At 44.7% G+C, this 281,340-nt stretch overlaps 11 protein-coding genes across 25 annotated transcripts in view; 7 read left to right on the forward strand and 4 right to left on the reverse strand.

The window, feature by feature from the left end:
* The first annotated feature begins 2,833 nt into the window (after window positions 1-2,833).
* On the forward strand, window positions 2,834-21,039 carry LOC117670792 (acyl-coenzyme A synthetase ACSM5, mitochondrial-like). The gene is made up of 14 exons (XM_060692902.2): window positions 2,834-2,983; window positions 5,204-5,427; window positions 6,195-6,405; window positions 7,778-7,985; window positions 9,459-9,602; window positions 10,172-10,328; window positions 11,894-11,973; window positions 13,966-14,089; window positions 14,995-15,075; window positions 16,588-16,689; window positions 17,517-17,644; window positions 17,730-17,829; window positions 19,681-19,800; window positions 20,438-21,039. Exons 2-14 carry the CDS (start codon window positions 5,242-5,244, stop codon window positions 20,546-20,548), a joined length of 1,752 nt encoding a protein of 583 aa, XP_060548885.2. The 5' UTR covers window positions 2,834-2,983; window positions 5,204-5,241; the 3' UTR covers window positions 20,549-21,039.
* Window positions 21,040-23,576: 2,537 nt separating this feature from the next.
* On the forward strand, window positions 23,577-37,861 carry LOC117670793 (acyl-coenzyme A synthetase ACSM4, mitochondrial-like). The gene is made up of 14 exons (XM_060692903.2): window positions 23,577-23,765; window positions 25,960-26,147; window positions 26,689-26,899; window positions 27,480-27,690; window positions 27,844-27,987; window positions 28,428-28,584; window positions 29,170-29,249; window positions 29,894-30,017; window positions 31,481-31,561; window positions 32,591-32,692; window positions 33,307-33,434; window positions 34,328-34,427; window positions 35,716-35,835; window positions 37,628-37,861. The coding sequence occupies exons 2-14, from the start codon at window positions 25,962-25,964 to the stop codon at window positions 37,712-37,714; spliced, it is 1,731 nt and encodes a 576-aa protein (XP_060548886.2). The 5' UTR covers window positions 23,577-23,765; window positions 25,960-25,961; the 3' UTR covers window positions 37,715-37,861.
* Window positions 37,862-44,166: 6,305 nt separating this feature from the next.
* On the forward strand, window positions 44,167-63,335 carry LOC117670809 (acyl-coenzyme A synthetase ACSM3, mitochondrial-like). 3 transcript variants are annotated; one of them, XM_034426258.3, is made up of 14 exons: window positions 44,167-44,216; window positions 45,410-45,631; window positions 47,899-48,109; window positions 48,836-49,046; window positions 51,800-51,943; window positions 53,401-53,557; window positions 54,320-54,399; window positions 55,781-55,904; window positions 56,843-56,923; window positions 58,528-58,629; window positions 59,163-59,290; window positions 59,929-60,028; window positions 61,776-61,895; window positions 62,908-63,335. In XM_034426258.3, the coding sequence occupies exons 2-14, from the start codon at window positions 45,428-45,430 to the stop codon at window positions 62,992-62,994; spliced, it is 1,749 nt and encodes a 582-aa protein (XP_034282149.2). In that variant the 5' UTR covers window positions 44,167-44,216; window positions 45,410-45,427; the 3' UTR covers window positions 62,995-63,335. The 3 variants fall into 3 exon arrangements, with proteins under 3 accessions (XP_034282149.2, XP_087734639.1, XP_034282150.2); XM_034426259.3 differs by lacking the exon at window positions 44,167-44,216 and adding an exon at window positions 44,301-44,425; XM_087878513.1 differs by lacking the exons at window positions 53,401-53,557; window positions 54,320-54,399.
* A 6,220-nt stretch (window positions 63,336-69,555) lies between these two features.
* LOC117670810 (acyl-coenzyme A synthetase ACSM4, mitochondrial-like) lies at window positions 69,556-92,950 on the forward strand. 2 transcript variants are annotated; one of them, XM_034426262.3, is made up of 14 exons: window positions 69,556-69,682; window positions 71,643-71,893; window positions 74,994-75,204; window positions 75,651-75,858; window positions 80,213-80,356; window positions 81,142-81,298; window positions 83,974-84,053; window positions 85,623-85,746; window positions 86,355-86,435; window positions 87,777-87,878; window positions 88,556-88,683; window positions 90,645-90,744; window positions 91,783-91,902; window positions 92,681-92,950. In XM_034426262.3, the coding sequence occupies exons 2-14, from the start codon at window positions 71,687-71,689 to the stop codon at window positions 92,765-92,767; spliced, it is 1,749 nt and encodes a 582-aa protein (XP_034282153.2). In that variant the 5' UTR covers window positions 69,556-69,682; window positions 71,643-71,686; the 3' UTR covers window positions 92,768-92,950. The 2 variants fall into 2 exon arrangements, with proteins under 2 accessions (XP_034282153.2, XP_087734640.1); XM_087878514.1 differs by having other exon boundaries at window positions 71,674-71,893.
* Window positions 92,951-94,023: 1,073 nt separating this feature from the next.
* THUMPD1 (THUMP domain 1 NAT10 acetyltransferase adaptor) lies at window positions 94,024-102,895 on the reverse strand. Its single transcript, XM_034426264.3, has 4 exons — window positions 102,435-102,895; window positions 99,292-99,478; window positions 98,493-98,741; window positions 94,024-96,394 (listed from the first exon to the last, which is right to left on the reverse strand). The coding sequence occupies exons 1-4, from the start codon at window positions 102,840-102,842 to the stop codon at window positions 96,096-96,098; spliced, it is 1,143 nt and encodes a 380-aa protein (XP_034282155.3). The 5' UTR covers window positions 102,843-102,895; the 3' UTR covers window positions 94,024-96,095.
* Window positions 102,896-104,155: 1,260 nt separating this feature from the next.
* Window positions 104,156-122,669, forward strand: LOC117670794 (acyl-coenzyme A synthetase ACSM3, mitochondrial-like). 2 transcript variants are annotated; one of them, XM_060692897.2, is made up of 14 exons: window positions 104,156-104,543; window positions 107,314-107,586; window positions 108,793-109,003; window positions 110,168-110,375; window positions 111,393-111,536; window positions 112,306-112,462; window positions 114,271-114,350; window positions 115,977-116,100; window positions 116,642-116,722; window positions 117,780-117,881; window positions 119,692-119,819; window positions 119,931-120,030; window positions 120,982-121,101; window positions 122,489-122,669. In XM_060692897.2, exons 2-14 carry the CDS (start codon window positions 107,365-107,367, stop codon window positions 122,573-122,575), a joined length of 1,764 nt encoding a protein of 587 aa, XP_060548880.2. In that variant the 5' UTR covers window positions 104,156-104,543; window positions 107,314-107,364; the 3' UTR covers window positions 122,576-122,669. The 2 variants fall into 2 exon arrangements, with proteins under 2 accessions (XP_060548880.2, XP_060548881.2); XM_060692898.2 differs by having other exon boundaries at window positions 104,158-104,361.
* A 2,483-nt stretch (window positions 122,670-125,152) lies between these two features.
* ERI2 (ERI1 exoribonuclease family member 2) lies at window positions 125,153-133,017 on the reverse strand. The gene is made up of 9 exons (XM_060693073.2): window positions 132,785-133,017; window positions 130,650-130,720; window positions 130,466-130,543; window positions 129,807-129,934; window positions 128,796-128,943; window positions 127,818-127,918; window positions 127,482-127,563; window positions 126,975-127,063; window positions 125,153-126,828 (listed from the first exon to the last, which is right to left on the reverse strand). The coding sequence occupies exons 1-9, from the start codon at window positions 132,805-132,807 to the stop codon at window positions 125,545-125,547; spliced, it is 2,004 nt and encodes a 667-aa protein (XP_060549056.2). The 5' UTR covers window positions 132,808-133,017; the 3' UTR covers window positions 125,153-125,544.
* Window positions 133,018-133,035: 18 nt separating this feature from the next.
* On the forward strand, window positions 133,036-165,528 carry REXO5 (RNA exonuclease 5). Of its 5 annotated transcripts, none has more exons than XM_087878515.1 (22): window positions 133,036-133,122; window positions 134,213-134,274; window positions 134,365-134,512; window positions 136,150-136,330; window positions 137,144-137,262; window positions 139,232-139,358; window positions 143,279-143,366; window positions 145,062-145,169; window positions 146,246-146,334; window positions 147,674-147,789; window positions 149,273-149,411; window positions 150,007-150,101; window positions 151,973-152,075; window positions 153,277-153,395; window positions 155,211-155,304; window positions 156,061-156,171; window positions 156,322-156,459; window positions 158,323-158,415; window positions 159,812-160,031; window positions 161,114-161,289; window positions 162,644-162,753; window positions 164,294-165,528. In XM_087878515.1, exons 4-22 carry the CDS (start codon window positions 136,175-136,177, stop codon window positions 164,364-164,366), a joined length of 2,274 nt encoding a protein of 757 aa, XP_087734641.1. In that variant the 5' UTR covers window positions 133,036-133,122; window positions 134,213-134,274; window positions 134,365-134,512; window positions 136,150-136,174; the 3' UTR covers window positions 164,367-165,528. The 5 variants fall into 5 exon arrangements, with proteins under 5 accessions (XP_087734641.1, XP_087734645.1, XP_087734646.1 ...); XM_087878519.1 differs by having other exon boundaries at window positions 134,365-134,462; XM_087878520.1 differs by having other exon boundaries at window positions 134,365-134,410.
* Window positions 165,529-177,544: 12,016 nt separating this feature from the next.
* DCUN1D3 (defective in cullin neddylation 1 domain containing 3) lies at window positions 177,545-207,405 on the reverse strand. Of its 4 annotated transcripts, none has more exons than XM_034426270.3 (5): window positions 207,330-207,405; window positions 206,820-206,881; window positions 184,987-185,067; window positions 180,726-181,258; window positions 177,545-178,254 (listed from the first exon to the last, which is right to left on the reverse strand). In XM_034426270.3, the coding sequence occupies exons 4-5, from the start codon at window positions 181,154-181,156 to the stop codon at window positions 177,759-177,761; spliced, it is 927 nt and encodes a 308-aa protein (XP_034282161.1). In that variant the 5' UTR covers window positions 181,157-181,258; window positions 184,987-185,067; window positions 206,820-206,881; window positions 207,330-207,405; the 3' UTR covers window positions 177,545-177,758. The 4 variants fall into 4 exon arrangements, with proteins under 4 accessions (XP_034282161.1, XP_034282163.1, XP_087734651.1 ...); XM_034426272.3 differs by lacking the exon at window positions 207,330-207,405 and adding an exon at window positions 206,986-207,068; XM_087878525.1 differs by lacking the exon at window positions 207,330-207,405 and adding an exon at window positions 187,616-187,725 and having other exon boundaries at window positions 206,820-206,885.
* On the forward strand, window positions 206,862-221,379 carry LYRM1 (LYR motif containing 1). Of its 4 annotated transcripts, XM_060692888.2 has the most exons (5): window positions 207,497-207,605; window positions 213,243-213,305; window positions 215,237-215,395; window positions 218,613-218,705; window positions 221,005-221,379. In XM_060692888.2, exons 2-5 carry the CDS (start codon window positions 213,300-213,302, stop codon window positions 221,119-221,121), a joined length of 375 nt encoding a protein of 124 aa, XP_060548871.2. In that variant the 5' UTR covers window positions 207,497-207,605; window positions 213,243-213,299; the 3' UTR covers window positions 221,122-221,379. The 4 variants fall into 4 exon arrangements, with proteins under 4 accessions (XP_087734655.1, XP_060548872.2, XP_060548871.2 ...); XM_087878529.1 differs by lacking the exons at window positions 207,497-207,605; window positions 213,243-213,305 and adding an exon at window positions 206,862-206,910 and having other exon boundaries at window positions 218,608-218,705; XM_060692889.2 differs by lacking the exon at window positions 213,243-213,305 and having other exon boundaries at window positions 207,467-207,605.
* Window positions 221,380-223,368: 1,989 nt separating this feature from the next.
* The window catches only part of DNAH3 (dynein axonemal heavy chain 3), a 93,013-nt gene continuing 35,041 nt past the window's right edge, over window positions 223,369-281,340 (reverse strand). The window contains exons 26-62 of the mRNA XM_060692883.2: window positions 280,108-280,200; window positions 279,118-279,228; window positions 277,416-277,530; window positions 275,534-275,732; window positions 274,876-274,984; window positions 273,373-273,486; window positions 272,521-272,697; window positions 271,387-271,478; window positions 269,584-269,803; window positions 268,467-268,601; window positions 267,684-267,795; window positions 265,241-265,482; window positions 263,516-263,616; window positions 263,223-263,328; window positions 261,718-261,847; window positions 260,468-260,707; window positions 259,068-259,171; window positions 258,061-258,355; window positions 256,738-256,917; window positions 254,536-254,659; window positions 254,271-254,427; window positions 253,184-253,327; window positions 251,689-252,355; window positions 250,796-250,961; window positions 249,382-249,598; window positions 247,449-247,631; window positions 244,601-244,799; window positions 241,293-243,434; window positions 238,594-238,813; window positions 237,259-237,503; window positions 235,577-235,693; window positions 234,356-234,513; window positions 233,217-233,384; window positions 232,511-232,653; window positions 229,667-229,871; window positions 226,702-226,839; window positions 223,369-223,785 (exon numbers count right to left, since the gene is read on the reverse strand). Of these exons, the coding sequence (XP_060548866.2) occupies window positions 223,432-223,785; window positions 226,702-226,839; window positions 229,667-229,871; window positions 232,511-232,653; window positions 233,217-233,384; window positions 234,356-234,513; window positions 235,577-235,693; window positions 237,259-237,503; window positions 238,594-238,813; window positions 241,293-243,434; window positions 244,601-244,799; window positions 247,449-247,631; window positions 249,382-249,598; window positions 250,796-250,961; window positions 251,689-252,355; window positions 253,184-253,327; window positions 254,271-254,427; window positions 254,536-254,659; window positions 256,738-256,917; window positions 258,061-258,355; window positions 259,068-259,171; window positions 260,468-260,707; window positions 261,718-261,847; window positions 263,223-263,328; window positions 263,516-263,616; window positions 265,241-265,482; window positions 267,684-267,795; window positions 268,467-268,601; window positions 269,584-269,803; window positions 271,387-271,478; window positions 272,521-272,697; window positions 273,373-273,486; window positions 274,876-274,984; window positions 275,534-275,732; window positions 277,416-277,530; window positions 279,118-279,228; window positions 280,108-280,200 (8,622 nt within the window). The 3' untranslated portion in view covers window positions 223,369-223,431. The remainder of the gene's footprint in view (window positions 223,786-226,701; window positions 226,840-229,666; window positions 229,872-232,510; window positions 232,654-233,216; window positions 233,385-234,355; window positions 234,514-235,576; window positions 235,694-237,258; window positions 237,504-238,593; window positions 238,814-241,292; window positions 243,435-244,600; window positions 244,800-247,448; window positions 247,632-249,381; window positions 249,599-250,795; window positions 250,962-251,688; window positions 252,356-253,183; window positions 253,328-254,270; window positions 254,428-254,535; window positions 254,660-256,737; window positions 256,918-258,060; window positions 258,356-259,067; window positions 259,172-260,467; window positions 260,708-261,717; window positions 261,848-263,222; window positions 263,329-263,515; window positions 263,617-265,240; window positions 265,483-267,683; window positions 267,796-268,466; window positions 268,602-269,583; window positions 269,804-271,386; window positions 271,479-272,520; window positions 272,698-273,372; window positions 273,487-274,875; window positions 274,985-275,533; window positions 275,733-277,415; window positions 277,531-279,117; window positions 279,229-280,107; window positions 280,201-281,340) is intronic.

A 281,340-nucleotide genomic window follows, 5' to 3' on the forward strand; every position in this document is an offset into this window, starting at 1 on the left:
CAGAGATTTTGGGCTCCGTTGAGGTCATAAGTCGAGGGCCGCCTGTACAGGTAGTCCTCGACTTACTACAGTTCGTTGAGTGACGGTTCAAAGTTACAGCGGCCCTGAAAAAGGCGACCTATGACCGTGTTTCACAGTTACGACCTGTGTAACTTTCCCAGGATCGCGCGATCGAAGTTCAGATGCTTGGCAACCGGTTCATACTTATGACCGTTGCTGTGCCCAGGGTCACGTGAGATTATTTATTTATTTATTAAATTTATTTATTTATTAAATTTTTATACCGCCCCCTCTCCCGAAGGACTCGGGGCGGTGAACAGCCAAGATTAAAAGAGAGAGATCTCCTTTTGCGACCTTCTGATGAGCAAAGTCAACAGGGAATCCAGATTCGCTTAACAACCGGGTGACTCACTTATCAACCGCAGCGATTCACTTAACAACTGTGGCAAGAAAGGTCATAAAACGGGGCAAAACTCACTTAACAGATGTCTCACTTAACAAAAGACACTTTGGGCTCAATTGTGGTCGTACATCGAGGGCTACCTGTGATTAATTGTTTTTCCCTCTGTCAAACTGAGTAGGGACAATACTGTGGCAATTTCTGAGAAGCCACATTCAAGATTTCCATGGACCTTCAAAGGAGCTCAAATGTTCACCTCTTCACTGTTCAATGGGGACACCGTTGTTTCCCCCCGCCCTGAGATTTTTCTGAGAAAGCCTTGATAAATGGGGCAGGAGATTTTTAATCTTCTCGTGCTGATCAGTGTCATATATCCATGAAACGTTGAATTTCATCCTAATTATTGGGAGCTCGCCATCCATCATCCTTTAGCCAGACTCGGCTGCCAACCGCTTCAAAAGAATAACCCCAAATCTCCTTTTCACATTGAATTATCTCCTCTGAAGAAGTCTTCCCGTAGTGGAAAGAATTCCGTTTTCATTCCTGCAGCAAACGAAGACTTGTGCCCAATTGAATTTTTCACCAACTTTCGGAGTCGGCGAGTGAAATGTTCAGGGATTGAATGAGATGTCGATGGGGGTGTTCTTCTAGGAAACAGTAGATTGGGAAAATAAAATGGAAAGGAAGTTAGTCCACTGGAGAGAATTGAAAAAGAGGACCCAGGGGTGTTAAAAGCGAGTCGTTGAGAATCGCAAGCTTCGGGTTGAGCTCTTTGGGGTTTGACTGCTAAACCTGATACGCCAGTTGCGCCCCTCTCTAGATCGGGACTTGCGCCCCTCTCTAGATTGGGACTCTCTACGCACAGTCACTCAGGCACTCGTCACTTCCCGCCTGGACTACTGCAACGCTCTCTACATGGGGCTCCCCCTGGGGTGCACCCGGAGGCTCCAGCTGGTCCAGAACGCGGCCGCGCGGGGGATTATGGGGGCGACGAGGTGCTCCCATGTGATACCTCTCCTGCGCGAGCTGCACTGGCTCCCGGTGGTCTTCCGGGTGCGCTTCAAGGTGTTGGTGACCACCTTTAAAGCGCTCCATGGCTTAGGGCTGGGGTACTTACGAGACCGCCTACTGCCACCAATAGCCTCCCACCGGCCAGTACGCTCGCACAGAGTGGGCCTCCTCAGGGTGCCATCCACCAGACAATGTCGGCTGGCGACCCCCAGGGGGAGAGCCTTCTCTGTGATGGCGCCCACCCTCTGGAATAACCTTCCCCCAGAGTTACGTATAATAACAGACCTCCGGATTTTTCGTCGGGCCCTGAAAACCTATTTATTTCAACTAGCTGGGCTGGCTTGAGCTAAATTTTAAATTGATTTTAAATTGGGTTGTTTTAATTTACGGCCAGAATATTTAATTATTTTAATACTGTTTTTTAAATTTTGTATGCTTTGTTTTTACTTAGGCTGTGCACCGCCCTGAGTCCTATTTGGAGAAGGGCGGTATAGAAATTTAAACAAATTAAATAAATAAATAAATAAATAAATAAACTGTTTTCCCTGTATGCTATATTATTCAGATAAGGCAGGGGGGAATCAGCTGATTTTTAGCAGTGTAATTATGGAAAGTTCTGGAGAGTGTAAAAAGAAAGCTTGAAAGTGACATGAACTTTTGGGGGTGAAGGTTGCCCGATGTGTCACATTATATGTGACATAACATGACAACTTCTTCTTCTCCTTCTCCTTCTCCTTCTCCTTCTCCTTCTCCTTCTCCTTCTCCTTCTTCTTCTCCTCTTTCTCCTCCTCCTCCTCCTCCTCCACCACCACCTCCTCCTCCTCTATCTCCTCCTCTCCTCCTCCTCCTCCTCCTCCACCACCACCTCCTCCTTCTCTATCTCCTCCTCTCCTCCTCCTCCTCCTCCTCCTCCTCCTCCTCCTCCTCCTCCTCCTCCTTTCTTTTTCTTTCTCTTTCTCCTCCTCCTCCTCCTCCTCCTTCTCCATTCTCCCTTCCTCATCTCTTCTCTCTCTTCCTCCCATTCAACTGTTATTTGTGTCCTCATCAGATGAGATGGATGAGACGGGTCATTTGCCCCTCGGTCATTGCTCTGAAGCCAAACAGGACTTCGACCCATCACTCTATCACCTGACGGACAGTTCAGTCTTTCCTATTTTCCCTTTTAAAAAGCTTCATCTCTGAGACAACAGATCAGGATGAATGTTAGGTATTGAATGCACGTAGTTGTGTTAAGCCCTGCTAAAGGAAACTAACCTTTTAGATGACCCTAACTGTTAACTCCAACTGGTTTGGAGGGAAACTTGATACCTTCATATTTGGGCGGGCTTTTTCAAGCCACTATGATTGGTTAAGGCCCTGTGGTCCTGGGGTATAAATAACAGGCATTTGCCTGCAGTTCCTCAGTTCCAGTTTTGAGTCAATAAATGCTGTGGTAGCTATGCTGGTCTGGTTCTTGCCTACTGAAGCACACTATACAATAATGAACAGAGCTTAACTGGATGTCTTGGGCAACTACCGTGCAAAATCTACTCCGCCACGTCTTCCCTTCCACTTCTAGAAGGCTGGAAGTCGGTAAGTTCAAGAGAGCATTCTAGATTTGCGGTACATCCAGGATGTTCTTCAAAACAAGCCCAGAGGTCATGCCGATTTCTTCTTTGCCCTCAAATCATGGACATTTTGCAGGCATAAATGGAGTAAGATCAGAGGTGAAATTCAGCCGGTTCTATCCGGTTCGGGGCGAAACGGTAACACCGACTGCGGGAGGCTCCGCCCACCTACCAGGACATCATCTTGTCCCATTTTTGACACTCTGCACATGTGCAGAAGGCTCTGCCCATGCTCACAAATGTGCGTGCTCACATTTGCGAACTGGTAGCAAAGGCAAGTGAATACCATCCCTGAGTGGCAGATTAAATAAGCAAAGAAATGCACACTAAAAATGGGTCCTTCCCAGTGAGAAAATGAGTGAGGGTCTTTCCTAGGAAGATAGAAAGCATCTCCACGGTATTTCAGGTAGGACTTTTTTTTAAAAAAACACAACCAATTTGGAGATGAGAACCAAATTGAAACGTTCTCTGATGTGGACTGTTCCTAACTCTGTGTAACAGTTCTTGCACTTCATCCTTCATTCAAAGACTTCTTGTCCCTTTGTTCTCCCGGATCCTCGAAGGGACGGTTGGTTTTTCTAATCTAAAAGGAAAACAAATAGAAGGAAATTCAGATAAAAGGAGAAAAAATGGTTCCCGCCAGAGTTTAGAACGGTCCTGTGTGGCAAAGCGCCATCTAGCGGTGTCTTTAGGAAACGTGCTTGATTTTTGAACCATTACTCTGAATTTGAAGCAGGCTAACTTTGGGTTAGGGACGCGGTGCAAAGGACCTGCAAGGGACGCGGTGGCTCAGTGGCTAAGACGCTGAGCTTGTCGATCGAAAGGTCGGCAGGTCAGTGGTTCAAATCCCTAGTGCTGCATAACGGGGTGAGCTCCCGTTACTTGTCCCAGCTTCTGCCAATTTAGCAGTTCGAAAGCACGTAAGAAATGCAAGTAGAAAAATAGGGACCCCCTTTGGTGGGAAGGGAACAGCGTTCCGTGCGCCTTTGGCATTGAGTCATGCCGGCCACATGACCACGGAGACGTCTTCGGACAGCGCTGGCTCTTCGGCTTTGAAACGGAGATGAGCACCACCCCCTAGAGTCAGGAACGAGTAGCACAGATGTCCGAGGGGAACCTTTACCTTTTACCTTAACTCTGGGTGGCCAAAGGCTGCAGAGAATGTATGTAGAGGGATGAGGAACCCTAAATGTACATCCCTATTTCTGGGGAATTTATTTTTCCCCTTTGTATTTTAGTCCTAAGGATACGTTTGGGGTTTATGCTATAATTTGCATCCGTTTCCCATTTTACGAAAGCAAAAAAGATATTTGCTTTTTTCCCTCCCCTTTAATAATGTTTAGAAGTCTCAGAATCTAAGCTGCTGGAGCTCTCAGGGTGGTTCCCAGCTCAAGTGCCAGTCCTGCAAGGTAGACCAGATCTGATAACCGTTCCCTGTTCCAGTAGGGCAGCTTTTCTCAACCTCAGCAATGATCAGATGTCAACTCCCAGAATTCCAATGCTGGCTGGGGAATTCTGGGAGCCGAAGTCCACACATCTTAAATTTTGCCCAAGTCTGTTGGGCAGAATAGACATCAGCCTCCAGAGAGATGCTGAAAACCAGCCCCAACCTGTAAGTGGTTGAGATGGTGCACTTACAACAAAATGCCGTATTTTTCAGACTATAAGACGCACCTAAATTTACAGGAGGAAAACAAGAAAAAAAATACTTTTTTGCCTCTGCGCATCATGTTTTCGCCCTTCCTGGCCCCCAGAAGCACTCTGCAGTGCTCACATGGGCCGCACAGAGTGCTTCTGGGAGCCAGGGAGGGCGAAAATGTGACGCGCGGAGAGTTCGGGAGCCCCAAAACGCCCGTATTCGATTTATAAGACGCACCTAACTTTTCACCCACTTTTAGGGGGGTGAAAAGGTACGTCTTATACTCCGAAAAATACGATAAGCTATTTTGTGTAAGGTGAAGTGCAGGCTAAGAGATTGGTTTTTCATACACTTTGTCGGGAACATTTTTTTAAAGATAACCAATAAGTCATCCCCTTAGAGAGCCACAAAGCATCTACTAAGATTCCTGTAGCTTTATAAGGAACTCAGGGTTCCCTTCCCCTTTTCCTTCTCCTTCCCTTCCTCGCACATTCTCCCCTTTCCTTTCCCTTGCTTTCCCTCCCTTCCCCTTCCCTATTTTTGCAGGAAATCAAGCCCTTGATTGCTGATCTCAAACTGGGGTCATGAAACTCCTAGTCAGGTGCTTTGGGCACCTGCAGACTCCTTGGGTGTTCCTTCACCAAGCAAAGAGACACGTGGCTTCTTTGATCCCCTCGTATTATGAAGCTGTTAATCGGGGTGAACAGGAAGTGCCCGAGTACTTCAACTTTGCAAGCGACGTGGTGGACAAATGGACCCAAGAGGAAAAGGTAACATTATTTATTTATTTATTTATTTTTATATGCCGCCCTTCTCCGGAGACTCATTGTAAGGGCGGCTTACAATGCGTGAAGCAATAGCCTTCATCCTTTTGTATATTTTATACAAAGTCAGCTTATTGCCCCCAACAAACTGGGGCCTCATTTTACCCACCTTAGAAAGGATGGAAGGCTGAGTTGACCTTGAGCTTGGTGAGAATTGAACTCGCAGTAATTGCAGGCAGCTGGATGTTAAATGCTGCCTTAGTAGGAGGCATTAATGTCCTACGCCACTCAGGCTCCTTGCGCTCCTTTTGCAAGAAAGGACCACGCAACCACGTAGGGCATGAAGTTAAGTTAATGTTGGAAGCACGCAAGCTTTGATGTCCTCGTGGAGTCACCGAGGGGAGGATGTGCTGGTTTCTTTGCTTCCTGGTTAGCTTTTCTTTTCTTTTGCAGTTGATCATAAGATATTGTTTGGATTAGGATAGGTCAGTGATGGTTAACTTTTTTGGTGCCGACTGCCCAAAGCGCACACACGCGTGAATGCACTTGCATGTGCCCCTGCCTCCATGCATGCACGGCAGAGACCCGAAAACCAGCTGGTCGGCGGGAGGCATATGCGCATGCCCCGTGGAGCTGGGTTGGGGCGACAGCTGGCGTGCCCGCAGAGAGGACTCCATGTGCCATCTGTGGCACACATGCCATAAGTTTGCCATCACGGGGATAGGTTTTCAGCTGCCCCTACTTGAATTTTAACTTCTTGAGTTGCCCTCTAGGATGGAAAGAGAGCTCACCACCCAGCCTTCTGGTGGGTCAACGGTCAGAACAAAGAGGTGAAGTGGAGCTTTGAGGAGCTGGCTTTCTTGTCCCGAAAAGCTGCCAATGTCCTTTCTGGTCCGTGTGGCTTGCAAAGAGGGGACAAAGTTTTGATCGTTCTGCCTCGTATTCCAGAGTGGTGGCTACTCGTTCTGGCGTGTATGCGAACAGGTTAGTAAATGTTATAGGGAAGACAACCCTCAGCCTCTGCTTCCGAAAAGTACCAGTGGACATTCCTAAGAGGTGTCCTGATGGACACTCTTCCTAAGTGGGCCAGTGGACATTCCTAAGAAGCAGAGGCTAAGACCAGGGGTGACATGATAGCAGGGTTCCAATATCTCAGGGGCTGCCCCAAAGAAGAGGGAGTCAAGCTATTCTCCAAAGCACTTGAGGGCAGGAGAAGAAGCAATGGGTGGAAACTGATCAAGGAGAGAAGCAACCTAGAACTAAGGAGAAATTTTCTGACAGTGAGAACAATTAATCAGTGGAACAACTTGCCTCCAGAAGTTGTAGATGCTCCAACACTGGAAGTTTTTAAGAAGATGTGGGATAACCATTTGTCTGAAGTGGTGTACGGTTTCCTACCTAAGCAGGGGGTTGGACTAGAAGACCTCCAAGGTCCCTTCCAATTCTGTTATTCTATTCTATTCTATTCTATTCTATTCTATTCTATTCTATTCTATTCTATTCTATTCTATTCCATTCCATTCCATTCCATTCCATTCCATTCTATTTATGACATTGATATGGGTATGAGAACTGGGTATGTCTAGTTTAATGAAAAGAAGGACTAGGGGAGACATGAGAGTAGTCTTCCAGTATCTCAGAGGCTGCCCCAAAGAAGAAGGAGTCAACCTATTCTCCAAAGCACCTGAGGGTAGAACAAGAAGCAATGGGTGGAAACTAATCGAGGAGAGAAGCAACTTAGAACTAAGGAGAAATTTCCTGACAGTTTGAACAATTAATCAGTGGAACAACTTGCCTCCAGAAGTTGTGAATGCTCCAACACTGGAAGTTTTTTAAGAAGATGTTGGATAACCATTTGTCTGAAGTGATGTAGGGTTTCCTGCCTAAGCAGGGGGTTGGACTAGAAGACCTCCAAGGTCCCTTCCAACTGTTATTCTGATATTCTGTTTCCTGGTGGACTCTCTTCCTAACAATGTTAGGGGACATTCCTAAGAGGTGTCCTAATTGACACTCTTCCTAAGAGTGCCAATGAATATTCTATCTATCTCCCAGATATTCTGCAGTGTAGGGTAGGTTGAGTGATGTTGGGTAGCTCAAATTCATCTCATAAACTTAGCAATGAAGGATTTGCAACTGTGTTTTTCTGTATCACCGTTTCCCCAACCCGAGAAAGGCCCAGTCACATAGATAAGTTAGACCAAACTCTCATCATCCTTGGTCAACGTGGCCATGTTGGGAAATCCATCAACCGGAGCTGGCACCAGATAGAGGAAACCTACACAAACTTCACTTTATCTATGAAATGGAGCCTTCATATTGGTTTCTCTTATCGCTTTCTTCCTTTCTTCTTTCCTAGGGATTATTTTCATTCCTGGAACACCTCAGCTAACAGCTAAAGACATTTCCTATAGAATTGAAGCTTCCAAAGCCAAATGCATTGTGGTGGCCGATCAGTCCGTCGTTGCAGTGGATTCGATCGCAGCTGAATGCAAATTTCTGACAACCAAGCTTGTTGTGTCCGACAGAGGCAGAGCTGGCTGGCTGAATTTCAGTGACTTATTGCAGTACGTAGTCCAATAAAAGTTAGAACTAGATCATCATCTTCTGGGTTGGAGTATTGTTTTATGAGCTGCTTCTTATTGGACCATATAAGAAGCCAGTTTCTAGTGGTTAAGGCATCAAGCTAGAAAGCAGGAGCCTGGGAGTTCTAGTCCTGACTTAGCCATGAAAGCCAACTGGGTGACTTTGGGCCAATCACCAGGAGATGCTGAGTTACAGTCCTGCCTTGGGTGTGAAAGTCAACTGGGTGACTGTGTGTCAATCACCAGGAGACTGGGAGTTCTAGTCCAGGGACGGGTTCCACTTACCTTTACTACCGGTTCGCAGCGGGATCGTGCACTTCTGCACATGCACAGATCACCCATGATGACATTGTGGTGGGTGGGCGGAGCCTCCTGCCGGTTTTACTACCGGTTCTATAGAACCGGACCAAACCGGGAGCAACCCATCACTGTTCTAGTCCCACCTTTGGGCCAATCACCAGGAGATGGTGAGTTCCAGTCCTGCCTTAGGCATGAAGGTTAACTAGGGGACTTTGGGTCAATCACCAGGAGACTGGGAGTTCTAGTACCTCTTTAGGAATGAATGCCAAGTAGAGGACTTTGGGCCAATCACCAGGAGATGGTGAGTTCCAGTCCTGCCTTAGGCATGAAAGTCAACAGGGGACTTTGGGCCAATCACCAGGAGATGGTGAGTTCCAGTCCCTCTTTAGGCATGAAAGTCAACAGGGGACTTTGGGCCAATCACCAGGAGATGGTGAGTTCCAGTCCTGCCTTAGACATGAAAGTCAACAGGGGACTTTGGGCCTATCACCAGGAGATGGTGAGTTCCAGTCCTGCCTTAGGCATGAAAGTCAACTAGGGGACTTTGTGTCAATCACTAGGAGACTGGGAGTTCTAGTCCCTCCTTAGGCATGAACGCCAAGTAGAGGACTTTGGGCCAATCACCAGCAGATGGTGAGCTCCAGTCCTGCCTTAGACATGAAAGCCAAGTAGGGGACTTTGGCTCAATCACTAGGAGACTGGGAGTTCTAATCCCGCCATAGGCATGAAAGTCAGCTGGGTGACTTTGGACCTTCTTCTCATCCCAACTCACTTCACTGGGTTGTTGTTGTTGTTGTGGGGAAAATAGGAGAAGGAAGGAGTCATGTGTGTGTCCACCACCTTGAGCTGTTTATAAAAACAATGAAGGTGGGATATAAATTAAATAGAAATAAATAAGAAGCAAGCTTGGTTCTTTGAACCGGCAGCTGTTCCACATTCCTTCAGTTCTAGTCCTAAACATCTGCACTGCATTCTTGACTAAGATGCTCTGAATTTCTTGGAAGAGTTGCTGATGCTGCCTTCCGGATGTGGAGAAACTCCCCGGAATTCCATTCACGGATGTATATAAATCCCAATTGGGAAAGAAAAACCCCTAGCCCCTCCCCCCATTGCAAAATCTAATTGCACATCAAAACCAACCTGCTTCTTTTCCAGAGCAGCCTCTGGTGACCACGACTGTGTCAAGTCACGAAGTGAAGACTTAATGCTGATCTACTTTACGAGCGGAAGCACCGGGTCGCCCAAAATGGTGGAGCATTGCCACTCCAGTTATGGCATTGGATTTACATCCAGTGGCAGGTAATATCATGGCATTGATTTGGAAGGCCGGGATTATTTATTTAGTTAATGATTTGGTTTGGTTTGGTTGGGCTTGGTTGGGCTGGGCTGGGCTGGGCTGGGCTGGGCTGGGCTGGGCTGGGCTGGGCTGGGCTGGGCTGGGCTGGGCTTGGCTTGGCTTGGCTTGGCTTGGCTTGGCTTGACTTGGCTTGATTTGACCTGACTTGACTTGACTTGACTTGACTTGACTTGACTTGACTTGACTTGACTTGACCTGGTGTGACCTGACGTGACCTGACTTGACCTGACTTGACCTGGCTTGGCCTGGCTTGGCTTGGCTTGGCTTGGCTTGGCTTGGCTTGGTTTATATGATCTTCATTTCCAACCGGCTTCCAACAAGCAAAGTCAATGGAGAAAGCTGGATTCGCTTAATGACCCCATGATTCAGATAACAGCCATTGCAAAAAAAAAAAAGGTCAAAAAATTGGGTGGGACTCACTTAACAATCGCCTTGCTGAACCGTGAACGTTCTGGTCTCAACAGGCGGTCGTAATTCGAAGACTACCTGTATATTATTTTCTTTCGATCAGGCACTGGATGAATCTGTCTTCTTCAACTGTGTTCTGGAATACCTCAGATCCAGGATGGGTAAAAACAGTCTGGAGCAACTTATTTGGCCCATGGATCCATGGGTCATGCGTCTTTGTACATCATCTGCCCCGGTTTGAACCAACAGTCATATTAAATGTAAGCATGTCTATTTATAAAAGGCATCAAAGTAAAGGACAAGGACCCAGGAGTGACATCTGAACCAGTTTGCTACCGGTTCACTGGCTGTGCATGCCCGAGTGCGCACCAAACGTACGCTGCGTGCCCATGTGCAGTGTGCACCAAGCGCGCGCTGCACGTTTAAAAAGCTACTGGTTCAGGTGAACTGGTAGTTAGCTGGTAGTGGTTGAACCAGTAGTTTAAAAAAGCTACGATCCGACGATCAGCTGTGCCGTGTGGTTTAGCTTTGCTAGAAAGCAGGATTTTCTGCTTTCTAGTGAAGCTAAACCGTGCGGCACAGCTGATTCCCCCCCTCGCTGTTCTACTTACCTTCCCAAGTCTCCTTTTTGCACGTACTACTTTCTAGCGAAGCTAAACCGCGCGGCACAGCTGATCCCCCCGACTCGCTGTTCTACTTACCTTCCCAAGCCTCCTTTTGGCGTGTACTACTTTCTAGCGAAGCTAAACCGCGCGGCACAGCTGATCGTTGGATCATAACTTTTTTTTTAACTATTGGTTCAACTGAACCGGTAGCTTTTTCTTTACTACAGGTTCGCCTGAACCGGTAGTTTTAATCGCTACCAGTTCGCCCCAAAACCGGACCAAACCGGTAGCATTTCACGCCTGCAAGGACCTCATAATTTTGATCCCAGCTTACTAGAAATGTTCTCTTCATTGTTCCTGCTTTGATTTTGTGTAGTTTGCCCAGTTAAAGTCACCTTGACAAGGTTCACATCACCTATTAAAAAAGAGCTAGATAATTTACGGTTGAGCGGGTTGTAGAAATTCAAGCATTAAGTAGCTTGGCTGAACCAGCCAAAATTAGAAGAGAATGTTTGTAGCTCAGGGTTGAACAGTGGGCTCCATGGGGCTCTCTGAGCTTGGTGGTTTTCTTGCAGACATTTCATTACCCAGCTAGGTAACAACATCAATGTTTAAAGGGAGTGGGGTTTATGGAGTGGGGAAGAAGGAGACGGAGGGCGAAGAAGATGAGGAAAAGGAGAAGGAGGACTATGCGATCCTTGGTGCTCTCTGAGCTTGGTTGTTTTCTTGCAGACGTTTTATTACTAAACTAGGTAACATCTTCAATGCTAGATAGATGATGCACTGATGATGGTACCTAGTTTGGTCATGAAATGTCTGCAAGGAAGCAAACAAGCTCAGCAGTGATGGGATTCAAATAATTTAACAACCGGTTCTCTGCCTTAATGATTTCTTCCAACAACCAGTTCACCAAACTGCTCAGAAAGTTAACAACCGGTTCTCCCGAAGTGGTGCGAACTGGCTGAATCCCACCATTGAAGCTCAGAGAGCACCAAGAACCCCTCAGGCCAACATTGTTGGACGTAGAATTTTAAGCAGATGCAGCAACCGTTTCTAAAATTGGCTCTAAGATTTCGCATGTTGTGTTGAAATTCAACCCTGCCTATCTTAAATTTCAGGCTGGGTCATTTCCATCTTACAGAAATCATCTTGATTATGTATTATCTTGCCTTCATACACATTTTCTTCATGTTGTTTGCCTATTCATTTTCTTCATCTAGACGCTGGCAAAGTATCCAATCACAACTTTCTGTACAGCTCCCACTGCATATACAATGATGGTTCAGCACGATGCCACCAGGTATTTTTTTTGTTGTTCTAGGCTGCATAAACAGAGGGATAGAATCAAGATCACGTGAAGTGCTAATACCACTTTATAAGGCCTTGGTAAGGCCACACTTGGAATCCTGCATCCAGTTTTGGTCGCCATGATGTAAAAAAGATGTGGAGACTCTAGAAAGAGTGCAGAGAAGAGCAACCAAGAGGATTAGGGGACTGGAGGCTAAAACATGAAGAACGGTTGCAGGAACTGGGTATGTCTACTTTAATGAAAAGAAGGACCAGGGGAGACATGATAGCAGTCTTCCAATATCTCAGGGGCTGCCCCAAAGAAGAGGGAGTCAAGCTATTCTCCAAAGCACCTGAAGGCAGGACAAGAAGCAATGGGTGGAAACTGATCAAGGAGAGAAGCAACTTAGAACTAAGGAGAAATTTCCTGACAGTTAGAACAATTAATCAGTGGAACAATTTGCCTCCAGAAGTTATGAATGCTCCAACACTGGAAGTTTTTAAGAAGAGGTTGGACAAACATTTGTCTGAATAGTGTAGGGTATCCTGCCTAAGCAGGGGGTTGGACTAGAAGACCTCCAAGGTCCCTTCCAACTCTGTTGTTCTATTCTAAGTTGCACGGGGCAGTCCTTATTTTCTCATTAATTTCTCAATATGATTTCCTAAGATTGCTTCCTTGCACAACTGAATTGTGTCCCCATGTAGTGAATATCTCTTGCGTCGCAAAGGAGATTTTGAACTGAGGGTTCTATTGCTGAACCCCCTTTAGCTGAGATTTCAAAGCCAGATCAATAGGCAATATAGGTAGTCCTCGACTTACAACGATTCATTTCGTGACCGTTCGAAGTTACAATGGCACTGGAAAAAAAAGGGGGGGACTTATGACCATTGTTTTCACACTTACAACCTTTCCAAGCATCCCAATGATGATGTGATCAAAATTCAGATGCTTGGCAACTGACTCATATTTATGACGGTTGCAGGGTCACGTGATCCCCTTTTGCGACCTTCTGACAAGCGAAGTCTATGGGGAAGCCAGATTCGCTTCACGACGGTGTTACTAACTTATCAACCGCAGTGATTCCCTTAACAACTGTGACAAGAAAGGTTGTGAAATGGGGGCAAAACCCACTTAACAAATGTCTCACTTAACAGCAGATATTTTGGGCTCAATTGTAGTCATAAGTAGAGGACTACCTGTGCTCAGGCTATCCTGAGCTGCTAAGATGACCTCAGGTAAATATAAATCTTCAGGCTGAGCTCTGTTCCTGGTGATGGAGCAACAGGATGGAGATTGATGGTTGTCTTTGTTAGAAAATGACTATTGTCTAACTAGTTGGTCAGGCAATATATAAACTATCAATACATGTTTGTCAAAAGGTATTATATTGCTTTAAGACTGTATTGCATCATCCTCTATCCTGATTGGCTAAGCTCTGTAGCCAATGTACTTAAGGGGAAGCCTGAATCATGGCTTGTGGACACTACACCATTTTATCTGCTTATTTGCTGTTACTCTCTACCTGTTCTCTCTGTATGATCACTGTTTGATCATTGCTACTTGTTGCTTTCTACTATTTATTGAATGTTTTAATACTGAACTTGTTCCTGTTTGAAACTCAAGAAGAACTGTTTTATTGTGTAATGACAACAACTGGTAAGAAGACTTTGTACTTGGAATATCCCTGAATTGATATTTTAACTATCGCCTTATCTGTGTATGACTTGGATTGTTATTGGACTTTGCTTTACTTTTTTCCTAAAAAGTAAAAGACTACTACAACTCAGTGTGCCTGTATATTAACTGTGGTTATTCACTCTCAGCCGCTTTCATGTGCATACTCAAGGGGTACTCTGCTCAATAACCCATAACATCGGTTATGAGCCAAGAATATCCTTAACAGTCTTCTTTGGGCAGCAGAAGTCACATTTCCTTCCAAAGGTATGCAAAACCAACTCACCGAAGAAAAAAGTGAATTAATTAGTGTCTCTGTTTCTTTCCAAGCTATAAATTCAGGAGCTTGAAGCACTGCATGACTGGTGGAGAACCACTCAATCCTGAAGTGTTTGAGCAATGGAAGACTCAGACTGGATTGGATATCCATGAAGCATACGGACAAACCGAAACGGTATATTCATTTCAATAAAAGAGAATATCTCTGTAGCTCAAGGCTCCACTAAACTTGGTTGTTTGCTTGAAGACGTTTCATTACCCAACCAGGTAACAGTATCAGTGCTGGTGTGTGTGGCCTGTTTTATATTCAGTATCTTGCCGCATCTGTATTGATGGGGGAGTAGTTTTTTCCCTTGGTAGCTCCATAATAAGAGCATTGTTTTCTACTAGATAGTTTGTCTGGTGTTAATCCCTGCTTATCCGGGTATTGATTGCTAGAATTGTCTTCTTAGGACCTTCTTTTTTTGATTCTTTGCATTTTTTTATTGTCTCTTTTGAACGGTTTATGATTTATTTCTATGTATCCCCCAGTGGTGAAATCTAATTTTTTTACTGCCAGTTCTGTGGGCGTGGCTTGGTGGGCATGGTGTGGCTTAGTGGGTGTGGCAGGGGAAGGATACTGCAAAATCCCCATTCCCTCCCCACTCCTGGGGGAAGGATACTGCAAAATCCCCATTCCCTCCCCACTCCTGGGGGAAGGATATTGCAAAATCTCCATTCCCTCCCCACTCCTGGGGCCAGCCAGAAGTGGTATTTGCCGGTTCTCCGAACTACTCAAAATTTCTGCTACCGGTTCTTCAGAACCTGTCAGAAGCTGCTGGATTTCACCCCTGGTATCCCCCACACCAACACTTCCTAGGGCAAGCTACTGTATATAAACAGAGAGCACACTCATTAGAACTGATGATGTTAGCTAGGTGGGTAATGAAACATCTACAAGCCAACAACCAGCCTCAAAGATTACCAAGGGTTCCACAGTAGACTCCTTTTCATTTCCCCAAAAGTTGGGTCTGATGATCCCATCTCCTCATTGTTACCATGGTGCTGACAGGTTGTGCCTCATCCTCCTCTCTCTTGCAGGTAACAATCTGTGCGAATGTCCAAGGGATGAAAATTAAGCCTGGCTCAATGGGAAAAGCATCTCCACCCTACGATGTCCAGGTAAGGAGGACCAATTTTGCTATTCAGTACAATACAATTTTTAAACGTAGGGTGTTGTTATGCTGTGATTAATTATGTCACTGTCTTTATGCTCTTTTTCTTTTCTTTTTTTACTTTATGCTGGTCACAACCAAAAGAAAAATAAATACACCGTACAGGTACATTAGTTAGATAGAGAAACAACTTACAACCACAATTGGCAGCCAGAATTTCTTTTGCCAAGCGAAGCATTTGCTAAGTGGATGATGCACAATTTTACAACCTTTTTTTCCCCAAGGCTGTTGTTATTATTTATTTATTTATTTATTTATTTATTTATTTATGTTATTATTCATATTTCTATGCCGCCCACTCTCCGAGGACTCTGGGCGGCTTACACCAAAGACAGTATACTAAATAGCATATTGCCCCCTAACAATCTGGGTCCTCATTTTACCCATCTCGGAAGGATGGAAGGCTGAGTCAACCTTGAGCCGGTGGGATTTGATCCGCTGATCTGCTGAACTAGCAGTCAGCTGAAGTAGCTGCAGTACTGCACTCTAACCACTGCGCCACCTCGGCTCTTAAGTACCCAGCCAATCCCTGCACTTGTTAACTGAATCATGTGGTCCTAAAGTGAATCTGGTTTCCTCCATTGACTTTGCTTTTCGGAAGCCAGCTGGGAAGGTCTCAAATGGCAATTGGACAGACATTAGACCAGGATGGTATAAGGCCGTGATGGCAAACCTATGGCACACGTGCCAGAGGTGGCATACTGCGCCCTCTCTGTGGGCACGCGAGCTGTCGGCCCCAGTTCAGCTCCACCGCACATACACGCACGCCTTCCGCTGGCCAGTTGGTTTTCGGGTCTCTGTTGCACATGCGCAGGGGGCAGGGGGTATGTGGGGGACACGTGCATGCATGGGGGGGCAAAGCTTATGCGGGGGGGACACGCGTGCATGCGTGGGGGTGGGGCGTGTGAGGGGGGCACGCGTGCATGCACAGGGGCTGCATCCACATTGCATTTTGGGGGTTTGGGACAGAGATGAGTTTCAGCAGGTTCTGACCGGTTCTGCAGAACCGGTGGCGGAAATTTTGAGTAGTTTGGAGAACCGGTAGTAAAAATTCTGACCGGTCCCACCCCCATCTATTGTCTGCCTCCCAAGTCCCAGCTGAACGAGAGGAAATGGGGATTTTTACAGTATCCTTCCCCTGGAATGGGGTGGGAATGGAGATTTTACAGTATCCTTCCCCTGCCACGCCCACCAAACCATGCCATGCCCACCAAGCCACGCCCACAGAACTGGTAGTAAAAAAAAATTTGAAATCCACTACTGGTTTGGGAGCACGCGTGCGATTTGGCTACTCGGTCCAGAAAAGATTAGCCATCACTGATATAAGGACTCCTCTCTTGGGCAGGGAGTTGGACTAGAAAACCTCTGACAATAAACACAATCAGAACAATACTTTTTTATTTATGAATCATATTTCTGCTGGACTTGCCTGAGGGATGCTTTGTTTTTATTTCTGAAGGTTGTTGATGATGAAGGAAATATTCAGCCCCCCGGGAAAGAAGGAGACGTGGCCATCAGAATCAAACCCAAACGACCATTTTGCCTTTTCTCGAAGTACACGGTAAGTATGATTTTCTTTTTTAATGTACACTTCAGTAAATGGGATTAGTATGCATTTATTCCAGGTTGTATACTTTATACTGTACACGTAGTCCTTGACTTACAACATTTCCCTTAACTTAGTATTCGAAGTTACAACAGCACTGAAAAAAGTGGCTTAGGACCATTTTTCACACTTAACTACCGTCGCAGCCTCCCCATGGTCATATGATTTACATTCGGATGCTTGACGACTGGTTCATATTTATGACGGTTGCAGTGTCCTGGAGTCATGCGATCCCCTTTTGGGACCTTTGGACAAGCAACGTCCATGGGGAAGCCAGATTCACTTAACAACGGTGTTACTAATTGAACAACTGCTGTGATCCACTTAACAAACGTGGCAAGAAAAGTTGTAAAATGGGGGGAAACTCACTTAACAAATTTCTCACTTAGCAACATAAATAATCATCCTCTTTTAACGACCCCATAATCCCTTGCGGGCTGGAGTCTGGGCAACTGAGTGTTTACTGGCCGGATGCCTTTCCTGTCGCTAATGCAGAGTTTTGTTCAGCGGATATAATCTTTGTGTGCCCAGAGAGAGAAATATCTGCCTCTACCTAGGATCGAACTCACAGCCTCCTGATTGTGAGGCGAGAGCTCCACCTTGAGGCCACCCCACCACTCGACTTAGCAACATAAATGTTGGGCTCAATTGTGGTCGTAAACCGAGGAATTTTAATCGATGGCCAGACTAGTTGAAAAATTCCTAGAACTGTAGTCCGCATAACTGGAAGGCCATTGAACCTAGAAATGTTGGATCATGGACTCACGGTTGGTTCTTTCCAGGATAACCCAGAAAAAACGGCAGCCACTGAACGTGGGGATTTTTATATCACCGGAGACAGAGCGGTCAAAGATGAAGAAGGGTATTTTTGGTTCGTTGGGCGGGCAGACGACATCATCAATTCCTCTGGGTAGGGTTTCCTTTTTCTACGGCGGGGTTGTTTTCTTTCCTTTACCCTTCACAGAAGGGTTAAAAAACGATGACGTCTGTTTTAGATACCGCATTGGCCCTTTTGAAGTGGAGAGCGCTTTGATGGAACACCCAGCAGTGGTCGAATCAGCTGTTGTCAGTAGCCCAGATCCTGTTAGAGGAGAGGTAAGCTAGGCCCTTGTGCCATAAATTATCCAATAGACGAGAATATTTGTAGCTCAAGGTCAAAACGTGGGATCCTTGGGGCTCTCTGAGCTTGGCTGTTTTCTTGCAGACCTTTCGTTCGGGGGTGGGATACAGCCGGTTCAGACCGATTCAGGCGAACCTGATGTTAATTTTAATCTGGTTCGCTGAACCGGTTGTTCCAAGGACTGGCTGACCCCACCCACTCCGCCCCTCCCAGGAATCTCCACATGGATGCCAGGTAAGTGCAGAATCCGTGCGGAGGGCAAAAAAACAGGCCTACCGAAAGTCCGGAAACGGGCCTGTTTCTGGGCTCTGGGCGGGCTCTGGAGGCTGTTTTCGCCCTCCTGGAGGCTCGAGGAAAGCCTCCAGAGCCCAGGTAGGGCATAAACGACCCCTGCTGGGCTGCAGGATGTGCAGTAGGCCACGCCCCCATGGCCACGCCCACCCAGCAACCGGGCAGCAAACCGGTTGCAGAAATCTTTCAATCCCAGCCCTGATTTCATTACTAAACTAGATAGCATCATCAGTGCTAGAGGGAGGAGGAGGAGGAGGAGGAGGAGGAGGAGGAGGAGGACAATGACTGTGGGGTCTTTGGTGCTCTCTAAGCGTGGTTGTTTTCTTGTAGACCAAACTAGGTAGCATCATCAGTGCTAGAAGGACAGGGGGTTTGCAGAGAGGAGGAGGGGGAGAAAGAGAAGGACGACGACTGAAGGTGCCCACTAAGCTTGGTTGTTTTCTTGCAGACATTTCATTACCCAACTAGGTAATATCATCAGCTCAACTAGGAAAGCAGACTAGGTAACATCACTCATTCCCACTGAGCAACTAGTTGGGTAATGAAATGTTTGCCAGTCAACAACCAAGCTCAAAGATCTCAACAAATCACGTTACCCACACAAAGAAACACCCTGTCATCTAATGTAAATAAATGAATGTAAATTGAGGACTACCTCTAGTTAGTCACTTCCCAGGAACCGCTCCTGGGGAGGAAAGCTATGGCAAAGTTAGACAGCATACTAAAAAGCAGAGACATCACCCTGCCAGCAAAAGTGCATCTAGTCAAGGCGATGGTTTTCCCAGTTGCAATGTACAGCTGTGAAAGTTGGACCGTAAGGAAGGCCGAGCGCCAAAGAATGGAGGCCTTTGAACTCTGGTGCTGGAGAAGACTCCTGCGAGTCCCTTGGACTGCAAGGCGATCCAACCGGTCAGTCCTAGAGGAGATCAACCCTGACTGCTCCTTAGAAGGCCAGATCCTGAAGAGGAAACTCAAATACTTTGGCCACCTAAGGAGAAGGAAGGACTCTCTGGAGAAGAGCCTAATGCTGGGAACGATGGAGGGCAAAAGAAGAAGGGGACGGTAGAGAACGAGGTGGTTGGATGGAGTCACTGAAGCAGTCAGCGTGAGTAGGCTGGAAGCTTCCATGATGCTACCTTCTCATGTGTGGGAAAGTAGGAGGGGGCAGCATGGAAGCTTCCAGCCTAATATGGCTTCCAAAGCTGACAATGGACTCCAGAGGATGGTAGAGGACAGGAAGGCCTGGAGGAATGTTGTCCATGAGGTCGCGATCAGTAGTGGGTTTCAAAAGCCGAGCGCGGGCGCGCATGACGCTTCTGCGCATGGAGATGGGCAGGTAGGTGAAGCCTCCTGCCACCGCCGCTACCAGTTCGCTTGATCACTGGTCGCGATGGGTCAGACACGACTTTGCAACTAACAACAACAAGTTACAGCAGGAAGTAAATTTACAAACCAGGATTTAGATCATTCATGGAGTAACTTGATAACCCCGTTTCTCAAGGCGTTCACTCCCAGGTGTGTTTGTGCCCACACAGGTGGTCAAAGCGTTTATCATCTTGTCTCCTGCTTTTCTATCCCACGATCCAGAGGCATTAATCCACGAACTCCAGGACTATATGAAAAAATCTACAGCTCCATATAAATATCCCAGGAAGGCAAGTCGGAGCGGGAAAGTTGTTGAAAAAATGATTGAACTTTGCAATCGAGTTGAGCATGATCAATGGGGAGTGAATCAGTGGTAGTAATTCAAAATTACCGGTTCTGTGGGCGTGGCTTGGTGGGCGTGGCATGGCATGGCATGGCATGGCTTGGTGGGCGTGGCATGGCATGGCTTGGTAGGCGTGGCAGGGGGAGGATGCTGTGAAATCTCCATTCCCACCCCACTCCAGGGGAAGGTTACTACAAAATCCCCATTTCCTCCTGATCAGCTGGAACTCGGGAGGCTGAGAATAGATGGGGGTGGGGCCAGTCAGAGGTGGTATTTACCGGTTCTCCAAACTACTCAAAGTTTCCTCTACCGGTTCTCCAGAACTGGTCAGAACCTGCTGAATCCCAGCTCTGGAATGAATGTAGGCTGATTCTTGGCAATGTTTACCTAAGTAATTTCCCTTTGCCTTCTTTGTTTTATTTTTATATTTTATTTTATTGCATTTTTATTTCCTTGCCTAGCCAACCAAATCACCTTGGGATTCCCACGTGCCCCTTCCCCCCAAAATTCACGTGAGTTCAGCGCTGCCACGAAGGGGCAAAAAAAAAAGATATTTTTTTTTTCTTTTTAATTTCCCCGAACAGATAGAATTTGTCCAAGAGCTTCCCAAAACGGCAGCTGGAAAAATTAAACGGAGTGTCTTGCGGAAACAAGAATGGAGCGAAATCAAGCGACGGCTCGACCTTCCCGAATAAACCGTTTTTCCGTTCTTTGCTGTCCCAGTTTTCATTCATTCTATTATTCCAAGCGAATTGATTCCATGCTAAAAGGTTTTAAGTCAAATTTGGGGTCCTTGGTGAGTGGCATTCCAAAGACTGAGCTCTTCTTATAATTACAGATTGAAATTATATTACGGGCAAACGATCGATACAAACTCAAGGTAAACTGCTCCAAACTCGATTGCAGAAAATTCGACTTCAGCAACAGACCGGTCATTGCCTGGAATGCTCTACCAGGCTCCGTTGTCACAGCCTCAAACCCTCACAGCTTCAACCTCAAACGGTCTACGGTGGACCTCACCCCATTCCTAAGAGGTCCGTAAAGGGGTCGTGCATAAGCGCACCAGCGTGCCTACCGTCCTTGTTTTACTGTCCCCATTTATATTAATTACCTGTGCTCATGTCCATGTTTATACTTATACCTGTTATCTTGTACATGTTTCACAAACAAATAAAGTAAATTATTATTATTATTATTATTATTATTATTATTATTATTATTATTATTATTAATAATAATAATAATAATAATAATAATAATAATAATAATAATAATAATAATAATAATAATAATAATAATAATTTTATTTCTATACCGCCCTTCTCCCGAAGGACTCAGGGCGGTGTACAGCCAGTTTAAAAACACAAGACACAACAATAATTAAAAATTAAAATAATTAAATAGATCTGGCTGATTTAAAACTCTAAAAATTAAAATACCCCAATTTAAAATTATTATATTGACAGCCCTGCCTGGCGGAACAACAAGGTCTTCAATGCGCAGCGGAACACCCGGAGGTCGGAGATCTTGCGTATTTCCGGGGGCAGTTCATTCCACATAATTCCAAATAAATAAATAAATGGAAAGAGATGATATGATTGATTGATTGATTTTTCATGACAGAGAAGACAGCAGTAATGGAGACTGTCTTCATTCAGGCATGGATTTAATGACATGTAGTCATGAAATGAAATGAAATGAAATGAAATGAAATGAAATGAAATGAAATGAAATGAAATCAAATCAAATCAAATCAAATCAAATCAAATCAAATCAAATCAAATCATGGCATCTGGCCCTCTCCATTCCTGGCAAATAGATGGGGAAGAAATGGAGGTAGTGACAGATCCTGGGCTCCAAGATGAGGACTGCAGCCAAGAAATGACAAGACGTTTGCTCCTGGGGAGAAAAGCTATGGCAAATCTAGACAGCGTACTAAAAAGCAGAGACATCACTCTGCCAACAAAAGTGCGTCTAGTCAAGGCGATGGTTTTCCCAGTTGCAATGGATGACTGTGAAAGTTGGACCATAAGGAAGACTGAGCGTCAAAGAATGGAGGCCTTTGAACTCTGGTGCTGGAGAAGACTCCTGCGAGTCCCTTGGACTGCAAGGAGATCCAACCGGTCAGTCCTAGAGGAGATCAACCCTGACTGTTCTTTAGAAGGCCAGATCCTGAAGAGGAAACTCAAATACTTTGGCCACCTAATGAGGAGGAAGAAGAGCCTAATGCTGGGAACGATGGAGAATGAGGTGGCTGGATGGAGTCACTGAAGCAGTCGGCGTGAGCTTAAATGGACTCCAGAGGATGGTGAAGGACAGGAAGGCCTGGAGGAACGTTGTCCATGGGGTCATGATGGATCGGACATGACTTTGCAACTAACAACAACAAAGTCCTCAACTTACAACAGTTGGTTTAATGACTGTTCAAAGTTACAACGGCAGGAAAAAAAAGTGACTGATGACCACTTTTCACACTTATGACCATTGCAGCATCCCCAATGCAAAATCTTCATTCCCACCCCACTCCAGGGGAAGGATACTGCAAAATCCCCATTCCCACCCCACTCCAGGGAAAGGATACTGCAAAATCCCCATTCCCTCTCCACTCCAGGGGAAGGATACTGCAAAATCCCCATTCCCATCCCACTCCAGGGGAAGGATACTGCAAAATCCCCATTCCCTCTCCACTCCTGGAGAAGGATACTGCAAAATCCCCATTCCAGGGGAAGGATACTGCAAAATCCCCCTTCATGAATACCCTCATCCACATTCTGGATGAGGGTATTCACCGCCCTGAGTCCTTCAGGAGTAGAGCGATATACAAATTCAATAAAATAAATAAATAAATAAATAAATATTTCACTATGTAGGATTATAGGCTAATTTTAAATTTATTTTTTCTCTTTTCCCCCTCTGATTTTTAATGGCTTATTTTAGTATATTTCAATGACATTGCAAAAATAAAAACAAAAAACAGCGAGACCTCTGACCACAGCATGTAGAAATTGAATCAATTAATAAGTTTACACGCGGGTCTATAAGCGAAGTAACTATTTAGCACGTTTAAAAATAAGCAACTGCTATTACTTCTACTAAGCGCATTGCTTGCGCAGTTGACTGGATGTTTGTGTCCTGCCAGCCTATCTCTCATTCCCACCCTTCGTTTATTGTCTCGTCTGCAAAGAAAAAATAATTTATTTTTAGCAAGGATTGGCTACATTCATGTGAGAACAAGCTGCAATAAAGATCTAAGGAATCTTGTCAATAAAGATGTAAGGAATCTTCAGGTTATCACTCCACTGGAAGACACAAACCTTGAAGTGTCTGGATTAAGATTATTGTGTAATTCAGCCTTTCTGTCAGTAGCCATTGGAAAAGCATGAAAGGGGCAGGAGGGAAGATAAAGCTTTGTTGAAGGACCGAGATCCAAGGTCCCAAAAGATTGAATTACATCATTGAGTAGGGAGGGAAAATCAAGCTTCAAAGAAAGATGGTTGTCCAGAACTCATGGGACAAACTCAAATCCCCAAGACATTTAACCTTTGAACGCAAGGAATGGACGAAGGAAAAAAAAAAATCAAGATAACCGGAATTTTTTGTGCTGTTTGCCATGTTTATTTTTGGGCCAGAGTTCATAGTTTCCTCCTTTGAAAGGAGGAGTCAATTTTAGGATAATATTTTACAAGCATGTCAGTTATTAATAAAGAAACTCGGTCAGCTGTTTTGGATTGCACTTGTATCCTTCAACCATGGAATTATATCTAAGGGGCACCTTGTCCAGTTAGTTTTCTCCAAGAAAAAACGGAGTTCCATTTTAAAACCACTAGACAACTTGGAAAGGCAACTAACATACAAAGAATTTTCACAAATCTTGAGTTCTTCAACCAGCTTCTTCACTAGCACATCTTACAGGTCAGTCTGCGTGTGGGCCAAACTCATGTTCCATGTTCAGCTTGAACCATTTTTTTTTTAATTTGATTTATATGCCGCCCTTCTCCGGAGACTCAGGGTGGCTTACAGTGCATTAAGCAATAGCCTTCATACTTTTGTATATTTATACAAAGTCAGCTTATTGCCCCCACAAACTGGGTCCTCAATTTACCTACCTTAGAAAGGATGGAAGGCTGAGTCAACCTTGAGCCTGGTGAGATTCGAACTTACTAATTGCAGACAGCTGGAGTTAAATTACAGTGCTCTGTCTGTTGAGCTATCCAGGCTCCTAAAATTTAAAACTAAATTGAAAATTTAGTCTCGTTGTCCAGCCTATTATTTAAGTTACAGTGGGTTAGTAGTAGCATGGCCTTTGGGGAAGGATTAGCTTCCTGAGGTAAATATTCCTTCCCAAAATTGCTCCCAAATCTTCAATAGGGCATTGACAACATTAGCTGAAATTGTGCCATCCAGTTGTTGTTTACTCTTAGCAGCCGCAGAGGTATTCTCCAGAAGGATCTGTTCTTAACTTGATCCTTCAGCTCTTCCTCTTTTTATATAAATGTTTAAAAAGAGATACAGAAAATGTAAAAAAAGGAATTAATATAAAAGGAAGGAAGGAAGGAAGGAAGGAAGGAAGGAAGGAAGGAAGGAAGGAAGGAAGGAAGGAAGGAAATGGATGAGGGAGGGAAGGAAGGGAAAGAGGTAAGCAGATGGATGAGAGGGAAAAAAGGGAGGAAGGAAGGAAGGAAGGAGATGGATGAGAAGAAAAAGGGAGGGAGGGTTCAATTTTCTTTGCAGCAAATATAAGTACAAAACTATCTTAATGAGGTCATTTTTTTCTATTATCCATTTTTTAAAAATAGTGATAAAGAAAACATAAAAAACCCCGAATTAATATCAAAGGAAGGAAGGAAGGAAGGAAGGAAGGAAATGGATGAGGGAGGGAAGGAAGGGAGAGAGGAAAAGGGAGGGAGGGAGGAAGGAAGGAAATGGATGAGGGAAGGAAGGAAGGGAGAGAGGAGAGGAGGAGGGAAGGAGGGAGGGAGGGAGGGAGGGAGGGAGGAAGGAAGGAAGGAAGGAAGGAAGGAAGGAAGGAAGGAAGGAAGGAAATGGATGAGGGAGGGAAGGAAGGGAGAGAGGAAAGGGAGGGAGGAAGGGAGGGAGGAAGGAAGGAAGGAAGGAAGGAGATGGATGAGAAGAAAAAGGGAGGGAGGGTTAAATTTCCTTTGCAGCAAATATAAGTACAATTACAAAATTATTTCTTACTCAATAAGGTCACTTTTTTCTATTATCCTTTCCCCCCCTCAATCCTTAAAACCCACAAGTCATAGGTCCGTGTTTTTCTATTTCATCCCAAAGTCCATAAAGGATTGCTAGACAGCCATACATGTAGACCTTATTCATTTAGCCACCTCTGCAAGTTTCATCATCTTCACCAACCATTTCCTCCACTGTGGATAGCTTGACTCTTCCCATTTTTGAGCACATAATAATCTCGCTGCAGTGGTCACCTACAAAAACAGCTTTTCCCAATTGCCTGTCCATTAGTCCCAAAAGAAAAGATTCTGGATTCACTTGTATTTTAAATCTCCAAAATCTTCTGAATTAATATATGTAGAATAGATAGAATAACAGAGTTGGAAGGGTCCTTGGAGGTCTTCTAGTCTAACCCCCTGCTTAGGCAGGAAACCCTACACTACTTCAGACACATGGTTATCCCACATCTTCTTAAAAACATCCAGTGTTGGAGCATTCACAACTTCTGGTGGCAAGTTGTTCCACTGATGAATTGTTCTAACTGTCAGGAAATTTCTCCTTAGTTCTAGGTTGCTTCTCTCCTTGGTTAGTTTCCACCCATTGCTTCTTGTCCTGCCTTCAGGTGCTTTGGAGAATAGCTTGACTCCCTCTTCTGTATTTGTGTCTGTATTTTCTTTTTTTATATATGCACCAAACATGATAAAATGTCCCTTTTCAACTCTTTCAACAGCGAACGTGGTTTATTTGAAAGGGCGATTATAAAAACTTGCAACAAGAAATACTTCGGAGGAACTTTGATTTCCCCCGCTGATTTTGATATTGTGATCTTGTCCTTTTTAATCTCCTTCAGTCTTGTAAATTAAGTCTCTGGAGGCTGATATTGGCTAACACCACTGCCATTTCTTTTTTTCCACAGCCATGAAAACTTCACTTGCTTTCTACACGATATGGAAAAAGATCCCTAGATTAGTTCCGAGATATTCCAGATATCTCAGCTCTCCTATATCTGCACAGTACGAAGCTGTAAGCCAGGGACAGGAACAACTACCGGAGTATTTCAACTTTGCCAGTGATGTGTTGGATAAATGGACTCAAATAGAAAAGGTAAATGTTTCCCCCTCCGCTTTTTAGCAAGGTCTCTCTTTGTTTCAAAAGTATTGCCATCACTCTGAATGGGCTTAATGACATGAACACTTCACTCTATCTTATTAGAATAGAATAGAATAACAGAGTTGGAAGGGACCTTGGAGGTCTTCTAGTCCAACCCCCTGCTTAGGCGGGAAACCCTACATCACTTCAGACAAATGGTTGTCCAATCTCTTCTTAAAAACTTCCAGTGTTGGAGCATTCGCAACTTCTGGAGGCAAGTCGTCCCACTGATTAATTGTTCCAACTCTCAGGAAATTTCTCCTTAGTTCTAAGTACCCCACCACCACCACCAAGCCATGCCCACAGAACCGGTAGTAACAAATTTTAGATTTCACCACTGGGACAGAGGATACTGAACTAAGCTAGGAGTCCAAAGTCAGTTGCAACACCGGTTTCTGTCCATCAGGCTGTGCTTGCCTCGAAACATTTAAGTTAATGCAGTTTTAAGAGAAGAGTAAATATTTCTCTCTCTGTTTCGCGGGCATCCATTTTGTAGGATGGAAAAAAATCATGCCACCCAGCCCTGTGGTGGATCAATGGAAGAGGAGGCGAGGTCAGATGGAGCTTTGAAGAGATGGGGTTCCACTCCAGGAAAGTGGCCAATATCCTCACCGACCGATGTGGACTACGCAAAGGCGACAGAATCCTGGTCATTCTCTCCCGGATTCCAGAATGGTGGTTGGTGATGATGGCTTGCATTAGGACAGGTCAATTTTTTTTTTAAAAAATGTCATTTTTATTTATTTTATTTGTTAAATTGATTTGCTGCCTGTCTTGCCTATTCTATGTGGCTTGCAAGAATAAGAAGGAAGGCATGAAAAGAGTGCAAACAAAACAGAAGTAAAATAATTGTAGATGACCAGGCTGAGCCCAAGAAAATCCCTTCGTCCCCTCCAACACACCTTGAATTCCTTTGATTGATTGATTGATTGATTGATTCATTCATTCATTCATTCATTCATTCATTCATTCATTCATTCCCAAACAGAAATTATCTGTCGCCAATTTGCTTTGATCGAGAGTGCTGCGGTGGCCTAGACGTGGAGCTCTCGCCTCACAATCAGGAGGCTGTGAGTTCGATCCTAGGTAGAGGCAGATATTTCTCTCTGTGGGCACGATGAGAATATATCTGCTGAATATAACTCCACATTAGCAACAGGAAGGGCATCCGGCCAGTAAACACTCAGTTTACTCAGAGATTATGGGATCATTAAATGGAGATGATGATGATGATGAATTTGCTTTGCCCATGAGTAGTTCAGACTCCCTGTCTTAACCACCTTGCAGGAATTGTGGCCATCCCCGCAACATCGCAACTAACTGCTAAGGACATTGAGTACCGACTCCAAGCTTCAGGAGCCAAATGTCTCATCACTACCGAGGCCTTAGGATCTACAGTGGATTCCATTGCCCCACGGTGTACCTCTTTGAAAACCAAGCTGCTGGTATCTTCTGAAGGCAAGCGAGAAGGATGGCTCAACTTTGATGAACTGCTCAGGTGAGCCTCTTGGAGAGTGTATTTCGCAGGTTTCTCCAAAATGTGCCAGAACCTGCTGGGTTTCAACCCTGATATGGGGGTTGAATGTGACTGCATCAATAATTTGTCTTTCTAATGTTTTTCCCGTTTGCTGGGATGTTATTTATTCCACAGAGAGGCACCTGCTGACCATACTTGTGTGAAAACCAAGATGAATGATCCCATGTTGGTTTATTTCACCAGTGGAACCACAGGGGTTCCCAAGATGGTTGAACACACTCAAGGGAGTCTGGGGTTCAGACCCCTCATTAGCCAAAGGTATGAAAGAAGGTCCCTCAAAATCCCAGTGAAAATTCATAATAGTGAATTCATTGTTAGGTATTGGATATTATAAGTAATACATATATGACTATTCCTCTTTATAATTAAGGAATACTCTTGTGTTCAGAGGCTTTGTGTTACCTCTAGCTCTTCTAGAGAAAAGCATAACACCTGAAAAAAAGTGTGCAAGTAGTTATAAGATGCCAACCGGCCATATCCTTGAATACGACTTGTCAATCATCGAGTCAAACTCATCACATTGAATGTCTGTCAACTATTTAGTTGACTTCAATGCCAAATGATAAGAGGTCAATTCCATCCCATCAATTTCATCAGTCACTTCCATTCCTTCGATTTCCATTCAGGGTAATATTCAGTGGTTGGCTTTGTGGACCATCAAATTGCTCCCCGCAATAAGATTTTCTTTGTTTTATCAGATCCTGGTTGTCCACAACCTCTTCAGACCTTGTATGGGGCACAGCAGATACCAGCTGGGTGGTGGCTGCCATTGGTTCATTTTTTGATCCATGGGTTTTGGGATCCTGCGTCTTCATCCATAACTTACCAATGTTAGAGAAAACAACCATCCTAAGAGTAAGTGTTAGGGTTAGATGGATGCCCTAATTAAATCATGAGACTCGAGCCAAGCTTCAAAAGAAATCCAGTTATTTATTAGGAGCTTCAGAATGTCATCACGTTCCAAGTGAAGCCAACTCTGACCCCATGTAATTTATGGCCCAGACTTGACCCTGTATCCCTCCTCCCCCCAGGGTGTGTTATCAGTCACATTCGCTAATGGAGCAATTTTGCGGGTTGTAGAGATTACTCCCCTCCAGCCACTCTGGGTAACCCTGGGAGAACAGCCTTGAGAGAGATATGTCTGGAATGTGCTTTCGTTGCTGCTTCACCGTTTTCCCAACCCGCTTGCCAACTCGAGAGTAGGCCAGGGATGCTTTGCGAGTTGACAGTAAGATGCCTTCCCTGCTATTGCTACCGGTTCTCTGAACCACCGGCCATCATCGCTACCTACTCGCCCGAGCCGGTCCGAACCGGGAGCATTTCACCCCTGGCTAGAACCCAACTCAATTAACCTAATGTTGAATTGAATTAAACCCTTCAGTGTGTAATTCGTGTGCAACCTTTGCTTGGTTTCTTATTGTACATATATATTCTTTTTAGACTCTCTCCCAATTTCCGATCAACGCTTTCGTGAGTCTTCCTACCTTCTTTCGCATGATCTTGAGGGAAGATTTCACGAGGTACGGTGGGAAGCAACTTTTTAAAAACTGTGTTTTTGTAAGGATATGCCTCCTTTCAGAACCCACTTTGAAGTTTATCATTCTAATCTGCTCCTGAGGGTCAATGGAATAATCTTGGATCATTTGTGAAAATGCAATGTTTCTAAGCTGATAACACACTTATTTATTTATTTATTTATTTATTTATTTATTTATTTATTTATTTATTTATTTTATTTATTTATTTATTTATTTATTTATTTATTATCCACTCTCCGAGGACTCTGGGCGGCTTACACCAAAGACAATAGACTAAATAACATATTGCCCCCAACAATCTGGGTCCTTATTTTAAACACCTCGGAAGGATGGAAGGCTGAGTCAACCTTGAGCCAGTGAGATTTGATCCGCTGATCTGCTGGACTAGCAGTCAGATGAAGTAGCTGCAGTACTGCACTCTAACCACTGCGCCACCTCGGCTCATTCCTTGGTTCCACTTAACCCCACCCCCCTAATTTTGCTTATTCTTCTACAGTTAGCAGTTCCTAAAATGAACCTCATTCTCAATAATACTTCTAGCAGAATACTTTTGATGCTTTGCTTATAACCTGCCCCAAAATATTAATGTCTACCTTCTTAATAATCTTGTGTACGCTCTTATTAAGTTACAAGTTCAAGAATCTTCAATACTGTATAAGTGGAGGAGAACCATTAGAGCTTGACGTGATGGAACAATGGAAGAACAAGACAGGACTGGACATCTATGAACTATATGGACAGACAGAAGCCGTACTTTTTTATATTTCTATCTATACTTAATTTATAGTGACTTTCTCACGATTATTTTAAATCATTGTAAAACTCCCAGATATCTCTAGAGCAGTGTTCCTCAACCTAACTATTTTAAGGTGTGCGGATTTCAACTCCCGGAATTCCCCAGCCAGCATGGATGGCTGGGGAATTTTGGGAATTAAATTCCATCGATTTTAACATTGTTGAGTTTGAGAAACGCTGCTCTAGAGGATGGAATATTGCTTTACTTTTAGAAGAAGAGTAAAGAAAAAAAATTATAATTGACATATCTGTAGTAGTTTGGTAGCTTTTGGTTTCTAATATTTCAAATGTTTCCTACTGAGCAAATATCTTATGTTTTGGGGCACTAAACTTATAGACACTACTGAGGGGAAAAAAAATATGCAAGGTGATTAGGAATCCAGTTCCAATTGATTTAAAATGGTTTACTGTTGTCACAAAATAACTGATAAGAATAAGCATGATAGGGATGAAATAAGGGGTGGGCTTCGGATTCTTTACCAACGGGTTCACTGCCTTGTTGCTGGGTAGGCATGGCCATGGTGGGCATGGCCTAGCCAGCCGCCAGCACCACGATGGGAGGGAGGCATTTTTTTACCCTCCCCAGGCTTCAGAGGCTTTTCTTGAGCCTCCGGGAGGGCAAAAACAGCTTCCACCGGCGTCTGGAGGCCCTCCGGAGGCCAGAAACAGACCCATTTCTGGACTTCTGGAACCTCCGGTAGGCCCAGTTTTTGCCCTCCCAGACCCTCTGTGCAGCCCCTGCACTTATCTGGAATGATGAACGGGCCACGTGGAGACTCCTGGGAGGAGAGGGGAGGGGTGGGAGCAGTGGTGAAATTCAGCAGGTTCTGACAGTTTCTGGAGAACTAGTAGCGGAGATTTTGAGTAGTTCGGAGAACCGATAGCAGAAATTTTGAGTAGTTCGGAGAACCGGCAAATACCACCTCTGCCTGTCCCAGAGTGGGGTGGGAATGGAGATTTTGCAATATCCTTCCCCCAAGAATGGGGAGGGAATGGAGATTTTGCAGTATCCTTCCCCTGCCATGCCCAGTAAGGCACGCTCACCAAGCCACACCATGCCCACCAAGTCACACCCACAGAACCGGTAGTAAAAAAATTTGAATTTCACCACAGGCTGGGAGGGGAGGGGAGGGGTGGGTGTGGCCAGTCAGGGGTGGCATTTGCGGGTTCACCAAACCCCGTCGATCCTTGGCTAGAGGATCGCCCGAACCCTGCCGAACCCCCAGGAGCCCACCCCTGGATGAAATGGCAGTCGTCTACATACTTTTTTGTGAGTCAACCTATTGAAACAGATTTCTCTGTGAATATCTGTGGGCCAAATTGTAGGTGTTTCTAAAACCATGGGAAACAATGAGGAGGCTGCGTGCGTTTGGGTATATGTGCGCGTATTCCTTATAAAATAATTTTCTTTTATATAGGGATCGATCTGTTCAGTTTCCAAAGAAATGAAAATTAAGCCGGGCACCATGGGAAAAGCCGTTTTTCCTTACGATGTCCAGGTTGGTATTTTCAATCTTCTTCGTATTGATTTTCAGATGAAATGCATTCAGGCCTTCAAAATAGATTACAGGTCGTCCTTGACTTATGACCGTAATTGAGCCCCAAATTTTGTTGCTAAGAAAGACACTTGTGAAGTGAGTTTTAACCCATTTCACAACCTTTTTTTTTTTTTGCCATGGTTGTTAAGTGCAGTTAAGTGCAGTTGTTTTCAGTTAGTGACCTGGTTGTTAAGTGAGCCTGGCTTCCTGACTTTGCTTGTCAGAAGGTCACAAAAGGAGATTATGTGCCCCTGAGTATTCTGACCTAGGCTTCCCAAGAGCACGAAGCAGACTCCTTGTCCCGACAAAAACCCCTTTTTCTTAAGTGACTGTGAATTCTTCTCATTCACATCCAGTTAAGTCTTTCAAGGGAGAATTTACAGTCACAGACCTCATCTGGCTTGGAGAGCTGCCAGGCCGATATCTTCAAAACTTGGCAAAGAGTCTCGGAGAGTCACGAATCAATTAGGCGAACTAATTGTCTCCTGCAAACTCCACTCCCCCTTCGCTCCTCTTTTATTCCCTCTGGGAGGGGCCATTCACCGTTCACCTGTGGCTTTACTCCTGAGTCGACCCTTGTTCCTTAGCTGTTCCCTTCATCTGGCAACTCTGTGCATGTGCACACTGGGAACAGGCTCCAGCTGTTCCTCTGCCCCACTGATGTCTGACTCTGAAGGCAGCTGAAAACTATCAGACGGCCCTGGCCCCCTCTCTGCCTCCGATGCAGAGCCCTCATCAGAGCCTTCCCCAGACTCCAGGACTGGCCCATGTTCCTCCCCAACCTCCTCACTGTCCGAGTCTGCTACCAGCTCCGCTGGCCACTGGCGGGCCACAACACACGTGACCATGGGGATTGTGCAACAGCCATAAGTCCCTCTCTTTCAGTGGTGTTGTAATTCCAAACAATCATTTCATTGATGGTTGTAACGTGGAGATTACCTGTATATCCAGATAAAGGCCAGTAGTTGAGTGGCTTATTTCTTTTTCTAGATTGTAGACGAAGAAGCCAATATTTTACCTCCTGGAAAAGAAGGTGAAATAGCGATCAGAATAAAGCCTCAAAGACCCCTTGGTTTGTTCACTCAGTACATTGTAAGTAAACTCTCTTGCAGCCTTGGGAAAATCCCAGTAATTGTCTTAAGGCTCCTTTATTTAATAGAAGAAATTGGAGAACGTGTCACGATCTTCCTTAATTTTACTCAAAGTTTTTAGAGTTCTTAATCTCTCCCTGCAAAAAAAAAAAAAAAAAGACCGAAATGTGTCTAAAGCATGGCCATTCAATTTTGGCAACTTTAAGACCTATGGACTTCAACTCCCAGAATTCCCCAGCCAGCCATGTTGGCTAGGGAATTCTGGGAGTTGAAGTCCACAAGTTGCCACAGGTGGATACCCCTGGTCTAAAGGAACAAGACCTGATGGAGGAATTCTGGGAGTTGAAGTCCACAAGTCACCACAGGTGGATACCCCTGGTCTAAAGGAACAAGAGCTGACTGAGGAATTCTGGGAATTGAAGTCCACAAGGCTTAAAGTTGCCAAGGTTGGACATCCTTGGTCTAGAGAGTAAATTAGATGGTGTCCTTTTCTTTGTATGGGAGATACATCTTTGCTGGCCCATCACATTGGCCAATGAAACTCTCCCTACGGACTTCCATTAAAGTGGTAGTTATATGGCTACTTATTGTATCCTTCTGAAATATTCTCCTCAGAATGCACCTGAAAAAACGGCTGCCACCGTACGCGGAGACTTTTTCGTCACTGGAGACAGAGGAGTGATGGATGAAGATGGCTACTTTAGGTTTATCGGACGAGCTGACGATATCATCAAATCATCTGGGTCAGTTTCCTTTCTGTGGGTTGTTTCCGTAGCTTCATGCTCCTGAGTTAAGAGAGAAGCTTCCAATTTTGCAAACATTGAGCAAAATATCAAAATGCCATTTACAAATCAAAGCTCTGTTTAAAAAATACAGCTGAACCTGGGTTTTCTTCAGTGCCAAGATTAACCAGTGAGGTCCACCCAGATTTTTCTTCCATCTGTACATTCTCATGGTATTTTCTGTCAACTCACAAAGCAACCCTGGCCTGCTCTCAAGTTGCCATAAGCAAGGGGGGATGGGAAACCAACGAAAGGGCACAGCAGCCAAAAACAGATGCACATTCCAGACTTATCTCTCTGAAGGCTATATCCCAGGGTTACCCACAGTGGCCGGAGGGGAGTGGTCTCTACAACCTGCAAAACTGCTCCGTTAGAGAATGTGATTGTTGACACACCCTGTGGGGAGGGGGGAAAACAGGGTCATGACTGGGGCATAAATTACAAACTACTTCTGCTGACTGCCGGCTGCCTGCAATTTGGCAGATTGAATCTTACCAGGCTCAAGGTTGACTCACCCTTCCATCTTTCCGAGGTGGGTAAAATGAGGACCCAGATTGTTGGGGGCAAGAGGCTGACTCTGTAAACCGCTTAGAGTGGGCTATAAAGCATTGTGAAGTGGTATATAAGTCCAAGTGCTATTGCTATTACTATAAATCAAGAACTACCTGTAATTCTACCGGCTTGTAAGTTTACTGGGTTGATCTACATGGCAGTATTGTGTACGGATTGAAGAGTCACTGCATACTTTATGTTCCAAATTTGGCCATCCACAGTAGATTTTAGGGCCATTTACCTCTCGTTTATAAATGTATACATTTCCCCAGTATTGACTGCTTTCGATCCCTTTTTCTTAGGTATCGTATCGGACCATTTGAAGTGGAAAGTGCGCTCTTGAATCATCCCGCGGTAGCAGAAGTTGCAGCTGTTAACAGTCCAGATCCAATCAGAGGAGAGGTAAGGAGAGCCCACCCCAGCAATAATTTCTACCCGCTAACATTATGTCGGATTTGAATCCAAACTTTTTAAAATGCATTTGTTCGTTTGTTTTCATTAGATTTTATATTCTGCTTTTCCACCAGAAGTTGAAGCTGGCAAAACTAACATTCCTTCCTCCAATTCCCCCCTCCCCTCCTTTAAAAAAAAAACTACCTTTTGTGACAGCCGAGGCTGAAAGAGAATGAGAGACCGGAAGTCACTCAATGGGGTTTCATGATTGAAGTTGGATCCGTCTTAGAGCTCTTGGTTCAACCCCTTAACCACTGCACGATTATGCCTCTCAGGGTGGATGGAGGTTGTAATACTGAACAGGACCTGCTATGATTGGAAAGTTTATTCTGTCGTGCTAGGAAAAAATCAGATTTGGATGACTTCCATCTATTTTAATCAGTATGGAATAAACAGAACCGAACTTGGGGGAAGTTCCTAAATCATAGAATAGAATGGAATGGAATGGAATGGAGTGGAGTGGAGTGGAGTGGAGTGGAGTGGAGTGGAGTGGAATGGAATGGAATGGAATAGAATAGAATAGAATAGAATAGAATAGAATAGAATAGAATAGAATAGAATAGAATAGAATAGAATAGAGGAATGAAGAATGGAATGGAATGGAATGGAATGGAATGGAATAGAATAGAATAGAATAGAATAGAATAGAATAGAGAAGAATGCAATAGAATAGAATAGAATAGAATAGAATAGAATAGAATAGAATAGAATAGAATAGAATAGAATAGAATAGAATAGAATAGAATAGAATAGAATTCTTTATTGGCCAAGTGTGATTGGACACACAAGGAATTTGTCTTCGGTGCATATGCTCTCAGTGTACTTAAAAACTATAAATGATCAATCGTGATCATAGTCATCGTAAAAATACATTCATAGTAAATCCTAAAATACAACACTAAGTGATAGTCATAGGCTACTAAATAAGCAATCAACATGAATCATACTAGAAAACTAAACAAAACAATATAAATCATAAAGATCACGTGCTTAGGATCTAAATCATGTGCTTAGGATAGCTCTGTAAGATTCCTCTGAAATGAAAACATGAAACATGAAAGAGAATATGTGATATTATATTCTTTATATCTGTTATTCTGTTCTATTCTTCTGTAAACGCACCCTGGGATTTAGTTTCTGAGAATTTTAGAAATTTTCAGGAGTGATAGGAAACATTTTTTTAAAAAAATCATTATTTTGGGAGTACTTGGGCATTTTCCATCTCGGCTTTTTTTAGGTAGTAAAGGTGTTTGTGGTGTTGTCTACGGACTACGCAACACACAACAAGGAGAAATTAACCGTGGAACTTCAGGAACATGTGAAAAAAATGACTGCTCCGTACAAATACCCAAGAAAGGCAAGTATCTATTCTTTTTTTTTCCCCAATTTTTATTTATAAGTACAAACTAAACAGAACAATGAAACGTACAAAACATAAAAACATATAAACATCCATTTCAATACATGTCCAGTTTGTCGCAACTGTAATATACATTTCTCTTTGTATTTTGACTCTTCCATATTTGGTCATTCCCTTTTGTTTATCTACTATTGATCTTTGTTGACCTATGTCTGTTCTTTGTTTCCATCATATTATATTTGGTCATTTTATTTACTTCCTATTGCTTCATCTCTTTCCTATCTTTCAACCAACTATACCACTTTTCCCAAGTATCTATTCTTATATTGGAAGTGTGCTGGAAAAAAAAACCCTGAAGATATGAATATGAGCATCTTTATTGCTCCCAATGGCACAGAATTGAAAATAGATTAGTAGGGTTAAAGGGGATCTTGGAGATCTTCTAGTCCAATCCCCTGCTTGAACAGGAGACCCTATAAAATTCTGGACAAATGGCCCTCCAATCTCTTCTTGAAAGCCTCCAGTGATGGAGCACTCACAGCTTCCAGAGGTAAGTCATTCCACTGATGAATTGTTCAGGAAAGTTCTCCTTAGTTCTAGATTGAATCTCTCTGTAATGATCTTCCACTCGTGACTTCTTGTCCTGTCCTCTTGCACTTTGGAAAATAATTAAGTCAATCCCCTCGTCTCTTTTAGAGCTCCTCAAATATTGGAAGACTGCTATCCTATCACCCCTGCTGCTTTTCTTTGTTGAAGTAGACATACCTCATTCCCTCAGTAATAATGTTAATAAATATTGACATTATACATATCCAGGGGTGAAATCCAGCAGGTTCTGGAGAACTGGTAGTGGAAATTTTGAGTAGTTTGGAGAACCGGCAAATACCACCTCTGGCTGGCCCCAGAGTGGGGTGGGAATGGAGATTTGGCAGTATCCTTCCCTCAGGAGTGGGGTGGGAATGGAGATTTGGCAGTATCCTCCCCTCAGGAATGGGATGGGAATGGAGATTTGGCAGTATCCTTCCCTCAGGAGTGGGGAGAGAACAGAGATTTTGCAGTATTCTTCCTTCAGGTGTGGGGTGGGAATGGAGATTTTGCAGTATCCTTCCCTCAGGAATGGGATGGGAATGGAGATTTGGCAGTATCCTTCCCTCAGGAATGGGATGGGAATGGAGATTTGGCAGTATCCTTCCCTCAGGAGTGGGGAGGGAATGGAGATTTGGCAGTATCCTTCCCTCAGGAGTGGGGTGGGAATGGAGATTTGACAGTATCCTTCTTTCAGGAGTGGGGTGGGAATGGAGATTTTGGAATATCCTTCCCCTGCCATGCCCACCAAGCCACACCCACAGAACCGGTAGTAAAAAATTTTTGAATTTCACCTCTGTACATATCCATTCGTTAACAATTGACTTAATGAATGACAATGAATAAAATGCCAAGAGTTGCCTCTCCTTCAATGATTGTTCTGTAGTGATCTTTTCAAAATCCAATGACAAGATCTCCCTTCTTGGGAAACCTAGTCGCTTGCTATATTTTCTGCTTTGATGGCTTCTTCCAAAAAGAAATGAGAATGTCCAAAGGTCTTTGCGATAGGAAACGTTGGCCATTGCATCCTCTCTGGAAAACTGGATCGCCTTCTTTTAGCAATCGAAATCTTGGCGTTGACATTCCAACCGATTTAAAGAGTTATCGTCGTGGATTCCAGAGTATTCGTCACTGATTAGTAATCAAGGTTGCAAAGACAATCACAACAAGATCTGCACTACATGGCCCTTTCTGTCTTTAATAGGTGGAATTTGTCCAGCAGCTACCAAAATCCCAAACGGGGAAGATCCAACGGAACAAATTAAGAGATCGAGAATGGGGCCGAGTTTAAATCTACAGAAGGCTTGCTTTATCTCCACAGTTTCCTTTCGTAGATGTGATCCAAAACCCTGTTTCTCTCGAAATGACCTGTTCGTTGGCTTGACTTTGAGTGCTCAAACCTATAGATGCTATACATTAAAAGCAGTCTTCCTTGAAACCATGTAGCAAGAAGATGTTGTTGAGCTGCGGTGGCACAGTGGTTACAATGCAGTACTGCAGGTCAAAGCTGATATTCAGCCGGTTCGGGCAAAATGGTAGCGGCGACTGTGGGCGTCCTCCTGCCCAGACATAATACCGTCTTATTTAACCACGTTTTGGAGGCTGGGCACATGCTTGGAAGGTGTGCGTACTTCTTCTGACTGCTGGCTGCCATCAATCTGGCAGTTCAAATCTCACCAGACTCAAGGTTGACTCAGCCTTCCATCCTTCCGAGGTCGGTAAAACGAGGACCCAGATTGTTGGGGGCAATAGACTGACTCTGTAAACTGCTTAGAGAGGGCTGTAAAGCAGGGGTGGGTACTACTTACCTTTACTACCGGTTTGCAACGAGGCCGCACATGCACAGAAGCATTCTGATGATGTCAGAGTCGGTGGGCGGAGCCTCCCGCCTGTTTTACTACTGGTTCTATAGAACTGGTGCGAACCGGGGGCACTGCTGTAAAGCCCTGTGAAGCAGTATATAAGTCAAAGTGCTATTGCTATTTATTTATTTATTTATTTATTTATTAAGCTCATATGCCGCCTTCTCTCCGGAAAGGACTCAGGGCAGCTCACAGCAATAAAAAGCAGATAAAATCAATATTAAATGTTAAAAACCATTAAAACTCCCCTTCACCACCCTGAGTCCACTAGGAGAAGGGCGGTATACAAATTTAAATAAATAAATAAATAAATAAATAAATAAATAAATAAATAAATAAACGAATAACTCCCCTTAAAAAACCCCTTCAGTCCAATCCGGCCTGGTGAAATAACCATGTCTTAAGGTCACGGCGGAAAGAGCGCAAGTCAGGGGCCACCCGGAGCCTTGTTGGTGTCAAAATGAAAGAGAAATCTAGAGGAGTGGCCCCCAATCTTTTGGACACCACCAGGGACCAATTCCATGGAGACAGATTTTTCTGTGGACTGGAGGAGGCATGGTTTCATATGCTGCCTGCATCCCGCGGACGGGGCTTCGCTTGTTTGCATGGCCTGGTTTCTGGCATGCCGCGGCCCAGTGCTGGTCTAGGGACCGGGAATTGGAGACCCTTGATCTAGAGGACAAGTGGAATGGGGTGAGATGGTGAAGGTGCTGGACTTTCTGACTGGGGAGAACCAGATTCAAATCACTCTCCTAGAAATTTTTCTCCTTTCTCAATCTACAGACTCTGGTTATTGTCGAGATACACAACCGATCTCTGTGTAAGTTACCTTGAGGTCCTAGACCAGGGGCGTCAAACTCGATTTCATCGAGGGCCGCATCAGGGTTGTGTTTGACCTCAGGTGGGGGTGGGGGCTGGAGGGGCGTGGCCAGGCTGGGTGTGGCCAGCTCAATGTCACTCATGTCTGGGCATCTGTGGCAGCGCGAGCATTCTGCCAGCAAAAATGGGCTCCTGAGCTCCGTTTCCAGCTGCAACGGCCTCCTGCAATCCTCTGCCAGTGAAAACAGAGCTTGGGAGAACCGTATGTGGCCCTCACAAGCTCCGTTTCTGGCTGCGACGGCCTCCTGCAATCCTCTGCCAGCGAAAACAGAGCTTGGGAGAACCATGTGCGGCCCTCGCAAGCTCCGTTTCCAGCTGCGACAGCCTCCTGCAATCCTCTGCCAGCGAAAACAGAGCTTGGGAGAACCGTGTGTGGCCCTCGCAAGCTCCGTTTCCGGTTGCGACGGCCTCCTGAAACTATCTGCCAGCAAAAACGGAGCTCCCGTTGTCCTGCTGGCAGAGGCACCGTGGGTCGGTCCTTCACTGTTTCCAGGGTGCCCCGCGGGCCAGATCTAAGCACCCCGCAGGCCAGATCTGGACCATGGGCCTTGAGTTTGACACCCCTTTACTAGACAAAAGGCAGGAGATAAATCTAAACATATCAACATTTCTCTCAGTTCAAGATCTCATTTCCCCCAATGGGTAGGATAGTTCATTTTTTTCCAAGAAGGAATACAGCGCAACCAGACAACTACATGAATAGAAAATTATCTCACTGTAAGAATGTTGACCCTGTAGGCATCTAGGCCAGTGTTTCCCAAAGTGTGGTACGTGTACCCCCAGGGGTACGGGAAGAGTTTGGTGGGGGTACGCGTTGCACCGGAGTTTGGTGGGGATCATGTGGGAATATCCACTGCACTGTGCTTAGCTGCGCCCACAGAACAAGGAAAAAATATGCGCGTATCGCAGTTTTTACACGGGAACTGGGGCCATCGTACATCGTATCGCAACTCATTATGGCGGGAACTTCTGTGCATCCTTCGCGCAGCTCAGGTTCGGCCATTTTTAAACTGCGGGAACATTAACAGTTGACGTTGAGCCACGGAGCTGTTTAAACGCCGGAGAATTGCAGTGTTATCTAAGTGTTTCCCAAAGTGTGGTACGCGTACCCCCAGGGGTACCATATGTTTTTTATGAGGGGTACTCAGCGTTACGAAAACTATAGAAGGGGTACACATATGTCAAAAGTTTGGGAAACACTGATCTAGGCTAACCTTCAATTTGCACTTGTGGTATTCATTCCCATTAACCATCATTCAAAGTTAGTCGGAATTATGTTAACAATGAAACTGTCGGAGAACGACCCTGTTAGTCCATGTTAGCTAAAAAGTAGGAGCCTGGTATTAACACACTAACACACTAAGCTAACAAACCTTGTTCCAAGACCTAAACTGCAGCTCCGGAAAATTCCTTCTGATTTATTAACCCTGAATGTTACATAGTTAGAAGGAAGCCTAAATAACAGAACTTTGCTTTCTTACGGTCTGAAACGACCAAGATATTTATATCCTGATTCACAAACTTCCATTTTTGATACCGTGTTTCCCCGAAAATAAGCCCTCCCCGAAAATATTTAACCCGCCATTTCCTCTGGTTAGGGTTAGGGAGACAGAGCTGGAAATCAGGTAAGATGGCTCCACGCGCCTCAAAATTATAAGACCTCCCCGATAATAAGGCCAAGCACTTATTTCAGGGTTCAAAAAAAATATAAGACAGGATCTTATTTTTGGGGAAACATGGTACCAGAATTGATCTTTTCAATTCTGTGGGTAACTACAAAGGAGATCAACTGACTAGGAATCATACTAGGTCCGTGATGGCGAATCTATGGCATGCGTGCCACAGGTGGCACACGGAGCTATATCTGTGGGCACGCGAGTAACTCAGCTCCAGCGTGCATGTGTACGCCGGCCAGCTGATTTTCGGGTCTTTCAGGCCCACCAGAAATCGGGAAACAGGCCATTTCTGGCGTCTGGGGGGGCGGGGGAGGCCATTTTCGCCTTACTCGGGTTCCTAGAAAGCCTCTGGAGCCTGGGGAGGGCAAAAAACAGGCCTACCGGGCCCACCGGGCCATCACGTGCCAAAAGCGGGAGTCAGGCGGGGGGGTCGCACATGCATGCACGGGGGGGTGGGGCACAGTGAATTGTGGGTGTGGGCACATGCGTGCTCGACCCCCCCCCACGCTCCCCCCACTTTTGGCACGCGATGGCAAAAAGGTTAGCCATCACTGTATTAGGTCATACAGACTAACACATACTCGGTTCACAAATGATTAAGCTGATAGTTTGGACACCGACGGTCCCACACGTGAATGAGGCAGGGTTAATAATCATGATATATAGACAGGTTCATAAAAAGAGAAGATGGGTTCAAGTAAAATGCTGACTCATGTGATTAAGTATTAACGAAGGTTGCAATGCTTAATTTGTAAAAAGGTGAGCTCAGCAAAATCAACCCTCCCTGTGCAAGACCTGCGTTCCCACCTGGCGTTATGCCAGACAGCTGAATGATGTCTGTCACAGCTGAAAGGAAAATAGAACGAAATAAAATAACATCCAGTGCAATCCACGGTGCTCCTTAAAGCCTCTTTCCAGACTGTTCTCAGTCTGACAAAGCCATTAACTCTACAAACAAATCTAGAGATTAATTTGCAGGCAAGACTATTTTCTGCATTCTGGTCTAGCAGTGATAGATAATTACATGCCTTTCTGCAGTGGTGAAATCTAAAATTTGTTGCTACCGGTTCTGTGGGCGTGGCTTGGTGGGGGGGGTGTTAATGTGACTGGGTGGGCATGGCCTTTTTTTTTTAAACTTTTAAAACCATCTTTTCTACAACCTCTTCAGCGAAGAGGTTGTAAAAAAATGCTTTCAAAAGGCTCTGACGCTCCCAGCTGAGTTGCCTGATTGGCAGAGGCTTTTTTTCTTTTAAAGAACCGGTTCAGTGATGTCATATCCTCGCCGCTACCAGCTCGGCAGAAGCGGGCCGAACCGGGAGGAACCCACCACTGAGTAATTGCATACACCATGCAACCAGTAGTTGCATGGTGTAATATAATCAGAAGCTTGCTCCTGTCAGAAGACTATGAGCCCGATTTGCACAACGTTTAAGAAGATTCCATAATTATTGATTTCATTTCTTGTTAAATTCATATGCTGCTCATCTGACTATCCAAAGAGGCATACGGTTGGGTAAAAGGGTAAAATATAGCTCTGCCAAGTATTTTGGGTGATATCTCTAAGACATTCTTTACTCTTTGACGGTGTTCTGACATAGGCCTCCCAAGATCATTAAGCCGACTCCTTGTCCCAATAAAATCTCTTTTATTTAGGTTAAAGGGAAATTCTTCTCCAGCGAAGTCCCGGCCAACAGTCTTTCCTGAGATTTCACAACTACAGACCTTTATCAGGCTTGGAGAGCTGCCAGACTGACATCTTCCGCAGGCCATGCAGTAAACAATACTTGGCAAGAAGTCAGGAATCCCTTCCCTGTTAAACCAAGTCATGGTTCGAAACAAGATCAAGAATCCCCACCAAGATACTCACAGGAAAGAAAAATTTGGGGCTCAATTGAAGCCAGATTTACTTAACAACTGGATTACTAACTTAACAACTGCAGTGTTTCACTTAACAACCTCAGCAAGGAAAGTCATAGAATGGGGCAAAATTCACTTAACCAATATTTCAATTAGCGACAAAATTTTGGGGTTCAATTGGGGTCGTGGGTCCAGGACTACCTGTAGTCTTCAGTTCAAAGGGATCAATACTCTCTCTTCCTGGATTGCCAAAATTGTGATTGCCACATTTTTTTGGAATATCATTTCAATAGATTTATTTTTGTGGGATTGGATGGAAAATGTTCCATCCATCCCATCATTTCAAATGAGTGCAGAGAAGAGCAACAAAGCTGATTAGGGGACTGGAGGCTAAAACATACGATGAACGGTTGCAGGAACTGGGTATGTCTAGTTTAATGAAAAGAAGGACTAGGGGAGACATGATAGCAGTCTTCCAATATCTCAGGGGTTGCCACAAAGAAAAGGAAGTCAAGAGGGAGCCAAGCTATTCTCCAAAGCACCTGAAGGCAGGACAAGAAGCAACAGGTGGAAACTCATCAAGGAGAGAAGCAACTTAGAACTAAGGAGAAATTTCCTGACAGTTAGAACAATTAATCAGTGGAACCATTTGCCTCCAGAAGTTGTGAATGCTCCAACACTGGAAGTTTTTAAGAAGATGTTGCACAAATTCTTTGTGCAATCTTCATTTGCACATAGCTGGAAACAACGATTTGCTCCATCGATTTGCTCCATCAAATACGATGATTATAAAAGAAGGTGCTAGAATGTGCAGAAGCAGATAAATTAACAATGGAACGTAAAGACCGAGAGGAAACAATTTATTATTAAACATGGGATAGATGGTATAGTTGGCTGGAGAAAGTATCTAAAATCAATGTATTAAACGTATAAACGTAAGAGAAGATATTATAGAGGAACGAAATACTTAATGTGTAATAGATATGTATATATTGTAGTGAATATATGAATTAGTAAGTAATATATAAAATGTATATGTATATAGTTGGTCAAAAGACAAAATAGATATTACCAAAGACGCTGTAAAAATGTAACAAAGATGTTAAAGATGTAAATGCTGAATAAAAAAATATTTTCTTTTTTAAAAAAAGACCTCCAAGGTCCCTTCCAACTCTGTTATTCTAAATTCTAAATATTGAAACACACTTGGAGATGGTGGTAGGAAGATTGAGGAGGCAGAGAGCAAAAATCTTGACATGCTTTGATTGACACAGTCTATATAAAGAAAAAGAAACTTGTCACATGAGGGACACAGTGTAAGATTAACATTTGATTACAAAATAATTCAGGAAAATGTAATCACCTTTACCCTGCCTAATACGATGTTCTGTTTCAAAGTAAAGCATTAACTTTAACAATAATTTATCCCTTCACCATTAAAAACATCCAATTTTTGTCATATGCCTTTCCTTTCGGGAACTCGCTTTCTAATGAGGAGGCCTTTAAATCATCTGCAAAGGTACATGTTCTATTTTAAACATTTTTGTAGCCTGGAAACATTTGCAGACTCCAGATTGAGAAGTCTTTTTTTTTTTTAAATGAGAGAATAATCTGGATTTGCTCCAAATGCATGTGAAAATATGAAGTAATCCATCTTGTCTTGTTGAAGAAGGTCACAAAAGGAATGGGACAGAAATTAATTGTGGGTTTTACGGATAAATTCCCCAGGTATTTTGAGATTTAATGTATAGTTTTTTGCTGGATCTCAGCAGATATCAGTTAAACTATACTTTAAAAAATTATATTCTCTAAAGAAGGGCCTCTGACATTAATTTTTCGATTGATTGATGTACCGTCAAATAATTGTTGATTCTTAGCGATGAGAACGCTGCGTTAAAGATGTTTGATGATCCATTCGTACATCTAAAGGAGAATATTTCTGACTCAGACTTGAGATCAAAGGTCCTTTCTGCTCTTGTGGTGAACTTGGTGGTTTTCTTGCAGATGTTTTAGGACTCAAACAAGGTAATATCTGTGCTAGTAAGGTATGGGATTTGCTCTCAAATTATTCTAATTGTTTTTCACCGTCAATGTTGGTGGAAGTGGTCTTAGACGTAGAGGTTCTTTGGTTGGGCTGTTTACTGTTAAGCTTGTTGGCATGTCTTCAAGAGGACAACCAAGCTCAGAGAACACTTGAAACTTTCAAGAAGAGACTGGACTGCCATTTCTCAGAAATGGTGTAGGGTCTCCTGCTTGGGTGGGGGGTTGGGCCAGATGACCTACAAGGTCCCTTCCAACTCTGTTAATCTGTAATAAACACCAAGGACCCCACATTTCAACATCTTCTTGGCTGTCCTTGGCATTCTCCAACACGTAGCTTCAAAAACTATCAATAGTTTTCCTATCCTGTGTCTTCAAAATCTTTTTGCTTCTATAGAATAGCCAAGGAAATACCATGATTTGATAATTCTGATCACTATAGATATAGACACATCTCAACATTTGAATCTCTTTTCCAAGATCTTCATGGCTACCAAGATCTACCAAGGTCTATCAAGGCCATCCCTACTATTACAGTCTAAGACTCGAGGCTATAAAAATAAATTTCTACTTGTCTGTTAGGCAGCATGGAGCCTACACAAGCTCATTGGCTTCCTTGTTCAAACTTTCATCACAATTAGCTCCTTCAATTTTACTCCCTGTTTACTTTAGCTAGACGAGCTATTCCCCATGGTTGGTGCTATGAAGTTTCTCTCCAGACTTCCTCGGCTCCAGGCTGCCGGTCTTCCTACGTTCCCTTGCAGATTCAACAGTCAAACCACTCATGCATTTACATCTCTGGCTAACTTAGATTCTGAGCCTCGAGACAGAGATTTGCCAGAATATTTTAATTTTGCAAGCGACGTCCTTGATAAATGGAGCCAAAGAGAAAAGGTAAGGTTGCATTAAATTTCTTGAGAATTTCTATTCACTTTCCTTTTAATTCTCTGATAGTACAGTAGTGGCCAAAGTTGTGGAAACCTTTTGGGAAAAGTGTATTTTTGAGGTTTGATGGCTAATAACACCACTTTTTTTTTTTTTTGGAGTTTCAAGATAAACCTATTCTATTGCTGGAATGGCCTGGGAATAGCCCAGACCTTAACCCAATTGAAAATCTATGGAGCCGACTAAAGAAACTGGTTAGTCAGAAGCGACCCAGCAATAAAACCCAGTTAATAGAAGCCATCATTCCATCTTGGTTTCACATTATAACAGCTGCAGAACTCAAAGACTTGGTTCCCTCCATGAGAAGATGTTGTAAGGCTGTAATTCATGCTAAAGGTTACCCAACTAAGCATTAACTGACATGGGGATAATTTTCATATATCTCGTTTTTTCTATGGTGGTCATTTGTGTATATCTCATTTTTTCTATGTGTTTCACTTTTCTTCTTTATACAGCAACTGCTATTCTAATAGCAAATCCTTCATCAAAGTTATTGCATTACATCCTTGATTCAATTATCTTTCCACTGATATATAATTTTAAGGTACTACTCCCCCCCAAAAAAGTGGTGTTATTAGCTAGTTTTAGAAAATACACTTTTCCCAAAAGGTTTCCACAATTTTGGCTACTACTGCATATAGAGAAAGAATTCAACTTTAAGGCGACTCTGACAATTAACCGTAGTTAATTCCGGCTGTTGATTTAATCATTATACAAATAGTTCTCAACTTACAGCCATTCATTTAGTGCAGTGTTTCCCAAACTTGGCTATTTTAAGATGCATGGACTTCAACTCCCAGAATTCCCCAGCCAGTATGCCTGGTTGAGGAATTCTGGGAGTTGAAGTCCATACATCTTCAAAGGGTCAAGTTTGGGAAACACTGATTTAGTGTGACCACTTGAAATTACAATGGCGCTGAAAAAGTGATTTACGACTGTTTCTTGCATTTGCAACCGTTGTAGCGTCCCCATGGTCACATGATCAAGATTGGCAGCCGGCATATATTTATAACAGCGATAGCATCCCGGGGTCACATGATCACCACATGCAAATGATTAGAATTTTCCATTGCTAAGCAAGACAGTCGTTAAGTTAGTTGCACCAGATTTTACGACCTTTTTTGCCATGGTTGTTAAGGTCATCCTTGCAGTTGTTAAGTAAATCATGCAGCTGTTAAGCGAATTTGGCTTTCCCCTCCATTGACCTTGCTTGTCAAAAGCCGGCTGGGTGGCTCACGAGTGGTGATCACATGACCATCGTAAATATGTGCTGGTTGCAAAGCGCCTGAATTTTGATCAACCGTCATCACTGCAAAGATCAATTGTAAGTCACTTTGTTCATGGCCGTTGTAACGTCGAACCGCCACTAAACAAATGGCTGTAAGTCAATGGCTACCTCTACCTATCAATACCATTCTACCATTGGTCCCAAGTAATCCAGTAAAATTTATTGAGCGCTGCAGTGGCCTAGAAGTGAAGACACCCGTCTCCCACTCAGAAGGTTGAGAGTTCAATTCTAGGCAGTGACTGATATTTCTCTATCAGATGCAAGGATACAAAACTATCAGATGCAAGGATACAGATGCAAGGATCAAGAGCCTTGATAGTACAGTGGTTTAGTGCACCCTGTTATTAACACAGCTGCCTGCAATTTCTGCTGGTTCGAATCTCTCCAAGGCTCAAGGTCGACTCAGCCTTCCATCCTTTCTAAGGTAGGTGAAATGAGGACCCAGTTTGTGGGGGCAATAAGCTGACTTTGTATAAAATATACAAAAGTATGAAGGCTATTGCTTAACGCATTGTAAGCCGCCCTGAGTCTCCGGAGAAGGGCGGCATATAAATCAAATTAAATATATATATATATATATATATATATATATATATATATATATATATATATATATATATATATATATATATATATATATATATATATATATATATATATATATATATATATATATATATATATATATATATATATATATATATATATATATATATATATATATCTGCTGTGAACTCCGTGTAGGCGTCAGGAAGGGCATCCGGCTAGCAAACGCTCCATTCTCCATTCTCCAAAGGGATTACAGGGTTGTTAAAAGGAAAGGAAAAATGCGGTAAAGATTTTCTGCTCAGTCAGACTTTCAAGACCAGGAGACCGTTCTTATCTCTGAGGACGTCCGTAATATCATTTCTCCTACATTGTCTGCCAGGAAGGGAAGAGACCTTCCAATCCAGCCCTCTGGTGGGTCACAGAGAACGATGAAGAGGTGAAGTGGACCTTTGAGGAGCTGAGCTACTTATCTAGGAAAACTGCCACTGTGCTCTCAGAGGCCTGTAACCTGCACAAGGGAGATCGACTCCTCATGATACTTCCAAGGGTCCCCGAGTGGTGGCTGCTCAGCTTGGCTTGCATCCGAACAGGTCAGTCCAAAGGGTGCTGATCAGGGACAAAATCCAGCCAGTTCTATAGCAGCGGCTGCGGGAAGCTCCGCCCACCCACACGGATGTCATGACGTCGCCTTTTTGTGACATTTTAAGCCTCTACTACTTCTACTCTACTCTACTCTATTCTATCGATTCCCTCTCTTCCTTTTTTTCTCACAGCAGGGGTGAAATCCTCCCGGTTCAGACCGGATCGCCCGATCCGGTAGCGATGGCGGTGGGTGGTTCGGAGAACCGGTAGCAAAAATCCCTGCCCCACCCCCCACCACCACCATGCCCAGCTGAACCGCACGATCATCAGAGACTTTTTTTTTATTTTTTACTTTTAAAAGTATTTTTTCTACAACCTCTTCCAACGAAAAAATTCTTTTAAAAGTAAAAAAAAAAAGCCTCTGATGATCGCGTAGCTCAGCTGGGATCGTCAGAGGCTTTTCAAAGCCTTTTTTTCTGCAACCTCTTGGCTGAAGAGGTGGTAAAAAAAAATGCTTTGAAAAGTCTCTGACGATCCCAGCGGAGTTGCCTGATCAGCAGAGGCTTTTCAAAGCATTAGAAAAAATGCTTTGAAAAGTTAAAAAAAAAAAAAAAGTTGGCCATGCCCACCCAGTCACATTACCACCACCACCACCAAGCCATGCCTACCGAACCGGTAGTAACTAATTTTACATTTCACCCCTGGTCTCACAGTCCTTTGTTCTGCTTTGCCAGGCATTGTCTTCATTCCAGCTACAATCCTTTTGACCGCTCCAGACATATTATACAGACTCCAGCAATCCAAAGTCAGCTGTATTGTTGCCAACGAGGCTACTGCGCCGTTTGTAGATGCCGTGGGGTCAGAATGCAGCTGGCTGAAAACTCGGATCCTGGTTTCCAAGACCAGCAAAAGGGAAGGTTGGCTAAACTTCCATGATTTGCTACAGTGAGTATCCTTACTGTCGCTTCAAGACCTTTGTGACACCAAGAGATATCGTCTGTAAATACCATGTTTCCCAAAAAATAAGACCTTCCCAGAAAATAAGCCCTCCCCGAAAATATTTAAATGCATGCACAGCCGTCCCTGCGACGTGGCGATGTGGCGCTCCCATGTAACACCTCTCCTGCGCGAGCTGCACTGGCTGCCGGTGGTCTTCCAGGTGCGCTTCAAGGTGTTGGTTCTCATCTTTAAAGCGCTCCATGGCTTAGGGCCAGGGTACTTACGAGACCGCCTGCTGCTACCAATAACCTCCCACTGGCCAATACGCTCTCACAGAGAGGGTCTCCTCAGAGTGCCGTCGGTCAAGCAATGTATGCTGGCGGCCCCCAGGGGGAGAGCCTTCTCTGTGGGGGCACCCGCCCTGTGGAATAGGCTACCTCCTGGAATACGACTGATCCTGGACCTCCGGACCTTCCATAAGGCCCTGAAGACTTATTTATTCCAGCAAGCCGGCCTAGCCTAAATGGTTTTTAATGGGATTTTTAAATTTTATAGACTTGGGGTTTTAAATTGGGAGGCCAATTGATTTAATCTCTTAACTTTTTATTGTATGTATTTTAATTTGGCTGTTCACCACCCTGAGTCCCTTTTGGGAGAAGGGTGGTATACAAATTAAATTAAAATAAAAAAAAAATTTCCTCTGGTTAGGAAAACAAAGCTGGAAATCAGGTAAGACAGCAAAAGGATCCCTGTCTTGCTCCACGTGCCCCAAAATAATAAGACCTCCCCGAAAATAAGGCCAAGCAGTTATTTCGGGGTTCAAAAAATATAAGACAGAGTCTTATTTTCGGGAAAACACGTTATTACATATAGATGATGAAAATCCTGGCATTTCTGTCAAATAGTATCTAAATGCACAAGCTTTATTGTGTACAGGTAGTCCTCGTATGTCCATTTCTACTCCAATTTAGAGATTTCTTGGGCTAAACTCCATATGTTGCTTGGCTCTGCTAACCTTCTCTGCCTCTAAATATCTATGGAGCTTCTCAGTCATCCAGGTCATGATTGTCCCAAAGATGCTTTTTTTGCATTCTTTTGGAGAGTCGTTGAGGCCACTTGTACGTTTGTCTGTGTCCTCGGAGTCACCCTAGTAGTGCAAATCAGGGGCAGGCTTCAAAAATTTTAGCAACGGGTTCTCCACCCGGTTGCTGAGTGGGCATGGCCATGGTGGGTGTGGCCTAGTCGGCCTCCTGCACCATGGTGGGGAGATGTTTTTGCCCTCCCCAGGCTCTGGAGGCTTTCCTTGAGCCTCCGGGATGGCGAAAACAGACTCCCCAGGCTCCAGAGGCTCTCTGGAGGCCGGAAACGTTTCCATCCTTCCCGAACTTCCGGTACACCCATTTTTTGCCCTCCCCGAGCCTCCGTGTGCGCCCTGCACTTACCTGCATCCAAAACAGGTTGTGTGGGGACTCCTGGGAGGGGAGGGGTGGGTGGGGCCCAGGAGTGGATTTGGGGATTCTCCGAACTGCACAGAATCTTAGCTAGAGATTCGCCCGAACCCCCAGCACCCCACCCTTGGTGCAAATGGATGTGGAGCCTTCTTGGAACTGCTGCAGATAAACCTCCAAGTGGCCTCAGTGCCTCTCTAAAAAGAATGCAGATGACCAGATTTATTTGCAAGGAGTATAAACCCTTCCATTCCCCACCATCCAGTCAGAGCTGAAGAAGCTTCTTGGATGAGAAGCAAAACGTCTTCAAAGAAACAATATTTATTTTATTATTATTTATTTTTTATTTTTTTGATTTGTATACCGCCCTACTCCCGAAGGACTCAGGGCGGTGAACAGCCAAGCAATAAAATACATAAATACAAAAATTTAAAAAACCAGTTAAAATCAAATTAAATCATTTTGGCCCAGACAAATTAAAACACCCCAATAATTTAAGAACAGATTTAAAATTTATATATTAAAAGAGGAAGGAAATTAGGCCAAGCCTGCTTGATGGAATAAAAGAGTCTTCACAGCGCGGCGGAAGGTGCGCAGATCCGGGATCCTCCGTATCTCCGGGGGGAGCTCATTCCAGACGGTAGGTGCCCCCACAGAGAAGGCTCTCCCCCTAGGGGTCGCCAGCCGACATTGTTTGGCTGACGGCACCCGGAGGAGTCCCTCTCTATGAGAGCGTACTGGCCGGTGGGAGGCTATTGGTGGTAGTAGGCGGTCCCGTAGATAACCAGGTCCTAAGCCATGGAGCGCTTTAAAGGTGGTAACCAAAACCTTGAAGCGCACCCGGAAGACCACCGGGAGCCAGTGCAGCTTGCGCAGGAGAGGTGTCACATGGGAGTGCCATGACGCTCCCATTACCACCCGCGCGGCCGCACTCTGCGCCAGTTGGAGCCTCCGGGTGCTCCTCAAGGGGAGCCCCATGTAGAGAGCATTACAATAGTCCAGGCGGGAGGTGACGAGGGCATGAGTGACCGTGCGTAACGAGTCCCGATCCAGAAAGGGACGCAACTGGCGAATCAGGCGAACCTGATAGAAAATCCTCCCGGTCACGGCCGTCAAGTGCTCTTCTAAAGACAGCCGTGAATCCAGGAGGACGCCCAAGTTGCGAGCCCTCTCCGTGGGGGCCAGTGATTCGCCCCCAATAGTCAGAGATGGCGTCAACTGACTATATCGGGACGTCGGAAACCACAGATAGATAGTTCAGTTGCCTTTTGAATAAAGTACCTTTGGAGTTGCCCTGCTTCTGTTTTGCAGAGCCGCCTCCGACCGGCATCAACCTGTTCAGACGAAGAGCCTTGATCCGATGACCATCTACTTCACCAGTGGGACCATGGGCTACCCCAAAATGGTGCAGCATTCGCAAGGCAGTTTGGGGTTTGGGCTGGCCACTACTGCAAGGTAGTTCTATGGGTCTGCATTTGACCGACCTCTATATATTTCTTCATGGATTGATTGATTGATTGCAGGTGGTCCTTGACTTACAATCCATTCGTTGGTTCCAAGTTGCAAGGTTTCGAAGTTACATTAGCCTCAAAAAAAAGATGCTTTACAAACTGTACTCGCATTTACGACTGTCGCGGTACCACATCTGTAGTCACGTGATTGCCATTTGGGTGCTTTGCAACCAGTTTGCATGTATGACGGCTTGTAGCATCCTGTGCAGTGGTGAAATCCAATTTTTTTTTACTACCGGTTCTGTGGGCATGGCTTGGTGGGCAGGGGAAGGGTACTGCAAAATCCCCATTCCCACCCCACTCCGGGGGAAGGATATTGCAAAATCCTCATTCCCACCCCACTCTGGGGCCAGCCAGAGGTGGTATTTGCCAGTTCTCCGAACTACTCAAAATTTCTACTACTGGTTCTCTGAACTGCTCAAAATTCCTGCTACCGGTTCTCCAGAACCTGTCAGAACCTACTGGATTTCACCCCTGATCCTGTGGTCACATGATCACAACTTCTGCTATCTGTACTATTCTGGGCAATTTTCAATTGCAGCCTTCCAATACTCATTGCAGTATCCTGATTTGTAAGATATTAGAGAATGAACCACTGCAGGATTAGCTGCAGAGAGGACCAGAAATATAGAGGAAGTCCTCAACTTACAACAGTTCGTTTAGTGACCGTTCGAAGTTACAACAGCACCGAAAGAAATGAATTCCGACCGTTTTTCACATTCATGACCATTGCAACATCCCCATGGTCACGTGATCAAGCTTCAGAAGCTTGGCAACTGACTCATATTTATGACGGTTGCAGAGTCCCAGGGTCACGTAATTCCCTTTTGCGACCATCTCAACAAGGAATCCAGATTCACTTAACAACTGTGTGACTAGCTTAACAGCTGCAGTGATTTACTTAACAACTAGGACAAGAAAATGGGGCAAAATTCACTTAACAAACATCTCGCTTAGCAACAGAAATTTTGGGCTCGATTGTGGTCTTAAGTCGAGGACTACCTGTGTAGCATTTTCTGAATAAACTCGCGGCTTCTGTGACGTGATCCCTTTCGAGAATGATGACCCCTACAATGGCTGCTATAGTTTGAGTCTTAATCATCACTATCTTCTTTTAATGACCCCATAAACCCTTGCAGGGTGGAGTCTGGTCCACTGAATGGAGCTGAGTGTTTTACTGGCCAGATGCCCTTCCTGTCACCAGTGCGGAGTTTATTTTTTCAGCAGATATATTCTCATTGTGCCCAGAGAGAGAAATATCTGCCTCTACTTAGGATCGAACTCACAGCCTCCTGATTGTGAGGCGAGAGTTCTACCTCTAGGCCACTGCACCACTCTATAGTTTGAGTTTTAATGTCATTCACAGAATATCTATTGGGTTTTTTTAATTATTATTAACAGAGAATGGATGAGTCTGACTTCTTCGGACATTATGTGGGGTCTTTCTGATCCTGGCTGGATAAAATTTGCCGTAGGATCTTTCTACTCTCCTTGGAGCCAAGGATCGTGTATATTTCAACATGGTTTTCTCCAGTTTGATCCCAAAGTAGTTTTGGAGGTAAGAACTGAGGTGCCTTATTTGAAAAGTCCCATACAGATAGTCAATGATTGTTGTGGTCCGCCAGCAGCCTGCAGAGCTGGCAGAGGAGTTGGACAGTGAGGTGACGGGGGAGAATCATGGGCCACTCCTGGAGGCTGGGGACGGCCTAGAGACTCTGCGTCGGAGGCAGAGATGGGGCCAGGCCCATCTGGGAGTGATGCGCGGACTCCGGAGCCTCCAGAGGCAGATAGCAGAGAGGCAGAGGAACAGGAGGAGCCTGTTCCTAGTGCACGCATGTGAAGAGCTGCCAGAAGGCAAGAGCAGCTGAAGCAAAAAGGACGACTCGGGAGTAAGGCCAGGAGATGATCGGCCCTTCCCAGAAGGCTTAAAAGAGCAGCAATGGCTCTTGGGATCTTTGTAGGAAAGCAACGTTGCTACATTTGTTCGTGTCAGCTCTCTTGCTTCTGAACTTTTGCCAAGAAAAGAACTTTGGCAGGACTGAGCATCGGGGAGGCTGTTTTTGCCCTCCTGGACGCTCGAGAAAAGCCTCCGAAGCCTGGGGAGGGTAAAAACGCCCCCCCCCCACCATGGTGCAGAAGGCTGACTAGGCCACACCCACCATGGCCATGCCCACCCAGCAACCAGGCAGAGAACCCCTTGCTAAAATTTTTGAAGCCCACCCCTGGTTATTTGCATACGTATTACTCAATTATATTTCTCTGTGCCCACTGTCAAATCTCACTCCATGGTATTAAAAATGGCTTCCTCCCTTTTACTCAGACCCTTGCCAAGTATCCGGTGACGACCTTTTGTGGCACACCAACCATATTTCGGATGCTGCTCCAACATGATGTTAGCAGGTACAACTCATTTGCGTAGGAAAAACACCATTTTGTGGTGTTTTAGCTCTTGTGCAATTTTGTCTCACGTTTGGAAGATGTGAAGGACCGGGATGGGGACAAAATACTTATCCCAGAGAAGATCTTATCTGTGTCGGAGGTGGGGAACGATGGCCCCTTTATGGTCTTCAAATCCCAGAGCATGGCGGCTGACTCAGGAATTCTGGGAATTGAAGTCCACAAGTCATGAAGGAGGCATCTTTCCCCATCCCTGATCTATGTCGTTGCTAACAAATGACACCAGCTTAACGGCATATAAGGCAGTGGTGAAATCCACATTTTTTTACTACCTGTTCTGTGGGCGTGGCTTGGTGGGCGTGGCAGGGGAAGGATATTGCAAAATCTCCATTCCCATCCCACTCCTGAGGGAAGGATACTATCAAATCTCCATTCCCACCCCATTCCTGAGGGAAGGATACTGCCAAATCTCCATTCCCATCCCACTCCTGAGGGAAGGATACTATCAAATCTCCATTCCCACCCCACTCCTGAGGGAAGGATACTGCCAAATCTCCATTCCCACCCCACTCCTGAGGGAAGGATACTGCCAAATCTCCATTCCCACCCCACTCCTGAGGGAAGGATACTGCCAAATCTCCATTCCCACCCCACTCCTGAGGGAAGGATACTATCAAATCTCCATTCCCACCCCACTCCTGAGGGAAGGATACTATCAAATCTCCATTCCCACCCCACTCCTGAGGGAAGGATACTGCCAAATCTCCATTCCCACCCCACTCCTGAGGGAAGGATACTGCCAAATCTCCATTCCCACCCATCTCTGGGGCCAGCCAGAGGTGGTATTTGCCGGTTCCCCAAACTACTCAATATTCCGCTACCGGTTTTCTGTCAGATCCTGCTGATCCTACCCCTGATATAAGGGTAGTCCTTGACTTGTGATCACAATTGAGCCCAACATTTCTGTTGCTAAGTGAGACATTTGTTAAGTGAATTTTGCCCCATTCTACAACCTTTCTTGCCACATTTGCTAAGCCAATCACTGCCATTGTTAAATTAGTAACACGGTCGTGAAATGAACTCGGCTTCCCCATTGATTTTGCTGGTCAGGAGGTTTGTAAAAGGGACTCCGGGACATTGCAACTGTCATAGCCAAGCGTCTGAATTTTGATCACATGCTGCAGCAGTCGTAAGTGTGAAAAATGGTCATAAGTCTCTTTTTTTGGGTGCCATTGTAACGTCCAACAATCACTAAATGAACTGTTGTAAGTCAAGGTCAATCTGTAATCAATCCAAGTGATCCATTGTTCATGTTTTGGAGTTCATCGATCTACTTGAAGATCCTTTCTCAGAAGAATATTGCTTTCTCCTTCTCTTCGTTCAGGTATAAATTCAAGAGTCTGCAGACTTGCTTGAGTGGTGGAGAACCAAGTAATCTAGAAGAGCTCAAAGTGTGGAAAGAAGAAACTGGGTTGGATATCCATGAAGGCTACGGGCAGACAGAAAGTGTAAGTTTGCAACCAGTTGTGTCTTTAATATAAATGTTCAGGGTGAAAAGGTGCACAACAGAAACGCGTGGAACTTTCCCAGATTGTTGTGGCCCACCAGCAGCCAGTGGAGCTGGCTGCAGACTTGGAGACAGTGAGGAGGTTGGGGTGGAACATGGGCCAGTCCTGGAGTCGGGGGAAGGCTCTGATGAGTGCTCTGCTTCGGAGGCAGAGATGGAGCCAGGACCATCTGACAGTTATCAACTACCTTCAGAGTCGGAGATAAGTGAGGCTGAAGAACAGCTGGAGCCTGTTCCCGACGTGCGCATGCGCAGAGCTGCCAGGAGAAGGGAACAGCTAAGGAACAAGGGTCGACTCAGGAGTAAAGGCACAAGTGGACAGTGAATGGCCCCTCCCATAGGGAATAAAGAGGAGCGAAAGGGGAGGGGAGTTTGCAGGAGACAATTAGTTCATTTCCGAATGATTATCCCGAAGGACTCTTTACAACTATTTGGGACTCATCTGTGAATGAACAGAATTCACAGCTGTTGCAATAAAAGAGGTTTTTGGGACTACTCGTGTTTTTTGCAGGAAGCCTAGGTCAGAACAATCTTAAAATAATTTGGTTAAAAACAACTAGATACCTTCAGGTATTTATTTTTGACCCAAAGGTATTTGTTTATGAAGCAGAAGAAACTCTGGGCAGCAAGCAAAAAATTCGTTAAAACAATAAACAATGTTGAGGCCCTGAAAAAATTCACATCCATCCAGTATAGAAAGTCCTCGAGTTGCAACCATATGTTTAGCGACCATTTAAAGTTGCAACGGCCCTGGGAAAAAAAAAAGAGATTTACAACCGGTCTTCACCCTTACAATGATTGCAGCATCCCCAGAGTCACATGATCAAAATTTGGATAATAAGTATAACTTAATTGCACTCCTATAATTTATCCTCACAGTCCATTCTATGCAGCACCGGAAAAGGGATGAAAATTAAACCTGGATTTATTGGAAAACCTCTTTCTGGCGTTGATCTCCAGGTAAGTCCATTTTGTCATGGATATCATCAATACAGGTAGTGGAGCAGTGCAGTGGCCTAGAGGTGAAACTCTCACCTCACAATCAGGAGGTTGCGGGTTCTCTCTCTGGGCACACTGAGAATATGTCTGCTAAACAAAACTCCACAATGGCAACAGGAAGGGCATCCGGCCATTAAAACACTCTGCTAGCTCCATTCAGTTGCCCAGACTTCATGCCGCAAGAGATTATGGGGTCGTTAAATGAAGATGATGATGATCATCAATACAGGTAGTCTTCAACTTACAACCGTTCGTTTAGTGACCTTTCTGTCACTTCATTCTTTTATTTACCAGCTGAGCTAATTATTTCTGGACTGTCAGACTTTCCGTAGCTTGCCAACTTCTTATCGTGTATCCGTATCCACCCACATTCCTTCACACTCCTTCCTTTGTTCTCTTGCCACGGAGGTGTCGGCTGCTGAGAAAGCAGCTGGCACGAACTATATTTCAAAATGTAACAATTACTTTTCTTAGTTAGTGAGGTGTTTTATTTTCTTTATAACAAATAAATGAGTTTTATTAGAGAATACTTTCTTCGGGTTTTATTTCAGAATATTGCAATTTGGAGAAGCCATGGTCCAACCTCTAATTAAATCAGGGTGATTGTCTCAGAGCCAAAAATGGGATCGATCAAAGCCCTGACACTTTCGCAGTTACAATGAACCTGAAAAAAGGAGGTTATGTCTATTTTTCACACTTAATAACCACTGCAGAATCCCTGGCGTCATATGATCAAAATTCAGACACTGGGCAACTGATTCACGTTTATGATGGTTGCTGAATCCCGGGGTCATATGATCCCTTTTGTTGCAACCTTCGGACGAGCAATTTAAAATGGGGAAAGGCAGATTCACTTAACAATCATGTTTTTAAGTTAACCGCTGCGAGTGATTCGATTAACTCCAGTGGCAAGAAAGGTTGCAAAACGGGGCAAAACTCACCAACCAAATTGCTCACTTCACAACGGAAATTCGGGGCTCGGTTGTGGTCGTAAGTCGAGGACTACCTGAATTATAAGGTGGGAAAATTCCTTGGCATAGCATAACCTAATACCATGAGAATTGTGCATTACGATGAATCTGCTAGCCAAGGAGGTCCTGTCCAGGGGTGGGCTGCTGGGGGTTCGCAGGGGTTCGGGAGAACCTCTAGCTAAGATTCTGTGCAGTTTGGAGACCCCCCGCAAATCCCACTCCTGGCTGGCCCCGCCCCTCCTGCCCCTCCCCTCCCAGGAGCCCCCACGCAGCCCGTTTTGGATGCAGGTAAGTGCAGGGCACGCAAGGAGGCTCAGGAAGGGTGAAAAATGAGCCTACCGGAAGTTCAGGAAGGGCCTCCGGAGCCTGGGGAGGCCATTTTCACCCTCCCAGAGGCTTGAGGAAAGCCTCTGGAGCCTGGGGAGGGCAAAAACGCCCCCCCCCCGTGGTGCAGGAGGCTGACTAGGCCACGCCCACCATGGCCACGGCCAGAGAACCCCTTACTAAAAATTTTGAAGTCCACCCATGGTCCTCTCCAAAAAAAAAAAAAAAATCAAAATCAAAAAGGAATCTTGAATGACCATTTCTTTCTAGATCATTGATGAAAATAACAACCGTCTTCCTCCTGGAGAAGAAGGAGACATCGCCGTGAAGATCAAGCCGCAAAAACCTGTGGGTCTTTTCAGTGGTTATGTGGTAAGGAAGAACCCCCCTCAAACAACAGAGCAAATTTCAAGAAGTAGAAGAGGTTAGGGGAGACACCCCCAGCCATTGTCCCTAATAATGATTGAGAAGAAGCTACAGAAATGAACCAAAGATGAAGCTTCAAACGAAGCTTCGGTCCATCTCGGTTCCCAACATGGAAGTTGGAAAGCTACAACAAAGGTGACAATTGTTGGTTCCAAGACCACCCCACACCAGTCCACTTTGGGCAAATCAGTGATACCGAGGTGGTGAACATAGGGAGATCTGATTGGATAATTGCTGACCAATGACCAGGGAGGTGGGGAAGAGGTTTGAACAGAGATGGTTGAGAACGTTCTACTTTAATGATCCAGTGGGTTTCAACAAGCTGAATGATGAGGCTACTATGGCCCACGCAGAGCCTATGGGGTTTCCACCCTATGATAATCCAGTGATGGATCACATTTCCAAGTGTGGCCTCACTCGAAGTTGTAGCCACCCAGGCAAGAATGTGAGGTGTGGATTGCCTGCTTCTTTGTCCTTAGAATGATCCGGAAAAAACCGCCGGTACCGAACGTGGGGACTACTACATCACTGGAGATAGAGGACTCATGGATGAAGATGGATACGTCCAGTTCACTGCAAGAGCAGATGATATCATCTTGTCTTCTGGGTAGACTTTGTTTGCTAATGCTTTGCAAGATATCTGAGATGCTTAATGCCAACAATAGCAATGCAAAATCTAGATGCATTCATAGGCCAGATACTCAATCTTGTACCACAATGATAGACTACCACCCCCATCTCCAAACACACACACACACACACACACACACACACACCACAGAGAGAGAGAGAGAGATTCCATCAACGTGAATAAAATCAAAACTCATGGAAATGAGGTCAACAATTCCATCAGCACTATTAAAACATTTCCACCAATGAAGCGAAATTTTGAGGTCTCCAAGGTGTGTACTGAGATTGGCTCTTTCCATTCAGTGACCTTCCAATTTCCATGTTCTACTTTCGGTACATGCTCAGAGGTACTTTGGCTCCTTCAACTGAAGTATAAAAGCAAGTTCTAGATAAACACATCAGGCACAATAACTTGCCAAAATCAAATGCTTCCTGTTAAATTTGGAAAGCAATGAAGTATTTTAATTCTATGTGGTAGCTCCCAGTATCCATTAACCTTTGGCCTATCAACATCTGGGTAACCAATGATGGGCAGCGACTCTTCAGAGATCAGATTGGAGCTTTTGACCTTCAATCCACAGAATCTCCCTTGATTTATGGTATTCTCCTGTTTAGATATCGCATTGGCCCATTTGAAGTGGAGCACGCTTTGATGAAGCACCCTGCAGTAGCTGAAGCCGCTGTTGTTAGCAGCCCAGATCCCATCAGAGGAGAGGTAAAGTGTCCATAATGCTGTGTGTTATGTCCTCTGGGTGAAGAACCCAACAAGGATGTAGGACATAATCACTCCAGGTCACCGAATTGCTGAGAATCCCTCACCACTCCTATGTGCTTTCTCATGGATGGGGATACATGGGGAACTCACCAAATTTGCAGATGACACCAAGTTGGCAGGAATAGCCAACACTCCAGAAGAGAGGCTCAAGATACAGAAGGATCTTGACAGATTTGAACATTGGGTGCTATCTAACAAAATGAAATATAATGATGAAAAAAGTAAGGTTCTACATTTAGGCAAGAAAAACAAAATGCACAGGTACAGTATATGTGGTACCTTAATCAACAGTAGTAACTGTGAGAGGGATCTTGGAGTCTTAGTGGACAATTACTTAAATATGAGTCAGCAGTGTGCTGCAGCTGCCAAAAAAGCCAACACAGCACTAGGCTGCATAAATAGAGAAATAGAATCAAGATCATGTGAAGTGTTAATACTACTTTATAATGCCTTGGTAAGGCCACACTTGGAATAAGGCATTCAGTTTTGGTCACCACAATGTAAAAAAGATGTGGAGACTCTAGAAAGAGTGCAGAGAAGAGCAACAAAGATGATTAGGGGACTGGAGACTAAAACATATGAAGAACAGTTGCAGGAATTGGGTATGTCTAGTTTAATGAAAAGAAGGACTAGGAGATACATGATAACAGTCTTCCAATATCTCAGGGGCTGCCACAAAGAAGAGGGAGTCAAGCTATTCTCCAAAGCCCCTGAGGGTAGGACAAGAAGCAATGGGTGAAAAATAATCAAGGAGAGAAGCAACCCAAAATTAAGGAGAAATTTCCTGACAGTGAGAACAATTAATCAGTGGAACAACTTGCCACCAGAAGTTGTAAATGCTCCAACACTTGAAGTTTTTAAGAAGAGGTTGGATAACCATTTGTCTGAAGTGGTGTAGGGTTTTCTGCCTAAGCAGGGGGTTGGACTAGAAGACCTCCAAGGTCCCTTCCAACTCTGTTATTCTATTCTATTCTATTCTATTCTATTCTATTCTATTCTATTCTATTCTATTCTATTCTATTCTATTCTATTCTATTCATCCGAGGCCATGGTCTCCCACAATTTGAGATTTTAGATTTCGTGACCAGTCTTCCTTGGCTTCTATAGTTTCTCAATCAAGGAAAGTCTTCAGATTGGGTTATTTTATTCCATAGTCCACATTACAAAAGGGTAGAGATCACCTCGCACAAGGCTTATGCTGAGCACAGTATCTATTGAAGCAACAGCTCTCTTTTCCAGTGCTATTTTAGTCTATGAAGTTCTATGGGGAGCTCTCCAGGGTCCTGAAAATGACCAACTCCAGTTTCTCAGCCATACAGTCAACCAGATGTCTTGGATTTGGCATTTTGATCCATCTATTGTGTCCTTCCTTAAAAAAAAAATCTGAGATAAGTAGATGTTGACATTTGATGGTGTTAGAGGCATCGTCGCAGGATGTAAGCTGTTTCGAGTAAAGTTGCTTTTTGCAATTGATTGGTGATGGTTATGTCAATGCCGACGGTGTTCGAGGAATGGCCTGGTTGTTTTGGGATTGCACCCAGGATTCCTATCTCTATTGGTATTATCATTTTTTTAAAATCACTAACATTATTATTAAGCATTAATCCTATCGTTCCAGAAAGCTACCCTTGCACAAACCTTAAAAGTCATTGCTAATTCATCTTCTTTTATCTTGACGTGGCTGTAGGTGGTAAAAGCTTTTATCATCCTAACGCCTGCCTACCAATCACAAGACAGAGAGAAATTAAGTGTGGAGCTGCAAGGACACGTGAAGAAAATCACAGCTCCATATAAGTACCCCAGAAAGGTGAGTCCTTGGCACAACAGGAAGTTTAGGTCTTGTATGGCTTGAACCATTGGTAGGACCTTGAAGGTTGCTGAAGTGACACCATCTCCATCATGTAGGCTACAGCCTGAGTTGTGGGCTAACTCTATCTGTTGATGAAAAAACAGATGGATGCTTTAGATCAGGGGTCAGCAACCTGTGGCTCTGGAGCCACATGTGGCTCTTTCATCCCTCTGCTGTGGCTCCCTGTCGCTCAAAATATGCGTCACAACCGCCAATGTGTGATACCCGCCGGCATGCAATTTATTGAGGTTTTCGACCCATCTTTTTTTTTTTTTCGGAGTTCAAAATATTTTTGTTGCCGGCAGAAATACAAATTTGTTTTCTCTGTAGCAGTTCATTGATTGCATAAATGCAACATGCTATCGTTTTTTTAATACATAGCATAAAGGTAAATATATATATATATATGCAGTGCTATCTTCATTTTAGAGGTCAAAAGGGTTTTGTGGCTCCTGGTGTTTTCTTTTCTGTGGGAGACGGGCTTCCGGAGCCCGGGGGAGGCTGTTTTCACCCTCCCGGAGGCTCAAGAAAAACCTACGAAGCCTGGAGAGGGTGAAAATGCCACCCACCCACCCTGCTGTGGTGCAGAAGGCCGAGTAGGCCACGCCCACCATGGCCACGCCCACCCATCAATCAGGCAGAGAACCTGTTGCTAAAATTTTTGAATCCCATCCCTGGTAATGGTCCTGAAAATCAGGGAAGGGGAGGAGGAGGAGGAGGCAATGATCAGATAAGAGACAGCTGCCCCCCACAGAATAAATGGGGTGTGGCAAGCATCTCAGAAAGGACCATTCCCAGTTTCCTAGACTGTAAAGGCAAAGGAGGATAGATGTACATTCCGACTCGCAAGTTTCCTTAACGCAGCCTTAAGGAGCTAGAATTCCTAGTTTTCTTGTTTAGACAACCTTGAAGGGCTGACAGTTTTCTCTCTCTTTTTTTTTTAAATACGATTTCATTCTGTTTTCGTTAGATCGAGTTTGTTCAAGACCTACCCAAGACCATTTCTGGAAAAATCCAAAAGAGGTTGCTGAGAAAAAAAGAATGGGAGAAGGACTAATGGACTTCGGAACTAATAATGGACTTTGGGGGGAGGTTTTCTTTCTGTTGTTTTTAACTTTTGTAATGTTGCCGGAGTCAGCGGTGAGATAAGCGATCAGCTGGGTGACTTGGGGCCAATCAACAGGAGATGGTGAGTTCTAGTCCCGTTTTAGGCATTTAAAAGCAGCTGGGTGACTTTGGGTCAGTCAGTCCCTCTATCTCTCAGCCCAACCTACCTCACAGGGTTGATGTTGTGGGGACTTTAGGAGGAGGAAGTTGTGTGGGATATGTTCGCCGCCTTGACTTATTTGCAAAAATGATAAAGGCAGGATACAAATAAATAAATATTTAATAAATAAATACACATATGAACCAGGCAATTTACCATTTACCAAAATGGTGGGCAACCCACCCCATCATCATCATCATCATCATTTAATGACCCCATAATCCCTTGCAGGGTGGAGTCTGGGCAACTGAATGGAGCTAGCAGAGTGTTTACTGGCCGGATGCTGTCCCTGTCACCAATGCGGAGCTTTGTTCAGCAGATAGATTCCCACTCCACTCCATTCCCACCCCACTCCAGGGGAAGAATACTGTAAAATCTCCATTCCCACCATGCATAGGAGGGCGGGAGAGCACGGGGTCACATGTGCCAGGAGTAGCAGGCGGACACGCACACATTGCATTGCGGGTGCAGGCACACGCTTTCGGCACACAACGACAAAAAGGTTAGCCATCACTGCCCTATACAATTTCAACGCATGCTTGCCACTTCGAAAAATAAACACATCCGTCTGGATTGGTGGGATATTACATTTCTAAGGCATCTCAACTACCTCATTTACTTTTCTGTATCCCCATAAGCGAGCGGAGATGGCTTTTTCCGTGTAAATTTTTTCCCTCTATCGTTCCCTAAAATGAAAGAGCCATTTTCCCACGGAAGGGAATGTTGCTTCCATTGAAGCTTTGTCTCTCCGCAGGAAACATCCCTGGTGGAGCATATTGCTGTATTTGAGAAATCGATTAAATTACAAAGCGACCTGTTATGTTTCGGGGGGGGAATTAATTGGAGCGCAAACAAACACATCCGTTCCCCAAAGGAGCCACACCAAGCATTGTCCCCTAGGTGGATTTTAAATACCTCAATAATCTCAGGTTTGGGAGGGAAGAATAGCCGGCTTCTCCAATGGCTAAGCAGTTAATTGCTTCTGAGAAAGAACAGATTACCTGCTTGCACCTGGGGGAAAGGATTCTAACTTTCAGGGCAGAAAAAAAAAAACGGGCTTTTATACTTTCTCAAGAATTACGGGTAGTCCTCGATTTATGACCACAATTGAGAGGAGAATTTAGGTTGCTAAGCGATGCGGTCATTGAAAGGAGCCACGTTTACAATGTTTTTTTTACTGTGGTGGTTAAGCAAATCGTGCAATCGTTAAGCGAGCCGGAGATAGTCCTCGATTTAGGACCACAACTGAGGCCAGAATTTAAGGGACGTTAAGCGATGCGGTCATGAAAGGCCTCGTCGCATGACCAGACCCCCCCCCAATTTTACAACCCCTTTTTTTTTTTTACTGCGGTTGCTATGCAAATCGTGCAGTTGTTAAGTGAACCAGGCGGCTGGTAAACGAACAAGTTTTCTCCGTTGACTTTGCTCGTCGGAAGCCAGCTGGAAAGTTGCAAATCAGGGCCACAAGATCACAAAACACTACAACCGTCGTAAATGTGACCTGGTTGCCAAGTGCTCAAATCACAACCACGTGACGCAGGGGTGTGTGTGTCCGTTGTAACTTTGAGAACAGGTCCTAGGTCCCTTTTCCATCTCGGTTGTAACTCCAAACTGTCATTGAACAAAAGGTTGTAAGTCAAGGACCACCTGTAGACATGCACAGGTAGTCCTCGATTTACGACTGCAATTGAGCCCAAAAGGTATGTTGCTAAGTGAGACACTGGTTTGTTTTACACCATCTTACAACCTTTCTTGCCACACAGTTGTTAAGTGAATCCCTGCAGAAGTTAAGTTAGTAAAACGGTTGTTAAGTGAATCTGGCTTCCCCATTGACTTTGCTTGTCAGGAGGTTGCAAAAGGAGACTCACGTGACCCGGGGACTCTGCAACTGTCATAAAGATGAGTCAGTTGCCAAGCGTCTGGATTTTGATCACATGGCCATGGGGAGGCTGCAACCTGTCATAAATGTGTAAACTGGTCATAAGTCACTTTTTTCGGAGCCGTTGTGACTTCAAACGGTCACTGTTGTAAGTCGAGGACTACCTATACAAATGAATTGAGGCTCTCCCTATCTCTGTTTTGAAGCATCTGAAAACATCTCCTAAACCCTACACGCTCTTTTGTTAATCTACATGGTCTTTTGCCAGGGGTGGGCTTCAAAAATTTTTAGCAAGGGGTTCTCTGCCCAGTTGCTGTGTGGGTGTGGCCATGGTGGGCATGACCTAGTCAGCATCCTGCACCACGGCGGGGGGGGGGGGGGGCGTTTTTGCCCTCCCTGGGCTCCGGAGGCTTTCCTTGAGCCTCTGGGATGGCGAAAACGGCCTCCCCGGAGGCCCTCTGGAGGCCCTTCCCGAACTTCCAGTAGGCCCGTTTCTCACCCTCCCCAAACTTACCTGCATCCAAAACAGGTCGCGTGGGGGCTCCTGGGAGGGGAGGGGCGGCTGGGTGGGGCCAGCCAGGAGTGGGATTTAGGAGTTCTCTGAACTGCACCGAATCTTAGCTAGAGGTTCTCCCGAACCCCTGCGAACCTCCAACAGCGAACCCCTGTCTTTTGCACATATTTGACTTTGCAGATTTGCTTCCTCAATCTTGGTGCAGAAATGTGCATAGTTCTTAGGCCCTGGAGAAAAAAGTGAGAGGGCTCCTAAAAGGAAACACTATTCCGAAGACCTCATAATAATAAAGATGCAATTTAATTTGCTTGAAGAACAAGGAGACCCTATTCTGCCAGCGTATGTCTACCCTGCACAAAGTAGGAGCAAAAAGGGTGAGAGAGAAGCAAGCCATCCCTTCGTGAAGGCCAATTTCATTGCAATGAGTCACCTCTAATGAGTCCCCCGGAGTGCCTGCCTGTTTATCACACTTAATTGTGCTCTTTTTCTTCTGAGGCTGCTTTAGAAACACACGAACATAAAGGAGATATCAGCTGCCGCTTTGCAGCCTGTTGAGATCCAATTATTTTTCCATCAGACACTGTCCATGACGGGTAAGAGCTAAATTCAAGTTATGGGTCAATTGGAATGACCCATTTTAGCTTCAGCATTTTTCCCTAGGTCCATCAAGACAAAACATGTGCACCATAAACTCCAATGAACTTCAGTGAGGGTCTGAATTTTAATGGAGGATGTTATGTGCATGTCCTTCTTCCTTCTTAGCTTTCCCACAAAACAAGATAACTCTAATCTTTAAGAACTGATGGGCACATCTGGAGAATAGAATAGAATAGAATAGAATAGAATAGAATAGAATAGAATAGAATAGAATAGAATAGAATAGAATAGCAGAGTTGGAAGGGACCTTAGAGGTCTTCTAGTCCAACCCCCTGCTTAGGCAGGAAACCCTATACCACTTCAGACAAAGAGCCTTGATAGTACAGTGGTCTAAGGCACCCTGTTATTAAGACCAGCTGCCTGCAATTACTGCTGGTTCGAATCTCTCCAAGGCTCAAGGTTGACTCAGCCTTCCATCCTTTCTAAGGTAGGTAAATTGAGGACCCAGTTTGTGGGGGCAATAAGCTGACTTTGTATAAATATACAAAAGGATGAAGGCTATTGCTTAACGCATTGTAAGCCGCCCTGAGTCTCCGGAGAAGGGCGGCATATAAATCAAATTTTTTAAAAAAATGGTTATCCAACATCTTCTTAAAAACTTCCAGTGTTGGAGCATTCACAACTTCTGTCAGCTTGTGATGCGTAGCTTAGCAGAATGGCAGCCATGACAAAACATTTCTCGTTTGTTGAAAAAACAAAAGCTCAAATCTCTGTAAAGACTATCTTTAGAGAACATTTATTAGGTGTTTTCCTCCCATCCTTACTCCCTAGAGTAGAAAAAGGACAGATTACTATCCTTTTTCTTCCTGTGGCTTTTCCACTTAAACACACACACACACCAGAATGCTATTGGGTTCTAAAACAGTGCCAACAGATAGCCAGGATGTTGAATCTTACTACTTACAGTCATTAAGTAAACACCACAATCCCTTATCTAAAAAAAATAAGGAAATTTGACACTCTCATTGCCAAAGCCAACAGAGTAACAGAGTTAGAAGGGACCTGGGAGGTCTTCTAGTCCAGCCCTGTGCTCAAGCAGGAAAAAAAACCTATATCCCTTTTGGCGAACCTGTGGCACGTATGCCAGAGATGGCACCCAGAGCCCTCTCTGTGGGCATGCGTGCCGTCGCCCCAGCCCAGCTCCATAGGGTTTCTCCGGGAAAGAGAGGGGAAGAGAGAGAGAGAAAGAGCGAGACGGAGGGAAAGAGAGAAAGAGAGAGAGAGAGAGGGAAAGAGAAAGAAAGAAAAACAGAGAGAGAAAGAGAGAGGGTGGAGAGAGAGAGAGAGGGAAGCAAAGAGAAATGATATTACAAAAGTTTTTCTTCTTTTATTGTTGCTAAACGTAATATTTCCAAAGCAGGAAAAAAATGAAGGCGCATAAAAGTGCAGTTATCACATTTTACTCTGCCTTGTTTCTCATTTTAGGTAACAAAACCTCATTATTCAGGTTAAATTGCCATATTGGCACTTTGCGATAAATCAGTGAGTTTTGGGTTGCCGTTTGGCCGCATAGTCTCTAAAAGGTTCGCCGTCACTGGCCTAGACATTTAATGAGGACAAAATAAAACCGGAATCAATAAATAAACTCACGAGAAGTTTTGACTTTTACTTCCCGCCGGTCGCAATCTTATTTTTACCTCCCCTTCAGGTTCAGATTAGATATTGCTGTGTTGAAACTCAGTGCTTGCTTTTTCCGATAGTTCATTGTTGATCATGACAATGCTTTCCCAGCTTTCCTCGTCAGGATCCCACAACACACAAAGGGAGAGGCACTCCCTACTAGCTTTTTCTGACCACCTCATTGTTGATCATTACTGCCTTGATAATGACAATGCTCTCTCAAGCTTTCCTAGTCAGGAGAACACAACACACAAGCCAAGGGGTGAAATGCTCCCGGTTTGGACCGGATCGCCCGATCCGGTAGCAATGGCGGCGGGTGGTTCGGAGAACCGGTAACAAAAATCCCTGCGGGCCCCCCCCCATCATGCCCCGCTGAGCCGCACGATCATCAGAGGCTTTTTTTTTTACTTTTAAAAGCAATTTTTCTATAACCTCTTCCGACGAAAAAATGCTTTTAAAAGTTAAAAAAAAAGCCTCTGATTTTTTTTTTTTTTAATTTTGATTTATATGCCGCCCTTCTCCAGAGACTCAGGGCAGCTTACAATGCGTTAAGCAATAGCCTTCATACTTTTGTATATTTATACAAAGTCAGCTTATTGCCCCCACAACTGGGTCCTCAATTTACCTACCTTAGAAAGGATGGAAGGCTGAGTCGACCTTGAGCCTTGGCGAGATTCGAACCTGCAGTAATTGCAGGCAGCTGGTCTTAATAACCAGCTTAATAACAGGGTGCCTTAGACCACTGTACTACCAAGGCTCTGATGATCGCGCGGCTCAGCTGGCATCGTCAGAGGCTTTTCAAAGCATTTTTTTTCTGCAACCTCTTAGCCGAAGAGGTGGTTTAAAAAATGCTTTGAAAAGTCTCTGACGATCCCAGCTGAGTTGCCTGATCAGCAGAGAGGCTTTTCAAAGCATTAGAAAAAATGCTTTGAAAAGTTAAAAAAAAAAAATTAAAAAATTGGCCACGCCCACCCAGTCACATTACCCCCACCACAACCAAGCCACGCCCACAGAACCAGTAGTAACAACTTTTACATTTCACCCCTGACACAAATCAGTGGTGGGATTCAACCGTTCATCCTTATTTTAGGTAGTAAAACCTCAGTATTCAGGTTAAATTGCCGCGTTGGCACTTTGCAATAAATAAATAGGTTTTGGATTGACGTTTGGGCACTCGGTCTCTAAAAGTTTCGCCATCCCTGGCCTACACCATTTCAGACAAATGCTTGCCCAATCTCTTCTTCAAAATCCCCATCCCACCCACAGACGTAGGTCTGTGAAACGTTCCTCCACCGTGCCCACCCTTCTTGGACAGATTACATAACTTGTCACCTGCACAGAATTAATCCTGCAGCAATGATACCCTTCTCTTTTCCTTTTCACGGTTTTGCCTTTTTTTAAAAAAAAAAAAGAAAAAGGCGGAATGTAATTGGAGAAATTTAAAAAAAACTCTGTTCCCATGAATGCATAATTCTTTTCTGTAAGGCTCCAAGCAGAATATTGTGGTTGTGATTGACACATCAGTTAGGAATGCTGTTTTGGACTGTAGGCTCCATCCACCCTTCGGCTCCAAACTGTGTCAAGCTGAATGCATGTCAGAGTGCCCACGGATACAAACAATCCCACGCCCCAATCAAATTCAGGCTTGGCCTTTTCATTGAGAGCCGCCTACTGCACAAAGTTAAATCTTCTGGGCTTTTGAAAGCGTGATTACGGAAGAGAAGCCGAGGAGGTGACACTTCCATCCACCTGTAGAAGCTTCGGAAAGACAAATTAAACAGAGCTTGTCCCCCTCTGGTCACTTTCAGGTAAGGACAACTCTGATATTTTACCCTTCCTTGCCATTTCTTTTTTTTTTAAGTTTTTTTTATTTTTATAAACAAACATACAATACATAATCAATCTATCAGTGTATCCTCTTAGTACATCTTTTGTGTCTTCTCCCTATTCCTCAATAATTTCTCATGACTTGATATTTGTGATTTCCTTTGTTATAACATTTCTCCCACCTTTCTTTACACTATTACTTTATGTATATCTCTTCTCTACCCAATAATAAAATTGCCCCCAAATCTGATAATATTCCGATTCTTCTCTTTCTTTAAGCACCAAAGTCAATCTATTCATTTCTGCACAATCCAATTATTTTTTCCTCCATAGGAATTTTCTCTGCTTTCCATCTTTGCGCAAATACTATCCTCGCTGCAGTTAACACGTGTACAATCAAGTATATATTTTCCTTACTAATTTTCTCTGGTAAGATAGATACCCAGTAGGAACAGTTCAGGTTTTAAATCTATATGTTGTTGTATCATTTCTTCTAACCATGTTTTAATTTTCATCCAATAATTCCTCGCTTCTGGACATGTCCACCACATACGATAATGCGATCCTGGTAACTGATGACATTTCCAACATTTTGTGGATTTATCTTTAAACATTCTTGCCAATTTTTCAGGAGACATGTGCCATCTATAAAATTTCCTTGCCATTTCTACCTGATAATTTCTCCCTGCTTTGCAACGGTTTCCACAATTGCTTCTCTGTCCTCGCAAGAGTGCAATGAAGAACCCTGAAGAACGTTGATTTTCCAAGATTCTCTTTCTGCCCAAGTTAGATGTAAATTTGCAAGTGATTGGTATTTTTTTTTGTTTTGTTTTTTTGGAATAATTCTGTGGGAGAGGGATTTGAAGAGAGGCGAAGGAACGAGTGATGCCCAATGCTACTAACATGATGGTAGAACAAGGCGGGTTTGGGTCACTAGTTTATGAATTGCATTGGCTTTTTCTCTTGAATAAAATTATTTCCTGGACCCTACCTGCTGCTAATAGGGATGCGGTGGCTCAGTGGCTAAGATGCTGAACTTGTCGATCGAAAGGTGGGCAGTTCAGCAGTTTGAATCCCTAGTGCCGCATAACAGGGTGAGCTCCCATTACTTGTCCCAGCTTCTGCCAACCTAGCAGTTCGAAAGCAGGTAAAAAATGCAAGTAGAAAAATGGGAACCACCTTTAATGGGAAGGTAATAGTGTTCCGTGCGCCTTTGGTGTTGAGTCATGCCGGCCACATGACCACGGAGACTTCTTCGGACAGCGCTGGCTCTTCGGCTTTGAAACGGAGATGAGCACACCGCCCCCTAGAGTCAGGAACGACTAGCACATATGTGCGATGGGAACCTTTACCTTTACCTTACCTGCTGCTAACAGACATTTTAGAAGGAGAAGAATCAACACGCATCTCACCAGCCAGCTTAGGTGTTCTTTGACATGCTGAACCTGATAACAAATCTATTTATTTATTTATTTATTTGTTTGTTTATTTATTTATTTGTCAAACATGTACAAGATAGCAGGTATAAGTATGAATATAGACATGAACGAAGGAAATGAATACAAATAAATGGGGACAGTAGGACAGGGACGGTAGGCACGCTGGTGCGCTTATGCACGCCCCCTTTACGGACCTCTTAGAAATGGAGTGAGGTCCACGGTAGACAGTTTAAGGTTGAAGCTGTGGGGGTTTGAGGATATAACCAGAGAGTCAGGTAGTGCATTCCAGGCATTGGCCACTCTGTTGCTGAAGTCGTATTTTCTGCAATTGAGCTTGGAGCGGTTTACCTTGAGTTTGTATCGATTGTTTGTCCATATATTACTGAGGTTGAAGCTGAAGAAGTCATTGACAGGTAGGACGTTGTAGCAGATAATTTTGTGTGCTACTTTTAGGTCAGACCATTTAGATCAAATCTATTTCTAACCTCTTCCTTCCCCGAAGAACCAACTCTAATGCAGTAGCTCCACCGCAGGCTCCATTCAACCATGAAGATCTTATTCATCAACCACAAGTTGCTGACGTCCGTTTGGAGGAGCAGCAGGAAACTTGGTGGATCGGTCCCCCAAGCCGCGAGGCTGTTTACGTCTCTCAATCTTTCCGAGTTTGAAGCCATTAATCGAGGGGACAAAGAGGTGCCGAAGTACTTTAATTTCGCAAATGACGTGTTGGATAAATGGTCTAAAATTGAAAAGGTAAGGTTCCTTCCGAAGAATTTTAGAGGAGGGGGACTCCTGATGGATGTGCAATGTCCCCATATCTCTCTTTTTTTTCCCCCTTCAAATAATTGAAGAGAAATGAGACAACATACCAGATTGGGACCTTGATACTTTGTCAGCCCCAAATTTTAAGCAAATCATGTAGCGTTTGCTTGTTTTTAAGTATTAAAGTATTAATAGTTTTAAGTATTTAAATATTAAGCATCATGGAAGAAAATATTGTTTGGAACTCCATTCCCTTATACAGTTCGCAAAGAGTGCAATGTAAATTTGGAAATTATAACCATAATTCGTGTCTCAGCACTTCCCCTGATAACCTGCATGCTTGCTTTTTATTTATTTCACTTATTTTTAATTATTAAAATTTGTTTTCTGCCCTTCTTGCCACAAGGCAACTCTAGGCAGCTTACAACATTAAAATGACACCATAAATATTGGTATAAATGTGTAAAATCACACCAAAATTGCGATAAATAAATACAACTTTTTCTTCTATCCAGGTGAGATTTCTCTTCTTCGGATATAGTCTATCTTAATTTTTTAAATTAAATGGTTTATTTGTTTTCATTTTTCTCTTTTTTGTATTCTTTTTTTAAAAGAATAGCGTAACGTAAATAAGAGATTTTCAAGAATTATAAATTCAAAAATGTCAGAAGTAACATGAATATAGTTCTATGTGCTACGATTTCCTGCATCAGTTTAGAACTTTAAACCATAACTAAAATAAAATTGGTCTACGATGATTTAACAGCAAAACCCAAGATGATATAAATTATAAATCAAAATGAGAGATAGCAACAATTTCTGCCTCTTTTAAGAATTCTATTCCTAAGGAGAAGAAAAGAAGGAGACTAGAAAAATATTAATATATATAATATATAAGAATAAGAATAAAAAAGGACAAGAAATAAGAAAATAAAAACAGCTGAATCCTGAAAATCCACTCCCTGCTCACTAGAATTTTTTTACGTTTCTAAAATATTCATTTTATTTTAAACATTTTGTTAGATGCAAAAAAACAGCAAATCTCATAAAAAGTGAAACAGAGACCATGAACAAGTAAAAAGCAGATTTATTAAATATATATATGAATGTATGTATGTATGTATGTATGTATGTATGTATGTATGTATGTATGTATGTTTTTCTTCTAGCCAGGTTTCCCCTACGTAACCAAGGTTTTTTGTAGCTCCAGCTCAGTAGAATCACATCACAGAAGTAAGAAAATTGATATTGTACCTTTACAGGGAGGATACATAAGATATGGGTGTGACCTACTGATGAAAGCAAACGAGCTAGAAATGGATCTATTTGGGTCTCCCACCTAGCAGTTAGAGCTTGCTAGCTGTTAGAAAGGAAAAAAGCCCAGAACCGAGTAGATGTGATTCTACTGAGCTGGAGCTACAAAAAACCTTGGTTACGTAGGGAAAACCTGGCTAGAAGAAAAACACACATAAACCCTACGAATAAGTAAGAAAATTTATATATATATATATATATATATTATAAGCTTTTGCAAAAGGGTTCTCCCATGGAAGAGAGAGAATGTCTGACCACTTCGATTACATGGTTTAAATACAGTTTTCGAGGTACAACAATACAATGCAAACGCATTGTCTTTAGGTCTTATATAATATTTTGGCTTTCTTAACATGTTCTGCCTGGAGTTCCCCTTCAAAAGTACCATCCAAAAATACCCTTTACATATGTTTTCATACCTATTAGTTTTGTTCTCCTTAATTGATCATTAGGCTCTTCCTCTTTTTCAATAGAGCTTAGGTCAGCCTGACCCAATTTAGAATATACCAAAGCATCTATTTCCTCAAAACAAGCATCACAGTTCCTTTTTCCTTTCCAGAATATAATGTTTACTCATGTCCTATTCTCAGGGTTATATAAATCAGGTTATATGAAGGTTAAATATGTCGTTACATTGGTTATGCTTTTTTACAGGAATAATTCATTTTTCTCTCACATTTATATAGCAGCTCATCTTCTAACGAACTCTGGGCGGCCGCCAATCATGCATTTAAAAAACACATGAAGTTATATTAAAACTATAAAACCAAACACATTAAAACATTAAACTATCTTTCAATCTTCCCCAATCTTCCAGATGTGTGAACTTACAACATCCAGAACTCTGAAGCCCACAATGATCCATTCTGGAGGTCAAATCCCCACATTTGGAAGACAAAACCGTTCTGAATTTTTTTATTAGGTTCACTATTTTCCTTTCTCATTCTACGAACTAAAGAAATAACTTTTGATTGACTATCTCAACGGAGAAACCTTCTTCTATTGTCTGGTTGAACCTCCCCAGATCAGCTTGCTTATTACGGTGGAGGAAACTATGAGCATTTGTTTAATTTTATATGTTTATTTATTTGTCAAATATGTATAAGATAATAGGTAGAAGTATAAACATGGTTATGAATACATGAAATGGATAGTAGGACAGGGATGGAAGACACGTTGGTGCGCTTATGCACGCCTCTTACAGACCTCTTAGGAATGGGGTGAGGTCCACAGTAGACAGTCTAAGGTTAAAGTTTTGGGGGCTTGGGGAAGAAACCACAGAATCAGGTAGAGCATTCCAGGTGTTGACCACTCTGTTGCTGAAGTCGTATTTTCTGCAAACGAGTTTGGAGCAGTTTACCTTAAGTTTGTATCTATTGTGTGCTCGTGTATTATTGCAATTGAAGCTGAAGTAGTCATTGACAGGTAGGACGTTGTAGCAGATAATTTTGCATACTATGCTTAGGTCAGACGGAAGACGGCGTAGTTCTAAATTGTCTAATCCCAAGATTTCGAGCCTGGTGGCATAAAGGATTCTGTTGTGAGCAGAAGAGTGGAGGACTCTTCTCGTGAAATACCTCTGGACTCGCTCGATTGTACTAATGTCCGATATACAATGCAGGTTCCTGGCAGACGAGCTGTATTCAAGAATTGGTCTAGCAAAGGTTTTTTATGCCCTAGTTTGAAGTACAATATTACTGGAGAAGAAGATTAGCTTAACAATTCTTAATGCCTTTTTGGCAATGTTGTTGCAGTCTCTTTCGATATTGTTTTGCAGGATGGAGGGAGACCCCATCACCCAGCTTTCTGGTGGGTTGATGGAAAAGGAGGAGAAGTGAAATGGGGCTTTGAAAAACTGGGCTTTGTCTCCAGGAAAGCAGCCAACGTACTCAGGGGACCCTGTGGCCTACAGAGAGGAGACCGAGTGATCCTCATTCTGCCTCGGATCCCAGAGTGGTGGCTGCTAACCGTGGCATGTATTAGAACAGGTAAAAAAAAAAAAAACCCTCATCAGATAAGGAAGCAATTCGGAAAATATTAGGCTGTGCAGAGATGGACAGACTGACTTTAAAAATAAAAGACAAAGAAGATGGCCTTACAGGTTTCGTAAAGGGTAGGCTTCTTGACAATGGACAGGTGTATGACAATATCATCAAGTATGTAGCACTGTTCTACAGGGGGAGGCAGGTATCCTAGTAGGATCTTAATTTGAGACGGATGAAGTTCTACCTTACCTTGTCACTGCCTTCAGTTGTCCTACCTCCAGGCTTCCCTAAAGTCATAATGATGGATGCAGGAATGATGACCCAGAACCTCATCTTCCATTCTTGCTTTTTTGGGGGAGGGATGGAACAAGGTGACTTTTCAAAGCTTCTCGCGAAGGAGCAATGTAGTAAGAACATCCTCAAAGTTATGTATTTATTCACCTTGCCAGGGATCATCTTCATCCCAGGGACCCCACAGCTGACAGCCAAAGATATCCAGTACAGGCTCCAGGTTTCCAAACCTAAAGGCATCATCACGAATGATTCGCTGGCCCCCATGGTGGACACCATCTCTTCGTCATGCCCTTCTCTGCAAACCAAGTTGCTGGTCTCCGAGGGCAGGCGAGAAGGATGGCAACATTTCAAGGAGCTGTTTGAGTAAGGCACAAGGAATAACAGATTAACAGAGTTGGAAGAAGGGACCTTGTAGGTCATCTAGTCCAAGCTGGAGATCCTACACCATTTCTGACAGATGGCAGTCCAGTCTTTTCTTGAATGCCTCCAGTGATGAAGCTCCCACAACTTCTGAATACCACACACCTAGGGGTGGGATTCAGCCAGTTTTGACTGGTTCAGGCAACCCGGATGTTAATTTTAATCTGGTTCGCCGAACCAGTAGTTGCAAGGACTGGCTGACCCCGCCCACCTACCCCCCACCCTTCCCAGGAGACTCCACATCAGTGGTGGGTTGCCCCCGGTTCGCATCGGTTCTATAGAACTGGTAGTAAAACCGGTGGGAGACTTCGCCTACTGACCCCAACGTCATCATGCGCAGAAGAGCAGGCATGCGCGCTTACTTTGCTCGCGCGTGCACGCAACCCCATTGCAAACCGGTAGTAAAGGTAAGTAGAACCCACCCACGCTCCGCATGGCCCATTTTAAATGCCAGGTAAGTGCAGGACCTGCGTGGAGGCTCTGGGAGGGCGAAAAACAGGCCTGCTGGAAGTACCGGAAGTCCGGAAATGGGTTCGTTTCCCACCTCTGGAGCCTGGGGGGAGGCCGTTTTTGCCCTCCCAGAGGCTTGAGGAAAGCCTCCGGAGCCTGGGGAGGGCGAAAATGCTCCCTCCCCCCCCCCGTGGTGCAGGAAGCCGACTAGGCCATGCCCCCATGCCCACACCCACCCAGCAACCAGGCAGAGAACCAGTTGCTAAAATTTTTCAATCCCACCCCTGGCACACACCATTGCACAGAATGGATAGGAAATATGTTAGGGACGGCAGGCACTCGGTAACCGTAGCCTTTTAGAAGGGAGAAACTCATTTTGGCTAAATTACCATCCAGAAGGACAAATGCAACAAAGCTGCATGCTGAGACACTTTGAAATTGATAACTATTTTAATTTCTGAGCCATTTTAATATATATATATAAAATCGAGGCTGATCAAGGCTGCCTGGACAAGTCCCTACAATTTTCTTGGCAAGGATTTTTTAGAACCAGTTTGGCATTGCCTGTTTTTTCTCAAGGCTAAGAGAGAGCTGGCTTTGTGCCTCAGGCAAGACTAGAACTCAATGTCTCCTGATTTCTAATCTGTTGCTTTAATCACTACACCAAACTGGGTCCCTAAATTGAAGATAGACCTCTTTAGCTTCTTTAAGAAAGAATGGGAGAGAACCTAACAAAACAAAGGCCAAAAGATTACTCTAGAATACGATGATGGATTGACTAAGGTAAAGGTTCCCCTTGCACATGTGTGCTAGTCATTCCTGACTCTAGGGGACGGTGCTCATCTCCGTTTCAAAGCCGAAGAGCCAGCGCTGCCCGAAGATGTCTCCGTGGTCATGTGGCCGGCATGACTCAATGCCAAAGGCTCACGGAACACTGTTACCTTCCCACCAAAGTGATCCCTATTTTTCTACTTGCATTTTTTACGTGCTTTCGAACTGCTAGGTTGGCAGAAGCTGGGACAAGTAACGGGAGCTCACCCCGTCACACAGCACTAGGGATTCGAACTGCTGAACTGCCGACCTTTTGATCGACAAACTCAGCGTCTTAGCCACTGAGCCACCTGTCCTTTCATTGATTGACTACATTGATTGACTACATGCCATCAATTCATTGTTGACTCTTAGCACCTATATAGATAGATTTTTCTCCAGGATGGCTTGTCCTTCACCTGTTCCTTCGCTTCTTTCAATGGTGCCCATATCGTCACCATAATTGAGTCTTTCTACCTTGGTGGTTGTCCCAGTGGTGGGATTCCACCGTTGTAACAACCGGTTCGCTTCACACGTGCAGTACATTTCAAAATAGCTCTAAAACTTATCTTCTACTGCAGCCCTGGTGAATAAAACAGCTGAGGCGTGGCAATCCACCCTACCGCTCTGATCAGCTGGGCTTCAAACAAAGGAAATATAGGTCGGTATAGTGCAGGGAGGGCTAGTGGGCCCAGCTGATCATCGGAGCAAACCTGTTTGCTCTCAGTGGATCATTGGAGCTACCGGTATGCCCGAACCGGTGCGAACCAGCTGGATCCCACCCCTGGGTTGTCCTCTTCTTCTCTTTCCTTCCATCTTTCCCACCACCAGGATCTTCTCCAGAGAGCTGGGTCTTCGCATAATGTGTCCAGAGTAGGATCATTTGAACCAGTGGTGAAATGTAAAATTTGTTATTAGCGGTTCTGTGGGCGTGGCTCGGTGAAGGGATAATGTGACTGAGTGGGCGTGGCCAACTTTTTTTTTTAACTTTTAAAAGCATTTTTCTACAACCTCAAAGAGGTTGTAGAAAAAATGCTTTTAAAAACCTCTGACGATCCCAGCTGAGCCGCGCAATCATCAGAGGCTTTTTTTTTACTTTTAATAGCATTTTTTCTATAACCTCTTTGGCCAAAGAGGTTGTAAAAAAAATGCTTTTAAAAGCCTCTGACGATCAGGCAACTCAGCTGGGATCGTCATAGCCGGCCGAAGAGCTTGTCGAAAAAATTCTTTTAAAAGCCTCTGACGATCCCAGCTGAGTCGCGCGATCATCAGAGGCTTTTTTTTTTTACTTTTAAAAGCAATTTTTCGGATGAAGAGGTCGTAGAAAAAATGCTTTTAAAAAAAAGACTCTGATGATTGCACAGCTCAGCTGGGCATTGGGGGGGGGCAGGGATTTTTGCTACCGGTTCTCTGAACCACCACCCGCCATCGCTACCGGATCGGGGGATCCGGTCCGAACAGGGAGCATTTCACCCCTGAATTGAACCTGGAAGTATCTGAGAACCTGAGAAATAGCAAAATGGATCTGGCAAGGGTAGATAAGCGCTGAGAAGGGGAAAGTGAGAATGTTACACATGGGAGTCTATATCGTGTTCCAGAAATCTGTGAACGTAACTGTTCAAAACAGTTTTGAAAGATTTGTGGTCTGCAGTTGTTGACGTCCCTTTTGAGTTCAGCTTCTCCGTGCAAAACAGCGATCGATCGAAATGTAAATTGTGAATGCAGTGTTAAAGGTAGCAATTTTGTAAAGCAATCATTCAGAAATCTACTTCCCAGGAGAGAAAAAACAAGCTCTTTAACAGACACTCTCGGTGGCGGTGCTTTTTAAATATTGTGAAAAATAAAACAAGCAGGTGCTTAAAACCAATAACGCAGGTCCTTTGCATGTCTGAGTGCCACTTTCCACCATCGTTGTAGGTCTGAGAGGCATTTAAGTCTGCAAATGAAACACCTACCTGGGAATAATTCTCAGCACACTCAGCGAGCTTTTCTTTCCAGTCAACACACATTAGACTCCGCTCTGAATTTCTGGCAGATAATTACTTCATTCAGGCAGGGAAGGCAACAGGGAGCCCTGAGGCAGTCAACACTCTAGATCAGGGGTGCCAAACTCAAGGCCCGTGGACCAAATCCTTAAATCTTGCTTAAATCTAGCCCACGGGCCAACCTGGAAATATCAAAGGACCGGCTTGCAGTGCTTCTGCTGGCCAAAATGGGCCATGGGCAGCGGTGGGCTTCAAAAGTTTTAGCAAGGGGTTCTCTGCCCGGTTGTTGGGTGGGTGTGGTCATGGCGGGCGTGGCCTAGTCGGCCTCCTGCACCACAGTGGGGAGGTATTTTTGCTCTCCCTAGGAGGCTTTCCTTGAGCCTCCGGGAGGGCAAAAATGGCCTCCCCAGGCTCCAGAGGCCCTCTGGAGGCTGGAAACTGACCCGTTTCGGCCTTCCCGAACTTCCGGTAGGCCTGTTTTTTGCCCTCCCTGAGCCTCTGTGCGCATCCTGCACTTACTTGCATCCAAAACAGGCAGTGTGGGGACTCCTGAGAGGGGAGGGGCAGGATGGGCAGGGCCGGCCAGGAGTGGGATTTGGGGGTTCTCCGAACTGCACAGAATCTTAGTAGAGGTTCTCCCGAACCCCTACGAACTCCTAGCAGCCCATCCCTGGCCATGCCCCCCTCCCCGCCCGCGAGGCACATTTTTGGGTGGAAGAGTATTGCAGGAGGCTGTCCAGGTTGAAAACGCGGTGTGGGGAGGGACTGCATGTGTCTCCCCCCATGCCCCATTTTGGCTGATAGGATGCTGCAGGAGGTGTCTGTCTCATCTCCCCCACTCCCCGCTCCCCCTGCTGGCCCGGGGAAGGCAACTACAATTCTGATCCGGCCCTCGAAGAAATCCAGTTTGACACCCCTGCTCTAGATAAAACATCTCTCTAGGAGTGATGTGATCAGTTTGCCCTTGTTGATCAATGGGTTTTTTTTTTAAAGTGAGAAGGATGAAGTTTCTTTGTGTTCACGGCTGATGTCCTTCCTTGGGTTCCTTTCAGGGATGCTCCTTCCCGCCACGACTGTGTTCAAACCCAGAGCGATGATCCAATGGTTATATACTTCACCAGCGGAACCACAGGTTCTCCAAAGATGGCTGAACACTGTCAAACCAGCTTATCCTTGGGCTTGGCCCTAACGGGAAGGTATCCTTCTTAATTTTCTTGCAGGCCTTGAACTTAACCCCAACCAACCAGAATTCGGTCTATTCAACCTCTTGGAGTTTCATGCAAGGTGTTCTGCCCCAGCTACGGGTCCCCAGAAGTGTAGACCCCTTTCAAAATGCAGGCTTTAACCACCAATGTCCTTATCAACCTCCTATGAACAATCTGCTAAACAAAGTCCGACAAGGGTTGGCAATCAGCCCAGAAACCAAGTTGTAGCAAAAAAAACTCACTCTCAAAATGCTCTGCGTAGGACCAAACGTTGTTTCCAGCAACATTTGCCAGCTGTGTGAGAACTTAAATAGGCTAAGGAAGTGGCCAATTAACCCGAAGCCTTACTCTCAAGGAGACCTCCTCCTGAGTAGCCAACCCTGCCTTTTGGCAGCCCTACGTGCTCGAGCATTGAGAAGAGGCTGCTCCACTTCACTCTCTTCACTTGAAGGAGCCTCTGGAGGTTCTGAAGACCCTGGCTGAGTTTCTGCCTCTGGCACCACATCCTCTTCAGCCTCCTCGCTGTCTGACTCGAGCACCGGCTGCACAGGCTGCTGGCGCGACACCACACCAGCCTTCTCGTCGTCGGGATCAGCCACAATCTGCGCAGGCTGCTGGTGGGCCACAACACAAGACCTCTGGAGAAGTGATGGCCCCAGAGAACAATTGCCAACAAAGAACCTCTTGAACCCTGTAGAAAATTTAAGACCACGTAAAAAGATCTTGTCTGTTTGAAGGTAATCCAGAGTCTCACCTAAAATGTCTGTGCCTCGCAGGTATTGGCTGGACTTCAAGCCTTCAGATGTCATATGGAACATGTCTGATACTGGTTGGGTGAAGGGGTCTTTGGGAGGGGTCTTCGGCCCTTGGCTTCGAGGGACCAGTGTCTTCATACACAGCATGCCACAGTTTGACCCAAAGGAACTTCTAAAAGTAAGAATTATACATCCAGTCATTGGTGGTGGGGGGAATGTATTGTGATCTTTGATACACTAAACAACCAGCGCGTTTCTTGGTCCATCTGTCTGCTGGTTTAGACAGGAACACAACATTTTTATTTTGGCAGCTTGGAACCAACTTCCAGAGGAGGTACCTGCACCACAGTGAGGGGGGATTTTTGCCCTCCCCGGGCTCCAGAGGCTTTTCTCGAGCCTCCGGGAGATTGAAAATGGCCTCCCCAGGCTCCGGAGGACCTCCAGAGGCCAGAAACAGGCCCATCTCCTGCCTTCCCAAACTTCTGTTAGGCCCGTTTTTTGCCCTCCCTGAGCCTCCGCACACACCCTGCCCTTACCTGCATCCAAAACGGGCCGCATGGGGACTCCTGGGAGGGGTGGGGGGGCCAGCCAGGAGTGGGATTTGGGGGTTCTCCGAACTGTACAGAATCTTAGCTAGAGCTTTCCCGAACCCCTGCGAACTCCCAGCAGCCCACCCCTGCTTGGGATTAACACAGGTCCATCATCCAACAGAAATTTAAAAACATAAACTTAAAAAACAACAACTCAAAGGACAGATCCAATGGACCATGAGGTCTTTTCCTGCCATCAGTTTTCTATGATTCTATGTTTTATGAAACTAATGTTCTGTCCCCATCCCACACACGCACCCCCACAGACGGCCCGGAGTTAATAAGCCACACAACAAAATCTTTGAAGATAAAGCTGGCAGCAACCCAGTGGCTAGCTGCCAATTCAGACTTTACTCACACAAAACAAAGATTGGACTGCAAGCATTCCGATAAAGCAGGCAAAGTTTCAGCAATACAAGGATTAGTCCAAATGCAGTCCGACAAGGCAGGCAGAAGTCCAGTAACGCAGAGATCATGGATTATTTCTAGTTTTTGCTCGTCACAAACTGAACCGGCCACCACATCCACATTTATACCCTGTGGGGTGTGGTCCAGTGACTCAGCTAATCTCTGGCACGCCTTCCCCTCTGCTGTGCATGCTTCTCCCTGCACCGCTGCCGAGGATCCAGCCAGCACTTATCTCCCTCGTCGCTGTCCACCTGTGGCTGCGGGGACGTGCTTGGCTCTGGGCCTATCTCTTGGCCTTCGGTGTCCTCCGGAGGCATTGCTAGAGAGGAGGGTCCTGGAGAGGGAGGCCTTGCCAACTCCTCTCCCTCACTCTCAGAGTCTGCATCTGTCAATAGCCCAGGCTCAGGCAACGGAGCCACAACAACTAAATGAGCAGTAGTATCAAAAGATGATTTTTGTTTTTAAGTGGGTCAGACTAGGTAAGACACCTAGAATCCCTTCACCATTATCCCTGATCTATATTTCTCATTTCTTCTTGACTTTCCAACTCCCGTTATGTCTTGCCTTTAATCCTTCTGGCTTCGTACCGCTGGATTAGTATCAAAGGTGCTTTTTGAAAAGAGCCGCTGGACTTTTTTTTGTTTTTGTTTTTCCTTGAAGCCGTTTCACTTCTCATCCAAGAAGCTTCATCGGTTCTGGCAGGATGGTGGGGGGAGATGGAAGGATAAAGCTTCTTGGATGAGAAGCGAAATGTCTTCAAGGGAAAAAAAACCAAGGAAGTCGAGTTGCCTTTTGAAAAAGCACCTTTGAGACAACTGTGCCCTGGATAACTGAGAATCTCCAAAGAGATGCTGGATTTGTAGATTATTATAATTATTACTGTTATTGTTATTATTTTATTCATTAAACATGAAACTCTGTCAACTGAACATTTAAAATTGTATCACAAATACCATTGACTGGTGCTAATCGTTGATACGGGTTGCTGCCAGCATCCTAGGGATCAACCAAGTATCTTCTTAAAATGTATTTATTTTATTTTATTTATTTATTTATTTTTAAATTTATATACCGCCCTTCTCCTTGAGGACTCAGGGCGGTGAACAGCCAAGTAAAAGCATAAACTACAAACATTAAAATACAATTTAAAAGATATATATAAATTTGGCCCCATGATTAAAAACAATAACAAACAATTATAAATATTTTTAAAAGCTTGCTGGAAAAAGAAGGTTTTAAGGGCACGACGGAAGGCACCGAGGTCTTGGATTCTCCTTATCTCTGGGGGCAGCTGATTCCAGAGGGTAGGTGCCCCCATGGAGAAGGCCCTCCCCCTGGGGGTCACCAGCCTACATTGTTTGGCTGATGGCACCCTGAGGAGGCCCTCTCTGTTGGAGCGCACAGGTCGATGGGAGGCTGTCGGTAGCAGCAGGCGGTCTCGAAGATAACTGATGATGTTCCGAGTAGCACATTTTTTTTGCAGTTCCGCTAGTGTTATTGCAGGAAGCTGCAATTTCTTGATGTATTTTGTCAAATTCTTGGACATGGTACCAAGTGCCCCAATGACAATGGGTATCATTGTCACATATTTCATCCATAATCACGTAGTTTCGATGGCCAGGTCATGATATTTCGTGACATTATTATTGTTGTTATTGTTGTTATCATCATCATCATCATCTTTATCATTATTAAATTTATTTGCCTCCTGTCTCATCATGGGCTACTCCAGCAAAATCCAGAAGGTAATAGCTTTGCCAACCTTTAACCCAGAAAGAGCTTTAAAGAATGAGGACGATGCAACTCCATCATTTTCACATCCGTTTCTTCCTCCTTCCTTTTTTCCTCTCTTTAGACGCTTTCCAAGTACCCAGTGACAACCTTGTGTACTGCTCCAACAGTCTACCGCATGCTGGTGCAGGAGGACCTTAGCAGGTAGCTCCCCTTTTTTGCGACCGTCTGACAAGCAAAGTCAACGGGGAAGCCAAGTTTCACTTAACAACCAAGTTACTCACTTAACAATTTCAGTTAGTCGCTTAACAACTGCGGCAAGGAAGGTCATCCAAGGGGGCAAAATTCACTTAACAAATGTCTGACTTAGCAACTTTGAAATGTTGGGCTCCATTGCCGTCGTAAGTCGAGAACTACCTATACAACATTTCTGTCAGCAATCTCTTGAGTCCTTCCTCTGTCTCTCTTCGGGAAAACGTAACTTGCCATTTGTACTAGTAGTTTATCTTCCCACTGGATTTATTTTTTTAAAAAAAAAAATTGAGTTCCTTTTTTAAATGAGAAAGACGAGTATCGCTTCTGAGGATAATCCAGGCTAAAAACAATCCCAAAATATACAGCATTTTTTTTCTTTTTGTACCTCTCTTCCTCTCTCGTTGACTTTCTTAATTTCTGTTTGTATTTTATTTTATAATAAACTTTAATTAAAAAAAAAAGTGAAAAGTGAAATCTAGACAGGCCCCGACACAGGGGTGGGTTCTACTTACCTTTACTACCGGTTTGCAACAGGGCCGCACGTGCTCTCTTCTGCACAAGCGCAGAAGCATTTCGGTGACGTTGGGGTTGGTGGGCGGAGCCTCCCACCAGTTTTACTACCGGTTCTATAAAACCGGTGTGAACCGGAGGCAGCCCACCACTGCCCAGACAGACAGAGGCAAAAGTTCCAATCAGCTAAAATTTGCAGACTCTTAGTACACACAACTTTTTTTTTTTTTTTTTTAATTTGATTTATATGCCGCCCTTCTCCGGAGACTCAGGGCGGCTTACAGTGCGTTAAGCAATAGCCTTCATACTTTTGTATATTTATACAAAGTCAGCTTATTGCCCCCACAAACTGGGTCCTCATTTAACCTACCTTTAGAAAGGATGGAAGGCTGAGTCAACCTTGAGCCTTGGAGAGATTCGAACCAGCAGTAAATTGCAGGCAGCTGTGTTAATAACAGGGTGCTTTAAACCACTGTAGTACCAAGGCTCTGGTACAACTTTGTCTAACAACACCCAAGGCTGTCTCTGATTAGAATTTGCAAGCAGCCTTTACACCCTGCCAATAAAGGAGAATATTTGCAGCTCATCCAGTACTGATGATGTTACCTAGTTGGGTAAATGAAACGTCTGTAAGAAAACCTTGGTAGTACGGTGGTCTAAAGCACCCTGTTATTAAGACCAGCTGCCTGCAATTAAAGTAAGTTCGAATCTTGCCAGGCTCAAGGTTGACTCAGCCTTCCATCCTTTCTAAGGTAGGTAAATTGAGGACCCAGTTGTGGGGGCAATAAGCTGACTTTGTATAAATATACAAAAGGATGAAGGCTATTGCTGAGCACATTGTAAGCCGCCCTGAGTCTCCGGAGAAGGGTGGCATATAAATAAATAAAAAAAAAAAACCCCACCATGCTCAGAGAATACCAAGCCCCCCTCATTACACCCTGCTTAATGATAGAGGCTCTGAATAACTATAGAAAACCGATCTCTTTTCTTCTTTTTCTCTGCATGAAGTTACCCATTCAAGAGCCTGTCTCACTGTTTGGCTGGAGGGGAACCGATGAACCCGGAAGTGGTGTCCCAATGGAAAAAACAAACCGGGTTGCAAATCTACGAAGGCTACGGACAAACGGAAGTCGTACGTGCCTGTTCATAAAAGCTCCTTTCTCTTAACCAGGATAGTTAAGGACCCAGTAGCTAAAGGTGGTCAGATTTAGGACTGGGATTTTATTTTTATTTTATTTTTTGTAAAAAGTTTTTTATTTTTCAATTACAAAGATAAACATCCCATCTTTCCTTATGCAGTGTGTCATCTGGGTACAAATATCTATGTGCAGCATCTTTCGCTATTTGCCACGTCATTCACATTCACATGATTTCTCTAAACTTAATATTATAATACCATGTTTCCCCAAAAATAAGACATCCCCTAATAATAAGCCCAATCGGGCTTTTGAGCGCATGCACTAAAATACACACCTACACCGAAAATAAGCCCTCCCCAAAAATATTTATATGGCAATAAGCCAAGCACTTATTTCAGGGTTCAAAAAAATATAAGACGGTCTTATTTTCGGGAAAACATGGTATATACTGCTTCCCGGTGCTTGACACTCCTCTCTAAGAGATTTACAGAGTCAGCCTATTGCCCTCCAATATTCTGGATCCTCGTTTTACCGACCACAGAAGGATGGAAGTGTCCAAAAGAAGGGCAATTCCAGGAGTATTCAAAATTGTTTGCTACAGGGGATGATAACAGCCAACGAAAAAGGGAAACCAGTTAAACCAGGCTCCATGGGGACTGCAGCTTCACCTTACGACGTTCAGGTAGGACCACTCACCTGGCTCAGGTGAGATCAAGTTTGGAAAGTCTATTTTTAACAGGGGAGGAAACCATGTATTTGTGGGAGGGGTTGTGGTTGTTGTTAGTTGCGAAGTTGTGTCCGACCCATTGCGACCCCATGGACAACGTTCCTCCAGGCCTTCCTGTCCGCTACAATCCCCCAGAATCCATTTAAGATCACGCCAACTGCTTCGGTGACTCCATCCAGCCACCTCGTTCTCTGCCGTCCCCTTCTTCTTTTGCCCTCCATCGTTCCCAGCATTAGGCTCTTCTCCAGTGAGTCCTTCCTCCTCATTAGGTGGCCAAAGGATTTGAGTTTCCTTTTCAGGATCTGCCCTTCTAAAGAGCAGTCAGGGTTGATCTCCTCTAGGACTGACCGGTTGGATCACCTTGCAGTCCAAGGGACTCGCAGGAGTCTTCTCCAGCACCAGAGTTCAAAGGCCTCCATTCTTTGGCTCTCAGCCTTCCTTATGGTCCAACTTTCACAGCCATCCATTGCAACTGGGAAAACCATAGCCTTGACTAGACGCACTTTTGTTGGCAGAGTGATGTCTCTGCTTTTTAGTACGCTGTCTAGATTTGCCATAGCTTTCCTCCCCAGGAGAAACGTCTTTTCATTTCTTGGCTGCAGTTCTCATCTTGGAACCCAGGATCTGTCACTAACTCCATTTCTTCCCCATCTATTTGCCAGGAATTGAGAGGACCGGATGCCATGATCTTAATTTTCTTAATGTTGAGTTTCAAGCTAACTTTTGCACTCTCCTTCTTCAAGACCCTTCATTCTTTTCTTTGCTAAGAGTCCATCAACATTGAAAAGAAGCACTTTTTTGGTCACACTTGCTGAGTTATAATACAATTTAGGAACGAGGTGCTTATAATTATGGATTGTGTCTGGACAATTACGATGAGATATGGTCACTGTTTATTGAGAAGTTTCGTGCAAAACTTCTTTTTTTCCATTTAATTGTGTCCGATTCTCAGAGGCTGCGTGGAAAAGTCCCTACAGTTTTCTTGGCAAGGTTTCTTCAGAAGGTAGCTTTTTTTTTCAGGGGTAGCTTTTCTTTTCAGCCTACCCATCAACTTCAACTGATGGTAGGATCAGACCTGGATAGGACCTGGATTTGTGAGCCCAGGAGATTCCAGGGCCAATCTGAGATAAAATTTTTTAAAAAAAGAAAAAAAGAAAAATAGATTAAGGTGAGAAGCCCACTTTTCTCTTCTTGCCAAGGAAATTATATGGATGGGCCCTCAAAGTCAGTAGGAATTCTGCTCCTCTGCTTTTCCTTAACTCTAACTCTTCCTTCATCTTCCTTGCTGTTTTCTAGATTGTAGATGAAGATGGCAAAGTTTTGCCCCACGGACAAGAAGGAGACATTGCTATCAGGATAAAACCCAAGCGTCCCTTTGGCTTCTTCTCTCACTACGTGGTAAGCAAGGAAGCAGGAAGCTCTCTCTCCATCCATCCGGAAGTTCAGTGAAAGCAGCGGGATTTGTGTCTTTCCTCGTTGCGCAGAAATGTTGGGAACGTTCTGGAGACCATCATATGGGGGAGAGTTGCTGTCAACGCATGGGCAGTAGGCAATGCGGCATGCAAAGACCCTACTTTCCATTCATGATCCTATCCATTCATTCATGACCAACATCTTGCGACGGGGTTCTTCAAATGCAGTGGCATAATTTTTTTAGAGAGAGGGCAAATTCTCCTGGTTTCTTTGTCAACATGAAGGTTGTAAATGAGTGGTGCGGTGGGCCAAGAGGTGGAGTCTCACAGCCCTCACAATCAGGAGGCTGTGAGTTCGATCCTAGGTAGAGGCAGATATTTCTCTCTCTGCGCACATGAGAATATGTCTGCCGAAAAAAGCTCCAAATTGGCAACAGGAAAGGCATCTGGCCAGTAAACATCAGCTCCATTCAGTTGCCCAGGCTCCACTCCGCAAGGAATTATGGGGTCGTTAAAAGAGGAGGAGGAGGAGGATGAAGGTTATAAATGGAAGAAGAAGGTCCCTGGTTAAACTGCATTGCTTGAAGCTCCTGGGAATTGCAGAACATAGTTTAAAATCGTGCCAGTAGAATCCAGCATCCATGTCATTTTGTTAATGTCCAGGACAACCCAGAAAAAAACTCAGCAGTTGTCCGGGGAAACTTCTACATCACTGGTGACCGAGGCTGGATGGATGAAGATGGCTATTTCTGGTTTATTGGAAGGTCTGATGATGTCATCATCTCCTCAGGGTTGGTCCATCTCAACATATGTTAGAAAAAGTGGGAGGGTGGGAAAGCATCCCAAAATCATTGTTAGCATCATCTGGGTCAGGACCAGATTGGTCTTGAAAGACCCTTCTGTTGATCTTTGATTTCATTCAGATGTCAATGTTGGCCAAGCCCAACTCAAATTGGGGTGACTTCTGCTAAACTCCACATAGCTGCTCAAAATCAAAGAACCCAGAATTAGTCAAAGATCCAATAGAATTAAGACTAAATAAAGAATCTTGGAAAGGATATAAGAATTGCCAACCCTGATTTATTATTGATTTCATGAAACATCATTATTAAATTATGATTAATAATAATTAATAATTTATTAATAACAAGGATTTAATAATTTAATAAGGATTATTATTATTAATCCTTATTAAAATATGAAAGGCAGGATATTAAATAAATTAAAGCGGAGTCTTTTTGATGATGTGAAATCTTTCTTTTCAGTTCCTTGACTGAGTTTCTAAGATGAATCAACAAACAGCCTCCAATCTTCTGATTATTTATTTCTAATATTCTTTCATTCCTTGTTCTTTTTTTTTATTCTTCTTTAATTTCCAATCCTGGTTTTGGGATCTCTCTCTTTTTTAAAAAAAAAAAAAAAATTGATTTATATGCCGCCCTTCTCCGGAGACTCAGGGTGGCTTACAATGCGTTAAGCAATAGCCTTCATACTTTCGTATGTTTATACAAAGTCAGCTTATTGCCCCCACAAACTGGGTCCTCAATTTACCTACCTTAGAAAGGATGGAAGGCTGAGTCAACCTTGAGCCTGGGGAGATTCGAACTTACTTTAATTGCAGACAGCTGGTGTTAAATTACAGAGCTCTGTCTGTTGAGCTATCCAGGCTCATTTTTCCATCTAAGTAGATCCAATCTTGCTCAACTTTTTGAACTAAGACAAGATCTGCTAAGGAGCAGCCCCTGCCCCCCCCCCAAACTAGGCAGTTGAATTGTAATTATATTTAAATATGCAAATTTTGGTTTTGTTCTGGGTCCCATTTGCCAAATGCCACACCTACACTACACAGAGCCGCGGTGGCGCAGTGGTTAGAGTGCAGTACTGCAGGCTACTTATGTTGACTGCCGGCTGCCAACAATCTGGCAGTTCAAATCTCACCAGGCTCAAGGTTGACTCAGCCTTCCAACCTTCCGAGGTGGCTAAAATGGGGACCCAACTTGTTGATGGCAATATGCTGACTCTGTAAGCCATTTAGAGAGGGCTGTAAAAGCACTGTGAAGCGGTATATAAGTCTTAAGTGCTACTGCTCCTTCCTTCCTTCCTTCCTTCCTTCCTTCCTTCCTTCCTTCCTTCCTTCCATCCTTCCTTCCTTCCTTCCTTCCTTCCTTCCTTCCTTCCTTCCTTCCTTCCATGGTGTGCAGTGATTAAAATGCAGTATTGCAGGCTAACTCTGCCCACTGCCAAGAGTTCAAACCTGACCGACTCAAGGTCAAGGTGGGTAAAATGAGGACCAGATTGTTGGCGGCAATGTGTTGACTCTGTAAACCGCTTAGAGGGCTGTAAAAGCACTATAAAGTGGTATATAAGTCTAAGGGCTATGGCTATTATCCTTCCTTCCTTCCTTCCTTCCTTCCTTCCTTCCTTCCTTCCTTCCTTCCTTCCTTCCCTCCCTCCCTCCCTCCCTCCCTCCCTCCCTTCCATGGTGCGCAGTGGTTAGAATGCATTATCGCAGGTAAACTCTGCTGACTGCCAGCAGTTCAATCCTGACCGGCTCAAGGTTGACTCAGCCTTCCATCCTTCCGAGGTCGCTAAAATGAGGACCCAGATGGTTGGGGACAATAGGCTGACTCTGTAAACCATTTAGTGAGGGCTGTAAAAGCACTATGAAGCGGTATATAAGTCTAAGGGCTATTGCTACACCCAAAGCCCTACATTCCATTTAGAGGCAATAATTTGGTTCTTTCTTCCCCAGATACCGCATTGGGCCTTTCGAAGTAGAAAGTGCTTTGATTGAACATCCAGCCGTGGTTGAATCAGCTGTTGTCAGCAGTCCGGATAGTGTCCGAAGGGAGGTAATGAAGCTTTTCTATAAATCTGAAAATTAGTTGCAGATTTAAGGAGGTTTTTAAGAAGAGATTGGACAACAATATGTCTGAAATGGTACAGGGTTTCCTGTCTAAGCAGGGGGTTGGACTAGAACAGGGGTCCCCAACTTTTCGGACCTCAGGGACCACTAAATTCATAATATTAAATCCCGCGGACCACTAATATGATCTGCCTAATGACTGGCTGGGTGGGCGTGGATAGTTTATAGGCCCTATTTATACTGAAATCAAACTTTTACGCGTCTTTCTCCTGTCCGCATGGTGTGCGTTGAGTTTGAAGTCTCATTCTTTGGGGTGGGAAGGAGGCCTGACCTAGGCTTCCTTAGCAAGTATAAAGCACAATCGTAGTCCCGCAAAACCTCTTTTATGTATACGACTGTAAATTACTTTCATTTACAATCTGCAAGGCTTGATAAACTGTCCTTCAGAGGAGCATCCATCTCACGTGGAACGCTGCCAGAGAGCTAATTTCCAGACGCAGGGCAAGGCCAAACTTGGCACAGAGTCACAAACCGAACTTTCAGATCTTGAATCGGCCAGATGAACTAATTGCTTCCTGCAAAAGCTCACGTCCCGTTTGCACCTCTTTTATGTCTTATGGGAGGGGCCAATCATCTCCAAGCCTTACTCCCAAGTCGACCCTGTTTTCTTCATTGTTCTTGTTGTCTGGCAGCTCTGCGCATGCACACACTGGGAACAGGCTCCCGCTGTTCTTCTGCCTCGCTGTTGTCAGACTCCGGAGGCTGCACATAACTATCAGATGGCCCTGGCCCCCTTTCTGCCTCCGATGCAGAGTCTTTGTCTGAGCTTTCCTCATCCCCTAGGACTGGCCCAAGTTCCTGCCCAACCTCCTCACTGTCTGACTCTGCTGTCAGTTCTGCTGGCCGCCGGCGGGCCACAACAGAAGGAAAGTTTCCACCTGCCTTTTTGTTTTCATAAAAAAACTTGTTTGCTTTTAGTCTGACCTCTTGATCAGGAGCTGCTATGGATGGCTTTGTTTTCCAGGTGGTAAAAGCATTTGTGGTTTTGTCTCCTGAGTTCACATCACACGACCCAGAGAAATTAACTCGGGAGCTGCAAGATCACGTCAAGAAAGCGACGGCTCCATACAAGTATCCCAGAAAGGTGAGTGTTAGAACAAGGTGGTGTTGAATCATACAGAAGCCTGCTCTGAAGGGCCATAACAGAATAACCTTAGAATAGAATAGAATAGAATAGAATAGAATAGAATAGAATAGAATAGAATAGAATAGAATAGAATAGAATAGAATAGAATAGAATAGAATAGAATAACAGAGTTAGAAGGGACCTTGGAGGTCTTCTAGTCCAACCCCCTGCTTAGACAGGAAACCCTACACCATTTCAGACAAATGGTTATCCAACATCTTCTTAAATACCTCCAGTGTTGGAGCATTCACAACTTCTGGAGGCAAGTGGTTCCAATGATGAATTGTTCTCACTGTCAGGAAATTTCTCCTTAGCGCTAAGTTGCTTCTCTCCTTGGTTAGTTTCCACCCATTGCTTCTTGTCCTGCCTTCTGGTGCTTTGGAGAATAGTTTAACCCCCTCTTCTTTGTGGCAGCCCCTGAGATATTGGAAGACTGCTATCATGTCTCCCCTAGTCCATTGGGTTGGGGGGGGGTTGGACTAGATGACCTACAAGATCCCTTCCAACTCTGTTAATCTGTATTCAAGTCCTTCTTTTCATGAAATAGTTGTTTGCGGCTTAACAACCACGTCAAAAAGAGTGTGACTCATTTAACAATGCTCATTGAACAATGCTGAAATTCTGATCTCCGCTGGGGTCGTAATTCAGGAACTACTTCAATCTCCCCGACCTTAGAAAGGAAGGAGTTACGATTCTTTCTTTTTTTTTTCCCCCTTTCTTTTTATTATTTCGTAAGGTGGAATTCGTACAAGAGCTGCCCAAGACGATCAGTGGCAAAATCCGAAGGAACGAACTGCGAAAACGGGAATGGGGACAAATTTAATTCCACGTCATCCCACCATTATTTGCAGACGGGATCAGCTGGCAGATTTCTGCGTGTTCAGCATTTGCAAAGCTGAAAGCTGAGCAGCTACCCCGAGCCCGGTGAAGTATGTAACTTCTGAAGAGCGTTCCCAAATCAGTAAAAATAAATTGGTTTGAGGGAGCCTCACTTTCTGAACAGGAATACTCTGGTGGAGTGAATCATATTTTTGCCTTTTTTTAGCCAATATTACACTCAGGGGCACTCCTGCGTTTTAATATTTCTTTTCTTAATTTCTGGGGTTCCCGACCAGTATCAATACCTTTAGTTTCTGAATAGGTTAAAAAAACATTTCCACATAGCAGTTGCTTAAAACTTCCTTTTATTCCTTTTGACTTGGAAATTGCAGTTGTTGTTTTTCTGGCCAAGCTGCAAATCACTTTCTTTCCACTTTTCTAACATCTTTCAATTTTATTGAGGGAGCCAGACCAATAAAATGCAATACAATCGTTTAAAATGCCGAACCGCCAAAATTCTGAATTTTGTTATGTCCGGGACAGCTTTTCACAAATGCTTTTAAAGTCGTGCTGGCATCAGGATTATTTTATGTGTAAATGAGGATTTCTTAATCCAAGGTAGGCCACTGGTTCATCGTCCTATGTGTTTTAATTAATCAAGTAATATTAGCTCTCAAATGGTGCATGCACATAGTTTCTACATTCAAAACACCTTTTCACTACAAATTGAATTCTTTCCATTACTTTGGATCACAATGTTGAGGTCACAAACGTCCCCAATCAAAGCTGTCTATTTGGCCATCAAAACAGGTGTCTCAAACTTGAGGTGCTTTGCATACTCTAGAGCAGAATTTTTCAAATGTGGTAACTTTTTAAAGATTTATACTCTTTAAACTCCCACAATTCCTCAACGGGCCATGCTGGCTGGAAAATTCTGGGCGTCGAAGTCCACATCTTAAAGCATGCTGGCTGAAGGATTCTGGGAGTTGAGGTGCATACATCTTAAAAGTTGCCAAGTTTGAAAAACACTGCTCTAGATTCTCCTATCTCGTGTGTGTGTTTGTGTGAGGGGTGTGTGTGTGTGAGAGAGAGGTATAAATAGACAATATAGATGATAGATGATATATAGACAGACACAGGGACAGAGTCATGGGAAATTTTTCTTCTACAAAGAAATTTTTCTTCTGCACAGATAGCAATAGGTGAATAAATGAGCTAACACTGATCTGTTCGTTTGCATGCTGATTTTAAAAGGCAGAATTGCTTTCACTGATCATTTATTTTCACACACCAAATCTCGATTTTTACAGACAAGTGTAGTTTTAAAAAAAGAAGCAAAGAACATGTGTTAGCCAATCTGTTCCAAACAAAAAGGAGGTCAATTTAATAGAAAACGACGTACAAAAAAAAGACCACATACAAACTGGAAAGTATTATACCTCTGCAAAGATGTTACGCTGTGAATGTTTATTTTCAGACAGAGAAAAGCTGGATTTTTCTCTCCTTAATATCCCCACAATTACGAGTTTGGAGCATCAACATGTCTTTCTAACAAGGTAACTGCAAATAGAACATTTTTCAACAAAAGATGTGTATTTTCCCTAAAGCCCCGTTCGGTTAATATTTTACAATTTGTTTAAGAAGGCTTTCTACAAGCAAGCCCATAGAAGTTCCTCCAGGCTCAATAGTCACCTGTTAAAAGAGTTACAAGAGAAACCTGAACATCTTCCCAGATCAGAAAAAGCATCAAAACATTAAAACTATCTATTCTCACAGACATGGAGGGGTCTCTAAACTTGGCAACTTTGAGACAGGTGGGTTTCGACTCCCAGAATTCCTCAGCCAGCCATGCTTGAATTCTGGGAGTTGAAGTCCACAGGTCTTAAAAGTGGCCAAGTTTGGAGAACGAGATCTCAGAGGTGCTGTTTTTCCAGAGGGGATCAGAATACGAGATCCCCAGATCCACGGAGATGCCAGCCTAAGAGGAGAGGATCACTTTTGTTCTCAAGTCATGCTAGACTTCGCATCAGGATGCTGGCTTGGTAACTAGATCGTGATCACATGAAAATTTGGCAGTAAACAGCTGCCATAATTTAGCTGGGAAAAATCTACGATTTGGAAACACAAACTTGTTGAGGATGAAGAGTTAAAAACTGCCTTGCAAAAAAACTACAAACGAATAGGCAGCTGTTGACTTGCCTAATCCTGAATAAGAAAACCTGGGAGTTTTTTGTCATAATAATCAGAATAAGGTAAAGGTAAAGGTAAAGGTTCCCCTCGCACATATGTGCTAGTCGTTCCTGACTCTAGGGGGACGGTGCTCATCTCCGTTACAAAGCCGAAGAGCCAGCGCTGTTCGAAGACGTCTCCGTGGTCATGTGGCCGGCATGACTCAACGCCAAAGGTGCACGGAACGCTGTTCCCTTCCCACCAAAGGGGGTCCCTATTTTTCTACTTGCATTTTTTACGTGCTTTCGAACTGCTAGGTTGGCAGAAGCTGAGACAAGTAATGGGAGCTCACTCCGTTACGCGGCGCTAGGGATTCGAACCACTGAACTGCCAACCTTTCGATCAACTAACTCAGCGTCCTAGCCACTGAGCCACCGCGTCCCTTAATCAGAATAGAAAGGGGTCATTTTAAAACCTTTAATAAGCCAACTTTTCTAGTATCGACTACTTCTACTTCCAACCTCAAGCATAATTTAGGAACGATCCACCACCACCCAACCCTCACCTCCCAATTCTGACTGCATTTTTGCAATTTTAACTTTAAAAAGCCAGAACGTGGGGCCATCTGTATTGGGGGTGGGGGGTGGGGGTGGAAACCAGCAGAAACATGTTTGGCTGGTCAGCATAGCGTCTTTTAGCCCTAAGGATAGGACTCATAAGTGGCTCTGGGTCAGGAAACGGCTAGCCAGTTTGATCCAGCCACAATAATCTGTTTTATATGTAACATTAAACCCTCGGGCAGGGCTGACCATCTTTGACAGCATTAAAACATATGGACTTCAACTCCCAGAATAGCTGACTGGGGAATTCTGGGAGTGGGAAGTCCACAGGTCTTAAGAGCTGCCGAAGCCGGACAGCCCTGAATGACAGGTTGTGAAAACCATGGCTTGAATTGTTCAGTTGGAAACCCTCTCCTCTCCCCCAAACCCCAATCCAGAATAACTACTACAACGAAGCAGGAATGGTGGGGGAGATTGTCTGAGACAAATGGAGCTTTAGCCAAGTCACCTAGAGAACAAACATCAATCCCTGACATCAACAACCAGCTACCCATCCTGCAGATTTTTCCTTTTTTTTTCTTCTCGGCTCTTTCATTCACGGTGCTAGTCCTCATGATTGTCATTGGAGGCGGTCTCCGTCTTGTCTTGGTGCTCGTTTTGGTTTTCCTTCTGCGCTTCAGGTGTTTTCGCTCCGGGGGTGTCGTTCTCGTGGGATGCTTTAGGAGCCTCTGGCTGCCCCTCGGCTTTGCTTTTCACCACCTCCTGAAGGTTGTACTTTCGGAAAAGAACGTAGTCCTTAACCACACTCAAGCAGCAGATGTTCTTGATGATCTCCACCACGATGGTGTATTCGGGGTTACTCAGGTCGACCTTGTTTTCTGGGTTGAGGTGGCCCACTACGCCTGCAAAGCAATGATGGAAAGGAGGCAGGAATGACTGCCTTAATTCAATTTCATAACTAGTGGAATGATACGATGTTTTGTTTTATGTGTCTAGGGAGATTCTCAGTCATCCAGGACATGGTTGTCCCAAAGGTGCATTTTTTCCAAAAGGCAACTGGACTTTGTTTTGCCTTGAAGACGTTTCGCTTCTCATCCAAATAAGTGTTGTGGCCCCGCCCTCCGAGCCTATCTCATCGGAGGGAGAAGGCTCCGAACATGAGGGAGAGGAGTCGGCCAGGCCTCCCTCTCCAGGCCCCTCCCCTCTGGCACTGCCTCAAGTGCCGGCTGAGGAAGAGGAGATTAGCCAGGAGCCAGGTGTCTCCGATGAGAGCGAGGGAGGTGATCTGTCGTTCCTGGATCCACGCCAACGAAGGCGTGATAAACGGTTGCAGCAGTTAAGGAGGCGTGCTAGGGATTAGGCTGAGTCACTGGACCACACCCCAGAGACTATATAAGAGAGTGTGGTGGCCATTTAAGACTCTGTGACGAACAAAAACTAATTCTGGCTAGTCACTTGAACAACGCTTAAAGCTGCCGAAAGGTTTTTTGTTTGGAACTGGACTATTTATAAAATGTGTGTATTGCTGTTTATCTGGTGAAGGGATATTCCGTTTATTGAAGTAAAAGCACTTGGCAGTCGGTGCTCGTATTGCTGCCAAGTTTCTGATAACAACCTGTGTGCGTGCCAAGTGCTTTCTTAACCCTCGGCTGGCTGTGTTTGTGTGTGTGTGGAGACGGGGACAGAACAATAAGCTTCTTCAGTTCTGACTCAGAACTGAAGAAGCTTCTCGGATGAGAAGCGAAACGTCTTCAAGGAAAAACAAAGTTCAGTGGCCTTTTGAAAAAACACTTTGGGTTTCATTCTTTTTTTTGGGGGGGGGGGTAACGTTTTGTACATTCTTATCTTTTGTCTTTTTTCCCCCTGCTAGTTCTATGGTTGAGTGTCTTTAAAAAGAAAACAATGTAAAACCAGTGGTTTTATTGGGGAGGAAGAGATGGCACCGAGCGTGGTCTTAGAAATAACTTTTGGATTGGTGATCTGCTTGAAGTTTTAGGCGTTTGGGTGCTCTTTTCACACACAAAATGCATTCTGAGACAACCTGGTTTTCTCTAGGCATTTTAAGACAGAAATCCCCATCAATCAATACTAGACAACACAGTATCAACAGTAGAGACCTTCAAATTTCTAGGTTCTAGCATATCTCAAAACCTAAAATGGACACCTAACATCAAAAACGTCATCAAAAAAGCACAACAAAGAATGTTCTTTCTGCGCCAACTCAGGAAGCTCAAACTGCCCAAGGAGCTGCTGATCCAGTTCTACAAAGGAATTATTGAGTCTGTCATCTGCACCTCCATAACTGTCTGGTTTGGTTCTGCAACCCAACAAGACAGAGGAAGACTTCAGAGGATCATTAGAACTGCAGAAAAAACAATGGCTACCAACCTGCCTTCCATTGAGGACCTGTATACTGCAGGAGTCAAAAAGAAGGCTGTGAAAATATTTACAGACCCCTCGCATCCTGGACATAAATTGTTTCAACTCCTACCCTCAAAACGACGCTATAGAGCACTGCACACCAGAACAACTAGACACAAGGACAGTTTTTTCCCTAACGCCATCACTCTGCTCAACAAATAATTCCCTCAACACTGTCAAACTATTTACTAAATCTGCATTACTATTAATCTCCTCATCGTTCCTATCACTCATCTCCTCCCACTTATGACTGCATGACTGTAACTTCGTTGCTGGTATCCTTACGATTTATATTGATATTTTTTCCTGATTGCTTATTTATACCCTATGACTATTATTAAGTGTTGTACCTTATGATTCTTGACCAATCTATCTTTTCTTTTTATGTACACAGAGAGCTTATGCACCAAAGACAAATTCCTTGTGTGTCCAATCACACTTGGCCAATCAAGAATTCTATTCTCTACCTACAGGAACATAAAGTCTTAAACCCTCATTCTTAAACCACACTGCAAATCTACCGTGGATTGAGATCTACCCTGGAAGAGAAAAGCCATCATGGTTTGCCCTTGTGTTTACCTGCTAGCTCTTTTATCACTTCTTCCCTGCTGAGGTGGCTGTTATTTCGTGCCTTGTAAACAATCTGGAAACTGCCCTTTTGGGGGCTTTTGAACCAGGGTTCGAAAAAGGTCTCTGCATACCGCTTCATGTCTTCGAGAAAGGCTTTGCAGGTGCCCGACACGGGCAGCATGCGCAAGATGACTCTGGTTTTCTTCTTCTTGGTGGCATGCATGTCCTTTAGGATGTGGTGGACCAACTTCTCAGGTTCTGCAAAGACACACAAGCGTGAGGATTCAAAGGAGAGGCTGTTTCAAGTGAGAACCACCGGCCTTTTTAGAAGCACAGTTCCGTTGACGTGAAAAAGAACTTAAGGTAGTCCTCGATTTATGACCGTAATGGAACCTGCCCATTATGGTCATAAGCCAAGTGGTCGTAAAATCAGGTCCATCATGTGAACAGACCTGATTTTACAACCTTTTCTTGTGGCGGTGGTTAAGCCAGTCATCATGGGCATTAAGTGAATCCGCAGTCATTAAACAAGTGTTGTGGATGTTAAGCCAACTCATTGTTCACGATGTTTGTTTCTTGCCCCCCCCCCCCCAAAAAAAAAACAAAACCCCAGGAGTAAAATTTTCAGCATGCTGGCTAGGAATGAATTCTGGGATCTATCCAGGTTTTTAAATTGCCAAGGATGGTTGGGTTGTTTTTTTGTTCTTTCGTAAGTCGTTTGGGCTCTTTTAGGGAGGGTGATGTATAAATAAAATTAGGAGTAAAACAAATCATCATCATTTTATTGGCAAACTCTGTGCACACATACCAACACCCAGCGTTCGAATGAAAACCACGTTGTTAGCACCACTCTCCACCGACTGGAACCGACGCTGCTTCTGTTCCGTGGAGGTTCGAATCTGATCCACTTCTTTTTTCAAAGCTGCTTCGGCATCATCGTCTTCCTCCTCTTCCTCCTCATTCCCAGAGAGCCTGTCCTCATCTTGGTCTGCAAACTTAGCACAGGCAAAGAAATACATAAATACAAAATACATATTGTCTTACGGACCACAAGGGAGCCCAAAATTTCCACTCCTTAAGGAAGACAGTTGGGTGACATTTTGTAACCTTTCCTACCATAGTTAAGCGAATCCCCGCAATTGTTAAGTGGCTGAATCTGTCATTAAGCAAATCTGGCTTTCCTGCATTGACTTTGCTTGTCGAAAAAGCCGGCTGGGAAGGTTACAAATGGTGATCATGTGACCCAAGGAAATGCAACCGTCATATATACATGCCAATTGAGTGGTGCAGTGGCCTAATCAGGAGGCTGTGAGTTCGATCCTAGGTAGCGGCAGATATCTCTCTCTCTGGGCACAATGAGTAAAACATCTGCTGTGAACTCTGCATTGGTGACAGGAAGGGCATCCGGCCAGTAAACATTCTGCTCCATTCAGTTGCCCCGACTCCACCCCAATGTAAGAGATTATGGAGTCATTAAAAGAAGAAAAAAAAAGGTCATTAAAAGACCAAAAAAAAAATACATGCCAGTTGTCCGGCATCCCAATTTTGATCACGTGACCATGGGGAGGCTGCATTGGTCCTAAGTGTGAAAAGCCATCTTATATAATATAATATAATATAATATAATATAATATAATATAATATAATAACAGCGTTGGAAGGGACCTTGGAGGTCTTCTAGTCCAACCCCCTGCTTAGACAGGAAACCCTACACCACTTCAGACAAATGGTTGTCCAATATCTTCTTAAAAACTTCCAGTGTTGGAGCATTCGCAACTTCTGGAGGCAGGTTGTTCCACTGATTCATTGTTCTGTCAGGAAATTTTTCCTTAGTTCTAGGTTGCTTCTCTCCTTGATTAGTTTCCACCCATTGCTTCTTGTCCTGCCCTCCGGAGCTTGACTCCCTCTTCTTTGGGGCAGCCCCTGAGATATTGGAAGACTGCTATCATGTCTCCCTTAGTCCTTCTTTTCCTCAAACTAGACATACCCAGTTCCTGCAACCGTTCTTTATATATTTTAGCCTCCAGTCCCCTAATCATTTTTGTTGCTCTTCTCTGCACTCTTTCTAGAGTCTCCACATCTTTTTTTACATCGTGGCAACCAAAACCGAATGCCGTATTCCATGTGTGGCGTAACCAAGGCTTTATAAAGCAGTATTAACCCTTCCCGTGATCTCGATTCTATCCCTCTGTTGATGCAGCCTAGAACTGTGTTGGCTTTTTTTTTTTTGGCAGTCGCTCCTTTCAGGGGCCGTCATCACTTCCGTTGTGCAACGAATGGTTGTAAGTCGAGGACTCCCTGCATTACAACCATGTTTATACCTTTTCCCACTCCAGGCCATAGAAAAGAAAAAATAATAAGAGGGTAATTGATTTGTGTAAAATGATATAAGAGCCGAGGTGGCGCAGTGGTTAGAGTGCAGTACTGCAGCTACTTCAACTGACTGCTAGTTCAGCAGATCAGCGGATCAAATCTCACTGGCTCAAGGTTGACTCAGCCTTCCATCCAGGTGGGTAAAATGAGGACCCAGATTGTTAGGGGGCAATATGCTATTTAGTATACTGTCTTTGGTGTAAGCTGCCCAGAGTCCTCGGAGAGTGGGTGGCATAGAAATATGAATAATAAATAAATAATAAATATGTTAGATAATTTCTTTTTGTTGTTGTTGTTGTTTTTTTAAAAAAGAAGGTAATTAGTGGGGATTTGGGAAAAGCTTTTATTAAAGAGGAATTAGTAATTGTACCAATTTATGACCGGATCAATGGCTCGTTCGGAAAAGATTTTTGTAGGTTTATGTGTTTTAAAAAATAAAAAAAAGTTGTTCAAAAAAAAAAAAAAAGCAAAAAAAAAAAACAAAAACCCAATATAAAAGCAAAACAATTGGTATGAATGGCTGAAAGATAAGGAAATAAATAAGGAATGAAGAAGGGAAAGAGAAAAATGTGATAGATCAATTAACATGTTAGAGCCTTGATAGTACAGTGGTCTACGCACCCTGTTATTAACACAGCTGCCTGCAATTTACTCCAGGTTCGAATCTCCCCAGGCTCAAGGTTGACTCAGCCTTCCATCCTTTCTAAGGTAGGTAAATTGAGGACCCAGTTTGTGGGGGCAATAAGCTGACCTATACGGAGGATTCCGGATCTGCGTACCTTCCGTCGCACGCTTAAGACGTTCCTATTCCAGCAAGCCGGCCTGACCTAAACTTTTCCTCTTTTAAATGGGAATTTTAAATTTGGTTTTAAATTATTGGGGTTTTAAAATGGTTCAGCCAAATTTATTTAATTTGTTTTATCTCTATTTTAAATTTTGTATTTATATGTTTTATTTTATGGCTGTTCACCGCCCTGAGTCCTTCGGGAGTAGGGCGGTATACAAATTTAATAAAATGAAAAATGAAATGACTTTGTATAAATATACAAAAAGTATGAAGGCTATTGCTTAGCGCATTGTAAGCCGCCGAGTCTCCAGAGAAGGGCGGCATATAAATCAAATTTTAAAAAAAATGAAATACAATAGGAGAAAAAGGCTGAATAAGTTAACATTGTAATATCTGTAAATATTACTATATAGTAAGAAATGGATCACTGTTAAGTAGCTGAAAAAGAAACTTAAGATTCTTGTATGTGTTGTACGTCTATGTATGTCTTTTTAACTATGTTTAAAATAAAAAAAACTTTTTTTATAAAAAAAAGAAAAGCAAAAAAAATAATAATAATAATAAATCCGGCCCAGTTTGTCACAAACCAGCAGGAAAGCCAAGAGAGAGCTGCCAAAGTCGTATGGGGGGGGGGAGAGAAACTACATTTCCCAGCATTCCCACCGGGCACTTTGCTGGGCGGGAACCCTGGGAGTTGTAGTCCCGAGACTTCCAGGCTGTCCCCCCTGGAAGCCAGACCACCACAGCCAGGTAAGGGAAATCCCCAGTGGCTTCTTTTCTCCCGGACTCACCTGCTCGGGCCCGTAGAGCTGCTCTCCGTACTCGCCCAGCAGGCTGTAGGCTTCGGCCACGCACTTGCGCTCGTTCATGTTGCAAGTGATGAGGATGCCGCACATGCCGGCCTCCAGTTGATGCCGACCGCCCGGCCGGGCTCGCTTAGCCGCCTGCGAGTACTGCCCTTTGGGCGGCCGTCGCTTGCGAGAGGCCGCCGCTGTTGCTGCTACCGTCGTCGCCGCCACCACCGGCGGCGTTTCCACGGCAGCCATGGGGAAGGCGGCGGTTGAAGGGTTGCGCAGGCGCAGCAAGGCGCCAACAGGCCCGGCGGGCCTTAATGGCGTCATCAGACCGCGCGCCCCCCGGAGCGTATTTTGTGATAGACTGTAGAGATAAGAAGAAGAAGAAAAAAAAAAGTAGACCATAGAGTCGAGGCGCGAGAAATTCGAGGCTCGGCTGCTGTGGCTCCAGCTAGTGGCCGTCTCGAGTTCTGCAGCCCAAATCTGAGGGGGACTGAAACGGTCGAAAATGAGCGCGAAAGGACACTAAATTTGTGCAATAAAACTCTTAAACGGAGAGAAAGTGATAAATCACATAGATTAGTTGATAGACAGACATGGAGAAAGGAGGTAGATAAAGGTAGAACGAGATAAGAGAAAGAGAGAGAAGAGCATGCAAATCTACAAGAGATTCCTAAGGATAAAATGTGTTTTATTGTTTATTACTTCTTCCTTACAAAGGCACCTTCAACAGCAAAACCAAAACAAACAAACAAAAAATAAAAAACTTAGGAAAACGTCTATTGGAATTAGATGTCTAAAAACCATAAAAGGCCATGAAGTTATAAGACACACAATTATATTGATTTACATGCAGCAAAATCGAAAGGAAAAGATAGAAATTAAAAGAAAGAAAAAATTTGGATATGGATTAAGCATAAAAGAATTGTAACCGATGGATACACTTTCTGTAACTGTAATGGTCGTTTTATGTTTTGGTTTGCTTAAAAAAATATAAAAAATTTCAAAAAAGAAAAGAGAAAAACATGCAAGAAAAGAACAAAAAAAAAACCCCACTAAAGTTATAAATCCTAGTTAGGTTTCTCTGTGGCTTCTGCTTCAAACCTGGTTAATAAAACACAGCTGTTGTGTTTGCATTTACGTACCACGCAAATAAACCATATACTGTGGGTTTTTTTTAAAAAAAAATTAAAAAATAAAAGTTATGAAATCTAGGGGACTTCCCATCCTTTTTTCAACTGATAATTTACACTCTTACAGTTTTCTAGATGAAGAGGCGAGGATTTAAAAAAAAAAGTTTTCTGCAACCAGTGTAGGGTTTCCTGCTTAAGCAGGGGGTTGGACTAGAAGACCTCCAAGGTCCCTTCCAACCCTGTTATTCTGTTCTGTTCTGTTCTGTTCTGTTCTAGTCTAGTCTAGTCTAGTCTAGTCTAGTCTAGTCTAGTCTAGTCTAGTCTAGTCTAGTCTAGTCTAGTCCAGTCCAGTCCAGTCCAGTCCAGTCCAGTCCAGTCCAGTCCAGTCTAGTCTATTCTAAACCAGACTGTGCAGTAAGCGATACTATTTGTACAGTAAAAATTAAAACGACCCAAAGAATCAACCAAGAAAGCCACAAGACAGTTTTCTGGAATAAAGGATTGTCCTTTATAATAAAGGATGCTTGGGTCTTGGTAGTCGTGCCCTTAACTCTTTTATCCAACTTTTTTTGCAATTTCTCTTCTAGCTGGCGCTGGTGGAAGGTTGCAGATTGCTTCAGAGATGCTCGACCAGTTTTCCCCTGGTAGCAAAAATGCCTGCGTGACGTACTGTGTCCTTCACTCTTAGAAGAAGAAAAAAAAACCCACGTCCTTCTCTGAACAGTTTCCAAGAGGGCAAAAGAGGACATTTGCATCGTGGCCGTGTCCCAGGGAAGTTGGTTTTGGCTCCCGTGAGTTTTTAGCTGACTTTCTCTCTTTACCTGGGTGGGATTATAACTTCCTGCAGCTTCTGTAAAGAGTTGGAGGGGCTTAAAGTCAGCTCGTTTTCCAAAAATTCAGAAGAGGGCATTCTTTGAAAAAAATAACAATAATCAACAACAGAATTTCAAGTACCTGTTGAAGTTTCAAGGAGGTAAGAAAACTATGAATCTAGCTCTTATTTCGTGTTCAGAATGATGATGATTATTTCATTTTTTTTTTGTATGCATTTGTGGCTTCGTTTATGCTCGTAGTTTTGTGGGGCAGATCAAGCTGAAATCTACTGAGCAAGTAAAGGTCCCTCAGTGAACATAGGACTGGAAAGAGATTTGAACTCAGGTCTTCTTCCTTTCCAGATACACTAACTCTACTACATGCTTTAGACGCAGGGATCCGAGAGGTGGAAAGATCTTTTGTTGGCTGCGGATTGCGTGGCTATTAAGAAGAAAATTGGTTTCCAAGATTAACACTCTTTTAACACTCTTTTTTCTTGGCTCCTTTTCAGCAAATCTGACTTTTTAAATTAAAAATAATTTTGTCCATTAAGCATCAGTGGTGAAATCCAATTTTTTAAAAAAATTTTCGCCTGATCCGGTAGCGATGGAGGCGGGTGGTTCAGAGAACCAGTAGCAAAAATCCCTGCGCGCCCCGTCCCCCGCCATGCCCAGTTGAGCCGCACGATCATCAGAGGCTTTTTTTGTTTGTTTTTTTACTTTTAAAAGCATTTTTTTCTACAACCCCTTCCAAAGAAAAATGCTTTTAAAAGTAAAAAAAAAAAGGCTCTGATGATCGCGCGGCTCAGCTGGGATCATCAGAGGCTTTTCAAAGCATTTTTTCCTGCAACCTCTTGGCCAAAGAGTGGGTTAAAAAAAATACTTTGAAAAGTCTCTGACAATCCCAGCTGAGTTGCCTGATTGGCAGAGGCTTTTCAAAGCATTAGAAAAAATGCTTTGAAAAGTTAAAAAAAAAAAAAAGTTGGCCACACCCACCCAGTCACATTAACACCCCCCCCACCAAGCCACGCCCACAGAACCGGTAGTAACAAATTTTAGATTTCACCACTGGACCAAACTCACTCGTGACAAATGTCTCTTTTTTTAGCAACAGAAATTTGGGACTCAAATGTGGTCCCAAGCCGAGGACTGCCTGTATTGTAGCACGCCGGCTGGCTTAGTCTTAGGCAGGTTTTCTAAATCACTTATTGTGGCTTACGAAAGGTCAGAGCTCTCTGCCAAGTAGCACATACCTTACATAGCGTTGTTACTACATTCAGCTGGGCAGCGCATTCGGTTGCTGTTTGGCCTCCTGTGTCGCAAGAGAACTTTGCTTGCATTGATTTTATCCGGATCCAACTGCCAGCGTTTTTATCAGCCGACACCGTTTCTCTCACGTTGGCAGTCGCGGCAGAAAAATAAGGTTCAAGTCTCTTGTGGATCTGGGATTGTGCCCTATATTTCGTAATCCTTAGTACAGGTAATCCTCGATTTACGATCACAACTGAGACCCAGAATTTCCGTTGCAAAGCAAGGCAGTTGTTAGGTAAGTCGCAACTTATTTTACAACCTTTCCTCCCCCACATACAGTTGTTAAGCGAATTGTGCTGTCATTAAGCAAATCCAGCTTCTCTGGCTGACTTTGTTTATCGGAAGGTCGCACGTGTCGATCACGAGACCCCGGGATGCTGCAACCGACATAAATACATTTCCGTTGCCAAGCACCCACCCAAATTTTGATGGGACCGTGGGGATGTCGCGATAGTCATAAATTGTGAGGACCGGTCGTATAAATCCCTTTTTTTCCCCAGTGCCACCGAAATTTAGAACGGTTGCTAAATGGAATGATTGTAAACTGAGGACTACCTATGATAGATAATCCCTCGTGGGGAGACGGGCTGCAAATTTAATAAATAAATAAAACAATCCATCATGCAGTGCATAGCTACAAGAATCCCTGCTCGCCGACATTTAAATTAGAGCCTTAATACTTGTTGTTCTTCCAGGCAAATGAGCCTGGATTGCATAGTACAAAGATCGGGGCTGAGACTGGCAGATTCATTGATTCTTGCACTGGGTGCAAAGAGAAATCTTAGTTCCGTAGACGTTGGACTACAAGTCCTGTTATCTCTGAATCTGCCACCTGAGGCTGATGGGAGTGAGGGCTGTTGGCCACAATAACTTCTCAATTTTATCTGTTATTACGGTGAAGCACGGATAGCTGTAATCGGGGGGTGGGGCTGCTGGGGGTTCGCAGGGGTTCGGGAGAACCTCTAGCTAAGATTCTGTGCAGTTCGGAGAACCCCCAAATCCCACTCCTGGCTGGCCCTGCCCATCCTAGCCCACCCCTTCCAGGAGTCCCCACACAACCCGTTTTGGATGCAGGTAAGTGCAGGGTGCGCGAGGAAGCTCGGGGAGGGCGAAAAACAGGTCTATTGGAAGTTTGGGAAGGCCAGAAACGAGCCTGTTTCCAGCCTCCAGAGGGCCTCCAGAGCCTGAGGAGGCTGTTTTCACCCTTCCAGAGGCTCAAGAAAAACCTCCGGAGCCTGGGGAAGGCAAAAAAATCCCTCTCCTGCTGTGTTGCAGGAGGCCAACTAGGCCACGCCCACCATGGCCACGCCTACCCATCAACTGGGCAGAGAACCCCTTGCTAAAAATTTTGATGCCTTCCCCTGCCTGTAATCCTGTAACCTCCGTGCTATTCAAACAAGCCAACAGCATGCTTGCAATTTCCCTTATTCTTCTTCCTTCTTCTTGCAATCCTTCCTGTCTGGTTCCTTTTAAAATGTTTGACATTCCCAGCGAGTGACAGAGCAGGGTCACGCAATAAGATTAATTAAAAGCAGAGGCGTCAACGACGAGGAAATAAAAGTTTTTGCTCGGCCCTAAGAAGGCTATAAACCATCCGGACATTTTCATTCTGCATTTCAGGTAGGTGGTGATTGACAGAAAACAGCCCAAGAATCTTTAGAAGAGAAGACCATGGCTTGTGTTACCTTGACAATAAGGTGCAAAGTCTCGGCTGCTAGGATTCTGCGCTCCGTCTGCCTCGTTTCTTCCAGAAGCTTCAGCAGAGGCGAAATCTCTTCGGTGGGTCAGAATTTTGCGGACTACAAATCCATTTGCGAACAGTATAAGCCGGAAGTGCCGGAATATTTCAATTTTGCCAAAGATGTGGTGGACAGCTGGGCCCAGTCAGAAAAGGTATTGTTTTTTCTTCATCTTTTGCGCAAGTGATCATCTTTAAGGGATACCGTGTTGGGGCAATACAGGGAGTCCTTGACATACGACCATGATTGAGCCTGAAATTTCTGTTGTTAAGCGTGACCGTTGTTAAGTGAATTTTGTTCTGGTTTGCCACCTTCCTTGCCACGGTTGTTAAGTGACTCACTGCAGTTGTTAAGTAAGTAACAAGTCAACTCTTTCAATGGAAAAGAAGCAGGAGTGGGATTCAGCCGGTTTGGACAAGTTCAGGCGTACCGGTAGCTCCAACGATCAACTGGGAGCGAACCGGTTCACTCCGACGATCAGCTGGGCCCGCCCGCCCCTGCGCACTTTACTTACCTTTATCCTCTCATCTGATTCGCGCGGCAGAGCGGATTGCCGTGCCTCAGCTGTGTTAGTCCCCAGAAGTAACGCGGAAGTTTAGTTTTGTCAAAACTGCACACGCGCTTGCTCACCGAACCAGTTGTTAAACTGGTAGGATCCCACCACTGAACAGAAGTTGCCTTCAGAAGTTGTGAGAGCTTCATCCCTGGAAGTTTTCAAGAAGAGCCTGGACTGTCATCTGTCAGAAGGAGTGTACGGTCTCCTGCTTAGGCAGGGGGTTGGACTAGATGACCTACAAGGTCCCTTCCAACTCTGTTAATCTGTAACCTGTAGTCCTCTCCCCAAAATCCCCATTCATGTCCTTGTTGTTGCACCGTCCAGTGTCAGGTTTCGATGTCATCTCAAATAAATTGCATTCCCAAACAATCTTTGCTGAAATCTTCCATTTATTGAGTACGACAATCTGGCTCCGATTTCATCGAGATTTCAGCAAAGATTAATTGTTTGGGAATGCAATTTATTTGAGATGACATCGGAACCTGACAGATAGCCGATACTAACCCTCTAACCCCAAACCCTTCCCTTTCCGTTCTCCAATTCTCAGCGTCTCATTGGCCATCTTCCAAGTCAGTCTCCCCAGCTCCTGACTTCAACCCACAGGAATGTCCCCCCTCCCATCCCATCTCCTAGGGGATATTATCTACAGAGAAAATAAGTAGGTGAAAAGTCAAGCCTCGTCTTCTCCTCTTTATGGCAGCATTAGAATGCTGACATCCAGTTTGAGACCTGTGCAGACAGAATGAGGCAGTGGCTCTCTGGATCTGAGCAGATTCTCCTCACGGCTGACTTCTTCCCCTGCAGGAAGGAAGGCGGCCCTCCAGCCCTGCCCTTTGGTGGGTCAGTGAGCAAGCAACCCAAGTGAAGTGGACTTTTGCGGAGCTGGCCTTGGAGTCCCGAAAAGCCGCCGCGGTGCTGTCCGAGCAGGGTGGCCTGCGGGAAGGAGACCGAGTGGTGGTGATTCTCCCGCGCATTCCCGAATGGTGGCTCTTGAACCTGGCTTGTATCCGAACAGGTGAGAAGTAACGATGTCCACCCACTAGCCTGGGTTTTGACAGAATGGAGGAGTCGATCCTTTTGGACAGGCAATCAGAACCTGTCTCTTTGCTGTTGGCATCGGCTAATACAGGGGTGGGCAACTGTGGCATTTTACAACCTGAGGACTTCAACTCCCAGAATTCCTGAGACAGCCAAGCGGTCAAGTTCTGACAGGTTCTGGAGAACCGGTAGCAGAAATCCTGAGCAGTTCGGAGAACTGGCAAATACCACCTTTGGCTGGCCCCAGAGTGGGGTGGGAATGGAGATTTTGCAGTATCCTTTCCCCAGGAGTGGGGAGGGAATGGGGATTTTGCAGTATCCTTCCCCCAGGGGTGGGGAGGGAATGGGGATTTTGCAGTATCCTTCCCCCTGGAGTGGGAATGGGGATTTTGCAGTATCCTTCCCCCAGGGGTGGAGAGGGAATGGGGATTTTGCAGTATCCTTCCCCCTGGAGTGGGGAGGGAATGGGGATTTTGCAGTATCCTTCTCCTGCCATGCCCACCAAGCCACACCACGCCCACCAAGCCACGCCCACAGAACCGGTAGTAAAAAAATTTGGATTTCACCACTGGTTGAGGGCCTGATTCTCCGAGTGCCCAATGTATTTATTTACGGGACCTCCTGTTGCCGCAAACGGCCTCCCAGCAGCCGGTACACTCTCACAGAGAGGGACTCCTCCGGGTGCCATCGGCCAAACAATGTCGGCTGACGGCCCCCAGGGGGAGAGCCTTCTCTGTGGGGGCACCTACTATCTGGAACGAGCTCCCCCCGGAGATACGGAGGATCCCAGATCTACGCATCTTCCGCCGCGCTCTCAAGACCTTTTTATTCCATCAGGCGGGCCTGGCCTAACCTCTCCCATTCTCTTTTTAATGTAAATTTTAATGTAAATTTTATTTTGTTCTTAACCTGGGGTTTTAAATTTGTCTTGGGCTAAATTGATTTAATTCGATTTTACTTCTGCTCTTAAATTTTTGTATTCTATGTGTTTTATCCTGTGCCTGTTCACCGCCCCGAGTCCTTCGGGAGTAGGGCGGTATACAAATTAAATAAAATGAAAATGAAATGAAATATCTGAATGCCCAAAGCGATAAGAGGCTGGCATTATTATTACGGTAGGTTCCCTAATTTCTTCTCTTAGGAGCTGTGATGATTCCTGGAACCACACAGCTGACAGCGAAGGACCTCCACCACCGCTTAGAGGCTTCCAAAGCCAAGTGCGTCATCACGGACTCTGCCCTGGCCCCTGTGGTGGACATGGTGGCTTCCCAATGCCCGTCCCTGGAGCTGAAGTTCATGGTATCCAAGGAACCCAGGGAAGGTTGGCTAAGCTTCAGCGAGATGTTGGAGTAAGTAAGTCAGGTTGGTAAAACGGAAGCATTCGTTTCTCAACCTTTCTCAACTTTCAGATGCATGGTGCTACAACTCCCAGAATTTCCTGGCCAGCAGTGCAGAAACAATAATAATAGAGAAATGTAGGATGGACAGGGAGAGTCAGTTTGGTCTCGTGGCTAAGGCACCAGAATAGAAACTGGGAGACTGGGAGTTCAAGTCTGGCCTTCGTCATGAAAGCAGCTGGGTGACATTGAGCCAACCGCCAGGAGACTGAGAGTTCTAGTCCCGCTTTAGGCATGAAAGGTAGCTGGGTGACTTTGAGCCCCATCGCTAGGAGATGGTGAGTTCTAGTCCTGCTTTAGGCATGAAAGCAGCTGGGTGACTTTGAGCCAATCACCAGGGGACAGTGAGTTCTAATCCCGCCTTAGGCATGAAAGCCAGCTGGGTGACTTTGAGCCAATCACCAGGAGACGATGAGTTCCAGTCCCACCTTAGGCATGACAGCAGCTGGGTGACTTTGGGCCAATCACCAGGTGACAGTGAGTTCTAGTCCCCCCTTAGGCACGAAAGCCAGCTAGGTGACTTTGGGCCAATCACCAGGCGACAGTGAGTTCTAGTCCCCCTTTAGGCATGAAAGCCAGCTGGGTGACTTTGAGCCAATCACCAGGAGACGGTGAGTTCCAGTCCCGCCTTAGGCATGAAAGGCAGCTGGATGACTTTGGGCCATTCACCAGGAGACGGTGAGTTCTAGTCCCGCCTTAGGCGTGAAAGCCGACTGAGTGACCTTGGGCCACTCTTCTCTTAGCTCAACCCTCCTCACAGGGTTGTGTTGTTGTGGGGCAAATAGGAGGAAGGCGGTATGTTGGACATGTTCACCACCTTGAGTTATTTGTAAAAACAGTAAAGGTGGGATAGAAATTGAATAGATAAACAATCGGTTGTCTGGATCTGCGTTCCTACGAAAGTTGTTAGCATCAAGAAGAGATTCCCTGTTGAAGTTATAGTGGGCTCATGCACAATGTTCTACACAGGGTTGCGTCTCCAGAGCACACTTGTGCGGCCACCAAAAGCAGTGATCCGATGGCCATATATTTCACCAGCGGTACGACAGGAGCTCCAAAAATGACCGAGCATTCCCATGCGAGCCATGGAATTGGACTCGGCTTCAATGGAAGGTAGGGAAGAGCTTGTGAATTGCTGGTGTTTTTGCCCTCAATGCAGGGGTGAAAATCCAGCAGGTTCTGACAGGTTCTGGAGAACCGGTAGCGGAAATTTTGAGTAGTTCGGCCAATATTATTTAATTTGGTTTTAAATTGTTTTAACTTTTGTATTTCTGTATTTTATCTTGTGCCTGTTCACCGCCCTGAGTCCTTTGGGAGTAGGGCGGTATACAAATTTAATAAAACCTAAAAAACTACTCAACAACAACAACAACAACAACAACAACAACAACAACAATAATAACAACAATAACAATAACAATAACAATAATAATAATACCTTTAGAGCCTTACACATCTCAACAAATAGTAGTAAATGCTCTCCCCTCCATTAATGATACTGTGGGGTCCTTGGTGCTCTTGAAGCTTAGTGGGTTTCTCGAGACCTTTCATTACCAAACTAGGTAACATCATCAGTGCTAAGCATGCACTGAAGATGTTACTTAGCTTAGTAATGAAACTTCTGCAAAAAAAACCCACCAAGCTGAGAGAGCACCAAAAACTCCAGTTCCCCCCTCCTCCTCCTCTACCTTTTTCCTTCTCCTCCAGTCTGCAAACCCCACTCCCTTCCAGCACTGATAATGTTGCCTAGTTGGGTCATGAGACAACTACAAGAAAACCATCAGGTTCAGAGAGCCCCCAAGGATCCCACTATTCAGCCCTGAGCTACAAATCTTCTCTTCTATCGATGGGTGATATTTTAATACACTTTCCTGTCATTTAGGTATTGGCTTGATTTGACACCCTCCGACCTGATCTGGAATACTTCAGACACCGGCTGGGCGAAATCTGCATGGAGTAGTGTTTTCGCCCCTTGGACCCAAGGAGCAGGCATATTTGTCCATCACATGCCACGCTTTGATCCCAAACTCGTCCTTGAAGTAAGTGTCAGGTATATTCATGGTTTAAATCATGGCAACTGGCTCAAAGATTATTATTATTTATTTATTTATTTATTAGTTCGATTTATATGCCGCCCTTCTCCGGAGACTCAGGGCGGCTTACAATGCATTAAGCAATAGCCTTCATTCTTTTGTATACTATTATTATTATTATTATTATTATTATTATTATTATTATTATTATTATTATTATTATTATTATTTATTGGTTAATCTTTAGTGAGATTCACAGCCTTTGAGGCTGGTTAATAGCTCAGCAGCTCGAGTCCTAACCAAGGACCTAGGAACTGTTAAGGTATCGTCGGAGGATGTAAGCTGTTCCGAGTAAGGTGGTTTTTTGTAGAGTCAAAATGTCCAAGTCCGGCAAATTTAGAATTTCTAAAGAGCGGGGTAGCCCTTTGGGTATTGCTCCAAGGGCTCCAATTACAATCGGGACAACACACGATTTCTTTTTCCACAGTCGCTCAACTTCAATTTGTAAGTCCCGGTACTTTGTGATTTTTTCTTGCTGCTTATCTTCAATTCGTGCATCACCAGGTATTGCAATGTCAATGAACCATACTTTTTTCTTTTCAACTATTGTTATGTCAGGTGTGTTGTGGACCAAGTGCCTGTCAGTCTGAATCCTAAAGTCCCACAAGATCTTGAGTTATTATTATTATTATTATTATTATTATTATTATTATTATTATTATTATTATTTTAATTTATATACTGCCCTTCTCCCCGAAGGGACTCAGGGCGGTAAACAGCCGAAAATTAAAATAACATACAATATAAAAGTTAAGATAACTAAAAATAAATTAAATTAATCGGCCTCCCAATTTAAAACCCCAAGCTATACAGTTAAAAACTAACCCATAAAACCTTTTCAGGCCAGGCCGGCTTGCTGAAATAAAAACGTCTTCAGGGCCTTACGGAAAGTGCGGAGATCCGGGATCAGTCGTATTCCGGGAGGTAGCTCGTTCTAGAGGGCGGGTGCTCCCACAGCACCTGCTTAGTAGGGCTTTTGGCCCCCCCTAAGCGGTGTTCTATTTTATATAAAGTCAGCTTATTGCCCCCACAAACCGGGTCCTCATTTTACCTACCCGGAAAGGATGGAAGGCTGAGTCAACCTTGAGCCTGGTGAGAATTGAACTCGTAGTAATTGCAGGCAGCTGGCAGCTAAGTGCTACTTTAACAGCAGTTTAGACTGCTGCGCCACCAAGGCTTTTTCGATTAGTTAACCGCTAAGAGATTCACAGTACCGGATACACGAGCAAAATAGTAGATTGTGAACTCACTTTTAACCATTGTTTATTAGCTTCTTTAATAATGTTTGGGGGGACACAGTGGCTCAGTGGCTAAGACACTGAGCTTGTCGATCGAAAGGTTGGCAGTTCAGCGGTTCGAATCCCAAGTGCCGCGAAACGGGGTGAGCTCTAGTGACTTGTCCCAGCTTCTGCCAACCTAGCAGTTCAAAAGCAGGTAAAAAATGCAAGTAGAAAAATAGGGACCACCTTTGGTGGGAAGGGAACAGCGTTCCGTGCGCCTTTGGCGTCGAGTCATGCCGGCCACATGACCACGGAGACATCTTCGGACAGCGCTGGCTCTTCGGCTTTGAAACGGAGATGAGCACTGCCCCCTAGAGTCGGGAACGACTAGCACATATGTGCGAGGGGAACCTTTACCTTTTACCTTAACCATGTTTGGTGCGACTTGACCTGGGCTGGTTGCATCTTCTTTTAAGGTTGTATTGAGACAACAGCGCATTCCATGATCTGTCTTTATCTTTTCTAATGATTTAGATGTTGTCCAAGTTTCCCATCACTACTTTCTGTTCTGCGCCAACTGTTTATCGGATGCTCGTCCAACACGATTTAAGCAGGTAAAGTGGTAATTACAATTTGTAAAGTTGAGGCATTTCGAGATTGGCTCCTTTAAACCGTGATTAGATGATTGGGAACGGGCCCCAGGAAGCCTCAGCTGGATTCAAACATCACGTTATGCTGTATTATGCTGGGTTGAAGGCAACGCGCGATCCCAGCTCTGCAGTTTATAAACCGTGGCTTATGGTTTAGAATCCTTCAAATCAGGTGACTAAGACATGTTGACCAAGTGCTGACTTAGGACAAGATGTGATTCAACTAAATGGGCTTTTAGCAAGAACTCAAATACACACCCAAGATGCTCAAGCAGATCTTAGTTAGAATCAAGATCACGTGAAGTTTTAATACCACTTTATAAGGCCTTGGTAAGGCCACACTTGGAGTACTGCATTCAGTTTTGGTCGCGGCGATGTAAAAAAGATGTGGAAACTCTAGAAAGAATGCAAAGAAGAGCAACCAAGAGGATTAGGGGACTGGAAGCTAAAACATATGAAGAACGGTTGCAGGAACTGGGTATGTCTAGTTTGATGAAAAGAAGGATCAGGGGAGACATGATAGCAGTCTTCCAATATCTCAGGGGCTGCCCCGAAGAAGAGGGAGTCAAGCTATTCTCCAAAGCACCTGAGGGCAGGACAAGAAGCAATGGGTGGAAACTAATCAAGGAGAGAAGCAACTTAGAACTAAGGAGAAATTTCTTGACAGTGAGAACAATTAACCAGTGGAACAACTTGCCTCCAGAAGTTGTGAATGCTCCAACACTGGAGGTTTTTAAGAGATTGGACAGCCATTTGTCTGAAGTGGTGTAGGGTTTCCTGCCTAGGCAGGGGGTTGGACTAGAAGACCTCCAAGGTCCCTTCCAACTCTGTCTATTCTATTCTATTCTATTCTATTCTATTCTATTCTATTCTATTCTATTCTATTCTATTCTATTCTATTCTATTCTATTCTACACAGAAAAATCTGTTAAAAGTCTTCTCTGGGGTCCTTGGTACTCTCTGAGCTTGGTTGTTTTCTTGCAGATGTTTCATTACCCAACTAGGTAACACCATCAGTGCTAGGAGGGTGCAGTGTTTCCTCTCTGTTTATATACCAGTGGCTTGATTTGTCTATATTGGTGGGGATGTTATAGTAGTTCCTTGATTAGGCTGCTGTTTGCTGTTTGTTTGAGTTGGTAATTCCTTGTTTGGGGTATTGTTTATTACTTGATTGTTGATCTATGTTAATCCTGAGATTAATCTCTGTTTATTTGGTTAAAAGGAATTAGTCTTCTCTGATGAAGGGAAACTAATAGCCAGTATGCTATAAGCAGAAACATTTTAAGCATCGAGAAAGCATCTGCTAGCCAAACACTTCTTTTAAAGAAAAGATTCTGTAGGTGTCTTTTCATTTTGAACCCCAGATTTTGGGGGAGGGGGATAATATTTCCTAAAACTGCAAGTCGGTGGCTCATCCTACACTCAGCATCTTCAAAACAAGGTTTATTTGTTTACCCAAGCAAACCCATTGCCTGCGTTTGCAAAATCTAGACAACCAACTCAACAAGTCAATTGTTTAATCAGCATGATGATAGCTTGCCTTTTAAACACGATGTCTTTCCTTCTCTGCTATTCTTCATTTATTCCAAGTTATAAATTCCAGAACCTCAAACATTGCGTGAGTGCGGGAGAACCTATCAATCCTGAAGTGATGGGCCAGTGGAAAGCAGAAACCGGACTGGACATTTACGAAGGCTACGGGCAGACGGAAACGGTAAGCTATTTCAGCTCGATGGAGGACAGTCTACCCTTAAAAGTTTGAAGAGCTATGAATGAGCTCTTTGGGGAGAAAATAGCAATAGCGCTAGCACTTACTTATAAACCGCTTCATGGTGCTTTTAGAGCCCTCTCTAAGCAGTTTACAGAGTCAGCCTATTGACCCCAAGAATCTGGGTCCTCATTTTACCCACCTCGGAAGGATGGAAGGCTGAGTCAGCCTTGAGCCAGTCAGGATCAAACTCCTGGCAATGGGCAGAGTTAGCCTGCAATGCTGCATTCTAATCACTGGGAAAGAAGGAAGGAAGGAAGGAAGGAAGGAAGGAAGGAAGGACTTGCAATAGCACTTAGACTTATATGCTGCTTTGCAGTGCCTAGACTTATATGCCTTCACAGCCCTCTCTAAGCGGTTTACAGAGAAAGGAATATTAGGACAGGGCCCTGTCCTAGACAGTCAACACTTATTCCCCCACCCTACCTGAAATGTTTCTACACAATTTGCTTCTCAGTCTGCTTTTATTCCCCATCCCTGGAATTAGGTGCTGGTTTGTGGAACTTTCAAGGGTATGAAAATCAAGCCAGGCTCTGTGGGGAAACCAACACCCGTTTATGATACTCAGGTACTGTTATCCATTAATACTCCAGGAAAAGCGGGGTGGGAGGGAGGGAGGCCGAGAGGGAGGAACTGGTAAGGCTGAGTCCATTTTCACCTGTTTCTTTTGTCTGTATACTGGCTTCTTTCTGGGCCAAATGTACAGGTAGTCTTTCACTTAACCACCGCAACTGAGCCCGACATTTCTGTTGCTAAATGCGACATTTGTTCAGTGAGTTTTATAACCTTTCTCGCCACCGTTGTTAAACGAATCGTTGCACTTGTTCAGTGAGTAAACCGGCGGTTAAGTGAACCTGGCTTCCCCCACTGACTTTGCTTGTCGGAAGGTTGCAAAAGGGGATCACGCAGTGGTCGGCTGAAGAGGTTGTAGAAAAAATGCTTTTAAAAGTAAAAAAAAAAAAAAAAAAGTTGGCCACGCCCACCGTCACATTACCCCGCCCCCACCAAGCCACGCCCACAGAACCGGTAGTAACAAATTTTACATTTCACCACTGGATCACGTGACCAGTAGTGGGATGCTACCGGTTTAATAACTGGTTCGCTGCGCGCGCGGGCACAATTTTACAAATACTAACCTTCTGTGTTACCGCTTGGGAGTAACACAGCTGAGGAGCGACAATCCATTCTGCCGCGCCAATCAGCTGAGTAGATAAAGGTAAGTAAAGCTCAGGGGTGGGGGCGGACCGACTTGATTGTTGGAGAAAATCGGTTCGTTCGAACCGGTTGAATCCCACCTCTGCACATGGACCCTTGGATGCTGCAACCGTCTTAAATATGAGTCAGTTACCAAGCATCTGAATTTGGATTGCGTAACCGCGGGGATGCTACAACAGCCATAGGTGTGAAAAACGGTCCTTTAGAACAGAATAGAATAACAAAGTTGGAAGGGACCTTGGAGGTCTTCTAGTCCAACCCCCTGCCTAGGCAGGAAACCCTAAAAATCCTAAATCACGTTTTTTCCCCAGTGCCGTTTGTAACGTCGAAGGGTCACGAAATGAACTGTTGTAAGTCGAGATCTACCTGGACCTGTTTTAATAAAATTCGTTTTGCTATGTGTGCTGAAGGTCATAGATGAAAACGGCAACATTTTACCTCACGGAAAAGAAGGAGACCTCGCTCTCCGAATCAAACCCGCAAGACCGTTCTGCCTCTTCACTCAATATACAGTAAGTATTTATTGTCCGTGGGCAAATCAGAAAAAGTCACTTGAGTGTAACATGTGGGAGTGGAAATATTAGACCGTGGAGGGATGCTCACTGTAGTAGAAGATATGTTCCACCATGGCTAGCATAAATACAAGCAGAATCTTTGGAATAGAAATTTTCACCAGCCGGTATGCATTCAGGGGTGAAATCCAGCAGGTTCTGGAGAACCGGCTGTGGAAATTTTGAGTGGTTTAGAGAACCGGCAAATACCACCTCTGGCCAGCCCCAAAGTGGGGAGGGAATGGAGATTTTGCAGTATCCTTCCCCCTGGAGTGGGGAGGGAATGGGGATTTTGCAATATCCTTCCCTCAGGAGTGGGGAGGGAATGGGGATTTTGCAGTATCCTTCCCCTAGGAGTGGGGAGTGAATGGAGATTTTGCAGTATCCTTCCCCCAGGAGTAGGGTGGGAATGGAGATTTTGCAGCATCCTTCCCCCAGTAATGGGGAGGGAATGAGGATTTTGCAGTATCCTTCCCCTGAAGTGGGGAGGGAATGGGGATTTTGCAGTATCCTTCCCCTGAAGGGGGGAGGAAATGGAGATTTTGCAGTATCCTTCCCCCAGGAGTGGGGAGGGAATGGGGATTTTGCAGTATCCTTCCCCTGCCACGCCCACCAAGCCACATCCACCAAGCACATTACGCCCACCAAGCCACGCCCACAGAACCAGTAGTAAAAAAAGTTTGAATTCCACCACTGGTATGCATTATATATCAATGCCTCCTGTGGCATCTCAATAAAAGTCTTGATGCAAGACAGCTTTTAATTGCATCATTTTGAATTCCGTGGTTGGGGAATGAGCCGAGCCCTGCCTAACTATTCAGAAGCTCCCTTCTTGCAGTTTGGATGTTTGCCAGTTCAACAAAAACAAATCAGTTGGTACCTCAGGGTTTCTTGTGGCAGTCTAATCTCCTTTGGGGGTGTGGTGGCTCAGTTGTTGAGCTTGTCAGCTGGAAAGCCGACAACCCGGGTTCGAGTCCTGAGCACAGCGCGACGGAGTGAGCTCCCGTTCCTTGCTCCAGCTCCTGCCCGCCGAGCAGTTCGAAAGCATGCAAATGCGAGTAGGTTAATAGGTACCACTTCGGTGGGAAGATAAAAGCATTCCGTGCGCCTTTGATGTATAACCATGCTGGCCGCCTGACCACAGAAATTGTCTTCGGACAACGCTGGCTCCCTCGGCCAAGAAACGGAAATGAGCACCGCCTCTTAAGAGTCCGACATAACTGGACAAGGGGAACTTTTTACCTTTTTAATCTTCTTCATAACAAAAAAAGCCCAAACAAAATAAGGAGGAATTTCCTGAGAGCTGGAACAATTAATCAGTGGAACGACTTGCCTCCAGAAGTTGTGAATGCTGCAACACTGGAAGTTTTTAAGATGTTGGACAACCATTTGTCTGAAGTGGTGTTGGGTTTCCTGCCTAAGCAGGGGGTTGGACTAGAAGACCTCCAAGGTCCCTTCCAACTCGGTTATTCTATTCTATTCTATTCTATTCTATTCTATTCTATTCTATTCTATTCTATTCTATTCTATTCTATTTCTACTCTACTCTACTCTACTCTAACCTTAATGCTGGGCAGCGACCTCAGACAATTCATCCAGCCCTGAATTTTGGAACTATCTACTCTTAGATATGAGTAAATGCATCAATTTTAGGTGTTTATTGAAACTCGTAAAGTGATCTCACCTCAAACATTTAGCGATCTCTACCCTGCCCCACACTGTCTGGTGTCGGCAGAGTCGCGTCTTTCTAAATAGTTGATCACATACCCAGGATGATCAAGAAAGAACAGCTTCGACTCTCCGCGGAGACTTCTACGTCACCGGGGACCGAGGATTTCAAGATGAGGACGGTTACGTCTGGCTGGTAGGGAGAAGAGATGACGTCATCAATTCTGCCGGGTAAGATCAATTCACCCTGAGCCCCAATTGCTTTTCTTGTAAATCTTCTTCATCAAAGATCAAGAAGATTCAACTCTTCCTTTTTTTTTCTCCCCCGCCCCCCCCCCAAAGATACCGCATCGGACCATTTGAAGTGGAGAATGCTTTGATAGAACATGATGCGGTGGTCGAAGCAGCCGTCGTCAGCAGCCCAGACCCTATTCGAGGCGAGGTAAAGAAGGTTGAATGTAGGCAACCAAACTATGGGTAGTCCTTGATTTACGACCACGGGTGGGCATCAAAAATTTTAGCAAGGGGTTCTCTTCCCGGTTGCTGGGTGGGTGTGGCTTAGTCGGCCTCCTGCACCATGGCAGGGGGGGGCATTTTTGCCCTCCCCGGGCTCCGGAGGCTTTCTTCGAGCCTCCCCAGGCTCCAAAGGCCCTTCCCGAACTTCTGGTAGGCCTGTTTTTCGCCCTCCCCAGCTTACCTGCATTCAAAACGGGCCATGTGGGGACTCCTGGGAGGGGCGGGGTGGGCGGGGCCAGCCAGGAGTGAGATTTGGGGGTTCTCTGAACTGCACAGAATCTTAGCTAGAGGTTCTCCTGAACTCCTGCGAACCCCCAGCAGCCCACCCCTGCTTACGACCACAATGGAGCCCACAATTCACGTTGCTAAGAGAGGCATTTGTTCATTGAATTTTGTCCCGTTTTACGACCTTTCTTGCCACAGGTGTTCAGTGCAATCGCTCCAATTGTTAGTTTAGCAACAGGGTTGTTAAATGAACCTGACTTTGCTTGTCAGGTCACAAAAGGCGATCGGTCAAAAATTTAACTTGAATGGTCTTATCAAAGCAAAGAAATTTAAGCCTTTTTCAGAATTTTCTTAATCTCTGCGGAAATTCTAGATTGAAAGTAGTAATTGGCATGTTGTAGGCTTCGGCATTTTCTTTTTAAGACTTCCGAAGGTTTTTTTTAAAAAATCTATTAAAAGAGAAACAATCTCCAGATCATTATTATTATTTTAAAAAAGTTCATTTTAATGTTGGAAATTATAAGCAACTGTGCCCAAAACACTTAATTTGGAATCTTTCAGCTACGGCGGTACAAATTCTGCATTTTTTAAATCTGCCCAGTTTTTTTTTCTCCAAAATGTCATCCTCTTGATCAAATTTTTTACGTTCAAGGTGGTGAAAGCCTTCGTAGTTTTGGCCCCGGAGTACATTTCCCATGACCAAGAAGCCTTGATTAAAGAACTACAGGACTACGTCAAGACGGTCACTGCCCCATACAAGTATCCGAGAAAGGTAAGCCGTGATTTAGCCGTGTGACATCCCCTTTATCTAGCTATCTTGGCTTCTTGCCTGGAATTTCTTCAAATTGTTTTTGAACGGTTGTAACTATAAGGATCCGGTCAGTGGTGGGATTCAAATAATTTAACAACCGGTTCTCTGCCCTAATGACCAGCTGGGTAGGCGTGGCTTGGTGGTTATGTGACTGTGTGAGCATGGCCAATTCAATGTCACTCACATCAATGGGCGCTTCACCTTACTGTTACAATGTAATAAGGGTTAACTAGAGAGGCAGTTTCTGTAAGCAGGGCAATAAAGATTAGGCGAGAGACACCACCAGAATGTTTCAGTTCCTTACAGGATTAGCCCTGTAAAGTGGAAAAAAACAAAATAAGATTTCTTCCAACAACCGGTTCTCCAAACTGCTTAGAAAGTTAACAACCGATTCTCCCAAATAGCTGCGAACTGGCTGAATCCTACCACTGGATCCGGGTCATAAGACACTTTGTTCAGTGGCATTGAACCATCATTAAAACAATGGTTGTAAGTCAAGGACTACCTATATACTACTTACTTTCCTCTGGTATCAATTACAAAAGATATTCTAGGATCTTTAGGGAACATTTCCATCTCTCTGAAATCTCTAGAACAGGCATACAGGAAACCTTAGAAAGCCTCAGAGCATTTGGCACAACTCCGAAACCCGCACTATGTTGTTGTTGTTGAAGCTTCTTTGGTAGGTAACAAAGGCTCAGTTTCAAGTCCTGCTAAATGAAAATTAAGGCAGATTGACAGGAGTCTGATTTGATATTTGAACCGAGATCTCCACTCTTTTGTCCTATTTATGAAATGTCAAATGCAATAAATAAATAAAAATGAAAGCTTCTGAATAGCCTGAAAACAGGCTGTTGGGACCTAGAACATGGCCTAATGCAAACCAGGTTTTCAAGCTGTTTCTTAGCTTTGATTCGTATAAATCAGGGGTCTCCAAAGTTGTCAACTTTAAGACTTGTGGACTTCAACTCCCAGAATTCCCCAGCCACCGTTTATACCAGGGGGTCTCCAAAGTTGGCAACTTTAAGACTGGTGGACTTCAACTCCCAGAATTCCTCAGCCAGTATTGTGGGAGCTGAAGTACACAAATCTTAAAAATCGCCAAGTTTGAAGACTCCTGGTATAAATTAAGGTTTTGAATACTGAGTGGTGCGCCAATTAGGCACATGGTGATTATTTTAACAGATGCAAGCTGAACGCCAGTTATTCCCCCGGGAGAAAAGCTGCATCACACGTATTTGTTTTCGTCTCACACTTTTGCAACTTCTGAATTCATTCCAGCTGCGTATGTACCCAACATGTTCCTTCCTCTTTTGCCATGCCCCTCATTTCTGCTCTTGCCCAACAGATGGAGTTCGTTCCACATTTGCCAAAGACAATCAGTGGAAAAATCAGAAGAAATGAATTACGCAAGAAAGAATGGGGACGAGCGTAGAATTCCTCGCCTTTTTTTTTGTTTTGTTTTTTTGTTTACTTTCTGAGCGAGCAACTGTTCCGGGAATAAAAGCCTGTGGCATTAACTCTCCAAATTTAGAAATTTATAGAGTCCTGAAAAATGCACAGATGTGGGCTCTTCTGTGGGCTCTTTTCTCAAAGTAGCTCTCTGCTGCTTACTTATCACTGATTTAACTTTATACGAAACTGGCCAGGTTAAGCAAAGATGCAACTTTGTCGATTTTTCAGTGAGAAAGAACACAGAGTGCCCTGGAGAAAGACCCCCAAAAAAACCCCGTATCTGTCCCAGCCCAGATGTTAATGGCATCATAAACCTACAGGGAGCTGCATGACCAAGCCAGATATGTAAACAATACATAAATCAGAACATTCTTTCCAATGCCCAAAGGACAAAACTTGATACGAGAACACAGGGACATTTTGACTAGCTCAATTAAGCAATGATTGTGTGGGGTTTCCAAAGCTAGAAAAAGTGTAATTTGTTACAGTAGAACAGTGTTTCTCAACCGTGGACTTCCAGCTCCCAGAATTCAGAATCTCTGTTGTGACCTAGGCTCACTTAATCATTACAAGACACAATTTAGTCTTAAACAAACCTATTTTTTTTATAACAGCTGGGAATGACTTCATTCCCAGCTTAGTCCAAGTTAATTCCAAAACAAGTCCTTCAGAAAACGTCCTTCGGGCTTATCAACAGACCTTTATCTTCTTTGGCACTCTGCCAAAGGCCTTTCTTGGCAAAGTGTGCCTTTAAAAAGAACAGGTAAAACCTGACCCTCAAAACTTCTTCAAACTTCTTTCCTGAACGATTCCCAGAATCGTGGAAATAAAGGTTAAAGATTGTTTGTTTTTTAAAAATTGTTTAGGGAAAAGCTAGGCAATATTGTCCCATGTTTGAATGAGGTGAGCGAATGGAACCTAATAGGTTTCAGGGCAGTTGGGCTGTGCCCTTCATCACTTATTTATAGAATAAATCCACTCATGAGCTAGGATCATATCTGAGGATCTCCATGATCAAACAAAGCGCCTTTGAAGTTCAAAGGTTGCACATGGACAGATCCTTTTCACAGTTGTTGTGGTCCGCCAGCAGCCTGCGAAACTGGCAGGGTGGATAAAAATCAATGATTTTTTTTAAAAAAATCAAAAAAGTCAGATTTTTTTGATTTAAATCGGATTTTTTTTTATTTTTATCGAATTTATTTTAATAAAAAACTTTTGGGGTAAGAATCTATCGTAAGATAGTTTTCTATTTAAGATACATAAATAATTTAGTTTATTCAGCATGAAATGGAGCTTAGTTATGTAGCATGAGGCTATATATTCTGCAACACTGGGACTATCGGTGAGTCAAAGGAGTAGCAGAGATGACAGTTGCCCTTTAAAAATTATGATTTAAATCGAGTTGATTTAAATCAAGCCTTTTTACTAGTGATTTAAATCATGATTTAAATTGTGATTTAAATCAACTCGATTTAGATCAAATCCACCCTGGGAGCTGGCAGCAGAGTCGGACAGTGAGGAGGCTGGGGAGGAACATGGGCCAGTCCTGGAGTCTGGGGAAGGCTCGGACGAGGGCTCTGCGTCGGAGGCAGAGATGGGGCCATCTGGGAGGTACGTACGGACTCCGGAGCCTCCAGAGTCGGACCTCAGCAAGGCAGAGGAACAGGGAGAGCCTGTTCCTAGTGCACGCATGCACAGAGCTGCCAGAAGGCAAGAGCAGCTAAAGCAAAAGGGGCGACTCAGGAGTAAGGCCAGAAGATGATTGGCTCCTCCCATAAGGCTTAAAAGAGCAGCAACGAGGGTTTTGTAGAAAAGCATCGTTGATTCCAGTGTGTCTTGTCAGCGTCCCTTGAACTTTGTGGGGTTTTTGCCAAGAAAAGCCTTTGGCAGGTTGCCAAAGACATCAAAGGTTGGTGATAAGGCCGAAGAATTTGTTTTGGAGACTAAACTGAGAATGAATTAATTCTCAGCTGTTTTAATAAAATAAGTTTGTTCAGGACTGAATTGTGTTTGGTAATCACTACTTGGGCCTCGGTCATAAAAACAGTTACCGGGCACGCTGTAAAAGTCAAGTCCTCAATAGAAGAAGAAGCAAGGATTTAATTTTAACTGCATGCATTTCAGCTAATTTGCCTAATTCCAAATTAAAATAATTCCATCAATCCCTCCTTTATCTTTGGGATGCTGAAAGCATAATCGCCGTTGTGAATGTTACAGCCCAGGCAATGTTCCCACACCGTAATCCATGCCAGCGTCTTCTGAATTCCAGAAAGATTTACAGGACGTTCAGTTCACCAAATTTCTACGATCTACTCACTGTGCAATGCTTCCGATACAATTTGGGGAAAGCGCCTCACGATACCCCAGAACGTGAAATGCAAGCAAATCTGTCTGTGACTCATTAAAGCAGCTGCATCGTTTTCTGTGAATTGTATTCCTGCCGTGCTAGGGAAATTTGGGACCAGTTTAAAAAAAAACATACTGAACACAACCCCAAAGAAAGCAGTTTTTCCTTTGTGGGAGGTGCCGTATTAAAACGGACAAACTTCACTTCGTCTTTTGAGGGAGGTGGGGGGGAGGAGTTCATTTTATTTCACTTCTCAGAATCAAGAATATATGAAAGGATGTTTTAAAAGGACATTTAAAAGCACGATGCAAGTTTTACAAGCCAGTTCTTTAAAAAAGCAATTTCTCAGCAGTCGGGCTTACCGATTTAAAGTATAGACAACATGATTCAAAAATTAAAAATAAAAAAATTAGGAACCTAGAAAGTAGAGACGAGAAAGTACACATTTAAAAGACAAGACAGTTTGTGATACTGCATTCAGACGAGACCAGGTGCTAAATTGCAGACGCAGTTTCGGTGATGCTTCTAAACACGATTACACTAACTTTCTGAAGGCTGAAATACTCCATTTTCCCAATAAAAGGCAGGGGGAAAAAAACCTCCTAAGTTCGCATGGAAGGCCGAAGATTCAGGCACTTCGGTTTAATATTTCCCAGGGAGGGGTAGTCCTGAGTTTTCAAAGGCTTTAAGCCCCCAGCCTCTAAAGTTGAAGCCGGGAGGGCCATTTTCTCCTTTATAAGCGAATGTTCCCATCGGAAATAGTTGCAGCCCTTCGTATTCCTTTCACATTTTCTCACTGGGCAGCTATAAAATGCTTTGCCCTGATTAGGGCCACCGTTTGAAACGTTCAACCTTCGAGCTCTTCGGCCACACCGGCATAACGGAGGGGTCACCCTCCCGGTTTCTGGTACCCTGAAAGTCAGGTTGAAATTACCCGAAGAGCTCAAGAGAGCCGGAGAGACGCCGCACAGATTCGCCCTGGGCGATGGGAAGCTGTTCGACGTTGGGCTTCCGTCCTCGTAGATTCTGAAAGGCGTTTTTTTGCTGGGAGGCAAAGATTTGGGGCTGGAAGGCTTCCTTTTGATGGCCTCGGTCGAAGAGGCGAGAAGATTTCTGTCTGGTGGGTTAGGGGAAGATGCCTCTGCATCCGTTACAACTGGGAGCTTAAACCTAGAAGCATCGGAAGGTTTGTTGGGAGCTCGGCCCGCGTTGTAAATAGTCGTATTTGGACTCTTGTAGACCACACATTTTGAGAGCTCTCTACTCAGAGGAACATCTATCCTGTGTTCATCTCCCCGATTCATCGATTTGTTCCTATCTTCCGTCACGAATGCGCTCTTAGTTGGGGAGTTATCTTTTAAGGGTGAGCATTCTGGATCTGAGTCATCTTCCTTTTGTGGTATGATTGCGACGTCCTCCCAGTCGGCCAACAAAGATAGACAATCTGGAGTGGTGCTGATGTCGGTCTCGGAAATGTTGACGGTGGAAAGAGTCGTGGGGACCAAAACAAGACTTCGAATGGGCGTAGAAGGGTTTGAAATGAGTTGGCCCCGACTCTGAAGGCCTGAAGGTCTATAGCAGGGGTGCTGAAGACTACCTAGAGGCCAATGGGGTCTTCCTATGGATGAAGTTAGGTTGTGTTTGGTGCTACAACGTTCGTCAGTCTTTCTGCTCTTTTTAGACGTAAGAGGCGCGTCTTCGAACAAGCCTACGCAAACCGTCTCTTTTGCCGAGTCTTCCTCTTTTCTCTCGATTTCTGGAGGAACTTCCTTTTCGCTTTCGTCCAAAGGTGATGCTTTGACAAGAGGGTTGATTCCCAAAGGGCCACCATGGTTAGGTTTCTCACTCTCCCCAAATCTGGCCAGGGAATTCTTAGTTGGAGGTGCCTAAGGATTCCATAAAGAAAGGAGGTCAACCAATCTCCCGGCCAGCATAGCTTCAAACAAGATCCCCAAGTCAAATGTTCTGTCCATAAAAATCTCGCTGGGTTAACGTTGACCAGTCATGGGTGCTGAGAAGAGAACCCACTAACCTTATCCAACGATTTTGTGATTTTCATTACACACCCATCACGAATCATCTTCCATGCGAGGCGAGCTGTATTCCGAGAATCATGCAGGCCTGGGGGAAAACAGGAGGTGCCAAATCTAGTAAAGGTAAAGGTTCCCCTCGTACATATGTGCTAGTCGTTCCCGACTCTAGGGGGCGGTGCTCATCTCCGTTTCAAAGCCGAAGAGCCAGCGCTGTCCAAAGACGTCTCCGTGGTCATGTGGCTGGCATGACTAAACGCCAAAGGCACACGGAACGCTGTTACCTTCCCACCAAAGGTGGTCCCTATTTTTCTCCTTGCATTTTTTACCTACTTTCGAACTGCTAGGTTGGCCAAAGCTGGGTCAAGTAATGGGAGCTCACCCCTATTATGCAACATTAGGGATTCGAACAGCTGAACTGCCGACCTTTCGATCGACAGGCTCAGCGTCTTAGCCACTGAGCCACCGTGTCCCTTCCTTGTCATACGTACACATAAATACTCACTCACCAGAGTGCTCCCGTCCTTCAAAAGTGATACCCACGTCTTTCAATGCGCCATTTAAACCTTGGGGCTTCCTAGAGTAAAAGCTCTGAGAAACAAAAGGATGAAAATAAAACCCTCGTTATATCTGCTGTTTTGCTCTATTAAATATAAATCGCTGACGGCAATGTGTTTTCTCAGCCTTGGCAGTAGTTAAAATAGCTGGATGTTTCTGGATTAAATTGGACGCCACCCAGAGCCCCTCTTTGAGAGAGATGAATCATTAAGAAGTGTGAAATATAAACAAATAAATAAAACGTATATTTTCTTGTCATGATTACCACCAAAGGCAAATACCCTCACCTTGTAAGTGGCCCGTAGGTCAATCCAAGAATTTAAAATATTAGGCTTCCGTAGCTGTTTTCTTTTACATTCATAGTGCAGGCAAATTCCCAGGTCCCAATCTACATAAAAACAAATGTTCATAAAGGTTTCCTGTTTCCTGATTATCACCTCCATAGTTTTTCAACTATGGAGTGAAATTTTCTTTTTGTGCAACGATAATGATTTCATGCAATAGAAAACCAAAAGCAAAAGAAGCTGTCTATTTAGCCCAGTCTACTGTGTAAAGCATGCGTGACAATTATCTAAATTTCTTAGAGCGATGGAAATCTAAAATAAAACCTGCCAGTTTCTGGGGTACAATTCTGGAATTCATAACTCCTAAACCGACAGTGCTTAGGAATGTAAATTAGTCATTCTCCTTTTGATGGAGCGCACACTTATTGTTCTAAAGTCAGATTGGGCAATGTCTACAAGGACAAAAGATTTCCGATTCCCTCAAGCAAGCTTCTAGTCCTTATGATGGTGGGAAATCCATGAAAATACACAGCAAAGAGGGTAAAAGAGCCAGGGGGAATGCAGCAGGATTTTTACGAGCACTATTTGACAGTGGAACAATTAACCAGTGGAACAACTTGCCACCAGAAGTTCTGAATGCTCCAACACTGGAAGTTTTTAAGAAGAGATTGGACAACCATTTGTCTGAAGTGGTGTAGGGTTTCCTGTCTAGGCAGGGGGTTAGACTAGAAGACCTCCACAAGGTCTCTTCCAACTCTGTGTAGAAAAATAGCCAATGATGGCTAGTCTCAAAAACCTAAGCAGAAGACGAACCTGGTTATTATTTGAATATTCCAAAGTCCCAGGTAGAGTCAAAAGTCAAAAACCATCACAAAATAACCATTTTTCCATTTTGTTATCAGGGAAACCACCGTCTTCAGCAGGCCCAGCAATGAAGAACGAGCAAACTTTATCATAGATAAGATAAACATTATGAATTACCTGACCACGTAACAAAGGCACATAATTTTTCTTCAGGAGCAGCACCCGTCGAACCAAAAACAATGTTTTTCTCCTCCTGGATCTTGTGAATCCACTTAGAAAATTGGGATAGGCTTATATGCAGTGGAACCCCTTCATCGACTTGATCCTTAATTCAACGAAAAAAAGATCTTGCTGGTCACATTTAGAATCTAGATTTAGATTAGGTTTCATCGAGACTGATATTGATATTTCTGACCGGACCAGAAAATAAAGCTCAGGCATTGTTTAAGAAGCAAAACAAAAAACAAACCCTCTAATACACAAAATGGTGAAAACAATCAATACATATCCATTTTTATTTTGATTTCTAAGACCACCCACTGGCATTCAATATTAAAGGTAAAAGTTCCCCTCGCACATGTGCTAGTCGTTCCCGACTCTAGGGGGCAGTGCTCATCTCTGTTTCAAAGCCAAAGAGCCAGCGCTGTCCAAAGACGTCTCCGTGGTCATGTGGCCAGCATGACTCAACGCCAAAGGCGCACGGAACGCTGTTCCCTTCCCACCAAAGGTGGTCCCTATTTTTCTACTTGCATTTTTTACATGCTTTCCAACTGCTAGGTTGGTAGAAGCTGGGACAAGTCACGGGAGCTCACCCTGTTACGCGGCACTAGGGATTCGAACCACTGAACTGCCAACCTTTTGATCGACAAGCTCAGCGTCTTAGCCACTGAGCCACCACGTCCCACTAATATATATTAAGGCCACTTTAATGAATAGAAATGAACAGCTGAAAATAGAAAGGAATTTAAATCAATTTTTGAAATGAATTAATAAAAATGAAAACTTTTTCAGGGGTTGCTATAGGCTTGGAGCATTCAAAGAAAAGTCATATTGTGATGATAAAAGAAATACATTCAAGGCAGCAAGCAAATTCCTTCAAGAACATTCATCAAAAGTTAATTAAGTAAAATGCTTCAAAACAAAATGAAACTAACAAACTCTGACCACAATCTCTTGAAATTATTATACCTGTTTTATTCCAGTTAGCTCAATACAAAATTCAGAGAGAGTCGGATGTTCTTGGGGCTGGACGTACATATGAAATTCAGTCTCAATTTCTCCATTTGAGGTGTTCAAGAGAACTGCTGGAAATTCAACTATGCCGATAAATAAATAAATAAATAAATAAAAAATTACAGGTAGTTTTCGACTTACCACCACAATTGAGCCCAAAATTTCTGTTTGCTAAGTGAGAGATTTGTTAAGTGAGTTTTGCTCTATTCTACAACCTTTCTTGCCACAGTTGTGAAGTGAATCACCGCCGTTCTTAAGTTAGCAATCTGGTTGTTAAGTGAACCAGGCTTCCCCATTGATTTTACTTGTCAGAAGGTCGCAAAAGGGATCATATGATATAACCCTGGGAAAACACAACTGTCATATAAATATAAACAAGTTGCTAAGCATCTGAATTTTGATCACATGAACATGGGGATGCCGTAATGGTCGTAAGTGTGAAATACAGTCATAAGTCCCTTTAAAGTGCCATTGTAACTTTGAACAGTCACTAAATGAATGGTGTGTGTTAAGAACTTCCTGCATCTGCATGAACTCTGTTCAAGCCTTCTCTTTGTTTTTTCCTGCCAATTCATACGGAAGCAATTATTAAAAATGATTAAAGCTTGGCTTACTTATTTCTTGACATCTTCGGACATCCTTCCAGCAGGTAGACTCAAAATCAATAATTATTAAGTAGTCAAACAGCTGCCCTGCAATACCAAAAAAATAAATAAAAATATCGTATGATATTATCTCATTGTCATAACCCGCAAATAATAACAAACACTGAATTTATGAAATAAGGGGAATACTCACGCAGCTTGCATTGGTTGTGGCTCTGGCTACCGGGAGGCGGTTTGGAAACACTTCGAATAATGCCTAGCTGCCTGTCAATCAAGAGATAAAATTCGTTATGCAAATTTTACAGCGTTAAAACAAAGTCCCCATTAGATTGTAATTCAAGGCAGTGGTGAAATCCAAATTTTTTTACTACCGATTCTGTGCGGTGACTTGGTGGGCGTGGCAGGGGAAGGATACTGCAAAATCTCCATTCCCTCCCCACTCCTGGGGGAAGGATATTGCAAAATCTCCATTCCCACCCCATTCTGGGACCAGCCAGAGGTGGCATTTGCCTGTTCTCCAAACTACTCAAAATTTCCACTACCGGTTCTCCAGAACCTGTCAGAACCTGCTGGATTTCACCCCTGATTCAAGGCCATTCCGGTCGATATTTTCCCACAGTAACTTTAAAGACCTGTGGACTTCAACTCCCAGAATTCCCCAGCCAGCAGAGCTACCGGGGAATTCTGGGAGTTTGAAGTCCACAGTTTGAAAAATCCTGCTCTAAAGATACAAGAGTTGGCAGGGGGAATTCTGAGAGTCCCCAGACCTTTAAAGTTGCCAAGATTGGACACCCCTGTTGTAAAGCTATTGCATTTTAATGAATTAGGTTCCATGCTGCCTGGGGGATTCTGGGAATTGTAGTCCACAAGTCTTAAAGCTGCCAAGATTGGACAGCCCTGGTTTAAAGGTACAAAACCTGGCTGGGGAAATTCTGGGAGTTTTGAGGTTCCCAAATCTTAAAGTTGCCAAGGTTGGACACCCCTGTTGTAAAGCTATTGCATTTTAATGAGTTGGGGGGGGGGTTTACGCTGCCCAGGGGATTCTGGGAATTGAAGTCCAGAAGTCTTAAAGCTGCCAAGAATGGACAGCCCTGGTTTAAAGGTACAAAACCTGGCTAGGGAAATTCTGGGAATTTGAGGTCCCCAAATCTTAAAGTTGCCAAAGTTGGACACCTCTGATATAAGGCTACTGCATTTGAATGAATTAGCGTCCATGCTGCCCGGAGGATTCTGGGAATTGTAGTCCACAAGTCTTAAAGCTGCCAAGATTGGACAGCCCTGGTTTAAAGGTACAAAACCTGGCTGGGGAAATTCTGGGAGTTTTGAGGTTCCCAAATCTTAAAGTTGCCAAGGTTGGACACCCCTGATGTAAAGCTATTGCATTTTAATGAATTAGGTTCCATGCTGCCTGGGGGATTCTGGGAATTGAAGTCCAGAAGTCTTAAAGCTGCCAAGAATGGACAGCCCTGGTTTAAAGGTACAAAACCTGGCTGGGGAAATTCCTCAGAATTTGAAGTCCCCAAATCTTAAAGTTGCCAAGTTTGGACACCCCTGATGTAAGGCTATTGCATTTTAATATGTTGGTGGGCGGGGGGGGGGGGGTGTTTCATGCTGCCCGGGGGATTCTGGGAATTGAAGTCCAGAAGTCTTAAAGCTGCCAAGAATGGACAGCCCTGGTTTAAAGGTACAAAACCTGGCTGGGGAAATTCTGGGAGTTTTGAGGTTCCCAAATCTTAAAGTTGCCAAGGTTGGACACCCCTGATGTAAGGCTATTGCATTTTAATGAATTAGGGTCCATGCTGCCCAGAGGATTCTGGGAATTGTAGTCCACAAGTCTTAAAGCTGCCAAGATTGGACAGCCCTGGTTTAAAGGTAGAAAACCTGGCTGGGGAAATTCTGGGAGTTTTGAGGTTCCCAAATCTTAAAGTTGCCAAGGTTGGACACCCCTGTTGTAAAGCTATTGCATTTGAATGAATTAGGTTCCATGCTGCCTGGGGGATTCTGGGAATTGTAGTCCACAAGTCTTAACGCTGCCAAGATTGGACAGCTCTGGTTTAAAGACAGAAAACCTGGCTGGGGAAATTCTGGGAGTTTTGAGGTCCCCAAATCTTAAAGTTGCCAAGGTTGGACACCCCTGTTGTAAAGCTATTGCATTTGAATGAATTAGGTTCCATGCTGCCCAGGGGATTCTGGGAATTGTAGTCCAGAAGGGGCCAAAATTGGACTCTTCTGCCCTACAGCTCGGTCCAAACTGGGGAGTGGGTGGGGTCCGTCTCTCTTGCAGCCCCCAACAGACCGAAGGGTCGACGCTACCTGGGCCCCCTTTACCTGGCCAGCTGCCTCGTCGCCATGGCAACCGCCTCCCCGGGCCCCCACCCGGCTCGCTTTCACTCGTCGGCCACCGTCGTTTCAAAAAGCCCGCCGCCGAGCAGGCCACGCCTCCTCCCCCCCCTCCTCCTCCCCTCGATGCTTTCGGCCGATCGACTAAGTAGGTCTTGCCGCCATTGGAATCCGCTCTCTCGCTCAAGGCTCGGCTGCGATGCGAGATGGGAGGGGGAGGGAGGGAGGGGGGAAGCTCCAGCCCGGGCAGCCGATTGCCGAGCGAAGATTCTCCTCGATTGCAGAAGGACTTCCTTCCCCAGGAGTTTACAGTGCCAGGAATACAGGTTAGACTTATTGCAACTATTTTCATTTTTTTTCCCCCCTTTACCCGCTTTTTAATTTTTTTATTTTTTATTTAATGGGGAGAGGGTGTTTGCAAGGAAAGGCGTTCCCAGGTTTAATTGCTGGGAGGCTGTTGCTTGCAAAGCAGGAGGAGGAAGAGGGCAACTCTTCTTCCCTTAACACGGGTTTGCAGGCTCGCACGTGCTTGCAAAAACCCCTTAAGAGAATTGCATGGACCACCAAAGCATTGGGTTCGGTTTCCAGGCTAGAGCAGCCTGTTCCCCAGCTTTAAAACCTGCTGCTTTTTACACTGCTTGGATCCCTATCTCTAGAACAAATACCCCACCCCAGCCAGATTTAAAAACTTTGCTGATCATGGTTGGGGATTGTGTGAGATTTAAACACACACACACAAAAATAAAAAATAAGAAATCATGCTCGCTAATTCTGATGTGCAAACAAAGTTAGGAGTTTATTGGACTGCGTTTTGCAAAAGGCAAAGCCTCCACGTCTCTTCCCAAGTTGGATTGGAGATCCTGAAGCGCCCTTTTTCAAAGTTTTGCAACAATGCTTTTATACCTTTCCCTCCTCCCCAGTATACATCATACCTCCTTCCCACCCCTCACCCCCAGTTCTTGCCTGTTTACATCCTGCGTACGTGTCCAACATGATTTCCTTTTGGTTGTGGCGTCTTTTATTTTTACTGATTTCCTGTCTTTTGCAATGGTGGCTTTTGCTAATTTACAACAGGATGCCTCTTTATTATTTCTTTCGCCTTTTGTGGGTGAGCTTTCTTGAACGTTTTGGTCAAGCTGACCCATAATAATGCACCTTTTTCCTGTGGCTTTTCCTTTGCCTTGTTACTGAGGCTTTGCAATAGAGCAGTGTTTCTTAACCTTGGTAGCTTGAAGATGGGTGGATTTCAATTCCCAGAATCCCCCAGCCAGCAACGCTGGCTGGGGGATTCTGGGAGTTGAAGTCCACCCATCTTCAAGCTTCCAAGGTTGAGAAACATTGCAATAGAGCCTTTATAATTTCTTGTATGCAATTAATACATTCTATAAAAAAGTAACTTTTTATCTTTTCTTACAGGATTATCAACGCTGGCTGGGGGATTCTGGGAGTTGAAGTCCACCCATCTTCAAGCTTCCAAGGTTGAAAAACATTGCAATAGAGCCTTTATAATTTCTTGTATGCAATTAATACATTCTATAAAAAAAGTAACTTTTTATCTTTTCTTACAGGATTATGGGAGCTGCTGCCCCGCAGGCAAGGCCGGGTGCAAAGAGGGTGCTGAGAGCTGCTCTTTATTTTACATTCTGAGGATGGACTTCATTACATCGTGCGAGTTGTTGTTTCAATCCATTATTTTCCAAAGTTAACCACGTTAAGGTCTGTGTGGACTTCAAGTCCCAGAATTCCCTGCGAGCATGCGGGGGGGGGAGCAGGGGAAATCCTGGGGGTTGGAGTCCACCCACTTTAAAGTTGCCAAGTTTGGAAAAACATAGCTTTAGTCCGTGTTTGTAGAATAGAATAGTTCAGAGCACGTAATGCAGCTGCTGCTACTACTGCTCTCGTTTACTGTTCTCATTAAATTGGATTAGAATAAATTAAGGTAGAATAGTAATACCACAAGGGCTTGCTATTAATATTACAGGAAATGCAGATTCAATTAGACTCATTTTATGAAGGAGACTTGATGTTCTATTAAAATGAATTTAAACATGTTCCAGAGTTTTTTATTGATATTATATTATTCATTCTAAAATTAAGTTATTCTTACATATAACTTGATGAAGAAAGTCATATTACTGTATGGAGGGAAAAATTCTTATTTGCATCTATAATAATAATAATAATAATAACAACAATAATAATAACTTTTTTTTATTTTTTAATTTGATTTATATGCCGCCCTTCTCCGGAGACTCAGGGCGGCTTACAATGCGTTAAGCAATAGCCTTCATACTTTTGTATATTTATACAAAATCAGCTTATTGCTCCCACAAACTGGGTCCTCAATTTACCTACCTTAGAAAGGATGGAAGGCTGACTCAACCTTGAGCCTGGGGAGATTCGAACATGCAGTAATTGCAGGCAGCTGAATGATAATTACAGGCTATTAGTCTGCTGCGCCACCAGGCTCATTGTCATTGTATGTGTATACACAGTATACCCATACAACGAAATTCACTTAACACCGAAAGACCAGGTCCAACACACACAACAATCCCCAAACACCCTCCCACCCACCACAATTCCCCACCCCTAAACCACCCAAACATCCACACAACAGACCAAGTAATGCTGTCCAACTGCTCACTGATGGTGGCCCTTTTGTTCATCGTTGAGTGCAATTATAGCTCTGGGATAAAAACTATTCAGAAGACGTGCAGTCCGAGTTTTAATTGTTCTGCATCTTCTGCCAGAAGGCAACAGTCCAAAAAGATTGTGAGCAGGATGGGAAGAGTCTCTGAGAATGTTATGCAACTTTCTCAAATAGCGAGATTCAAAGATGTCGTCCAGGGCTGGTAGCTGGAGTCCAATAATATTCTTAGCAGTTTTAATGATTCTCTGTAGAGCTTTTTTGTCTGCTACAGAGCTGCTCCCGTACCATGCAAGAATGCCGTATGTCAGGACACTCTCAATGGTGCTGCGTTAGTAGGATAGAAGTAGATGCTGAGATAGATTTATCCATCTCTAGTGAGATGGGCGGCAATAAAATTAGATTGGATTAGACTAGACTAGATATCGATGGATGGGATAGATAGATAGATAGATAGATAGATAGATAGATAGATAGATAGATAGATAGATCTGGATAGATGGAGACAAATAGATAGATATAAATAGATGGTAGATAGATAAATCTTCATTCAAATCCTAAACAGAATTAAGTAGAGTTTCAACTTATTAGTACTGCTAAAAATTATAAGTGGTTCAACATTGATAGTTGCCTTGGTCTACAGATGTTTTTCCATTAATTTATTATTTTTAAATATTCCGTGTTGCTCTTTTTGTTTTAACAGATAAATTCCACTTGAAGAGAGAGTTATGAATAAAATGGTTGCACAAACTCATGGAGTTGTAAAGAAAAGGTATTACGAAGATGAGAAAACTGAAGGAGAGAACCGGAAGGCTAAAAGAAAGAGGAAGGTTGAGAAAAATGACATTCCCTCAAATCATCAGAAAATTAAAGTTTCTAGTGAAGTAAGGTTTGTTTATGGATATATAATTCCAAAGGATTTGCCATTATGGCATGTTTTAGTTTATCATTCCCCATAATAATAATTTAAAAATACCAATTTAAGTATTGGGCGGAGTTTTCCAAATGTTTTTCTGGCACCGTTTTAGTTTGTGTTCTTTTCAAAACATTTTTTGTATTGTAATTCTTTCTGAGAGATTTGCTGGAGGGGTTTTTAGTCTGTGTTATATTTTTAATGCTGCACTTCATTGTTTATATCCATGAATCATTAAGTTATAATTAGAATGATGTGCTATTCCTGTTGGCTATTCTTGCATCTTTCTCAGTTTTGCATTATTCCACCCCCCACCCCCCTCCAGGTTTAATATCCAGAATTAGACAGAACGTTTAATCATTTGAAGGTTGCAACCAAGACGCTGAGATTCTTGATCTCAGAGTAGGAAACACATACACATAAAAAAAAGAATACTTACAAAGCTCCAGAAACTTTTAGAAGCTGCTTGTATTTTGTCCATAGCTGAATTTGTCAACGTGGGAGGATTGTTTATACAAAATCACTTCTGGGACTAAAGTTATTTGGCATTTCATCGTGTTTATATAAATAAATGTCCAAGTTTTCTGAAGTTAATGCATGTCTAACAGTTGTGTCTATTAACTGTGTTTCTCCTTTGCGCCTTGATGTGTGTGTTTTTTGTGGCAACCTTTTGCCAGAAATGAGCTGTCCTTTCTGGGATGTTGTTTGTGGGAACGGTGCCTTGAATCCTGACATTTTCTTTGGGAATGTAAACACTCCTGAGTCAATTCTCTTGGTTTCCAAGGTGAAGACACCCTGTTTGTCTACTCGAATGTTTGGAGAAGGCCAAATCAGCTGTGAGCAACTGTGCGAATTCCTCAAGTATGCCACACAGGGAAAACATCACAATGTCACTCAGCCCAGGTAAATGTAAAGCTCTTAACCTTATGGGAAAAGGGGACGCGGTGGCTCAGCGGCTAAGACGCTGAGCTTGTCGATCGAAAGGTCGGCAGTTCAGCGGTTCGAATCCCTAGTGCCACATAACGGGGTGAGCTCCTGTTACTTGTCCCAGCTTCTGCCAACCTAGCAGTTTGAAAGCACGTAAAAAAAGCAAGTAGAAAAATAGGGACCACTTTGGTGGGAAGGTAACAGCGTTCCGTGTGCCTTTGGCATTGAGTCATGCCGGCCACATGACCACGGAGACGTCTTCAGACAGCGCTGGCTCTTCACCTTTGAAACGGAGATGAGTACTGCCCCCTAGAGTCGGGAACAATTAGCACATATGTGCTAGGGGAACCTTTACCTTTAACCTTACAGAAGGTTCTGTCCACTTTAGATGTTCAAGAGTACAGGTAGTCCTGGACTTACAACCCTTTGTTTAGTGACCGTTTGAAGTTAAATGGCACTGAAACAAGTGACTTATGACCATTTTTCACACTTACAACCATTGCAGCATTCCCATGGTCACAGGATCAAAATTTGACCGATAAGCAACTGACTCGTATTTATGACCGTTACAGTGTCCCAAGGTCATGAAATCCCTTTTTTGGGACCTTCTGACAGGCAAAATCAATGGGGAAGCAAGATTCACTTAACAACCGCGTTACTAATATAACAGTTGCAGTGATTCACTTAACAACTGCAGCAAGAAAGGCCGTAAAATGGGGCAAAACTCGCTTCATAATTGTCTTGTGTAGCAACTGAAATTTTGGACTCAAAATTGTGGTCCTAAGTCGAGAACTGCCTGTACTGAAATATTTGCCGAATTCTCAAGTTCTAACAAATTATTTCATGTGTTGATAGCCCAGTACGATCATTCGAGCAGTGATGAGGGTCGGATTAGCCTCTTACACGAAAACCACCAGTCATTTAACCGTGATTTCTTGAATCAGTTATATGGAAACTGGATTCATACATTAGATTAATTCAGTCCACTACGATGGCTTAGGCTCATTCAGTCCATTCAGCCAGTGAGAAACACTGCTGTGTGACAGAGGTCTCCAAACCTCCAGGCTCCTCATGGCTGGCTGAGGAATTCTGGGAGTTGAAGTCCACAAGTCTTAAAATTGCCAAGTTTGGACACTCCTTGTCTATGAGATCCATATCTGTCATACCAACTGCTAGATCATTCACTGGAGACCCAGGATTTCTGCTTCCTCAATAGCAATAGCGCTTAAGACTTATATACCGCTTCATAGTGCTTTACAGCCCTCTCTTAAGCGGTTTACAGTCTCAGTTTATCGCCCCCAAAACTCTGGGTTTTACCCACCTCGGAAAGATGGAAAACTGAGTCAACCTTGAGCCAGTCATGATCGAATTGCTGAACTGCTGGTAGCCAGCAGTCAGCAGAAGTAGCCTGCAGTACTGCATTCTAACCACTGCGCCACCACAGCTCTAAATGTTTAGAAACCAATATAACCACCGAGAAACCACCCTGAGAAGGCCCTCCCACAGAGAGGGCCTCCTCAGGGTGTCGACGGCCAGACAATGTCGGCTGGCGACCCCCAGGGGGAGAGCCTTCTCTGTGGTGGCACCTACCCTCTGGAACAATCTACCCCCAGAGATATGAGTGATCCCAGACCTCTGGACTTTTTGTCGGGCCCTTAAAACCTACCTCTTTCAGTTAGCCGGGCTGTCCTGATTTTATGATGGGTTTTTAAAATTTGAAATTGGTTTTAAATTGAAATGTTTTAAATTATGGGCCAAATTATTTAATTATTTTAAATCTATTTTAACTTTTGTATATAAAGTGTTTTACTTGGCTGTTCACCGCCCTGAGTCCGAAAGGAGAAGGGCGGTATAGAAATTTGAGAATTTGAGAATATAAATAGATTTGCATGGGCGTGGCTGGTGAAAGGAACATAAGAGATAATCTTGATCCCTTGTGGTACAGTTGGTGTCGTATCCACCACCAAAGGCACGTGGCTGGTGTCATGGTGGTAATTTTACATCACGTGGATCAGCTCCATTTCTACCGGTACTACCTGCAGTTCAAGCACCTCCGAAAGACCTTCAAACACGTAAGTCACTGACGTTTATCCATCGGGTGGGATGGCTGATATAGGAAATTGTGTATTATATGGCAGACCTTGTAGAACAATGAGCCCAGCATTGGGTCTAAATAACTCACAGTAGAACCAAACGGGAGCATAACAAGTCCGATTGTGTTTCTTTTTTAAAAAAATCCCAACTTGATTACTTTATAAGTAACTCAAGGCAGCAGACATACATAAAACGTCTTCCTCTTCCTATTTTCCCCATAACAACAATCCTGTGAGGTGGGTTGGGCTGAGAGAAAGGGTCTGGCCCAAAGTCATCCAGCTGGCTTTCATGCTTAAGGCAGAACTAGAACTCACCATCTGCTAATGATTGCCTTAAAGTCACCCAATTGGCTTTCATGCCTAAGGCAGGACTAGAACTCACTGTCTCCTGGTGATTGGCCCAAAGCCACCCAATTGGCTTTCGTGCTTAAGTCAGGACTAGAACTCACTGTCTCCCGGTGATTGGCCCAAAGTCACCCACCCGACTTTCGTGCCTAAGGCAGGACTAGAACTCACTGTCTCCCGGTGATTGGCCCAAAGTCACCCAATTGGCTTTCATACCTAAGGCAGGACTAGAACTCACTGTCTCCTGGTAATTGGTCCAAAGTCACCCAATTGGCTTTCATACCTAAGGCAGGACTAGAACTCACTGTCTCCCGGTGATTGGCCCAAAGTCACCCAATTGGCTTTCATACCTAAGGCAGGACTAGAACTCACTGTCTCCTGGTAATTGGTCCAAAGTCACCCAATTGACTTTCATGCCTAAGGCAGGACTAGAACTCACTGTCTCCCGGTGATTGGCCCAAAGTCACCCAATTGACTTTCATGCCTAAGGCAGGACTAGAACTCACTGTCTCCTGGTAATTGGTCCAAAGCCACCCAATTGACTTTCGTGCCTAAGGCAGGACTAGAACTCACTGTCTCCCGGTGATTGGCCCAAAGTCACCCAATTGGCTTTCATACCTAAGGCAGGACTAGAACTCACTGTCTCCTGGTAATTGGTCCAAAGTCACCCAATTGGCTTTCATGCCTAAGGCAGGACTAGAACTCACTGTCTCCTGGTAATTGGTCCAAAGTCACCCAATTGACTTTCATGCCTAAGGCAGGACTAGAACTCACTGTCTCCCGGTGATTAGCCAAAAGTCACCCAGCCGACTTTCTTGCCTAAGAACTGAGACTAGAACTCCCCATCTCCTAGCTTGTAGCCGGATGCGTGAATTCAAGTTAAAATCTGATGGTTTATTTACCAGGTGTGCTTTATCGAGGCAAGCAAAAAATTCTCCTGAAATCACTGCTTCTTTCCGCAGAAGTAACTGCCATTTTTCCCAACGTCATTACTGATTTTTTCCCCCCCTCTTGCCTGCCTTTGCAATTCTCTGCTTAACAGGAATACTTCGAACCAGGGAGGCTGGCCGAGTTGGGGTGGCGGGGGGGCACTTCTGGAGCCACAAGGAAACACATGGCTCTAATTTAGAGGGTAATTCAAGACTTTCCAGGAACAAGTCAGCCTCCAATTCTTCTCAAGAATGAGCTTTCTTTCTTTCGTTCTTTCTTTTTCTCGCTTTTTTTTTCTTTTTCTTTTTCCTCTGGCTGCTGCCTGGAAGCCGAGGTCATTAAAACAGACAGCTGGGTTGACACAAAAGAGGCTTCTTTTTTTGGGGAATTTCCCCCAGAAAGGGCTTATCTCTATCTCCCTCACCTATTCCTCCCTCCCCCCTTTTTTTAAACAATCAGCCCACGGTTTGAGAAGGTTGTGGGGGGGGGGGGAGGCAAAAATGGCCACTGTTGTTTTGACCGCTAGCTGAGGCTTTTGCAAATGCATGTCCGGTGCTTGTTGTGTGATTTAAAAATTCCGTTCCCCCTTTCTCTCTCGCACACAAACACACAGGCGTAGCTAGGAGTTCTCCATCGGAGCCGGTTCGTTGTAATCGTTGGTGGGTTTGCAAAGTGCTCGAGAACTTCGCTTTAGAAGGAACGGCAACTATAAAAACAATTCGCGAAAAAACAAACCCATCAATCTCCTGTGTTGTTAAAACGAAAGGGAAAAACAATTCCTCAGAACCGTTTAGCGAGAGAAAATGTTTGGAGCCCTTCTGAGCATTTGATTATCCCCCATGCTTCATAGTCTTAAATTTGTATTGATGAGATTATGGAAGAATCCACTGCTCTTCCCTGGAATTTGTTGTTGTTGTTGTTAGTTGTGAAGTCTTGTCCGACCCATCGCGACCCCATGGACAACGTTCCTCCAGGCCTCCCTGTCCTCTACCATCCCCTGGAGTCCATTTAATCTCACGCCGACGGCTTCAGTGACTCTATCCAGCCACCTCGTTCTCTGCCGTCCCTTTCATCTTTTGCCCTCCATCGTTCCCAGCATTAGGCTCTTCTCCAGGGAGTCCTTCCTTCTCATTAGGTGGCCAAAATATTTGAGTCTCCTCTTCAGGATCTGGCCTTCTAAAGAGCAGTCAGGGTTGATCTCCTCTGGGACCGACCAGTTTGATCGCTTTGCAGTCCAAGGGATTCACAATTACTCTTTAAGTAATTCCATTTTTTACCCTGTTTGTTTGTTTCAAGACCAGATCATTGTTGTTGTAGTTTTTTAATAAGTTTTTTTTTTTTTTTTACAAACATAGCAAATCAACGCATGAACAGTGTAGCATACTGTCCTCCAAATAAAACTAGTAGAATTAATCATAGTTATTACATTCGGTCATCTTATATATTTCTAATAATGGTACACATTTATATTAAGCTGCAGTCTGCCATTGTGTAGTTATTCCATGTTTTCTCCTTGTTATTACTTTTATTTTATTATATAAAAGTATAATACACTAATATTCCCCCTTCTCTTATTTCCATCCCTTATTCTAACTTTCAATCATGTCACCCTTTATTAAAATACTTTTTCTTTCCATCCTACTTAACTTCTAGTCATGTCACCTACCTAAAAAAAGAGAAAAGAAAGAGAGAGAGAGAAAAGGAGAAGCAAATCAGAACAACAACAAAAAAAGAGAAATCATCTATCCATCGTCTCTTGCCCGCTTCAATGCTTTAATTGCTAGGACCAGATCATTGTTGATGGGGTGTATTTGTACAGGTAGTCCTTGATATACGACCGCCGTTGCTAAGCGAGGCAACTTTCATCAGAAGGTTCCAAATGCCCCCTTCCTCTGACAAGAATATTTATTTTTATTTATTTATTTATTAGATTTTTATACCGCCCCCTCTCCCGAAGGACTCGGGGCGGTGAACAGCCAAAATTAAAAAACATACAATATAAACATTAAAATGCGTTTAAAACAGAATTAAATCCAAAATGGCTCCCCAATTTAAAACGCCTTACCCATGACCCTATAAATAAAACGAATTTAAAATTTAAAATTTCCACATTTAAAAAGGGGGAAGATTTAGGCCAGGCCAGCTTGATAAAATAGAAAAGTCTTAAGCGCGCGGCGGAAGGTGCGCAGATCCGGGATCCTCCGTATCTCCGGGGGGAGCTCGTTCCAAATCGTAGGTGCCCCCACAGAGAAGGCTCTCCCCCTAGGGGCCGACAGCCGACATTGTTTGGCCGACGGCACCCGGAGGAGCCCCTCTCTGTGGGAGCGTACTAGCCGGTGGGAGGCTATTGGTGGTAGCAGGCGGTCCCGTAAATAACCAGGTCCTGAGCCCTGGAGCGCTCTAAAGGTGATAACCAGAACCTCGAAGCGCACTCGGAAGACCACCGGGAGCCAGTGCAGCTCGCGCAGGAGAGGTGTCACACGGGAGCGCCATGTCGCTCCCATCACCACCTGCGCGGCCGCACTCTGTGCCAGTTGGAGCCTCCGAGTGGAAAGGAATATGGTGTTATGTCATTTTCTTTGTCTTTTTTTTTTTTCCCCCCTCTGTTCTATGTCTTTTATCAGCGTTTCTCTCTGCCTGCCATTTCTGGTGACTTTATCAAAAAACTTGGTGGATTGGATACAAGCGATCGTCAACAGCTCAGCAGGAAAGGTACTAATATATTCCTTTTCAATTCCCTCATCCATACCTTTGTTATTTTCTGAAAGTCCAGGCGGATAAGGCTGGTGTGTAACGCATACGGCTAATCCTCGACTTACGATCGCAATTGGGGTTGGAATTTCTACCGAAAGCCCTTGCAGTCATAAGTCGAGTCAGATCCCCATGGTCGTAAATTCAATCTGACCTTGTTTCACGACATTTTTACAACAGTTGCTAAACAAACCATCATGGTTGTTAAGGGAACACCACAATCGTACATGTGAGAATTGGTCATCAGTACGAGAAGTGGACTTTGTACGACACCATCGTAGCTTCAGACAACCACTAGACAAATGGCCATAAGTTGAGGACTACCTGTATAGTCTACAGCAGGTACCTTTGTGCTAATAATTTGGCCTTTTATAAACCACAGGTGACTTTAAAAAAAAAAAAATAGCCAAATTGTACCCCTTTGTAAAATTGGGCTGCTTAAAATGGCTTCATTTGAACATTCCCTTATTTCTAAAAGTGCTTCGTTTCCAAGCAGAGGATAAATGGAATAAACTGTCTCAGGCAGAACGTAGTTAAACAACAACGTGGCGTATGTGAAGAATGAAAATGTGTTTTTTTTTTTTTTATTATTATTATTATTATTATTATTATTATTATTATTATTATTATTATTATTATTATTATTATTATTATTATTTATTGGTTAATCTTTAGTGAGATTCACAGCCTTTGAGGCTGGTTAATAGCTCAGCAGCTCGAGTCCTAACCAAGGACCTAGGAACTGTTAAGGTATCGTTGGAGGATGTAAGCTGTTCCGAGTAAGGTGGTTTTTTGTACAGTCAAAATGTTCAAGTCCGGCAAATTTAGAATTTCTAAATAGCGGGGTAGCCCTTTGGGTATTGCTCCAAGGGCTCCAATTACAATCTGGACAACACACGATTTCTTTTTCCACAGTCGCTCAACTTCAATTTGTAAGTCCCGGTACTTTGTGATTTTTTCTTGCTGCTTATCTTCAATTCGTGCATCACCAGGTATTGCAATGTCAATGAACCATACTTTTTTCTTTTCAACTATTGTTATGTCAGGTGTGTTGTGGACCAAGTGCCTGTCAGTCTGAATCCTAAAGTCCCACAAGATCTTGAGTTTCTCATTCTCTAAAACTTTCTCAACCTGATGTTCCCAGTGGTTTTTGCTGTACTCAAATCCAAACTTCTGGCACAATTTCCAGTGAATGATTTTAGCAACACGGTCATGGCGTTGTAGGTAGTCAGTTTGTGAAATTTTGCTGCACCCACTGATCAGGTGGTCGACTGTCTCTTCTTTTTCATTGCAGAGGCGGCATTTGCCTCTGCAATAATTTTATTTTTATTATTATTATTATTATTATTATTATTATTATTATTATTATTATTATTATTGCTGGTGGTCTTGCAGCTTGATTTTATTTTATGGTTATTGGTTTAACGTTTCTGAAAGAGGCGTGGTTTTATGACGCTTTAATTTTGCTTTGATTATTCTGGCAACTGCCATGTAACCATTGAATTGGTAGATAAGCAGCAGTTATAAATCTAAATAAATCGAATGACATGGAAAAGCCTCCTTCTGTCTTCTCACAACACACTGAAGAGACTGCTGACAGAAAAGGGGCAAAAATGCTAATACGGATACTTAGAGCAAGTGTGTCCTTGGTTTCAGATGGAGATGAAGTTCCCATAATTCAGAAACACGCAGAAAAGTCCTGCCGTCTCTCAAGTTATATTTTAACTCGCGAGGAGATGCGCGTCTATGATTACCCTGTAGAAGGTAAGCTGTCTTAGAATCCACATTTATGATCAAATTCTAGATGTCTAGAAGAGGGACAGGTCATAGCTTTAATAGTTAGAACTAAACTACCTGTGTCCTGTTGGGTCATTGTTTCAGAGATATGTCCTTGAATTCCTCCAGTAATATTTTATTTTATTTTATATCAAATTTATATACCGCCCTTCTCCCTGAGGACTCAGAGCGGTGTACAGCCAAAGTAAAAACATAAACTACAAACATTAAAATACAATTAAAAAGATATATATATATATTTGGCCCCATAATTAAAAGCAATGACAAAACAATTAAAAACATTTTAAAAAGTGTTAGGCCAGCCCGGCTTGCTGAAAAAAGAAAGTTTTAAGGGCACAGCGGAAGGCACCGAGGTCTTGGATTCTCCTTATCTCTGGGGGCAGCTGGTTCCAGAGGGTAGGTGCCCCCACAGAGAAGGCCCTCCCCCTGGGGGTCACCAGCCTGCATTGTTTGGCTGATGGCACCCCGAGAAGGCCCTCTCTGTGGGAGCGCACAGGTCGATGGGAGGCCGTCGGTAGCAGCAGGCGGTCTCGAAGATATCTAGGTCCTATGCCATGGAGCGCTTTAAAGGTGATAACCAACACCTTGAAGCGCACCCGGAAGACCACCGGGAGCCAGTGCAGCTCACACAGGAGAGGTGTTGTATGGGAGCGCCATGCAGCTCCCGTAACTACCCGCGCAGCCGCATTCTGGACCAGTTGGAGCCTCCGGGTGCCCTTCAAGGGGAGCCCCATGTAGAGAGCATTGCAGTAGTCCAGGCGAGAGGTGACGAGGGCGTGAGTGACTGTGCACAGGGAATCCCGATCAAAAAAGGGCCGCAACTGGCGGATCAGGCGAACCTGACAAAAAGTCCCCCTGGCTACAGCCGTCAGATGTTCCTCCAAGGACAGCTGTGTATCCAGGAGGACTCCCAGATTCTAGGATTTCTAGAATTTCTAGGAGCCTGGGGAGGGCAAAAACAGCCTTCCCCACCCCACAGAGGCCCTTCGGAGGCCGGACACAGCCCATTTTCAGATGTGACAATTTGTTCATTGCCTCTCCAGGTTATGGCGACCGCAGCCATTTTGTCCCGACTCTCTGCAATGGCCCGGTTACGGATAGCAGCCCCCTCTTTGGACTGGATTGCGAAATGGTATTTATTTAGTGTCGCGTTACTCTCCTTCTCATTGCAAAGGTTGGATCTCAGTAAATAAGAACTGATTTCTTACCTATAAAAGATTTACCTTTGAAGTCTTCAGTTCTTGATTTGGGGTACAGATCTAATCTGTGACTGAGTGCACGCAAAACTCCACGTCATCCCCAGCCAGGAAGGGAAAGTATTACATTTGTGAGGTGTTGTTGTTAGTTGCGATATTGTGTCTGACCCATTGCGACCCCATGGACAACGTTCCTCCAGGCCTTCCTGTCCTCTACAATCCCCCAGAGTCCATTTAAGCTCACGCCGACTGCTTCAGTGACTCCATCCAGCCACCTCGTTCTCTGCCGTCCTCTTCTTCTTTTGCCCTCCGTCATTCCCAGCATTAGGCTCTTCTCCAGGGAGTCCTTCCTTCTCATTAGGTGGCCAAAGTATTTTGAGTTTCCTCTTCAGGATCTGCCCTTCTAAAGAGCAGTCAGGGTTGATCTCCTCTAGGACTGACCGGTTGCATCACCTTGCAGTCCAAGGGACTCGCAGGAGTCTTCTCCAGCACCAGAGTTCAAATGCCTCAATTCTTTGACGCTCAGACTTCTTTATGGTCCAACTTTCACAGCCATCCATTGCAACTGGGAAAACCATCGCCTTGACTATACGCACTTTTGTTGGCAGGGTGATGTCTCTGCTTTTTAGTATGCCATCTAGGTTTGTCATAGCTTTCCTCCCCAGGAGCAAGCCTCTTTTAATTTCTTGGCTGTAGTCCCCATCTGCGGTGATCTTGGAGCCCAGGAAAATAAAATCTGTCACTACCTCCCATTTCTTCCCCATCTATTTGCCAGGAATTGAGAAGGCCAGATGCCATGACCTTAGTTTTCTTAATGTTGAGTTTCAAGCCAACTTTTGCACTCTCCTTCTTCAAGACCTTTCGCTCTTTTCTTTGCTAAGAGTCCTTCAACATTGAAAAGAAGCACTTTTTTTGGTCACTATTGCTGAGTTATAATACAATTTAGGAACGAGGTGCTTATAATTATGGATTGTGTCTGGACAATTAGGATGAGATATGGTCACTGTTTATTGAGACGTTTTGTGCAAAACTTCTTTTTTTTTGCATTTAATTGTGTCCGATTCTCAGAGGCTGCGTGGAAAAGTCCCTGCAGTTTTCTTGGCAAGGATTTTTCAGAAGTGGTTTGGCCATTGCCTCCTTCGTAGGGCTGAGAGAGAGCACCAGAGTTCAGTGAGAGGTGTTACCCTTCCGTAAAGGAATCCCATCCGTTCACCTATCACGGGAGAGATCACAGGGAATCATCAACCTTTCTTCACCTTTTCTCGTTTTGACCAGTGTTTCACCGATAAAGGGTCAGAACTCACCCGAATTGCCGTGGTGGACACTGCCGGTCAGTGCGTTATGAACGAGCTTGTCAAGCCAAGACGGCCAGTCAGGAATTACCTTACCTGGTATGTCGCTTAAACTGATAACCGTTGTAAAACCTGGGACACTACCCAGAATTTTGAATGTTTGGGTTACTGCAGTTGCTTGAAATGTGGGTTCTTCCATTTGATACAGTTATTTTTTTTTAAGGCCAAGCCACGTATTTCAATAAGGTGTGTGTGTGTATTTGTTTGTTTTAAACTTTTACATGTAGCATCCTGGGAGTATATGCAGGAGGTGCGGGCCGGTGATTGGGATGAGTGTAGTGGAATGTAGTCTGGATTCCGAGGAGGGAGGGGCTGCTTCCCAGAGAGCAAAGAGGCAACGAAGCTTAGACAGTTTGATTAACAGGAAGTTAGGGTTAGTTAAGAAGGCACCTTCCTAGGAATTCACAGATCTATAGTTATGCAGATAGTCCTCAACTTACAACCAGGGACGGGCTTCAACAATTTTAGCAAGGAGTTCTCTGCCCAGTTGCTGGGTGGGCGTGGCCACGGTGGGCGTGGCCTAGTTGGCCTCCTGCACCACAGGGGGGGGGGCTTTTGGCCTCCCCGGTCTCCAAAGGCTTTCCTCGAGCCTCCAGGAGGGTGAAAACGGCCTCCCCAGGCTCTGGAGGCCCCTTTCCTGAACTTCCAGTAGGCCCATTTTTCGCCCTCCTCAAGCCTCCGTGCACCACAGTGTGGGAGGGGCATTCTCGCCCCCCAAGCTCTGGAAAGTTTCCTCGAGCCTCCGGGAGGGCGAAAACGGCCTCCCCAGGCTCCGGAGGCCCTCTGGAGGCCGGAAACAGGCCTGTTTCCGACCTTCCAAAACTTCCAGTAGGCCCATTTTTTGCCCTCCCCGAGCCTCCGTGTGCATCCTGCACTTACCTGCATCCAAAATGGGCTGCGTGGGGACCCCCTAAGAGGGGCAGGGTGGGGCGGAGTGGGCGGAGCCAGCCAGGAGTGGGATTTGGGGGTTCTCCGAACTGCACAGAATCTTAGCTAGAGGTTCTCCCGAACCCCTGTGAACCCCCAGCAGCCCCACCCCTGCTTACGACCATTCATTTAGTGACCGCTCAAAGTTGCAGCGGTACTGAAAAAGGCGACTTACGACCGTTTTTCACGCTTATGACCGTTGCAGCATCCCTATTGGTCAAGATTCAGACCCTTGGCAACTGGCATGTAATTCTGAGGGTTGCAGGATCTCGGGCTCGCGTGATCCCTTTTTGCGACCTTCTGGCAAGCAAAATCCACGGGGAAGCCAAATTCACTTGACAAGCGTGTTACGAGCTGAGCAGCTGCAGCGATTCACTTAACAACAGTGGCAAGGAAGGTCGTAAAACGGGACAAAACTCAGCGAACAACTTTCTTGCTTAGCAATGGAAACTTGGGGTTCCATTGTGGTCGTAAGTCGAGGATTACCCGTACCGGTATCATTATCTGGGCTGGGATCTGTTACTTTCTTGAAAGACCCTCGTTGGAAAGTGTCAATTCGACGGCCCTAAAATGTTCTCTTTCTTGTGTTTTGAAGTTACTCCGGCATCACGGAGGACCTGCTACGCCCCGTACAAACCACCCTCACAGAAATCCAGAGCCGATTAAAGGATATTCTGCCTTCGGATGCCATTTTAGTGGGCCATTCCTTAGATGCTGATCTCCGAGCTCTAGAAGTGAGTATATCTATTGCACGGTCTCAACTCGCCTAAGGCAGTGGTCACCAAACGTGGCAAATTTTGAAGGCTTCAAACATGGAAGGACGCTTTGATTCCCACAATGGATGGACGGCTGCCAAAATTGATGGACTCAGCAGAGATGGCTAAATGGACTGCTTTGGTCAAAGCTAGGGGGAGGGACACAATTACTTTTGTTTCCACTTGGAAACCACTTCTGGACTTTGTGCTCGAGGTGGGGGAAAAATGAAACGTTGATTTTGGGTCTTGCCGATCAGTTAGGTTTGTTGCTATAGAAATGGCTAGTTTATGGTATTGTGTAAAAGTACAAAGTTGAGGTTCCGTAGATTCATAGATTAGATTCATGGATTAAAAGAGTTGGAAGAGACCTTGTAGGTCCGTGATGGTGAACCTATGGCACGTGTGCCACAGGTGGCACACGTAGCCATATTGGTGGGCACGTGAACTCAGCAAAAGGAATGGGTCGTAACACCAGGACTCCCTCGAGATGGTCACAATGTCGTATTTTTTGTTTGTTTTAAAACACCGTGTTTTGAAACATTTTTTTCCTTTTTCCCTTTTCTCGTATTTCCAGATGATTCACCCGAACGTTATAGACACTTCGCTTCTCTACGCCCGGAAAGGGGGCAAAAGGTTCAAACTGAAATTTTTAGCAGCTGCTGTTTTAGGGTAAGAAGGTTTGGGTTGAGTTTCTGCCTGCGGGCATGTCTCCTCACCCTTTTCAATTAGGATATTTCTGAATTGCTCCACCGTGAAAGCAACTCCTTTCCGAGGAAGGGTAGGGCTGTTGACGGATAATTAAAGAATTGTCAAGTCCTACGAGTATATATCTGCTTAGGGCAAGGAGGTCCAACCTCGGCAACTTTTAAGATCTGTAGACTTCCAACTCCCAGAAATCCCCAGATTGAAATTGGCTTGTGGGGTCCGTGATGGTCTCTGATCTTGGTTGTTTTCTGGCAGACGTTTCATTATCCAACTAGGCAACTTCATCAGTGCTAGAAGGGAAGTGGGATTTCTGGAGTGGAGTAGAAGTAAAAGTGAGGAGGAGAAGGAGCAGGAGAACTATGGGGTCCTTGGTGACGTTTGAGGTTGGTTGCAGACGTTCATCAGTGCAGTACTTTCCATAGTTTCAGCTGGGAAAGTGTGATCATTCTAAACCAAGCCGTGTCCAAAAACACTCGAGAATTCCTAGAAGCACTCGCAGAAATCAGCCATCAGCAGGCACATAGAGATAAAGAACATATACATACAATTCAAAAAAAAAGGCAAACAACAGTCAAAAAAACAAAGACACCCAAACACCTTCTAAACATCAATCAACACAAAGAGCCTTGGTGGTACAGTGGTCTAAAGCACCCTGTTATTAAGACCAGCTGCCTGCAATTACTGCAGGTTCGAATCTCTCCAAGGCTCAAGGTTGACTCAGCCTTCCATCCTTTCTAAGGTAGGTGAAATGAGGACCCAGTTTGTGGGGGCAATAAGCTGACTTTGTATAAATATACAAAAGGATGAAGGCTCTTGCTTAGCGCATTGTAAGCCGCCCTGAGTCTCCGGAGAAGGGCAGCATATAAATCAAATTTAAAAAAAAACAACAACCAGGCGAGCAGAGATTCAACCCAAGATGGACCCTAGACCAATAGTTAAGAAGTAAACCGTATCCCAATCGAGGCACGACCAACTCAGGTAAGGCCACACTTGGAATCCTACATTCAGTTTTGGTCGCCACGATGTAAAAAAGATGTGGAGACTCTAGAAAGAGTGCAGAGAAGAGCAACCAAGATGATTAGGGGACTGGAGGCTAAAACATACGAAGAACGGTTGCAGGAACTGGGTATGTCTTAAGTTTAAGGAAAAGAAGGACCAAGTGAGACATGATAGCAGTGTTCCAATATCTCAGGGGCTGCCCCAAAGAAGAGGGAGTCAAGCTATTCTCCAAAGCACGAGAGCAGGACAAGAAGCAATGGGTGGACACTAATCAAGGAGAGAAGCAACTTAGAACTAAGGAGGAATTTCCTGACAGTGAGAACAATTAACCAGTGGAACAACTTGCCACCAGAAGTTGTGGATGCTCCAACACTGGAGGTTTTTAAGAAGAGGTTGGATAACCATTTGACTGAAGTGGTGTAGGGTTTCCTGCCTGGGCAGGGGGTTGGACTAGAAGACCTCCAAGGTCCCTTCCAACTCTATTCTATTCTATTCTATTCTATTCTATTCTATTCTATTCTGATTCTGATTCTGATTCTGATTCTGATTCTGATTCTATTCTAACCAAGCTAACAGTCAACAACAGCTGAATCAAGAAACCACCAAGAACAGTTCCACCAACACATTTGTATATAAACAGAGAGCAACCCCCCCCCTCTCTTCTAACACTGATGAAATTACCTAGTTGGGTAACGAAATGTCCGCCAAAAAAAGCATCAAGGACCCCCCTGAGCTACAAATATTCTACGTAAATCCACCTGCTTCTTTGCTACCACAATAAGAGCGTATAAATGCTCATGGATTGTACCGGTTGCATGTTTCCTTCTCCTTGTTAGGAAAGAAATTCAGAACAAGGCCCAGTTGGGTCACGATCCCACCGAAGACGCCCAGTGCGCCCTTGAACTGGCCCAGTATTTCATTGAACAAGGACCCAGGAAAGTAAGTGCCTGAAGCTCTTTTAAGACCGTTGTTTAAGGGCAGGGATAAATGTATCTTTACACTGACAGTGTCCTAACGGTGAGGACAATTCACCAGCGGAACAGCTGGCCTCCAGAATCCGTGGGCGCTCCATCACTGGAAGTTTTTAAGCAGAGACTGGACAGTCACTTGTCTGAAATGGTATAGGTTGTCCTGCTTGAGGAGGGGGCTGGACTAGAAGACCTCCAAGGTCCCTTCCAACTCCTATTCTATTCTATTCTATTCTATTCTATTGCATTCCATTCCATTCCATTATTCTGTTCTGTTCTGTTCTGTTCTGTTCTGTTCTATTCTATTCTATTCTATTCTATTCTATTCTATTCTATTCTATTCTATTCTATTCCATTCCATTCCATTCCATTCCATTCCATTCCATTCCATTCCATTCCATTCCATTATTCTATTCTATTCTATTCCATTCCATTCCATTCCATTCCATCATTTTATTCTATTCTATTCCATTCCATTCCATTCCATTATTCTATTCCATTCCATTATCTATTCTATTCTATTCTATTCCATTCCATCATTCTATTCTATTCTATTCTATTCTATTCTATTCCATTCCATTATTCTATTCTATTCTATTCTATTCCATTCCATCATTCTATTCTATTCTATTCCATTCCATTCCATTCCATTCCATTCCATTCCATTCCATTCCATTATTCTATTCCAGTGATGGCTAACCTTTTCCGGACCGAGTGGCCAAAATGCACGCATGCGCGCGCAAATGCATGTGCCCAAACCCCCAGAATGCAATGCGTGCGCAGCTCCCGTGCATGTGCCTTGCCGCCTCACCCCGCACGACCCTGCCCCCTGCACATGCATGGCAGAGACCCAAAGACCAGCTGTCCGGCAGGATGCGTGGAGGAGCTGAACTGGGGCAACAGCTCGCGTGCCCACAGAGAGGGGGCTGCGTGCCACCTCTGGCACGCGTGCTATAGGTTCGCCATCATGGGTGACTGGACACGCTTTCCCCAGCCCTTCCAACTACGAAGAATGGGTGCAAAAAATGAGGGAGAAACCCCTGGAAGTCCTTCGAGAGGTCCTTCAGTGGGAAACAAGGCCTTTAACCAACAATCTGAAGAACTGACAGGAAGCCAAAAGTGCAGGAGAAGAATTTGTAATATTAGGGAGGGTTTTTTTTTTCTCACCTTAGGTTGCAGAATTGAATCTGGAAGCCAGATTGTCCGAGCAAAGGAAGATGGAAGAGATAGAGACTGTCAGGGTCAAGGCGGAACAAAGAGACGGGATCCAGACAGGGGTACCAAACTCCAGGTGAGGGTAAATACCGCTGTACCTTCGCTACCGGTTCGCAAATTTGAGCACACGTGCCTCCTTTACGAATGCGCAGAGCCTTCTGCACATGTGCAGAGGGTCAAAAAACGGGACGTGATGACATCCGGGTGGGTAGGCAGAGGCTCCCGCCGCCGATGCTACCGGATCGCGCGATCCGGAAAGAACCAGCTGAATTTTCACCACTGGCCTGGCAGAACCTCTGAAAAGAAGATGGAGAAAATACGCATCGCCCCATGGACTCAAAATTGCAAGGCACTGAGTGCCCAAAAGAATGGGCCGTGGTCTTTTCGGTTGCCAGTTCATTTTGCAAAACAGCCAGACTGGGGGAAACGCAACATGGCGGCTGCATTTAGATCAGGGGTCTCCAACCTTGGCAACTTTAAGACGTGTGGACTTCCAACCCCTAGAATTGGCTGGCTGAGGAACTCTGGGAGTTGAAGTCTACAAGTCTTAAAGTTGCCAAGGTTGGAGACCCCTGATTTAGATGGTTGCAAATCTTTTTTTTTTTTTTTGGTCCTGAGATGGGTAGCTTGTTAATCTGGAATTGCTACCCTTCAGAAATTTTCAGATCAAATTAAGTCCCCTATGATCAGTGATGGGATTCAGATTTTTTTTTACTACTGGTTCTGTGGGCGTGGGTATGGTGTGGCGTGGCTTGGTGGGCGTGGCAGGGGAAGGATAGTGTAAAAATCTCCATTCCCACTCCACTCCACGGGAAGGTTACTGCAAAATCCCCATTCCCTTCCCACTCCAGAGAAAGGATACTATAAAATCTCCATTCCCTCCCCACTCCACGGGAAGGTTACTGCAAAATCCCCATTCCCTTCCCACTCCAGAGAAAGGATACTATAAAATTTCCATTCCCTCCCCACTCCAGGGGAAGGTTACTGCAAAATCCCCATTCCCTTCCCACTCCAGAGAAAGGATACTATAAAATCTCCATTCCCTCCCCACTCCACGGGAAGGTTACTGCAAAATCCCCATTCCCTTCCCACTCCAGAGAAAGGATACTATAAAATTTCCATTCCCTCCCCACTCCAAGGGAAGGTTACTGCAAAATCCACATTCCCTCCCTACTCCAGGGGAAGGATACTGTAAAATCTCCATTCCCTCCCCAATCCAGGGGAAGTTTTACTGCAAAATCCCCATTTCCTCTGGATAAACTGGGATTCGGGAGGCAGAGAATAGATGGGGGCGGGGCCAGTCAAAATTTTTACTACCGGTTCTCCAAACTACTCAAAATTTCCGCTACCGGTTCTCCAGAACTGGTCAGAGCCTGCTAAAACCCACCTCTGCCTCTGATGTTTATTCACGCTTGTTTAGTCATAACCTTTTTTTTTTTTTGCAAAAAAATTAAAGCACAAATCTACAGGTAGCCCTTGGCTTATGACCACAATTGAACCCCAAATTTCCGCTGCTAAGCGAGACAGTTTGGTGAGTTTTGCCCTATTTCACCGGCTTTCTTGCCACATCTTTGCATCTGTTAAATTAGTAACACGGTTGTTAAGTGAATCTGGCTACCCCCATCGATTTTCCTCGTCAGAAGGCAGATCACACTGTGGACACTGCAACTGTCATAAGTACCTGCCAGTTGCCAAGCATCTGAATTTTGATCACATGGTCATGGGAGAGGAGGATGCTGCAACGGTCGTTAAGAATGAAAAACGCTCATAATTCTCTTTTTTTCAGCGTCGTTTTAACTTCAAAGGGTCACTGAATGAGCCATCGTAAGTCGAGGAATAACTATACCTGTTCAAGTTTATTTAACGTTGGTTTTTTCTTCTTGTCTTCTAGCCTTTTAGACAACTTACAGCCCGCCAGTGAAAAAACGTTGCTTCCGGGAGAACAAAATAATGCTCAGAATCAGACGGCTTCCTTAAATGAGGAAGTGAGTTATGAAGAGTATTTGGTTGTGTTTCTCTGTCGTCGTTTTAATTGTACAAAACTGATAAAAATACGGACCTGGTTCTTGCCGTTGCAAACCAAGTTATCATAGATCATTTTTTGGCCCTCTCTGTTTTCTACTTTTGCAAGCTGTTTATATACATACCAATAAAGGAATATGTTTGTAACCAGGGTGGATTTGATTTAAATCGAGTTGATTTAAATCACAATTTAAATCACTAGTAAAAAGGCTTGATTTAAATCAACTTGATTTAAATCATAATTTTTAAAGGGCAACTGTCATCTCTGCTACTCCTTTGACTCACCGATAGTCCCAGTGTTGCAGAATATACAGCCTTGTGCTACATAACTAAGCTCCATTTCATGCTGAATAAACTAAATTATTTATGTATCTTAAATAGGAAACTATCTTACGATAGATTTTTACCCCAAAAGTTTTTTATTAAAATAAATTCGATAAAAATCAAAAAAATCCGATTTAAATCAAAAAAATCCGATTTTTTTTATTTTTTTAAAAAAAATCATTGATTTTTATCCACCCTGTTTGTAACCCAGGGTTGAAATGAATGGGTCACATGCTGTATGCTCTCTGAGCTTCGTGATTTTCTTGCAGACGTTTCATGACCCAACTAGGGAATATCATCAGGGCTAACACTGTATATGTTTTCTAAGCATCTCACCTTTCTTCAATGCGCGGATCTCCAAAATGTCTCCCAATTCCATTGTTAACCCTTTTCAGATTCTCCAGAAAGCCCTGGAAGAGATTCCTAAATCTCCTGTTAACATCATTCAATTGGTTTTGGATTCGAAGCATCTCACAGCTGACCTCCATGCGGAAACCATTTCAAAGGTAAGCAGATCTTCCCCAATTCCCCAAAACTCGCCGAACAAATGTCTCGCTTAGCAACAGACGTCTTGGGCTCAAGTTGTGGTCGTAAGTCGAGGACTGCCTGCGGTCTCGTTGGTTCCATTTCTAAGTGGCCGTCCTCCCTTTTCCTAGATGAGGGCCAAGCTTTCGGACCTGCTGACCATCTACGTGGGCCCTTTGACCAAAGACGTTTGTCTGAAGACTGTGAACAAAGCTTTCGGGAAATGCGGCCACATTCAGACGATCCGGGTCATTTCAGAAACGTTTAAGGCAAGTAGTCAAATCATTTTGCTATCCTGGACAGTGGCCAGTGGAAATACCAGAGGGGAAAAGCTAGGCTGATGAATTTCTCTCTCCACCCTCCCATTTTGGAGGGTGGAGGTTGGGGAGGAACATGGGCCAGTCCTGGAGTCTGGGGAAGGCTCTGATGAGGGCTCCCCGTCGCAGGCAGAGAGGGGGACAGGGGCGTCTGACAGTTATCAGCTACCTTCGGAGTCGGACATCAATGGGGCAAAAGAACAAGGTTAGCCATCACTGATTTAGCAGAACCTTCTCCGTGGTGGCTCCTTCCCTGGGGAACATCATCCTTTTGGATAAGAGAAGATTGGCCTCTACTTTGGTGCTCTTTCACAAGACCTAGTTTTGCTAATGGGCCAGAGGACCCCAGAGAGGGAGGGAGCCCATCAAGTGGCTCATTTGGTTGTTATCATGGGGGTGGGGTTATTGCTTTTTTATTGTTCTTCTGTTGGGCTTTGTTTCCATGTAAACTGCATAGAGTCACTGAGAGTGAGTTGAGCGGACATACATTAGGAACACTTTATGGGAGGGAGGGACGGAGGAAGGAAAGATGGAAGCAAGGAAGGAATTTAGCAGGAAGGAAAATGTATTTATTTTATTTTATTTATTGGTCCGATTTATATGCCGCCCTTCTCCGGAGACTCAGGGTGGCTTACAATGCGTTAAGCAATAGCCTTCATACTTTTGTATATACCTGCTTAGTAGGGCTTTCGGGGGGCCCCCCCCAAGCGGTGTTCTTTTTTATACAAAGTCAGCTTATTGTCCCCACAATCCGGGTCCTCATTTTACCTACCTCGAAAGGATGGAAGGCTGAGTCAACCTTGAGCCTGGTGAGATTTGAACTTGCAGTAATTGCAAGCAGCAGATGTTAATAACAGTGCATTAGTCCACTGTGCTATCAAGGCTCTTGTGGGAGGAAGAAAAGGAAGGAATTTAGCAGGAGGGAGGGAGGGAGGAAGGCAAGAATTTAGCAGAAAGGGAGGGAGGGAGGAAATCAGCAGGAAGGAAGGAGGAAGAAAGGAAGGGATTTAGCAGGAAGGAATGAGGGAGGGAGGAAGCAATTTAGCAGGAAGGAGGGAGGGAGGGAGGAAGAAGGGATTTAACAGGAAGGAGGAAGGAAGGGAGGAAAGAATTTAGCAGGAAGGAAGGAAAAGAAGGAAGGAAGGAGTTTAGCAGGAGGGAGGGAAGAAGGAAAGAATTTAGCAGGAAGGAAGGAAAAGGAAGGAAGGAATTTAGCAGGGAGGAAGGAATTTAGCAGGAAGGAAGGAAAAGAAGGAAAGAAGGAGTTTAGCAGGAGGGAGGGAAGAAGGAAAGAATTTAGCAGGAAGGAAGGAAAAGGAAGGAAGGAATTTAGCAGGAAGGAAGGAGGAAGGAATTTAGCAGGAAGGAAGGAAAAGAAGGAAGGAAGGAGTTTAGCAGGAGGGAGGGAAGGAGGAAAGAATTTAGCAGGAAGGAAGGAAAAGGAAGGAAGGAATTTAGCAGGGAGGAAGGAATTTAGCAGGAAGGAAGGAAAAGAAGGAAAGAAGGAGTTTAGCAGGAAGGAAGGAGGGAGGAATTTAGCAGGAAGGAAGGAAAAGAAGGAAGGAAGGAGTTTAGCAGGAGGGAGGGAGGAAAGAATTTAGCAGGAAGGAAGGAAAAGGAAGGAATTTAGCAGGAAGGTGGGAGGGAGGAAGGGATTTAAGAGAAAGGCAGGAAGGAAAAGGAAGGAAGGAGTTTAGCAGGGTGGGAGGGAGGAAAGAATTTGGAAGGAAGGAAGGAAGAAAGGAAGGATCTGAGTATTGGGAAGCACCAAACCCCTTATTTAACTGCCGGGGCCCCTTTTTGTCTCTCCCAAAGCCCCATCTCTGTATCCAATATGAAGTGCTGGAAGGGGCACAACTGGCTTTGGAAGACCTGAACGGAGCAGAAATTGGAGGATCGGCCCTCAAGGTAAGCTTACAGCTCACCTTTCAATTCCAGGGTGGAGAGCGAACGGCATGCATGCAGTCTGCAAAAATCTTAGGCCCTTCGTTTCTCTTTTTAAAGTATTATATCCTTCGCGATGGTTTAGATCAGATTTTCCTCACGAGATGCAAAACGTAGGGGCTGCAATTCACCTGCTGTTATTTGGCATAATCGTAATCTATTATTATTATTATTATTATTATTATTATTATTATTATTATTATTATTATTATTATTATATTTGCTTTCATGAAAGGAAAGCTTATAGATTCTATTGATTTATCATCTATAAACATAATCCATTGTTATTTATTTATTTTTTTTCTACTCGTTCCCTCCAGAAGGGAAAAGAGCATCCATAGAACCTAGAAAAAAAAGAGCTTCCTATGAAATGAGATCCCTGACCATGATGGTTTATTCGAAACCGCAATTAAACCAACCATGGCTTAGTACGTGACCTCAACAAATCGTCACGTGCGAGGTCTTCGGTGCTGCCTGTGCTTGGTTGTTTCCTTGCAGAAGTTTCACGAGTCAATTCGGTAACGTCGTCAGTGATCCTAGCACTGATGATGTTACCTATTTGGGTAATGAAATGTCGGCAACAAAACAGCCAAGCTCAGAGAGCACCAAGGACCTCACAGTCGTTCTCCTCCTCCTCCTCTCTGCAAACCTCTCTCCCTTCTAGGGCTGATGATGTAACCTTGTTGGGTAATGAAACTGTCAGGTTTTCCGGCTGTCTTCAGATAAATTGCCTCGCAAACGAAGTCTTTTATAAAACAAATTTCCATTTTATTAAGCACAGCACTTTTTACACCGACTTGTTGCAGCCGGCACTGACGTGCTGCCCCAAAACCCCTCCTCTTCCTTCCCCCACTCCTCTGCATTCATTGGCCATCTTCCCAATCATTCACCCCTAATCTACTGCTCCAATTCAAAGAATTTCCCCCCTCCCATCCATCTCCTGAGGGACATTATCTCCAGAGGAAATAAGTAGGTGAAAGGCAACCGTCCCGTTGCAGACGCCTGCGTTCTCCTTCTTATGTCAGAACGAGGATAAATGCATCTTGACGTGCTGACAGAAACATCAGCAAGAAAACAAGCTCAGAAAGCACCAAGGACCCCTCGATTCTCCTCCTCCCCCCCTCCTCCTCCCCCCCCTCTACCTAGCACTGATGATGCTACCTAGGTGATATTAAAATGCCTGCAAGAAAACCCCACAGTTCAACCCTGAGCTACAAATATTCTCTTCTCTTGGTAAACTGCTTTATCCAACGGGGTGAAACAAGACCAAGGACTCATCCTGCCCAATGCAGGAGGAAGGTTCTCTGGTCTAGGCCAGCTAATGTTTACCAGCCTTTTGTCCCCCCGTGTTCGTCTTAAGGTTCAAAGGCCCATCACCGAGATGACCCTTGATGGTGAGATGCTATTGCAAGAGCTGGAAAGAGATCCCGAAAACCAAAGCATCCTGTACTTGGCCGGATTGAGGAAATGCCAAGGGGAGACGGAGCTGCAAGAACAGCTGGGCCCTTTGAAAGGTTTACGCTCCATTTTTTGGCCAAGAGATCGCCAGACCGGAAAACAGAGGGATTACTGCTTTCTGAGTAAGTGTGGCCATCAATAAGGACTGTTCTCCAAAAACACCGATATTGCTGCATGAGATAAACCTGTGGATTAAGAGCCTTGAGTTCTCTCTTCTTCTCTCTTTCTCTTTTGGCTCTTAAAAATCTTTCCCCTTTCACAGCTCCGGAGCACACTCACTCTTACAGCTAGTGCTCGACCCACGACGACCATTTTATGACCTTTTTGTCTTGGTCATAGGGAAGGGAAGGTGGGGAATGGATAAGAGAGGGAGGGGAAGGAAAGGAAGCAAGCAAGCGAAGGGAAGGAGGGAGGGAGGGAGGAAAAGAAAGGAAAAGAAAAAGAAAAGTGAATAGATAGGGGAGGGAAGAGAAGTAAGGAAGTAAGCAAGCAGAAGGAAAGAAAAGGTGGTGAATGGATAAGAGGGAGGGGAGGGGAAGGAAAGGAAGCAAGGGAAGGGAAGGAGGAGAGGGAAGAAAAGAAAGGAAAAGTGGTGAATGGATAAAAGGGAGGGGAGGGGAAGGAAAGGAAGCAAGGGAAGGGAAGGAGGAGGGAGGAAAAGAAAGGAAGAGTGGTGAATGGATAAGAGGGAGGGGAAGGAAAGGAAAGAAGGGAAGGGAAGGAGGGAGGGAGGAAAAGAAAGAAAAAGAAAAGGTGAATAGGTAGGAGAGGGAAGAGAAGGAAGGAAGAAAGCAAGCAGAAGAAAAGGAAAGGGGAATGGATAAGAGAGGGGGGAGGGGAAGGAAAGGAAGCAAGCGAAGGGAAGGAGGGAGAGAGGAAAAGAAAGGAAAGGTAGTGAATGGATAAGAGAGGGAGGGGAAGGAAGGGAAGGAGGGAGGGAGGAAAGGAAAGGTGGTGAATGGATAAGAGAGGGAGGGTAGGGGAAGGAAAGGGAAGGGAAGGAGGGAGGAAGGAAGGAAGAAGGCAAGGGAAGGAGGAGAATGGATAAGGAAGGGAGGGGAGGAAGGAAAGGAAAGGAGAAGAAATTACAAGGAATGTCTTAATTTAAACTGTTTTTATCTGGGCTGCCCCAACACGATTCTCAAGGCCACTGATCTGATTTCCCAGTGTATTAATTTGCATTATTTGGGGGTCTCCCTCCCAGGATTCCAGGGCCCGGAGTGCGCCTGCGAGGCCCTCCAAATCCTCCAAGGGAGCCCCTTTCGGAGCCGGAGAGCCCTCACGTCTCCCACGTTCTTCCAGTGGGCCTCTCTGGTGAATGAAAAGGGCCGAGGAGGAGCAGAAGTGCAAGAGAAGAAGCAGCAACAATCCTCGGATGAGGTGAGCCCCTGGGCTTTAGTACGTCAAGGTTGCAAGGGGTGGCAGAAGGAGAGCGAGATTCGGAGGCCTCCCTTTCAGTTCTGGGACGGACGAGAGAAGCTTCAGCCGAGCGCTGGAGGGCGCAGTTGGTTAAAGCGCACGATAGTAGTCCTCGACTTATGACCGCAACTGGCCCCCAAATTTCCATCGCTAAGCGAGAGGATAGTTGAGTTTTACAATGTCATCAGCGCTAGGAATGGGGTTGGTGGAGAGGAAGAGGAGAAGAAGGAGGAGGAGGAGGCCCGAGGGGTCCTGGGTGCTCTCTGAGCTTAGTGGTTTTCTTGCAAGACGTTTCATTACCCAACTAGGTAACATCATCAATGCTAGGAGGAGGGTTGGTGGAGAGGAGGAGGGGAAGAGGAGAGGAAGGAGGAGGACCGATGAGTCCTTGGTTGTTGTGGCTCCGTTACCTGAGCCTGTGTCATCGGCAGGAGAGGACTCCGAGAGTGAAGGAGAGGAGTTGGCAAGGCCTCCCTCTCCAGGACCCTCCTCTCTGGCAATGCCTTCGGTGTCCGCCAAAGGGCAAGAGATAGGGCTGGGGCCAAGCATGTCCACGCAGCCACAGATGGATAGTGATGAGGGTAATGAGTCTTGGCTGGATCCACACCAGCGTCGCAGAGATAAGCGTGCGCAACAGAAGAAAAGGCGTGCCCGAGATTAGGCTGAGTCACTTGATCACACCCCACAAGGTATAAAAGGGAGCGTGGTGGCCAGTCAAACCTTGTGACGAACAAAGCTGAAAGCTTCCACGCCATTCTGCATTGCCAGACTTTTGCTATAGACTTTGCTGGATTATCTCTGGACTTGATTGACTCTGTAATTACTGAGCTGTTTCCTTTGATGTACCAGAAGTGGGGAGAAGTTATCTCTCCTCTTCGTAAGTAATAAACTCTTGGCAGGCAGCCACTAGGTTGTTGCCAAGTTCCATTATCATAAGGAAAAGGATTTTGCCGGCTGGTTTGGTCTTTAACTCTTGAACGTCTGTTGGTGTGTGTGCGTGTGTGACGGGGACAGAACATTGGTGCTCTCTGAGCTTGGTGGTTTTCTTGCAAGACATTTCATTACCCAGCTAGGTAACCTCATCAGTGCTAGGAGTAGGGTTGGTGGAGAAGAGGAGGAGGAGGGGGAAGGAGGAGGACTGAGGAGTCCTTGGTGCTCTCTTAGCTTGGTGGTTTTCTCGCAGGTGTTTCATTACCGGCATTGACATTTGAACCGAAATGTTAAGCACCGAGTTTCTTGAAGCCATGGCTTCTTGCATCTTTGCTTTCTTGTTTTGCTCTCTTTCAATGAAAGCCTTTGCATCATTTCTCCGCAGGAACTTGGTTTAAAGAAAGCCATCAAGAAGCTGGACCGGAAAGTCAAAACACTCTATGAACGGGTTCCAGAGAATACACTTTGCCTTGTTCTGTTACCAGGCACCAACAGGTGGGGGAAAAAAATTTCTTCCTTCTCTTTTCTTTTTCCACAAAAAAATCCTTATTTCACCTTGGATTGTCAGTCTGGGATCTCTTCTTTCTTGGAGTGATGCTTAGAGAACCAATGTGTCAGCACTTCAAGCTGCATTTACTCTAGTGCTGACATAAGAAGGAGAAGCGGAGGCGTCTGGAAAGGGACGTTGGACTTTTCACCTCCTTATTTTCCCTGGAGATAATATCCCCTAGGAGATGGGATGGGAGGGGGGAAATTCCTTTGAGCTGGAGCAGTAGATTAGGGGTAGAGTGACTTGGAAGATGGCCAATGAGTGCAGAGGAGTGGGGAACGGAAAGGGAGGGTTTTGGGTCTGGAAGTCAGTGTTGGCTGCGATGGAGTTGGAATTAGAATGTCGTGCTTAATAAATGGAAGTTTTTCATCAAAGACTTTGTTTGAAATGCAATTTATTTGAGACGACCTCGAAACCTGACACAATGTTTGTTTGTTTTTTAAATTACTGTCCTGATTTACCCTATTTTTCGGAGTATAAGACGCACTTTTTCCCCCCTAAAAGAGGGTGAAAATTTGGATGCGTCTTATACACCAAATGTAGCCCTGCCCACCCACTGGCCCCCATCCTTTGGCCTCTGCCTCCCAGCAATTTGCCTCCTTGCAGCAAGCAGCAAACAGCCCATTTCAGCTTCAGCACAGCCTGATTAGCACAAGCAGCTGATTGTTGGTTGGATCGGCCTCCCAACCCTCAGCTGTTTTAGCCTGCAGGGATTGCCATAGCCTATTGCCGCACGGGCCTCCGTTGTTTGCTGCAAGGAGGCAAATTGCTGGGAGGCAGATTTTTTTTTTTCTTATGCTAATCAGGCTGTGAAGAAAATGAAACTGAAAGTAAAGCAGGCTGTTTGCTGCAAGGAGGCAAATTGCTGGGAGGCAGAGGCAGATTTTTTTTTTCTTGTTTTCCTCCCCCAAAAAAGGTAGGTGCGTCTTATAGTCCGGAGCATCTTATACTCCGAAAAATACAGTAGATAACTTTGCTGCAATCCAGCAGTTAGAAACACAAAATAAACAAACGCAAAATAAATACGTTTACTGGTAGATCAAGTACAAGTCGTCCTCGATTTAGGACCATCATTGAGCCCAAAACAAGACAGAAGTTAAGCGAGCTTTGTCCCTGTTTTATGACCTTTCTTGCTCCCGTCGTTAAGCGAATCATGGCAGTTTTGAAGGTTGTTAAGGGAATTGGGCTTCCCCGTTGACTTTGCTGGCCAGAAGGTCACAAAAAGGAGATCACATGACCCCGGGATGCTGCAGCCGTCACTAAGTGTGAAAAACAGTCCCTTTTTTCCGTGCCTTTCTACCTTCAGACGGTCACTAAATGAATTGTGGCAAATCGAGGATCACCTGTAATTCAAATTTAACCTGCTCAGTTTTGGGGGGGGATTTCTGCTCCTGCAATTCACTTTATTCAAGAGCTTTAATAATAGGCAGCAAAGCACGTTTTCTGAAGAAATCTTAACACAGATTTTTCTCACTTTTCTTGCAGGCTCACCGGCTCTTTTAGTGGCCTCAGCCTTTTGGGAATCAAAGGCGAAAAGAGCATTTCCACGTCCTGCTAAAAGCTTCGAGGGCCCCCGTTGTATTTTTTTCGGGGGGGGGGGCGGGCAGGAAAAATCCCCGTCTCTCGAATATCCTGAAGGTCTCCAAGCTTTGCCAAGCATTTTTTTTTTTTTAAAAAGTATTAAATTATTTTTTTAAGGCATTCAGCCATCTAAAGAATTCGATTCCATTGTTAATGCAGGAAACATTCTTTTTTTTTAAGGCTCCCTGCAGACTGCCAGATGTTGGGGGAGTTTCTGAAGGGGGGGGGCAGAAACAGCAGAAAAGATGGTAGTTGGCACCAAATTTCAGTCGCTAAACCTGACTTTTTAAAAGGTTTCCGTGCCGTTTCTGGACAGCAGCAACGTTTCAAAGGCTTGGCTTTAGATTTTAATTTTTTTAAAAATAAAAAAAGAGGACAGAATGGTTCCACTCCCGTGAAATTTATTCCCTCTACAGGCAAGTCCTCGATTTACAACCGCAATTAAGCCCAAATTTCTGTTTGCCAGGCGTGACGGTTCTTAAGTGAGTTTGGCTCCTTTTTGAGGACCTGGCTAGGTGGCGCAGTGGCTAAGACGCTGAGCTTGTTGATCCGAAAGGTCGGCAATTCGGTGGTTCGAATCCCTAGGTCTCTCTTCCAACTCTGTTACTGTTGTTATTTTTATGACCTTTCTTGCCACTGATTCGGACAGTGAGGAGGTTGGGGAGGAACCTGGGCCAGTCCTGGAGTCTGGGGAAGGCTCTGATGAGGGCTCTGCGTCGGAGGCAGAGAGGGGGCCAGGGCCGTCTGACAGTTACCAGCTGCCTTCGGAGTCAGACATCAGTGAGGCAGAGGAACAGCTGGAGCCTGTTCCCAGCGTGCACATGTGCAAAGTTGCCAGACGAAGAGAACAGCTAAAGAACAAGGGACGACTCAGGAGTAAGGCCACAGGTGGACGATGAATGGTCCCTCCCAGAGGGAATAAAAGAGGAGCGGAAGGGGAGTGGAGTTTGCAGGAGACAATTGAGTTCGCCTAATTGGTTCGTGACTCTCCGAGACTCCTTGCCAAGTTTTGAAGATATCGGCCTGGCAGCTCTCCAAGCCAGATGAGATCTGTGACTGTAAATTCTCCCTTGAAAGACTTGGCTGGAGGTGAATGAGAGGAATTCACTGTTTGTTTAATAAAAGGGGTTTTGTTGGAACCAGGATTCTGCTTCGTGCTTTTTGGAGGAGCCTGAGTCAGAGCAGCCACAACCGTTAAGTGAATCACTGCAGTTGTTAAATTAGTAACACCGTTGTTAAGTGAATCTGGCTTCCCTGTTGACTTTTTTTTTTTTTAATTTGATTTATATGCCGCCCTTCTCTGGAGACTCAGGGCGGCTTACAGCGCGTTAAGCAATAGCCTTCATCTTTTTGTATATTTATACAAAGTCAGCTTATTGCCCCCACAAACTGGGTCCTTAATTTACCTACCTTAGAAAGGATGGAAGGCTGAGTCGACCCTGAGCCTTGGCGAGATTCGATCTTACTTTAATTGCAGACAGCTGGTGTTAAATTACAGTGCTTAGTCTGCAGAGCTATCCAGGCTCTTCTTTTCAGAAGAAAAAGACCTCGACTTTGAGGTCGCAAAAGGGGATCACGTGGCCACGGCAACCGTCGTAAATATTGGGGGGTCGATATCGTCTCAAGACTACCTGACTGATGCACTTTGCATGGCTACAGGTGAAAAGGAAATTGGTACGGTTACCACCAGGTGATTCCCCCCCCCCAAAGGTCGGGAATCCGCTTGGTCCCAAGGAGAGATGAGAAGGAAGAGCTAAATCTGCCTTTTGTGAAAGAAAGAAAGAAAGAAAGAAAGAAAGAAAGAAAGAAAGAAAGAAAGAAAGAAAGAAAGAAAGAAAGAAAGAAAGAAAGAAAGAAAGAAAGAAGCAGCATTGTGGGAAAATTAAAAATAAAATGTGATAGGAAAAAAAATATCAAGATCTGATCAGTCTTACGTTCTACTTGGGCACCTATCCTCACAAGTTATTGATATGCCTACAGTCTCCTCACTTAATGACCGAATTCTTAACTAAAATTCGAAGTTACATCTCACCCCCAAAAAGATACAGGTAGTCCTTGACTTACTATCACAACTGAGCCCAAAACTTACGTTGTTAAGTGAGACATTGGTCACACGGAGTTTGCCCCGTTTTATGACTTTTCTAGCCACAGTTGTTAAGTGAATCTGGCTTCCACGTTGACTTTGCTTGTCAGAAGGTTGCAAAACGGGATCACGTGACCCCCTCCCCCCAGGGCCACGGCAACCGTCATAAATATGAGTCGGTGGCCAAGCGTCCTAATTTTGACAACGCAACGACCACGGGGATGCTGCTAGAGTCGTAAGTGTGAAAAACGGTCGGTCTTTTTTTTTTTTTCCCGGTGCCGTTGTCACTTCGGTCACTGAACGAACCGTTGTAAGTCGAGGACCACCTGTCCAGTGAACCAGAATAGACTAGAATAATGAAAAGAATAAGATGTCTGAAGAAATCTGCAAAGATGGCAGATTTTTTTTTTTATTAACGGGCGGGGCGGGGCGGTGAGAACATTTTGCCAGATATTCTGCTAAAAAAAAAAGGATTCGGCAATTCAGGGGGAGAAAAAAATTCCCAGAAAATGTAGTGTATTAGGGGAGGGGAGGGGAGGGGAGGGAAATTCTTCCAATTCAGTCTTGGCCCTGTCTGTGTGGGTGACTCCAGCTGCAAAAAATAAGCTTTAAAAGTTTTACCACCTCCGCGACAGCTCCCAGCGATTGTCTGGAAAAGCCCACGATGCACAAAAAGCAGTTTGTGTGTTGCTAAAGGCGTCCCTCGCTCTCGGGGGGCAACCAGGTTCCCATAATCGAGCTTTTCATAAACGCCCCCCCCACGCCCCGGTGGTATGCTTTTCTTTTCTTCTCTGCCGCCGCATAACAGGGAAGCCGAGCGCATACCGTTGGGTCTGGAGGAAGTGGCAGGCTTGGCTTGGCTCGACTTGACCCTGGAGAAAATGGAACCTCTGAATCACACATCTTGGTCGCTTTCCATTTTCTTCATAAAAGGCAAAAGATTTCAGCTCCGAGCTGGCAGACGGAAGATGCTGCGTTGGGAGGCAGGAATGCACCAAGATGGGAAACCCTGACAAATGCCGGATGGCCTTCGCTCCTCTCATCCTGCTCCCTGCTTGGCATGGAGTCTCTCTCTCTCTCTCATCTCACTCACTCCCTCTCTTCTCTCTCTCCTCTCTCACTCCCTCTTTTCTCCCTCTTCTCTCACTCCCTCTCCTCTCTCTTCTCACTCCCTCTTTTCTCCCTCTCTTCTCACTCCCTCTCCTCTCTTCTCACTCCCTCTTTTCTCCCTCTTCTCTCACTCCCTCTCTTCTCCCTCCTCCCTCCCTCTCCTCTCACTCCTTCTCCTCTCTCCCTCCTCTCCCTTTTCTTCCTCTCTTCTCTCACTCCCTCTTCTCTCTCCTCTCACTCCCTCTCCTCTCTCACTCCCTCTTCTCTCTCCTCTCACTCCCTCTTTTCTCCCTCTCTTCTCTCACTCCCTCTCCTCTCTTCTCACTCCCTCTTTTCTCCGTCTTCTCACTCCCTCTCTTCTCACTCCTCCCTCCCTCTCTTCTCACTCCTTCTCCTCTCTCCCTCCTCTCCCTCTTTTCTCCCTCTTTTCTCCCTCCCTCTCCTCTTCTCACTCCCTCTCTTCTCTCCCTCCTCTCCCTCCCTTTTCTCCCTCTTCTCTCACTCCCTCTCCTCTCTCCCTCCTCACTCCCTCTTTTCTCCCTCTCTTCTCTCACTCCCTCTCCTCTCTCTTCTCACTCCTCTCCTCTCTTCTCTCACTCCCTCTCTTCTCTCTCTCCTCTCTCGCTCCCTCTTTTCTCCCTCTCTTCTCACTCCCTCTCCTCTCTCTTCTCATTCCCTCTCTCTTCTCTCACTCTCTCTCTCCACACACACACACACATATATACACACACACAATCATATATATACATAACACATATATAAGGTAAAGGTTCCCCTCGCACATGTGCTAGTCCCGTGATGGTGAACCTATGGCACATGTGCCACAGGTGACACGCAGAGCCTTCTGTGGGCATGCCAGCTGTCGCCCCAGCCCAGCAAGCCATTCCACTGACTAACAACAACACAGAATTGGAAGGGACTTTGGAGGTCATCTAATCCAACCCCCTGCCCACTCAGGATACCTATACTAGGGTGTCAACTTGCAAAGCTTTCAAGTTGCCATGAGCAGGAGGGAGGGAGAACTGATAGAGCTGATTGATTTCCCTAACTGAAGTGCATTCCATACATTCTTTCTGACCGCAGTCAGAAGGAGGGTGTTGGATTTCACAGCCAACCGAAGTGGCTAATTGGAGAATGTGATTTATGACATGGCCAGAGAGAGGAGGGGAGAGACAGGGTCATAGGGGAATGTAAATCTACGTGGGATTAGTTCTAACCGCATCCGAATATTGCCGAAATGGTGCTCCTAATACTGTATTTCTTTTGAAGTTCGGCTCATGGCTCATGAATTAATTAGGGCATCTTTCGTAAACTTCACACTAGGGATTCGAACCGCCAACCTTTCTGATCGCAAACGCTGCCTGTGACCCTGGGCCTAACCCACGCACCGGTTCGACTATTGATTCCCATTGCCAAATGCCAAATGAGTTTTGCTGGGGAAAACCGTTTCGTGCCTCAGTCTGAGTTGAAAAACGAACCTCAGGAAAAAAACCCGAGTTTGAATCCTGCACCGGCTGTAAACAAGAGGATCAAATTGTTGGGGAGACCGGTGCGTAAACTTTGCCTCTGCTGCAGGGCTCAAACAAAATGGAAAATCTACACACACACACACACACACACACAAGGGACGGTGTTTTTGGAGCTCATGTTGGGGAGGAGATGGGAGGCGGAAATAAAATTCCGACACTCCATTGTTGGCGGAGCACAAAAGCAGCCGAAAGAAAACTCAACAGATCTTATCTAGAAACCTGGAGGTGTTAAAAACATCCCACGCTCTTCCGCCCATAAAAAGTGTTAATGGCCGCATCCCACCTCTTGCCTCTATGTGTGTGTGTAACGGGGGGCGGAGTGTGTGTCTCTTGCACACCCTTCTTTCCCTTGGAATGTAGGAAATTAGCACCCACTCCTCTCCTAGGAAAATGAAAATATTTTAGGAAATATTAAAAAAGGCAGAATACTCTGTTTCCCTTCCCAAAAATAAGACATTATCCCCTGATAATAAGCCCAATCGGGCTTTTGAGCGCCTGGGCAATAAGTCCAAGCGCTTATTTCAAGGTTTCAAAAAAATATAAGACAGGGTCTTATTTTCGGGGAAACACGGGTATTTTTCCTAAAAGGGAGGCAAGAAACTCAGCCCCCACCCCCACCCCACCTTTGTCAATGGGCCATTAAGGCCTGGGCCAGGCTATTCTACATAACAAAGATCTCCCTCCTTCAGGCAGAGCCATAGTAGGGATTGCCCAAAGCCCCTTTCATTACATCATCACCCAGCAAGAGTCAACCAAGCCTGGGACGTAGACAACCCACAAAGTTACCCCAAAGCCCCTTTCATTACATCATCACCCAGCACGAGTCAACCAAGCCTGGGACATAGACAACCCACAAAGTTACCCCAAAGCCCCTTTCATTACATCATCACCCAGCACGAGTCAACCAAGCCTGGGACATAGACAACCCACAAAGTTACCCCTGCATGGCCCCATGGGAGTCTGACAACCAATCAGAACACAAGCTCGAATTCAAAAGGCCAGAGGAGGTATAAAACCCAGGCACGCTCAGCATCTCTTCCCTTTTTTTTCCTCGTCACCCAAGATCTTCAAGGCATGTGATCCTGTCCACCACCGTTATTAAAACCATCTTTCCAAGCAGCCACCATGTTTCCAGTGTCTTCCCCCCCCCCCCACTTGGAACTGAACCCAGCAGGACATTTTTTCCAATGGAACAAAGGCTGGAGTTTAGTCATCGTCAGCCACTCTTCCCAGAGTGTTTTTAACTGATCAGAATTTATTGCGATTCCCATTAATGTTCTTTTCTCCCTTCTCGGAATGGGCGGTGAAAAATTTATATTAAGGGATCCATTAACTGGTGGCCTCCTGGGAAGGCCATCGTTGCAACCGCAGTGTAATTATAAGGTTATAGAAAGGGAGCATTGATTACATGCACCCGTCTTTTTAATTAATGTAATTTTAATTCAATTAAGCCCTGCCTGGCCCAAAAGACCTGTTGGCGGAAGGAAGGAAGGACTCCTGGCTTCAAACAGTTGTAAACCAGGACTTCGAGGAAAGGAACATACCTGAAAATCTCTCTCTTTTCTCTCTCCCCCTCTCACTCCCTCTTTTCTCTCTTCTCTCTCACTCCTTTTCTCTCTCCTCACTCCCTCTCTTCTCTCCTCTCACTCCCTTCTCTTCTCTCTCCCTTTCTCTCCTCGCTCCCTTTTCTCTCTTCTCTCTCCCTTTCTCTCTTCTCTTTTCTCTCTTCTCTCCTCACTCCCTCTTCTCTCCTCTCACTCCCTCTTCTCTCCTCACTCCCTTTTTCTCTTCTCTCACTCCCTCTTCTCACTCCCTCTCTTCTCTCTCCTCTCACTCCCTTTCTCTCTCCTCTCACTCCCTTTCTCTCTTCTCACTCCCTCTTTTCTCTCTCACTCCCCCTCTTCTCTCACTCCCTCTTCTCTTCTCTCTCTCTCTCTCTCACACACACACAAAGTTGAATCTCACTCCAATCAAGGAGGAAATCACACCACACTGTCAACACTGGTAAAGCAGTATGTAAATTAGCAGGGAGTAAACCCCACACTTTACTAGCACTGATGAAGCTACCTAGTTGGGTAATGCAACGCCTGCAACCAAACCACCCAGCTGAGGGAACGCCAAGGACCTCCCTGGTTTATTTTCAGTTTCCAGAGCCAGAACAGTCCTAAACGGTTACCCTAGTTATCCTAAATTCTTATAACTTTTCTTGTATTTTAATTTAAAACAATTATCCCAAAAGAGAGGTCTAAGGAGACACATCCTTAGGGCTAGTCAGTGCTGACATCATGGGTGCTAGTGAGTGTGCCTTATTTATATTCGGTATACCTGCCAGAGTTAGGTCCCTTGGTAAGTCCTTGATTAAGTTATTATGGGCTGCTTCATTGTTTGTCCGATGTAACTACCGAAAAGAGAAAATCAGGCCCTCACTGGCAGAGCAAGCTCCTATATATAAACAACGGGCAACCCCTACACCTGGTAGCACTGATGATGTTACCTAGTTGGGTAATGAAATGCCTGCACGCAAATAACAAAGCTCAGAGAGCACCAGATTCCACGTCTCGCTCCCAACTGTGTGACAAAGCAACTGTTTTAGCAGCAGACAGGTACACTGAGCAGCCCTTCAGGTGAGAAACCATCTGCAGGGATAGGTTTTTCTCACCGACGTCCAATGGCCCGTTTTGTTTTGTTTTGGCTGGATGCAATTTTCCCACACGGGCTGCAACCCCTTTTCCCGCTTCGGCTGCAACCCCTAAGTTAAAAACGCACATTATCTCAGCATTACTTCCACTACCGCTGCCAAAACTGTAAGACAGAGAGCGTACAAATCAGAAATGTCTTTCTGAAAGACATTTGAAAGGAGGAGGAGGAGGGAAGAAAGGTAAATAGGAAAAGTTGGGAAGGGAAGGGAAAGAAGAAGAGATGGAGGGAAGGGAAGGGAAGGAAGAGATGGAGGGAAGGGAAGGAAGAGCTGAAGGGAAGCGAAGGAAGAAGAGATGGAGGGAAGGAAAGGAAAGGAAAGGAAGAGATGGAGGGAAGGGAAGGAAGAAGAGATGAAGGGAAGGGAAGGAAGAAGAGATGAAGGGAAGGGAAGGAAGAAGAGATGAAGGGAAGGGAAGGAAGAGATGAAGGGAAGAAAGAAGAGAAGAAGAGAAGGGAAGGAAGAAGAGATGGAGGGAAGGAAAGGAAAGGAAGAGATGGGGGGAAGGAAAGGAAGAAGAGATGAAGGGAAGAGAAGGGAAGGGAAGGAAGAAGAGATGAAGGGAAGGGAAGGAAGAGATGGAGGGAAGGGAAGGAAGAGATGAAGGGAAGAAAGAAGAGAAGAGAGAAGAGATGGAGGGAAGGAAAGGAAAGGAAGAGATGGAGGGAAGGGAAGGAAGAAGAGATGAAGGGAAGAGAAGGGAAGGAAGAAGAGATGGAGGGAAGGGGAGGAAGAAATGGAGGGAAGGGAAGGAAAGGAAAGGAAGAAATGGAGGGAAGGGAAGAAAGAAGAGATGAAGGGAAGGGAAGGGAAGGGAAAGAAGAGATGATGGAAAGGAAGAAGAGATGAAGGGAAGGGAGGGGAAGGGAAAGGAAAGGAAAGGAAAGGAAAGGAAAGGAAAGGAAAGGAAAGGAAAGGAAAGAAGGAAAGGAAAGGAAAGGAAAGGAAAGGAAAGAAGGAAAGGAAAGGAAAGGAAAGGAAAGGAAAGGAAAGGAAAGGAAAGGAAAGGAAAGGGAATAAACACCAGAAAGATAAATGGAGGGAAAGATAAAGAGGGAAGGAAAGCAAAATCCTTTGAATCAGAGGGTTAGCCAAGCCATGTCGCTCTTCAGCAGGATGCTTCCTAGCAGAGAAGCCTCCGCAGTCGGCACAGGCAGCGGCAGAGAGCTAAAGGGAGAGGAAAAGAAAGAAGGCATGTGCCCAATTCTGTTTTGAATGTCAAAAACATTCATCTTGTCACGAAAACCAGGCAGGGCCGGAGGAAAAGCAAACCCTGAGAGAAGAATTAAGCAACAGCTTCATTTGGAAACGGGAGGCTGCAAAGAGCCAATGTTTGTTTTTCCATTTTTTCCCCCTTTCCTTAAAAAAAAGAGTGGGGAGGGGGGGGTTTCTTTGGATTGCATCACAAGGGTGGATCGGTATTGTTTTGCAACGGAAATCAGAGGCAGGTTTCCTACACCAGGCTGGGCTGTAACGCGATAAGCATTTTGGCTCAGGGGTAGTTATTTGTTTAGCAAATCGGAGCTGAGCAAAAACCTTATGCGATCAATCCAGCAAGGACAGCCCTGCCTTCGCTCAGTTGCAAATGAACAGCTGGGAAGGATCTGGATGGACTGTCTTTTCAATGTATTTCTTGGAGAGACCCTGAAAACGCTGGAAAGAGCGCTTTGAAAGAAGCAGGAGGGAAGAAAGGGAAGGGGGAAGGAGGAAAGAAAAGAGGAAGGAGGAAAGAGGGAAGGGATGAGGAAGGGAAAGGAGGGAGGAGAGGAAGAAAAGGGAAGGGGGAAGGGATGAGGAAGGAAAGAAAAGAGGAAGGAGGAAAGGGAAGGGAAAGGGGGGAAGAAGGAAGGAATGAGGAAGGGAAGGGAAAGGAGGGAGGGAGGCGAGGAGGGAGGAAAGAGAAAGGGGGGAAGAGGGAAGGAATGAGGAAGGGAAGGGAAAGGAAGGGGAAGGAGGGAGGGAGGAAAAGGGAAGGGGGAAGAGGGAAGGGAAGGAAGGAGGGAGGAGAAGAAGGAAGGAGGGAAGAGAAGGAATGAGGAAGGGAAGGGAAAAGAAGGGGAAGGAGGGAGGGGAGGAAGGAGGAAAGGGAAGGGAAAGGAGGAAAGGGAAGGGGAAGGAGGAAAGAAAAGAGGAAGGAGGAAGGGGAAGGGAAAAGAAGGGGAAGGAGGGAGGAGAGGAAGGAGGAAAAGGGAAGGGGGAAGAGGGAAGGGAAGGAAGGAGGGAAGGGAAGGAGGGAGGAGTGGAGAGGAAGGAGGGAAGAGGAAGGAGGAAAGGGAAGGGAAAGGAGGAAAGGGAAGGGAAGGGGAAGGAGGAAAGAAAAGAGGAAGGAAAAAAGGGAAGGGAAAGGAAGGGGAAGGAGGGAGGAGAGGAAGGAAAAAAGGGAAGGGAAAGGAAAGGGGGGAAGAGGAAAGGGATGAGGAACAGAAGGAGAAGGAAAGGGAACAAGACCTTCAAACTTGTCAAGCGATATCCTCTAAATTAGGGGTGGAAAAGGACTTGAGGAGCCATTTGGAAAAAGCTCAAATCGCATCAGCCGCTTAGCGGGAAGGATTAATGCATCCCCAGGAATCATCAGGGAAAGAGAAGCGAGAAACCAAGGCAGCGGGAATCATCGTTCCGTGGCACATCTCTCATTTAGAGAACCCCCCTGGCCCAGTTTGGACAGCCAAATAAAAACGCACAATTTTGCAGAGGAGGAAGAGGAAGATGAGGTAAGAACAAAATGAGGAAGGACACCGGCTTCGTTTCCACCCCAAACATCACACGCTGCCTGGCCGTCAAATTATTAGGAATCTTTTCACAAAACACGGCGGAATGTCGAACCCCAAACTCTGCAGGGTAGAGGTTTAGCAAAGCACAGAGATGCATCTCTCTCCGGATTTAGCCAAGACCCTAGGTCTTTGGTTATTCGGGTTTTCTCCCGCGTAAAATTGGAGGTTTCTTGGCAACGTTTCGACGAAGTCTCATTCGTCATCTTCAGGCTGGTGTCTTCGGCTTCGTGCTTCTAGGAGCAATGTGTGTGACACCAGCTTGAAGATGACGAATGAGACTTCGTCGAAACATTGCCAAGAAACCTCCAATTTTACGCGGGAGAAAACCCGAATAACCAAAGACCTACATACAAACACCTGCGAAAACCTCAGAAAACAAATATATATATACATATATCTATATCTATATCTATATCTGAATATATATATATATATATATATATTCCCAAAGCCAACAGACAAGTTGGTTAAATTTGGTTAGCAGAGGAGGAGGAGGAACTGAAAGGGCCCCAATTAATGCTTAGCAGCTGTGGAGAGGATCCTTTTTTGCCATAAAACCGAACATGACCTCAAACCTCTCCGGCATGATCTTCTAGTCCAGTGAAAAGAAGGAGCAGAGTGGCACGATAGCAGTGTTCCAATATCTCAAGGGCTGCCCCAAAGAAGAGGGAGTCAAGCTATTCTCCAAAGCACCTGAGGGTAGGACAAGAAGCAACGGGTGGAAACTAATCAAGGAGAGAAGCAACCTGGAATTAAGGAGAAACTTCCCAACAGTGAGAACAATTAGCCAACGGAACTGCTTGCCTCCAGAAGTTGTGGCTGCTCCATCACTGGAAGCTTTTAAGAAGAGGCTGGACAGTCATTTGTCTGAAATGGCGTAGCACCTTCCGCCGGCCAGCTAGTCTTCGGGTCTCTGCTGTACATGCGGGGGTGGGCGAGGTGCATGCAGGGATGTGCGCGCGAATGTACGGGGGCAGGATACATGCGCGGGGGGTGCTCGCATTGCATTTTGGGGGTTCACGCACGCACGCACCCACCCCACACCCCATTCTGGGCCTGGAAAGCCTCCTGTACCAACCTGGAAGCCAAAAAGGGATGTGAGGACACACGCATGAGAGGCTACTCAGCACCAAAAAGGTTAACCATCACTGGTATAGGAGCTCCTGCTCCAGCAGGGGGTTGGACTAGAAGACCTCCAAGGTCTCTTCCAATTCTGTTATTCAAAGCGAGAACTTTGCTCGGACCTCAAACCAAGGAGCTTCGGAACCCCGGCTGCGGAGAAACAGGACTTCTCGTCGCGCAGGTACAATTTTGGAAAAGGAACTTTTAATGCAGTCGTTCAAAGAAACACAAAAAAAGGGGTGCCACCCTCTGCTCTCAGCCGCTGAGAAGAGGATGTGAATTTCAAGTATTTCTTTATTCATTAAAGACCATTCTCTTTCTTTCTTTCTTTCCCTCCCGCCTGCCCGGTTGTTAGTGAATTAAAATCTCAAATCGTTTTTGCCTTCCAATCCTGATGGAATTGACTGATCTGGTGCATTGCTTAAAACTGGTCTTTGGATGGGATCATTAAGGATATTCCCAGGCCTCTTTCCCTTGTCTGAAGACTCTTTTCTCTAGCAAAAGGGGAAGCTAAATTTTTTTTTTTTTTGCTCTATTCCCCCACTGCCTCGAGCCCACCTACCATCCTGGTGGGGCAGGCAATTCTGTGTAAACGAGCCTCCGTTTTGAAGCATTCAAGCTGCCAAGAAATGTACACCATCTTCTTGGGGGGGTGTCTAAACTAGTTTTTTTTTTCAGCCATAGCAACCTTAGGGATGTGTGGACTTCAATTCCCAGAATTCTGGGAGTTGAAATCCACAAGTCTTAAAGTTGCCAAGATTTGAGAGCCGTTCTTCTTCAGATCAAGGCTGAGATCTCGCTGGCCTGACACACCCAATTTGTGCCTCCCCTCCAAAAAAAGTATTCAAAATGGCGATGCCAGAATTTGGCAGTTAAATGTCCCCTTTGAGGCAGCGTGGTTTCCTTTCAGCGGGAGGGGAGAGAGAATCAAGAGAAAAACGCTCACAACCGAAAAGGGCTGCTGTGAAAAGCCTTACAACAGTGTTTCCCAAATAGGGCGACTTTTTCAGATGCCTGGACTTCAACTCCCAGAATTCCATGCTGGCTGGCTGGCTGGCTGGGGGTTGGGGTGGGGGATTCTGGGAGTTGAAGTCCACAAGTCTTAAAAGTTGCCAAGCGTGGGGAAACCCTGCTTTACAAGCTCCTCCTGGAAAGCGAGTGAACGGAGGATAACTGGAAATCAGAAAAGGACGCACTGCAAATTCTCACCACCTTTTTCAGAATCTTGGGTGTTTTAGTATAGTATATATATATATATATATATTATATATATATATAATGGCAACAGTACAGTCTTTCAACGTAACTTTTGTTTGCCTGGGAATTTTAAACGCATTTGCCCTGAACAGTTTTATACTGTTATCAATCGTGGTATAAATCTTAAAATTATCACAACCTTAAAAATAAAAATTCAACAATGTAAACAGCACTACACACAGTATAGGCCTGCTCTGTTTAAAAGAAAAAAAAAAAATACGCAGAACTTCAATCTGGCACTGTAATAATTTAGTGATGTTAATTTAACCTCACCAGGAAAAAGAAGAATATATATATATATATATATATATATATATATATTCTTTGAAAGTTGTATATTCCTTTGAAAGTTGTATATATATATATATACAACTTTCAAAGGAATATATATATTCCTTTGAAAGTTGTGTAACCTGGGGCAAAGAAGCATACCAGCCTGAAAACCATTTGGAAATAAAATCATTTAACTCGCAACCAGAGGGAAGGGAAGGGAAGGGAAGGGAAGGGAAGGGAAGGGAAGGGAAGGGAAGGGAAGGGAAGGGAAGGGAAGGGAAGGGGAGAATTAAACTTTTCGAGGAGAGGAGGAACGGGAATAGCCCATTTTTTTAAAAAGAAAGTGCCTAAAATATGGATACAGCATTTTAAAGCCCTTTCAAAATACAAGGCAGAGAAAGGTGTAAAGTAGAAAAAAATCTGGAGAAGTCTGTAAATTCCAGAGGAGTTCTGAGCTTACGGGCCATGAAGTGGGGGGGGGGAGGGAAAGGGAAGTGGGGGGTAACAATTGCCGCTGTCGAAACTGTCAGGCCGCGTGATGGTCTGTACACGGGGACGCTGTCTGTAAATCCTCCAAGCGGGTGGGACCCTCCTCTTCCTCCCCCTTCCTCCGTCGCTCCGTCTCCCATTCCACGAAAGTGTCAAAGAGGCTGGGCCAAGCCTCGTCCTCGCTGTAATTGCTGAGGTCCGGCCCGATGACCTGAGTAAAATTAAGGAACATGTTCCAGGTGTCACGGGAGATCCCCTTGATACCCGAAGGGTTCTCGGTCAAGAAGTGTAACCACTGGTCCAAAATGGGAGGCTTGTTCTGCGTGAAAACCAGCTTCCAGAGAGCGATGGCTATTTCCCGGTGGAGCGACCTCTGGCCTTCGTCCGAATCCAAGCCGAATTGGAAAGTGAAACGGTAGAGGTCTTTGAATTTATCTTCTTGCTTCGCTTCGGTCAAGAGGCTGGGGAACCGGGCGCAAATCCCGTCGATGGTGTCCGCGTTTATTGCTTTGCAACCCTCAAAAAACTCCATCCTGTGGTGGGTTAGGGAGGAAAGATGCCGGTTAGGTTTGATTTTCACAATTTAAAAAAAAAACAAAACTTTTTTATTAGTTTATCGAAGTATAAAATGCAAAGAAAAAAAAAACCATGGAAAAGTAAGAAGAGAGGAATGGAAAAAGAGGGGGTGTAGTATAAAGCAGGGGTCTCCAACCTTGGCAACTTTAAGCCTGGCGGACTTCAACTCCCAAAATTCGGGAATTCTGGGAGTTGAAGTCCGCCAGGCTTAAAGTTGCCAAGGTTGGAGACCTCTGGTATAAAGGAAGAAAAAAAAAGGAGGAAAAAGGCACCAACTTAGGTTTGATTTTCAATAGTTTAAATCAACATCTCTAGAGATTCTCAGTCATCCAGATCATGGTTTTCCCGAAGGCGCTTTCTTCTTTTTCTTTTCTTTTTCCCCAAAAAACAACTGGACTTTCTGTGTGTGGGGGGGAGGGGGGTGTTCTCTTGAAGACGTTTCGCTTCTCATCCAAGAAGCTTCTTCAGTTCTGACTGAATGGTGAGGAATGTCTAACATTCTGGACAGAGAGGACCAACTGGTTTGGAAAGAGGGGTAAAAGAAGCCATCTGTGTTAAAACTGAGCAGTCCTCCCTCAACAAAGGGGAGGGATAGGACACCACCTCTCTCTCTCCTGTTTACAACACAGTCCTTTCATCTGTGTCCCCTGACGTACCAAGTGGCCTCAACGACTCTCTAAAAAGGATGCAAATGACCAGCTGTCTGCGAGGAGTATCAATCCTTCCGTTCTTCAGTGCTGGAGAAGCTTCTTGGATGAGAAGCGAAATGTCTTCAAAGAAAAACCAAGAAGTCCAGTTGCCTCCTGAAAAAGAAGGCCGTTGGGGCAATCCTTCCAAACAGTTCCAAGGAGGTCCCGCATACCCATTTGCACTCTGATTCAGGTGGCCCTGAGGGCACAGATAAACCTCCAAGTGGCCTCAACGGCCAACCTTCAAAGTGCTAACCCGCCAGAGTGGAAGGAAGGACTACAAATTCTTCTATTCTTCCCCACCGTTCAGTCAGAACTGAAGATGCTTCTTGGATGAGAAGCGAAAGGACTTCCAAGAGAAAGGAATCCCCCCATTCCATTTATTTTGCTGGATTGGTGGCCTCTACTAGTGTTGTGGCCCGCCAGCGGCCTGCGCGGATCATGGCTGATCCTGACGACGAGGAGGCTGGTGTGGTGTTGCGCCAGCAGCCTGCGCAGCCGGCGCTCGAGTCGGACAGCGAGGAGGCTGAAGAGGATGTGGTGCCAGAGGCAGAGAGTCAGCCAGGGCCTTCAGAACCTCCAGAGGCTCCTTCAAGTGGAGAGAGCGAAGTGGAGGAGCCTCTCCTCAATGCTCGGGCACACAGGGCTGCCAAAAGGCAGGAGTGGCTACTCGGGAGGAGGTCTCCTCGAGAGTAAGGCTTGAAGATAATTGGCCACTCCCTTAGCCTATTTAAGTCACACGCCATTAGTAAGTTTCTTGCTAGAAACAACTTATAATTATCATCAGAGCATTTTGGGAAAAGTCTTATCGTGTTATTTATTTATTTTGGTTTATCATATCTTGTTTTCTGGGCTGGTTACCAACCTTTGCCGGTCTTGTTTATTCTTGCTACTTAATAAATTTGATAAGGACCGTTGGTGTGTGTCAATATCCTCGGAAATCCGGAGCTGGGGCAGAACAACTAGCCTCAGAAGAGAGAAGGACAACGTGGCCTCTGAAAACAGGTGAGGAAATTTTAGGTTGCCAGGAGACAGAGTTAAGTTTTTTTTAGGAAGCCAAGGAACATTATGCAAATGGAATAGGGTGTGTCAAGCAAATGGGTGTTATTGTGGCCTATCGGCTGTCGGCCCCTCCAGCAGCCAAATCAGAGGAGGAGGAGGCATGGGAGTTGAGGTCAGCATCAAGGCAACCTGAGAACTCCGAGAGGGAAGGGGGAATGGAGCTGTCAGAGAGAGAGAGAGAGACAGAGGTGGAGCCTAGGCCATCCATCAGCCCTCAGATGGAGAGTCAACAGCCCCCAGGTCTGGAGGTGGCTGATGAGGAAGAGAAGGAACAGCTGGGTCCGGTGCCTGACGCGCAGATGCCCAGAAGGCAGAGGAGAGGAGAGCAGTGGAAATCTATGGGCCGGTCCTTGGGATGGAGGAGCCACTGCTGCTAGTGAAGCCCCACCTCTGGGGATAAAAGGCAGGGGGCGGAGATGAATAGATGTGGCAGACAACTATTCACCTCCCTGCCAGTCAGACTTGTTAGCCTGCGGTGAGAGAGAAACTTTTTGCCGGAGCTGCTGACGCTCCTAATCCAGGAATCTTGGGTGAAGCCAGGTTTTGCACAGAGAACATGTTTGCCACTTACATTTTCCAAGTTTTTCCCCGTCTCCTCGATTTTTTTCAAAACCTGGTTGAGGGGGGCTCCAGAGACCGAGCAGCCCCGCGGGTTTCTGACGGCACGCAGGACTTACCTTGTGAATTTGCACATAGTGGCCGCTTGAAATTTCCAAGCCAGCACGAGCACTTTGAATTCCGTGGGGTCAACGCAGAGGTCGTTGCAAAAACGCTCCATGCCTTCCTCCAATATGGCGTCTTCTCGTTCGTCCTTGTACCTCCTGAACAATTCCTCAGTTCTGTGGAGGAACGATTCCTCGGAGCCCGAGACGGGCTCTTTCCGGGCATCTCCAGAGGAAGTGGGAGCCTGGTTGGGTTCTAAAGCAGCTTCCACCTTCTTTGTCCCGTTGACCAGAATATCTCCAGAGGGTTTCCTGCCAACCAGGTTGAGCTCCTCCTTGTGATTGGTGCTCCGCTTCCCGTGAGCTTTGCCGTGGGCCTCCCGATCGCCATTTTTGCTACCCAGAGTGGAAGAAGGATTCTTGCACTTGGTGACGCACTGGCCCATATTGGAGCGCGCCCAGCGGTTAGAGCAGCCCCCACGCCGTCACACGCCTGCCCCACTGGTGATGCCTGGGCCTCTGCATGCTCTCAACGGTCATCGGCCAGCCTGGGAGAAAGATAGGCGAGGGGAAGAAAAGATCAATCCTTCTTTTTCATCAAATAGAGGTAATCCTTGACTTGCATCCATTCATTTAGTTCAGATTGTCACATGGCACATTCTCATCACATTTTGATTTTTTTATAAAAGAGAGAGATAAAAGAATAGAATAGAATAGAATAGAATAGAATAGAATAGAATAGAATAGAATAGAATAGGGAAAGAGTAGAGTAGAGTAGAGTAGAGTAGAGTAGAGTAGAGTAGAGTAGAGTAGAGTAGAGTAGAGTAGAATAGGGAAAGAGTAGAGTAGAGTAGAGTAGAGTAGAGTAGAGTAGAGTAGAATAGAATAGAATAGAATAGAATAGAATAGAATAGAATAGGAGAATAGGGAAAGAGTAGAGTAGAGTAGAATAGAATTTAAAATAGAGTAGAGTAGAGTAGAGTAGAATAGAATAGAATATAGAATAAAATAATAGAATAGAATAGAATAGAATAGAATAGAATAGAATAGAATAGAATAGAATAGAATAGAATAGAATAGAATAGGAAATATAGTATTATTAGGAATTTGTCTTATAGAGGCGGGGTGGGTGTGGAGGGGGAGGAATCCAGATATTGATGAATTATAAATTCCAGCACATCTTCTCACTGGCTGCAGGGGTGGGGGTGGGGGTGGGAGGTTATTGGGCATTGTAGTTCAGCAACCCCTCTGGAGGACTGCAGGTTTCCCAACACTGATCTCTGCTGAGCTACCATCAGGGCTCTTGGAAAGCTTCAACAGATAGAAGACAACGGTCCATCTTCTGGGAAACCCAGAAAGCATCCTTAAGAGGCCGCATCGTACACCATGGACATCTCTGTCCCAGGGGTAAAAATGCACTTACCTTCGCTACCGGATTGGAAATGTGAGCGCGCATGGACACGCGCGAGCTTCTGTGCATGCGCAAAGGGTCCAAAACGGGACGTGATGACATCCAGGCGGGTGGGCAGAGCCTCCCACCGCTGGCCCTACCAGATCCAGCTGGATTTCACCGCTGCTCTGTCCCTCTCAAGGAGTTCCAGAATACCTCCCCAAACCCACTTTTTCCTCCTCCAGGCCAGCTAAAACTCAATGTCTATGGAGATTCTCAGCCATCTAGGTCAGTGATGGCGAAACTTTTCGGCACGGAGTGCCCAAACCAGAACACACATGCATGTATGTGCATATGCACGCACCGGAGCACTGGAAACCCAAAGACCACTGGCTGGCACACACATGCCTGTTTTGGGGCTGTTTTCTGGGCCATTTTTCCGCCCCAAACCAACAGCTTGGTTTTGGGCCGTTTTCAGGCGCTCCGGAGCCCTCGGAGACCAGCTGGCCAGTGCGCATGTGTGCACCGGAAACCAGAAGAGCAGCTGGCGACAACACGCGTGCCCACAGAGAGGGCTGTGTGTGCCACCTCTGGCACGTGTGCCACAGCTTCGCCACCACGGATCCAGGTCATGGTTGTCCCAAAGATGCTTTTTTTCAAGAGGCAACTGGTTTTTCTTTGAAGACGTTTCGCTTCTCATCCAAGAAGCTTCTTCAGCTCTCACGAGAAGCCAAATCTCAGAGCTGGAGAAGCTCCTTGGATGAGAAGCGAAACGTCTTCAAGGAAAAACCAAGGAAGTCTCAGTTGCCTCTTGGGGAAAAAAAAAAAAAGAAAGAAAGCACCTTTGGGACAAGCTAAAACTCACGTTCTGCCAGAAGGGACGCTTAATTTCTCCCTGCAGGCGTCGAGGGCGTATCAGAAAAGCTTCCGGGAAAAACGATGCGGGCGGACATTCTGGAAACGACAAGTTACCGGGCTAGCAAGGCTGAGTGACAAGCTAAGCCGCCGACAGTCGTGGCTTCAAAAGCTTAGGACCTGGTTACTTACGGGACCGCCTACTACCACCAATAGCCTCCCACCGACCAGTACGCTCCCACAGAGAGGGGCTCCTCCAGGTGCCGTCGGCCAAACAATGTCGGCTGTCGGCCCCTAGGGGGAGAGCCTTCTCTGTGGGGGCACCGACGATCTGGAACGAGCTCCCCCCGGAGATACGGAGGATTCCGGATCTGCGCACCTTCCGCCGCGAGCTGAAGACTCTTTTATTTCATCAAGCTGGCCTCGCCTAACTCTTCTCCCTCTTAAGTGCAAATTTTAAATTTTTACTGTATTTTAAAATATGGGTATTTTAAATTATGGGTATCAATTCAGCCAAATTTATTTAATTCATTTTATTCGATTTTAAATTTTGTATATGTATGTGTTTTATTTTATGGCTGTTCACCGCCCTGAGTCCTTCGGGAGTAGGGCGGTAGAGAAATTCAATAAAATAAATAAATAAAAATAAAAGGGACGCAAGATTTGACACGGACAATATAGCTATCAATAGCTACTAGTCACAATGGCCATGCGCTTTCTTGGTATCGGGAGCAGCATCTCTCTTAATACTAGTTGCTAGGGAACGGGGACGGGGATGGGGGAAAGGAGGCCCCTGGTGCGCTCGTACCCTGTCCATGCGCTTCCCAGAGGCATCTCGCTGGCTGTTGTGGGAAGATAATGAATTAAACAGAGTCTAATCCATCCAGCTGGGTTTCGCTTTCCATGCTTTGTGGTTGGGGAGAGAGAATAGATACAATGAGAGAAGGTGCCGTAATGCGAGTATTAACTGTGCCCTATAGCTTCACAAAGCATGGATTCATGGCCTGGGGCCCGGTTACTCGCGGGGCTGTCTCCGTCTGGTTCTAGTTACCCGTCATGTGAGATCCAACAGAGGAGGCACGCTCCAACCCCCACCCCACCCCTTCCAATCCATTAGGGAATATCATCTGGCAGGTTCCCAGAGGAGAGCCTTTTCGGCGAATATCATTCCCCTCCAGGGACGACTCTCAATAAAGATGATTCGCAGCTCGGGGTTGAAATGAAGGTCCTTCGTACTCTCTGAGCTTGGTTGTTTTCTTGCAGACGTTTCATTGGCCAAATTGGGAACATCATCAGTGCTTGGGAAGAGTGGGGTTTGGGGGGGGGAGGGGGAGGAGGGGGAGGAGGAGAAGAGGAGGAGGGGGGAGGAGGAGGAAGAGGACAAGGAGGAGAAGGAAGAGGAGGAAGAGGAAGGGGAGGGGGAGAGGAGAAGGAAGAGGAGGAGGAGGAGGAAGAAGAGGAGGAGGAAGAGTAGAAGGACGAGGACGAGGAGAAGGAAGAGGAGGAGGAGGAAGAAGAGGAGGAGGAAGAGCAGAAGGACGAGGACGAAGAGAAGGAAGAAGAGGAGGAGGAAGAGTAGAAGGACGAGGACGAGGAGAAGGAAGAGGAGGAGGAGGAGGAGGAGAAGGAAGAGGAGGAAGAGGAGGAGAAGGAGGAGGAGGAGGAAGAGGAGGAGGACATGGGGTCCTTGATGCTCTCTAAGCTTTGTTGTTTTCTTGGAGACATTTCATTACCCAACTAGGTAACATCATCAGAGCACTCTGGAGATGTTACCTAGAGGGATCGGCTATCTTTATGTTATTGGGATGAACATTAAAAACTGACATTAGAGATGCTCACTTTAATTCCCGAGCGTTCCTGATTACTTGTTCCAACAATAGCAAGATATGGACATCCTCTGCAGCACCCCGTCCGATTCCCATCATCCTCAGCTAGCACGGCCCAAAAACTGGACGCAGCCATCACCGTAACGACGGACTACTCCGACTTACTTGAATGCACGAAAAAAAAAACCCCAACAACACAACTTACATGGTATCCTCCAAAGGCCAGGAAGGCATCGCAGCATTTAGGCTGACTCTCCTCCTAAGGGAATCGGTGCCTTTTGGACGGCTGTGGAAACAAAAAGAAAAGGACTCAGAAAGCTGAAGGGGAAAAAAATTCTAGCAATGGCATGCATTTAAAAAAAAAAAAAGAAAATTAACTCTAAAGAGGCTGGCTGCAAAACGGACCAGCTATATTTTACAGGAACATCAACACTTAACACTACTACAATCACAAGTTCTCCAGTTGTTAGCAGAGACTGAGTTGCATTAGAGCAGGCTGGGGAATTCTGGGAGTTGGAGTCCACATGTCTTAAAGGAGCCACGCCATGGTTGAACACCCCTGCATGAGGGTGTTTTCATAGACAATCTGGATCAATTTAGAGGTTTCATTATATTGTTGGAATATCATTTGATCTTTTTAGAACACAATCTGGGCCCTTATATGTAATTATATGTACAGATGGTCCTTGTCACTTCTTGATGGTCGTTAAGTCAACCTGGTTTCTCCATTGACTTTGCTTGCCAGGAGGTCACAAAAAGGGGATCACGGGACACTGCGACCGTCATAAATATGATCCAGTTGCCAAACCTCTGAATTTGGATCACGTGACCCTGGGGATGCTGCAATGGTCGTGTAGGAAGTTAGCACCCACCCGTCTCCTAGGAAAATGGGATATTTTAGGAAATATTAAAATGGCAGAATATTTCCCCTAAAAGGGAGGAAGGAACTCACCTCTCCCCCACCTTTGTCAATGGGCCATTAAGGCCTGGGCCAGTCAATTCTACATAACAAAGATCTCCCTCCTTCAGGCAGAGCCATAGTAGGAATTGCCCAAAGCCCCTTTCATTACATCATCACCCAGCAAGAGTCAACCAAGCCTGGGACATAGACAACCCACAAAGTTACCCCAAAGCCCCTTTCATTACATCATCACCCAGCAAGGCTCAACCAAGCCTGGGACATAGACAACCCACAAAGTTACCCCTGCATGGCCCCATGGGAGTCTGACAACCAATCAGAACACAAGCTCGAATTCAAAAGGCCAGAGAAGGTATAAAACCCAGGCGCTCTCAGCATCTCTTCCCTTTTTTTTTTCTTTTCACCCAAGATCTTCAAGGCATGTGATCCTGTCCACCATTGTTAAAACCATCCTTCCAAGCAGCCATCATGTTTCCAGTGTCTTTTTTTCCCCCCACTTGGAACTGAACCCAGAAGGACATTTTTTCCAACAGTTGTAAGTGTGAAAAACGGTCGTAAGTCACTTTTTTTCAGGGCTGTTGTAAGTTCGAGCGGTCACTAAGAGAAACTGTTGTAAGTTGAGGACTCTCTGCGCCCCAGCACAATAATCATTAAAATATGTTTGGGAGTGGGCATGCAGTCTTTGGTTTGAGAGCTGCCACTCCTGGGGAAAAAAAAAAATTGTTGCCTAGAAAGAGAAAGGGGAAGAGGAAGAGGAACTGCAAGCCAGCTGGGGAAGGTTCAAATCCCGGTGACTCATGACTGACATGAAAAGCTTCAGCAGGCAAGGCAGACAAGTCCAGACTTGCAAAAAATAAAAAAAATAAAATAAAAAACAAGCCAACCCTGTCTAAGGGAATTATTTGAGGTTTCCCCGTGACGATCACCGATTTTCTCATTCATTTTTGACAGTGAAAGCTTCACGGGAATTCTTCCTTCTGCAATCTGCTACAATAGTTGGGTGCGTAAATCAGAAAATATTTAGAATAGAATAGAGCTGGAAGGGACCTTGGAGGTTTTCTAGTCCAGCTCCTTGCTCAAGCAGGAGAACCTATATCATTTCAGACAAGTGACTGTCCCAGGGTGGATTTGATTTAAATCGAGTTGATTTAAATCATGATTTAAATCACTAGTAAAAAGGCTTGATTTAAATCAACTCGATTTAAATCATAATTTTTAAAGAGCGACTGTCATCTCTGCTACTCCTTTGACCCGCTGTTGACTCACCGATAGTCCCAGCGTTGCAGAATATACAGCCTCCTGCTACATAACTGAGCTCCATTTCATGCTGAATAAACTAAATTATTTATGTATCTTAAATAGAAAACTATCTTACGATAGATTTTTACCCCAAAAGTTTTTTATTAAAATAAATTCGATAAAAATAAAAATAAATCCGATTTAAATTTTTAAAAAAATCCAATTTTTTGATTTTTTTTAAAAAAATCATTGATTTTTATCTACCCTGAAACCAAGAATCTTTTACACAAGGCTCCCCTGAAATTCCAAAGGCAGTCTTTTGTAGAACGTTTGTGCAAGATTCACAAAGGAAGGGGGAAAAAAAAAACACAAAGCAAAAGAAGATTAACCACAACAGATTGCTCAATTCAATAGTCAGGAAGGCGAGGGACAGCTCATAAAAATCAACTGTTCCCTGCCTGCCCTTCAATCCCCAATGCAACATCCGGTGAGCAGGGCATAATCCGATGCCATCTGTGCCTACTTGCGAGGCCTAAACTGGGTTAGGCTTAATTTTGGAAGGTTTACAATTACAAACGTCGTATTTGTATGTTTTTTACTTGCATCGGTGTACTGTTATTCAGATACAGATGACAGATAACGAAAAAGCAACTTGTGACTTGTTTTTCACACTTACGACGGTCGCAGCATCCCCGGGGTCACGTGATCAAACTTCAGACGCTCGGCAATTGACTCGTAATTATGACGGTGGCCGTGTCCAGGGGTCACGTTATCCTCTTTTGCGACCTACTGACCAGTAAAGTCAATGGGGAAGCCAGATTCATTTAACAACCAGGTTACTAATTGAATTGAATTGAATTACTAATACTAATTTAACAGCTGCCGTGATTCACTTAACAACTGTGGCAAGAAAGGTCGTAAAATGGGTCAAAGCTCACTTAGCAAATGTCTCGCTGAACAACAGAAATTTCGAGGCTCAATTGTTGCCGTCAGCCCACGTCATCCTCGACTTACAACCTCAGTTTGGTCACTGTCCAAAGTTGCAACAGCTCTGAAAAAAGTAACCGACGACCAATCCTCACACTTATGACCGTTTGAGCATCCCCAGGGTCAGTTCATCAACGTTTGGGTGCTTGGCAACTGGTGTGAGTGTGTTTGTGACAGTTGCGGTATCCCAGGTTCACACAACTTCCCAACAGGCTTCTGACAAGCCAAGTCAATGGGGGATGCTGGGTTCTTTTAATGACTCAGCGATTCACTTAACGACTGCAGGGGCAAAAAGGTCGTAAAATCAGGTGTGACTCATTTAACAACCCAATTGCTCAGCGATGGAAATTCTGGTCCTATTGTGGTTGACTCAGCGATTCACTTAACGACTGCAGGGGCAAAAAGGTCGTAAAATCAGGTGTGACTCATTTAACAACCCAATTGCTCAGCAATGGAAATTCTGGTCCTATTGTGGTTGCATAGTCTATCTGTACGAACCCTGTCCTGGTTAATTTTCCAGTCCAGAGAAGGTTAGCCAAGACGTCACTATTTAAAGAGCATCGTCTGACATACAATTTCATCCCTGCTAGGTGGAAATCTTGTCATTGGAAAAACAACATCTGGAGAGACCGTCTTGAGTCCTCACGAGACAGAGAGAGAAACAGATGTGAGTTTTTCCAACACTGCCATCGGCTTCACAAATAGCTAAGTAGCATTCCTACTGCAGAAGCTGGTAAAGTCCTTAACTTTCTGACAAATTTCCTTGCCACAAATATGTGAAAACCATGAAAAAAAAAAACCCAAAAGCCATGAGTTCACTCCTTCGTATCTTCCTTATCTTTTCCACATCGCTGATTCGCTGAACAGCATGACAGATAGTCCTCGACGTACGGCCACAATGAAGCCCCAACATTTCTGTTGCTAAGTGAGACATTGGTTAAGTGAGTTCCCCCGCCCCCCGGTTTATGACATTTCTCGCCCAGGTTGTTAAGTTAATCAGTGACCTGGTGATTAAGTGAGAATCCATTGACTTTGCTTCTCAGACAGTCGCAAAAGGGGATCGGGACACAGCAACGGTCGTAACTATGAACCAGTTACCAACTATCTGAATTTTGATCACATGACCATGGGGTTGCTGGTATGGTCGTAACTGTGAAAAACGGGTGAGTGGCATTATGTCCTCACACCTTCACTGTACGAACTAACGAAGTGCAAAAACAATTGAGGTTGCAACCATGGGGGACACACACTGTTAAGAATAACAACACTTGTGTCCCTTGGTGAGGGAATAAAAAAGCTACGCACCTGCTCTCAGAGGTGCATGTCTAATTGCTTTTTCATTACCACACCTACTAACGATGAGTAACACTAAAAAGGTAAAGTTAGAGGTTCCCCTCAGACATATGAGAGTAAATAAGGGCATGATTTGTTGTCTGTTTTGGTACATATATTTGTATTTATACATATATATTAAATGTTATATTTAATATATCTCCGCCTTTCAGTCGCTACATCCAAGCCATACAACTACATCATGCAATGTTGTTGCTCTTCGTCCCTGTTTATTATTAATTTTAACGTGAATCATTTCTACAGGCAGCTTGAGAAAATACTCCCTTTTGAAAAGAGACTCGATATTTTTATAATAAATAACACCCATATTAAAAGGGATTTTTGTTTTCACCACCTTGTGGAGTCGGGGTGACTAGATAGAGCTTGAGCATTTACTGGCCGGATGCCCTTCCTGACACCCACATGAAGTACACAGCAGATTTTTTTTTTTCTATCCACCTTAAGAAAGAAACATCCGCACAGCCTAGGATTGAACTCTCAACCATCCTGAGTGGCATCTTCACCACTAGGCCACCAAGCCACTCAACAACTCATGTTAACAGTAATATGCAAAAAAAAAGTAAGCAATCAAATCCCAGTCAAGCCTTCCTTAACACCCCCTCGCTTGCTCCTCCTAGTAAGAAAAGTAAGAAAACCTAAGCAATTGCAGGAGAGACTCAGATGGAGAAACAGATGGACCATCTGCTTGGTGGCACCCACTGCAAAAAGCACAATCTTGACAACAATGCTGAGGCTTTTTTTTTTTTTTTAAAGGAAAAACTCAACTCATGCCACACAAATGGATGCCATACAACTTCTTACCATGAAATAAAAGGGGTTTGCTTGAAAGGATTACAGGAAAATAAAGAGAAGGAAAACTTCCTTGCGTTGAAACTAAGGTGGAAGTTCCTAGTATGGTAGTAAAATTAGTTGACTGTACAGCTACTTCCTTTCTCTTAAAAAAAAGCAATGGGTTTCCATAGCTGAGGATTTTTAAGCTATCATTTGGTTAAAAGTTGACTTTTGCCGCCCCTGCGATCATTTTCAGCATCTCTGCAGGTTTCCTGCTGCATAAATGCAAGGTGTGATAGAACCCACATTAAGGCACAGAAGGAGAGACATTATTTTACGGTTCACAAAATAAGCCTTTCTTTAATTTGAGTAATTTAAATATTTGCACTCCAGTTCTAAGAATTCCACAGCCAGCACAGTCATGGGAGGAAATCCTGGGAGCTAAAGTCTCCAGGTACATTTGATTGTAGGTGATGCTTCCTGTCCCAGGGTTATGTGATTTCCCGCCCCCTGCCCCCACACACACTTTTGCGACCTTCTGACAAGCAAAATCCACAGGGAAGCCAGATTTACTTAACAACCGTGTTACCAATTTAACAACTGCAGTGATTCGCTTAACAAATGTGGCGAGAAAAGTCACGAAAGGGGGCAAAACTCACTTAACAAATTTCTCACTTAACGACATAAATTTGGGGCTCAATTGTGGTCGCAAGTTGAGGTCTACCTGTTGAGCCTGGAAGCTCAGTGGCTGATTTTAAAACCCTCATCCTCTTCTTCTTGTGAGAAATTTGAAAGTCACTCCTGACAAAGACGGGGAAAACATTCTCCGTGGCATAGATAGATTTATTTATTTATTTTATTTTATATTGGATTTCTATACCGCCCTTCTCCCTGAGGACTCAGGGCGGTGTACAGCCAGATTAAAAAACATGCAGAACAAATATTAAAAACAATTAAAAGATATATAAATTTGGCCCAATTAAAACTCATTTACCAATTAAAAACGTTTAAAACATTTAAAAACAGTTAAAAATTTCATCTTAAGCCAGCCCGGCTTGTTTAAATAAATGGGTTTTAAGGGCGCGACGGAAGGCACTGAGGTCTTGGATTCTCCTTATCTCTGGGGGGAGCTGATTCCAGAGGGTAGGTGCCCCCACAGAGAAGGCTCTCCCCCTGGGGGTCACCAGCCTACATTGTCTGGCTGATGGCACCCCGAGGAGGCCCTCTCTGTGGGAGCGCACGGGTCGATGGGAGGCCGTTGGTAGCAGCAGGCGGTCTCGAAGATAGCTAGGCCCTATGCCATGGAGCGCTTTAAAGGTGATAACCAACACCTTGAAGCGCACCCGGAAGACAACTGGGAGCCAGTGCAGCTCGCGCAGGAGCGGTGTTACATGATAGATAGATAGATAGATATAGAGAGAGATGATAGTAGATAGATAGAGATCGATATAGAAAAAGAAAGAAAGAAAGAAAGAAAGAAAGAAAGAGAGAGAGGGAGGGAGGGAGAGAGGGAGGGAGGGAGGGAGGGAAGGAAGGAAGGAAGGAAGGAAGGAAGGAAGGAAGGAAGGAAGGAAGGAAGGAAGGAAGGAAGAAAGAAAGAAAGAAAGAAAGAAAGAAAGAAAGAAAGAAAGAAAGAAAGAAAGAAAGAAAGAAAGAAAGAAAGAAAGAAAGAAAGAAAGAAAGAAAGAAAGTCAGTCGACTGGGAAAATAACCGAGGCCTGAGTTTGAGAAATTGGGGAAGCCGTCTTTTCAATCATCAAAAGCCAAGACTAAGATAACGGGGAAACGTTAATTCTTTGATTCGTATCTGATCCAGACAGCCGATCTCCCCTTGCATCTCCCTTCCCGTCACATCAGCAAATGCACGACAGTTTTTTGAAATAAATAAATAAATAAATAAATAATTTTATTTCTATACCGCCCTTCTCCCGAAGGACTCAGGGCGGTGTACAGCCAATTTAAAAACACAAGACACAACAATAATTAAAAATTAAAATAATTAAATAGATTTGGCCAATTTAAAACCCTAAAAATTAAAATGCAAATCTGGACCTCGGCGAGTCCATCTATATTGTCTTTTCTCTTGATCAGCTACAGTTTTGTTTCCTTCTTTTATGACACAATATTCCAGGCGCTCAAGAATTCCCTTTCATGTGACAGCCTTTCCACAGATTAGAGTTCAGCTCTGCAGATTTCAGCTATTCCTTAATACCTGGGTCTCTTCCTTCCTCCCCGGGCTTCCAATCTGGCTTGTAAAAAGCTCTGCTCCCTGAACATTGAAATCCCAAAATGCTTTTGTCTTGTGGATTTTACACAGCTGTCTCCCCACACCGCAGCAGTTAGAGTCCCTTACACAAAAGGAGGAAAGAGAGAGAACACAAGGAAGAAACTCAGTAGTCCTTGACTTATGACCACAATCAAGAGCCTTGGTAGTACAGTGGTCTAAAGCACCCTGTTATTAAGACCAGCTGCCTGCAATTACTGCTGGTTCGAATCTCGCCAAGGCTCAAGGTCGACTCAGCCTTCCATCCTTTCTAAGGTAGGTGAAATGAGGACCCAGATTGTGGGGGCAATAAGCTGACTTTGTATAAATATACAAAAGGATGAAGGCTATTGCTTAACACATTGTAAGCCACCCTGAGTCTCCGGAGAAGGGCGGCATATAAATCAAATTAAAAAAAAAAAAAAAAATCAGGTCTCTGGTCTAAGACGGTAATAAACTGATTGGTTGATTGACCACAATTCAGCCCCACCTTTCTGACGCTAAGCGAAACAATTGTTCCGTGAGTTTTACGACTCTTCTTGCCGCAGTCATTAAGTGAATTGGTGCAGTTGTTAAGGCAGGAACAGGGTTCTTAAGGGAATCTGGCTTTCTCCATTGACTTTGCCTGTCAGGTGGTCACAAAAGAGAATTGTATGATCCCTGGATGTGGTAACCGTCATTTCAGCCTTTATGGGGTTGGAAGCAGTGGTGAAATGCAGCCGGTTCTATCCGGCTCAGGCGAACCGGTAGCACCAGCGGCGGGAGGCTCCGCCCACCCGCCTGGACATCATCATGTCCCGTTTTTTTACCCTCTGCACATGTGCAGAAAGCTCTGCGCCTGTGTGGAGGAGGCGCGCGCGCGCTCACATTTGCGAACTGGTAGCGAAGGTAAGTGGATTTCACCCCTGGTTGGAAGGGACATTTCGTGGCCATCAAGACGACGGGCGAGAGTGTCCATCACATCTCACAGGTGTTCCAACCTCAGTCCCAGAACGTCCTGCAAATTGATGGGTGCAGCTGCAAGTGGCCAATTGCCGTTGTCTCTCTCTCTCTACCCGCTGAAAACGGAAACCAATACGGGTTACTATGCAATTACCACTGTTTTTAATGACGGGAAGAAATAAGCTACCACGGCCAGCTAATTAAGAGACAGCGGGGCCCCCAATAGCCACAAAGAGACTCGGCTATCGGCGCCTTTCAAAAGAGAGAAAAGATACCATTACAACATCTCCTCTAAGAGGTGGGAATGAAAAAGCAGGATTATTGTCACATAGTTATCCGAAAGGAGTAAAGTTTGAGAGGTTTTTTTTTTTTTTTTGAATCGTTAAAGAGTGAAAGAGCGGCCCTTTCTTGATCGGGATTCCCTGTGCACAGTCACTCATGCCCCCGTCACCTCTCACCTTGACTACTACAACGCTCTCTACATGGGGCTCCCCTTGAGGAGCACCCGGAGGCTCCAGCTGGTCCAGAACGCAACAGCGCGGGTAGTGACGGGAGCAGCATGGCGCTCCCATGTAACACCGCTCCTGCGCGAGCTGCACTGGCTCCCAGTGGTCTTCCGGGTGCGCTTCAAGGTGTTGGTTATCACCTTTAAAGCGCTCCATGGCATAGGGCCTAGCTATCTTCGAGACCGCCTGCTGCTACCGACGACCTCCCATCGACCCGTGCGCTCCCACAGAGAGGGCCTCCTCGGGGTGCCATCAGCCAAACAGTGCAGGCTGGTGACCCCCAGGGGGAGGGCCTGCTCGGTGGGGGCTCCCACCCTCTGGAATCAGTTGCCCCCGGAGATAAGGAGAATCCAAGACCTCAGTGCCTTCCGTCGTGCCCTTAAACCCCATTTTTTCAAGCAAGCCGGGCTGGTTTAAGAAGAAATTTTTAAATGTTTTAATTGGTAGTGAGTTTTAATTGGGCCAAATTTATATATCTTTTAATTGTTTTTTAATATTTGTACCGCATGTTTTTTAATTCTGGCTGTACACCGCCCTGAGTCCTCAGGGAGAAGGGCGGTATAGAAATTCAAAAATAAATAGATAGATAGATAGATAGATAGATTGATAGATAGATAGATGATAGATAGATAGATAGATGATAGATAGATAGATAGATAGATAGATAGATAGATAGATAGATAGATAGATAGATAGATAGATAGATAGATAGATAGATTTGACTAGCCAGATTGCAACTGAAGTGGCTGAAATGCCCTTTTTTAAAAAGCACCAGGCTGAGATTTTTCAGGGCAGAAAGACTGGAATTTCCCGGTTCAAACTCTGCAGAAGTACAATACGGGGTTTTCTACACAAGTTTGGCAGAGATCGCCTTTGAGTAATAGAGGACAAAAAAAATTCAACGATAATTCAGAAACTTCCCTATTTCTTATAACGCCAATCGCAGCGAAGGCCACGGTAATCTGTCCATTCCATCGCCAATCTCTCTTCTTTGTTGTATTGTGGAAATGAAAAACTTAAAAGGACAAACCGTTTTCTTCGGGCTGCGCAGAGGAAGGCGCTCTACAGGTAGTCCTTGACTTGCAACCGTTCGTTTAGTGACCGTTCAAATTTACAAAGGCACCGAAAAAAGTGACTGATGGGCAAATTTTCACATGACGCTTGCAGCTTCCCCATGGTCACGTGATCAAACATTCGGATGTTTGGTACACTGGCATGTATTGATGACGGTTGAACTATCCTGGGATCACGATTTGCGACCTTCCCAGCTGGCTTCGGACAAAATCAATGAGGGAAGCTGGATTAGTTTAATGACCACACGATTCAGTTTAACGACTGCAGCAATTGGCTTAACAGCTGCAGCCAAAAAGGCTGTAAAATGGGGCACAGCTGACTTAAACAAGCGCCTGGTTTAGCCACAGAAATTTGGGGGCTCGATTGCCGTCGTATGTCAAGGACTGCTTGCACATTCAGAAAATTTACTCAGTTCTACCCTCTATCCCAGGGATGGCTAAACTTTTTTTTTTTTTTTAATTTGATTTATATGCCGCCCTTCTCCGGAGACTCAGGGCGGCTTACAATGCGCTAAGCAATAGCCTTCATCCTTTTGTATATTTATACAAAGTCAGCTTATTGCCCCCACAAACTGGGTCCTCAATTTACCTACCTTAGAAAGGATGGAAGGCTGAGTCAACCTTGAGCCTTGGAGAGATTCGAACCTGCAGTGATTGCAGGCAGCTGTTCTTAATAACAGGGTGCCTTAGACCACTGTACTACCAAGGCTCGAGTGCCCAAAGCGTGTGCACGAACCCACAAAATGCAATGCTTTTGCATTGCTTAACGCATTGTAAGCCGCCCTGAGTCTCCGGAGAAGGGCGGCATATAACTCAAATTAAAAAAAAAAAATGCAAGCATAGCCCCCCGTATGTGCCCTGCCCATCCGTGCGTGCCCTCCGCGCATGTGCGGCAGAGATCCAAAGACCAACTGGCTGGCAGGAGGCGCTTGCGCAGAGGAGCTGAGCTGGGGCAACGGCTCGTATGCCCAGAGAGAGAGCTCTGCCTGCCACCTCTGGCACGTGTGCCATTGGTTCGCCACCACTGCTTCCTGTTTCAGATCTGAACAATATATTCCCTGGAAAATCCTCCAGCAAAAAAAGGCAGGGGGGGCAATCTGTTGTCAGCAGGTCTGCAAAAACAAGAAAACCCCAGGGGGAAAAAAAAAATCAGCTTTTATTGTTTGCTTTAGAAGGTTGGCTCCCAAAAGATCATAGAGTCTGGGCCGCTATCATCGACGGACACAAGGTGGGGAAAATTTTCCGCAAAAGGTTTTCCAGGAGGGAACGCTCCAAATATTTCCTGCCAGTAACAACTGTAAAATTGGATGGAGATATAATACAGGTAGTTCCTCGATTTACGCCCACAATGGAGCCCAAAATTTCTGCGGCTAAGTTGAATTTTACTGCGTTTTGATTTTTCCTGCCACATTGGTTAAGTGAATCCTTGCCGTTGTTAAATGAGCGACCCGGTTGTTAAATGAATCCGGCTACCTCATTGTCTTTGCTTCTCGGAAGGTCGCTAAAGGGGATCGCATGACCCTGGGACACGGTTGTAAATATGAGTCGGTGGTCTCAGTTTTGAACATCTGTCCCCATGGGGATGCTGCAATGGTCGTAAGTGTGAAAAAAGGTCATATTTTTCAGTGCTGTTTGTAACTAAACGAACGGCTTTTAAATCAAGAATCATCTGTATTTTAACAATGCCAGAGAACGATACACTCTCTGTCTTAAATTAAGAATCACTATACCAATCACAACCATTCTAAGGTTAAACTTTTAAAAAATTGTGTTTATTCGGCTCCAGTCCTTAACTATGACTGACTGGGTTTTTTTTCTTTCTTCAAGATACACGATGTTTTTAAAAAAAAAAATGCCCAAAACAATCTGGGAAATTTTCCAGTTCACATTCTCCAGAAAATCTACAACACTTGTCCTGGAACACGAGAGGGAAACCAATAACCCAAGTTTAAACACGAATGTTCTCCAAATCCAGAGCCAAGACTAAATGTCATAATAAGATTGTTTACCACTGCATTCTTGAAAGCCTGCTCAGTGTCGTGTTTTTCGTTTTGTTTTTTTTTTAAAAAAAGAAATTATTGCTGGAGCCCATGTCGAAATGGAAAATGCAGAGAAGCCAAGGCCCTTCTCTAAAACAATATTGTAAGTTCCCCCCCCCCCCCGTGCTCTATCACTCTGATAAACAACTAATTCCAACAACACGGTTTATGCCCTGGGATGTCAAACCACCTAGTAAGGCTGTATTATTTATTATCCTTCTCACCTCTCCTACTATCTATGCAGGGGTGGGGCTTAAAAATTTTACCAAGGGGTTCTCTGCCTGGTTGCTGGGTGGGCGGGGCCTAGTCGGCTTCCTGCACCACGGAGCGGGTGTTTTTTGCCCTCCCTGGGCTCCGGAGGCTTTCCTTGAGCCTCCAGGAGGGCGAAAATGGCCTCCCCAGGCTCCAGAGGCCCTCTGGAGGCTGAAAACAGGCCCGTTTCCAGACTTCTGATAGGCCCATTTTTTGCCCTCCCTGAGCCTCCACGTGTGCCCTACACTTACCTGCATCCAAAATGGGCTGCGTGGGGACTCCTGGGAGGGGTGGGGCGGGGTGGGTGGGACCAGCCAGGAATGGGATTTGGGGGTTCTCCGAACTGCACAGAATCTTAGTTAGAGGTTCTCCCGAACCCCTGCAAACTCCCAGCAGCCCACCCCTGTATCTATGTCCTTAGCTTCTTAGGACTATAACTTTGTTGTTGTATCTCATGATTTATGCTTTTAGTATTCTATCATGATATATGTTGATTTAGTATCCTAGGAATATGAGTGTTGTAATCTATGATTTAAAGTTTAGTTTAGTTTAGTTTAATTTATTTGATTTATATACCGCCCTACTCCCGAAGGACTCAGGGCGGTGAACAGCCAAACAATAAAATACAGAGATACAAAAAATTTAAAAAAACCAGATAAAATCGAATTTAACCATTTTGGCCCAGACAAATTAAAAAGTGATTTACGATTATGATGATCATTTGTTGCTTGTATGTACACTGAGAGCTTATGAACCGAGGACAAATCCCGTGTGTGTGTGTGTGTGTGTGTGTGTGTGTCCAATCACACTTGGCCAAATGAAGAATTCTACTTTGTTCCAAAGAAGAGCAGAGTTATGGGTAGCTTTGCACCTTTCAAAGGAGCAGTTTTCCCAACAGCTACATTAATTTGCATGTTGTGGTTTCAGCTGGCTTTGGCCTCTTCCAAAAATGCTCAAGGAAGCATCAGACACACCTCTCAGCACAATGCTGTTAAAAACTCTGCTGTTGGGTTTCTGGGCTGCAACCCCATAATGGGATTCGCTCGGCTTTCGCTTAGCTTGTTGCATAAATCCAGACAAGAGGTTTGTAAACTATAGATTAAGACTTAAAAACAATGGGTGATCCCTGCGTGCTAGGCTTGATTCATAGAAATATAGCCAGCCAAAGCAATGGCATTGTAATCTCAAATATTTGGCCCTTATCTTGTGTTGTATAATGTTGCAAAAGAGCCCACCTACAAGGACTATGTACTTTTTCTTCTTAATTTTATTAACTCAATGAACCGTTTATATACGTCTATCCAGAAGTTGGACCAGTGGTGAAATCCAAATATTTTTACTACCGGTTCTGTGGGCGTGACTTGGTGGGCGTGGCAGGGGAAGGATACTGCAAAATCCCCATTGCCTCCCCACTCCTGGGGGAAGGATATTGCAAAATCTCCGTTCCTATCCCACTCTGGGGCCAGCCAGAAGTGGTATTTGCCGGTTTTCCCAACTACTCAAAATTTCCGCTACCAGTTCTCTAGAACCTGTCAGAACCTGCTGGATTTCACCCCTGAGTTGGACCCATCCAGTTTAATTCTAGTTATATCCAAATTAATCTTAATTAAGCTTTTCGTCCTCAATTCTCCTTGCTCTACATAACATCCCCATTAAAGGTAATCCTCAATTTACAACAGTTCATTCAGTGACCGTTCAAAGTTACAACGGCACTGAAAAAAGCAACTTAGGACCATTCTCCACACTTAACGACGGTTGCAGCATCCCCGTGGTTATGTGATCGAAATTTGGACACTTGGCAACCGACTCGTCTTTATGACGGCTGCAGTATCCCGGAGGTCACGGGATCCCATTTTGCAACCTTCTGACAAGCAAAGTCCATGGGAAAGCCAGATTCACTTAACAACCGGGTCACTAACTTAAGAAATGCAATGAACAGCTGTGGCAAGGGGGCAAACTCACTTAACATATGTTTCAGTTAGCGACATAAATCTTGGGCTCGATTGTGGTTGTACCTGCTACCTGTACGTAGGTCTCTTAAAAGAACTCACGGAAAGCCGTTTCCTAACAGATGGAGCTGCCTGACTTTCTAAAGGATGAAGGCAACTGAGGAAGAACAGAAAGCTTCCATGAATTTTTTTTCAGTGGTTCTCAAGTGTATTTAAAGAATTTAAGGGACAATCATCCACTGGAATCCAGAGCCATACTGGAAAAGAGACAGAGCGTCCATTGTTTCACAAAACTACCCAGAGTGAAAATGTTTTTTTTTTTTTCCCCACAATGCTAGCTGCAGGAGAAAAATATCTTTCCATTAATATTTGCTTAACCACTGCTTGCTGCAATTGTTGCCCGTTTCACATGAAAGGGAAACTTCTCCCCGCCACCAAAAATTAACTTGCACCAAGGCTTTACAATGTTGTTTTTAGAACGTCGCAAAAGTTAGTTTTTTCAACTAACCGTCTCCTAATTTTTTCCCCCCCCTCCCAAGGAGCGGGTGTTCTTGATAACTTCATGGTCTCCCTTTTTTAAAAAAGGAGGAAATTCTTAGGTATGGTTCTAATAGGTTTCGTGGCTTAAAAAGAACAAACGGAAATCGAGTGAACGATATTTCGAAACTTCGAAAACTGATGGCCCAAAAAAAAGAAAAAGACCTGGTGATCCATCGAGCCTGACCTTTTGAGATTTATTGTTTTTTTAATTTCAGGATGATGCGTTTTATCCCAAGCATGTTTTAAACTCAATTGCTGACGACTGACGGATGGAAATTGGGACCTTTAAATGTAGAACGTTCTGGGACAGACCACACTGGGCTCTGCCTGGCTCTAACATTTAAGCTAAGAAGGCCAGGATTTCGCAAACAATTGTGTTGTATAGAGAGAGAGCAGCCACTGCACAAAACAGAACAATCACTGCACAAAAACACCTCTGAACTCATTACTCACATGAACACCAGGGCCTCTTGGGGGCAGGGTGTTGTGTGTGTTGTTGTTGTTGTTTTTTAAAATGCGGCTTCCACACCCTTCAGATAGGAAGAGACTATAAATAATGACTGGAAAAGCAAGCTACATTGGAATGTTGCATTTGATTTGCATGTTTCTACCCAGAAAATTCTGGGAGGGGGAGGGGGGAAAGGAGGGGAGAGGCCACAGATTTTCTCCACTTTTCCTATGAATCGATCCAAAGCCGTCTTTGACTTACAACAGTTCGCTTAGTGACGGTTCAAAGTTACGACGGCACTGAAAAAAAAGGGACCGATGACCGTTTTTCCCACTTCCGTTACAGCAACCCCGTGGTCAGCTGATCAAAAATTCGGGACGCTTGGCAACCGGTTTGTATTTATGACGGTGGCAGCGTTCCCCCCCCCCTTTTGCGACCATGAGCCAAGTCCATGGGGGAAGCCAGATTCACTCAACAACCGGGTGACTAACTTATCAACTGCAGCGATTCACTTTACAACGCTGGCAAGAAAAGGTCGTAAAATGTGGTAACCCTCACTTAAGAACTGACTCGCTTAGCAACAAAAAATTGGGGCGCAATAATAATCATAACATGAGGACTACCTGTAATGATAGATCGTGTTATTCACCCAGAAGTGCACGGAGAGGGAATTCCCCCATTTTTTTTTCCCCCATCGTATCCACAACAATGCTTAAAACATGAGCATAGCAGCTGCCACGGCTGGGGAAACCGAGTTCCTAGATCCTGCTGAACTCCTAACATCCCAAAGCCCCATTTAAAATGGTCCATGGCAAAACAGATGGCCTTGCAACATCTGGAAGGCCACTCTTCTCCTCCCTGAATGGAGCAATCCTCAAGGCCACAAGAGCAACAGCCCTAAATTAAAAGTTCATCTGATCCACAGCATCTGCTCCTCGTAATGAACTGCAGCATGCGAACCATAGTCTATGCCGGTACGCTGCCTTTGGATATGGAAGCTCTTCTGGCAGCCCTTAAACTGGCTTTCGAAAGGCAGGGGAAGGAAACTGGGGTTCAACCAGTAGGAAGAGAAAGGCATAACCCAGAGGGAGAGGGGAAACAGGGGTGGGGGTAGGAGAATCTTAGTGGTCTCTCTTCTAGAACAAAAATTGTGATTTCCTAGTTTTCTCTTTGTTGACTCAGAGTACAATATTCACAAATGCTTGTGTAGGGAATGAGAAGGAAAAAACATCCTTGTCAACCTCATCATTCAATATGTGTGTAAGAGAAGGATAGATCTCAAGTAAAAAAAAATAATTATTTACGTTTTAAAAGAACACCAGCCAGAGCCAAGAACAACTCGAAGAAATAGTGCAAGATCGGAAGATGTGGAGAGACTTGGCCCATAAAATCACCAAGAATCGGACATGACTAAACGGATAACATCATGATTATCATCATCATCATCATCATCATCATCATCATCATCATCATCATCATCATCATCATCACATATTAAATGGCAGCTCTAACTTCCATTTTAATAGGAAGAAGCCCAATATCCCTTCCATTTCCCTATGAATAGCATACAGTTTTTAATTTACTTTGTCATTGCACCTTGCGCAACGAAATTAAATGGCATCTTCAGTGCACGTCATACATAAGAAAACTATAAAAATAAAACAAAAACACACATCCTTCACATTCTATGCAATTGAATTGAAAACCCCTGATACTGCATTAATATTGCACTATGCCGTAGAATTCAATAGAATAGTTACTGCTCTGGGATAGAAGCTGTTTTTCAGCCTATTTGTCCTGTACCGTCTGCTGGTAATGGTAATAGTTTAAAAAAAAAAGGGTGCACAGGATGAGATGGATTTTTACAGCAATGGTTCTCAATGTTTTCTTCAACATGGACTCCCTTTAAATATATTTTGTGGCCATGGACTACCAAGATTTAAATCATAATATTTCTTCAAGCCTTTGCTTGAAGAGATCTGTGGACCACAGATTGAGAACCCCTGGCATACGGTATTCCAAAAATCTTCGAGAAATAGAGTTATATACCTATGAGAACGTTGATTCCTCCTCTGAACACACTGGAGTAACTGAAACAATAGCTTCTATTTGGACAGTTTCAAAGCCCCAGACAATATCCCATATTTACCCATCAATAACCCCCCTTCAAATTTAGCAACCCTTCCTTTTGATGAAACATGGATAGGGTTGGGCTCCAAAGTGGAACATTTATTCTAAAGGATTGGGGCAGGGGAAGAAAAGCTTTTTTTAAAAAAAAAAAAAAATCACAAGATAGCAGAAGAGCTGAATTGGGAAAGAGCTGGGATTTTAAAGATTTTTTTTTTCCCTCCCAGTCAACACGTATCCATAGGATTCTATGCTGATGCTTCAACATCTGGTCCAGACCTTGTTAGAGCCCCCATTATTTCCCAGCCACCATAGCCCATGCTGGCTAAAGATGATGGGCGTTGTAGTCCAACATATACAGAGGCTGGAAGGAGGGAGAGAATGGCATTTGCCTTTCTTCTCCCTTCAAAGCTGTTATGATTAACTCTTCTTCTAGGTCAGGGGTGTCAAACTCACGTCGTCATGGCGGTGTCAGGTGATATATCGGGACTCCCCCCCCCGGTTGCTAAACCGGGCGTGGCCAGCATGTGACGCATCCAGCCCGGGAGTCTGTTCTAGGTCATCCCTCCCATTTTACAAAAGAATCACACAGGCCCTGGTCGTCGTCATCACTGAACTTATCAATGGGACCATAAGCAAGGCGCCTCCCCAACTGATCTTGGTGCCCAGGTTAACTGCCATTGAGAAAGGCCACCTTTTCAGTATTTGGATGCTAAGCCATGAAAGTCCCAAAGGGGCTTTTTTTCCTTGAAGTCAACCATGACCTGGATGACTGAGAATCTCCCCAGACATTAAGCCAGGAAGGATTTTACAGACTAACCTATAACGTACAGAAAAGACTGTCTGATGCTTTAATGCAGGGGTTGCCAACCCCTGGTCCATGGACCACTTCGTGTCCAGGCTGCACAGCTGGAGGTGAGGGGTGGGCATGCAAGAATCTCTCCAGGCTCAAGGTTGACTCAGCCTTCCATCCTTTCTAAGATAGGTTAAATGAGGACCCAGTTTGTGGGGGCAATAAGCTGACTTTGTATAAATATACAAAAGGATGAAGGCTATTGCTTAACACATCGTAAGCCGCCCTGAGTCTCCGGAGAAGGGCGGCATATAAATCAAATTAAAAAAAAAAAAAAGAATGTGTGTGCCCAGGATCTAGGTCCGTGATGGCGAACCTATGGCACGCGTGCCAGAAGTGGCACGCAGAGCTCTCTCTGTGGGCACAGGTGCCATCACCAGCGGCTCTTCTGGTTTCCGATGTGCACAACCTTGAGTGCCCAAACTGGAACTCAAGTGCATGCGCGCTACAAACCTGAAGACCAGCTGGTGGTGAGCGCATGCCTGTTTTTTGGCTGTTTTGGGCCATTTTGGGGGGCTTTTTCAGGTCTTTTTCAGGCCATTCTCAGGGCCGTTTTTAGACCATTTTTCAGGCCATTTTCCAGGTCACTTTCGGGCCATTTTTCAGCCTGAAAAACGCCTGGAAAATGGCACAGAAAAACACCCTGAAAATGCCCCAAAAATGGCCCCCAAAACGGCCCAAAACAGCCAAAAAAGCAGGTATGCACACACCTGCCAGCTGGTCTTCGGGTTTCCGGTACTCCACATGCACGTGGGTTCAGGTTTGGGCACTTGGTGCTGAAAAGGTTCGCCATCACTGATCTAGGCTGTGAGCCCCTCCTCTTCCCTCCCCTCTCACCCGGGGTCCGTGGAAAAATTGTCTTCCACGAAACCGGTCCCTGGTACCAGAAAGGTTGGGGATCGCTGCTTCAACGGCTGGCGTTATGCAGTTTCCAGCACAGACACAGAAGAATAAGACAAAAACAACACCACTGGTGGGGTTTGTTTTTTTTTTACAAAGCGATCATGAAGCCAAGCAGAAATTTTCCACCACAATTCCCTAGTGAATTGAAGCTACTGTAACACAGAACTTTAAAAATAATTAGCTCATTAATCTCCAGCAGTATCCCATGATCAATGGTGGTAAATATCACCAAGGAATCCACCCCCCTTTTCCCCTGGCGAAGCCACCACTCAGAATAACTGGGGCTTTTATACCGTTACATCCAGGTCAGGATATCCAGATAATTAATTTCTTTTCAAGTCGAATTTATTTCTAAGAAATTCCCAGCAGTTCAAAGGCCACCCTCTTATCTAGTATGTATGACCAAAACTTGCAACTTAGTGATAATTACCCGAAATTTCAAGATCCAGGGAAGCCCTCTTGCAAAAAAAAAAATTTCTACATTACCACCTGTTCCAAGATGAACATAAATAGGTACTGTCCCTTCCTGGGATCTATCCAATTAGAGCAACTAAGGACAAAAATCTAAAAAAGCATCAGCAGAGCTGGACAAGTATCGCCGTCTTCTTCCTGAGGCCATAATAATATAATTTAAAGGGATCTCATAAACTCTGACCAGATGGCACCTCCATAATTCAACAAGCTCTTCAAAAAAATCACTACCTAATTTGAAGCACATACAAGGGATTTTGTAGGCAAAGGTCTTCCCAAACCTATTCCCAGTAATTTAGTCAGTTCTGCCTCAAATTGATCTCCAAGTAGAGTCTCCAGCAGTTGAGAAAGCTCTGCTGGGCAGTTCACTTAAGACACAACAATGATGGAGAAATAAATTCTCATCGCTGGCATCAGAGCTACACATAAATGGACCTTGATCTGTGCCCAGTCAGATGTGTTGCAAAATTCATACTTCTGTGCCTTAAGTCATCCGTCAATTCATTTGCCTTCAATCTGGGCTCACAGAAACAGCTCTCCAGAGTGAAAGCCTCAACAACTCTTCTCGGTTCAAAAGTGCCACAACGAAACCAGGATGTTGTCAGGATCACTATCTAGTTCCCCAGAGGATTCAACAATCCTCAAAGTCTCTGAGGATCAACCAGGTTAACCAGTCCCCGCCCTTCCAAGGAAGACAGGCACAGTCGGCTCAAGCCTCACCAGGATGCAATCTGTTTGCGACAATGAGATGATTCTTATCCCGCTGATGCCCTCTTCACTTCCAGTCCCTCCCACTCCCAAACCCTGAAGCCAGGCTGGTATAGAAATACACATACACAACCCACTTACAACTCCCCAATTCCATTTGCACAACGCGCTAGAGTAGATGATAGATAGATAGATAGATAGATAGATAGATAGATAGATAGATAGATAGATAGACAGACAGACAGATCGAAATAGACTGAGATAGATATGTACACACCCAGAGAGAGATAAAATAGATAGACAGACAGACAGACAGGATAGATAGATGACAGACAGATATAGATGGCAGAGATATAGACAGATCGAGATAGATTGATAGATATGTACACAGAGAGAGAGATAAAATAATGACAGATAGATGACAGATAACAGATATAGATGACAGAGATATAGACAGATCAGGATAGACTGAGATAGATATGTACAGAGAGAGACAGAGAAATAAAATAGATATAGATGATAGATGACAGAGATAGATAGATAGATAGATAGATAGATAGATAGATAGATAGATAGATAGACAGACAGACAGAGAATTGAGATAGATATGTACAGAGGAGAGAGAGAGAGAGGCAGAGATAAAATAGGAGAGAAAGAGAGATGATAGATAGCAGATGGTAGATAGATGATAGATTAGATGTAGATGATATAGAGAGAGATAGCAAGGAGAAAGAAATAGATGATAGAAATACAGATATAGGCAGATGATAAGGAGAGACAGACAGACAAGAGACAGAGATATATAGATACTTGATATAGATATAAGATAGACTGACACATAGATAGAAGATAGATAGATAGATACTTGATATAGATATAAGATAGACTGACACATAGATAGTAGAAGATAGATAGATAGATAGATATTTGATATAGATATAAGATAGACTGACACATATAGATAGAAGATAGATAGATAGATAGATAGATAGATAGATACTTGATATAGATATAAGATAGACTGACACATAGATAGAAGATAGAAGATAGATAGATAGATAGATATTTGATATAGATATAAGATAGACTGACACATATAGATAGAAGATAGATAGTAGATAGATAGATAGATAGATAGATAGATAGATAGATAGATAGATAGATACTAGATATAGATATAAGATAGACTGACACATAGATAGAAGATAGAAGATAGATAGATAGATAGATATTTGATATAGATATAAGATAGACTGACACATATAGATAGAAGATAGATAGATAGATAGATAGATAGATAGATAGATAGATAGATAGATAGATAGATAGATGATAGATAGATAGATATTTGATATAGATATAAGATAGACTGACACATTTTAACACCCAGTGTGAATTAGAGCCATCTGGACACTCGATTGGATTAATGCAGAAAAAGGCAGAATCCCATAACCAGGATTTTAAAGCACCCTGAACGAACGAACGCCGGCTCTGCTCGGTATTATTATGGGCTGGAACCGCTCCCAGGATGGCCCTAGTTAGAAAAGTCCAGCGCTGGCCAAAAGCCAACCAAAGGCCTCGGCCTGGGCACTTTACCTCTCCCAGGAAAACAACCCCCAGAGCAAAGGCAACATGTCCTCAAGAGGGTCTCTCCCTTCCCCTCCCCCCCAGCCTCTCCCCGCCAACCGAACTCACCTCAGCGATCCTTTCCAGGCAACGACCAAGCCATCACAAGGCACGAGGAGGATCAGGATGGTCTGCAAAAAAAAAAAAGAGAGAGGCCATTGTAAGGCAGGGGAGGAGACCCTCCCCCTCCTCCCCATTCCTGGGTCGCGTGAGGGGAGGGGGGGAGGATACTCACATGCCTCACCGTTGGGTGAGGGTCCCCTCCATGTAGTCGTCCTTGAGGGAAGGAGGGGGGGGGTCCACAAGGTCTCCCCTCAGAAGGAACCTTCCCCCCCACACACACACACACCTTCCCCAAATAAGCCCCCCCTCCCTTCTCCTCCTCTCTCCTTCCCCAAAGGACCCCCCCCCCTCACTCCTCCCAGAAAGGTGGGGTGGCCGTTGCTGAGGGGAATGAGGGAGGGGTCGGTGTGGGGGGGGGAATGGTGGCGAACGGGGCATTCGGTTGCTGCCCCCCCCTCCACACAACCAACCAACCCCGATTCGGACGGGAAGAGAGAGGGTCCAATTTTCGCTTACCCTCCTCTCCGCCACCAGCTCTCCTCCAAAGCGACCAGAGCGCCCACTCGGGCTCAGCCTCCTGCATCACTTCCGGGGGGTGGGGCCTACTTCGCGCAAAGAGGGAGGGAGGGAAGGAGTGAGAGGGAGTCAGCTGGCGGCGCGGTGACGTAGGACGCGCTCCCGCACGCGCGCTCTGACGCCGCGCGCAGCGTAAGGGCACTTTGAGGGCTGGCTTTTGGGGAGCGCTCTTTTTTTTTTCCCCCCCCTCCCCCTCGTTTTCGTCGTCTTGCGGAGGTGAGTGAGGGCGAATATTTATGTTGAGGGGGGGAACTGTATCCTCCGGGTCCGTATGTGTGTGTTGTGTGTTGGGATCAAAAGTGTCTAGCTCTGCAGGTGAATCCGAAAAGGTGAGAGAGAAGGAGAGAGGAGCGTCTGTCGGTCCCAAAGACATCCCGAAAAGAGGAGGCACGGCAGAGGTGACACCCCCCCCCCCGTCTGCATCTATATTGGTATCGTCCACACGGCTCTAAGCGGGACCGTCAGAGAGCAGCAGCGCATGCGTTGAATTTTTTTTGCCCTCTCCGATAGGGGGCGCTACAGGGTGGCAAGATGACGTCAGTGCTGTCAATGAGACCTGAACTAAATTAGTCTAGGACTCATTTATTTATTTATTATTATATTGTATTATATTATATTATATTATATTATATTATATTATATTATATTTTATTATATTTTATTATATTTATTATATTATATTATATTATATTATATTAGTGTATCCCTGCTGGAAGCATTCATGAGTTTCCTTAGCAATAAGATTTATTTTTTATATTTATATTTTATTTTATTTTATTTTATTTTATTTTATTTTATTTTATTTTATTTTATTTTATTTTATTTTATTTTATTTTATTTGGTTAGGTAGGTAGGGATGGATGGATGGATATGCTTCTCATCCTGGAGGAGGAGCTTTAGAGCTGGGGGTGGGGCCTCATTGCAGGGGTGGGGGCTGAAGACTAAGGGGCGGGGCTTCAGACTGCTGAAGGTCGAATCTAAATCCCTGGTAAAAAGCCTTTAAACAGGTTTTATTTTGTCATAAAATAAGAAAGATACGGGTTTTATGTAAAAGAAAATTTGTATATTCTCCGTCCTACGACCCACCCAAATAATGACAACAGTCATTGTAGGAAGAGAAGAGACCCAAATTCATCATGTATGGTACAGTGACGATATTTCCTTTATTATAAAAGCTAGTTCTTTCGGGGGGGGGGGAACCCCTGCCCTTTAGATAGTATTTTTTTCAAAAACTTACTGTTGTCCTTTATTTAATATTATATTATATTATATTATATTATATTATATTATATTATATTATATTATATTATATTATATTATTATATTTATTATATTATATTATATTATATTATATTATATTATATTATATTATATTATATTATATTATATTATATTATATTATATTATATTATATTATATTATATTATATTATATTAATATTGCTTAGCGCATTGTAAGCCGCCCTGAGTCTCCGGAGAAGGGCGGCATATAAATCAAAATTTAAAAAAAAAATAAAATTGGGAAATTTAATTTCTCCCGTTGGTACCATTTAATGCACAGTCTTTTCGCACTCGTAGGAAAAACACAGACATTGAGTTGCCTTTTTAAAATAAGTATATCACTTTATTCAAATATCCATTTTTGTTTTTCTCGGCTCAGCTCTTCAATTTTTCTTTGCAAAAGAAAGTTATAAACTTTTTTTTTTAAATCCTTACAAATCTCCTTCAGATTTGCCCCTTTTTCAAGTTCTTTTATTTTTTTCCAGGAAAATATGGCCATTGTATCTAGAGGAACCAAAACTGCAGAGTATGAGGTTCCATAAGCATATAATGAAGTTTATTAATCTTCGAAGCTGGTACCAGATGCTGATTGGCAGGAGCCAGTCATTCATAGACAGACACCGTGTTAATCAATGCCGTAATGAAATTATACAGAAGCAGCAATTTAGAGACAGGAGTTTGAAAGGCATTGCATTCAAGAGCCCACCCACGTGTTTGCCTCAAAAGATAGTCTAGACTTTGAAGAAACAACCCACGTTCAAAGAACTGTATTGCTTGCTGTGGTTTTCTGGCTGCAGCCCACAAACCACCATATAATTCTTCAATGGGCTCAGTTGCCTCCAATCAAAGCCATAGGTAGCAGGAAAGCACAAAACATGAACTCCATGAAGAAAAAGGAAAAAAAAAAAAAACCCTGGAGACAAATTGCTCAGTTTTACTCATCGTTTTTTTATTTGGCTACAGTATAAATCCATCAGCGCATCGTGAATTTTATTGCTGGAGGCGGTTGCAAATCCAATGGTTTTTTTTTTTTTTTAGTATCCCATATGGGGCATTGTAAAGGGACATGGTGGCTCAGTGGCTAAGACGCTGAGCTTGTTGATTGAAAGGTCGGCAGTTCAGCGGTTCGAATCCCTAGCGCCGCGTAACGGGGTGAGCTCCCGTGACTTGTCCCGGCTTCTGCCAACCTAGCAGTTCGAAAGCAGGTAAAAAATGCAAGTAGAAAAATAGGGACTGGGGCTGCAGTAGAAGGTAAGGTTTAGAGCTATTTTGAAATGTACTGCGCTCGTGAAACGAACCAGTTTTTACACCGGTTCAATCCCACCACTGGGACAACCACCAAGGTAGAAAGACTCAATTATGGTGATGATATGGGCACCATTGAAAGAAGCGAAGGAACAGGTGAAGGACAAACCATCCTGGAGAAAAATTTATCTCTATAGGTGCTAAGAGTCAACAATGAATTGATGGCATGTAGTCAATCAATGTAGTCAATCAATGAAGGGACACGGTGGCTCAGTACCTAAGACGCTGAGTTTGTCGATCAGAAGGTCGGCAGTTCAGTGGTTTGAATCCCGAGTGCCGCGTAACGGGGTGAGCTCCCATGACTTGTCCCAGCTTCTGCCAACCTAGCAGTTCGAAAGCACGTAAAAAATGCAAGTAGAAAAATAGGGACCATCTTCGGTGGGAAGGGAACAGCGTTCCGTGTGCCTTTGGCATTGAGTCATGGCGGCCACATGACCACGGAGACGTCTTCGGACAGCGCTGGCTCTTCGGCTTTGAAACGGAGATGAGCACCGCCCCCTAGAGTCAGGAACGACTAGCACATATGTGCGAAGGGAACCTTTACCTTTACCTTTTATGGGGCATTGGATATAAACTGTTTTGTTTCTTTAAGAGAAACCCAGTCCAAATATCTCACGTACAGCAACTTGGAACTGCCCTGGGGCTTTTCCCCCCCATTATTTGTAAAGAAAGAAGGAAGTGAAAACCTAGAGATTTCCTCTAAAACTGGCTTGTAAGCCAAAAGATGAATAAGAAATGGGTTTTTTTTATGTTGAGTGATGTATTTTTGGGCATCTCTTTGCCTCGACAGACGAGGGCAATGGGCTTAAAAGAGGAAACTCAGAAGTTTCAAGAGAAGATGTTACAGTCCTGAAACTGGGGAAATCAATTTAGCTGATGGACAAGCATAGCGGCCCCCAACCTTTTGGGCCCCAGGGACCCGTTCCATGGAGAAAGGTTTTTCCGTGGACCGGAGGGTGTGTGGCTGCATCCCACGGATGGGGCTTCACTTGCTTTTGTGGCCCGGTTGCTGGCATGCCGCAGATGCTGGTCTACAGACCGGGAGTTGGGGACCCCTGGACTATAGTAGCATTGTAAGTCAAGGACTACATGTCCTTCTGCTCCCTGTGCTAATATACCAACTTACCCATTCTCCAAAGAAAAAATGTCAAAATTTTCCCTGGGCCAAGTGAGCTGTCCGAGAGTGAAGTAATCTTTTCAAGTCTTCCCACTCACCTTCCCATCAAATTTAGAATAACAGAGTTGGAAGGGACCTTGGAGGTCTTCTAGTCCAACCCCCTGCCCAGGCAGGAAACCCTACACCACTTCAGACAAATGGTTATCCAACATCTTCTTAAAAAACTTCCAGTGTTGGAGCATCCACAACTTCTGGAGACAAGTTGTTCTACTGATGAATTGTTCTCACTGTCAGGAAATTTCTCCTTACTTCTAAGTTGCTTCTCTCCTTGATGAGTTTCCACCCATTGCTTCTTGTCTTTCCTTCAGGTGCTTTGGAGAATAGCTTGACTCCCTCTTCTTTGGGGCAGCCCCTGAGATATTGGAAGACTGCTGTCATGTCCCTCCTAGTCCTTCTTTGCATTAAACTAGACATACCCAGTTCCCATATCCATACCCATATCAATGTCATAGAACAGAACAGAACAGAATTCTTTATTGGCCAAGTGTGAATGGACACACAAGGAATTTGTCTTGGTGCACACACTCTTAGTGTACATAAAAAGACAAGATACATTCGTCAAGAATCATAAGGTACAAAACTTAATGATAATCATAGGGAAACAGTCAATATAAATTTTAAGGATACCAGTAACAAGATTATAGTCATACAGTCATAAGAGGGAGGAGATGGGTGATAGGAACGATAAGAAGGTTAATAGTAATGCAGACTTAGTAACTAGTTTGACAGTGTTGAGGGAATTATGTGTTTAGCAGAGTGATGGCGTTCGGGGAAAAACTGTTCTTGTGTCTAGTTGTTCTGGGGTGCAGTGCTCTATAGTGTCGTTTTGAGGGTAGGAGTTGAAACAGTTTATGTCCAGGATGCGAGGGGTCTGTAAATATTTTCCCAGCCCTCTTTTTGACTCGTGCAGTATACAGGTCCTCAATGGAAGGCAGGTTGGTAGCCATTGTTTTTTCTGCAGTTCTAATTATCCTCTGAAGTCTGTGTCTCTCTTGTAGGGTTGCAGAACCCAACCAGACAGTTATGGAGGTGCAGACGACAGACTCCATAATTCCTCTGTAGAACTGGATTAGCAGCTCCTTGGGCAGTTTGAGCTTCCTGAGTTGGCGCAGAAAGAACATTCTTTGTTGTGCTTTTTTGATGACGTTTTTGATGTTGGGTGTCCATTTTAGGTCATGAGATGGTAGAACCTAGAAATTTGAAGGTCTCTACTGTTGATACTGTGTTGTCTAGTATTGTGAGAGGTGGTAGTATGGGAGGGTTTCTCCTAAAGTCCACCACCATTTCTACGGTTTTGAATGTGTTCAGTTCCAGATTGTTCCGGTCGCACCACGAGGCTAGTTGTTCAACCTCCCGTCTGTATGCGGATTCATCGTTGTCTCGAATGAGACCCATCACTGTTGGGTCATCTGCGAACTTCAGTAGTTTAACAGATGGATCGTTTGAGATGCAGTCATTGGTATCGAGAGAGAAGTGGGGAGAGCACACAGCCTTGGGGGATCCCTGTGCTAATTGTGCAGGTATCTGATGTGATTCTGCTTAGCTTCACCTGCTGCTTCCTGTCTGTTAGGAAGCTTATGATCCATTTGCAAGCGTGTTCGAGTACCGCTAGCTGGTTTAGCTTAGTTAGTTAGGAAGTGGCTCTCAAATCACTTTTGAGGGATGAATCTGACCAAATGAGATTTCTTTTCTGCGGCTAAATGCACCATGCCATTAAAAACACACACACACCCATCTGTCACCTTTCCCAGCTGCACAACAATTGAGGGTCATTACTTCAGCTAAATGTTATAATTTAGTTCCGAAGACAACAAAATGGGGTGCCTTTTCAAACGGAGTCAGTTAAGCAGACGTGAAGATTGGGCACCTGGTTTATTCCTTTGCCTGCCTACCCTGACAATATAATTCTTCTGTGCGGGATTTGGGAGGGATAAAGAGGCAGCTATCAAGATATCCTTGGTGGTAAGGAATGCTTCCTAAAACGAGCTTGCTCTCTTTGTTAAACCCAGCTTAGATGTCTCCTGTGACTTTTAAGATGCTTTTTTTTTTTTTGCAGGAGAAGGTACGATAAATGTTATTTTTCCTTATTAGGATTGCTGGGAGAACTGAATTCGCAATTCATCAATTGTTAAAAAGAACAAAGCTCCAATGCTGGTTGGTTTTTTACAATAAACTATAATGTGCTTTATGTGTATGTCTGATACACAGATATAGGAAGAGAGAAGAGAGAATGAGAATGTGCTTTACTGACTTTAGCTTAATAACTTATTACACATATAAATATGATGATAAATATGATAGAAAGACAGATAAACAGGCAGACTGATCTGATACATAGAAAGAATGATAATGTGCTTTATTGGCCTTAAATAATTTATTACACATATAAATATGATGATAAATATGATAGAAAGACAGATAAACAGGCAGACTGACCTGATACAGAGATATAGAAAGAAAGCCGAATGAGAGAGAGAGAGAAGCCTGGTGGCTCAGCAGACTGATAGCATTGTGATTAACACCAGCTGTTTACAATTACTGTAAGTTCGAATCTCACCAGGCTCAAGGTTGACTCAGCCTTCCATCCTTTCTAAGGTAGGTTAAATGAGGACCCAGATTGTGGGGGCAATAAGCTGACTTTGTATAAAATATACAGAAGTATGAAGGCTATTGCTTAACGCATTGTAAGCCGCCCTGAGTCTCCGGAGAAGGGCGGCATATAAATCAAATTTTTAAAAAAAGAGAGAGAGAAAGAGAGGAGGGGGTAGATGATAGAGAAGTACAGACAGATCGAATCCATCTTCTGTGTCCCGAGCCAAATTGCAATTTATTTAGTAAACCAGTGTTAAAACATGATTTAGCATATGACCCAGTGAAAGCTTTGCCAACCCTTCCCTAACAGGCCATCAATAATTTTCCTTGAGAACACTTAAGAAAAGAGAACATTGTGCTCATCGGGGGCAGAACTGAAATCGTGAACAACGCAACCACAATATTTCGTTTACAAGGATGATTTGCCGTGGCAAGCTCAGCAGTCCTGGACAACAGACGTTGCTTTTGTTCACCGGGAAAAGAAAAACAAAAAAGATGGATTTGTCCAGCATTTTTGAGTGAGGCTTGGTTTCTGCATGCGTCTATGCTAGCTTGGACTCGCCGTGCCTTGGGTGCAAACGGAAAGCATGTTTTAAGCATTGGCGTCCAACAAGATGGTGTCCTCCATAGTTTCCACCATCACTATCACTCTGAGGGAAGACGGAAGCTGATAACGGGTAGTCCTCAATTTACGACCACAATTGAGCCCAAAATTTCCATTGCTAAGCGAGACAGTCGTTAAGTGAATTTTGCAGCATCTCCGTGGTCATTCGGGCGCTTGCCAACTGACTCATATTTATGACAGTTGCGGTATCCCGGGGTCATGCGATCCCATTTTGCGACCTTCCAAGTCCATGGGGAAGCCAAATTCACTTAACAACCGTGTTACTAGCTTCACCACTGCAGTGATTCACTTAACAACGATGGCAAGAAATGGGGCGAAGCTCACTTAACAACCGTCTTGCTTAGCAGTAGAAATGTTGGGCTCAGTTGTGGTCGTTAAGCCGAGGACTACCTCTTTTGAAGTTGGCATTGATACATAGATGAACCCTATCTTAATTCTGCGCAGATCACTCTTTTTCAACTCTGTGGTTATTATAATTGGGGGGGTTTTTTTTCCTCCTTTTTCGTCGTTCCCCTTCTCAACATCCTGCTTTTGATTCTTGTGGTTTATTTATCTTTAAGGAAAAACTGGGCATATTTTCACAAATGCTGATATCAGCCGGGTATTTTCTTGCCTTAAATTTAGCCCATGGAAAAGTAGCTATTATCCACATTTGAGAGATAATTATAGTTTTTTTGTGGGGGGGGGGGGTGTCCCCTCCATTTCTGCCGGATCTTTTCCATGTTCGCGGATGGAGCCAGGAAAAATATTTGAAAACTGATGGAACAAAATGTGAATATATCCATCTGTTTGAGAGCCCTTTGTTTTTTCACAGCCCTTTGATTGTTTTCCAAATGTTCACCCAGGAATCTTCTCTCTTTTTCTCCAGATGACACCAGTCACTCGTCAAGAAGTCCTTGGCCTTTACCGCAAAATATTCCGAATAGCCAAAACATGGCAGTCGGCAACGGGACAGATGAAAGAGACAGAGAAAGAAAAACAGTATATTATCAGCGAAGCCAAAACATTGTTCCAAAAGAATCAAACTGTGAGTTAGCATTTGGTCTGGAGGGGTGTTGTTGTTGTTGTTGTTGTTGTTGTTTTAAATCAATGGGATTTGGGGTGGGCATCCAGGGAGATGAGAAGGAGTGGTGCGATGGCTTAGAGGTAGAGCCGTGGTGGCGCAGTGGTTAGAGTGCAGTACTGCAGGCTACTTCTGCCGACTGCCGGCTGCCTGCAATTTGGCAGTTCGAATCTCACCAGGCTCAAGGTTCAGGGGTGGGTTCTAAATTTTTTTACTACCAGTTCTGTGGGCGTGGCTTATTTTGTGGGTGTGGCTTGGAGGTCATGTGACTAGGTGGGCGTGGCTAGCTGGTCAGAGTCATTTCTGGAAGGTCCTCGCACTTACGACCAGTCCTCGCACTTACGACCCGACTCATTTGTTTGCTTTTAACACTGATCAGCTGTAGGACGGCCCTTTGAAGCCCCACGGCAAGAGTTTAAACAGTTTTTTTTCCCTCTAGTCATCAGCTGGGACTCAGGAGGCAGCAATAGATTGGGGGTGGGACCAAATAAAAGGTAAGAATAACGTGGGGGGTGTGGGAGGGTGGTGGTGGAGAACCGGTTCGGTGATGTCATATCGTCACTGCTACCGGCTCAGCCGAACCGGACCGAACCGGGAGGAACCCACCACTGTCAAGGTTGACTCGGCCTTCCGTCCTTCTGAGGTGGGTAAAATGAGGACTCAAATTGTTTGGGGGCAAAAGGCTAACTCTGTAAACCGCTTAGAGAGGGCTGTAAAGCGGTATATAAGTCTAAGTGCTATTGCTAGAGGCGGGTATTTCTCTCTCTGGGCACAATGAGAATATATCTGCTGAACAAAACTCCGCATTGGCGTCAGGAAAGGCATCCGGCCAGTAAACACTCTTCTAGCTCCATTCAGTTGCCCGGACTCCACCCCGTAAAGGATTATGGAGTCGTTAAACGAAGACAACATTCCAGGGAGGTGAGACAACACCTCTCTCATTTGGTTCTGTTTCCTGAGTGCCAAAATGTTGCTTTGTGGGGACACGTCGACTTTTTCGCTTTTCAGCAGGGCTGAAAGTGCCAAAGGCCCCACAGATCCAGCTTTCTGTTCACCGGAGAAGAAGAGGTGGCTCCAGAAGGGTATCTAAGAAGCTTCAGTTGGTGCAAACAGTGGCAGTGAGAATATATCAATTGCCACATATTTGAAGGATCAGGTCACGTCAGACTCTTGGGGCTGCATTGGTGACTAACCCTAGCACAATGCAAAGGGGTGGTTTTAACCTTTAAAACCCTAAATATCCACAGCCCTGCCTACTTGTGGGGCTCAAACATTCCACTAAGCCACGGTAAGCTTATATCTGGCGCACTGAAGGCCATCATCTCAGACCCATCAAGATTCAAAGAAACAGGGCAATAAACTATCAGCCATCAACTCCTGCGTTATCACTGAAAAGACCTCCCAATTTTTGCAGGGTCCAAAAAAAAAAAGGCAGCAAGAAAGAAATGAGGGAAGGTTCCATCTTTATGCAATTGGAGGTCGAGCGGTTGCAGATAGGAAACAGTTCCGTGGCTGGAATTCTTTAAAGCCCCCTCCCCAATTGTCTTCTTCTCAATAAATTTAGCCAAAGAGACAGTGACGATCACAATTGGAGAAAAGGGTTATATCCGATTCAGGTAGAAGTTATTTGTGGCTAGCTAGTTAGCTTTCTTTCTCTTCCTCCTTCCTTCCTCTTGCTCTTTCATTCGCTATCAATATTCTTCCTCCCTCTCCTTCCTTCCTTCCTTTTCTCTCATTATTTTTTCTCCTTCTTTCCTCCTTCCTTCCTTCCTCCCTCCCTCCCTTCCTTTCTTTCACGATCAATATTCTCCCTCCCTCTTTCCTTCCTTCCTTTCCTCTCACTCATTATTCTTTCTCCTTCCTTCCTCCCTCCCTCTCTTTCACGATCATTTTTTTTTTTTTTAATTTGATTTATATGCCGCCCTTCTCCGGAGACTCAGGGCGGCTTACAATGCGCTAAGCAATAGCCTTCATCCTTTTTGTATATTTATACAAAGTCAGCTTATTGCCCCCACAAACTGGGTCCTCATTTCACCTACCTTAGAGAGGATGGAAGGCTGAGTCAACCTTGAGCCTTGGCGAGATTCGAACCTGCAGTAATTGCAGGCAGCTGGTCTTAATAACAGGGTGCCTTAGACCACTGTACTGCCAAAGCTCTTATATTCTCTTAATATTCTCCCTCCCTGTTTCCTTCCTTCCTTTCCTCTCACTCATTATTCTTTCTCCTTCCTTCCTTCCTCCCTCCTTCCCTCTCTCTCTCTCCCTCCCTTCCTTCCTCTTTCACTCTCATTATTCTTCCTCTCTCTCCTTCCTTCCTTCCCTCTCATTCACTCATTATTCTTTCTTCTTCTCCTTCCTTCCTCTTGCTCTCTCATTCACTATCAATATTTTTCTCCGTCTCCTTCCTCCCTCCCTCTCTTCCTCCCCCTCTCCCTTCCTCTCTTTCACTATCAATATTCTTCCTCCCTCCCTCCCTTCCTTTCCTCTTCCTCTCATTATCCTTCCTTCCTCTCCTTCCTTCCTTTTCTCTCACTCATTATTCTTTCTCCTTCCTCCCTCCTTCCCTCTCTCTCTCCCTCCCTTCCTTTCTTTCGCTCTCATTATTCTTCCTCCCTCTCCTTCCTTCCTTCCTTTCCTCTCATTCACTCATTATTCTTTCTTCTCCTTCCTTCCTTCTTTCCTTCCTTCCTCTTGCTCTCTCATTCACTATCAATATTCTTCCTCCCTCCCTCCCTCCCTTTCCTCTTCCTCTCATTATCCTTTCTTCCTCTCCTTCCTTCCTTCCTTTCCTCTCATTCACTCATTATTCTTTCTCCTTCTCCTTCTTTCCTTCTTTCCTTCCTTCCTCTTGCTTTCTCATTCACTATCAATATTCTTCTCCCTCTCCTTCCTTCCTCCCTCCCTCTCTCCCTCCCTTTCCTCTCATTCACTCTCATTATCCTTCCTCCCTTCCTCTCTCATTCACTATCAATATCCTTCCTCCCTCTCCCTTCCATCCATCCATCCAACCTTCCAGGAAGATCAAGGTCTTTCCTTTGAAGTCTTTTGGGGAGAGGTGTGAAATTCACAAGATAATTTGGGAAAAAAAAAAAAGTTTTAACTTACCTGTCTGTTCTTTACAACCTTTGCGCTTTCTGTTCTAACTTCCTTTTTCTTTTTTCTGTATTGTTTGCAAGACCAGCTAACAGATCCCGAGCTGATTAAACAGTGCGTAGAAGAGTGCAAGGCGAGAATAGATCTCGGACTCCATTATCACAACCCGTATCCGAGGCCTGTAAGTAGGAACCAGCTGTTCGATAGGAATCTGTTAATTCTCGCTCCGGAGGATTCTTTTCTTGACAATAGTTTGCAGAGATGCTGGCAGTCCTCGATTTTTACAAACTCTTCCTTTAGTAACTGTTCGAAGTTACCATGGTAACTTAGAAAAGTGACCGGTCCTCGCATTTATGACCGTTGCAGCATCCCCACAGTCCCGTGATAAAAAAAAATAAAAAATCAGGCATGTGGCAACCAGCATGTATGCAGTTGGTTGCAGTGCCCTGGGATCAGGTGATCGCCGTTTGTTGCTTTCCCACCTGGCTTTTGACAAGGAAGGTCACTCCCTTAACGACGGCACGATTCATTTAACGGAAGCGATTCACTGAACTGTGGCCAAAACAAAAGCGCAGCACACAGGTCATTAAAATGGGTGCAACTTGCTTAAGAATTGTGCGGTGGGTAGAATGCAAGTACTGCATCTAATTCTACTGACTACCAATTGTCAGCAGTTCGGTAGTTCGATCCTGACCGGCTCAAGGTTGACTCAGCCTTCCGTGCTTCTGAAATCGGTAAAATGAGGACCCAGATTGTTGGAGGCAAGAGGCTGACTCTGTAAACCACTTAGAGAGGGCTGTAAAAGCACTATGAAGCGGTATATACCGTATTTTTTGGAGTTTAAGACGCACCGGAATATAAGATGCACCTACCTTTTTGGGTGAGGAAAAGAAGAAAAAGAAATCTGCCTCTGAGCAATTTTGCCTCATTGCAGCAAACAGCCTGCTTTACTTCCATTTTCGTTTTCAGCATAGCTGGATTAGCACAAGGGGAAAAAAAAATCTGCTCCCAGCAATTTACCTCCTTGCAGCAAGCAGCAGAGCCCTGCGCAAAACAGCTGAGAGCAAATCAGCTGAGAGTCGGGAGGCCAAGCCAATCAACTTGTGCTAATTAGGCTGTGCTGAAGCTGAAAGGAGCTGTTTTTTCTTGCTGTTTGCTTGCAAGGAGGCAGAGGCCAAAGGGTGAGGGCCAGTGGGCGGGCGGGGCTACATTCGGTGTATAAGACGCACCTAAATTTTCACCCCCTTTTAGGAGGGAAAAAGGTGCGTCTTATACTCCGAAAAATATGGTAAATCTAAGTCAGTGATGGCAAACCTTTTCAGCACTCAGTGTTAAAAAGGGAGCGCACGCGTGCTGCACCAAGTGCCAAAAAGGGAGCACTTCATGTGCACGCTCGTCAGGGCTGCGACCAGGAAGAAGAGCTCCCCAAAGTTTATCCCGCACGTCAGATAAGGTACTTCCAGTGTCCAGCATGCACATGCGCGCCGGCCGGCAAGTCTTCCGGTTACTGCCGTGAATGTGTACACACCAGTCAGCTGGCTGGCACACATGCTCATGCCGGAAAACAGAAGACCAGCTCTTCCGCTTTCCAGCACTACCGCACGCGCAAAGGCTGGCTGATCATCGCGGAAACCCGGAAGAGGAACGAACGACATGGCTTCGTGTGCCAGTTTGGGCACACGTGCCATAGATTCGCCATCACGGGCCTAAGTGCTATTGCTATTGCTACCTTGCTTTTTCTATTTTCTTTTTCCTTTCTTACTGTCCTGTTACTTTGTTTTAGCTTTTACCTTCTTGTTTAAAATGAAAGTTTCATTGGGGGAGAAAAAAAAAGAGAGACACACATAATTAAGCATGGTATTGTTGTTGCCCGTACACGGCCTGATTCTGATAGCGAGGAGGTGCAGCTGGCACTCGAGTCGGACAATGAGGAGGCTGGAGAAGATGTGGTGCCAGAGGCGGGGATTCAGCCAGGGCCTTCAGAACCTCCAGAAGCTCCCTTAAGTGAAGGGGACAAAAAGGAGGAGCCTCTTCTTGATGCACGGACACGCAGAGCTGCCAAAAGGCAGGAGTGGCTCCTCAGGAGGAGGTCTCCACGAGAGTAAGGCTTGGGGCGAATTGGCCACTCCCTTAGCCTATTTAAGGAGGAACGCCGACTGAAGCAATTTGCAGGGAACAACTTCGTTCACTCTCCTTCGTGCCTTGATCTTAGTTCTCTGCAAATTGCTTCTGGGCTTTCTGCCAACCATAGTAAGATTACGATTATTTATTCTTTGGTTTCTTGCAGGCTGTTCAGAAAGTTAATTAACAGCCTTTGTTTAAAAAACTGATTTTATTTTAGTATACTAAGGTTTGTACAGACTTTGTGTGTTCTGCCTTCTTTGAGGTCCATAGCTGGGGCAGAACAGGTATCTGAATAAGGCCTGGATGTTTTTCAGAGTCTTTACTTAAGCCGGTTTTCTTTTCTTCTTACCGTACAGATTCATTTGCCTCCCATGGGCCTCGCTCTGCCACAAGCGCGGGCATTTCGACACCAGGAGAAGCTAAGGAAAATCTCTAAACCGGTTTATTTGAAATCTCATGATGAAATTTCATAACCCCTGAACAAGCTCGGGGGTCGATATCGTCTCAAGACTACCTGACTGATGCATTTGGCATGGCTACAGGTGAAAAGGAAATTGGTACGGTTACCACCAGGTGATTTTTCCCTCCCCAAGGTTGGGAATCCGCTTGGTCCCAAGGAGAGATGAGAAGGAGGAGCTAAATCTGCCTTGTGTGAAAGAAAGAAAGAAGCATTGTGGGAAAATTAAAAATAAAATGTGATAGAAAAAAAAATAAAGGTCTGATCAGTCTTACGTTCTACTTGGGCACCTATCCTCACAGGTTATTGATATGCCTACAGTCTCCTCACTTAATGACCGAATTCTTAACTAAAATTCGAAGTTACATCTCACCCCCCAAAAGATACAGGTAGTCCTTGACTTACAACTGAGCTCAAAATTTATGTTGTTAAGTGAGACATTGGTTACACCGGTTTTGCCCCGTTTGATGACTTTTCTACCCACAGTTGTTAAGTGAATCATTGCAGTTGTTAACTTGGTAACGTGGTTGTTAAGTGAATCTGGCTTCCCCATGGACTCTGCTTGTCAGAAACTTGTAAAAGGAAAAATGACGTGACCCTGGGACGCTGCAATGGTCATAAGTACGGAACCAGTTGCCAAGTATCCAAACTTCGATCACAAGGGGCACTGAAAAAAGTTACTTATGGCCATTTTTCACACTGCAGCATCCCCGTGATCTCCTGATTTACATTCAGATCCTTGACAACTGATTCACATTTACGACGGTTGCAGTGTCCCGGGGTCATGTGATTCTCCCCTTTTGTGACCTTCCGACGGGCAAAGTTAGCAGGGAAACCAGATTCACTTAACAACCATGTTACCAGCTTCACCAAGATTTCTGTTGGTAAGTGAGACCTTCGTTAAGCGAGGTTTGCCCCATTCTACGACCTTTCTTGCCATGGTTGTTAAGTGTTTCCCTTACCAACAGAAATCTTGGTTTCAGTTTTTGTTTTTTTTTTAATTTTGATTTATATGCCGCCCTTCTCCGGAGACTCAGGGCGGCTTACAGTGTGTTAAGCAATAGCCTTCATCCTTTTGTATATTTATACAAAGTCAGCTTATTGCCCCCACAAACTGGGTCCTCAATTTACCTACCTTAGACAGGATGGAAGGCTGAGTCAACCTTGAGCCTTGGAGAGATTCGAACCTGCAGTAATTGCAGGCAGCTGGTCTTAATAACAGGGTGCCTTAGACCACTGTACTACCAAGGCTCTTGGTAGTACAGTGGTCATAAGTCGAGGTCTACCTGTATAGTCGATTGTAAACACTAAATACATTCAGTGGTAAACAAACTTGACGTTTGGTTTTGGCCTTAACCACACTAGTTAGCTGTAGGGAGTGTCCCTGGGCATTTCTTCCAAATGGCAAGGGCCCCCATCAACCAAGAAAGAATCTAACATTCCTGGCTTAAGTTACCAATTATCCTTCAGTGATGCTGGACCCGTCTTTGACTTCTCTGCCTGACGGTACCAAAACGTTCCAATCCCCTGCTGTGTATAAAAGGTAAAGGTAAAAATTCCCCTCGCACATATGTGCTAGTCGTTCCCGACTCTAGGGGGCGGTGCTCATCTCCGTTTCAAAGCCAAAGAGCCAGCGCTGCCCGAAGACGTCTCCGTGGTCATGTGGCCGGCATGACTCAACCCCAAAGGCACACGGAACGCTCTTACCTTCCCACCAAAGGTGGTCCCTATTTTCCTACTTGCCTTTTTTACCTGCTTTCGAACTGCTAGGTTGGCAGAAGCTGGGACAAGTCACGGGAGCTCACCCCATTCCGCGGCGCTAGGGATTCGAACCGCTGAACTGCCGACCTTTCGATCGACAAGCTCAGCGTCTTAGCCCCTGAGCCGCCGCGTCCTTATCTGCTGTGTATAGAGAAGGTAAACAAACAGGGCAATATTCCAGATTCGCCAACTGGATTCAACACACCCACCGATGCTCCCATTAGGATCTTAAAAACCAATGCCCTCCCGCCAGCCTGCTTGGAATGAACAGAGAAACAACTGTTCAATCCTGGGAAACAATGTGGCTGCCTTCAAGGGGTTTTCCTGGCAGGCATCTGACCCACCTTTCGCTTTTCAAATCTGGATCTCGACCCAGAGCTACGTTATTGCAAAGCTTGACTTCTCCGTTCCCCAACTCTGTAATTACCCAGCCAGAGAGCAAACGCAGAAGGATAAGAGGTCTTTTAAGACGGCCGGTTTTCATTTCCAACGAGGGCCAAGGTCAAAGCTTACATATTTTAATGGGAAGCTGCGGGAATACATGCATTCGTTTTGCGCGTACAGTTCAGTCGTCTAACTGGCAGAGGGCTGCCACGCCCCGGTTGATCCAATGCTTCTGGGGAAGGTCAGAAGGCAGTTCGATGGAGAGGACGTAGTTGGTGGAGTGGCCGGTGGTGGACAAGGTGCCTCTCCTGGCGCTGGTTTTGTAGACGGGGCACAAGTAGATCCGCTCGTGCAAAAACTTGGCGCTCTCTCCGGGTTTCAGCCAAATGATGGGCAGGGCGTCGTAAAGGATTTTGGGGAAGGAGTCGCCGATCTGCATGGTTTCCCTGTCCCATCGGGCGCCTTCCAGAAAGAGGCCTTTGACGTAGGCGCCGTCTTCGGGCATCCGCTTCATGGTGTGCTCCTTCCTCATCACCTACGAGGAGGAGCAGACGGGATGAGAAGGAAGAAAGAACGTGTCGTCAGCCCACGTTCCTGGTTTCGAAAGGAAGTGGGCGATGGGGGTTCATAGGCTGCGGTAAGCGTTGGGCTTACTGCATGTGTAAAGCAGTGGTGGGATGCTGCCGGCTTAACAACCGGTTTGGTGAGCACACGCCTAAAGCGCTTGTGCGCGGCGCTGAAAATGGAGCATTTAGAAGCTCAGCTGCTTATCTTCCAAGTCAGCAACGGTAAGTAGAACAATGGGGGGGGGAATCAGCTGTGCCGCGCAATTAAGATGAGCTAAAAAGCAGGAAATAAAGGACAGGATAGGGCGAGGCCAGCTGATCATCGGAGCTACTGATTCGCCCGAACCGGCTGAATACCACCTCTGGTGTAAAGGCCATCCCTGGCATTGGTAAACCAGGATTAAAGCTCTGGGCCTCAACTTTCAGAAGGCCAAGAAGAGTGGGTGTGGATCTCAGGGTGGAAAAGGGGGCACAGTGTTCCAGAGGGCAGGAACTGTGTCAGGAAAAAAAACTCGTGATGGATGAGAATATTTGTAGTTCGGGGTTGAACTGTGGGGGTCCTCGGTGGTCTCTGAACCCGGTTGCTTTCCTACAGAGGTTTCATTACCCAACTAGATAACATCATCAGTGCTAGGAGGGGATGGGGTTTTCAGAGGAGGAGGAGGACCGGGAGGTCCTTGGTGCTCTCTGAGCTTGGTTGTTTCTTGCAGACGTTTTGTGACCCAACTAGATAACATCATCAGTGCTAGGAGGGAGTGGGGTTTGCTTAAGAGAGGTGATGATGTTACTTAGTTGGGTCATGAAACATCTGCAGGAAAACAACCAAGCTCAGAGAACACCAAGGATCCCACAGTCCTCCTCCTCCTCCACCACACCACAACCCCACTCCCTCAAGCACTGATGATGTCACCTAGTTGGGTCATGGAACGTCTGCAAGAAAACAACCAAGCTCAGAGAGCACCAAGGGCCCCTCAGAAAGGCTCTTCTCCCAGACCTTGACAGCTGAAATTCCTGGTCCAACAGAATCCGGAAATGCCCCTTTTGGCAGCCTGTGGGGCAAGCCAATCCCATCGTGAAAATTTTCTCCAATGAAACTAACCTACCCTTTTTGCCCCTTCCACCCAATAAACTCCGATATCTCCATCTGCTCGTTATATTTTCAGCTGCAATACTCTCTGGACCTATTTATTTTGAACTCTTTTTGGTGCATTTCCCCCCGAGGCTTCTTCTGAGAGCAGAGTTCTCGTAAGTCTTTTCTCTCCCTTTTTCTCTCCGGCGTTAATAAACGCCATCCATTATTTAATATTTGGCGCGTTATTATCTCCCAACACTGAGGGATCAATTATGTCGGAACGGGCCCCACGCTGTTTCTAACCTTCAACAACTCTGAACTCTAGAGAAACCTGGCTTCAGAAATCAATATTTCAGAAAAGAAAAGAAAATATTTCTTTCCCAACGTCCACATTTTATAGCAGCGGTGCTTTGTTGCTGCCTGGTACCCAGTTAGGTATGATGAGTTTATGTTCGAGGTCTAGAAATCAAAAGGAGGAGGGAGGGAGGGAGGGAGGGAAGGAATTCAGCTAGAGGGAGGAAGGAAAAGGAAAGGAAAGGAAAGGAAAGGAAAGGAAAGGAAAGGAAAGGAAAGGAAAGGAAAGGAAAGGAAAGGAAAGGAAGGAAGGAATTCAGCTAGAGGAAGGGAGGGAGAGAGGGAGGGAGGGAGGAAGGAATTCAGCTGGAGGGAGGGAGGAATTCAGCTAGAGGGAGGGAGGAAGGAAGGAATTCAGCTAGAGGGAGAGAGGGAGGAAGGAAGGAATTCAGCTAGAGGGAGGGAGGGAGGGAGGGAGGAAAGAAGGAATTCAGCTGGAGGAAGGAAGGAAGGAATTCAGCTAGAGGGAGGAAGGAAGGAAGGAATTCAGCTAGAGGGAGGAAGGAAGGGAGGAAAGGAATTCAGCTGGAGGAAGGAAGGAAGGAATTCAGCTAGAGGGAGAGAGGGAGAGAGGAAAGAAGGAATTCAGCTGGAGGAAGGAAGGAAGGAATTCAGCTAGAGGGAGGAAGGAAGGAAGGAATTCAGCTAGAGGGAGAGAGGGAGGGAGGAAAGAAGGAATTCAGCTGGAGGAAGGAAGGAATTCAGCTAGAGGGAGGAAGGAAGGAAGGAATTCAGCTAGAGGGAGGGAGGGAGGAAGGAATTGATCTAGAGGGTGGGAAGAAAAAAGGAAGGAAGGGGGCAGGAGGAGGGAGGGGAAACAAAATCTGGGATATTTTCAGAAGGGTCATCATCCTGTGGCTTTGAACCCTGCTAAAAACAAAGCCTGCTTTTGTGCTACTTGTCCCCCAAGTCTAATTATTTTTGTAGCAAATCTCCAAGATGCTATAAGACGATAGTTCCCATCAATTGCCACCTCATCTATTTCTCTAGGAGCGTCAATGATTGACTCCTCTAGAGACATGGACACCTGGGCACTCTCCTGAGCTTCTCTCTCTCTTCCTCTTCTTTCTTTTTTTCTTTCTTTCTTTCTTTCTTTCTTTCTTTCTTTCTTTCTTTCTTTCTTTCTTTCTTTCTCTCTCTCTCTCTCAATTTTTCTCATAAATCCTTACGCTTCACCCATGTCTTGCTAGTCCCTTCTCTGCCCTCTTCTCCATTCCTTTTGCTTTTCATTGTTTTGCATCTCAAACTACAAAACCAGGCAAATAATGTACCTCACTATGAAAATGAGGTCCATTATGGCCACGAACGCCATCTTGTTGCCATCAAAATTTAGTCTGCAGATTCCGCTTCTCTACTTCTCTGGAACCAACCTCTACATCTCATTAATTCTTGGTTTCCACATTTCGTTTTGTCCCGTAACAATACTCTTTATAAACATACGTATATATGTATACTTTACCTCAAATTCAAATCCAATATGATCTATTGGGATCGTATACTTTCTGGCGTAATTCTGAGAGACGCCCGTCAGGAAAGACTGAGTAAAATAGAAACCAGAGATCCAAAATACGTTCGGGGGGCCGTGTTTGATCCATTCCTGAGGTGAATGGGAATGAACAAATATTTTGATGAAATGGAGCATCAAAACGACGACGACCGCCAAGAATCCGAGGATGACTGAATTTCTAATCTTTTGTCTGAAGTGCCAGGTTGTAAGGATTAAGAATAATTGGCAGAAAATTTTGCTGCATTTTCCAAATTGTAACATGTAATTTTAAAAAAGCCAAGAGGATGAAAACACCAGGAATTGAATTGTCACAAATGTTTTTTCAAAACATTTAATGATATTTAGGTTATATTACAGCTGCCTAAGAATGGAGTTCGGTAGACGAAAGGAACCCAACAGACTGAAAACCCATTAGCCAGGATAAATTCAGTATACTTACGGTTAATTAATTATGGGTGACATTTGCTTATTCTGGCTCTCCCAAAATAACAAAAGCATCTAAATCAATCAATTAGGATCCAGTTTTCTAAATGAACCAAGCGCATAAAGTGCCATAATCACTCCAGCAAGGAATGCAATCTGGGACATTTCATCCTTTAATTAGTAGGAGATACCGTATATTGATCATTGTTCAGAAATCAGGGGGAGAAATTGCCAGCCTCTTAGGAAGCCTCTGCTCAAGACCTCACAATCTTTAGCATCTTCACCCCTTTAGATCCTGGCGGGGGTGAAGTCTAGCAGGTTCTGACAGGTTCTGGAGAACCGGCAGCGGAAATGTTGAGTAGTTCGGAGAACCGGCAAATACCACCTCTGGCTGGCCCCAGAGTGGGGTGGGAATGGAGATTTTGCAATATCCTTCCCCCTGGAGTGGGGAGGGAATGGGGATTTTGCAGTAACCTTCCCCTGGAGTGGGGTGGGAATGGAGATTTTGCAGTATCCTTCCCCTGCCATGCCAACCAAGCCACGCCCACCAAGCCACACCACACCCACCAAGCCACACTCACAGAACCAGCAGTAAAAACATTTGGATTTCACCACTGGATCCTGACTGTATGCAAGCTCATTTAGGACACAACTGAGTTTTCTCTGCCAAGGTGAATATTAAAGCAGCATAGCATAACTGAGAAATTGATTTGCTCATCAAAACATCTCCTATATGATGGTGCTTCACACTGACATCTAGAAACACCCCCTATTTTGCTTACAATCCCATCCACATAGGAATTCTGTATTTATGCCCCTGAAATCTTGGCGTCTTGTTTCTTTTTAGATGCTTAGCTGAGTTGCATTTGGATTTCAGGGTGTTCCTATTAAAATAGGACGGCCTTCCCATCTCTAGTGTTTATTCTTGTAATGGTAATGGAAATGACCTTGAGGGACAGGAGGAAGAATCGCAGCCTAGGCTACGGTATGATAAATGAAATCTATAAGAGAAGGAATGGCAGAAACTGGAGATGGAGTTAAAAGAGGGGGTAAGCCTAGAATCCCTACGGAGCCATAAGCAAACTAAGTCCAATTTCCCTTCAATTCCATTGACCCTATCTAAATCCAAGTACTGTAGGAAAGAAAGAAAGAAAGAAAGAAAGAAAGAAAGAAAGAAAGAAAGAAAGAAAGAAAGAAAGAAAGAAAGAAAGAAGAAAGAAAGAAAGAAAGAAAGAAAGAAAGAAAGAAAGAAAGAAAGAAAGAAAGAAAGAAAGAAAGAAAGAAAGAAAGAAAGAAGGAGGGAGGGAGGGAGGGAGGGAGGGAGGGAGGAAAAAGAAAAAGAAAGGGAGGAAGGAAGGAAAGAGGGAGGAAGGAAGGAAGGAAGGAAGGAAGGAAAGAAAGAAAGAAAGAAAGAAAGAAAGAAAGAAAGAAAGAAAGAAAGAAAGAAAGAAAGAAAGAAAGAAAGAAAGAAAGAAAGAAAGAAAGAAAGAAAGAGGGAGGGAGGGAGGGAGGGAGGAAGGAAGGAAAAAGAAAGAAAGAAGGGAGGGAGGGAAGAAGGAAAAAAGGAAGGAAGGAGGGAGGAAAAAAAGAAGGAAGGAAGGAAGGAAGGAAGGAAGGAAGGAAAGAAAGAAGAAAGAAAGAAAGAAAGAAAGAAAGAAAGAAAGAAAGAAAGAAAGAAAGAAAGAAAGAAAGAGGGAGGGAGGGAGGGAGGGAGGGAGGAAGGAAGGAAAAAGAAAGAAGGAAGGAAGGGAGGGAGGGAGGAAGGAAAAAAGGGAGGAAGGAAAGAAAGAAGGAAGGAAAGAAAAGAAAGAAAGAAAGAAAGAAAGAAAGAAAGAAAGAAAGAAAGAAAGAAAGAAAGAAAGAAAGAAAGAAAGAAAGAAAGAAAGAAAGAAAGAAAGAAAGAAAGAAAGAAAGAAAGAAAGCAAGCCCTAGCTTTTGGAAGACTAATACTAAAGTAGGAAAGAGATACTTTCAGACTTGCAAGATTCTGTAACTACAGTAAAAGTAGTGTTAGCACTCATACTTGGTGCCTCCTGTCTAGACAACGGGTAGTTCTTGCAACCACAATTGAGCCCAAAATTTATGTTGCCAAACGAGACAGTTATTAAGTGAATTATGCCCCATCTTTTCCCCCCATCGTTGCCAAGTGAATCACACGGTTGTTTAAGTGAATCTGGCTTCCCCATGGACTCTGCTTGTCAGGAGGTCGCAAAAGGGGATCACCTGACCCTCGAACCCTCAGCCACCTCATAAATGCAAACCAGTTGCCCAGCATCTGAATTTTGATCACGTGTCCGTAGAGGAGATGCAACAGTTGAAAAACAGGGTGAAAAAACGGTCATGTTCCTTTTTTCAGCGCCGTTCTAACTTTGAACGGTCCCTAAATGAACTGTCGTAAATCGAGAACTACCAGTATCTCCAAGGGGAAGATGACTTGTGATGATGATTTTTGACAAGAGCACCGAATTAACCAACGTGAGACTTTTAAGGTTACCTGAAAAAAGACCAACCGTGCCACTAAGTCGGTCACGTAACTCCCCAGGGGTTTGAGTGATGGGTAGGATTTGGCCGCCCACATAGCTGGCACTTTGCCCACGATCATGCTGTTGAAAACTTCCTCCAGTTCCGAGGACATCAACACCAGGCCTTTGATGGCTTTGCCCAGGCTGATCAAACTGCTCCGGACGACCTCTGTAAGTCTGATGAAAACAAAATATCCCAAAAGTTAGAAAACTACCCTGTATTTCAAGCTAGGTTGAGAAGAGGAAGAGGAGAAAGCCGGAAGTAGTTGCATTTCTTGTTATTTTGCCTGCTCACTCTCCCAGAAAGACAAACAAGTTTCTTGTGGCCCGTCAGCGGCCTGTGCGGATTGTAGCTGACTGTTGTGGCCCCGCCCTCCGAGCCTATCTCATCGGAGGAAGAAGGCCCTGAACATGAAGAAGAGGAGTCGGCCAGGCCTCCCTCTCCAGGCCCCTCCCCTCTGGCACTGTCTCAAGTGCCGGCCGAGGAAGAGGAGATTAGCCAGGAGCCAGGTGTCTCCGATGAGAGCGAGGGAGGTGATCTGTCGTTCCTGGATCCACGCCAACGAAGGCATGATAAACGGTTGCAGCAGTTAAGGAGGCATGCTAGGGATTATAACTGAGTCACTGGACCACACCCCAGAGACTATATAAGAGAGGGTGGTGGCCATTTAAGACTCTGTGACGAACAAAAACTAATTCTGGCTAGTCACTTGAACAACGCTTAAAGCTGCCGAAAGGTTTCTTGTTTGGAACTGGACTATTTATAAAATGTGTGTATTTCTGTTTATCTGGTGAAGGGATATTCCGTTTATTGAAATAAAAGCACTTGGCAGTCGGTGCTCGTATTGCTGCCAAGTTTCTGATAACAACCTGAGTGCGTGCCAAGTGCTTTCTTAACTGTGTGTGGAGACAGGGACAGAACACTGACTCTGACAGCGAGGAGGCTGGTGTCGTGCTGCGCAGGCAGCCTGTGCAGCTGGCACTTGAGTCGGACAATGAGGAGGTCGGAGAAGATGTGGTGCCAGAGGCAGGGATTCAGCCAGCGCCTTCAGAACTTCCAGAAGCCCCTTTAAGTGAAGAGGACAAGAGGAAGAGCCTCTTCTCGATGCACGGGTGCGCAGAGCCAAAAGGCAGGAGTGGTTACTCAGGAGGAGGTCTCCTTGAGAGTAAGGCTTGGGGCTAATTGGCCACTCCCTTAGCCTATTTAAGGAGGAATACCGACTGAAGCAATTTGTAGGGAACAACTTTAGTTCACACTACTTCTCGTCTGGATTCTCTGCAAATTGCTTCTGGGCTTTCTGCCAACCTTAGTAAGATTGTGATTATTTTATCTTTGGTTTCTTGTAGGCTGTTAAGAAAGTTTCTTAACAGCCTTTGTTTTGAAAAAGACTGAGTTATTTTAGTAAATTAAGTTTTGTACAAACTTTGGGTGTTCTGTATTCTTTGGGGTCCGTAGCTGGGGCAGAACAAAGTTGGAATGAAAAGGCAGAGAAAAGAAAGGAGCACAGGTCTTCAGAAATTAATTGTTGCTTTGGATCAGGGAAATGCTCCCTGCAGAACCGGTGGTTCTGAGAACCGGTAGCGATGGCGGTGCAAGGCTCTGCCCACCCGCCCGGTCATTGTTACTGTTCCTGTTTTTTACCCTCTGCGCATGCGCAGAAGGGTTTGCGTGTGTGCAGAGGGTCCGTGCCTGCACATGTCGCGCGCACGGGTGGTGCGTGCACTTCCGAACCGGTTGGGAAGGAAAACTAGATTTCAACCTTGCTTTGGATAGTTGCTCCTTCCCCCAAACTGATGAGGTTCCAAATTTGTGGATTGCTCCATAATCCGGTATTTCTCAACCTTGGCAGCTTGATGATGTGTGGACTTCAATTCCCAGAATTCCCCAGTCAATTTGAATATGTGGAGACTTCGATTCCCAGAATTCGCTACCCAGCTTGAAAATGTGCAGACTTTAGTTCCTAGAATTCCTTAGCCAGCTTGAAGATATGCGGACTTCGATTCCCAGAATTCCCCAGCCAACTTGAAGATGTGCAGACTTCAGTTCCCACAATTCCCCAGCCAGCGTTGGAAGTCCACACACCTTCAGGTTGCCAAACTTGAGAACCACTGCACCAAATCCAACATTTCTAAAAAAGCAAGCTGATTGCATTATGCTAATAATAAAAACCTTCCAGGTAAAGGTCTAAGTATTGGGATGACACGAGTACCCTTGTTGATCTGATGATACGGTTGATTAGCAGCTACTAAATCACAAACAGCTTTGAGATAGAATGGAATAGAATAACAGAGTTGGAAGGGACCTTGGAGGTCTTCTAGTCCAACCCCCTGCTTAGGCAGGAAACCCTACGCCACTTCAGACAAATGGTTATCCAACATCTTCTTAAAAACTTCCAGTGTTGGAGCATCCACAAGTTCTGGAGGCAAGTTATCCCACTGATTCATTGTTCATTTTATTGCTTGGCTGTTCACCGCCCTGAGTCCTTCGGGAGTAGGGCGGTATACAAATCAAAAAATAAATAAAAAAATTGTTCTAACATTCAAGAAATTTCTCCTTAGTTCTAGGTTGCTTCTCTCCTTGATTAGTTTCCACCCATTGCTTCTTGTTCTACCCTCAGGTGCTTTGGAGAATAGATAACAGATAACTCTGTACCAGTTAGCATTTTATCTGTGGGTGGGGAAGTACCACTTTAGGTACCCAAATGTCACCAGACACATGACCACAATTACACACACATTTGCCGTCTGTCTGAAACGTCTTAAGACTACATCCTGACACCCTCCCGTTTCTGTCGGTATGTCATGCAGAATTTTACCTGTTAAACCTGATCAGCTCCTGCCTGAGAACCGTGTTCATGGATTCCTCGTACAGCACCGGATACAATTTCATCACGTGCTCGAGGTCAAAATCATCGGGTAGCTTGGAAAGGACATCCTGAGCCAATTCTTCAACCGTTTCCTGAAATTAGGAAGCGGAATCATCGAGAAGTGAAATTACTGGGAAATAATGAACGCTTTCTTAGCTTTTATTTTATTTAATGTGACTGAGTGGGCGTGGCCAACTTTTTTTTTTCACTTTTAAAAGCATTTTTGTTGTAGAAAAAAAATGCTTTTAAAAGCTTCTGATGATCCCAGCTGAGTTGCGTGATCGTCAGAGGCTTTTTTTTTACTTTTAAAAGCATTTTTTCGGCCGAAGAAGTTGTAGAAAAAATGCTTTTAAAAATAAAAAAAAGCCTCTGATGATTGCGCGGCTCAGTTGGGCATTGGGGTGGGGCAGGGATTTTTGCTACTGGTTCTCCGAACCACCCACCGCCATTGCTACCGGATCAGGCGATCCGGTCCGAACTGGGAGCATTTCACCCCTGGTCCTAAGTGTGAAAACCACTCATAGCTCACTTTTTGATTACCATTGAAATTTCAAACAGTCACTAAATGAAATGGTTGTAGGTCGAGGACCGCCTGTCCTCAAAAGATAAGGCCAGAGCTCATTTTATGGAAGCATCTGTTTGACAATATTTGTACCTGTGGAGATTTCCCGCCTCCTCCAGCCTCTCGAGGCAGAGTCAACAAGACCCCATTGAAAAGCAGGTTGGTCTCTTGGTTATCCTTCGTAATGTCGGCATTCTCATGAAGGCCGAATATTTCAGGATGGGTTGAAATTGGCAGCGTTCTTAAGTAATCTATGTAAGACTATGACAAAAACAAGGCAGATCCAAAGTTAAGAATTCAGACATCTGTATATTTTATCAAAGACATGAGGAGCAGGTTTGGTAGATTGTCAGAAGGTAAGTTTTATAATATAGGATATACGCCATACATTAAAAACCTTTCAGAAGCAGTAAAACGCAACTTCCGAAATTGCAAGTGGGCATCGCCCGCCGCCCAGAGGTTACGAGGACAAATTATGCACTAGAAAGATTGCTTGATTACAAGAACAGGAACCAGCATTAGACGAGGAGAGCTGAATTTATTGATAGTCTCATATTGCAATGAACAAGGACATGCATTCAATTTTGGAGCTACTAAGATTGTTGGCCAAGCAGGGACAAAAACAGCCAGAATAAAGATTGAAGTCTGAGATATGGACTCTTGTCAGGCGATAGGTGTACTGATTTACCATCCACCTATCAGGTATTTAGGAGCTGACGGCGTGGTGGCCTAAGGAAGCGACAATCAATGGCTTAATAGCTAGCTATCAACACACAACCAGGAACTATATAACTACAACACATGGAACACATTACCAATATTCTGGAGAGAAAAAAGTTTCCTAATGATGCTGGAGAAGACTCCTGAGAGGACTGCAAGGCGATCCAACCAGTCAGTCCTAGAGGAGATCAATCCTGACTGCTCTTTAGAAGGCCAGAACCTGAAGATGAAACTCAAATCCTTTGGCCACCTAATGAGAAGGAAGGACTCACTGGAGAAGAGCCTAATGCTGGGAACGATTGAGGACAAAAGAAGAAGGGGACGGCAAAGAATGAGGTGGCTGGATGGAGTCACTGAAGCAGCTGGCGTGAGCTTAAATGGACTCCAGAGGATGGTAGGGGACAGGAAGGTCTGGAGGAACGTTGTCCATGGGGTCGTGATGGGTCGGACACGACTTTGCCACTAACAACAACAAAACGATCCTAGTATCATCCAATCTCATCTTTTCTCACCTGGTACGACCCAAAGGGAGGTATATAATATTCCCCCCCTGGAGAAAGTTTATAGCATTCCTCAGTTTCAATCTCTTTGCAGTAGACCAGGGAGAGAAGCGAAAGGAGGAGACGTCTGTCCTTGTCATCTGTCACTCTTCCACCATAATTGCATTCCCCTGGAAACAGAAAAGTTACATCAGGAGGGCCAAGGCGAGAAGATTTATACACCTAAGAGACACACCCGGGTTGACATCTGGAAGATAACAAGGTTGAGGAAGAATACAAAATAGATGGCAGACCTTTGTGGAAATGCATTTCACAGTAGCAAGTACCTGCCATGGTTTTTAATCAACTCTCACCCATAGCTTAACATTAGTACAAATGCAGCTACTGTAGCTTGTTCAATAAACCATGGGTACAATCGGGTGGGCTGCTGTGTCACTGCGTTTTTGTATTTACCAGCTGAGCTCTTATTTTTGGACTTTCAGACTTACCGTAGCTTGCCAAGTTCTTATCAGTAACTACTGCGCATGTCTACATTCTTTTCTTTTTCTCTAACTTTTTTTTTTCTTTGTTCTCCGGCCAAGAGAGGTCGGGCAGGAACGCTGCCAAGATGTAATTAATTAGCTAGTAAGATGTTTTTACTTCTTTATAATAAAATGTGCTTATTAGAATATATCTCGGTTTTATTTTCTTAAAGTATACTTCAAGGAAAGGTCACGATCCATTCTCTAATCAAGGTGCAATTACCCAAAAGCAGAATGGGATTAATTGCCACCCTGACATGCTGGGGGTTCGCAGGGGTTCGAGAGAAGCTAAGAAGCTGTAGCTAAGATTCTGTGCAGTTCAGAGAACCAAATCCCACTCCTGGCTGGTCCCACCAACCCCTCCCCGCCCCTCCCAGGAGGCCCCACGTGGCCTGTTTTGGATGCAGGTAAGTGCAGCGCATGTGCGGAGGTTCGGGGAGGGTGAAAAACGGGTCTACTAGAAGTTTGGGAGGGCCTCCGGAGCCTGGGGAGGCCGTTTTCACCATCCCGGAGGCTCGAGAAAAGCCTCCGGAGCCCGGGGAGGGCAAAAATGCCATGGTGCAGGAGGCCGACTAGGCCACACCCACCATGGCCACGCCCACCCAGCAACCGGGCAGAGAACCCCTTGCTAAAATTTTGGAAGCCCACCCCTGGGTACAACAGATCAGAACTTAACCATTGTATGCAAATCAAGCCGTAGGGTGTCTTGTACCTGTAAGGTAAGTTAGAGCTTCGAATGGGGTTTCTTCGTATTCGTTCAGAAACATCTGAATTTGCCTCAAGCTGATTCTAAGATCAGATTCGTTGAATTCATAGGGAATATTCCAACCTGTCCAATTCAGGAGGAAAAAAAGAAAAGCGCAGGAAGACTTTTATTCTGACACATCTGATGAAATACAATCCTGAAACTATGCTATAATAAATGAGTTGGTCCTTAAGTAACCGCAATCGCCTTTATTGCTCTATTATTCTGCTAGATGTATTTGTATGACATCGTTCTCTCTCGGGAGAAACTCTCCTTAGGCAAAAGGACGTGGGCAGAAAAGCTCCTGTCAAAAAAGGAAGTAGCAATAGCACTTAGACTTATATGCCGCTTCACAGTGCTTTTACAGCCCTTTCTAAGCTGTTTACAGAGTTAGCCTCTCATCCCCAACAATCTGGGTCCTCATTTTACCGACCTCAGAAGGATGCAAGGCTGAGTCTACCTTGATTCGGTCAGGATCAAACTCCTGGCAGTGGAATGCAGAGTTAGCCTGCAGTACTGCATTCTAACCACTGCGCCACCATGATTCTAGTAACTGTCTGACTGCAACAAAACCTCAATTTCATAATTTTAAACATAAAATGAAATCAGTAGGTCCACGGTAACTCTGAACAGTCACTAAGTAACCAGTTGGAGGTTGAGGACTACAAGTCTACAAAGAACAGCCTCAAGAGAAACCTGAAAAACCTTCAGGGCATTCTGTTGTGGCCGGCCAGCAGCTAGCAGAGCTGGTGGCAGACTCAGAGAGTAAGGATATTGGGGAGGAACCTGGGCCAGTCCTGGAGTCTGGGGAAGGCTCTGATGAGTGCTCTGCATCGGAGGCAGAGATGGGGCCAGGACCATCCGACAGTTATCAGCTACCTTCAGAGTTGGAGATAAGTGAGGCTGAAGAACAGCTGGAGCCTGTTCCCGATGTGCGCATGCACAGAGCTGCCAGGAGAAGGAAACAGCTAAGGAACAAGGGCCGACTCAGGAGTAAAGTCACAGGTGGAGGGTGAATGGACCCTCCCATAGGGAATAAAGAGGAGCGAAAGGGGAGGGGAGTTTGCAAGAGACAACTGAGCCTTGGTAGTACAGTGGTCTAAAGCACCCTGTTATTAAGACCACCTGCCTGCAATTACTGTAAGTTCGAATCTCTCCAGGCTCAAGGTTGACTCAGCCTTCCATCTTTTCTAAGGTAGGTAAATTGAGGACCCAGTTTGTGGGGGCAATAAGCTGACTTTGTATAAATGTACAAAAAGGATGAAGGCTATTGCTTAACGCACTGTAAGTCGCCCTGAGTCTCCAGAGAAGGGCGGCATATAAATCAAATTTAAAAAAAAATTAGTTCAATTCATTAGAGGGAAGATCTGTTCTTGACTTCTTGCCAAGTATTGTCTGCTACAGAGTGGCCTTTGAAAGATATCAGCCTGGCCGCTCTCCAAGCCTGATCAAGGTCTGTAGTTGTGAAATCTCTTGAAAGACTGTTGGCTGGGACTTTGCTGGAGAGGAATTCCCTTTAATCTAAATAAAAGAGGTTTTATCGGGACGGGGAGTCAGCTTCGTGCTTTTGGGAAGCCTAGGTCAGAACGCATTCAAGCAGGACAAGCACAAGGCAAATGGGGAGACCAAAACTGGGCTCCCCGTCTCACCCAGCGGGCCGAAGTTTCTCCGTTCTTGCACCAGGGCGTGAAAGAAGCAGAGTCCGAACAGCATCTTGTGCCAAATTTCCATTTTTTCACAGCTGTTAAAGAAGGCGGGATCGGAAATCGGGTCGTTGAGGTAGGAGCGGAGGAGGTTTGCGCGGACGCCTTTCGGCGGCTCGTTGGTCATTTTGATCCCGTTTTGGAGGATGCTGACGGGAAACTTTTCCGATGGGTAACTGGTCAGCCACAACCTGAGAAGCCAGAAGAGAAAGGTTCAGCGGACGCAGCTGCTCCTGTCACTGGAGGTTTTTAAGAAGAGATTGGATGGTCATTTGCCCGGAATGGTAGACGGTAGGAAGCGTTTAACCTTGGCAACTTTAAGACTTGTGGACTTCAACTCCCAGAATTCCCCAGCCAGTATGAATTCTGGGAGTTGAAATCCACAAAATCCAAAATCCAAAAGTTGCCTATTCTGACACACTTCCCCAAACACGACAAACCTTCTGAAATTAACTCAAACATTCTTTTAATTAGGAGCACCAGCAACCCCAGCAAAAAGTTTCTCTGTAAACACAGACTAACAAGCCTATCCGGCAGAGAGATGAATAGTTGTCTGCCACACCTATTCTTCTCCACTCCCTGCCTTTTATCTCCAGAGCTAGGGTGGGGCCATGTTAACATGTTACTTTTTCCAATGCTGTCGTAACTTCGAGCAGTCGCTAAACAAATGTGTCAGGCCTGCAAGCCATCCTTTACATTTGGGCCTTCAGGCCTGCCACATTTTCTACTGTGGGATCATGGGAGGGGAGATTGCGTAGAGTATGGGTGATATGTAGTCAAAATAACATTCCTTTCTCAGAGAGTCAAGGACGCCTTGCCCTGGCACCTGGAGTCGGATGACTGGGAGGTGTCTCCAATTTGGATGGTGGATGATTGGACCATGTGATGGACATGTGGATACTGGGCAGGGACTTGAATTTTCACTTGGGTGGGGAAAACCTGGAAACTTTCAGATTCCGATTTTCCCAGCTGTGCCAATATGACATCTCTAATAAAATGGAACTTTGAGGAAACTGAAACCTCAGAGTCTTCTTTTGTTGGGGGTGTTACTTGCAACCCTGACAAAATGGTTGTAAGTCAAGAACTACCTGCAAGGGCTATCAAACAGCAACCTGATTCGCACCAAAGCCACCAATTAATACTTTTCATGAAGAATGAATGCTCGTCCACCAGTAAAGAAAGAACAGAGAGGAAGGTTCCTTGCAAAGGAGAAATGAATGAGCTTGGGGAAAGTTCTCAATCCATCTACTGCATTTAGAAGAGACCAAATTAAATCCTTGCCTGAATTTGACATGGGTATTTTCAGGTACGATGATTTCCTCGCAGATTTTTTCCAAAGCGGGCATCCAGCTGGTGGCCAGGTGACAATTCTGCAAGACAACCCAAGTTCCATCTCTGATCGCCTGGTTGATCATCTTGGCTGCGATGGGGCCTTGTCCTTGTCCCAAGGAAATGGTCTGGATGCTCTCCATTCCAAGATCATCGGCAAACTTCAGCAAACCTAGTCAAGAAACACAACTGTCCTCAATATTTTTCCAAAGCACCTGGAGGCCAGGCAAGGAACAACGGATGGAAACCGATCAAGGAGTGATTTCAACCTAGAAATAAGGAGGAATTTTCTGATGGTGAAAACCATCAACCCATGGAACAGAAGTTGCCTTCAGAAGTTGTGGGAGCTTCATCCCTGGAAGTTTTCAAGAAGAGACTGGACAGCCGATTGGACTAGATGACCTACAAGGTCTCTTCCAACTCTATTATTCTATTCTATTCTATTCTATTCTATTCTATTCTATTCTATTCTATTCTATTCTATTCTATTCTATTCTATTCTATTCTATTCTATTCTATTCTATTCCTATTCCTATTCCTATTCCTATTCCTATTCCTATTCCTATTCCTATTCTGCATTTCCATTCCATTCCATTCCAATGTTCTGTTCTGTTCTACTCTATTCTATTGCAATATTCTGTTCTGTTCTATTCCTATTCTATTCTGCATTTCCATTCCATTCCATTCCATTCCAATCCAATGTTCTGTTCTGTTCTGTTCCTGTTCTACTCTACTCTACTCTACTCTACTCTACTCTACTCTACTCTACTCTACTCTACTCTACTTTACTCTGCTCTACTCTGCTCTACTCTGCTCTACTTACTCTACTCTACTCTACTCTACTCTACTTTGCTCTACTCTACTCTACTCTACTCTACTCTACTCTACTCTACTCTACTCTACTCTCCTTTACTCTGCTCTACTCTACTCTACTCTACTCTACTCTACTCTACTTTACTCTGCTCTACTCTACTCTACTCTACTCTATTTACTCTACTCTACTCTACTCTACTCTACTCTACTCTACTCTACTCTACTCTACTCTACTCTACTCTATTCTATTCTATAAACGTGTGGGTCATTTTAAAGAATCAGGGCCAACTTTTTTCAAAAGAAGCGTGCACACCATTCCCCTAAGTAACAATGTGTGAACGTCCAAAGGTTGCTGAACTACAACACTCAGTGTCCTCCTCTACCATTGGCCATGTTGGTCAAGACTGCGGGAACTGGAGTTTTAATAACATCTGATGGGTACGGGGTGCCCATCCTTGCAAGAGATCTTTCTGTTCACGAATCTTCAAAAGAAGCAGGGTGATAATTAAGGATGTTTGTCAGATCCAAATCTATAGCTTATTCTATGGAGCTCTCTCCTTCAATTAGGTTGCTCTTAGTCGGGTCAACCCTTCCAGTTTTGCTAACATACTCTTTTTTTTTTTTTTTTTTTTTTTAGAATTTCTCTGAGTGTATTTTATCAGTAGAATGTCAAGACTGGTTCTACTATCTAGTTAGTAGTAAGCTCATAATTATTTGCTAAAAGACATTGCCCAAAAAGTGCTTTTTCGAAAGGCAACTGGACTTTCTTAGGGGTTTTTTCCCCCCACATGAAAACATTGCACTTCTCATCCAAGAAGCTTCTTCGGTTCTTCAGGAAGAACTTCTTAGATGAGAAGCAGAACGTTTCCAACAGGAGTGGGCTTCAAAAATTATAGGAAGGAGTTCTCTGCCTGGTTGCTGGGTGGGCGTGGCCATGGTGGGCGTGGCCTAGTCGGCTTCTTGCACCATGGTGGGGGGTGTTTTTGCCCTCCCTGGGCTCTGGAGTCTTTCCTTGAGCCCCCGGGAGGGTGAAAACAGCCTCCCCAGGCTCCGGAGGCCATCTGGAGGCCGGAAACAGGCCCATTTCTGGCCTTCTTGAACTTCTGGTAGGCCCATTTTTCGCCTCCCTGAGCCTCCGCTCGCGCGCCCTGCACTTACCTGCATCCAAAACGGGCCACGTGAGGACTCTGGGGAGGGGAGGGGTGGACGGGGCCAGCCAGAAGTGGGATTTGGGGTTCTCCGAACTGCACAGAATCTTAGCTAGAGGTTCTCCTGAACCCCTGCGAACCCCCAGCAGCCCACTCCTGGTTTCCAAGCAGAAAACCAAGAATGTCCAGTTGCCTTTTGAAAAAAGTGGGGGCACCCACTATCTGGAACGAGCTCCCCCCGGAGATACGGAGGATCCCGGATCTGCACACTTTCCGCCGTGCTCTTAAGACCCTCCTATTCCAGCAAGCCGGCCTGGCCTAATATTCTCCCCTTTCTTTTTAATTTTTTAAACTGAAATTTTAATTTGTTTTAAATTATTGGGATTTTTAATTGTCCTGGGCTAAATTATTTAATTTGGTTTTAATTGTTTCTAACTTTTGTATTTATGTATTTTATTTTGTGCCTGTTCACCACCCTGAGTCCTTCGGGAGTAGGGCGGTATATAAATTTAATCAAACATAAAAACATAAACATAAAACGTAAAAAGCACCTTTGGGGCAACCATGACCCGGATGGCTTGAGAACTTCCACAGACTTTTAACAGAGACAGAGCTCTAAGTTTCCTTCCTTGTCACCAACCAATCAGTCCAATGAGAATTGATTTGAACTGAACTGAATTCCAACCTCACCTGCCATGGGATCCGCTCCTGGGGACAGGACGAAAATCAAGGGGGCACAGCAGTTGGAGTCATTGTAACTTCCAACGAGATCGAAAGTTGGGGGTTCAATGTAGGTCCTCCCCATCTTCTCCATGATGAACAGCTGGGTGGCTGGGATAATTTTATCGGGTCGCAAACACCGGAGCACCACCATGCGGTCAAGACCTGTCAGCCGATTCCACCCACTGGGGAAGTCTTCTTCGTGAGGCTTGGCCGAATCATAAATCGCTTTCCACGCCTGGACGTGGGACTCGAAGTGATCCATCAAGCCAGTGAGGTTCTCGAGGCCCGAAGCACGGACAATCTCAGCCCAAGCTTTATCTGTCAACCACTCAGAGGCGGGGTTGGGGTAGGGGTTCTCCAAGGCCACCCCTCCGGTCAATAAAAACCGCCAAACTTCATCGTCTATTTCGTTCTTCCCTTTCAAAATCCCGATGGACAGAAGGAGGGAGAAAAGCAGCTTGTCCTTTTCGAACAAGGACCGACAGACGTTATTGTAGATGCTCACAGTGAAGTGGTCGATGATGTTTTCGATTCTTTCCTCCAAAACATCGCTTTTTCTACTGTTGGCGAGCGACTGGACGTAGAGGTTAATGAACCATATCAAGGAATACTGGTACATCGGCTCGATGTGCGCTAGATCGGAAATGCAGAAGAAGACGGTTGCGGAATGGACCGCCACGGGTTTGTATCCCATCCGCGTCGCATCAATCTCTATCTCAGTCATACTGGCAATTTCTTGCTTCTCGGAGATTTCTTCCGACAGCTGTTTGGAGGAGGAGAGGACTTTGATGGCCGTTTCGTCTTCTAAGATGTTTCCTTCCGATTTGGAGAGGACCTCCAGGATCTTATCTTCAATTTCCTTCAGCTGCTTCTTGTTCGCCGCACTCTCGACGATCAGCTTGTTCTTCTTCTCTTCCAGATCCGGTTTTTCTTTGGCAGCCACGATCCCAAGGAGCTGATCCTGAAGTCCCAGAGGCGTAATCATGAAATTGAGCAGGCAAACCTTCACCGCCACTTCAGGGAGGTAATGAGGGTTCCTTAAACGGGTGGTGATGTAAAACCTGAAGTCTTTGGAGAACTCGATGATGTTTTCCCCCAGTCTCATATACTCAACTCCCTGCTGCTTGAAGGTTGTCTTTAGCAGAACAGGCTCCAGGAAAGCATCCAGTTCCTCGCCGATATTTTCCAGGAGGACCGGCGTTCCAAACTGGATGGCGTTCTCCAATGTCCTGACGTAATTGGTGTCGGATAACTTGATGACCGAGAGTTTGTTGCCTTTTTCCATGTTTTTGACCCACTTGTTGGCTTGCCCTTGAGGGTCGATCATGAGAGCCCATCGTCGCGAGTTGGACACAATGATGCCATTGTCAATCGAGAAGGAATCGATGGGCAACCCTGCAATCTGCCAGGCGCGAATCTTGACTGGATCCCCTAAAGTGTTACTCAGGCTGAAATCGTTCGAGCAAGGAATGTCCTTCTCCTTGCATAAGGCCAGCCACTTCTGCTGACATTCCAGCCGGTAATCCACGGTGAAGGCCCCCAGATAAGCCACCGTCCCTGAAGACAGCAAGGTGTCCCCTGTCAGATCGGTGTAGCGGATTCCCAGCAGGCGAGCGGCTTCCGTCCACCTCTCCTTCTCGCCTCCTAATCCGCTGATCAGTTTCTCGGCTCGTATCAGCTTCTGGGAGCATATCTCAATGTTGTCCTCCAGCTCTTTCTTTCGGTTATTCATCTCTTCAAACTCGTCATTCAGAGCTTGAAGACGGTCCATCAGGGTCTTGAGCTCTGCGCGCTTCGTGTTGAGCTTCTGCATCTGGATGTCGAGCAAGCCCTCTGCCTCTCGGAGGCGTTCCCGCTTAGGGGCAACGACCTTGGCGACGCGGTCGTAGACTTCCATGGCTCTCACCCACTTACATAAGCCTTCGCAGGCTGAAGAGACGTTTTTGATGACAGCGGGCTGGAAATCGGGGTGGTTGATAAACCTCTCTCGGATTCTCTTCATTACTACGGCGGGAATGTTATCTTTGTCGTACGTCTTCAAGCCCTCGAGGAATTTCAGATCACCCAGGACCTTTTTAGAACTTCCCCAGTAGTCTTCTATCATTTTACCTGCATTTCACAACAGAACACATAATCATGAATGCGTTTAATACTAGACAACCTGTGCCCCTTCAAGTCATTGTTTTGGTGACATTCCCTTTCCTAAACAGAGAAAGAGAATGACCACAGGTGAGCAAAAAAGCAGTGGGAAGTGGACTATTTCTGACTTCCTGCTGGCTTCCCCATTGCTTCTGGGAATCTGGCAGGGAGCATCAGAGATCTTCCTTCCTTCCTTCCTTCCTTCCTTCCTTCCTTCCTTCCTTCCTTCCTTCCTTCCTCCCTCCCTCCCTCCCTCCCTCCCTCTCTCCCTCTCTCCCTCCTCCCTCCCTTCACCTCTCTCAATCTCCTTCCTTCCTCCCTCATCCTCCTTCTTCCCTTCCCTACCCTTCCCAGCAGTCAGGTAAGTGACTGCTGCTGGGTGGGGGAAGGAGCAAGGAATTATGAGATTGGCTGGGAAACTGTCACAGAGCATTGAAAATGAAGTTCACAGCAACCGCAGCAACAGCCAGTAGCACTGAAGCAGCCACAACCTTCCCAAACATCATCACTCAGAAGCCATGGGTCCCAAATTCATGGTGCATTCTGTAAGTTAGCCTATTTGAGCTACCTTTGCTCAAAAATGATTGCCCTATGATGTACTGTTTCACCCAAATAGGTCATGACAACAAGAGTACTATATACCATGTTTTCCCGAAAATAAGACCCTGTCTTATATTTTTTTGAGCCCCGAAATAAGTGCTTATTTTCGGGGAGGTCTTATTATTTTGGGGCATGTGGAGTAAGATGGGGCTCCTCTTGCCATCTTACCTGATTTCCAGCTCTGCATTTAAATATTTTCGGGAAGGGCTTATTTTCGGGGGGAGGAAGCTTATTTTAGCGCATGCGCTCAAAAGGCCAATTGGGCTTATTATCAGGGGATGTCTTATTTTCGGGGAAACAGGGTAAATTTTGAACAGGATAAGGGAAATCTGCAGAGCATGTAATACAGGAAATGCAGCTTTCTTGGAAATGATGCTTCAGCAGTCACTGATTTCTTAAAATGAAGGTGATAATAGGAGATAATGATAACCCAAGAGCAGCAAAAGGGATATATCCTACCACTCAGTAATATTACTCCAGCAACACAGAATTTCTCATTTTTGCAAAACCATCATCATTATCGTAATTGTTATTACCAGTTCCAGTCGGATCCGGCTTCCTTTCGGGTTTTATGCCTTTCATGACACAAATGCTCTCCATGACGAGTTTGACAGGCCCCGGAGGATTCTGCATGGATTTGACGAGAGAGATATCCGCAGGGTTCAAGGTATCCAGAGCCGAAAGGGCAGCCTCAAGAGCGGGCATGGCTTCTGCCAGATCCCCCTCGCACTCTTCCTGCAATCGCATACAAGAACCGCAAGTTCAGCCACCCTTTGACATGCCACATTGCGCAGTCAACGTTAACAGAATAACCGAAGAGTTGGAATAGTGTTCTAGTCCAACCCCCTTGTCAGACAGGAAACCCTATACCTGTGATGGCGAACCTATGGCACGGGTGCCACTGGTGGCACGCGGAGCCATATCTGTGGGCACGTGAGCATTGCCCTAGGTTAGCTCCAGTGCGCATGTGCGCTCCGGCCAGTTGATTTTCAGGCCTTCTGGGCCCACCAGAAGCTGGGAAACAGGCCGTTTCCAGCCTCCGGAGGGCCTCCAGGGGGGGTGGGGAAGGCAGTTTTCGCCCTCCCCAGGCTCCAAGAAAGCCTCTGGAGCCTGGGGAGGGTGAAAAACAGGTCTACTGGGCCCACCAGACCATCGCATGCCAAAAGCAGGGTTGCACCGGGGGGGGGGTCATGCGTGCATTGACCACAGGGGGCAGGGCGCATTGAATTATGGGTGTGGGAATGCACATGCGCAACCTCCCTGTGCTCCTCCCGCTTTTGGCACGCGACAGCAAAAAGGTTAGCCATCACTGCCCTATACCAAGGATGGCAAACCTTTCGCGTGGAAACATCGCAGGGCCGCGCTCCTGAAAAGCCGAACAATCAGCTGGCTGGCGCGCATGCGCACACTGGTTTTCATCACTGCTGTGCACATGAAGGGATCACGCTCCGGATAAACTGAACTTCCAGGTCCTGGCGTGCATACGCACCCGACAATCAGCTGGCTGGCGCACATGCACAGACCAATTTTCAGCACTAGTGCGCATGTGAAGAACAGCTGATGGTCACGCGGGCATGCATGCCAGAAACTCAGAAGACAAACAGGCAAGGCCGCGCGTGCCAGGCAACATGGCTTTGTGTGCCACTTTGGGCACGTGTGCCATAGGTTCACCATCACGGCCCTATACCAATTCAGGCAAATGGCTGTCCAGTCTCTTCTTAAAATCCTCCAGTGTTGGAGCCCCCCACCCCATGGCTTGGTTTGCATACAACGGTTAATAGAATAGAATAACAGAGTTGGAAGGGACCTTAGAGGTCTTCCAGTCCAACCCCCTGCCCAGGCAGGAAATCCTACACCACTTCAGACAAATGGTTGTCCTTTCTCTTCTTAAAAACTTCCAGTGTTGGAGCATTCACAACTTCTGGAGGCAAGTAGTTCCACTGATGAATTGTTCTAACTGCCAGGAAATTTCTCCTTAGTTCTAAAGTTGGTTCCCTCCTTGATAAATTTCCATCTACTGTTTCTTGTGCTGCCTTCTGTGCTTTGGGGAATAGGTCGACCCCCTCTTCTTTGTGGCAGCCCCTCAAATATTGGAACACCGCTATCATGTCACCCTTCCCTTGGTCCTTCTTTGCATTAAGCATTGCTTTGTGTTAAGCCAGAATCATCATTAGCAAAACATATATTAAAATATTGGATTTATAAATCTCCCAGGTTGGTAACTTCACAGACTCAATCGTCTAGTTTTCTTAGGCAAGTAGTTTGCTTTGTCTTCTTTTCAAGAAAGCAAGGGAATATTATTCATTCGTGCCTACCCTACTCATAGCTTTTTAAGATCAACTAAAGTCAAACAGGTGCTGCCACCTAGCTGTAGAGTGGTTTATAACCCAGAATTTACAGGTAATCCTCCCTTACACACCACTCTCATTCAATGATCGTTCAAAGATACGACAGCATCAATTAAATTGGCTTAAACAAACATTCCTCAAGGTTGTGGCCATTGCAGCGTCTTTGATCACAGTTATGATCGCAACTCAGGCATTTATTTATTTATTTATTATTTATTAATCAAATTTCTATACCACCCTACTCCCGAAGGACTCAAGGATTTGGCAACTGGTTGGCACCTACAACTTAACAACCCCATGTGATTCGCTTAACGACTGCAATCCGGGCCGCCACCACTGCCATCGTTAAGTCAGCGCAGTCATGGGCATTTCACTTTACGACTGTGTCACTTAGCGATGGGGTTGCAGCTGGTAAGGGAGGACAATTTGTATCTGCATTATGTACAAGCCTACTGTATATTTCGGAGTATAAGGCACACTTCCCCCACCCTAAAAGAGGGTGAAAATTTGGGTATGTCTTATACAGCAAATGTAGCCCTGCCCACCTGCTAGCCCCCACCCTTTGGCCTCTGCCTCCCAGCAATTTACCTCCTTGTAGCAAGCAGCAAACAGCTGATTAGTAGGAGCAGCTGATTGTCGGTTGGATCGGCCTCCCGACCCTCAGCTGTTTCAGGCTGCAGGGATTCCCATTGCCTATTGCCACGCAGGCCTCCGCTGTTTGCTGCAAGGAGGCAAATTGCTGGAAGGTAGATTATTTTTTTCTTGTGCTAATCAGACTGTGCTGAAACTGAAAATGAAACTAAAGTAGGCTTTTGTTGTTTGCTGCAATGAGGCAAATTGCTGGGAGGCAGAGGCTGATTTTTTTTTCTTGTTTTCCTCCCCAAAAAAAGGTAGGCGCGTCTTATAGTCCAGAGCGTTTTATACTCCGAAAAATACGGGTAGTTAATTTATTCAATGAAGAATGATTGGAGAAGCCATGGTTTATTTGAGGCATTGTGGGAAGAATGATGGGGTGCCCATATCCAGAAGAAATTACCTTTATCCCCTGTGCCACAGCGGCGGCTTCGTTGGCCTCCTTCTCGTCCGCAGCCACCAGCTCCTTCTTGGCATCGACCTCGCCCGTTTCCTTCTCGATGTGAAGCATCATCTTCTCGGTCTCTGCAGAGGTTTCGATCAGCTGAGGCTGAAGGGCCGTTAGTTCTACCTGCATGACCGCTACCTGCAAGGGGGACAAGACCAATCTGGATACAACAAAGCAGGGCTTCTCAACCGTGGCCACTTGAAGAGGTGTGGACTTCAACTTACAGAAATGCAGATTTCAATATTTCCTTGACTATTACATATTCAGTCAGTTTTACTGCACTGATAGATGGAAAGATGGATAGATGGATGGATGGATGGATCAATGGATGGATGGATGGATGGACAGAAAGACAGATGATGGAAAGATGGATGATGGATGCATAGATATATAGATTATGGATGGGTGGATGGATGGAAAGATGGATGGATGGATGGAAGGATAGAAGGATGGATGGACAGAGAGATAGATGATGGAAAGATAGATGATGGATGGATAAATAGATAGATAATAGTTGGATGGATGGATGGAGGATGGATGGACAGAGATAGATGATGGAAAGACGGATGATGGATGCATAGATATATAGATTGTGGATGGATGGATGGAAAGATGGATGGATGGATGGAAGGAAGGATAGAAGGATGGATAGATAGATGGATGGATGGATGGACAGAAAGATAGATGATGGAAAGATAGATGATGGATGGATAAGTAGATAGATAATGGTTGGATGGATGGAGGATGGATGGACAGAGATAGATGATGGAAAGATGGATGATGGATGCATAGATAGATAGATTATGGAGGGATGGAGGGATGGATGGAAGGATAGAAGGATGGAAAGACTGATAGATGGATGGATAGACGGATGGATGGATGGATGGGTGCAGTGGTGAAATCTTCTCTGGTTTGCCACCGGTTTGCTGCCCGCACCTGTGTGCTGTGTGCCAAGCAACGCCAAGTGTGCGCATGTGCAGTACATGCCAAACACACGCTACATGCACGCACATGTGCAGTGCGTACCAAACCCACGCTTTGCACAGAAAAAGGAGGCTCGGGAAGCTAAGTAGAATAGCGAGTGTTGGAACAACTGTGCCGCACAATTTAGATTCACTAGAAAGCAGATTTTCCGGCTTTCTAGCGATTTTAAATTGCACGGCACAGCTGATCGTTGGAAATACCGATTTGGAGGAACTGGTAGCATTTTTTTTACTACATGTTCGCCCAAACCAGTGCGAACTGGTAGCATTTCACACTGGATGGATGGATGAATGGATGGATGGATGGATGGATGGATGGATGGATGGATGGATGGATGGATAGATAGATAATTTTATGCGGGAGAAAACCCGAATAACCAAAGACCTACATAGATAGATAGATAGATAGATAGATAGATAGATAGATAGATAGATAGATAGACAGACAGACAGACAGACAGACAGACAGACAGACAGACAGACAGACAGACAGACAGACAGACAGATAATAATGGATGTATGGGTGACTAGGTGGGTGGGTGGATTATTGGGGCAGCGCTACAAGTCTTGAGCATTAGCTTAACTGTGATCCATTCCAATGCCATTTGGGCATGGTGGATTTGAGCTTCAAACACACCTGGACTGAGCCAGCTTGTGGACTGGATGTGAAGCTAATAAGCTACATCTTATTCCTAATTTATAATCCTCATTTCTTCGGAGCAAATGAATCACAATCCCAGGTCCCGATAAACTGTCCTTCCTGATTTCTTTGACCTGCTTACGGGAAGAATGAAAAGTGGGAGCAAACTAGCTAGGGGACCAGAGTAACCCACAAATCTTGGCTTCCGGCAAAAAAAAGCCATCATTAAATATTCCTTTGCTAGTAACCCAAGCCCAGAACGTACCTGTGAAGCTGCAAAGTCGAGTTTTTGAAGGCCTACAAGGTAGCGGTTTCTCATCAAGTCCACTTCATGCCTTTTGGCGTTGAGCAGGGTTTTGAAAGTCAGAATTAATTCCAAGTAGGATGTGGGCGTGACATAATTGTGTCTTCGGAGAATGTTGTAATAACTGACCGAGAGTTCCCTTACATTTTCTTGAAAATACTTACACATGAATACAACCCTACAGGAAAACATTTACAGGTTAGAAATAGTTAATGGGATCAAAAAATCAGATTTTCTCTATGAAAATATAACAGGTTAAAACAGGTTAAAACCAGGAAGTAACGACATCCGGGCAGGTGGGCGGAGCCTCGTGTTGCCGCCGCTATTGGTTCTCCCATCCACCTGCCGCCACCGCTACCGGTTCGCATGAACCCGTACGAACCGATAGCATTTCAGCCCTGGTTGTAAGTCAAGGACTACCTGGATTGGTTTAGGAGGTTTGGGCAGTGTTCATAGTTAAGATACCATTAAGCCAAACTGACAAAGTCAGTTTGAATGAAGATGCACCAAAACTCAACCGTAAAAAAAATACTTAGATATTAAAATGGACAAGGGACTTAATAGTTATTATAAATGACATTCCTCATCATCAAAGGACTCAATAATTATCATTAGTAATTTATATGTCACTTATATAAGCTTTGATCTTATTTATTCCAGTCGGAATGCGGATAATTTAACTGCCCTGAACTTTTAAGTTTGATTCTGTGTCCTTCCGCCATTTTGCTGCTGTTATGAGTTACTGTATTTTTCAGAGTATAAGATGCACCTTTTTCTCCCTAAAAGGGGATGAAAATTTAGGTGCGTCTTATACACTGGATGTAGCCCCGCCCACCCTCTGGCCCCCACCCTTTGGCCTCTGCTTCCCAGCAGTTACCTCTTTGCAGCAAACAGCAAGAAAAAACAGCTCCTTTCAGCTTCAGCACAGCCTAATTAGCACAAGTTGATTAGATCGGCCTCGTGACTCTCAGCTGATTTGCTCTCAGCTGTTTCTGCTGCTTGCTGCAAAGAGGTAAATTGCTGGAGCAAATTTTTTTTTTCCTTGTGCATAGGTTGATTAAACCTATGCTGAAAACAAAAATGAAAGCAGGCTGTTTGCTGTTTGCTGCAATGAGGCAAAATTGCTCAGAGGCAGAGGCAGATTTCTTTTTCTTTTTTTCCTCACCAAAAAAGGTAGGTGCATCTTATAGTCCGGTGCATCTTATACGAAAAATACGGTATGTGGCAAAGGTTGCCGATTATTTTTACAGCTTCATCATTTGCATATTCATTAGAAAACATCTTAATCTGCATTGCAAGCATTTTTATCCTATAAAGCAAGTTAATCGAAGAAGAAAAGAGGAAAGGGAAAACAACTTGTCATTTTATAACATACGATTTTCTTATTTCATCTTCCAACTTCACATCCTCCAAGAATTTATTGGCAACCATTTCCAGAGCATCCGTGGGCCATCTCTGGAACCAATCAATAGTGCAACAATTGATCAGTGATGGGAACATCCGTAAACGATTCCGGAATGCATCTCCAATCGGGCTCATTGCTGAAAAAGAGATGATGATCCTTTCTCAGATCTCCTGAATCCATTGTTAGCATGATTCCTGATCTAATTTTGGCTGGGGGTGTTGGATCACAGGGCCCTTTAACTCCTACCCCCAACCCAGTCACATTTACAGAAATTAGGCTGAAAAAGGAACAGGTTTCATACTTAAGGAAGCCATGGTTTAACTTATCCAAAATTTGTCATATTGAAAAACACTGCCCTTTTTTCCCACAATGTGCTTGATAAACAAGTGACAAGGTTTATCCATATCAAAATATTTTTTTGTTTGATACACTCAATTAAAAATTGATGTATCTTCTCTAAATATAGATTTTTTTTCTTGAGATGCTCAATCAAAATGTCCTAGAGCTAGCCATACCTAGAACAATCTGTAAATTTTTCTTGAGCTGTTGAATCAAAAGATGTAGGCCTAGACATACCTAGAACAATGTGTAAATTTTTCTTGAGCTATAGATTTTTTTTCTTGAGATGCTCAATCAAAATGTCCTAGAGCTAGCCATACCTAGAATAATCTCTAAATTTTTCTTGAGCAGCTAAATCAAAAGATGTAGACCTAGACATACCTAGAACAATCTGTAAATTTTTCTTGAGCTATAGATTTTTTTCTTGAGATGCTCAATCAAAATGTCCTAGAGCTAGCCATACCTAGAACAATCTCTAAATTTTTCTTGAGCTGCTGAATCAAAAGATATAGACCTAGCCATACCTAGAACAATGTGTAGATTTTTCTTCACGCGCTCAATGAAAAAGTTATACATGGCCAAAGGGGTGGCTTCGATTCTCCTCCCTTCGGTCCTCGCCGCGCTCTGCATTTTCTCCACGATGTCCGCCTTCTCGTCTGCTGCAAAAATGTTAGGCACATCCCCCGTGTTCAGAAGCATGTTGATGTCCTCCACAAAAGACTCGTCTTTGATCTGGTTGTCACAGAACAAGAAGACCGTGCTCTTGTTGGCCACCCCCGATTGCAACATGACCTTCTTAACGTCCTCTCTCCATTCGTTCATGCTGTAGAACTTGGTGATCTCAATCATGAAGAGCTCGTAAGAGTTCATGAAGGTGCCCAGCTTGGTGGCACTCTGCCGGCCGCTCCCGCCGATGCCCACCAGTAGCAGATGGCCATTGTCTTGCTTCAGGACCCGACAGATGCGGGAAATGTGCTCGATGGCAAATTTAAACATGACCAAAGGCATGGGCGCCTTGCTGATGTTGTTGAATTCCTCCAGGTAGTACTCCATGACCGATGTCAGCTTGTGCAAATCCGTGATCTCGTCGTATATCTTCTTGTCACTGGACGGCTTAAAATAGTCTCCGAAAAAGAGACTCCGAATGTTGTTATCCGTGATTTTGCCAGTGGGAGACAGATGGCTTAGTACCTGGGGAAGAGATAAAAGAGGATCCTAGATAAATTGGGCTTGTGTTCTGACCCAGCTCCTCAAACATGACAAACCCTTTGACATGAACTCAAAAGATTCCTTCATCACAAATGCCCTGGCAAAAAGTTTATCTCACAGTCTAACAAGTCTGTCCGGCAGGGAGATGAATAGTTGTCTGCCACACCTATTCATCTCCACCCCCTGCCTTTTATCCCCAGAGCTAGGGTGGGGCTTTGCTAGCAGCGGTGGCTCTTTCGTCCCAAGGACCGGCCCATAGATTTCCACTGCTCTCCTCTCCTCTGTCTTCTGCACAGCCGCGCCTCAGGCACTGGACCCAGCTGTTCCTCCTCTTCCTCATCAGCCACCTCCAGACCTGGGGGCTGTTGACTCTCCATCTGAGGGCTGATGGGGCTCCGCCTCTGTCTCTCTCTCTCTCTTTGCCAGCTCCATTTCCCCCTCAGAGCTCTCAGGTTGCCCTGATGCTGACTCCCACACCTCCTTCTGGGTTGTCTCAAAATAGTAGCCACGTTGTAAACACTCTGAGACCATTTGTGACCTTCCCAGCTCGTTTCTGACAAGTAAAGTCAGGAGGGAGGGGGAGGGACCGGATTTGCTTAATGACCGCGTGGTTCACTTTTCTGCAGCGGTTCACTTAACAACCATGTCCCCCCCCCCAAAAAAAGGTTGTGTTAATAACCTACTTGCTTAACAATGGAAATTCTGGTCTCAATTGTGGCTGTGAGTCAAGGACTACCTATTCCTCCTGGGTGGCCACTCTCCTCCTCTGCGCAGCCACCCCAACAACTGTCTTTGCTTTAGAAGGCCCACCTTATCGACACTCTGTTTAAAACAGTCGGAGGTCGTTTCTTTCATCATATTAAAAAACACTTCTCTGTCGCTGGCATCGATCAAGCGGTCATAAAAGACTCGATACACTTCGTGAATCCAAAGTCTGATCAGTTTTTCTCCATCCTGCCAAACGAAAGGAAGGGCGGGAAGGGTATTAAAAAAAAAAAATTGTAAGTTTCTTCTCTGGTAACTTTTTTTTTAAATTTTTTTTATTAATTTTACAACAACAACACAACACAACATACAAAACACAAATGGGTTTCTTTTTATGTATCAGTTTCATTCCTCTTACTTTCTATTTTCTACATTTCTCATTTTTCTCATCCTTTATTATCTTTATTTTTATCGTCCCTTTGTTTCCAGTTTTATTCATTTACAGTATTTTACACATTCGTCACATCATTTATTCACTTTTACTTTCCCTAATCTCGAGGCAATCGTACCACTTAGTCCATCCTTGATAATATTCTGTGTCTTCCTTTTCTTTTATTTCTTTCGTTAATTTATCCATCTCCACACAGTCCAGGATTTTCTTAATTGTTTCTTCCTCTGTTGGTACCTTTTCGTTTTTCCAGGACTGTGCGTAGACTATCCTTGCCGCTGTAATTATATGCAAAATGAAATTATCTAATTTCTTTACTGTAGCTTCTGTTCAATATCCCCAGTAAAAACATCTCTGGTTTCAAGTCCACATTGTAACCAATTATCTCTTTTATCCAACTTCTAATTTTAGCCCAATATTTTTTCGCCTGGTGGAGGCCGCCAGAAGTTCAAGAACCAGAATTTGTATGTCCCTTGACACCCAAAGTGGTAAAAGAGAAGGAGAAGGAGAAAGAGGGAGAGGGAGGGGAGGGGGAGGAGAAGGAGGAGGAGAAGGAGAAGGAGAAGGAGGAGAGGGGAAAGGAGGAGAAGGAGGAGGAGGGGAAGGAGAAGGAGAAGGAGACAGAGAAGGAGAAGGAGAAGGGGAAGGGGAAGGGGAAGGGGAAGGGGAAGGGGAAGGAGAAGGAGAAGGAGAAGGAGAAGGAGAAGGAGAAGGAGAAGGAGAAGGAGAAGGAGAAGAACACACCTGTAAATGTGTATGTGGGCACAACAGCACCCCTCGAATCACCCGGGCGAAATCACGTAGATTAAAGACGTAGTGAGATTTCGAAGGGGTGGGAAGGAAGTTCTCCATGGCCAGCTTGTAGATATTCATGGTCGCATGAACCAGCATTTTGCCAAGCCTTTCCAAAAAAAAAAAAAAAAAAAAGAGCCAAAAAGAGAGGCGATTATGAGTCAGAAAAATATCAAGCCACAGATCCAGCAACGTAGGTTGGGAAGGAGACGTTCACCTTAAAAAACTGGCCTCAAAGCCTTTGCCGAAATGCCAGTCTACGATGGAAACGAAAATCTTGGTTAAAACCTCGTCGTCGAAAGAGCTGATGGAGATGATGTTGAGATGTCGCAGGAAGCGACCTGGAGATGCAAGGAGAGGAGAAGATCGCAGGATTGGACCAGGGGTGGGGCTGCTGGGGGTTCGCAGAGGTTCGGGAGAACCTCTAGCTAAGATTCTGTGCAGTTTGGAGAACCTCCAAATCCCACTCCTGGTTGGCCCCACCGACCCCATCCCTCCCCTCCCCCTCCCAGGAGTCGCCATGAGGCCCATTTTGGATGCAGATAAGTGCAGGGTGCGCATGGAGGCTCGGGGAGGGTGAAAAATGGGCTTACCGGAAGTTCAGGAAGGCCAGAAATGGGCCCGTTTCCGGCCTCCAGAGGGCCTCCGGAGCCTGGGAAAGCCGTTTTTTCCTTCCCAGAGACTTGAGGAAAGCCTCTGGAGCCTGGGGAGGGCAAAAACGCCCCCCCACGTAGTGTAGGAGGCCGGCTAGGCCACGCCCACCATGGCCACGCCAACCGAGCAGAGAACCCCTTGCTAAACTTTTTGAAGCCCACCCCTGGATTGGACACTCTGCATCTCCTTCTAGGTCACCTAAAGCAGATATTTGAGTCTACCGGCAAACTCTTCTTAAACTACAGTTGTCCCTCCACAAGTCCCAGGTGACCTCTGCACCTGATGACTTAGGGGCCATACCAATGAGGCTTGAGAACTCTTGTGGCCCATGGCCCTTTGTCCCAAAGCTGCACACCCAATTCTTGTGAGGGTAGAAAGTCTAAGGGTTGTCTAACGAAGTACATGTCTAAGCAAGTATGTTTCTAGAGAAGGACTAGGGATGACACGATAGAAGTCTTCCAATATTTGAGGAATTGTCACGGAGAAGAGGGGGGGGTGGACCTATTCTGCAAAGCGCCTGAACGCAAGAAAAAAAAAAAATAGAAAAAAGCAGAAATTTTCAGTCAGTGATCAGTGGAACAGCTTGCCTCCAGAAGTTGTGAGTGCTCCATCACCGGAGGTCTTCAAGAAAAGACTGGACAACCATTTGTCCAGAATGTTATAATGCTCAAGCAGTGGGCTGGACTAGAAGATCTCTAAGGTCTCCTCCAATCCTACGATTCTATGTTTTAAGAGTTTCTGTAGGGATGTCTGCAGAGTACGGCCAAAGTCAAGATGGTATCCCTCTTTCTCAGCACAGCCGTCCTCACAGGGTTGTGGAAAAATAGGAGGGAGGAGTAGTGTGTATGTTCACCGCCTTGAGTTATTTATATAAGTTATATATATTTTCTTACTTTTTCGTAGGTTTTATGTGTGTTTTTCTTTTAGCCAGGTTTTTCCTACGTAACCAAGATTTTTCTACAGCCCTAGTTCAGTGGAGTCACATCCACTCGATTCTGGGCTTTTTTTTTTTCTTCTTCTGGCATCCAGCAGGCCTTATGCTGCCCTATGCTGCCTAGTGAGAGACTTACATAGATCTATTTCTGGCTCGTTAGCCATCATCAGTAAGCCACACCCACATTTCATGTATCCTCCCTGTAAAGGTACAATATCTATTTTCTTTATATATATTTATATATATAAATATATAAAGAACCCACAGCTTCTAAACTGAAAGTAGGGGCCCGATGATGACAAGTTGAGAGCTTGTCGAAACGTTGCCAAAAAGGAAAACTTTTAAAGTGTTGGTTAAGATTTTAGCCAGAAAACAAATCAAAAGAGCCTTGATAGTACAGTGGTTTAAGCACCCTGTTATTAACACAACTGCCTGCAATTTACTGCTGGTTCGAATCTCTCCAAGGCTCAAGGTTGACTCAGCCTTCCATCCTTTCTAAGGTAGGTGAAATGAGGACCCAGTTTGTGGGGGCAATAAGCTGACTTTGTATAAATATACAAAAAGGATGAAGGCTATTGCTTAACGCATTGTAAGCCGCCCTGAGTATCTGGAGAAGGGCGGCATATAAATCAAATTAAATAAAAAAGAAAGAAAGAAAGAAATGGGCTCCTTTCTTTGGATTCTCATTTTGGCTAGGAATCCTGTGGTCAGCCACCAACTAAATGTGCTATGAGAACATAGAATAATAGGGTTGGAAGGGATCTTGGAGGTCTTCTAGTCTGACCCCATTCGACCAACCGCATCTTCTTGAGTTGGAAGCCCACTCCCTACCTGTAATATCGTTTCTTCCACCACCGGGAGGACCCATGGCCGAAAGGAAGAGGACGTCCACGATATCCAACCTTGTGGTATCTTTCTTATCGTACCAGTGGCCGTGGTTCATCCATTGCCGAAGGAGTTCGATTGGGGGCTGAGCCCCGTATATTTCCTTGGCTGGCATGTTTAAGTCATCTAGGAAAAAAATATGGTTATGCCTCAGACAGCAGGGAAAACCTAGGTATTATTTTCACACAGGTAGGAAGAAGGTTGATACATTTAATAGCAATAGCACTTAGACTTATATACCGCTTCTTCTAAGTTTGTTTTATGTTTTGTTTTATTAAATTTATATACCGCCCTACTCCCGAAGGACTCAGGGCGGTGAACAGGCACAGAATAAAATACATAAATACAAAAGTTAGAAACAATTTAAAACCAAATTAAATAATTTAGCCCAAGATTTAATTTAGCCTAAGAGGTTTACAAAATCAGCCTATTTTCCCCCAACAATCTGGGTCCTCATTTTACCCACCTCGGAAGGATGGAAGGCTGAGTCAACCTTGAGCCAGTCAGGATTGAACTCCTGGCAGTGGGCAGAGTCAGTTTGAAATTCCACATTCTAACCATTGTGCCACCACAGGTAGGTAGGTAGGTAGGTAGCTTGCTTGCTTGCTTGCTTGCTTCCTTCTTTCCTTCCTTCCTTCCCAAGCTATAGCTATACCACTTCACGGTGCTTTTACACCCCTCTCTAAGCGGTTTACAGAGTCAGCCTCTTGCCCCCAACAATCTAGGTCCTCATTTTACCCACCTCGGAAGGATGGAAGGCTGAGTCAACCTTGAGCGTGGTGGGATTCGATCTGCCAAACTGCTGGCAGCCGGTGATCAGCAGAAATAGCCTGCAGTACTGCACTCTAACCACTGTGCCACCGTGGCTCTTTTAAGTAAAATACAGAGAGCTTTTAGACCCATTTAGAAAGGATATTGATTTATCCGTTTACTGTATATATTTTATGTATTCAATTCATGCTTATAATTATATAAATTACCTAATATGTTCTAGATAGATAGATAGATAGATAGATAGATAGATAGATAGATAGATAGATAGATAGATAGATAGATAGATAAATAATTTTTCCAGCTCAGCTCTGGCTTATAATTTAGCACAAGGGGAGAATCCCGCCACTGACTTCTGCAAGCCACGATTTGCAGTTTCTATAACCCAGACTTCGCCAACCATGGTTGAAACAAAACACGACTCAGGAAGGAGGTGGGAATCCAGAAAGTCCCAAATCTGAAAGAAAACAACCTGAAAGAGAAAGCGTCTTCTCTCACCTACGAAGACGATCGCCTTTTTCCCTATGGTGGGACCAAAAAGCCCTTTCCGTCTTCTGTCCAGCTTCGACATGATAATATCCTGGGTTTGATTGGCGGAGGTCCTGGCAGAGAAGTTGATGACGTTTGGGACGTATTTGGCCTTGGGAAGCTGGATCAGGAAGCTGTTGGTGATGGCCGATTTACCTGTCCCGGTGGCTCCCACGAACAGCAGGGGGATCTCATGCTCCACGTAGGTTTTGAGGAAAAAGTTCTGCCGGGCAGTTTCTGTGGTGGGGATGATCAGTTCGGAGACCTATGATGATGAGAGAGGACTCAGGAGAAAATTCTCCCACATTTGTCATCTAATTCCAAAGCAAAGTTCTCAGAACTTAAGTTGGCCTCCCGCATTGCAAAGCTACAAATATTTCACCTGTGGCTTATTCAATAAACCACAATTAAGCCAGGGGTGGGCTTCAAAAATTTTAGCAAGGGGTTCTCTGCCCGGTTGCTTGGTGGGTGTGGCCATGGTGGGCGTGGCCTAGCCAGCCTCCTGCACCATGGTGAGGGGGCGTTTTTGCCCTCCCCAGGCTCCAGAGGCTTTCCTTGAGCTTCCGGGAGGGTGAAAACAACCTCCCCAGGCTCCGGAGGCCCTCTGGAGGCCAGAAACGGGTCCAACCTTCCGGTAGGCCTGTTTTGTGGTGGCCTAGAGGTGGAGCTCTTGCCTCACAATCAGGAGGCTGTGAGTTCAATCCTAGGTAGAGGCAGATATTTTTCTCTCTGGACACACTGAGAATGTATCTGCTGAAAAAAAAACTCCGCACTGGCGACAGAAGGGCATCCGGCCAGTAAACACTCAGCTCCATTCGGTTGCCCAAACTTCACCCGGCAAGGGATTATGGGGTCGTTAAAAGGGGATGATACTGGGAAGCTTTCTGGATGAGGAGCGAAATGCATTAATTACTTAAATAAATATCAAACGATAAATATTTCCCGATCATGCTGACAAACAAGCACAACCGTTTCACCTTTGCACCGGCGGCAATTGCTTGCTCCTCCTTCGTGATATATTCTATCCACATGTTCCACTGTCCACTGGCTTGTTTATGAAAATAAAAGTCATACACAGACCCTGATTGGAAAAGAAGGATAAAAAGTATTTAAGAAGCTTGTCAAAACAGCAAAGTGACATTAAATGTTATCACGTGTGGATAGGGTGGATAAAAATCGATGTTTTTTTTTTAAAAAAAAATCGGATATTTTAAATTTAAATTGGATTTTTTTTTAATTTTTATCAAATTTATTTTAATAAAATGCTTTTGGAGTAAAAATCTATCCAAAGAGTTTTCTATTTAAGATACATTAATAATTTAGTTTATTCAGCATGAAATGGAGTTTAGTTATGGAGCATGAGGCTGTATATTCTGCAATATTGGGACTGTCGTTAAGTCAACAGCGGGTCAGAGGAGGAGCTGCTGCGGGACAGAGGTGACAGTTGCTCTTTAAAGTTTATGATTTAAATGGACTTGATTTAAATCAAGCCTTTTTACTAGTGATTTAAATCATGATTTAATTTTTTTTTTTTAATTTGATTTATATGCCGCCCTTCTCCGAAGACTCAGGGCGGCTTACAATGTGCTCAGCAATAGCCTTCATCCTTTTGTATATTTATACAAAGTCAGCTTATTGCCCCCACAAACTGGGTCCTCATTTCACCTACCTTAGAAAGGATGGAAGGCTGAGTCAACCTTGAGCCTTGGCGAGATTCGAACCCTGCAGTAATTGCAGGCAGCTGGTCTTAATAAGCTTAATAACAGGGTGCCTTAAACCCCTGTACTACCAAGGCTCGACTTTATTTAAATCAAATCCCGTTTTTTGCTCTCCCCAGGCTCCAGAGCCTTTCTAGGAGCCTGGGGAGGGTGAAAATGGCCTTCCCCACCCCCACCCCCGGAGGCCTTCCGGAGGTCAGAAACAGCCATTTGCCAACTTCCGGTGGGACCGGAAGGTCCGTTTTTTGCTCTGCCCAGGCTCCAGAGCCTTTTTAGGAGCCTGGGGAGGGTGAAAATGGCCTTTCCCACCCCCCCAGAGGCCCCCCGGAGGCCAGAAACAGACCCTCTGCACATGTGCAAACCCTTCTGCACATGCGCAGAGGGTAAATAACAGGTTACTTCCTGGTTAAAACCAGGAAGTAACAACAACTGGGCGGGTGGGTGGAGCCTCGCGCTGCCATCGCTACCGGTTCCCCAAACCACCCACCACCATCACTATCGGTTCGGCTGAACCGGTCCGAACCGGTAGCATTTCACCTGTGCTCCAAGGCTCCTTCCAACTCTGTTATTTTGAACTACAATCCTTCCCACTTTGAAAAGTGGATGATGTCTTTTCCAACTAAATCCCTTTTTTAAAATAATGGGTTTCCTAGACACACCTCTTTCTGGAAAGAGGTTGGTTTTGGTCAGCTTCACGCTTTTGGGGCGAGGGTTCTCATCATCCATGCCCATCAAAAGGTTTCGGTAAAAATGGTCAAACTTCTTCCGTCCTTCGGCATTCAACGTGCTCCCGATGGTCCACACCAGAGAGAAGAGGAAGAGGCCTTGCAGCCACAAGGTTATCTGCTGGCTGGACATGGCCTCTCCTGGTTCCTCCTCATTGGAACTCCTGATTTCATCTACACACAAAAGAAGACAAGATGGACCAAAAACAGCAAAGTGGGAGACAAGGAAAGTCGCATGTTTCCAGCATACACAGATCCCCATTTCTGGCAGGGGGAATTCTGGGAGTTGAAGTCGACATATCTTAAAAGTTACCAAGGTCGAGAAACACTGCCTTAGCATGTTAGGGTCCCAAAGGCCAATGCAGCATCTTTTGTGGCACATCTTGCTTTCAAAGCTGTCATACAATTAGACAGTTTGGTCTACTGGTGATGGCACCAGGCTAGAAACTAGGTGACAGTGAGTTCCAGTCCTACCTTAGGCATGAAAGCCAGCTTGGTAACCTTGGGCCAATCACCACGGGATGGTGGGTTCTCGTCCTGCCTTAGCTATGAAAGACATCTGGGGTGACTTTGGCCCAATCACCAGGAGTTCTAGTCCCACCGTAGGCATGAAAGTCAGCTGGGTGATTTGGGGCCAACCACTAGGAGACAGTGAGTTCTAGTCCCACTTTTGGTATGAAAGCCAGCTGGGGCCATTTGCTCTCTCTCTCTCTCTCTTAGCCCAACCCCTTCACAGGTCATTGTTATGGGGAAAATAGGAAGAGGAAAGTGTGTTGGATATGTTTGCTGTTTTGAGTTATTTGCAAAAGTAATAATGGCAGGATATAAATAAATAAGTAATAGATTGCTTAACGCATTGTAAGCCGCCCTGAGTCTCCAGAGAAGGGCGGCATATAAATCAAATAAAAAAAAAAAAAGATGAAATAATAAAAAATAAAATAAAATCAGATAAATAAAATAAAATAAGGAATAAAGGAATAAAATAATAAAATAAAATAAAATAATAAGATAAAATAAGATAAATAAAATAAGATAAATAAAATAAAACAAAATAAGGAATAAAGGAATAAAATAATAAAATAAAATAAAATAAGATAAATAAAATAAAATAAATAATAAAGGAATAAAAAAATAACAAAACAAAACAAGTTTCATGTTGCCGCAAAGCACAAACTACGCCTTACCAAGCAAAGAATCAAACAATGTTATCATGGTATGGGTCAGGTGGATAGGAGACGTCTGAACCAAAGTTTTGCAATGGTGGCGAATAAATTCCAGCGACGGCTGAACAAGCCACATAAAAAGGTCGTCAACCTGGAAAGCAAACCGCTTGAGAGATTAACCGAATCACAGGACACGTCCCTTTTAAACTGGATAGGTGACAGATCCCTTCCGCAGCCCTCATACTGGCAGAGATTGAAGAGATCTGAGGTGTAAAGTTGGATTAGCATAAGAAATCGGTCTAGATTTAATATTACTCTAGACCGGGGTGTCAAACTCAAGGCCCGGGGGCCAGATTGGCCCATGGGGTACTTAGATCTGGCCCATAGGGCCGCCCTGGAAACAGCAAAGGACTAGCCCGTGGTGCTTCTGCCATTGAAAACGGAGCTCGGGAAGGCCGTACACAGCTCCATTTTTACTGGCAGAGGGTTGCAGGAGGCTGTGGTAGCCAAAAACGGAGCTTGGGAACCCGTTTTTGCTGGCAGAGCGCTTGGGCCACCACAGGAAACCTGTGTGAAACACGAGTGATGTCGAGCTGGCCATGCCCACCCCGGCCACGCTCACCCCAGCCCCTGGAAGTCAAACACAACCCTGATGTGGCCCTCAATGAAATCGAGTTTGACATCCCGGATTTAGACTTTATAGATGTGACAAAGTTTCAAATGGCTTTGGAGCTATACCTGTTGAGATCCCTCGCCTAACTAAACCCGCAATCTTGTGACACTTCAGGTGTTTTTAAATCATTTTATTACAACGTCCCACTGTCAGAAAAATTGCACGGTAGTGTAGTGTTGAAAACTTTCCATTAAAGCTTTAGAAAGGTTCTAACATTACATGCACCTTGCACTCACTTCTCAAACCAGTTATTGAAAAGTCTGCAAATTATTGGCATGGTTTATACAAGAAGCGATCGTTTACTTAGTTCCCAAGTAATCCTGGGAACTCAGCAAGTGACTCTCAAGCAGCGGTGGGATTCAAATAATTTAACAATCGGTTCTCTGCCCTAATGACCAGCTGGGTAGGCGTGGCTCGGTGGTCATGTGACCCTGTGGGTGTGGCCAACTCAATATCATTCATGTCAATGGGCACTTCATCTTACTGTTACAATGTAGTAAGGGTTAACCAGAGAGGCAGTTTCTATAAGCAAGGCAATAAAGATTAGGCTAGAAACACCACCAGAATGTTTCCTTCCTGCCTTCCTTACAGGATTAGCCCTATAAAGTGGAAAAAAACCAAAATAAGATTTCTTTTAACAACCAATTCTCTGAACTGCTTAGAAAGTTAACAACCGGTTCTACCGAATAGATGCGAACAGGCTGAATCCCACCACTGCTCTCAAGGAATCCGGACACGAATCAATACAAATAAACCTAATAGGATACATCTGAACAGCCCTTAAATTTAAATTCCCTCCTTCCCCATCAATATTCAAATAGCGAGCATGAAAATAAAATGAAAACTGGCCTACCAATTCTATGTGCACATCTTGTAGATTTGAAGGCAGCATGTTCATATACGAATCTTTCAAAGGTTTCCAACCCAACTGGTGAGGCTCCATATAAATCATGCCGCACCTTGAAGAAATGAAGAGAATTGAGCTGCACAGATTTGCTAGTTCAAAGAAATAAGGTCTTCAGGAAAAGCTTGGCAGCCATTTGTCCAAGATCTCCTGCCATGGACAGAGGGTTGGACTAGAAGACCTCCAAGGTCCCTTCCAATGCCTATGATTCTAACCCTAAGAATTCAGCCGGCCAGATTTACCTGCTAACCGTTGCTGGGGAAGCTTGTTCAAGATCTTCGGGCTCAAAGATGAGGCTCATTTGTGCGCTCATTTGAATGATCTCCCCGCTCATCAAGCACAACTTCAAGGGAAACAGAAGAAAAGCGACTTCAGTCTGGTGTGCAGGAGAGTTTGCAACAGAACTCTGGGTCACTCAAATATGTCTGCTGTAGCTATAGGTAAAGGTTTTCCCCTGTCTTTGGAATTGTGCAAAGGCATTTTCTGTGGTCATGTGGCCAGGATACACTGAGGTACACAGAATGCTGTTACTTTCCCACCGAAGTGGTACCTATTCATCTACTCGCATTTGCACGCTTTCGAACTGCTAGGTTGGCAGGAGCTGGGAAAGGGATGAGAGTTCACCCTGTCAGACAGCGCTCGGGTCTCGAACCTGGGCTGTCGCTCTTCCAGCTGACAAGCCCAGCGACTTTAACCACTGAGCCATCGTGCCTCCTCTGTTTTAGCTGGCCCATGTCATTCACTATTTCAATTAATTGTCCCTGGTGAAGATTACCCCAGCAGCAAGAATTCTGCAACAGAAACCTTCATGCTTACAAATTAGTTTTTTCATTTTCCTGGCTCTTAGAATCATTATTTTTTAAAAAGTCGAGTCCATACAGATAGTCCTCGACTTACAACCATTCATTTAGTGACCGTTCAAAGTTACCATAGCGTTGAAAAGTGGGACTTATGACCGGGCCTTGAATTTACAACTCTTGCAGCATCCTCATGGTCATGTGACCAAAACGTGGGGGCTTGGCAACTGGCATGTATTTGTGACAGTTGCAACATCCTAGGGTCACATGATCACCATTTGCGACCTTCCGAGCTGACAAGGAAAGTCAATGGGGAGGAGCCGGATTCACTTAACGACCGCACGATACGTTAACAACTGCTGCGGTTCGCTTAACAACTGTGGCGAAAAGGGCCATAAAATCAGGCGTGACTCACTTAGCAACTGTCTTGCTTAGCAAAGGAGATTCTATTCCCAATTGTGATTGTAAGTCGAACCCCATCGCTTGCTATGGCTTGGTTTTGCCCATAACTGGAAGTGCCGTTTCTTTTCTTTTCTTTTTTTTTTTTGTAAATATTTTTTATTTATTTTTTTCAAATTTAAACATAAAAACATAACTTTCAAGAGCAAAAATCTCGATCCGGTCATAGATGGTTACCACGCTTACATTCCTTTCACAAGCTCAATTCACAATTTCCATTACATCTTTTATAAATAAACAAAAAAAAGGGAAAAAAAAGAAGATAAAAAAGAAATTCAAAACTTAAGGAAAAACCAATTTTACCTCAAATTTAACATTTTCATCTATATAAATCCATTATATCTATCCAAAATTAGTTTCAAATTCACTTTCCGGAAGTGCCGTTTCTGTGCATACGTGTCTATTTGTGCTTGTGTGTGTGTGTTGTCACTGTGTGTGTGTATGTGCATACCCTCAATTTTTTAAAAGTCCATTTAATAAAGTGGTTCACTACTTCGAGATGTTTTAGTGGGAAAACAGCGTCAAAGTTTCCCTAATTATCTATTTGAAAAAATAGCTGAACAGCGCAGGCTAAGTGCTTTTTGCTTTAAATCAAATTAGTTTATTGGCTTCTAAAAAGCACTTTCAGTTATTCAGCCGAATTAGACAATGCAACCTAGAGGCTTATGTCAGCGCTGGGGAGGGGGGGGCGGAGAAAAAAATGCCAATTACCTTCTTGTTATCATCTAAGACGGTGTTCATGTTTTCGATCCAAACGGCATCAACCGGCCCGTCAAAAATAATCCACTTTCGGTCCTCATTGGTGGAGGAGGCCTGCTCTCTGAAAGTGTTCGCAAGAACGCCGTCTGTCCATTCGTGGCTAACGGGATCAAAACAGCCGTACAGTTGCCCCATGGTGATCGCTTTCGGGTTGATAATTTTGTATTCTACAGCAACCTCTTCCATTGATGGTTCTAAAGACAGACAGACAGACAGAGAAGAGGGAGGGAGAGGGAGAAAGAGAGAGAGAGAGAGAGAGGGAGAGAAAAGCATATTTTCAATCTGGGTTTCTGAACCTTGGTAACTTTAAGTGGACCAGTGGTGGGATTTCAATTTTTTTTTACTACCAGTTCTGTGGGTGGGGCTTGGTGGGCGTGGCAGGGGAAGGATACTGTAAATTCTCCATTCTCTCCCCACTCCAGGGGAAGGATACTATAAAATCTCCATTCTCTCCCCACTCCAGGGGAAGGATACTGTAAAATCTCCATTCCCTCCCCACTCCAGGGGAAGGATACTGTAAAATCTCCATTCCCTCCCCACTCCAGGGGGAAGGATACTGTAAAATCTCCATTCCCACCGCACTCCAGGGGAAGGATACTGTAAAATCTCCATTCTCTCCCCACTCCAGGGGGAAGGATACTGTAAAATCTCCATTCTCTCCCCACTCCAGGGGGAAGGATACTGTAAAATCTCCATTCCCACCGCACTCCAGGGGAAGGATACTGTAAAATCTCCATTCCCTCCCCACTCCAGGGGAAGGTTACTGCAAAATCCCCATTTCCTCCCGATCAGCTGGGACTCGGGAGGCAGAGAATAGATGGGGGCGGGGCCAGTCAGAGGTGGTATTTACCGATTCTCCAAACTACTCCAAATTTCCGCTACCGGTTCCCCCAGAACTGGTCAGAACCTGCTGAATACCGCCTCTGAAGTGGACTGCAACACACAGAACAGTTGCAAGAAATCCCTTCCCTTTAGCTAAGTCGGTGTTTCTCTCAACCTTGGCAACTTTAAGGTAAGTGGACTTCAACTCATGCTGGCTGGGGAATTCTGGAAATTGAAGTCCACACAGCTTAAAGTTGCCAAGGTTGAGAAACACCTATTTAGCATAAAGGGAAGGGATTTCTTGCAACTGTTTAATTGGTGCTGTTTCCTTCTTTTTTAAAAAAAAACACAACAAAAACCAGATTGGATTGATTGATTGATTAATTGATTGATTCAAACATGTAAGAGATAACAGATATAAGTATAAATATGGACATGAACACAGGATAAGGATACGAATAAATGGGGACAGTAGGACAGGGACGGAAGGCACGCTGGTGCACTTATGCATGCTCCTTACAGACCTCTTAGGAATGGGGTGAGGTCCACGGTAGACAGTCTAAGGTTAAAGTTTTGGGGGTTTGGGGAAGAAACCACAGAGTCAGGTAGTGCATTCCAGGCATTGACCACTCTGTTGCTGAAGTCGTATTTTCTGCAATCGAGTTTGGAACGGTTTACTTTGAGTTTGTATCTATTGTGTGCTCGTGTATTGTTGTGGTTGAAGCTAAAGTAGTCATTGACAGGTAGGACGTTGTAGCAGATAATTTTGTGTACTACGCTTCAGTCAGACCGAAGGCGGCGTAGTTCTAGGTTGTCCAAGCCCCAAATTTCAAGCCTGGTGGCATAAGGTATTCTATTGCCTTGGTGGCGCAGCAGACTAAAAGTGCTGTTAAGTAACACCAGCTGCCTGCAATTATTGCAAGTTCAAATCTCACCAGGCTCAAGGTTTGACTCAGCCTTCCATCCTTCCGAGGTAGGTAAAATGAGGACCCGGATTGTGGGGGCAATAAGATGACTTTGTATGAAAAAGAACACCGCTTCGGGGGGGGGCGAAAGCCCTACTAAGCAGGTATATACAAAAGTATGAAGGCTGTTGCTTAACGCATTGTAAGCCGCCCTGAGTCTCCAGAGAAGGGCGGCATATAAATTGAACCAATAAATAAATAAATAAATATTATGAGCAGAGGAGTGGAGGACTCTTATTTGAGTGGTGCAGTGGCCTAGAGGTGGAGCTCTCACCTCACAATCAGGAGGCTGTGAGTTCAATCCTAGGTAGAGGCTGATATTTCTCTCTCCGGGCACAATGAGAATAGATCTGCTGCAAAAATTCCACATTGGCAACAGGAAGGGCATCCAGCCAGTAAACAATTCAGCTCCATTTAGTTGCCCTGATTCCACGCTGGAGGAGTTACGGGGTCATTAAAAGACGACATACGGTCTGATTTTGTGATGGAAGGGCTGGTTAGCATGTTCCTGTTATTTGGTGACTTTTTCCCTTTGTAGCTGTTTCCCCAAGGGGAATCTTATTTTCTGTGTGAACGCAAAGCGGGGTGTCGTTCATTTGATCTCTCACCTTGGCTCAAATCCCCGAGGGCGGCAGCGAGCACTTTATACGCAAAGGTTTTGCCACCCATTGGTTCGCCCACAATCATGAAGCCATGACGCACCATCATCATCTCGTAAATCTGTAACGCGAAATAAATAAAAGGCATTATTTTAAACCTTGATGAGTGGTATGCTGACCTAGAGGTGGAGCAATCAGGAGGCTGTGAGTTCGATCCTAGGTAGTGGCAGATATTTCTCTCTCTAGGCACACTGAGAATATATCTGCTGAAAAACACTCTACATTGGCGACAGGAAAGGCATCCGGCCAGTAAACATTCAGCTCTGTTCAGTTGCCCAGACCCCATCCTACCCCACAGGGGATTATGGGGTCATTAAAAGAAGATGATGATTTTAAACCTTGATAAGATATCCAGGGAGTTTTTAACTGTGCCAGAACCGCTTTGACGTTAACCAAGAGTTTTATATCGATTTCCTACAATTCCCAAATCCTATCAATAATGTGCTTATGTTTGCTATTAGTGCTCCAGATTTCTAGATGCATGTCTTTAGAAGCATTGTTTCGCAACCTTGGCAATTTTAAGATCGGTGGACTTCAACTCCCAGAATTCCATGCTGGCTGGGGAAATCTGGGAGTTGAAGTCCACTCATCTTAAAGTTGCTAAAGTTGAGAAACACTGGATTCGATGCTTTAGTTAACCGGATTAAATTAGCAGTGTTGATACTGACCTCCAGCACATTGCTTTGCTGGCAGTAAATATTTTTTAAAAAGGGAGAGAAAAATGAAAGAAACCTGAATAATTTTCCCAATAAACCAGGGAACCGGTTGAAGATTCATTTTCTCAATATTCTGATTCAGTGCCTGGATGAAGAGGACATAATCAGGTTGCGGAAGGACAATTCCAGGAAACAAATCAGATATGATTCCCTGTGAAAGAGAAGGAGAAAAAAAAGGAGGTCTGGAAAAACGGAACTTCCAGGAACAGTTATATGTATATTTTCAAGGTTTTGTACCAAATTTGGCAAATGGCCAGGAGTCAGGAAGCATAGAAATTCAATTAATAAATAAGTATATCTCTTCCTGTTCTGCATTTTCAGATAGATTTAAGAAAGTTAAATAAGTAGGGCTACTGCAGAGAATTAGGAAGCCAAACATCTGAAGAAGTTTTAGAACTATTAACTTCCTCAAAGTTTTGTCATTTTAATAATGTATATTGAAATATATATTGAGAGTCAGTTTGGCCTCGTGGAGAAGGCGCCAGGCTAGAAACCAGGAGCTGGCGAGTTCTAGTCCCGCCTTAGGCATGAAAGCCACTGAGTAACTTTGGACCAATCACCAGGAGAATGTGAGTTCTAGTCCTACTTTAGGCATGAAAGCCGGTTGGGTGACTTTGGGCCAATCACCCGGAGATGGTGAGTTCTAGTCCTACTTTAGGTATGAAAGCCGGTTGGGTGACTTTGGGCCAATCACCAGGAGATGGTGAGTTCTAGTCCTACTTTAGGTATGAAAGCCAGTTGGGTGACTTTGGGCCAATCACCAGGAGACAGTGAGTTCTAGTCCCACTTTAGACATGAAAGCCACTGGGTGATTTTGGGCCGATCACCAGGAGAATGTGAGTTCTAGTCCTACTTTAGGCATGAAATCCAGTTGGGTGACTTTGGGCCAGTCCCTCTCTCTCAGCCCAACCCACCTCACAGGGTTGTTGTGGGGAAAATAGGAGGAGGAAGGCGTGTTGGATACGTTCGCTGCTTTGAGTTATTTGTAAAGATAATAAAGGTGGGATACAAATAAATAAATACTACTCCACAGGTTAAAAATCTACATTGCTTTTGATGTTTCCTAATCATTTCACAATCCCTGTTTTATACCGAAGAAATATGTGTTACTGACATCCGGATAATGATCTTACCTGAAACAAAGGAACATCTTGAGCCAAAAATTTAGCTAAGTTAACATCCAACAGAGCTCTGAGCAGCAAAACACTTTCATTTTCTATAGGATATTTTAGTTTCAAGTTTCCTGCTGCTGTCAGGACGGATTTGACCGCTCGCATCCCATAATCATAATGATGTTGTGAGGACAGCTGTTCAGAGCAAAGGCGGTAAGTGGCAACAATTTTCTGTGCAAGGCTGCAAAAGATAAGAAGATGTTCTCATTCCTGAAGCCAAAATATCAAGCAGAGAAAGAAGGGTAAATATATATATGCAGGAGAACGAGTGGCAGAACCTGGGGGAAGAGTCAAAGAGGTTTCAGTCTAGAATCCCTGCGTACTCACAAGCAAACTAAATCCATCTTCCTTTGAATTCTACTGACCCTTATCTACCGTATTTTTCGGAGTATAAGATGTTCCTTAATTTTTGGGGAGGAAAATAAGAAAAAAAAATTCTGCCTCTGCCTACCAGCATCCATCGGTATTCATCTGGCTAGCATCCTGTCAGTGTGTGAGAGGGTTGAGGGCTGTTTGGAAACTGAAACAGTATTTGCTGTGTAAGCAACAAGGAAAGAGACAGCAAGGAGCCTGGGTGTGGCTTAGGTCTGCAGCTCTGAGTCTGTGCTGAACTAGTCTAAACTAGTCTGCTGCTCAAAACTGAAAGTGAAACTCCTCTCCTCTGCTTGTGTTTTGCTTTGGAAAACCTGCTTTTGGTATTGTATATTTACTTCAGGTGTTATATTATATATAAAGAGAAACTACTGAATCCTGCTGAATCAGTTACTTGTGTATGCTTTCTGGATGTGATTGCTGCTGCAAACTCTGAGTCCTTGCAGCAAATAGCAAACAGCAAACAGTCATGTCAGCTTCAGCCCATTATTGCAGCCTGATTCAGCACAACCAGCTGATTGGCGGGTGGATCAGCCTCCCGGAATACCCACACTCAGCTGTTCCACGCTGCAGGGATTGCCACAGACCATGGCTGCCTCCGTGCCTCGCTATTGGCTACATTCGGTGTATAAGACGCACCCAAATTTTCACCCTCTTTTAGGGGGAGAAAAAGTAAGTCTTATACTACGAAAAATACGATAATTCTAAGCAAGCACCAACCACTAGTTGAGAAGATTCCTGTGCATAGACTTTTAGAAATAAATCAGTTTAATCCGGATCTTTACATGTGGACCTGATCTCTCTTCCCTGACATTACTGTTATCACTACATTTATTTCCTTATTTGTAAAATTTAACACAGCAAAAAGCGTTAATGCGCAATAAAAACAGGTATATAAATATGAAATAGTGGTTTAGAAACCTTACAATGATAAAATATTAGGAAAAAAAATAACAAAGGCCTAAAATGGATAGAATGTTCCTGGACCATTTATAAACAGGAGAACAACATAAATGACCAATTTTTCTTCTTATTAATGGGATGACACTGACTACAGTTCTAATGACTGGAATTGATTATTACGTTAGCCTCCAATTAAAAATAAGAAATTAATCACTCTAATCACTCTGTTTGGTATTTTAACATTTCATTCATAAAAAAAAAAAGAAAAGATAGTGTTATTGACCATGGTAGCTAGAAAGAAGAAACTTGAAAGCAACTCTGAAGACACAAAATAATAATCTAAGTATTTTTGACAAGATTCTAAAATTTTAGATCCCTGGATGGGATTTTTGTGTATAAGAAGAGGGGGGAAAAAAGAGTATGAAAATGTGTCTTAATAATAAAAAAAAAAGCAATAGCTTTACTTTGTAAAAATGCAGCTTTACCTACCTTCTGGAATCAAGAAATCCCATCGAATAAAGTGAAATTTCACCAATCAAAGCATAATCTGGGACCATCATGGCTACTGTTCGGAATAAAGCCTTTAAAAATAAATAAATAACAGCATATCCTGAAGAGAATATAAAGGAGAGAATTCCCAAATTTTTCCTTAAGAATCCTGCAATGGATTCCTTCAGCATTTTGTCCTAGTACGTATTCACTAATAGATTGGGCAATCATTTGCCTGGATGGTATAAGGCTCCTGTCTTGAGCAGGGGGTCAGACTAGCAGACCTCCAAGGTCCCTTCCAGCCCTAGGATTCTATGACTCTATGATTCTAGGTAAAGGTTCCCTTCGCACATATGTGCTAGTCGTTCCCAACTCTAGGGGGCGGTGCTCATCTCCGTTTCAAAGCCGAAGAGCCAGCGCTGTCAGAAGACGTCTCCGTGGTCATGTGGCCGGCATGATTCAACGCCAAAGGCGGACTCTATTTTTCTATTTGCATTTTTTACATGCTTTTGAACTGCTAGGTTGGCAGAAGCTGGGACAAGTCACGGGAGCTCACCCCGTCACACGGTACTTTTTGTCTGAAATGTTGTAGGGTTTCCTGCCTGGGCAGGGGGTTGGACTAGAAGACCTCCAATGTCCCTTCCAACTCTGTTATTCTATTCTATTCACTAGGGATTCGAACCATTGAGCTGCTGACCTTTCGATCGACAAGTTCAGCGTCTTAGCCACTGAGCCACCGCGTCCCTCTATGATTGTAGCTGTAGATATATTGGCTGGGAGGTTTGAGGATTTCAGTACAAGCTCTACAGTGAGTCCCTGCTTCACTAAACTATCAAAAATCTCTGGAGAAATAAGATATTAAAAGGAAAATGCCAGGCAGCCTGTCTGCAGAATGTATTCTTCATGCTGCTTAGGGAATTCTAGGAGTTGAAACCTACATATCTTAAAAGTTGGTGAGAGTATCAGACTAGTGAGAACAAGCTCTAGTGGGAGCTTGGATAGCTCCTTTCATAGGAGCTATCCGAGGTCCTGAAATGGTTATAACTAACTCTTCCTTCCTCTTTGGTTTTCCGAATTCTGTTTGTTTACTCCAATCATGGTTTCTTAACTTCCTCAGGGAAGACCATGGTTCACCTTGAGGTTATCCGGAAGTTCAGCTCGGCCAGCATAACCAGGATTCATGGTGATGAATACTGCACAAGTTGGATTAAGGGAAATTTCCGTGCCTTCGAAGAGAAACGTCCGGAGCTTGCGAATAATAGCCTGTTGAATACTGAGGATCTGTTGTGCGACCACAGAGAGCACTTCAACCTATGAAAATCAGGATATAAAAGCTTTAGGTTTCAACCAGTATTAAAATCCATTTAATAAGAGTGTGATCTAGACCAGGGGGCAGGTTGAAGACTTGTGGACTTTCAGCATGGCTGAGGGATTCTGGGAGTTGAAGTCCACAAATCGTAAAGTAGCCCAAAAGAGACTTTTGCGTTAAAGGGTTTAAGACAACAAGAGCTATTTATGTTAGACATAATTAGGGTTAGACACGCTGGGCAAGCCATGTTGCAAGGATGCCAGACCACCGCATCCCTAAATAGCTCCTCTATGGTGAGCTGTCTCAAGGAAAGCGATCGCACGGGGGACAAAGGAAGTGATACAAAGATATGCTGAAAGCCTCTCGAGTCCCTGGATATCGACACTGCCTCATGGGAAACCCTGGCACAAGATCGATCAACATGGCGCACGTTGATCCATCAAGGCTGCCAGACATTTGAAGACACAAGGACAACCATGCACAAGAGAAGCGAGCACTCCGCAAAGCCAGAGCTGGAAATGCTGCAACAATGGTGCCACACATTGTCTCCCCGACATGGGGCAGAATATTCCGTGACTGTTATAGATCTTACTAGCCACCTGCGGACACACTGGGACAGCCCACAACCCATTAGATGTCAAGGTCCTCTTCAAAAACGACGGACGAACATCAATTACCTCAATTCTGTTGAACTCATCAAAGCAGGCCCAAGCCCCAGCCTGTGCCAGTCCTTTAAAGAATTTGCCCATCGCTTTGTAATCAAGACCATCTGAACAGTTGAAGACCACACACTAAAACACATAACAACACATATTTTCATTGTTAAGTTTCCACTCTTCCCCAGCAAGCTGATCAAGGCAACACTCTTCAAATCTTGGCAACTTTTACAGGTACAAAAATTCTCCGTAAGCCCAAACCCAGAGAGAGGTTTATCAAAATGTCTAAAGCAAGCATCCTCCTGATTCACAGGAAGACAAAAGAGGAAACCCGTTCAGTTATTCATTGCAAGGTTCTGTTACTAGAGCTCTTCTAATAAAAGTAGCCCTAGGTCTACATAGTGTCTGTTTCTTGGTCTGAGCTATCTTGTAGGGCTTACATTATCTATGTCAACTTGCAAAGCTTTCAAGTTGCCATGAGCAGGAGGGAGGGAGAACTGAAGTGAATTCCATACATTCTTCCTGACCGCAATCAGAAGGAGGGTGTTAGGTTTCACAGCCAGCCAAAGTGGTTAATTGGAGAATGTGATTTATGACATGGCCAGAGAGGAGGGGAGAGACAGGGTCATAGGGGAACGTAAATCTACGTAGGATCAGTCCTAACTGCATCCAAGTATTGCCGGAATGTTGCTCCTAATAAATGACTATATTTCCTTTGAAGTTTGGATCATGGCTCATGAATTAATTAGGGCATTTTTCGGAAACTTGACTCCTCTTTCTCCTCCCCTCGACATTTCACAGAATGCACTTGATTGCAGCCAAGGCTGCAATCAGTGCAGGTAAAAGTCTGCACATCTCACAAATATTGGTTATACATAAACTCATACATCCAATGGCTATTTTTCCCTATGACACAAGGAGCAGGAGGAGGAGGAAGATGAAAAGGAGAAGGAGGAAGATAAAAGGAAGCGAACAAGGAGGAGAAAAGAGAAAAGAGGAGAAGCAGAAGGAGAAGAGAGAGAGGAAAAGGAGGAGGATAAAAGAAAAGAGAGGAGAAGGAGAAGAGAGAGGGGAGAAGGAGGAGAAGAAAAGAGAGGAGAAGGAGAGAAGGAGGAGAGAGGAAAAGGAGGAGAAAAGAAAAGAGAGGAAAAGGGGAAGAAAGAGAAGGGAGAGAGGAAAAGCAGAAGAGAGAAGGAGAAGAGAGAGAGAGAAAAAGAGGAGGAAAAAAGAGAGAGGAGGAGGAGGAGGAAGAAGAGGAGGAGGAGGAAGAGGAGGAAGATGGAAAGAGGAGAAAGAAGAGAAAAAGAAGTGAACGAGGAGAAGAAAAGAGAAGAGAGGATAAGGAGAAGAAGGAGAAGAAGAAGAGAGAGAGGAAAAGGAGGCGAAGAAAAGAAAAGAGAGGAGAAGGAGAAGGAGAAGCAGGAGAAAGAGAGGAAAGGAGGAGGAGAAAAGAGAAAGAGAGGAGAAGGAGAAGGAGAAGAGACAAGAGAGAAGGAGAAAGGAGATTCCTGATTCCTTCGGTACCTGCTTAGCCAAAGCTTTGGCAAGATCCTTAGTGGTTTCTGTTTTCCCAGTACCAGCTGGTCCTTCAGGAGCTCCTCCTAGATTTAATTTCAAAGCTCCCATTAAGGTCCTACGACATAGAAATGAGATTATAAAGAGAAATCAATCGATATATAACTATACAGAGACCCACCCTCATGCTCTCTTCACATACACATACCCCGACATGTTATCCCAATCATTGTGCATGATTTATGGTGCTATATTACATGTGAATCGGACCGTTATGCCGTCTTCAACCTAAGCTTAGTGTAACGTGTGAATTCAGTCATTGGTGTCAGGGGGCGCGAGGGATGTCATCACACAAATTATGATTGATATTTAGTTCATGATGCAACAAACATAATTTACATTGTAGAGGGAATTAAAGGGCCTCCTTGACTATCCCATATCATCTTCTAATTACCAAGGAAATAAATTCTATTGGGTAGGGGACTAAATGAATACACTTTTATCCAAGAAACAAATTCCACGAGTAATCTAAATGTCATTGCTTGAGCTCAAAAACTACAATTTTGCTTCCTGCTGTGATTCTACACCCTCCATTAAATCAATGCCTCGGCTACCCTTGATCTGTAAATATTTTCTTGAAGATTTAAAAACTGGGGAGGAATTTTACCTGTAGCATCGGTCGGTCAGCGGAGTTATCACCAAACGCAACGAGTTACCCAGGTATTCATAGCCATACTTGGCTTCGGTCGTGATCATTCGAACCATGACATCTCTGTTTTCCCAGTAGTACCGCAGTTGAGAAATCCACTGGAAATCGTTCAGATCTGAAACTCGGTCTTCAGACAATTTTGCCACCACGTCGCGTGCTGCAGAAGAAAAATGTTACTTGGTAGAAGTAAAATATTTTGGGTGTCAGACTTCGATGCTATCTCAAATAAATGAATTTCCAAACTGCCAATCTTTAAGGAAATCTTTTCTTTAATTGAGCACAACCACCGGATCATGACTCGATGCGGACAAGACTGACCTTTTGCCCCCCAATCCCTCCCTTTCCGATCCCCAAATCTCTGCTTCTCATTGGCTATCTTCCAAGTCATTCTTCAGACTTCTTGTCTTGTCATTTCCCAGGAATGTCTCCCCCCTCCTCATTTCCACGACAACCCGACTTCAAAGGGATTTAGCAGGCAAAAGTTCAGAGCTTATCTCTCTCTCTCCTCTGCTCTCTATGCCAGCGTTGAAGCGCTGACATTGGGCTGGGTTCAGTTGTGGCTCATGAAGAAAATCTAGCTACTTGGTTGCTAGGTGTAGAAAAAGACTTACCGTATTTTTCAGAGTATAAGACGCGCCGAAGTATAAGACGCACCTATCTTTTTCGGTGAGGAAAAGAAGAAAAAGAAATCTGACTCTGCCTCTGAGCAATTTTGTTGCAGCAAACAGCAAACACCCTGCTTTACTTTCATTTTCATTTTCAGCATAGTTTGATTAGCACAAGGGGGAAAAAAAAATCTGCTCCCAGCAATTTACCTCTTTGCAGCAAGCAGCAGAGCCCTGCGCAAAACAGCGGAGAGCAAATCAGTTGAGAGTCGGGAGGCTGATCCAATTAATTTGTGCTAATTAGGCTGTGCTGAAGCTGAAAGGAGCTGTTTTTTCTTGCTGTTTGCTTGCAAGGAGGTAACTGCTGCGAGGCAGAGGCCAAAGGATGGGGGCCAGTGGGTGGGTGGGGCTACATTTGGTGTATAAGATGCACCTAAATTTTCACCCCCTATAAGGTGTCTTATACTCCAAAAAATACGGTATTGCAACCAATTAATATTCATCTGTTGTGCTTAAACTATAGTGCAGTTGTGTTCTTTGGGGCTCTGCTTATAAGTCAGTGGGGGAAGCCGGATTCACTTAACAGCTGCAGTGATTCATTAACAATCGCGGTGACTAACTTAACAACTGTGGCCAAAAAGATCGTAAAATTGGCCATGACTCGGTCAAAACCACCAGCCTTGCTTAGCAACACAAATTCTGATCCCAGTTGCAGCTGTAAGTTGACTTGTATCAGAGATCTGCAATTTAGTCACTTCCCATCCAGGAGTGTGATGGTTTGATGGTTAAAGATGCTGAGCTTGTCAGCTGGAAAGTTGACAGCTCATGTTCGAGACCTGAGTGCTGCGTGATGGGGTGAGCTCCTGTTCCTTGCTCCAGCTCCCACCCACCTAGCAGTTCGAAAGCATGCAAATGCGAGTAGATAAATAGATACCACTAGCAGTTTGAAAGCATGCAAATGCAAGTTGATAAATAGGTACCACTTCACTGGGAGAGTAACAATGTTCCATGCGCCTCAGCACATAGTCATGCTGGCCACATGACCACAGAAGGGTCTTCGGGCAACGTTGGCTCCCTCAGCTAAGAAACGGAGATGAGCACCAGAACCGAACATGACTGGACAGGGAAACCTTTACCTTTACCTTCCCATCCATAACGTTCCTTGCTCTCCCGTCCACCCCTCTTAAGACAATCCATATTTCAACATCTGTTTCATCCTGCCCATTGGAACTTACCATGCACATCAATGACCGTAAGGGCACCCAGGGTCAACCGAGCTCCACTCGACAGCTTTCCTCTCACCAGTTCCACGATCTCCCCAATCTGCCTGTTGCTTTTCTCCAAAAATTCCTGAAGCAGAGAGACACAGCAATGAGGCTGGGCCTCCTCCTCACAGGAGCTGTCACCATAAGTCAGGGATGAAAATAAATGGCCCCCAGAAATTCCCAAAAGAGGTCAAAAGATTGGGGTATTTTTTTTTCTCTTATTTTGAAAAGGAGTTACATTTTTTTTAAAAAAAAATCACATACAGGCAACCCTTGACTTAAAGCCATTTGTTTGGTGAACCGTTCAAAGTTACAACTTATGCAACTTATGACTGGTACTTGTATTTACAAGCATCACGGCATCGCCGTGGTCGTGACATCCAAATTTGGGTCCTTGGCAAACCGGCATCTATTTCCAACAGTTGCAACATCCTGGGTTGCGTGACCACCATTTGCAACCTTCTGAGCCAGTGTCAGCGTACCAGCACTGACATAGAAAAGGGAGGCGAAGCCTGAACTTTTGCCTGCTAAATCCCTTTGAAGATTCAGTCTCCTCGGAGATGGGGAGGGGGGAGACATTCCTGTGATTTGACGAAGAAGGAATCAGAAAAGTGACTTGGAAGATAGCCAATAAGAAGCAGAGAATTGGGGATCGGAAAGGGAGGGATTGGGGGGCAAAGGTCAGTACTTCGTCAGATCACAGGAATGTCTCCCCCCTCCCCATCTCCGAGGAGACTGAATCTTCAAAGGGATTTAGCAGGCAAAAGTTCAGGCTTCTCCTCCCTTTTCTATGTCAGTGCTGGGACGCTGACAGCCAGTGGGGGAAACCAGATTTGCTTAATGATCCTGGGGCTCGCTTAATTGCAGTGATCCAATGAACAGCCTTGGCAAAAAAAAAAAAAAAGGTCTGAAAATTGAGTATGACTCACTTAACAATGACCTTGCTTAGCAATGGAAACGTTGGTTGTCATTGTGGTCGTAAGTCGAGGAATGCCTGCATAGAGCAGAACTCAATCATCTTTGATGGTTTTATCATTAAAAGTAAAGTAAGATGCTTTGGAGGGACGTGGTGGCTCAGTGGCTTAAAATGCTGAGCTCGTCGATCGAAAGTCGGCAGTTTGGCGGTTCGAATCCCTAGTGCCGTGTAACGGGGTGAGCTCCCGTGACTTGTCCCAGCTTCTGCCAACCTAGCAGTTCGAAAGCACGTCAAAAAAAATGCAAGTAGAAAAATAGGCACCACCTTTGGTGGGAAGGGAACAGCATTCCGTGCGCCTTTGGCGTTGAGTCATGCCAGCCACATGACCACAGAGATGTCTTCGGACAGCGCTGGCTCTTCGGCTTTGAAACAGAGATGAGCACCACCTCCTAGAGTCGGGAATGACTAGCACATATGTGTGAGGGGAACCTTTATCTTTAAGATGCATTGGTGGGGGGGGGGTTCATAACTCTGAACGGTCACTAAGCAACAGGTCATAAGTCAAGGACTACCCAAATCTGAATATTTTATATCTAGATAGGAACAGCATTAATATTGTGCAGTCTGGTACAATCTCTGCATACCAGCCATCACCAAGCAAAAGCTAGGAAATTCTGGGAGTTGTAGTCCCAACCTATCTAGAAGACTGAGAAAAGTTGCTATATCTGGAAATTTAAAGGGTATGTGTGAAATTACAGGCAAAGAGTTTTCCTTTATGGCTTCCGATACTTCTTTGGTCCAGAAGATTGAAGATACACAAATAACAACTTGTCCTGGCCACTGTAGCACCCAAGCTTTTCGAGGAACCTAAAAGAAATGCACACACACAAGAAAAAATATTTGCACCTTTTCCAGCTACAGCTACGAAGCATCAAACATCTGTTTTGACAGGAGTCAGAAAAGCACTTGTTAAAACAGTCGGTAATCCCTAAAATGGACTTTCTTCTTCTCTTTTTTAAAACATTTTTTTTTAAAAAACCTAAACAATAGTCCAGCAATTTTTCAGCATTTTCCTATCCCCTGTGTCTCTCAAAATCTCAAAATCTTAAGAGTTCCCTTTGGTCCAAATGGGACCTTTTAAAGTGAAAAGTCCAGCTTTCTTTCTCAATCTATTATGTGACTCTAAAGCAATTTTTTAAAAATCTGGTATATCAATATACAAACGAATCAGGGGTGAAATCCAGCAGGTTCTGACAGGTTCTGAAGAACCGGTAGCGGAAATTTTGAGCAGTTCGGAGAACCGGCAAATGCCACCTCTGGCTGGCCCCAGAGTGGGATGGGAATGGAGATTTTGCAGTATCCTTCCCCAAGAGTGGGGAGGGAATGGGGATTTTGCAGTATCCTTCCCCCAGGAATGGGGTGGGAATAGAGATTTTGCAGTATCCTTCCCCTGGAGTGGGGTGGGAATGGAGATTTTGCAGTATCCTTCCCCTGCCAAGCCATACCACGCCCAACAAGCCATGCCCACAGAACCGGTAGTAAAAAAAAATTGAATTTCACCACTGAAATGAATGTACAAGCTAGAAACTGTGAACAGCGGCTTCAGAAAATATAACGGTTTCAGCTTAGAAAATACAGCTGTTAACAATGAACCCAACACGTATAAGCACATCTGCATCTTGACTCCTTTTGTTGGATTGTGGGTCCAAGTTAACTCCTCAAAGCATTTGACGATTAGCTGCTCACCTCATCGTACCCTTTGATGCCATTTTCCATGACTTGCCTAATGCTAGCCAACATCATTTCTTCCACTTGCAATAGCCATTTCTCAACCATGCCCTGAAAGAATAAAAAGGGAGAGAAATGCAAACAACGACAAATTACAATGACAACCCATGCCCCACCAATAAGATAAGGGTAAAAAGGGAATGGGCATAGGAAGGAAGCTGCCACCAGTGCCACCACTGGTCCGCGGACTCAAAAAGGTTGGGGATTCCTGGCCTAAAACACCTCTCCTGCCCAGCTACACAGGATTTGCAAATGTACAAAAACGCAATTCAACATATTTTGACCATGTTGAAGTTGTGTAAAGGCTGGTCTAACTTTTTGCATCTAAAATAGGACATTTCCCGAAGCTGGGAAGGAAGGAAGGAAGGAAGGAAGGAAGGAAGGAAGGAAGGAAGGAAGGAAGGAAGGAAGGAAGGAAGGAAGGAAGGAAGGAAGGAATAGCAATAGCACTTATATACCACTTCACGGTGCTTTTACAGCCCTCTCTAAGCAGTTTGCAGGGTCAGCCTCTTGCCCCCAACAATCTGGGTCCTCATTTTACTGACCTCTGAAGAATGGAAGGCTGAGTCAACCTTGAGCTGGCCAGGATCGAACTCCTGGCAGTCGGCAGAATTAGCCTGCAATACTGCATTATAACCACTGGGCCACAACGGCTCATGGAAGGAAGGAAGCAAGCAAGCACAGAAAGACAGGAAGGAAAGAGAAAGAGAAAAAGAAAAGGGAAAAAGAGAAAGAAGGAAAGGAGAAAGGAAAGGAAAGGAAAGGAAAGAGGAAAGGAAAGGAAAGGAAAGGAAAGGAAAGGAAAGGAAAGGAAAGGAAAGGAAAGGAAAGGAAAGGAAAGGAAAGGAAGGGAAGGGAAGGGAAGGGAAGGGAAGGGAAGGGAGGGAAGGGAAGGGAAAGGGAGGGAAGGGAAGGGAAGGGAAGGGAAGGGAAGGGAAGGGAAGGGAAGGGAAGGGAAGGGAAGGGAAGGGAAAGGAAAGGAAAGGAAAGGAAAGGAAAGGAAAGGAAGGGAAGGGAAGGGAAGGGAAGGGAAGGGAAGGGAAAGGGAGGGAAGGGAAGGGAAGGGAAGGGAAGGGAAGGGAAAGGGAGGGAAGGGAAGGGAAGGGAAGGGAAGGGAAGGGAAGGGAAAGGAAAGGAAAGGAAAGGAAAGGAAAGGAAAGGAAAGGAAAGGAAAGGAAAGGAAAGGAAAGG

This window comes from Pantherophis guttatus, chromosome 14 (genome assembly GCF_059756535.1).
Source record: "Pantherophis guttatus breed Tessera chromosome 14, ASM5975653v1, whole genome shotgun sequence".
Classification (NCBI taxonomy): Eukaryota; Metazoa; Chordata; class Lepidosauria; order Squamata; family Colubridae; genus Pantherophis; species Pantherophis guttatus.

Coding starts and splice junctions, on each gene's coding strand:
- LOC117670792 (XM_060692902.2), top strand. CDS start 5,242: ATGAAACTCCTAGTCAGGTGCTTTGGGCACCTGCAGACTCCTTGGGTG. Junction 7,986..9,458: donor AATTTCAGTGACTTATTGCA/GTACGTAGTCCA, acceptor CTTCTTTTCCAG/AGCAGCCTCTGGTGACCACG. Junction 14,090..14,994: donor CATACGGACAAACCGAAACG/GTATATTCATTT, acceptor TCTCTCTTGCAG/GTAACAATCTGTGCGAATGT.
- LOC117670793 (XM_060692903.2), top strand. CDS start 25,962: ATGAAAACTTCACTTGCTTTCTACACGATATGGAAAAAGATCCCTAGA. Junction 26,900..27,479: donor GATGGCTTGCATTAGGACAG/GTCAATTTTTTT, acceptor ACCACCTTGCAG/GAATTGTGGCCATCCCCGCA. Junction 29,250..29,893: donor TTGAGGGAAGATTTCACGAG/GTACGGTGGGAA, acceptor GCTCTTATTAAG/TTACAAGTTCAAGAATCTTC.
- LOC117670809 (XM_034426258.3), top strand. CDS start 45,428: ATGGTTGGTGCTATGAAGTTTCTCTCCAGACTTCCTCGGCTCCAGGCT. Junction 51,944..53,400: donor GGGCTGGCCACTACTGCAAG/GTAGTTCTATGG, acceptor TATTATTAACAG/AGAATGGATGAGTCTGACTT. Junction 55,905..56,842: donor GCTACGGGCAGACAGAAAGT/GTAAGTTTGCAA, acceptor TTATCCTCACAG/TCCATTCTATGCAGCACCGG.
- LOC117670810 (XM_034426262.3), top strand. CDS start 71,687: ATGAAGATCTTATTCATCAACCACAAGTTGCTGACGTCCGTTTGGAGG. Junction 75,205..75,650: donor CGTGGCATGTATTAGAACAG/GTAAAAAAAAAA, acceptor TCACCTTGCCAG/GGATCATCTTCATCCCAGGG. Junction 86,436..87,776: donor CTTCACCTTACGACGTTCAG/GTAGGACCACTC, acceptor GCTGTTTTCTAG/ATTGTAGATGAAGATGGCAA.
- THUMPD1 (XM_034426264.3), bottom strand. CDS start 102,842: ATGGTCTACTTTTTTTTTTCTTCTTCTTCTTATCTCTACAGTCTATCA. Junction 98,742..99,291: donor CATTCGAACGCTGGGTGTTG/GTATGTGTGCAC, acceptor GTGTCTTTGCAG/AACCTGAGAAGTTGGTCCAC. Junction 96,395..98,492: donor AGTGATAAAAGAGCTAGCAG/GTAAACACAAGG, acceptor ATTGCTTTGCAG/GCGTAGTGGGCCACCTCAAC.
- LOC117670794 (XM_060692897.2), top strand. CDS start 107,365: ATGGCTTGTGTTACCTTGACAATAAGGTGCAAAGTCTCGGCTGCTAGG. Junction 107,587..108,792: donor GCTGGGCCCAGTCAGAAAAG/GTATTGTTTTTT, acceptor CTTCCCCTGCAG/GAAGGAAGGCGGCCCTCCAG. Junction 116,101..116,641: donor GCTACGGGCAGACGGAAACG/GTAAGCTATTTC, acceptor CCCTGGAATTAG/GTGCTGGTTTGTGGAACTTT.
- ERI2 (XM_060693073.2), bottom strand. CDS start 132,807: ATGGCGACGAGGCAGCTGGCCAG. Junction 127,919..128,795: donor TGCCTTTGTTACGTGGTCAG/GTAATTCATAAT, acceptor GTTTTTATGTAG/ATTGGGACCTGGGAATTTGC. Junction 126,829..126,974: donor TCACAAAATCGTTGGATAAG/GTTAGTGGGTTC, acceptor TGGAATCCTTAG/GCACCTCCAACTAAGAATTC.
- REXO5 (XM_087878515.1), top strand. CDS start 136,175: ATGAATAAAATGGTTGCACAAACTCATGGAGTTGTAAAGAAAAGGTAT. Junction 136,331..137,143: donor AAATTAAAGTTTCTAGTGAA/GTAAGGTTTGTT, acceptor TTGGTTTCCAAG/GTGAAGACACCCTGTTTGTC. Junction 160,032..161,113: donor GAGGGATTACTGCTTTCTGA/GTAAGTGTGGCC, acceptor TCTCCCTCCCAG/GATTCCAGGGCCCGGAGTGC.
- DCUN1D3 (XM_034426270.3), bottom strand. CDS start 181,156: ATGGGCCAGTGCGTCACCAAGTGCAAGAATCCTTCTTCCACTCTGGGT. Junction 178,255..180,725: donor ACTATGTGCAAATTCACAAG/GTAAGTCCTGCG, acceptor AACCCACCACAG/GATGGAGTTTTTTGAGGGTT.
- LYRM1 (XM_087878529.1), top strand. CDS start 206,877: ATGGTCTGCAAAAAAAAAAAAGAGAGAGGCCATT. Junction 206,911..215,236: donor AAAAAAAGAGAGAGGCCATT/GTAAGGCAGGGG, acceptor CTTTTTCTCCAG/ATGACACCAGTCACTCGTCA. Junction 215,396..218,607: donor TGTTCCAAAAGAATCAAACT/GTGAGTTAGCAT, acceptor ATTGTTTGCAAG/ACCAGCTAACAGATCCCGAG.